This window comes from Schistocerca gregaria, chromosome X (assembly GCF_023897955.1).
Source record: "Schistocerca gregaria isolate iqSchGreg1 chromosome X, iqSchGreg1.2, whole genome shotgun sequence".
Lineage (NCBI taxonomy): Eukaryota > Metazoa > Arthropoda > Insecta > Orthoptera > Acrididae > Schistocerca > Schistocerca gregaria.
Window position 1 is genome coordinate 116057992 of NC_064931.1, and position 288358 is coordinate 116346349.

The 288358-nt window shown below is 40.3% G+C and overlaps 2 protein-coding genes and 2 non-coding genes across 8 annotated transcripts; 2 read left to right on the plus strand and 2 right to left on the minus strand.

Annotated features, from left to right (window-relative positions):
- The first annotated feature begins 7363 nt into the window (after window positions 1-7363).
- LOC126299381 (run domain Beclin-1-interacting and cysteine-rich domain-containing protein) lies at window positions 7364-142325 on the plus strand. 3 transcript variants are annotated; one of them, XM_049991246.1, is made up of 8 exons: window positions 7364-8388; window positions 19590-20564; window positions 80717-80785; window positions 90875-90993; window positions 104204-104423; window positions 109342-109473; window positions 114918-115088; window positions 142002-142325. In XM_049991246.1, exons 1-8 carry the CDS (start codon window positions 8068-8070, stop codon window positions 142119-142121), a joined length of 2127 nt encoding a protein of 708 aa, XP_049847203.1. In that variant the 5' UTR covers window positions 7364-8067; the 3' UTR covers window positions 142122-142325. The 3 variants fall into 3 exon arrangements, with proteins under 3 accessions (XP_049847203.1, XP_049847204.1, XP_049847205.1); XM_049991247.1 differs by lacking the exons at window positions 114918-115088; window positions 142002-142325 and adding an exon at window positions 108032-108393 and having other exon boundaries at window positions 7422-8388; window positions 109342-109431; XM_049991248.1 differs by lacking the exons at window positions 109342-109473; window positions 114918-115088; window positions 142002-142325 and adding an exon at window positions 108102-108182 and having other exon boundaries at window positions 7422-8388.
- Window positions 142326-147337: 5012 nt separating this feature from the next.
- Window positions 147338-241666, minus strand: LOC126299382 (MAP kinase-activated protein kinase 2-like). 3 transcript variants are annotated; one of them, XM_049991249.1, is made up of 8 exons: window positions 241128-241666; window positions 232397-232536; window positions 206452-206516; window positions 190800-190907; window positions 179691-179789; window positions 160205-160280; window positions 159915-160125; window positions 147338-148927 (listed from the first exon to the last, which is right to left on the minus strand). In XM_049991249.1, the coding sequence occupies exons 1-8, from the start codon at window positions 241275-241277 to the stop codon at window positions 148703-148705; spliced, it is 1074 nt and encodes a 357-aa protein (XP_049847206.1). In that variant the 5' UTR covers window positions 241278-241666; the 3' UTR covers window positions 147338-148702. The 3 variants fall into 3 exon arrangements, with proteins under 3 accessions (XP_049847206.1, XP_049847208.1, XP_049847207.1); XM_049991251.1 differs by lacking the exon at window positions 241128-241666 and adding an exon at window positions 203477-203570; XM_049991250.1 differs by lacking the exon at window positions 179691-179789 and having other exon boundaries at window positions 241128-241609.
- On the plus strand, window positions 175410-175484 carry Trnas-cga (transfer RNA serine (anticodon CGA)). The gene has a single exon. It is a non-coding gene; the product is annotated as a tRNA-Ser (tRNA).
- A 22213-nt stretch (window positions 241667-263879) lies between the features above and the next one.
- Trnaa-cgc (transfer RNA alanine (anticodon CGC)) lies at window positions 263880-263952 on the minus strand. The gene has a single exon. It is a non-coding gene; the product is annotated as a tRNA-Ala (tRNA).
- Window positions 263953-288358: the final 24406 nt, after the last annotated feature.

A 288358-nucleotide genomic window follows, 5' to 3' on the forward strand; every position in this document is an offset into this window, starting at 1 on the left:
ACTGTCACCACCGCATTCGTTGACACCTGGGTGGCACGCTTTGGATGTCCCAGTCACGTGACAACTGACCGCGGCTGCCAATTTGATTGCCCATCATTCACACACGTCGCCAGACTGTATGTCATCCAGTTACACAGGACAACAAGCTACAATCCAGCGTCGAATGGCATGGTCGAACAGTTCCCCAGGACTCAGGAAGCTGCCCTAACTTGCCACAACACCTCATGGCTAGAGACACTCCCACTGGTGCTGCTCAGCCTGTGAGTAACGATCGGTGATCGAGCCATACCGCTAGTGCAACATGCCTGTACGGATGGGCATTAATGATGAATGGTATCTTTTACTTATTGTACTTAATGTAAAATTAGTGAAGAATAAATGTGTCAAAACCAAAAACTACCACCACTATTAAAACACTAAGATTCTGAACATTATTTATGGGCAGCAAATTTACAATATTGCTAACCTTCCTATGCTCTAGCATCATAAAAGCCATGGTAGGTGCAGAAAAAGGGCAGTCATACAAACCTCTGTTCAAGGCTCTTGATCCTATGACTGTTCCTGGCCTCTATATCTATGACACAATTAAGTTTTCTAAACAAAACGCACAACTTTTTTAGAATAGCCTGTTGAAGCATGATTATTAAACAAGAAACAAATCTCAGTATAAGTTGCCAGTGGAAGACTTTGCTGGAGAGATGCTCAGTAGCTCGCTACGGGCTTTTGTTGAAGTCTCGAGAACATACCTTCACCGAGGAGTCAAGCAGTATATTGTTCCCTCCTAGCTATATCTCGCGAAGAGACCACGAGGATAAAATCAGAGAGATTAGATCCCATACAGAGGCATACCGACAGTCTTTCTTTCCACGAACAATACGAGACTGGAATAGAAGGGAGAACCGATAGAGGTACTCAAAGTACCCTCCGCCACACACCGTCAGGTGGCTTGCGGAGTATGGATGTAGATGTAGATGTAGATGTAGATAGGCTAAAACTGCTGGAAAAGACGCCTTAATATATGGGTGTGAAGCTGGGACATAAAATCTGTGAAAAGTTTAAAAATTATTAAGCAGAAACATTTGGACTTCATTCGAAAAAGTACCGTACAAGTAACTATTATTTCAGTGTAGAACAATTTATGACTGATTGTCCCAAATAACTATACCTGATCTTAAACTTTATTCTATTTCATGCTAAAATCTATACTTTGAGTAAATATTTATTTTTAATTTTACTATATATTAAAAATGGATACATTAAATCATTTTGTGGTATGTAAAATTACAAAACAGCTGTAAATTATTCTCTGTATATTTACAATTAGAAAGTAGCTTTTAACTGATGAGTAATCTATGTCCTAATCATTTAATTGTATATGACATGTTATGTGACAATACAGTTTCTATTCTATTTTCTATTCTCTGTTATTTGATATCCCAGTACTGAGATCAACTGTTCACTTTATTGTGTACTTCACTAACATTCTCCATTGCACCAACCCGACTCTTTACCAAATCCCCTTTCAGCCTTTCTCCTAACTTGAAATTTTCAGCTGTGCATTTTTCACCCAGGTCATCAGTTTCATACCTTACCTCAACGTTTAATCTGACACATTCTTCTTTATTTCTGTCTATTTCTAATCTTAGCTTTCCTTCTATTCCTGTCAACTCCTCATTTAATCTTTTCTCTATAGACTGAACACTGTTTTTTTTATTTCACCCATGCTATCTATAACTTCTTTTAATTGTTCAATCATGTAGTTCCCTATGGTTTTTAATTGCACATCTTGTGCTTGCACAAAATTTTGAACCTTCTTTACAATTTGTTTCAATTGTGTAGGAGATTTCAAAACTTCTTTTAATTCACCCATATCTGTAATGTCCATTGGAACAATAATATTCTTGTCTGTCGATTCTACATTGCTTGCAACTTTATTTGCTGATGCTGGTTCTCCCATTACAGAAAATAAAGAAAGGAAAACATGAAAGTTTACATCACACGATAATGATTTCTGCACGTAGCTTGCACATGCAGATTTACTTAACTTTTATGCCTACGTCTCTTCTGCTGCAATACATACCACCAGAAGAGGCTGCCATGACGAATCTATCATAGTCTTGTGTGGCATCACACAGCCGCTGTTGTGCTTCCCGCTGCTTGGTCTGCCGCCACTCTTCCATTGAAGCACCATATCATTGTTAAAGCCTTTTTCACTCTTTCTTGCGACAACCAACACATCCTTTGTGTCGTCTACTATCATTCAGACATCCCAGACGAGAGCTCCCATTAGCTAAACGACCCTCGAAGCTACAGTTTACTTGTTGGTTCTTTAGGGAATGATACTATCACTCAATTCCTTTTCAATATTAGCGTTATTTTACGATTCGTTTAATGTGTGCAGGTGGTTAGGCTAAATAAAAATCACAATTTAATGACATATATCACTTTATTCCAATTCGATTCCACGTCCACACTACAGTACTGCCCAGTTGGAAAGACCCTGAACAACACCTGTCTCGGCATCTCACCACTTGCGCTGTCTCCATCACAAACTTGACATTCAAAATAGTTTCCTCCTAAATAACAATAATTTTCATAATTTTTCACTCATTTTGGCATTCTAAGATTATTACTTTATGCTAAATTTCACTGTTTTTAATGAAATGGAATTATTCGGTTTTACTCCTAAGAATAATTCTTCAAGACATGTGACACACAGATAGAGAATTACACTCATATTTCTGTGTGGTGCATGAATACAAATTTACGTGTAGAGTTTTCCAATGAAAACAACTGAAATGTCCAAATAACATCTTTGAATTATTTTCACAGAGTCTCTTGCACGTTGTCGCCCACTAACCACTCATGTTATTGTCATGTTACACACTCATTTACGCCCTCCAAGACCAATAGAGTAAATTTTTCGCATGCTCCCACCCTCACTTATGCCCTCTGTGTATAAAAACTTTCTTACCAACTACTCCCACCCTCTGAGCTCCGCAAATTTGCTTTCCAAATTCTCCTACTCTCACATCTGCTTTCTGGGTACAATTTGTTCAGAGCGCTTCCACACCACTTTCTGCCATCTATGTCCCTTATGTCTACTCCTATATTTGGTTCCCTTACAGACTTGCTCCAGACAGCTCACTCGTCGCTGGCTACCAGTCTTTGCAGCCACTCCAGGACCTCCCATGCCAACATAATGGTGGGGTCAGGATCCCACCCTATAGATATGGCTGCCGGACAGCTTGGACACTGCTGTTCCTTGATATTGCCACCACAAGGTCACCTGTTCTAGGATATGGCCTGTACTAGGAGTGATACTGCCCGCCACATTCACATGCATCCATGCAGATAAACCTGGTGTAGCCCCATCAAACACTAGTGTCTCCTTACCAGAGGATTCGCATGAGCTTTCGTTCCAGATGTTGCCAACCTGCCACTGCCCCAACACAATTGCAGCCCCCAGCTTCCAGGGATGTCAGCCTGTCTCTGCTCTCAGCTCCAGCACCGATGGATGTCACACACAGTCTCCTGGGACACCAGCTACATGGACAGGCCCATGTTTTACGAATCTTCCAGGTGGACACTATCCACTCATCTGTCACAGGGGAGAGGGATATGGCATATTCGCCATTTGCCGGGCAGATCTACAGCCCCTTTCACACCAGTGGTATATGATCGGCCTAACTCAGAAGAGGTTACATCAGGAGATGTAAGAACATCTACACTGACTAGACCAGCAGGAGGCAGTGTGAGCACCTTTAGAGGTCCCCAGCCCCGTAGACCTGTTTTCTTTTGTGGGCCACATGATCACAAATAATTCCTGTAGTACCTCTACGTGACCTGGGTATTTAGGGAACTGCAACACCATTCCAAACCAGTCTTCCATAGAGCTCTCGGTCAGGCGCTGACTGACCCCTGAGTTCTTCAGTCAGAATGTGGATGGAACCTTTGTTACAGCCAACACCATGCCACATCAGTCACCACCAAGTGAGGAAGCCCCAGCATCTGTGTTCATCATGAAAGGCTTTGCTTCTGTACTGGAGACGACCAAGGACATGGTATTGGCCACTGACATTCACTGCATTACTTTGTTCTACTTCTGAATGAAACTTAAACTTTATTTCACCATTATGGCCTTCAGCTTAAGTTCATACTTGTGTAAATTCAGTGCTGATCAAGAACTTTCACAAAGTATTGTAGTGACAAATTATTCTCAAAAGGTGCAGTATTTTGGTCTATTTACTTTTCAGTCAAACTGTACTGTTTGTTGTGTTGTGTTTTGTGTTGTTGTGTTTTAATTGCTACTCATCTGGCTCAAGACTTATTATTTACTTCTTTCTCAAGCTGCCTATTGGTCCACTGAGTGCTTCAGCAGTTTCCTACCAAGTATATTTCACCTTGTTCGACATTTTATTCTGTGGATCTCTTGGAACTCACAAATACCAAACACTTGTGATATTCATATTATTCTATTAGCAACAATAAATTCTCTTCTGATGACTCCAACATTCACACATCTCACATTCAATATCGAAAGCAATTTGCACACAAAATAGCAGTCGATTGTCCTCTGCACTGACAAGCAACATTATCTTGGAGGGTGGAGGGTCCATGCTATACTGGATGTATAAGCCATGTCTCCCCAATATCCTTTCTTCCAGGAGTGTTAGTCCACTGTTGCTTGTATTAGAGGTCAGAGGGCTGAAATGTGCAATATGTTAAGGTCTACTGCATGACTATAGCTTTGTTGAATTGAATCAAATTTTTTGTTCAACATGATGATGAAGAGTACACAGAGTGGTCCATTGATCGTGACCAGGCCAAATAATTCACGAAATAAGCGTCAAACGAAAAAACTACAAAGGACGAAGCTTGTCTAGCTTGAAGGGGGAAACCAGGTGGCGCTATGGTTGGCCTGCTAGATGGCGCTGCCACAGGTCAAACGGATATCAACTGCGTTTTTTAAATAAGCAACCCCATTTTTTATTACATATTCGTGTATTACGTAAAGAAATATGAATGTTTTAATTGGACCACTTTTTTCGCTTTGTGATAGATGGCGCTGTAATAGTCACAAACATGTGGCCTGCGCTGAAATCTTAAATGTAATCTCGGCCTAGCTTGCACACTGACTTTACAAATTAAGACATTGTCAGCTTGACGACTCTGGCCTAACCAGTCTCGCAAAGTATGCAGTTAACTTCTGTGTAGTTTGGAAGGTTGGAGACGAGGTACTGGTGGAACTTGGGCTGTGAGGGTAGGTCGTAAGTCGTGCCTGAATAGCTCAATTGGAAGATTACGAAAGGCAAAGGTCCTAGTTTCAAGTACCAGTAGGCACACAGTTTTAATCTGCCAGGACGTTCTCTAGTGTTGTTTCACTTGTCAGCAATGTATCATACAAAATTGGTCAGGAACTTCTGTTAGAAGTTTGCATCGGTCATTAATAAGCATTTATCATTGGTGGTTCCTTAATTATGTTACTGTATTCCGACCTTTTGCATGACGGATGGTACCTCATAACCTCTTTTTCACAGTCCGGCACTGGGCTAAGCGAATTGACGTCATGTTGACGTCTTGTCTGGTGTAAGCCTTCACCATTTGACATTGACGTCACATGATGGTCCATTATTTCCATTGCCGTATAGTCTTAATTAGCTTTAATTCACCTCGTCATCTCTGTAGTTAACTTCAATGTTTCTTAACCCATCAGCGACTGAATTAATTTTTTTCGTGATTCTTTAAAGAAATTGCGTTATTATGTCTGTAAACGGCATAAATTACACAACAGAGTTGCTTCGACAGAAGTCATTACCGCCATTAGCGAGATATTTGATTTTGCCATTTTGCAATGCTAGGCACTTTGACTACCTAAATTTATATGGATTACAACTTCAACAAAAATAAGTAGGTTGTTGAAATTTCTTATTACATATACAAGTTTTGTGCAAATTTATTATTCAGTCTTCATCATACAATTGATACTTTATAATACAGTACAATTAATAATCAAAAATCAAACCTTAAACTCACCATTATTTACATGAAATGAAATAAAACAGTCAATACACAATCCCACATTACACTTTGAACACATTGTTCTCACAATATATTTATAGTCCTTGTGTGCACATCTTTTCTTCTTCTTTCCTTCTGTGTGCTGGACGATGTGGTCAGTCTTATCAAACCTAATTGAATCTGATATGCGGCTGTCGGAACATGCCCTTGATGCAGATAGTCTCCCGGGTCCTTTTGGTAAAGCTTGGTGTCTTTGCGAGTACACTGTTGTTACTTCTCTCTTGAAATCAAGCTGAGAAATAGTTTGGTTTCTTGCTTTATTATACAAAATCCAACTGTTTTGTATGGCAACATCTAACATTCATGTAAAGAGACACCAGTACTATTTCTTGCTTCTTATTGCAATGTGATAGTATGCTAGATTCTGATCTATCTGATCAGTACCTCCCATATATCTATTATATTTGGCTACCAGTTTTGACCTGGGAATCATTATATTTCGCTTTTTTAGTTGCAAGAATCTCTTGACTTGGCCAACTTATTGTGCCCCAGATGAAGAAGAGATCATTATGACTACTTAGTTGTCCAGCCACCGCACATACAATAATCCATCATTCTTCTCTATTGCCCGCCAACATGTTCATTTCCCGAATCTTCATCTGTGTCTACATTCGGATCTGGGGCTCAACAAGCACATCACCTTCAATATCGTCATTATAAAGAATATCCAGCGCCTCAGCAAGCGAGAATCCTCTTCTAAAACAAAAAAGAGAAAATTCGTCCTTATACTGAGTACAAGCGCCTAGCGTTGCCATATGGTAACACCGAAGTTCAAACGGCCTAAATGAACGTAATTTAGTTCATAGCAAGCAGTGACTTCCAAAGAACATATATTTGAGTATTTAAAGCACAGCCATACTAAAAAACCAAATTATATATCGTAAGTTATTGTGTAATACATACTTACTCTAACTTATACTCCATTTTTCTTCGTCATTCAGCAAACAACGACTTCCAACACTGCTTACGCCGCAGAATTTAAATGTATTGTTGAAACTGTTGCATTGTAGTGATCTTTACAGTCTTATGGAACGGAATCCAGTGCTGCCAACACTCTCGCTTCGTTGAGGTCGTGGACTCGACGGTTTTTAAAAAGTCTTAAAAACGTTGCCATATGGCAACGCACGCCGCTAATGGGCTAAGATGAACTGTACCTCATAACCTCATTTTCGCAATTCAGTAATAAGTGACGCTACGTAATGTTTACGTTACGTCTACCATTTGATGGTTATGTTCCCTCCAGTTGCATTGACGTCCAGTTTGAATCGATCTTAATTGTAGCGTCTTCGACGTCGATTCTTGTTCGAGAGTAGAACATCATTGGTTTATACCTAGGAGGTCAAAATTAACTTCCTTGGTTTATTATGACATGGTAATATCACTACACTCGGCTAAAGTCACTGATGTTTCAGGTGATTCTGACAGTCAGAGAAGTGGAAGCGTGTTGTAGAGAACGTCAATTCAGAAAGAGCTTGCGTGGATAGACAATACTGATGGAGCAATAGCAGCTTAGTTGTTTTTTTCTAGTTTCAATGACGAATACATTGAAGACTAAGGAAAAACTAGAACTAAGAAGACGTCTCGTCGACAGAGTTTGTGCCTTACGCATTTATGTAAAACAAGGAAATATGTTGCATCGTCGCTATTCAACATGAAGTGCATAAGGATACACAACAGAATGAGCGTACAAAGTAGTGCTACTAGAAATTACTACAAACTAATTGTCTAATATGGTACGCAGTAAAGTCCTGGGTTGTTCTACGGGTTCTTGTGTTCGATATTTCTAGACAGATTTACTACGCTTCTAGAGGTCAACATTGTATGGACTCGTCGTGCTGTGCTGTAGAAATTTTGAAGTGTTGATGTGCCTGTTTGTGTGTTTAAACACCTGTTTCTCGAGAAATACCTTGATTTGGACAACGTCATACAGTACGAAATCCCTTGGGCATCGCAGCAATCCCTTGTTACCATCGACGACCTGTGAAAATGAATGCAATAATTCGGAGTGTTACCGCTTTTGGTGGAAGAGAGAACATGGTGAAAGATTCTTTGATGAGCCATTTATCAGAAAGTGTGAAAGATATACAGCTTCAACACACTGAACCTCAAGATGCTGCAAAAATTGTCAGTAACAATGACACAACGAACTCACTGTGCACTGTACTGGAAGCTATATTCATTCACGGCTTGAAAGATACGTTCTTAAATAGAGTAAGCCAGGCAATCGGTGCAGATCCTGACCAAAGACCTGAGCCAACGTTTTGGGGACCATTATTGGTTTTTTCTCATCGCGAAATAATCGATCAGGTTAGACATTTTACCATTATCTATTTGTTAAGTGTATATATACATTGGAAATCTCGTATAACCACTAACAACGTACACGGTATAAATTTGTCATTTACATTTTATCTATCTCTTAGAATAGTAAATAGGGCTACCTGTTATATTGTCACTGTTGTGCATGAACTGACGAGGGATATGCATGTGGATAGACCTGATAAACTTCTGGACATAGCTCGGAATAAGTTAGTATCAATGACGTTTTCTTTCATTTGACATGTTCTAGTAGCTCATGTGCTAATACTTTCTCCAGCACTCCTTTTAAGTTCACATAACTTATCAAGAGAATAATCGAATTTGGTAAAGTCAGTGTTGTTGATTGATGAAACTTGAATGTAGGCTGTACACTCTTCCTTTCCTCTCAACTTCACCACTGAAAGGGAAGAAGGAAGATAAGCCTTTGACTTCTGTTCATTGCACACCGAGTGTTATAGCGTCAATTTTTTTTACAGAGAATTGTTGACAGTCTGCTGAAACGTCTGAGTTCGGCTACATATGCTATTAGGGTTATTGCAAATTTTGGTGATAAGAATCTCGGTAAATTAGCTTACTGTGCCTACTTTCATTCACTGCTTTCGTATGGTATCATGTTCTGGGGTAATTCATCGTTGAGTAGAAAAGTATTCATTGCTCAAAAACGTGTAATCAGAATAATTGCTGGAGTCCGCCCACGATCATCCTGCAGACATCTATTTAAGGATCTAGGCATCCTCACAGTATATATATAAATTCACTTATGAAATTTGTTGTTAATAATCCAGCCCAGTTCAGGAGTAATAGCAGTGTGCATAGCTATAACACCAGTAGAAAGGATGATCTTCACTATGCAGGGTTAAATCTGACTTTGGCACAGAAGGGAGTAAATTATGCTGCCACAAAAGTCTTTGGTCACCTACCAAACAGCATCAAAAGCCTGACAGATAGTCAACCAACATTTAAAAATAAATTAAAAGAATTTCTAGATGACAACTCCTTCTACTCATTGGCTGAATTTTTAGATACAAATTGAGGGAGGGAAAAAAAGTAACTTAAGCATTAGTGTCATGCAATATTTTGTGTAATGTAATATCTTGTACAGACATGTTTCTTTAACCTGACACGTTCCACATCATTCGAAGTGTCTTATTCATGATCTATAAAACAAGTATTAATCTAATGTATACTGGTAATCCTATATTTCATGTACTGTGTGTGTAGTACTGGTACCCCTTTATTTCCCCATGTTTGTATGTTGTCTGTTCCCTGAAAGTTACGTGTAGACCTATACCAAAATACTGCAACCATTACCAAGTGAAAATAGACTGTACAGAAACCGTTTCTGTGATTCCATACACACTGTTAAGCAACAGTCACATAAGTAGCAATTTAAAATAATATAAGATAATGGTACATTTTAAAATTTGCTTCTTATGATTAATTCATCCAATCTGTATAGTCCTATTGGTATTACGTCTTTTTTTTTTTATTTATTTAGTCCTAAGGTTTTTAAATCAATTTTGGTCTGCTGTTTCCCCAAATTACACTATAGGAAATACTGCAACCATCCACTGGTCTTTTTGAAAATAATTTATTGTACCATTAGGAGTTTCTGGCCAGCACCCTTCGTAAAATTGTAGTGTTGACTTCTTTGTAAGTTTTACATTTGTCTTCCTTGGGAAAAAAAAGGGCAAAGCACTCCGTCTTCAGGCCACAAGTTGCCCATCGGGACCATCCAACTGCCGTGTCATCCTCAGTTGAGGATGGAGATAGGAGGGGCGTGTGGTCAGCACACCACTCTCCCGGTCGTTATGATGATTTTCTTTGACCGGAGCCGCTATTATTCGGTCGAGTAGCTCCTCAATTGGCATCACGAGGCTGAGTGCACCCCGAAAAATGGCAACAGCGCATGGCGGCTGGATGGTCACCCATCCAAGTGCCGGCCACACCCAACAGTGCTTAACTTCGGTGATCTCACGGGAACCGATGGACCCACTGTGGCAAGGCCGTTGCCCTCTTCTTGAAAAGGCCTTCACATATTTTAAGGTAGAGGTTTGATTTTCTTTTAAAATTCATGATGACCAATGAACTGAACCACCATAAATACAGTTATGTGTAGTTCAGTTCATTCATACCTCATGGAATTGCTAGAACGACATGCATCTCTGCTTTCAAATTTGTATTAGGGGTTTTGTTGAACCAAAAACACCACAACATAGCAGACAAATAATCTGCCATGCAGCCTTTCAAGAAAAATTGTTCTTGCATCAGCATATTAACAGTGGTCAGAAAACTTAAAAGCAGATTTTCTTGAGAATTTTTGAGAGTTGCACCAGATTATTCTGGGCAATTAATATTTGCATGTTGAACTTCGCATAACACAAATATAAAAAAATTAATCAGCATATACAGCTATATAGCAATGGTCCCAAATTTAAAGTTCATAAAACACTAAATTATAAACATAAGACAGGAACACAGTATCTCCTGAACCTCATTACATTAAACTACTCTGTGCATTGTCAGCAGTCAGTGTGGCAGTTAGCTTAAGCCCTGGGTTAGATTCTGTATTTGTTCCACACGAAGTATCACTTCGCGCTTTTAATGTATACCATATGACCTCTTTGCTAGCATACAATTTGTGAGAATTGCTTCAATGGAAAAGTGAGCAACAGTTTGGTACTTGGATACCTCTGAAACAGTGAAGTACCTGTATGACCTGATACAGTGGATGGCACACAGTTGTTCACCATCCTCAGCACAGAGGCTAGGTATATGGCTAGTCCTATAGGCACATGGGTCCAGCCAAATACCCTCTTGGTTGATAGCACTGAATGTCTATGGCTACTTATGTCTTGTTGCTCCATAAACTGTGCATCCATAATCTAGCCAGGGTCTAAATTTGTGATAAAGGCACTTAAACATTTTCAATGTCTTGAGGAACCTAGCCTTTTTTTACTGTTATATTTTGCTTGTCCCCTCCCTAAACCCCCAATTGCCCTTGGATGTCCCATTACTTTGATTGTATTTTTGGTGGGTGATGTTCTTGTCTTATTTATACGTATCTTTGCGTTATATGTGGTGATATCATAGGCACCATATTGGAGATGATTAGAATAGCCGTTTCCGCCATATTGATGATATCATAGGCCAAAGCAGACAGGTGGGATTGGACACTTCCGTATTCCCAATAATTAGCATAACAGTAGAGTTTTTGTGAAGATAATGTTTTTTAATAATAACAAATGTTCAACGTGTATGCAGTCATTCTTCAACAATACCTGTAGACGAGGAACAATGTTGTGAACAACGCTGTACAGCATATCAGTAGGTATGGTGAAAAATTGCTGTCGGATGTTGTCCTTCAACATCCCTATAGATGATTGCAGTAGACTAGGGCTATCATGTAACCTCACAACCAATAATCTCATGGGTTGAGGCCTGAGAATGTGGGAGACCAAGCATGACTGGAGGGATGGTGCAGCATGTTATCCTCACCACATGATGTGGACAAGGGGTCTTTCACACTTGTAGCAATGCGGGGCGTAGTGCCACCCTGCATAAGTAACACCTCCCAGCAGGTGTTCGGCAGGCTAGGCTTGATGGGCTTTTGTAACATATCAGTGTACCTCGCACACAGCACGCTGGCAGTTTGAAAAGCAGCACCTTGCATTTCCTCAAAGAAAAGGTTCCAGTCACAATTGATGTGAAAAATTCATGACACCGTAACTTTCTCATCATGCAGTTGGGTTTCCACGACAGTTCTAAGATTTTCAGTAGCCCAAATTCTGCAGTTGTGGGTGCTGATAGACCCTCAGAGTGTGAAATGGACTTCACAGGTCCACAACACATTAGACAACCAGTCATCATCTTCCCAGATTTCTATTGAATTCCCCCACTGCAAATGCTTTCTGCATCACAAGACCAGTGGCTAACAGTTCATGACACTGTTGTTGTTGTTGGTTCTTTTTTTTTTCAGGTAGCATAGGAGGGAATGCCTTGGTGCTCTCCAAACAGTAGTGCATGGGATGCCGGTTCGATGTGCAAACAGGTGTCACTATGCAGAGATGACCCCACCAAAGTCTCAGTTTCTTCCTGAACTGCCCAAGCAGCAGTAACACTTCCCTGGTGTATACAGTTGATGAAAAGCTCTCAGGTTTCCAGATGGGTGGCAGTGTTACGACATTTCAGCGAGTGTCAACCATGTGTGGATGCTGTCCTACTTATATCTGCTATGTGCCCCCCTCCACCTGGCCTTGGGAGGCTGGGTACAGAGAGGGTGACAGGCACAGCATGGGGGAGGGGGTGAAATTACCACCATTGCCCTCACGAGACAGGACCAGAATGCTCTGACTCCCACCATAGCAGCTTCACCACCTGACCCCTCTCTGCCTGCCAGCCATTCTGCACCCAGCCTCCTGGAGCAAGGTGGAGGGGGGCACACCACAGATATAAGTAGGACGGCATCCACAAAATCTTCACCAGAAGACTATATGTACGTCACTTGTCGAAATGTTGTATTATTATAATACTGCCACCTGAATGGATACCCGAGACCTTTTCATCAGCATTAGCATGTGTGTTGGTTGCCCAATATGGGGCCGATTGTCCAAACAACCTGTGGCTTAAAATTTTGTGATTTTCTACACAGTAACTGCACCATTAACCATTCAAATACCCTTCTTAGGGCAATAGGATCATAAAGCTGCAGTAGTGGATTCTCCAGTCTGATTATAAAGCTTCACTAATGGTGCCATTTCTTGTAAAGTCAACACGGGATAATTTCTCCCCCCCTCCCCACCCCCCTTTTCTCTCACTATAGCTCATTTTATATAAGATTCTCATGCAGCGTCACTGATGTTTTGCTGTCCAGTGCCATCTGTTGGCCAACTTTTTGCACTTGTGTTTTGATTTCAGTAAAGCCCCATGTAATTTCAGCCATGGGTGTCAGTTTTTACCTCTCTACGTACATTGTTTTGTGAGTTAGTGCATTTTCAAAATGTTAATGGGCTGCATACAAAATATATGTACATATTAGGTGTTACTTGTACAGGAAAGTAGATTTTATAGCTGCCTCCAGCTATATGATGGTGGATTGATACCTCCTGAATATATAGGAGGTGATCAGGAGCTTCCTGGCCTCTAGGATCCAGATCAGGCAACAGTAAACCATATGCTCAAAGGTATTTGCTACAAAGTGCTTTCAATAAGTACTGACACATGTTCGGTCCTCCCCTGGTTTGAGGTCGTGGACTGCAGTTGCTTCTCTCCCCAGTTTGGAAACTTGGCCTGACTGCACATTTTATTTTTTAGGTTTTTTCTTGGCGTTTTCTCCTAGCTGCAACAGCAGACTGTACGTGATTTGGTCTTGACTGGGTGTAGTACCAGGAGACTCTGATGGTGATTAAGTCTAGGTGTGGCATTTGGGGACCTTCTCTTTCATTGCAGCTGCTCTAAGTTTCCTACTGTGCTTCCTGGGAATTCTTCTGATGGTACTTGTGCTGAAGTGATGGAACGGTTGAGTGTGTCCAGGAAGTCTTGACACATACTCTCCTTGATATCATTAAAAATACAGTGGCATTTAGCCCTTGCCGCCCAAAAAGCTGAGTGTTTCTCAGTAGACAGTCAGCATCTGAACTTTTACTTTCCCACCAGCCTGATCCTGATTGTGGAGTAGCACTCTTCATTCCAGCAGGATAGCAATAGTCTTCATGGATGGCCTGAAGGCGTTGGGATAGACGAGTCAGTGGGTTCATGGGTCACTGTTATGTGATCCACCCATTCCTGAATGCTGTCTCGACATTTAAAGTAAGCTAACACTACAGCATCTAGTTAGCCTTTCCAAGCATCCACTTTGGCAGCTTTCTTTCAGGCACTTCTTGGTGTGTCCTACATATGCAGATGGGAAATTGGTCATGGCAATGCAAATTGCAAACTGCTTGACACTGAGCAGTGTCTGAAGGGCAGGACTGCGAATTAATATCTACAGCAGAGAATGGCCATATAGTGGTATTGAAGTGTATGCTCTGTCTCAGTCCAGGAGGAGGACCTGACAGAATACCAATTAGATTCTACACAGAGTACGCGGAAGAACTTGCCCCCCTTCTAACAGCCATGTACCACAAGTCTCTAGAGGAACGGAAGGTTCCAAATGATTGGAAAAGAGCACAGGTAGTCCCAGTCTTCAAAAATGGTCATCGAGCAGATGCGCAAAACTGTAGACCTATATCTCTGACGTCGATCTGTTGTAGAATTTTAGAACATGTTTTTTGCTAGAGTATCATGTCGTTTTTGGAAACCCAGAATCTACTCTGTAGGAATCAACATGGATTCCGGAAACAGGGATCGTGTGAGACCCAACTCGCTTTATTTGTTCATGAGACCCAGAAATTATTAGATACAGGCTCCCAGGTAGATGCTATTTTCCTAGACTTCCGGAAGGCGTTCGATACAGTTCTGCACTGTCGCCTGATAAACAAAGTAAGAGCCTACGGAATATCAGACCAGCTGTGTGGCTGGATTGAAGAGTTTTTAGCAAACAGAACACAGCGTGTTGTTATCAATGGAGAGACGTCTACAGATGTTAAAGTAACCTCTGCCGTGCCACAGGGGAGTGTTATGGGACCATTGCTTTTCACAATATATATAAATGACCTAGTATTTAGTGTCGGAAGTTCCATGCGGCTTTTCGCGGATGATGCTGTAGTATACAGAGAAGTTGCAGCATTAGAAAATTGTAGTGAAATGCAGGAAGATCTGCAGCGGATAGGCACTTGGTGAAGGGAGTGGCAACTGACCCTTAACATAGACAAATGTAATGTATTGCGAATACATAGAAATAAGGATCCTTTATTGTATGATTATATGATAGCGGAACAAACACTGGTTACTTCTGTAAAATATCTGGGAGTATGCGTGCAGAATGATTTGAAATTGAATGATCATATAAAATTAATTGTTGGTAAGGTGGGTACCAGGTTGAGATTCATTGGGAGAGTCCTTAGAAAATGTAGTCCATCAACAAAGGAGGTGGCTTACATAACACTCGTTCGACCTATACTTGAGTATTGCTCATCAGTGTGGGATCCGTACCAGATCGGGTTGACGGAGGAGATAGAGAAGATCCAAAGAAGAACGGCGCGTTTCGTCACAGGGTTATTTGGTAAGCGTGATAGCGTTACGGAGATGTTTAGCAAACTCAAGTGGCAGACTCTGCAAGAGAGGCGCTCTGCATCGCAGTGTAGCTTGCTCGCCAGGTTTCGAGAGGGTGCGTTGCTGGATGAGGTATCGAATATACGCTTCCCCCTACTTATGCCTCCTGTGGAGATCATGAATGTAAAATTAGAGAGATTTGAGCGCGCACGGAGGCTGTCAGACAGTCGTTCTTCCCGTGAACCATACGCGACTGGAACAGAAAAGGGAGGTAATGACAGTGGCACGTAAAGTGCCCTCCGCCACACACCGCTGGGTGGCTTGCGGAGTATGAATGTAGGTGTAGATGTAGAGTAATACTTCTAAATACATGACATTCACGTTCTCAAAAGCTGGAACCTGGCAACAGGTGGTGGTCGACCCCTGTGTACGAACGTCCTCACAGAGGAGGAATGGTTGAGAAGTTTGTGAATTACAAGAACCTCTTTAGATAAATCTTGATTAGGAAGCAGGTACAGAGAGCATAGTGTCATTTCATTGGGCACACTCATACTACTACTGGTGGTGGCGGTGACGGTTTGCGGGTGCACATCAGCTATGGCAGGAACTGCCTGTAACCTTAAGTTAACTGTTCTTGCTCCTTCTTGTGTGTCCTGAACCCATTCATGTTCCAGTGCAGTATGGGATCTATTTTGTCAGTTTTGCTACAGAAATTAGATGGATTGTAGTTCAGGGTTAAAAAGAGGGACTGTTTGTTTCACTCTGACAGACTATGTATTCCATTATTTTCACGGACATGTCCTCTTCAGATTCACCAGCTGTGTTAAACTGGCAGAAAAGTGCTTCATTCAGATGTTATTAAACTTTCATGTCACATTGGGTTGAATGTTATGTCGTCGAAGTGTTGACCCTTATGTGAATTTTTGTACTAGAATTGCCAGCATTTTGGATTTCAGTCAAGTCATGAGAAGCAGCCCTATGTCATAGGTGTTTTTCGGGAGTCAAGGTGTGCAGGACTAACTTTGCACGCACTATGGTCACACAGGCATCACTTTTATCACCAGGAATAAAATCAGTTTCTTAACTCTTTTGTCAGATGGTATATGTCTAAGTGGAGCTTACCCTTTGTTCCCCCTCTGTACTCTGTGGCTGCTCTGCTTTTTACTGGAGTGAATGTAATGGTTTGTATGCAATGTCAACTTTGGCAACTGGCTTCTCAACCATTTGTAAATGCAGGTTGCTGCATTGATTTGTATAGTATTTGCAGCTCAATGTAAGGTACTTGTTTGGTGGTGTATTTCTTGCCCCCTTCTTTTCTGCTGGAGATATTTTGCAGTTTTGAGTCTGTGCAGCAAGTTCACTGGGAAAGTCAATTTAAAATTGGCAAAGTGAGTAGGCCTATGTGACACCGGCCTTTTGAGCTGCCTTGTCTTATCTACAAGAAGTTGCCTCCCATCTATATGCAAATGACCATATAACTGTCACATTTACATTGTGAAGGACCTTGGTATGTATGGCCACACTTTTAAATGGAGGAAGCCTTCCTTACTGTATTCTGTCAGTAAAAGTCAGAAGTTGGAATAGGCAGCAGTCTTCCCAATTTCACTTTGCCATGGAAGCAATTCACACAAATTGTCTGCTAGCAAAGTCATATGGTATACATTAAAAGCACGACATAGTGGTACTTGATGTGGAACAAATGCAAAACCTAACCAGGGACATAACTAACGGCCATGTTGGCTCCTGAAAATTCAGAGCATTTAATGAGGTTCAGGAGATACTGTACTTCTGCCTATGTTTTTAATACAGTGTTTAATGAAATTTAAATTGTGGACCACTGCTATATAGCTGTGCTTGACAATTTGTCTAACAAGTGAATACACAATGATCTGATTTTTGTATTTTTTTTTAAATATTTGTGAAGTTCAGAACACAAATATTAATTGCCCAAAATAAATTGATGCAACTCTAAACAATTCTTGAGGAAATCTAGTTTGAAGTTTGCTGAATGTTGTTACTTTGCTGAAGCAATGTCGATTTTTCTCGACAGGCCGCGTGGCTGTGTGGTAAATTGCTTGCTTGCCATGTAGGTTGACAAAATCGCAGATACAAATTTTGAAGCAAACGTGCTTGTTCTTCTAGTAATTCCCTGAGCATTAGAATACATAATGGCAGAAGAAAATCAGTAGCATTCCAGACAGGCAATGCTGATGTAAGTCTAGTTTTACTCATTGTTTTTTCACCCTTATCCCCTGCCCCTCCCCTTTTTGGTTCAGTTTGGGTAGCTGCAGCATTCAAATATAAAGTTCATCAAATCTATGTTAATTAACAATAATTGATACTTTAATGAAAAATGCATGTTGTCTTATTTCTAATTACATATCTCACACGAAAAATCCAGGTTTCATCGCAAATGTACATTCTTAATTGTTAATATTTTATAAAAGATGGTTTAAGTTTTAAAAGATTAAAAATTTCTTTTTCATCCTTGTGTACTTTATGATTTAGGGAAATGTTCAAAAGTTTGCCAGGGCTGGGAATTGAAACTGTGCCACATACATGGTGGGCAATCATTCTACCATGCAGCCACATGGCTTTTCAAGAAAAATTGACCTTGCATTACTGGATTAAAGACAGAACTCCAAAGATGATTTTCTTAAGACTTTGAGAGTTGCATTCACCTATATTTGCTGATAGATATTAGAGCTCGGAACTTCACCCATGTGGTACAGATTTAAGATGGCTGCTCAGCTGTTTTCCCTAAATGCCCTCAAAATTTATTTACAATTTGAATTTAATATATTTCATGCAATATTACATACAGGCAAGGGAGCCAGTATGATGTATATGTGCTGAAAAATTGCTCATTTGTTCATAATCTCTAACTATACTTACCCAACAGACAGAAATGCCTGCAACATCTAGGACTCTCATCTTCTGAAAGGCTGAGAGAAGGTTTCCTGGATACTGGGTTACATGGGAATTAGTGGAGACATCACCTCGTGAAGCATACACTGAAATTGCTGTAGCCCAATGATTTCTCTCTGTATGCTATATCCTTACTGGTGAGATAATGAGTCTTAAGATAGTTGAAACAAGACTGCTGGAAGCAAAAGACAATAAGCTGCAGCTGGTAAAAGTAAACTACATGGTCTAGCATACCAACACCTGGCCAAGAAATTGAGATGAAATCAGGTGAAACAAAGCTCTCACCGGATATGCTCCTTAGATTATGGAGAAAGTTTTAATGTGTCACCAGGTTGGCTGGCTCATCCAGTTTTTTATTTTATTTATTTTTTATTAATTATTCATCCACTCACACACTTTCCTGTGTTATTATTTTGACCAATACTGTGTATTTCAGTTAAAATTTTAACAGTGCATTTTAACAATGACAGTTTTATGTTCTGTGTGATTTGTTATGCCTGGGTAGGTGAATGTGCACAAAAATGGCGGTGTGCAATTGCAATTTTGAATGAGTTTAATGGCTGGATGATTTAAAATTTAGATTGGCATTATTGTTCCAATTATTAAGGCAGCTACATGGTTGGTCATCTTTTCTGTTCTAGCACTCTATTTGACTAGGCCATTTTTCTTATCATGGTCCATTTTTTCCCAGCAATCATTACTGTCTGGGTCGTGACTTGTTGTCCCTTGCGTATCAGTATTGCCTCCTCCTTGCGTCCTTGTTTTCATCTTGTTGCTGCATTTGGGTATCTGCCTTAACTTGCATTCATGTTACCATACTCTGGCTGTATTACCTATTGCTTCTGGGATCATGAGGCATTGAATCTGCTACTAAGGAAGAGGCGGTGTTGAGCAACAGGTGTGGACATTGCAAGTGAACTGATTCTTTCTTGCTACGTGGGGATATGTAGGAAGAACACTGCCTAGAAAAGTGTTAGTTGTCAGGTCTGCCACATAGCCTTCATCAGTCTGTTGTAGTTTTGCTAAGAGCTGTTTGTTGTATGTGTTTTGTAGAAGTGAGAGATAATATAGCAGTTAATACAATGTTAATATTTTTTTTCTCCATCCAGGTAAATTCGCTGAATCTTGTTACAACAGATGTCGGTCGTTGCAGAGTGTGGCTCCGTATTGCATTAAATGACTGCTTGCTTTCAAGGTATTTGGAAGCAATGAGGCAAGATGGAAGTGCCCTTAAACCTTACTATCGAAGTTCTGCATTTGTTCGTGATGGTGAAAGGTTAGATGTTGCTCAGCGATTGATTGAGGGAATAGAAGGAATTACTGCTACACTGGCATGCAATTCCAGTTTACTGAATGTGTGGACCAATACACCATTGCTCCTTGCAGGCTTATGGACACCACCATTGCGGGCCTGTCCAGTAATGTCTGGTGTTGACATAGCTAGAACCCTAGATGATAATTATTGTATACCGCCTGCAGCTGAGAAGTCGCCTAATACATCAGTATCACTGCCTGCATCTCTTCAAGAATCTGGAGTAAGCAATGTGTTACCACTTAGTGAAGATGAAGCTTTGAAAATAATTTTAGGTACACCTGTTAATGATGCACCAATTTCTGAAAGACTTAGGTTAGAAACAGAAAGGTCTAGAGATGAAGACTCTGCAAAAAAGGTAATAGAAGATGAAAATTTGGAAGGACAGAAAAATGGAAAAGATATACCTGTGAGACCAAATGATACTAGTCATACAGAAGAAGGTTGTGAATCTTCAAGTGTTGGAAATTCTTTGTTCGGAAGAGTTGGATGGTCCTCTTCCTTTGATGAGGTGATGGAACAAGGTTCCTCTAAAAGACTAGAAGAAAGTACTACAAATGAGAAGGAGAATATTGTTTCAAGGAGGACTTCTAGTGCAACAGTAGTGATGCATAGCAGGTTAAGAAGCCCAAGTGAAGTCCAAAGCTACCATTCTTTGCTTGAAAGCTACAATTTGCAATATGTCAAGACTCCAGATATGAGAGAATTTCTCCAGCGCTTTGAAAATTGTTCCAGTGAAGCTGTGAATCCTGGAAATGGCTCTGATGATCCGGTAAGTTAATATTTAGTGAAATATTATAAATTCTATCTAAACAAAAAAAATTTAAATGTTTCGATATTGTCTTAGCTGAAATGACTTCCTAGTTAATTTTGTGGACTAACAGGTTAGTCCTATATTATTTTGTTCACGTTGTCATGATTGGCCAGTTTTGATTTTTGCCATTTTAAAGTGCACCTACATAAATTGGCAATGCAAAGAAACTGGGATACTTGGAACAAAAATAATATAAGAAATTGTCTAGTCATATGAAAATAATGTTTTGTAGAAACAATTAAAACATGATTTACTGACTGTCATTTAAGAGTGTACAGTTTAGCATGTTGTTTTAACAGGCCATACAATAGTGTCTGTTAAATGTACAGAAATAGATGGTGTAGTCCGCATGTACCAGAGTTCCTATTTAAACTGTGGTAAAACCCTGTTAAGTACAGGAGCATTATTAACAAACCAACTGTCAAAGGCATGTCTTCTTACCTTAGGACTGCAGAGTAATAACCAATGAATTCAAAACTCTGTACATATAGGCCAGTTCATATAAAATAACAAAGATCATGTCCATTTAGTCAATAGATCTTCAGATACCTCTTACTGCAGTTGGTATGTTAAGGCATAAATATGAACTATGTCCCTTAAAGAAGTAAGGCAGTCTTTGCACAACACAAAGGACATGACTAATTGGGTGGCAGAGTACATGTGACATACCTGAGAGGGTGATGGTGGGAGGAGGCATTTAGAGGGGTCCCTTCTTAAGCTTAGTGATGAAATGCTTGTTGAAATTGAAGCTGGATCAGCAGCATTACTCTGAGAAGTTTCACCCTTGTAGATCAGGAAAAAAAAAAAAAAAAAAAATGTTAATGCGTTACTAGGAAACTGCACAAGCATTCCTGGTGAGGCCCCAGAATTAGTCTTATTAGTTCTTAGTAACAGATAGTTGGCTATAAACAGAAGTGAACAGCAGTGAAATCTAGGTGCCAGTGGTGTTTGCATATTTATTGCTGTAAATAACTCTGTAGTATACAGTGAGGTTATTATTGATTCTGTGCGTGTGTGCGTGTGTTTGCTTTAGTGCCAGAGTGCTTCAGAGAGAACATGGAGAATGTAAAGAGTAAATTTCCTGATTATGTTGTTGTTATAGGGATGGGATACTAGTTCTGATAGTCTCGTCTGAAAATTGCTTGTAGTATGATAGTTAAAGAACTGATGTGTGAGGGCAATGCCTTAGACCACCTAGTGACTAGCAGACCCAAACTTGTACAATCGGTCAATGCTGATAGAAACAAATTGCAGAGCATCTAAGAAGTAAACATAAAATAGTTAGCCCTTAGGGTGAAGATGTGGATTACAAATGGGTAAAACTGAAAAGTGTAGTATGATATGTCATAGAGAAGTATGTGATGAGTAAGGGTATGAGAAATTGAAAAGCCCCTCCGTGACTCAAGAGCTAATTGCTACGAATGCAAAGAGATCTTCATCTCGGAAGAGAACTCACTCTGTTAGACAATCAAAAGCTGAATAGAGCCAAAACGAGTTTGAGGAAAGCAATGCGAGGATAATTGACTGAATTTCAAAATAAAGTTTTGTCAAACAGTTTGATTAAAATTCTTAAGCTTTGGTCTTATGAGTCTATAAACAGATCTGAACCATACAGGTAGGTGGACAGATTGGCCACCATGTCATTGTCAACCCTTAGGTGTCAGCAGATGTGGATATGGAGGGGCATGTGGTCAGCACACTGGTCTCCCAGCCCTTGTCAATTGGCAGTTGAACCTGAACATAAATTAATAACTCTAATATATTTCAGTTAAATAGGTAAATTGGTCTGCTACTATTTGGGTATACTATTGGCAACAGATTAGTGGAAACAGTAACTACAGTAAAATGCCTAGGAGTAACCATCTGGAGCAGCCTAAATTGGAATGACAACATAAAACAAATGGTAGGAAAAGCAGATGCAAGACTGAGATACGTTGGGAGAATCTTATTGATCCATTCTCTTCTGTCAGCCTATAAAATGAGCGATTTTTACATTATGATGTTTTTTATTTTTTGAAAAACTGATGAAGCAATCAACTAAATCTTTTTGCACAGTTCTTGAACAATATTAAAGAAATTATCATTAGGACATCCATACGAAGAGTTAAGTTACCCTTTCCAAAATGAGGTTTGTCCGTGATGGAAGTCGTGCAGTTTGCGTATCTTATCCAAAATGAAGAAATAATCAATTTCCTTAATCTATAGGATATTGTGAATGGAGTAATAGCACATTTTTTGAAATTTGAAAAAATAATGTGCCAGATGTTTGAAACAAAGATGTAGTTTTGTCATGTGTTTTCGGTCATGTTTCACAATAACTAATGAATATATTAAAATAAAAAAATAGTGTATTACTGTTTGTGAACGTGCCCAGAGAGTAATTCTGCCAAAGTTAACTTGAGCAGGTGTAAAATTGAATAAAGAGGAAAAGAAGGGAAGGAAAAATTAAATGATGAAATTAGATCTGGTTGCGTCGATTGTGCCAGATCATCTTAATCCCCCACCTCACCCCCTTCTACTGCCCTTCTACTGTCCACTCCTCCATTGTTTCTGGAATTGTGCAAATCAACATTGGCTTCACTCAACAGATGGGTGATGCTGTTAGTGAACTGAACTGTATCCCATGCATATGATGGGCTCATGCCACCACTGAATATAACTATGAAAATCCTACAGTGGAATTGCAATGGCTACTTTCATTGCCTTGCTGAACTTGGGATTGTTGTCCCTTTGTAAAGCAGTTTGCATAAAGCTACAGCAAACTCAATTTCCTACAGACTTTATCCACAACTTCAAGTGTGTTTTAAAAATTGAACTTTGCAAGATCACCAAAAGGACTGTGTATGTTGGTATTTGCAAGTATATTTAGTGACCAAATATTGCTTAATACCATATTGGGAGGCTGTAGCTGTATGACTGTGGAAATCTATGGAAGATACCCTTGAGATGTTAGCCTCTGACTGGTTAGAGAGGCGTCATATAGAGAAATATCAATGATTCGACCTTTTGGGATTTTATGCAGGATTTGTAGTGTGTTTTCAGTGTTGTCAGCTTCATGTTTTTCACTTGTGAGGTGTATAAAGATGGATTAGTTGTTGTTTATTTCTTTCATGTGTTCTGAATCCAACAATGAAATTTCTTCCCGTCTGTCGAACAGAAAGTTTTGTGCAGTTATTTTTGTAGATTCCAGAATGTAAGTGCTTGGGGAGTATGGTTTTTCCTGAACATAATTTTGTGTTAAGAATATTTGTTGCTCTAAAGGTTAATTTCACATTTGTATTTTTTAGTAAGGCTTTTTATTTTATCAGGTAGTTTTTCTGTATTGTTTGTTGGTATGTAGATGGTCTTCTTTTTAATGCAGTTTCTCTCATTAGCATTGTTTTATGATTTATGGGGTCTCTTTTAGCTGTAAAATGACATTAGGGTCGTAATTGTTCTTGTATGTGATATATTGTAGTGTACTTGTTTCTGTATGTATGACCTGTTGCAGTGACAGATTGAGGATTCTGTTTAGCACAGAAAGAACGCATATTTGTGAGATTTTGGATGTGGATATTTATGGTTAATTATTCCATCTGTAGTGGTTGGTTTTCAATAGATTTCAAATATGTGTTTGTAGTTGAAGTAGTAGTTGTTGATTTTTGTGAGGTCCACAAAGTTTATAGATTTGTTTTTATAAAGTTCTAAATGAATTTCGATTTAGGGTGTGAAGTATTGTATTCCTGTTGTATTGTTTGTATGTTGTGATAATTTCCTTGCATGAGTAGCATTGTCATCAACATAGCAGTAATAGTAAGTGATACTTTTTTAGGAAGGGATGTTATGAACTCAATAATTTAGTTTCTAGTTTATTAAGGAATATATCTACTATAGGTCCTGCAATGTTACTCGCCATAGGCACACCATCTGGTTGTGTAAATTTTATCATTAAACTGGAAATAGTTTTGCAAATAGGTTATTTTGAGAAGTTGTATGATTTCATGTATACCTTCATGTGGTAATTTTCTTAAGAGTCATGAGCTTATGTTCTATAATATCTATTGTTTCTTGTAAAGGTACGTTAGTGTAGAGGTTTGTTCTGTCCAATAAAAGAAGTTTGGCATTGCGTGGGATTTGTAGCCTATGTTATTTATTGTATTCGCAAGTATTCTGGAATTTTTACGGTGTAGTTTTTCCCATATTTGAAATATTTCATCAGCAGTTTGTTGGGTGTATTATTAATTCAGAAAGTTGGGCTGTTAATACTGTTAACAATTGGACACATAGAAGCTAAAGGTTTATGTATCTTTGTCTGTAAAGCATTGCGGTTCTTGGGTTCAATGGAATATTTGGTTTCAGTTTGTATTTCGGTAATATTGTGTTGGAATTTGGTTTCTGATTTGTGCTGCAAATTTGTGGGATATATGCATAGTTCAGTTATGTTATTAGTTTCTCAGAAATTTTGCTTTAAGTAATAATCATGGTTAATGATAATTATACTACTACCATTATCAGATTTAGCTGCTACAGTGTTGTTTTTTGTCGATTTTCATTTATTTTTGGAAGAGTATTTTATTCCATTTTTGTTCATTGGTTGCATGCGTGGCTTTTTTTATTTCTTGTTCTATGGCATGTAACTATTTTTGTTGTGGCAATGAGGTGTTTTATCTACTTGTTGCAGTTTTCATGGTAAGATTGTAATTAAGTCTTTTGTTTAATAGGTCTTCTTCATATTTCATGAAAGATATATTTGTAAGATTTCAATGTGTGGGTAGAACTGGAATGGTGATAAAATTTCTTGTGTGGGTTGTGGTGATTGGTGGTGTACAAATTTTAGGTTATTTTCTTATTGTGCAATTTTTGTATCTGTGTGCTAACTTAAGACACAGTTATCAATAAAATTGAATATAATGTCAGACGTTAGAGGAGTAACACCGTTAGTACTAGTACATTAGTCACGTTGCCTCAATCAATTATCAAATGACTACTACTTGCGTGATAGCAGTTGTTTTTCAATCATCTTGTCCTTACCATACCACCACTCAAATGGTCACCTCAAGAAGGATTACTGGAATGTTTATAGTTCAACCATAATTTTTGATGCTGACACTAGAGGAAAGTGATGATCATTTACAGGATATAATCAGTGTGACTCTGCATTAATTAGAGATTGCAATCTCTATTTCTTCAGGAGCTCCCCACAAAAGTAAGTTTCAGTTAAAACCAAGAAATTACCTTGGTCATTAAAGATTGCTGAAGGACCCTCCAGCAAGTCAAATAATCTGTCAAGGATAATGGACTTACTTAGACTTAATTCCTCCAATGATAAGTAGCATATCAGGTAACATGTCTCTCCCAACAAACTCGGATCAGCTGCCAGGATTCCAGAGTCCTCCCAGTTCATCTATCTATTGGATATCCTGTGCAGAATTTTGTTTCCAGGTGTTACAAAGTCTTCCTCTACTTAGATATCCATCCATAGCTTTCCACAATAGTGCTGATTTGGGGTTCCCCCATCTTTCATGCATAGAACATGCCCAGAATCTTTAGTCTTGTTTCAGCAATGATTTTTTGCAGGCTGCATAGACCAATTCTTCTCAGCTCTTCATCAGTTGAAATGTGATCACAATAACTGATCTACAAAACTCATCTCAAGCATCACTGGTGAAGAACATTGAAATTGTATGCTCATTTTATTAACACTTTCCACATCTCACATGCATATATGATTATTGGTAGGATTATACAAGAGTGCAGCTGAAGCTTTGTGGACATAATTATAGTCAATTTGCAATATGGCTCATGTCTGTTGGAAGGCTGCAGAAGCTTTCCCAGTTGTGCTGCTTCTGTCTGCATCTGTGTTCCCATTATTACAGATAATACTTTCGAGGTATGAAAATTATTCAACATCTTGTAATCCAATATTTTGAACTATAATTTCCATAGATACATTTCCACTTTTTATGCACTTTGTGTATGTCTTATCACTGTACATTTTTAGTACTACAGAACTTGTAATTCCATCCAACTTAGTAGTCATTAGTTGTAAACTTTGTATCATTTTTGCCGGAAGTATGGTCATGAGCAGAATCAAGATTCGTAACCCTAGATTAATCATTCCAACATGCATTCACATTAGAGTTATCCATAGTTGTTCTCACTATGAGATCTGATTATTATGAAAAAGAATGGTGAAAAAATGTAGCCTTATGTAACACCTGTCAGAATGCTTAAGAAAGTTGTTGCCATTATCCTTTTTTGTGCTGCAACTTGAATCTAGATTGAGATTTCAGAAAACGTCAATGGGATGGTCAGGAACTCCATATAGGCTTAAAATAGTCCATAATGATTCATGGTATAAACTGTCAAAAGTTTTTTAATTGATGAAGCTTATATTATTGGACAGTTAAATTCTACACTTCTACACATTGTTCTTGTACATTTCACAGAACAAATATTTGGTCAAAGCAAGATCTTCCACTTTGAAAGCCCGCCTGTTCTTATATTGCTCCTTTTCTTTTATAGAACAAGGCAAAAGAATTAGTTGCTTCTAAAAGTCTGAGCTTTGACCCTTTGTCTAATAAAGTGTAGTGTAAAATACATTGCCACCATCTGTACCTGAGCTTCCCATCTGGAGTGCCAAGATGTGTAGCATTTATGATTGCCAACTGGCATCCACTGTCCTTGAGTGTCTATCTGGTTGGCCTCGTATATTGACCTGTTTACTATTCAGACATATCATAGTAAGTTCTGGTCAAGTATCTGCATCTAAGAAATACCCTCTTGCCATCTGTCAGTTATAATGACAGACATAGAGTAGCCACCTGTCCTTTATCACACTTCTTGCAGAGTAATATAGTGTTGCTTTTAATTAGTGTGAACTCCATAGTGCCCTGCCATTGTACCGTGATAAAGCACCATGACTCAGTCAAAATGAAACCACCTTTCCTTGAAGAATATTGGTGTCATATTTTATCTTTCAACCATATCTGGAAAGATGGAGAGCTTGTAACTCAATTGAAGAATGTCACAATAAACTCCATGCTGAATTGTCAGAGACAATGACCTCAGAAAGACCTTAAAGACAAAAAATGAGTCAGTCAATATTGCACATGCAATAGTGGTGGATGTCACGGTGACAACAAAAGGAACTTTACTGTATGCGTCTACCACCAGCAACCACAGTGTGTTCCAGAATGGGCCTACGAAAAAAATATGGATGCGCTGCCATGGTCTGGCCACTCAAAAAAAATATTGCAATGAAGCTGATTGATGTTCCACACAAACATTGCAATGAGACATCATTTTGTCATTTACTCGCTCCAGGCATCCATGCCCTGCCAACTACAGTGATGTCAGGTGAGTTGTTTCATGCAAACTATGCCCCGATGACCTTGATGCAATAAAATCAAAATTTCCCATGGCAGGGAGTGAGGAATCACATCACATGCATCATTCTCTGTATGCAACAGCGGAACATGTGACTGAAAAATAGGGACTCGCTACTGACTGGGGAATGTCTTTCAAACTATAGTAGCAGTGTGATAACATGATTTGTTGGATGAATCAAATGTGTTGGCACTGACTGGTAACCCAGACAAGAACAATATCAGAGCCAAATATTGCAGTTTTTACACTGTCTATGGTGGGGCAGGCTTGGAAAGATTGAAGATTGCTGTTAAACACCAATGATATGCAAGCAAATAGAACTTCTGGCTGTACAGATATTAGTGGAGCTTGGTAACTGACTGTAATTACACTGCACTAAAAATTTTCGATGCGAAATCAACAGGCCTTTTTGAAGAGCCAATTCTGTGGGAGAGCACAGCTCCAGTCCCATAAGATGATGCTTCCACAGATGACACTACAGGCTTAACTAAATCAAATAACAACCACTTAATAATGCATCCCAACATTATCAGGACCGCACAATGGATCATTTTTCTGGTGGAGCCAGTTCAGTGGAGCAGCAATTCTCACAGCATTTGCAATGAATTTAATATAATAGGTACGCTTCTCCTTAATATTATAGGGCATCTGTTAGGCCGTGCATGGCGCCCACGGGGCCCCGATCTATTGCAGCCCATTCTTCCTTCCCGGGCTGAATTTCCTTCCACGTTCCCCTCCCTCCTCCCTCCTCCTTCCTTGCTCCTTCTGTACTGCCCCATCCTCCCCCTCTGTGTTCTTATGTCAACCTGGCTATCTACCTGATTTCCTGAATTCCTTGCAGTTTTGTTTCCCATACATTTTTCTCCTTCATCCTTTGTGGTGTTTTTGATCCCCCTTTGGTGTTTGACCTCCACTTCCAAATTTTCTGTCTGTACTGTGAGCCATTTGGAGAAGAACTCCCCCCACCCCTAGTGTCTACAGTGTGGATTCCTCTTTCCCCTTCCTTCCCCACCATAGCCCCCTCTGCCCTGATAGGTCACCAGCAGGTGTAGCCAGTCCGTGTGGTTGCACTATTGTGTACCCATTTGGCTGAGGCCACCTGACAACACAAGCATCACACTACTGACAGCTGAGCTGCTCCCTCCCCATGTATGCCAAGGAGTGGTTGTTTGTCTTCTTGGAGCATCAGACCACCCAGCAATTACTGCAATGCCAGGTGGCCCTTTCTGTGGCTGGGTTGTGCCCACGGGGAGAGCACCAGATCGGAGTGGTGGTATCAGGGCATATGCTTGGCACGTGAAGCATATCAAGCTGCAAAAATCCGGCCACTCTCAAATGGCAGACTCTTCGAATGGTGAAGGATTATCAAATGCTGCTTCATACGATCCAGCAGCCTCCCCTTCTCTGGCTACACTGTGGGAGGAGGGCCAGGCTCGCCATCTTGGGATGAAATGCTTTCCCAGGTACCTTTGTACTAGGACGGGCAGGACACATTCACCACCACGAAGCCATTGCTTTTTGTGGAGAATATCGAGGACACATTTGGTAAAGTGGAGTGTCTCAATTTGATGCGGTCGGGCTCCCTGTTGATCAAATCTCCTTTTGCTGCCCAATCTGCAACCCTTCATGCTTGTGATGCCTTGCGTTTTGGGCATATGTCTTCCCACTGTATGGCGGACCCTCTGTGTGGTGACTGTGGACAGGCACTCCATGAGGGAAACCCCTGTGTTCTGCACCCTATGTGTGCCAATTGTCATAACTGACATTCACCTTGCTTGTCAGATTGCCCAGCTTACAAGAGAGAAAAGAAGATCCAAGAGTAAGAGTCCCTGGGTTGCCTGTCTCATGCTGAAGCTCACCAAAAATGAGACTCCAACTGGTGTCACTTTCCTTAACTTTTTCCTCTGTTACATCCTTTCCTCCTCCTATGTCTTCATTACGTCAGTCCCGTACCCTCCCCACCCCCTCCCCTCTAGTTCTCACGACCTCCCGTTCGGGGGGCCAATCCCCTCCCCGGCTGAAGAAGTGGCCACAGGCCACCTTCGTCAGCACCTGCCGCTGATGGGGCTTCCTTCGGAGATCCCTTCTCCCGGCATATCTCAGGCCAGAAGCATACTACTGCAACTCGGCCACGAGATGCACCATCTGTATGCCCCAAGGTCTCCCGCTGTCTTTAGATACCAGATCTTGCAGGAGCCTGTACTCTCTCTGTCTCTGCCCTCTTTCACTTGAGGAGGAGGAACGCGAAATGCGAGTCCCAGGACAAGGCACCCCTGCCCCTCCCCAGAGTTGCCATCTCCCCCCTTGCAACCCGAGTCTGATATTTTAGTTATGGATGTCACTCTTTCCTTGTAAGTGATGACCACTGACAGTGGCATGACCTCGTCTCAGCTTCTTTATGTCGAACTTGGACTCTCACCTCACAATAATCCACCCCCTGTGGGTTCGGGGGTAAGAATAGGCCCACGGTATTCCTGCCTGTCGTAAGAGGCGACTACAAGGAGTCTCAAACGTTTTGGCCTTGTGAGATGGTCCCCTAACGGGTTTGACCTCCATCCTTCCAAATTTTCCGAAGAGCGAGCCGATTGGGGAAGGGCGCCTTACAAGGAGCGATGTGTCCATCAAGCATTACCATCTCTAGCCAGGTTTGTCGTCATCGCTTAGCAGTCCCGCTCACCTACCATCTCTTGGGCGTGGATTTGTTCTTGGGTGCGGTTTCTTGCAGTCTGCTATGCTGTGCCGCTTTATGCGCCAATGACGATATTGGACTACATCACGTGAAATCCAGCACGGTAGCCAGTCCGTTGTGGTGGGGCCGCCATGTACCCTGTTGGTTGTAGCCCCCTGACTACACAGGGATCGCTCTGCTGATGCCAGCGCCGTTAACTCCCCACGTATGCCAAGGAGTAGATGCCTATCTCCTTGGGGCATTGGGACTCCCGGCAATGACCATCCTGCCAGGTGGTCGTTGCTGAGGCTGGGTGGCGCCCGTGGGGAGGGCCCTTGGTCGGAGTAGGTGGCATCAGGGCGGATGACCCGCAATGAAGCGTGGTACATCATCTCTTGCTGGTGGCCAGCCGCCAGCAGTCTCTAAGCGTTCCAGGGCTCAATACAACGCAACTACATATGACCCCAAATCGTTCCCCTCCCTGGCTACACCATGGGAGGAACGAAAGACTAAGGATGCCAGCGAACCATACTCGCCCCGCTACCTGGTGTGTACGAGAGCTGATTGTGAATCCTTTACATCCATGAAGCCTCAGTTCTTCGTCGAGCACTTAGAGGACAAGTTCGGGGAGGTGGAGGGCTTGTCCAAAATGCGCTCGGGCTCGGTTTTGATCAAATTGGCGTCCTCCGCCCAGTCCCGCCGGTTACTCGATTGTAACAAGCTGGGGGATGTTCCGGTTACAATCACGCCCCATAAGAGTCTTAATATGGTCCAGGGCATAATATTCCATCGGGACCTTCTATTGCAGTCCGATGACGAGCTTCGCGCCAATTTAGAGCGGCGAGGTGTTCACTTCGTCCGGCGCGTACATCGTGGTCCAAGGGATAAGCAGGTTGCCACCGGTGCCTTCATCTTGGCCTTCGAGGGTGATACTTTACCTGAGAAGGTCAAGGTGATGGTCTATCGTTGTGACGTCAAGCCATATATCCCTCCCCCGATGCGGTGCTTTAAGTGCTGGAAGTTCGGGCATATGTCTTCCCGCTGTACTTCCGGCCTCACATGTCGAGATTGTGGACGCCCATCACATCCCGATACTCCATGTGCTCCGCCTCCCATCTGTGTAAACTGCGTAGAGCACCACTCACCTTGCTCGCCGGACTGCAGGATCTACCAGAAAGAGCGCAAAATCATGGAGTATAAGACCCTGGACCGCCTGACATACACTGAGGCCAGGCAGAAGTTCGAACGCCTCCATCCTGTTCGAATGCCTGCCTCTTACGCCGCGGCTACTACTGTTATGGCCCCATTAGCTCTCCCTCAGACTGCCACCTCTCAGAGCCGGAATGCTACACCTGCCCCCTTGATGGTGGGGGGCACTTCACTCCCTGCTGCTCCTGCACTACCTGCCTCAGGAGCAGCAACCCCCCAACCATCGGGGACATCAGTCCCCACTTCTAAGCTGGGGAAGCCAAAAAAACTTCCCCTGCTCGAATAGCACGGAAAGGGTCCCTTGGGTCCCTTGGGTCCCTTCCTTCCCAGGTTTCCGCCTCTGGGAAGGGTGACGTCAGCCAATGGAAGAAAAGCAGACCAGCGGCTGATCGCAGGGCTTCCCGCTCCTCCTCCGTCCCGGAGACTGACTCGCTGGAGCCCTCCCAGCCAATGAAACCCAAGGACCAGAGAGACAAGATGAAGAAGAAGACCTCTAAGGCCAAGGACCACGCGGTGGCATCCACCCCACTGCTCCCTACAGGCTCTGCGTCCGGGGATAAGGTGGAGATCCGGGCATCCGCTGAGGACCTGGATCTCGCCGGACCCTCAGACGCCATGGAAGCAGATTGTACTGGTCCTCCATCGGTGGCAGCAGGTGACCCAGTGGCGTGATCTGCCTCCTCGGCCCCTTCACGCCTTTTTCGGACATGGACAAAGCAATACTCCAGTGGAACTGCAGCGCTTTTTTCCACCACCTTGCTGAGCTTCGCCAACTCATCAGCAGTCACCCTTTCCTCTGCATTGCCCTACAGGAAACTTGGTTTCCGGCAATGCGGACCCCTGCCCTACGTGGGTATCGGGGTTATTACAAGAACCGGGCAGCTTATGAGAGGGTATCTGGTGGAGTCTGCGTCTACATCCTTAACTCTGTCTACAGCGAATGTGTACCTCTTCACACACCTTTAGAGGCTGTCGCTGTAAGGATGTGGACGCCTCAGCCTATTACTGTCTGCAGTTTGTATCTTCCGCCAGATGGTGATGTCTCGCGTCATGTGTTGGCTGCATTGATAGCACAACTGCCTCCTCCTTTTGTGTTACTGGGCGACTTTAACGCCCATAACCCCCTGTGGGGTAGCGCCGCGATTACTGGCCGGGGTAGAGATGTCGAGACTCTTCTCTCGCAGCTTGACCTCTGCCTCTTAAACACGGGAGAGCCGACACATTTCAGCGTCGTCCATGGCACATTTTCGGCCATCGACCTTTCTATCTGCAGCCCCGGACTTTCACCATCCATCCACTGGAGTGTCCATGACGACTTATGTGGTAGTGACCATTTCCCCATCTTTCTGTCACTACCACAGCGTCACTCTTCTGAACGCCCCTCCAGATGGGCTCTGAATAAGGCTGATTGGGGCTTGTTCTCCTCTCTCGCCACTATTGCACCTCCTTCCCCTGACACCATTGATGCGGTGGTTCAGTCGGTCACCACCGGCATCGTTTCTGCGGCGGCATCTGCGATTCCCTGTTCATCCGGGTCCCCTCGGAGGAGGACTGTGCCTTGGTGGGCGCCCGAGATCGCAGAGGCGATTAGAGATCGCCGGCGGGCTCTTCAACGCCATAAGCGGCACCCGTCCTTGGAGAACCTCATCGTTTTTAAACAGCTCCGTGCCCGTGCCCGACGCCTTATTCGCCAACGGAAGCAGGAGTGCTGGGAACGGTATGTTTCCACCATTGGCGTCCGTACCTCTGCATCGCAGGTTTGGGCTAAGATTAGGCGACTCCATGGCTATCGGCCGCCTGTCTCTGTCCCTGGGCTTTCGCTGAATGGAATGGTGTGTACTGACTCAGACACGATTGCGGACCGGTTAGCAGCGCATTTTGCTCAGTGTTCCGCATCTACGAATTACCCACTGGCCTTCCGCTCCCGGAAAGAGCGGTTGGAAAGTTGGAGGCTTTCTTTTCACACGCGCCACGCGGAGTCGTACAATGCTCCTTTCAGCGACTGGGAATTCCAGAGTGCCCTATCTGCTTGCCCTGATACGGCTCCTGGGCCAGACCGCATCCACAGCCAGATGCTGAAACACCTCTCTGTTAATTGCAAGCGACGCCTCCTAGATGTTTTCAACCGCATCTGGGTTGAGGGTGTGTTCCCGTCTCAATGGCGAGAAAGCATCGTCCTCCCCGTGTTGAAACCTGGCAAGAACCCGCTGGAGGTGGACAGCTACCGCCCCATAAGCCTCACCAACGTTCTTTGCAAGTTGCTAGAACGTATGGTGAGCCGGAGGTTGAGTTGGCTCCTCGAGTCTCGAGGCCTTCTGGCTCCGTCTCAGGGTGGGTTCCGCAAAGGCCGCTCTGCCGTCGATAATCTGGTCTCCCTAGAGTCTGCCGTCCGTACAGCCTTTGCACGCCGCCAACATCTGGTTGCCGTCTTCTTCGACATGCGGAAGGCGTACGATACGACTTGGCGATATCACATCCTGGCCACACTTCATGGGTGGGGTCTTAGGGGCCCGCTCCCGATTTTTATTCAGAATTTTCTGTCGTCTCGTTCCTTCCGCGTGCAAGTTGCTGCGTCCCATAGTTCCTCCCGGGTCCAGGAGAACGGGGTCCCACAGGGGTCTGTCCTCAGTGTCTCCCTGTTTTTAATTGCGATCAATGGGCTCGCTGAGGCGGTGGGATCGTCCGTCGCAGCTTCGTTGTATGCAGACGATTTCTGCCTCTACTACAGCTCCGCTGGCATTGCAGTTGCTGAGCGCCAGCTGCAGGGCGCTATCCGCAAGGCGCAGTCGTGGGCTGTAGCGCACGGCTTCCAGTTTTCGGCCGCTAAGACCTGCGTTGTGCATTTCTGCCGGCGTCGCACGGTTCACCCTGAGCCACGCCTTTACCTTGACGGTGAACCTCTTGCTGTGGTAGAGACGCATCGGTTCTTGGGACTGGTATTTGATGCCCGGCTGACTTGGCTGCCTCATATTAGGCAGCTTAAACAAACATGCTGGCGGCATTTAAACGCTCTCCGTTGCCTTAGCCACACCGAATGGGGTGCCGATCGGTCCACCCTTCTCCGGCTGTATCAAGCGCTGATCCAGTCCCGCCTTGATTATGGGTGTGTAGCTTATGGTTCGGCGTCGCCATCAGCGTTGCAATTGCTGGATCCCATCCATCACTGCGGGATCCGACTCGCCACAGGAGCATTTCGGACAAGCCCTGTTGACAGCTTACTTGTGGAGGCTGGTGTTCCTCCATTGTGGATCCGGCGCGACCGACTTTTGGCCGCTTATGCTGCCCACGTTTGTAGCTTGCCAGGGCATCCCAACTACCGTCTCCTGTTCCCGCACTCGATCGTCCATCTTCCAGACAGGCGGCCCCGGTCAGGGTGTACGATCGCGGTTCGCATCCGGGCTCTACTGTGTGGGATTGAGTTTTTTCCTCTCCCGCCTGTTTTCCGGGCCAATCTCCGTCTGCCCCCTTGGTGTGTGCGCCGACCATGCATTCGGCTGGATTTGGCACAGGGTCCGAAAGACTCGGTCCCTCCTCCGGCCCTCCGCCGCCGCTTTGTTGCTCTCCTTGCCGAGTTTCCCGGATCTGCCGTGACCTATACCGACGGTTCGATGGTCTCTGTTCGCACTGGTTACGCTCTTACTCTAGAGGATCATTGTGAGCAACGGTCGCTGGCACCCGGGAACAGTGTATACACTGCCGAGTTGGTTGCCATCTATCGCGCCCTAGAGTATATCCGCTCCCGCTCAGGTGAGTCCTTTGTCATCTGTAGTGACTCCCTGAGTGGTTTACGAGCTCTTGACCAGTGCTTTCCTCGTTCCCGTCTGGTGATGGCCATCCACGAGTCGCTCCATGCTCTTGCCCGTTGCGGCCGCTCCGTGGTCTTTGTTTGGACCCCAGGTCATGTCGGCATCCCGGGCAATGAGCGGGTTGACACGCTGGCTAAACAGGCAGTGAGTTCACCGGCTCTGGAACTCGGCCTTATGGAGTGTGATCTCCTGTCGCTTTTGCGCCAGAAAGTGCTTGGTGCCTGGGGTGACGAGTGGCGCACCCTGCCCACGCCCAACAAACTTCGGGCGGTGAAGGAGACGACCCGTGTGTGGCGCTCCTCCATGCGGGCCTCTCGGAAGGACTCTGTCGTCCTCTGCCGGCTGCGCGTTGGCCACACGTGGCTGACGCACGGCCATTTGTTGCGCCGGGAGGACCCACCGCTATGTCGCTGCGGGGCAGCTCTGACGGTGGTCCACATTTTGGTGGACTGCCCGCTTTTAACAGGACTCAGGCAGACGTTTGCGCTGCCTGATACCCTCCCTGCCCTTTTATGTGATGACGATGCTATGGCGGACCTCGTATTGAGTTTTATTCGGGCAGGGGGTTTTTATCGTATGATTGGAGTGTTTGTCCTTTTATTTCCTGTATTGACTTGGGCCTTTGGCCTGTGGTTTTAAACTGTGGGTTTTAATGTCATTTGGTGGTTGGCTTTTCCTTATTTTCATGGTCGGCCAACCACCTTCACACTCGGTGCGATTTTAGTTCCGTTTGTCTGGTCTTTGTCTGCCTTTCTTGTATTGTGTCGTCCCTTCTCTCAGTTCTCCGTTTTTAACGACTGACAGTTTTTGTTTCGTGTGATTTTACCGTGGAACAAGGGACCGATGACCTTAGCAGTCTGGTCCCTTCAATCCCACACCCAACCAACCATCACAATAATCCAGTGGAATTGCAAGGGATACTATTGTCACCTACCAGAAATACATCTTTTGTCCTTCTATTCTGTGTTCTGCTGTGTTTCTTCTCCTCAGGGACTTCAATGTACACCACCCTCTGTGGAGGGACTGTTGGCTTCGACAGTAGGGCTCTCCTAATTGACCAACTTATTAGACTTCGATTTCTCTCTCCTCAGTGTTGGTTGCCCTGCCCGCTTCAGTGCTGCTCATGGCACCTTTACTCTTACCAATCTCATGATCTCCTCGCCTGCTCCAGTGGTCTCCCTACATGTCACCTCATTATGATCTTTGTGACAGTAACCACTTTCTAGTGACTCTTATCATTCCCCTGCCACTGCCAGGCAGACTGACTCCCACCTTGGGCCTTCCATAGGGCCAATTGGCTTTTATGTACATCTGTGGTGCACTTCAATACCTCTCTCGAATTGCATTCATGTGGTTGTGTAGGGCATCTGTGACCCTATTCCTCAAGCTGTCGACACTGCTGTCCCCCTATCCACAGACTGCTAACGAGTGCTGCAGTGATTTAAATGATACCCTTCACTGACCACCCTCCTTGCTTTTAAGTGTCTCAGTGCTAAGGCTTGTTACCTTATTAAGAAGAGTAAATAGAAATGCTAGGAGTGCTATGTTTCCTCCCTGGGAACATATAGCTCTTCCTAGCAGGTTTGGTCCAAACTCCAGAGCCTTCTGGGCTGCCAGCTACAGTCAACTGTCCTGAGGCTTATCCTCCAAGGTGCTCTGTGTACTGATCCGTTGGTTCTTGCAGAACAGCTCGACACACAATTTTCAACGGCATCGGCATCCTCTTCCTATCCCACTACCTTTCTCTGGTAGAAACACTGTGTTCAACAGACCTCTCTCTGTTTCAACCCTCACCATGCTGAACCCTTTAATGAACCCTTCAATGAATAGGAGTTCTTGCAGGTTCTTACCTCTTCACAGGACAGCCCCAGGCCCTAATTCCATTTACAACCAGATGATCAAACACTTGGAAGTTACCCAGAGGCAACATCTACTCAGCGTCTTCAACTACATTTGGCTCATGGCTATGTTGTCACAATGGTGAGGCAGTATAGTTATCCCTACCTTAAGCCCGGGAAGAACACAATGTCTCTAGACAGCTACCGCCCAATTAGCTTGACAAATGTACTTCATAAACTGCTTGAGAGGCTGGCTACCTTCAGATTATGTTGGGTCCTTGAATCTTGGGGCCATTTGTTTTCATATCAGTGTGGCTTCTGGGAAGAAGAATCTCCAACTGATCACTGACTCACATTGGAAACAGCAATCTGACAGGCTTATACTAACCGCTGGCACCTTGTTGTTCTTCTTTGACCCATGTAAGGTGTATGACACGGCTTGGTGCCATCACATGTTAGTTACCCTTCATGACTAGGGCTTTCGCAGACCCTTCAGATTTTTATCTGCGAGTTTTTATCCCACTGGCTGTTTTGGGTTAGTGTTGGCACTCTACTCAGCACCCCTCAGATTCAGGAGAACAGCTCCCACAGGGTTCTGTGTTAAGTGTCACACTCTTCTTCATAGCCATCAATGGGCTTTGTAACCTCTGTTGGGCATGTGGTTACCTCAGCATTGTATGTCGACAATTTTTGCATCTGGTGCAGCTCCCACTCGGTAGCATCTGCTGAGCACCAGTTCCAAGGCACCATCCGACAGGCCTCTGTGTGGGCCATCTCCCTTGGCTTCCAGTTTTCTCCCTCTAAAGCGCAGGTTATGCATTTTTGTCGTTGACTCCCAGTACACACCAATCCAGAACTTTATTTAGGTGACCATCTCCTCGATGTTGTTGCACATTCCTGTTTCTTGGGCCTTATTTTTGATAAACTGATGTGGCTGCCCAATATTCATCTCCTGAAGACTATGTGCATGCAGAAGCTTAAAACTATCAGCCTCTTGGCCCACACATCTTGGGGTGCTACTCTTCTCCATCTTTACTGTGTTCTTGTCTTGTCCAGACTAGATTATGGTAGTCAGGTTTATGCCTCAGTGGCTCCTTCCACTCTGAAGATACTTGACCCTGTTCACCATTGTGGGGTGCATCTGGCAATTGGTGCCTTTCACACTAGTCCCATTGACAGTCTCCTCACAGAAGTGGGGATTCCCCCTTTATAAATGCAGTGGGGCCAACTCCTGGCTTCTTACATGATTGCCATTCGTCGATTCCCTGACCTCTGTGCAAGCAAGGAATGTCTCCCTCCTGATCGTCACCCACAGGTGGGATTGCCAGTTGGGATGCGTCTCATTTCCCCCCGGTCGGTCGGGATCTCCATCTCCAGTCACTGGAATGAGCTCCATGTATTTTCTCCCATACCCTTCCTTCGATGGTGCCTAGACGAAGTATTAGGAACGATGTGTTCCTGGGTCCTAAGGTCTCTGTCGTCCCTATGATTTTCTGGTGTCTTGTTCTTTCCATCCTTGCAGAGTTCCAGGGTGCCACAATCTACTACACTGATCTTTCTAAGATGACAGACAAGGCGGGGTACGCTTTCATATCTCCTACTGGCTTAGAATACCGTTTATTGCCGGGATCATGTAGTGTGTTCACGGCAGAATTTCTTGCCCCCCATTTTGTTTCTCAGGCCTCCCTCCACAGTGGTTTAATACATACTGACTCAATGAGCAGCCTGCAGACTATTTACCGATGCTACTTTCGTCATCCTTTGGTCTCTGCTATCCATGACCTTCTCTCTGCTCTTTGCTGTGATGCCTGCTCAGTTGTCTTTCTGTGGGTCCCAAGTGATGTGGCTGATGTTTGGCTAGAGGAGCAGAAACATACTCCCCATTCCCTTTGATGATTCAAACTGTGGATATGCGAATCTACATCAAATCTTTCCTTGCCCAAAAGTGGAATGCCATCTGGTACGCTACTACTCTCAGCAATAAACTCCACACAATCAAGAAGACTGCTGCAGTTTGGCACTCTTACTTTCACTCATCTCTGAAAGAGCCATCGTCTTATGACATTTATGCATTGGTCGTACTAGGCTCACTAATTGTTTCCTCTTGCATAACGTATCACCCCCACAACGTGGTTGTGGAGCCAGACTGACAGTATCCCTCAACTGGTGGAATGTCCCCTTCTGTTGGCCCTTTGTCTTCCAGATTCCTTAAATTTAATATTGGCGGACAATTCATGGATGGTTGAAATGGTCATCAGTTTCCTCTGAGAAAGGGGTTTTTATTTTGAGGTATAAGGTTTGCTTTACTCCCAGAGCAGGGACAGGGTGGTTGTGCTTTGGGCCCCTCTACATGTATTCCCAGTCTGGGACCCATGGCCACATTCTCTTACGAAGACTGCTCTTTTATCCCTCTGTTTTCCTAGTTTGTAAATTGGACTACCCTTTTATAGCTTCTCCTGCACGTGTTTTAATGTCCTCGTTTTTATAGTTTGCCACTTCTGACTGGGTCCACAGCTCGTGGTCTAGTGGCTAGTGTTGCTGCCTCTGGATCATGGGGTCCCGGGTTCGATTCCTGGTCGGGTTGGGGATTTTCTCTGCCTGGGACTGGGTGTTTGTGTTGTCCTCATCATTTCATCATCCTCATCATCTGTGTTTAGATTGGATTGTGAAAAAAATGCACTGTGTAAAAATTGGAACTTTGTACGGGTGCTGATGACCGTGCAGTTGGGCGCCCCACAAATCAATCATCATCATCTTCTGACTGGATCCGTTCACTTTTAGCAGACCGTCTCTCTTCCGTGTGTAACTTTGAAATTGCGCAACTGATGACCTCGCCATTTAATTCCATAACAATCCTGAATTAATCAGTCAATAAATAAATTTAACCCTTCATAAACCTGGTTCAAACAGTTCCTTGTGCATAAGACACAAGTCAGAAACATTAGTGTAACACACTGACAGGCTGATTTTTAACACATTGTCTTGTATGCCAAACTAACATTGTCTTGTTGGCCAAACCAACAATGTTTTGCTCTGTTTCTAGAGCAGAGTAGAAGAAACAAAACACATTTCTTAACTTCACGGAAAGTTGGCAGCAAACTGCACATGTTGATTACTAGAATTTCATGTCTGACAAAATAGAAGTAAGCTGCTGTAACTTTGGGCTACCAGTCCTTTCCATATGCGTCTTTAATAGTAAGGGAAACAGATGCACCCATGTCTAACTGCAGCTTGTCTTTTGAGCCCTGTAATGTGGACAAAAAGTTTTTCTCTCTGGGAACCACAGCAGATGTTTTCCAGAAGGTTTAAGTACAAGCTTTTGGTTGTGCTGACTCTAATGACTTTGCCATTACAATATGCACTTGTCGATATCTACACTGAAGCTGTGTGCCCGTCTGGTGCAGGCTGTTGCAATAGCCCAGACTGCATAGTACTCAGTGTTTGAACATGACCTTGTGCTCCACACTGGAATCATTTTGTGTCACAATGTGGACAAGCTTTCCAGTCAAGATTTGAAAAGCGCTGAAGACAAGATTTTCTACCTGTATTCTGTAGTACATGTCAAGTACCATGGAACTGAAAGTTTTTACATCCACATTTAATGTTTGTTTGAGTCCTGTTTTTATCCACTTTAACACTATCACAAACTTTAGACTGAGTGCCTTGAGCACTATTAACAACAGAAGTACATGGAGCCATAAAATCAACTTCAGTTGTGTCCATAATAGTTTGAGATTTCACGATAGACAAAACTATTTTCAGATCAGGATCTGACAATTTTAGAGTAGCAGTGTAAATACGTGCGTCTGACACATTTTGTGTGGTTGCATCACATCACATAACATAACATAACATAACATAACATCACTGTAACTGAGTCCACAAGAACACTTAAAACCTATAATGTTGTTTTAGCACTCAGTTTGGTAATCCACTGTTTTGAGGTTTGTGTCGGCTGGTGCTTTAGCCAAAATGTTGAAACCTTGCTTCTGTGATATGAACGTGTCTATTGTAATTTTTGTTAACCCTAGAACAGACCCAGGCGGATTTTGTTTTAGAGATATCCTCAATAGTACGCGGCTTTCGCATAAGCCATTCGTTGTAGCCTTCAGTTAATACTCCTAGAGGCCATTCCTTGTTTCATCATAACTCATTGTTCACCAGTTGATTGTTGAGATGGTTAAAAAAGTGTTCCGGGTCTGAGAGACCCAGTCCGTCTGTTAGCTTTTCTTGCTTATGCATTTTTCTTGTTATACTGACTGTAGGTGATAAAATTGCTCGAAAATGGCTTGACAGTGCCCACTAAGTGAAGAAGAAATTGAAAAACGGTTACTAGAAAGTGATAATGAGGATTTGGAAGTAGATCCTAATTTTGTACCTGAAAGTGATCACAGTGCAGAAAGCGAAATGAGTGATGAACAGCTGCACCATTTTTTTAACTGGAGACTTCAATGCTCACCATCCTCTTTGGGGCTCTCCAGCATCCTGTCCGAGGGGCTCCCTATTAGCAGATGTTTTCAACCAGCTCAATCTTGTCTGCCTCAATACTGGCACCCCTACTTTTCTTTCAGACACATCTCACACCTATTCCCATTTAGACCTCTCTGTATGTACTACCCAACTTGCACATCTCCAAAGCAGACTGGGGGCTCTTCTCTTCCAGGGCGACCTTTCAGGATCAAACCTTCACAAGCTGCGATAGTCAGGTCGCACACCTCACGGAAGTCATTCTCACTGCTGCTGAATATTCCATCCCTCACACTACTTCTTCGCGTACCGGTCCCCTGGTGGACCGCAGCATGTAGAGACGCTTTACATGCTCGTCGACGTGCTTTACGCACCTTTAAACGCTACCCTACAGTGGCGAATTGTATAAATTATAAACGATTACGTGCACAGTGTCGTCGTATTTTTAAAGAAAGCAAGAAAGCCAGCTGGGCTGCTTTCACAATCACCTTAAACAGTTTTACTCCTTCTGTTGTCTGGGGTAGCCTGCACCGGCTATCTGGCACTAAGGTCCACTCACCAGTTTCTGGCTTGACGGTCGCGAATGACGTCCTTGTGGCCCCTGAGGATGTCTCCAATGCCTTCGGCCACTTTTTCGCAGAGGTTTCGAGCTCTGCTCACTACTGCCCTGCCTTCCTCCCTCGAAAACAGGTGGAGGAGGTTAGGCCACCTTACTTCCGCTCCTCGAATCGTGAAAGTTACAATGCCCCATTCACCATGCGGTAACTCGAAAATGCATTTGCCCGGTCACGGTCCTCCGCTCTAGGGCCGTTTTTCTGCCGAGAAGACGGTCTGTATTAACTTCTGGCACTACAGTGTTTCTTCCACCGTCCTTAAGACTCGGTCCCGTTGCTCTCTCATTCGTGGAGACAACAAAATTTTTAGGTCTTACATTTGACAGGAAACTTAGCTGGTCTCCACATTGGTCATATTTGGCTGCCCGTTGTACCCGTTCTCTAAATGTCCTCCGTGTTCTCAGCGGTATGTCGTGGGGAGCGGATCGAACCGTCCTACTTCGCCTATATCGGTCGATCGTCCGCTGCAAGCTGGATTATGGGAGCTTCGTATACTCCTCTGCACGGCAGTCCATCTTACGCAGCCTCAACTCCATACAACATCGGGGTTTACTTCTTGCGATCGGAGCGTTTTATACAAGTCCCGTCGAGAGTCTTCATGCTGAAGCTGGTGAATTGCCACTCACCTACGGGCGCGATATACTGCTTTGTCGTTATGCCTGTCGGCTACTGTCAATGCCCGAACACCCGTCGTATCGTTCCATTTTTGACGACTCTCTCGACCGTCAGTACGGGTTGTATATGTCTGCCCTGCTACCCCCTGGAGTTTGTTTTCGTCGCCTCCTTCAACATCTTGATTCTTCACTCCCTGCAACCTTTAGAGTGGGCGAGAGCCACACGCCACCTTGGCTCCAGGCTCAGGTTCACGTTCACCTTGACCTCAGCTCACTCCGAAAGGAGGTTACCCCTGGTTTGGTATAAGACTCCCGTTTTGTCGAATTTCGTTCGAAGTTCATTAATTTGACCTTCATTTATACAGATGGCTCTAAGACCAATGACAGGGTCGGGTGTTCTTTTATTGTTGGGGCACAAAGTTTCAAATACTGGCTACATGGCCATTGTTCGGCCTTCACAGCTGAGCTCTTTGTCCTCTACCAGACTGTTCTTTACATCTGCTGCCACTGACATTCTGCTTATGTCATCTGCTCCGATTCTCTGAGTGCCATCCAGAGCCTCAGTGATCCGTATCTGGTTCACCCTTTCGTGCACCGGATCCAACTCTCTCTTCAGCAGCTGGTGAACTACGGTTCTGTGGTTAGCTTTGTGGGTTCCTGGCCATGTCGGTATCCCTGGGAACGAAGCTGCAGATGCCGCGGCCAAGCCTGCGGTTCTCCAGCCTCGGACGGCTTCTTGTTGTGTCCTTTCATCAGATTGTAGCAGGGTCATTTGTTGGTGCATTTTATCGCTGTGGCATGCCGATTGGGTTGCACTTACGGACAACAAGCTTCGGGCCTTGAAACCTCTTCCCGCAGCTTGGACGTCCTCCTCACGTCCTTCTCGGCGGGAAGAGGTCACTTTGGCTCGGCTACGAATTGGACACTGCCGGTTCAGCCATCGCCATCTGCTGACGGCTGCGCCGGCGCTGTTCTGTCCATGTGGGCAGTTGGTGACGGTCCGCCACATTTTAACGTTCTGTCCGGATTTTACTACACTGCTTCTTGATCTTGGCCTGCCACGTACTCTGGATGCCATTTTAGCGGATGACCCAGGAGCTCCTGCTCGTGTTCTTCTTTTTATCAACTTGACACACCTGTCCCAGGACGTTTGATTATGCTTTTTTTTTAATGTCCTATCCTGTCAATACGTCTTTTATACTGTTGTCCCTTTTAGTTGCTGTTTTAACCTTGTGCCTCACGGTGCGTTCCTAACTTAGTCTGGGCGCTAATGACCATTGTAGTTGTGCGCCCTAAAACAACAACAACAACAATGAAAAAACTTAATTTTGTTGTCATCAATCGATACAAACAATAAAATAGATGAAGAAACGGGTAGTTCGAAGAAGCCAGAGATTATTACATTCGATAACTCAACAAAGAATGGAGTGAATGTGATGCCATGCATTCAGAATATAATGTTCAAAAGCAAACAAGACACTGGCCACTGTGCATGTTTTACACAGTTTTGAACATTGCTGTTACAAATTAACTTTTAGTACATAAAGCAAACTCAGGACAGGATAATTCAAGGAAGCTATTTCTCTAGCAAATGGGTTTGGAACTGATAAAACCAGATGTGGCACAGGGTGTCAACCAGAAGAATCTCCCAAGGAACATTTGCTAGCTGACAGCACAGCTATCTGTGATTACCATTGGGAAGGGAGTTGTTTCAGAAGGCAAGCAAGCTCATGGTTATAAATGCAAAGACAATAAAACACACTATTTTTGTAAAAGTTGTCAAAAATGGCTGCCTCTATTGAGTGACAACTATTTTTTATGAGATCTTACTGTGCTTTAAAATGTGTAATATAGTGTAACACTGTTTGTAAAATTCTAAATTCATAACTTGTAAGGATGTAAAATTAAAGAAAGAAAAGTGTTAAATGTTCAAGAATGTTTATAAATACTGTATAATTTGATTTTTAAAGGAATAAAACCTTATTTTTAAAGAAATGTATGGTAAATTGAAATACTAATAATCAGCAAAAGTAGTAGTTTTGATGTGGTTTTTAATCATTTCTTACTTATTGTGTAACATAAATGAAACATTGGGTCTCAGATCCTGCCAGTCTGTTGGTGCCGCCCCCTTCCTGCCCCCTCCTCCTCCCCCCACCCCCGCTTTCCACCTACCTGCCCCCGTCTGTACGTTGTAGAGTTAAGTAAACAAATCGGTTCGGTGTAGCTAACCATCTCGGGACAAGAGTCAGGGCACAGTTTTAAGTGCAGCCTGTACACATTGGCTCCAACCATGGAAAGAAAAAATGCATTGTGCATTATGCTTGTAATGTGTGCAGTGGAGGGGGGCCTCCAGCTTCTCCCGATATTCTGACCATTTCTCTTCCGTACTACTGAATGTGCGAAACTTGGGTGTAGCAAATGGTAGCAAATTTGCATGCTGTGGTAGGAGGGTTGTCACCTGTTGAACACTGAACAGCAGTCATTCAATCTGCTGCTGCCGGAACTGAGAAACTTCAGACACATTTCCTGTGGCGACTCCTGCATGGTTAAACACTTGATGTAATACACAGAATGAATTAAAGACACATGGCAAAAGGCAAACACAGGCATAAAATGCACAGGAAGAACATGCTCACACCAACACTTTGCAAGCAGGTGAGGCAAGTCTATAGAAACAGTCAGCCTCGGTGCTTTAAAAAAGTCATCAGTGTTCTGACGGGTTTGATGCGGCCTGCCAAAAATTCCTCTCCTATGCCAACTTCATCTTGAAGTAGTACTTCCAACCTATGTCCTCAGTTATTTTCTGGGTGTATTCCAATCTGTCTTCCTCTACAGCACCATCTAGTACCATGGAAGTCCCACTGATGTCTTAAGAGATGTCCTGTCGTCCTGTCCCTTCTCCTTGTCAGTGTTTTTCAAATAGTCCTTTCCTCTTCAATTCTGTGCAGAACCTCGTCATTCTGTACCTTGTCAGTCCACCTAATTTTCAACATTCATCTGCAGTGCAACATCTCGAGTGCATCAATTCTCTTCTTCTCCGGTTTTCCCACAGACTGTTTCACTACCATACACTACTGTGCTCCAAATGTACATTCTAAGAAATGTCTTCCTCAAATTCAAGTCTGTATTTGATACTAGTAGACTTCTCTTGGCCAGGAATGCCGTTTTTGCCAGTGCTTGTCTGCTTTTGATGCCGTTCTTGCTGTCAGTCACTGGTTATTTTGCTGCCTAGGTAGTAGAATTCCTTAATTTCATCTACTTCATGACACTCTATCTCGATGTTTAGTTTCTCGCTGGTCTCATTTCTGCTACTTCTGATTACTTTAGCCTTTCTTTGATTTACTCTCAGTCCATAATCTGTACTCATTAAACTGTTCATTCTGTTCAGATGATCATGTAATTCTTGTTCACTTTCATTCAGGATAGCAATGTCATCAGTAAATTGTGTCAATGATATCCTTTTGCCTTGAATTTTAATCCCACTCCTAAACATTTCTTTTATTTCCATCATTTCCTTTTGGATGTACAGATTGAACAGTAGGGGCAAAAGACTACATCCCTTCTGGCTCCCTTTTTAATCTGAGCACTTTGTTCTTGGTCATCCACTCTTATTATTCCCTCTGGGCTCTTGTACATATTGTATATTACCCACCTCTTCCTATAGCTTACCCCTGTTTTTCTCAGAATTTCGAACATCTTGCACAATTTTACATTGTTGAATGCTTTTCCCAGGTCAGCAAAACCTATGAACATGTCTTGATATTTTTTTTCCCCTTTAGTCTTGCTTCCATTATCAAACGCAAGATCAGAATTGCCTCTGGTGCATTTACCTTTCCTAAAGCCAAACTGATAGTCATCTAACACAGCCTCAATTTTCTTCTTATTTGTTGTACCTGACAAAAATACTCATTGGCACAGTTATGGGTTCTTTTACGTTGTTGCTGCAGGTGGAGGTTGAGTGGATACTAAAACACACAAAATATTAGAGCACTTTGTTGTAACATAAAGATGAATTACATAATTTTGTACAAAATCTATTTATACAGGAATGTCATGAGTATTTGTAACTGTCGTGGAGCATTAACAGATCTCTTGGTACTGACAAGATAAGTCTCTTCACTCGAAGTATAACTGGCAGGAATTTGAGTTCGGAATAATTCAATGTTAGCATTTGCTGTCCTAGTGGAAAGATGATGTGGTCATCTTCATCGATGATTGAGGACTGGGGAAGAGCAGTACTGTGCTTGACTGTAAGTAAGAGAGCAGTGGGGCATATCAAAAACCTTCTGGGCATGCCTAAGCAGATGTTGCTTATTTGTTGATGATTCTGGCAATGACTATGTTCACGTGGGGTTGCATTACAAAGTACCAACTCTTCAGGCGATGGCACAAAAACAATATACTTGACTGCTAAGAGTTTTGTGTATTGCTATACTAGACATTTTACCTCCACTTCTGCTGCCTCAAAAAAACTGAGAACAGTTTATAATTGGTAGCAGTGTATATTAACTGCAGCTCTTGTCAAAGCCTGCTGAAATCTAGGGCTCATTCATAGCCTGCTATATTTTAATATTTCATGTTACTTTGTTTCATGGCATGTTCTGTCCTAATGAATATGTCCAGCACCTCAGCCGAGTACAATAGTTCAGTATCTTTTGATTTACTTGCTACATATTGCAGATTTTGATGTAAAATACATCATTACAGTCTTGAGTCACTCTATTCTATGTACTATGTTGCTTTTTTCCCCTCTTGTAATAAAAAAATTCTGGTCTTTTGGGTGAGCTGGCTTCGTGCGTCTTGTTCTTCCACCCAGCTCTTCTTGTGTTTCTACTTGTAATTCCTGTTTTGGCCTTGTTGGTATTGCTGTTGCTCCTGGCAGCAATAAATTTTCCTTCTGTACTTTTGTGACATTGGTCCTTGGTGTGCTTAAAATTTCTGGAACTACAGCTGATGTGTTAGAGGTTTTTGGTGATCTGGCATTTGTACCCAAGGATCTATTTTCTTTTGCTAGTATCTTTTCAGGCAGTGGTACTGTAAGACTTTTCCCTATTCATACTATTGCCTATTGCTTCTAATACTTCTTGAGGCACTTCCCTCTTAACATAGTTGTTTCTATGAAGACCATGTCTTGTGAAATGCTCTCACATTAGTGCTTGCTTCAGTGCATGTCACATGGCATTTAAGCTGTCATTCTTATCACACTCTGTATGCAATGGAATGGGAAGGTGCCCTAGTAACTCCTGTAGTGGTAGATACCCTCTGCCATGCACTTCAGTGGTTTGTAAAGAATGGAGATGTTGGAACATACTGCAGATTTTTGTAAATTTCAATGTTGGTTTCAATTGTTTCCTTATTTACGTAAGATTTCATCATCAGATGATATCTGTGTTGACTCCTGACAAATATGTACATGTTAATTTTTTTCCAGTGTCTTTTTGAGAACTCTGGTGGAAACATTGCCTTCATTTCTGTGTTCGTCATTTGTTCTTCCCATTATCACACATCATCTCTCACTTTTGGTTAATGTTAACACAGAGTTTTGTGTTCACTGAGGAGAATTCCTGATTTCACAAATGCTGTTATTTTTAGTGGGTCTGCATATCTGCCATTATAGTTGTAGTTCCTCTTCTATAACTGCCTGCTACTGTTGCCCTCTTGAACTCTGTTTACGTGCTTCTCTCACACATTTGTTATTTGTGTTGCAAAAAACATACCTGTGGCAGAAGTTTAAATTCTACAGCCCTATTTACATTTGTATGTTGTTCTGTCTTGTTATCCTCAAATGATAACAGCCCTAATCTTTTCATTGTGACAAGTTTATGTTTCACCTCTTCCAGTTTGCAGTGAGGAAAAATTTTTGACCTGAGAATTAATTGTTTCTTCCTTTTCACTTTCTTTAGCACTTCTCATCAGTGTTATTAGTCTCGTCACATGCCTTTCTGCTAATTCAGAGTCCTTTTCAAGCTATTTTAAAACACATGCATGAATGCTACTGTAATATTTCGATAAAACTGTTGCTTGGAGATTGTACATCCCGACTCCGCACTAACAATTCAGATTTACAACTTTGAAACTCATTAAACAAATGTAATGTAATCATTTCTGTATCACTTTGCATGATGTTCTCTTTAAAATTTACATGGTTGTTATTTACACATCTGTTGACCAACACGTCTTCTTGTGGCACCATCTTCAAATCATTGTGTGTGTGCGCACGCGCGTGTGCAAGTGTGCATGTGCTGAAACAGTTACCTAATAAAATAAGATATTAGAAATTAAATCGCAGTAGGATTGTGGAAGGAAAAAAAACACATTATTCTGTATACCAAATGAAACTGAACATTGTCACTAACAAGAGTAGCAGAAATTGTGGCTTCCAAAAGAAAGAGTTCCATAGCAAAGAGAAATAATAAAATTTAGAAATTAACTATTGAAGTTGCACAAAACCTCTCACCAAGAGAAAAACCAGCAATAAAGGTCAGTATGGAAACTCAACAATGAAATGAAAATAGATATTACAGACAAGGATCGAGTAAGTAGGAAGGCTTTGTCATATGCAATGGATGTTTCTAATTGCCAAATTATTAAAGCAGGATATTGCATTACTGTGTTTGTTCAGAGCAGAAAATTCTGTTGGACTTTGCAAAAAAATTGCCAAACAGGCAAGCTATGTTGTACAGTTTCGTGTAGAATTGTTTCAAACCGAAAATTAATGTAGTTTTACTGTCTAATGTAGAATTGTAGTCTAGACTGTGTATTTCCAGTGACTACAGTGCCAAATAGGCAGTCTGCAGTCATACACATTTGGGAGCCTTCAACTAATTCTGGATGACAACATAGATGGCAATTGTTGTTAAAAATTAAATTTTTAATGCATTTAAAATATATTTTTAATGTTAACAATGCAAAAGTAACGGCCTGTGTCTGAGCTGTTTTATGGAAAGCATCTTCATGTTTGTGCACACTAAACGGAAGCTTAATTTTATATACACTCCTGGCAATTGAAATAAGAACACCGTGAATTCATTGTGCCAGGAAGGGGAAACTTTATTGACACATTCCTGGGGTCAGATACATCACATGATCACACTGACAGAACCACAGGCACATAGACACAGGCAACAGAGCATGCACAATGTCGGCACTAGTACAGTGTATATCCACCTTTCGCAGCAATGCAGGCTGCTATTCTCCCATGGAGACGATCGTAGAGATGCTGGATGTAGTCCTGTGGAACGGCTTGCCATGCAATTTTCACCTGGCGCCTCAGTTGGACCAGCGTTCGTGCTGGACGTGCATACCGCGTGAGACGACGCTTCATCCAGTCCCAAACATGCACAATGGGAGACAGATCCGGAGATCTTGCTGGCCAGGGTAGTTGTCTTACACCTTCTAGAGCACGTTGGGTGGCACGGGATACATGCGGACGTGCATTGTCCTGTTGGAACAGCAAGTTCCCTTGCCGGTCTAGGAATGGTAGAACGCCACACACCCTCAGGTGGCTTGTGGAGTATGGATGTAGATGTAGATGTAGATGATGGTTTGGATGTACCGTGCACTATTCAGTGTCCCCTCGACGATCACCAGAGGTGTACGGCCAGTGTAGGAGATCGCTCCCCACACCATGATGCCGGGTGTTGGCCCTGTGTGCCTCGGTCGTATGCAGTCCTGATTGTGGCGCTCACCTGCACGGCGCCAAACACGCATACGACCATTATTGGCACCAAGGCAGAAGCGACTCTCATCGCTGAAGACGACATGTCTCCATTCGTCCCTCCATTCACGCCTGTCGCGACACCACTGGAGGCGGGCTGCACGATGTTGGGGCGTGAGCGGAAGACGGCCTAACGGTGTGCGGGACCGTAGCCCAGCTTCATGGAGACGGTTGCGAATGGTCCTCGCCGATACCCCAGGAGCAACAGTGTCCCTAATTTGCTGGAAAGTGGCGGTGCTGTCCCCTACGGTCTTGGCTTGCATCCGTGCGTCGCTGCGGTCCGGTCCCAGGTCGACGGGCACGTGCACCTTCCGCTGACCACTGGCGACAACATCGATGTACTGTGGAGACCTCACGCCCCACGTGTTGAGCAATTCAGCAGTACGTCCACCCGGCCTCCCGCATGCCCACTATACGCCCTCGCTCAAAGTCCGTCAACTGCACATACGGTTCACGTCCACGCTGTCGTGGCATGCTACCAGTGTTAAAGACTGCGATGGAGCTCTGTATGCCACGGCAAACTGGCTGACACTGACGGCGGCGGTGCACAAATGCTGCGCAGCTAGCGCCATTCGACGGCCAACACCGCGGTTCCTGGTGTGTCCGCTGTGCCGTGCGTGTGATCATTGCTTGTACAGCCCTCTCGCAGTGTCCGGAGCAAGTATGGTGGGTCAAACACACCGGTGTCAATGTGTTCTTTTTTCCATTTCCAGGAGTGTATGTATAAATCTTTTCACATTAATTATTCAAACTTCTTATGTGTGTTTGAGAATTCAGTCAGTCCTTTGCCATTATTCATATTTAATTAAACCTATGAAATATATTAATTATTAGGATTTTGTTTAAATGAAGTCAGTGATAGTTCTGATATCCTTGAATCATGTGTGTTATAAGTAAAGTATTTTCTTTCATTCTGAATGATTCAGTCATTTGTAATTTCATGCATGTGCCAAGATTGATTGTTCTTTCTTCTCACCATGGTTTTGTAATTTTAACCATATCTCATGTACTGAAACATGAAATAAATTTACTGTCATCTTTATTCCTTTGTAAATTACCATGAAGGTAACTTCATCTAAACCTTCATTGTTTTACTGCATAACATTGTACATCCAGTGCACTATTAAATAGTTTCTTAAGGAAAGTTAGATGATGAACATTATTCTTACTAGAGAGGCAAAGCATGCTGTGAATGTATGTGTGGACATGCAAAACATTGGTCATAGTAGTGCATATGTACCCTTTCCACATGAAAAATGTAATGCAGTGAGTTGTCTGTTATCAGTCATGTACATGACTCTTATCACAATTAATAACTATGTAAAACATAGTTGGGCCATTCCATGTCAATTCAACCAATTTGAGAAAATGTTCCAGCTGATAGTCTCAGATTTTGCTGAAATGTAGCACACCAATGCTGTACAAAATTTTAAGTTCCCCTGCCATTTAGTTCCAGAATTATGGCTTGTGAAAGAGGGTGGCGTGAACCCGAAATTGCAACCCGCATCTGGCAAACTATCTTCAGACCCAACTTCAGGTCTTAATAACTTTGGAACTATTCCGCACAGTCCAGTGAAATTTTTACAGCCCAGTAACATCCACTCAGAGAACACATTCTATGAATCAAAACCCCCAACTACATATTTCTGAGGGAAAATAAAAAATTCCAACATGTGATTAAAAAATGTAATACGTTAAAAGGCACATGTTGTAGGTGCCCTCTATGCCAAATATAATTCACTCAAAAAGGGTATAAATTTTTTTGTGGTGAGCTTAATGTAGCCTAAACACACACACAACTCGTCTTGCCCATACCAGTCACACAAACAGTTACATGCACATGAAAATACAAAAATTTGAAACATTACCTGAAAAATGTGGATTTTCTGTGTGGTAGCACAAGAGGGACTAGTGGTATCCAAGCCAAATTTCACACACTGCATAAGTAGACCATAATATAATATGTGGCAAAATTTCAACTTGTTATTGCAAGGCATTTGTGTACAATAAAAGTTGACTGAGATTTGTTTGGTTATGTTTCTTTTAACATGATTTAGCAAGTAATAGTGATGATGCAGACAGTTTGTTTCAGATAAAGCTGCAGCAATTGGTGGGAACCATTCGGCAACAGAAAGTTAAACAATGGTAGTTTTCAGGGGCAGAATGAGTCATTGTTAGTCAGGAACAACAAAAGAAACAACCAACAATCACAGGTTACTTGTGTTTTTAAGATTCTAGTTCAGACTGGTCAGTACTGTTGTGGACAGTCAGTATGGAGGCAGAAGAGTGTACTAGTGGTGCGTTTGTTCAAACAAGTTGCATTACTGGTATAGCACAAGCATCTGAATGTCATAAAACAACATATGGAACAAAATGTGGCATTTGCTTTTTTCTGTATGATCTGGATGAATCAGACCAAGATTTGTTGCTGTGGAGATCTGGGATACACCCTGTGGCCACAAAAAGTACAGTTCCAGGAAACTTTAGTGTTTATCATCATATTAAAGTGTTTCTGGATAAGTATTCTTTCCTACAAAGAAGTTGTTTTGATCCATTTTGGATTCATAAGAAGACAGTGAAGTGTAGCCTCAGAGAAATTGATATAAAATCAGTATTGAAAGTGAATCAGTGCATGAGACTTAACATGAAACAAGGACAAAAGTTATGTTCCAGGTGTGTTACACTGCTAAAAAATGAAAAATGAAAAATGAAAAATATTCTGATAATTTGTATGACAGTTGTGAAGAGTATCAGCCACCTACAACCACAGTGGATGAGCAATTAAATACTTCAGTGACTGCTCTTGGTTTGTCCCCCATGAAGACACACAAAGTTGGGAAAAGAGAGAGGCCCAGCTATAGTAGAAGAAAACTACAAGAAGCTCAAATGGAATTAAAACACAAAATAGCTGACACACTAATGGTGGAAGAGGAAACTATCTGCTCCAAAGGAACTGAAATTGTGCCAGAAACACTCTGATTTGGACAAAATTGTGCATGATTTGAAAGAAAAATGTGCCATATCCACACGCCAGAGAAAAGTAGCTATTCTTACCCTTGCACCTTCCAGCTTGTCTTTTGACTACACTGCAAAGGAATGCAATGTTTCTACACATATGGTAAAGCAAGCTAGGAAAATAAAAGCAACCCAAGGAGTGCTTCCACAACTTCAGCAGGCTAAGGGTAAGCAACTGAGTTTGGAAATAAAGGTGCTAGTGTCGGAGTTTTATGAAAAATAATGTCTGGAAAAAGACTATGTAACGGTGAAACTGGGAAAGGTACGTGTAAAGATGCAAAAGAGACTGTTTCTATGCAACATATCAGAACTATATGTAGAATTCAAGGAAAAGTATCCCAATACCAAAGTAGGTTTATCATCTTTTTTCAATCTTCGGCCAAAATGGGCTGTGCCTGTAAGTGCAAGGGGCACACACAATGTTTGTGTATGAGATACCCATCAAAATGCTAAGCTGATGTTTGCTTCTATAAAGGATTCTGGTCTGGATTAAAAAGATGCAATGAAGCTGCTAGTGTGCCACATCAGCTCCTACCAGTGGATGACACACAGATGTGGAAAGTGTCCTGGTAAGGCAAATCTTGCAGAACACATGAATAACAAACTGTATGGTGAACTCCTTATGGATGACGATGAACTTAATTATTATAAAAATGGACGCACATGGATCGCACAAGTCTTGAAACAAAGTAAAGTACAGTGGAAGATTTTGTTGAAATGTGTTGTCAAAAAATGGACGAACTGACCACACACAGCTTCACAGCAACAGCACAATCTGCTGTCTCCAGTTTTGTAAGGATAATTTGAAACAAGATGAAATTATAGTAATACTAGACTTTTCTGAAAATTATGCATTTATAGTTCAAGATGCCATCCAAGGATATCATTGGGACAACAGTCAAGCAACTCTCCAGCCATTTGCGATTTACTATAGAGGTGAATCAGGTGATGTCTGTCATTAACCTGTGCCTTTTTAGTGACTGTTTAATTCATGATGCTATTGCAGTTCGTGCCCACATTCACACTGTCGTGGCATATGTGAAAAACAAGCTGCCTCACATACATTTTGCGAAATACTTCAGTGATGGGGCAGCTAATCAGTACAAAAACTATAAAAAATCTCAAAAATTTATGCATGCATTACCATGATTTTCAGATTCACGCAGAATGGAATTTTTTCACAACAAGTTATGGTAAAAATGTGTGTGATGGTATTGGTGCTACCATTAAGCGCATGGCATCACGAGCTAGTCTGTAGCACCCTACAGATGGTCACATTTGAACACCTCTTCAATTATTTACCTGGGTACAGAAAAATATCTCTGGTGTACAATCATTCTATGTTTCGAAAGATGAGGTGAAATCAGTCAAAGAGTTGCTAAAAATCAGACTAGAACACATTAAAACTGTTGCAGGCACAAGGAGCCATCATCACTTCTCTCCAGGGGACTCTGACAATGTGCAAATGAGCAGACTTTCCGGTTATAACTATAGGTTCATGCACAACATGTGTCTTCACAGTGTGTCTGACTCGGGATTCAGAAGCAAAAGCAGCAACATACAACAAGGTTGGTATGTTACTGCTGTTTATGATGACAAATGGTACTTAGGATGTGAAGCAGAAGGTGATGTATTTGTGAAGTTCATGGCACCAGCAGGACCAGCAATATCATTTCAGACAGGTGTTGGATTCCTTTTGAACATATTCTTATGACAGTTCCAGTTCCTATCACAGTGTCAGGAAGACAGTATAATTTGCCACTCAATGTACTGAGTACAGTAGCTAAAGTGTGGGAGAACTTATGTTCGAAGCACAATTGACTGGTTTTTAGCAGTTAAGGTGCGGTAAACATTAATGATAGGTTGTGTTAATCTGTCTATATGTTGTCGCTTATTGATTAAACAGTTGTGGGAGAGAATAAGAAGAGGCAGAACAGTTTACAATATGTTTTTACAAAATTGTGTTGTGGAACAATGGCCACATCACCAAATACATCTGTCAACTTCCATTGTATACAAATGTCTTGCAATAACATGCTGAAATTTTGAGATATGTCATTATGGTCTACTTATGCAGTGTGTGAAATTTGGCTTGGATACCACTTGTCTCTTTTGTGCTACCACACTTAGAAAATCCATGTTTTTCAGGTAATTTTTCAAATTTTTGTATTTTCATGTGCATGTAACTCAGTTTTTGTGACTGATATGGGCATGATGAGTTCTGTGTGTGTTTAGGCCACATACCCTTTTTGAGCGAATTATATTTGGCACAGAGGGGCACCTACAATATGTACCTTTTAACGTATTACTTTTTTTTTTAATCACATTTTGGAATTTTTTATTTTCCCTCAGAAATGTGTTGTTGGTGTTTTGATTCATGGAGTGTGTTCTCTAAATGGATGTTACTGTGTTGAACAAATTTCACTGGTCTGTGTGGAATAGTTCCAAAGTTATTAAGACCTGAAGTTGGGTCTGAAGATAGATTGCCAGATGCGGATTGCAATTTCCAGGTCACACAACCTTCTTTCACAAGTCATAATTCGGGAACTAATTGTCAGGGGAAACTAATACTTTGTACACGAGTGTTCCACACATGGTAGAATTAGTGTACTAAATTTCAGTCAAATCTGAGACTTAGCTGGAGCCCCTGGTTGAACTGACATGGAATGACCCAGTTTAGTGTTGGGGTGTTTAAGGAGAATGTTAATTATGATAATTGTTAGTGCAACATATATGTATTAAAATAGCAGCATTCTTAACATTAACATCTTAATAATAACACCAATAATAATTCAACATTAAATTATTGGATACAATGCCTAAAAATAATAGTTTCAGGATATTGTACAGATTATTCTTCTGAATACATCAGTTTACATATTGCAAACTAAAGATTTGTTAATATACAGATAAGTGTTGCAAGAATTTTTCGTTATCATTAGATCACTTGTGAATTGCCTTGAACTCTGAGCTAGACATACTTTAAAGCACAATCATGAAGATAAAATAACTTATCTGGGGGAATAAAATGGATTTTAAATTAAAATTATTTTTAATTGGTCTTTTAATTTGGTGGTAAGAAGGGCTTGTGAGGCTTTTTGGTCAGGCTTTGGCTAGCTTCAACCCAACTTCAAGTGTACTTTGTTAATATAAAGCTGTTCTGTGGTTATTTACATATTATCTTAATTTTTGTCTTGTATTATGCTGGTGTAGGTCAGTTTGTTCGGATTTATCATTTTCACAAGCAATATTACTTTTAATGTATATTCACTAAAAATGGTCACCCTGCCTATTTTTAGAAACAGGTTCCAACATGATTCTCTAATCTTGGCACCACAAATAATTCTGATAGATGAAGATAGTAACTGCTCTCGAAAGAACAGATACTATTGATGCCCGTGCAGCTTCTCTAGAATAAATGATAATTAATTGAAACCCTCAGCTGCTGACAGGTGGTGTTGAAATACCACAATGGGGACAGCTGAAAATGTGTGCTCCGACCAGGACTCTTAACCCGAGATCTCCTGCTTACATGGCAGATGCTCTGTCCATCTGAGCCACTGAGGACACAGATGAATAGCGTGACTGCAGGGACTTATCCTTTGCACGCCTTCTGTGAGGCCCACATTCCCAACTGTCCACAGTCTACATACACAATGTACCTAATAGATATTTTCCCATCCATGGCTACCCAGCCATTGACCTTCGTCTGTGCAAATTCACACAGGTTGCCCAAACTCTTACAGGAATCGTCACCTTAGTGTGTGCGAGTAATGAGTGGATGGGCAAATACCTATTAGGTACATTACGTATGTAGATTGTGGACAGTTAGGAATGTGGGCCTCATGGGAGGCGTGCAAGGGGTAAGTCCCTGCAGTCACACTATTCATCTGTGTCCTCGGTGGCTCAGATGGATAGAGCATCTGTCATGTAAGCAGGAGATCCCGGGTTCGAGTCCTAGTTGAGCACACATTTTCGACTGTACCCATTGAGGTATATCAACACCACCTGTCAACAGCTGAGGGAGGGTTTCAATTATCATTTAATTCAGATAGCTTTTTCTGTATTGTTAATAATGTGCTTTGGTTGGCTGGTGTCGTTGCAACCCATATTTTCACAGCATAGTTAAAATCTGATAAACAGTGAAAATGATAAGCAGTGCTTAGTACACGCTTACCCTTAAAATATTTGATTATCACAATTATGGCAAATATGTTTTTAGACAGCTTACAGGCTAAATAATCAAAATGCATGTCCCATTTGAGGATGTCCTGAATTGTGATTCCCAAGAATGTTTTCAAATTTTTCATTTTTGCATTGTCATTTCCAATTCATAATTAATACCAAAATCTATTTGTTTCTTAAATTCCATTATTTCAGTCTTTGAAGTTCTTGCATTTAGATGTCTTTCATTGAAATACTTGATTGTTTCATTGACTACACTCTTGCACAGCACCTCCAGACTGCCATAATCTTTGTTTGCACACAATTGATGTATCATTAGCCTAAAATATCCTTTCAGAGTTAGAACAGAGCTGTTTATCATTAACTTAAATCAAGAAAAGAAGAGGTTTCAACATTGATAAGGCACCTCATATTTGATATCATTAATACTGAAGTTGAAAGACACACTGTTTCAAATAATAAAAATGGTTTCGTGCTGCTCATGTGTGATTTTGTTACCTGTAATAATCAGGTTCCATGACTTGTCAAGAAATACTGTTGCTAACACAATGAAAAGTTTGTGAAATAAAGATATTTTATTTGAAGAATGGAACATTTTGTGTCTAGATAAAATTATCAAAAGGATTGCTATAATATTTTTGGAGTAATTTGTACACTGTATGTTCTGTTGGTTCAAGTGGTGGTGATAAGAAATTATGGTGTCTCTAGCCCATTGAAGTATCATCAGATTTGCTTTATGTTTTTGCTGATTTTTTTATGCTAGAACTATTAAAATTTACTTGTATGTAAGTGTAGCCAATATCTGCAAAAAAAGACATGCTGTCAAAAAAAGTGTGTGGCACTGCTTTGTGTACAATGAAGGTTGTAGTAGTCATTATTTTGTATGTGCATGCATTTATTTTTGATTCATTCGTCCGCCCACCCTCCCCCCTCCCCCCCTCCCCCCTCTCTCAGATAAAGAAATGTTCATGAAAACTGGAAGAAAAGCTCAATGTAGATAGTTTATATTATTTATCTATGATGTGTGGCATGAAAAGAAAGGATCTTAATTCTGACAGGCCACTCTGGATGACTAGAGAAATAAACAATAAGAGCTGTATGGTTTGTTTCCCATGGTTTTTTATCATTTACTTCATGTGGCACTGGTTTATAAATGAACTGTGTGTGATTTACGTGACAACAGTGACTACACATACAACATGTATGTTAAATTAGGTGGTGCACTACTCAGTCTAGATACATGCTGGTGTTTGTTCTAAAGTATTTGTCTCAGGATTTGTGGGAATACCTAAGGCACACAATAACACAAAAATGCTTGTTATTTCTTGTTAGTGTTCTAAAATGGCATCACGGTTTAATAATCATGAAAAACAAAATACACACGCAAAGTAACTATAATGGGAATGAGGTGTTTGAAAGTTTGTTCAGTGGAACAATTAATGAGGATCTAGACATGATTTACCATAGAAATTGTGTTACGGAACTCCAAAGAAACAAAATTTGAAACAAAACATACAGTACTTTGTGTATAAACACAAACATGTTGGTAGTTTTACCAGAAAACACCAGTGAAAATTAAAAGCTTATTAGCCCTCAAAGTACAGGGTCTGTCCCAAAAGTTCCTGGAATGAATTTTTTTTTAAATAATTTATTCAGTGTCATGTTACAATCTTTTTCAGAACTTTCCAAAGTATTCTCCCCGTTCTGTGATGTACTATTTCCAGTGCTTCACCCAATCATTGGAGGTGCCATGGAAGTCAACAGGAATTTCCTTCAGTAGTCGTCAAAGCTGCTTTTACTGCTCCCCAGCATCCCATGCCAAGTTCCCTTCAGGGTTCTTTTGATCCTTGTGAACAAAAAAAAGTTTGCTGATGCCAGATTGGAGCTTTACGGCAACTGGGGCAGCATGGCCACACCCATTTTCGCCAGCAACTCGGAGACAGTGAGCGTGGTGTGGCTTGACAAGCATTGTCTTGATTCGTGATTTGCTCATCCTTGCTTCTTTGGGCGAGGAGAATCCTTGGTGTGCCACTCAGTGCTCGGACACTTTCTTAAGGATTTTACTCAAAATCCACGTCCTGTCCTCTGTGATCACTTTATCCAAAAATTCTGGGTCCGTTTCATAGTGCTCGTGTAATTCCTGGCACTTCAACAAATGCTGCTCCTTCATCTCATTTGTCAGGATTTTGGGCACAGACTTTCCTCATTTGAAGATCCTAAGTTAAAATGGAGTGAAAAATTATTTTGGGTATTTCACACTCCTCTGCAATTATCTGAACACTTAATCATTGGTCCTTGTCCACAAATTGATGCACTTTTTGCACCAAGTTGTCCATTTGTGGTGATAGTCAGCATCACGAGCTGTCATCGTCATTGGACTCCCGACTTTCCCTGAACATCTTGTGCCACATGAAAGTTTGGTTTTGTTTCATTGCCTCATCACCATAGGCTTTCCAAAGCATTTAGCATGCCTCCACCCCATTTTTCCCCCCATTTCGCACATGACTTAACTGCACAACACTACTCCAAAAACTGGTCCATTTATTGTTCAGTGAGGGTGCAGTAGATACATCTGTGCAGTGTGTGGCCTTGCCTCAACAGCTGGATCCAGGCAACTGACACTGTTGTTGTTCCGAAGCTTATATCACCCACCAACTGCTCCGTCCCAGCAGTCAGCACTGCCAACTACCAAAAATCATTCTAGGAACTTTTGGGACAGACGTTGTACTATGCCAAACAACAAAATTGTCCCTCGTGCAGAACCTTTTGTTAGGAAATAGAAATCTAAATTCTTTGATGACAAGCCTGAGAAAGTTTGGAAACTACCCACCATTCTGCTTTCATGTGTAGTATCTGTGATAAGATTCTTTATCTAACAAACTAAGATTATACAGTTGCATGCAATAATTTTGGTGGATGGTCATCAGTTCCAGATTGAACATAAAAGATCATTTTAGCATTCTCACAAATGGCACTTACTCATTTGTTAAACTGGATTTAGCTCATCTGGTGTCCTGTGGGACTTAGGGTGGTAATTGAATGCACCGTTACAGCTGAGGTCTGCTTGACCTGCAGTCCTTCATGATTGATGTCTTCTCCACCAGTGATGGCATCTTCCAGCAGGAAGTCATGAATAAATCACCATTGTTCCCCTGTCACTTTGAGCTATCCTGCACACTGACAAGCTGTTCCTTGTCTGCTCATAATCTAGTTTGTCAGTGCCTGCTGACAGATTTTTTCTGGATCATTTGTCTTTTTCTTGTATTCAAATATTTTGTCAATAAAAAGAATTCTATATTATATAAAATTGGCTCTTGAATTTTGTTTATGATTTGTGCAATGATAGTGTTCTTGATAGCCTATACTGTGATACCAGGTATTTCATGACTTTGTTGTCATTCTTACCTGGTCGTCCCCATGGTTTTCAAAGAGAGGTCTCATCTTCTGCCACCAGTCTACATCTGCTGTACTTAAATCAATGTGACTGTCCTTACTGATACTTGCTCTTATTTGTCCCCATTATATGATTGGCACCTATGGTATACAATGAAAACACTTATTGTGTATCTTAAACACAGTGCACCACAGCACTCTTCCAGAATAAATTCAGTTTTGGTAAAAATACATGAGCCGAAGAAAGCACAAACAATTCAGTGGCCACCGTGACACATATGGCTGTAAGCAGAGATGAATGCATATTAATTGGCCTGCAAGACATAAATTGAAAAAAGTGACTCGGGGTTAATTGTAGATTTGACGCAAAAAGTATTAATTGTCATAAAGCAACTAACAGTGATAAAATCACAGTAAAACATAAGCCACAAGAAATCCTATACACTATTTGATCAAAGTATCCAGACTTCTATTGATGGAAATTGTGTGGGGTGGCTACACTTTGCCTTTACAATGGCTTGAACTTTGCTGGAGACACTTTCAGTAAAGTGTCTGTACTTGAAGGAATGGCAGCCCAATCTTCCCCTACAGCCAAAACCAGAGAAAGTAGTGATGATGGGATCTGGAGGAAAGATCAATGTTCTAACTACTCCTGAAAGTATTCCATTGCATTCAGGTTTTGACACTGAGTAGGCTACTCCATTTCAGGAAGGTTGTTGTCTATCTCACAGATGCTGCTTTTATGACAGGGTGCACTGTTGTGATTATCCAGTTGGTAATCGTCTCCAAACTGTTCCTCTACTGTAAACAGTACACAACACTATAAAATGTGGTCATATCCTTCCAAATTCAGCATTTTCTTAAGCGCAATAAATGGATCACAACCAAATCGCAAAAAATATCCCCATATTGTACCACCACCACTACCACTACCACTACTGTACTTCGCTCCTGGCAATTCATACAGTGGCAGGTAATATTCTCCAGGCATTTGTCAAACCCAGAACCTTCTTTTGGATTGCTACAGGATATAGTGCGATTCGGGACTCCAAATCACTTGTTTCTTGTCATTAAGTGGCATCGCTGTTTACTGCACTGACTGCAGAAATGTGTGGCTTATGAGGAGCAGCCAGACCATTGTCTCCCATTTGTTTTAACTCCCTACGTGCAGTCACTGTGCAGACTGGGCTGCTGGTAACACTTTGGAACTCATGAGTTGTTCCTTCCAGTGGTGCAATTTTTTACAACTACCCTGTATATTGCTCTATGGTCCCTGCCCATCGATACATAAGTTATGCCTGACCTTGGTTTAGCTGTAGTCGTTCCTTCACAGCACATCACCGACAGTTGACTTTGATAGCTTCAGAAGGATTAAAATGTTCCTGATAGATTTGTTACTCAGGTGACATCCAATGGCTAGCCCACGTTCAAAGTCATTGGACTCTTCTGACCGACCCATTCTGCTGTTACCTCTTCTCTAATGACAACACAATAGTCTCCACCTCCTTTTATACAGGAAGGTCCGCCTCGCATGGCATGTAGTAGTCAATTCAACGTTACACAGGGGTGTCCAGATACTTTTGATCAGATAATGTGTAATGTACAAGAGAAATTGCAGTGATACTCACTAAGGTACATAGGTCTTGGGGGAACAAAGGCAGAAGATAGAAACAAAAAGAGTTTACATATTTTGTAAATGACAAATAATGCACCATATGGAAATAATGTGAAGAAATATACACATACCAAAATAATAATTTGGTGTCATTATGTAAAAACATCAAATGTCAAGAAAATTTAAAGTAAAATAATAAAGATGTTAACAATATATTGATGTTGAAATCAAGAATTCCACATAAGCGTTTGCAGAATGTTATATACAACAGTAGACTAAATGTAAAAAATATACACAAGACACTTACATAGATATTATTATATCACTTTTATATCTGGACAGTGTTACATAGTTACCAGCATGTTACTATTGTAAGCTAAGAACTGATACAACTGAAGACACTGTAGTATTCAACATATATTTAACATTTAAGACAAGCTATTTTCTCCCTCTTTGCTTTGTGAGACAAAGTAAATGTTGTTAGCCTCCAGACCCCCCCCCCCCCCCGTGGGCTTGCCACTCTTTGGTGGGTTCGTGCTTGGCTGCCACGGGGCCCCAGCCGTTGCAACATCTTTTCCCTTCTGTGCTGCATGTCTATTCTCTTGCTATTCTTTTTCCCCTCCCTTGGGGAACGTGTCTGGGGTGTTTATGGGAATGTTCCACATTGTCCATAGCTGACATAAGAAGTCTCACCATTGTTTTTCATTCCCTTTTCCTTTCTTCGTTCACTTTCTCCTATCCTTCCTCCACTTAGGAGTTTGAGCTCCTTTTTTTCTTCTTCCACTCTGTGTACTCCTCTGGCCCACAGGTGTGATGCATAACAAGTGACTGGGTAACACGTAATTGGCAAGGGGGGTTCCCTTGTGAAGGGGACACGCCAGTTGGAAGGAGCGTGCCATTGGAGACACTGGCAATTGTGGAGGATTTTCTTGCAAAGAGCAACTCACCTTCGCAGTACATGCTACAAAACATAAACAGAATTAGGCTAATCATTCAAAGAACCTTCCAGCTGCACCACGGTACCTCATGGTTCCACATACTGAAGACAGTCAGACCTTCACAGTGGTAAATTGGTTTGTTATTCAGAAAGTTGTTCATGCAACTGCCGGCCCTGTGAAATCCTGCTCTCATTTACCGAATGTCACTTTGCTTTTGGAGACTACTACTGATTCTCAAGCACAACTACTGCAAGCTTCTTCGCTTCTCCATGGCTATCCTGTTTGTGTCAAGGCCCATAGAACTCTGAATTCTTTCTGTAGTGTCATTTACACTAGAATGCTTGACGGTCAGGCCAAAATCCAAACATACCTCTCTGATCAGGGTGTCATTGCCATCGATCGAGTGATGAAAAAGATAGATGCCTCCTTAGCCTCCACACTTTAGCATTTTCTCGCCTTGTGTAGAGTGGTGCTTCCGTCCAAAATCAAAGTAGAGCTATGAAGTTATCACAGTCCAACCGTACATTCTGAACCCGACGCGCTGCTACCAGTGTCATCGTTTCAGCCACACCCGAATGTCTTGTCGACACCTGGCCAAATGTGTAACCTGTGTTGGGATGTGCATGAGGGCAATTGTCTGCCTGCTTGTCCCCACTGTATCAACTGCAGTGACGACCGTGCCACCGCCTCACGAGAGTGTCTCTTGTATCTTGGTTGGGCTATCCAGTAGCTCTAGCTGAAGCAAAAAGATCCTTACCCAGTCACGCGCAAGTTATTGGCTAGTCACAAACCATGCGTTCTACCGTATGGCTGTTCTTGCTACATCACGCGCCATGAAGGACATGGCCACACAGACATGTGACCTCAAATTCGGTTCTTAGGTTGTGCAATTGCCCAGTGTCATGGTAGCATCACCATCCCCTCATCCAGCTGTGCAACATGCCGTCACACTCTTGCCTCATGGGCCGAAGTCACCAGCTACACAATCAGCAGGTCATATAGGACAGAAGGCATACTCCTGTGAAGACTTCCTACATCCCTCAAGCCAACCAACTCCTGAGTCTTCCTCTGCTAACCAGAAAGGCTCAAAGAAATCTGACAAAGGCAAACAGTCTTTTCCTTCATTGACTCGAAGATCCTCTTGGACGGTGTTGCCACATGGTGCCCTCGTCCGGCCGGCCTCTGTGTCACCGGAGCCCACCACTAACCATTTTTCTATGTTGAACTCTGCAGGCCAACAGCACGAGAAAGTTGACTTTTCCATGGAACTCATGGATCAGGATCCTCCTGCCTCTGTGCTGTGTAGCAGCGAGTCTTCATAGACTGGCACTCGGCAGCCACCAAGGTGACACCTCTTCATTTTTTCCTCATCATGACTCTCCTCCAATGGAATGTTTGCAGCCTTCGATTCAACAAAGAGAATTTACACCTGTTTTACAATTGCAGTGTCCACTTGTACTCTGCAGGAAACAAAATTGTGTCCTCACAACAACTTCGAGCTTTCGCATTTCTTTCTGGTCTGTTTTGACCTTGACCTTCCCCCCAATGTCTACATTCAATCTCATGGGGGAGTCGTGCTGCTCATACAGGACGACATTCATACTCAATTCATCTCCCTGTCTTCAAGCTGTTGCAGTTCACCTTTTCCTTCCTCACTTTACCTTTCCCCTTTGTACCATTTATAACACTCCGTCATTGAGTGTCACCAGGGCAGACTTCCTCCAGATTATTGCGCAGCTACCTCACCCATTTCTGCTGCTCAGTGACTTTAATGTGCACCATCCCCTTTGAGGTTCTGCCAGAACCTGTCAGAGAGGTGCCTTCTTGGCTGACCTTGTTAATCATCTTAACCTCTTCTGCTGTAACACAGGAGCACCCACAATCCTTTCTGACTCCTTGTACATCTATTCCCATTTGGATCTATCCTTCTGCACTGCCCAGCTTCCCCATCGTCTTGAGTGGCCTGTTCTTTCTGACACCTACTCGAGCGACCATTTCCCTTGTGCTATCTGTTTGCTGACTCCTACTCCACATGCGTGCACACCCGAATAGCAGCTTACTAAGGCCAGTCAGTTTTACTCCTCCCTGGTGACTTTTGTCGAACAAGGTTTCCCCAGTTGTGATGACAGGGTGGGATATCTTACAAACGTTATCCTTACTGCTGCAGAATGTTCCATTCCTTACACTTACACTTTACCACACTGTGTCCGTGTCCCTTGGTGGACTGAGGTATGCCATGAAGCAATTCGTGCATGGGGAAGTGCTCTCTGCATTTTTAACCATCATCCTAACTGCCTTCATTATAAACAGATGCATGCACAGTCTTGTCGCATCCTTTGCGATAGCAAACATGCTAGCTGGATTTCATTCATTAGTTCTTTTAACATTTCCACTTCCTCTTCTGTCGTATGGGCCAACCTCCGATGGCTCTTTGGGACTGGTATCCATTCCCCAATTTCTGGTCTGACAGTAGCAGACAATGACATCATGGACCCTGTTGCTATCTCCAACACCTCGGGCTGCCATTTTTGCTGAAATTTCGATCTCTTACTACCATCACCATGCCTTCTTCCATCAGAAGTGAGTGGAGGAGGCTTAGGCAACACTCGTCTCTTCTCAGGATCGTGAATGCAACAATGCCACCTTCACCATGAGGGACCTAGATCACGCTGTCACTTCATCCTGATCCTCTGCCGTTGCAGCACCTTCTTCTTGCGGGCAAGCACTTTCTGCGTAATACATACAAGCGCATCTGGGCAGAGGGCATGTTTCCCAGACACTGGTGTGAAGCCACTGTCATACCCATACCTAATCCCAGTAAGGACAAACACCTTCCTTCTAGCTATCACCTCATCTCTCTCACCAGCTGTGTTTGCAAGGTGATGGAATGTATGGTCGATGCCTGGCTGGTATGGTGGCTCAAGTCTCGCAATTTACTAAACACTGCACAGCGTAGATTTCGAGCACGCTGTTCTGCATTTGGCTGTCTTGTTACTTTGTCCACCCATGTCATGAATGGTTTTCTGCAGAAATCCCAGACTGTGGCCGTGTTTTTCGATTTGGAGAAAGCTTACGACACTTGCTGGAGGACTGGTATCCTCCGTACTCTCTACACGTGGGACTTCCGTGGTTGCCTGCTCAATTTCCTTGAGGAATTCTTAAAAGACCAAATTTTCAAGGTCTTTGTAGTTTCTGCATTGTCAGACACCAGGAAAATGGTGTGCCTCAGGGTTCCATGCTGAGCATCGTCCTCTTTGCTATCACCATCGCCATTAACCCTCTAATGGCCCATCTCGTGCTGGGCATCTCCAGCTCTCTTTTTGTTGACGATTTTGCTAGCTATTGCAGTTCTCCACGGATGTGCCTCATGTAGCGGTGTCTACGAGGGTCGGTCAAAAAGTAATGCCTCCCATTTTTTTTCTACTTAAAAAAATTAAGTTAAGTGAAAAATTTGAATTTTGCGCCATTCCTCAAACCTTCTTCTGCAATCCACTGCAGTAGTAACTTTCTGTGTCAATAGGTGGCAGCACAGCAGAAGTTTGTAAGATGGCCGACATCGATGTTCGTTTGAGACAGTGTTGTGTGATTGAATTCTTGAATGCAGAAGGTGAAACGCCCATACGCATTCATGAAAGACTGAAGAAGGTGTATGGTGTTGTGACAGTGGATGTCAGCACTGTTAGACGATGGGTTCGTCGTTGTAAGGAAGCTGAAGGGCAAACACCGTTGACTGACGAAAAGCGGAGCGGCAGGCCGGTGAGTGCAGTGACTCCACACAACATTCAGCAAGTTGATGACATCATTCGTGGTGACCGTCGGGTGACTGCAGATGAAGTGTGTCGCATTATTTCTCTTAGTAAAGGCAGTGTGATCACGATTATTAAACAATTGGGGTACTCAAAAGTTTGTGCACGGTGGGTTCCAAGAATGTTAACCGATCAGAATAAAGAGGCAAGGAAAACAATAGCCTCCCAACACTTGCAGCACTTCCGTTTGGAGGGAGATGAGTTTCTGAAAAAAATTGTGACCGGGGACGAAACATGGGTGCATTTTTTTGAACCCGAATCAAAGAGGCAGTCAATGGAGTGGCGTCACACAAGCTCGCCGAGGAAGAAAAAATTCAAAACTGTGCAATCGGCAGGGAAAGTTATGGCAACAGTTTTCTGGGATACAGTGGGTGTGATTCTGGTTGATTTTTTGGAGCAGGGATGCACAATAAATTCTGTTCAATACATCACAACCCTCAAAAAACTTAAAGCACGTCTTCAGCGAGTTCGCCCAACAAAATCAATGGCAGATGTTCTTCTTTTGCATGACAATGCAAGACCACACACCTCTGACGAGATTGTCAAAATTGGATGGGAAGTTTTGCCTCATCCCCCATACAGCCCTGACCTGGCACCATCAGACTTCCATCTGTTCGGGCCACTAAAAGAAGCTCATCGTGGGATTCATTTCGAAGATGAGGAGGCCGTCAAAACATCCGTGCGTCAATGGCTTAGGAAGCAGAGCTGTGATTTTTACCGTGCTGGGATACATGCCCTTGTTCAAAGATGGACCAAAACTGTAGAGATGGGCAGAGATTACATTGAAAAATGGCAAAATGATCCTCAATGTTGTGGTTTTCAACCTATGTAATTGCATTTAAATTTCCTGACAATTAAACGTAGAAAAAAAAATAGGAAGCATTACTTTTTGACTGACCCTCGTACATCTGTACTCGTGGAGCATCGACAATGGCTTCTGTTTTTCCTCTGAAAACACCATTTGTTTGAATTTCAGATGGTGCAATTGGTTTCTCCCACCATCTTTACATCTTGGGCCTGTTGCTCATCAGTTCGTTGAAACTACAAACTCTATAGGAAACACTCTGGGTCCTCCGACATGTCTTACATGACAGCCACCTGTATGCGGTCCCTACAAATCCTCAATGGCACTTCCTGGGGTGCAGAACAAACCACCTTCCTCCATTTGTACTGGTCCCTTGTCCATTCGAAACTGGACTATGATTTGTTTATGCATCTGCGCGTCTGCCCCTATTACGTTGTCTCAGTACTATCCACCATCGTGGCATCCATTTGGCCACTGGCGTCTTTTACACTAGCCTGGTTGAGAGGCTGTATGCAGAACTGCCAAAACTACCACTGTCCTACCACCGTGACTTTCTCATCAGCATGTATGCATGCCGTTTGTCTGCCATGCGTGGCCACCCATCTTATGCCCCCTTCTTTGGTGACTCCTTTGATCACCAGTATGGAGCATGTCCCTCTTCTGTGTTACCTCCTGGAGTTCACTTTCGGCTCTTGTTCTGGCAGCTTAACTTCACACTACCTGCAACCTTCACCACCTTGGCTTCATGTAGCAGTGGCCCGCATTCACCTTAGCCTTCATTCACTTCCTAAGGACACTTCTCCAGCCTTGCTCTGTCTCTCTCAGTTTCTCGACCTTTGCATGGAGCTTTGCGATAGTACCTCTGTGTACACTGATGGCTCTCGTACTGACCGTGGTGTCAGATGTGCTTCCGTCACTGGCGCCGATGTTTTCCAGTATCAGCTTCAGGACACTGCTCAGTATTTACAGCAGAGCTCTTCGCTCTGTATCGGGCCTCGGAGTACATCCATTGAGACAGGCTTTTCAATTGTATCACCTGCTCAGACTCTCAGCACACTTCAAAGCCTCTCTGCGCTGTACGCTGCCCATTTCTCAGTGCAACGGATCCAGGAAAACTTTTATTTGCACACTCTTGATGGTATCTCTGTGCTGCTTATGTTGGTTCCTGGTCATGTCACTCTGATAGGAAACGAGTCTGCTGATGCTGCTGCCAAGGCTGCAAGGCCTCATACCTCAGTCCACTAGTTCTTATATACCCTCCGATGATCTCTGTGTTGCCATCTGTCAGGAGTTGGTGTCACTTCGGCATCGCCACCGGTCCTCCTTTCATGGGAGTAAGCTCCAGGTTATTGAGCTCTCCCAATGACTTGGATGAACTCCTCTCGACCCTCCCGCCACGAGGAGGTCATTTTAACTAGGTTACGTATTGGGCACTGCCTTTTTAGGCACCACTTTGTGCTCATTGCACCCAGCTTTTAACTGTCTGCCATTTCCTGATGGAATGCCCATTTTCCCGTGTGGATTTGCATCTAAGTTATCGCCCATTTTAGCAAACGATGCATGGGCTGTCAACCGTGTTTTACTTTTTATCCGTTGTAGCAAAATGGTGTAGGCCATGTAATTTTTAGTTCTGGACCTTCATTTCTCTATATCATATTTTATAGACCTTTCTCCGTGTCCCAGTTTTTAGCTGTCATCTCTTCCATCGATTGGGATTGACTTGTAGTCATTTTTAACTCTTCTCTTTGTCTTCATGTTTCACAGTTTTGACATGGGCTTGTATGACCCTAGTTGCTTTTGCACCCTAAAACAAAACAAAAGTTGTTAGTAGGTGTTGTTGTTGTTGTGGTCTTCAGTCCTGAGACTGGTTTGATGCAGCTCTCCATGCTACTCTGTCCTGTGCAAGCTCCTTCATCTCCGAGTACCTACTGCAGCCTACATCCTTCTGAATCTGCTTAGTGTATCCATCTCTTGGTCTCCCTCTACGATTTTTACCCTCCATGCTGCCCTCCTATGCTAAATTTGTGATACCTTGATGCCTCAGGATATGTCCTACCAACTGATCCCTTCTTCTGTAGGTGTACAGTATAATAATATCAAAATCCTTAACTCTTTACATTTATGTCATAATAAGGCATTATTTAGAATGAATAAAGATGAAATTACTAGATAAAATAGATAAAAATCGTGTTCTTTAGAGAAATTCGTTGAGAGACACACAGACTGTTTCATGCATCGCCTTTGTTTGGTTGTTGATGGCTGAGGTGTTATTGTGGTCACCTCACAGGGAAAAAAAAATTAAATGACTGTGTGGCATTGTTGACCGGGAGGCCCCATCTGGAGAATTTCGGCCACTGAGTGCAAGTCTTATTTCAGTTGATGCCAAATTGGGTGACTTATGTGCCAGTGATGAGGATGAAATTATGATGAGGACAACACAACACCCAGTCCATGAGTGGAGAAAATCTCCAACCCGGCCAGGAATCTAACACGGGCACACTGTGTGGGAGGCAAGCACGTTACCACTCACCTAAGCAGGCAGACACCTCTCAGGAGATTCATATTCAAAAGAAATGCCATCCATCTACCATGTTTAAGGTTTTTCATTATTTCCATAAACTTTTTGAGGCAAATGTGAGAATGATTCCCTTGATAAATACACAGCCCAGAATCATCCCCATATTTGTGCTACCTAAACTTGTTCTCCATTTCAAATGACATCATGAAAATGGCATTAAACTCTAATATTCCTTCCTATTTTCCATTTTGTTATATTTCTACAGTTTTAGTTTTGAGCTCTGTGGTTGCATATATTCATTTCATTATTCCAAGTTTTAATGATTTTTTCCTTCTTTTTATTGCTAAATTCATATTTTTATGAGGGCATGCTGAAAATTAATGCCTCCAAATTTTATAAGACAATATTTCTGTATCCTTTTAAATAAAATGAACCTTATTAACATTCTACACTTTATTCTTCATGTCTTAAATATTTATTTCTTAATGTATTCACCCTGGTGGCAAACTATTTCTCTCAATGAGTGACCAATTTGTCAATAGTGTAACTGTAGAATGTGTGACTTTTTCATGGAACTACAACCTCACCTCCTCGAAGATGTTCTTTAAGTTTTGGAAACATGAAAATTGGATGGGACCAAGTCCAGACTGTATGGAGAATGATCGATGACAGTGATCCCAAGGCAGTGGATTGTTGCAGATGTCACAGTGCTTGCATGTGGCCTGAAATTATCATGCTCAAGGAGAGGAAGCTCCATGTGTGGACAAGCTCTTAAGATTCGAAACTTGATTACAGAATGGTGTTTCCCACATACTGACATAGTTATTTTACACAGTACCCTGTTACACACGACAATTCAGAGCCCTCTAGCGAGAGGGCTGCAGATATGTACACATGAAGAATGTTAATAATGTTTGTTTTATTTAAAAATGTGTAAGAGTTTTCACACATAATTCGGATGTATCACTTTTCAGCATGCCATCTTAATATACATTTGAACAGTTTTGAATAGTTAAATTCATCTGTCCTTGACATTGTTGATATGTTTGAAATGAGATTCGTTTGTAAATTTTCTGTTTAGCTAATACCTTGAGTAATTACATATCCTAACATCACACATGCACCACAAGATCAAGAGGATATGTTTGTTAATAAAATAAGTTATTGTGGAAACATCTACTAGCCTCACCATCTGGACCCCAATATTAAGCACCTAGCTCAGGACGTGCTTTCTGAAATTCTTAAATAATTTTTTACAACAGAAAAGTGTCATTGTGAGATGGTGTTCATAACATTTGATGAAGTGGATACTCTACATACTTTTAGTGGGATATGTGGGATAAATGTGCTACCAATTCCCATATTTTACTAGATAATGTTTTTTAATATTGGGAATTATGACTATCTAATTTTTTTTCAGTTTCCATATACCAAAGTCATAGGCTTGGCTATGTTATACTGCACTGCCTCATGTCTAATTAGCACTGCATATTTAACACAATACCTGTCTAGATTGGCTGTGTTCATGATTGTGTACACACAGTTTGCTTCTGAAATTAATCGCAGCTGATAATAGCCATTTCGGAGCAAGAAGATAATGCTGTTTTATCAGTGCTCAGACACACACTGAGCAATATTTCTACTAATTGCTATATTGATGAAACTGTGTCGTATGGAGCTCAGCCTGGACTTATTCTACATCATTTTTGGTACACTGCAAGGGGTCAGATACCAATTTCAGTAATAGGTTATTTATTTACCTTTTACAAAAATGATTATATTTAGTGTGCTGAGCAAGATAAAAAAAATAACTCACAAAAGTATATGAATCTAAGAAAATTGTTTGATTTTGAAGCTCTGTGTTTTATTTCATGAATCAACATCAGATAAGGATTTTGAAGTAAACAGAACTAGCAATAGGTAGTTTACAATGATCAAAATATATCCACATTGAAGTAGAACTTAAAATTGTGTACATTTCAGTGATACTTGCTACTTCAGAAATGCAAAGAACCCTGCAATTGAAATAACAGGAAAGATATTGTAGCTATATCATTTTCAAACTCAAGAAAGTATCACCTTGCTGAGATTAACACAGAAAAAATTTGTAATTGATAACATCTACACTTATTCGTGAATGTTGTGTGTCAGATCTTCATTTGAATATCCTGATTTACATATTCTGTATTGAAACTACACTGCCCACACACATTAATGTGTCCACCTGTCAAAACCCCGCATAACCACCTTTTACAGCACAGACCGCTAGAAGACGTGCAGGAAGAGAGTCAATGAGGTTCTGGAAGGTTCCAACAGGAATGTGAAGCCATGCTGTGAGCAGCTGCGCAAGGTTTCCCAGTTGAGGATCTGTGACACAAAAAGCTCGATCGAGGTGGTCCCACAGATTCTCAATTGGGTTTAAGCCTGAGGAGTTTGGTGGCCAGAGGACTATGGTAAACTTGCCCTGGTACTCTTCAAACCATGGACATACACTGTGAGCTGTGTGACACATTGGATTGTACTGCTGGTAGATGCCATTGTGCCAAGGAAAGACAGACTGCATGTGGGGATGGACATGATCCCCAACGATATTTGCATACTTGTATTGATCCATTGTGCCTTCCAGAATGGCAAGATCACCAGGGAATATCAAGAAAATATTCCCCAGACGTTGATACTCTTTAACGACTGTTGCAGCCTCTTCGTTTTCAAACATTTCACACTGCACACACCAACGACCATCTGTTCGAGGGAGCATAAATGTGATTCATCTGGAAAGACCAACTGCCACCACTCAGCGGATATCCAGTTGTGGTACTGGTGTGCAAATTCCAGCCTTCGTTGCCAATGAATAACAGGCAGCATGGACGCATGTACCAGGTACCTGGTGCGAAGGCTCGTACGCTGCAACATTTGCCAAAAAGCTCGTTGAGGAGAAACTGTCGGTAGCCCCTTGGTTCATATGCGTGGGTAGTTGCATGTCTATTCACTTAATAGCCGCACGTCTGTTTGTCATACACATCTCCGCAGCCGTTATTCACCCTGGTCATCTACTGCCTGTGGTGCACCACAGCTGTCTCAGTGTCAACTTTGGATATTGCCAGTTTGCCATGGATGGTGTACTTTAACCACAGCAGCACACAAACAGTTTACAAACTTAGCTGTTTTGGAAATGCTTCCACACTTGACCCAAAAGCCAATGATATGCCATTTTGGATAGCAGATAAATCACTTCATTTCCACAGTACTACAACAACAACACCTGCACGTCTTGTGTGTCCCTCTTGACAAACTTTATATAACCCCCCCCCCCCCCCCACTGCAAGTGCTGCCACCTGCTGTCTGTGAGTGGTTATTGCATGCAGGACCATGTTTATTCTCTGTGATGTCGGGGTGCAAAAGTACAAAAATAATGTAGTGAATATTCATTCAGATTTTGGCTTCACTTTCCTGTCATTTTAGTGAACCAATCCAGGCATACATTGTTAAATTCATAAACAAAGCTACCACCAATTTCTTTCCTTATCCTTGCCTAATCTGTGCAAGTGAATATGAGCTTTTCTGGTATTACTTCTTTGTCAGTAAGATATGAGAATGAAGGATAGAGTCAGTGTTTACTATTTCCAACAATAATTTCAAATGTCAAAATTTAGTTGCAGATGAAAGTGCTTCAACTGTTGAAGATTACAATAAAATGGTATTATAGACTGTGTTTCACTGCAATGGCAAAATGCAGCCTACAGGCAGCTCTCCTTTTTTTTTTTTTTTTTTTTTTTAACTGCTACCTGTTCCGCAATGGTATCCCAAAAATATTAAATATGGGCAACTCTTTGGGCCTAGTTTTATCAGTGCCCCAGAATCAAATGACACATTGTGTCACAAGACATAGGAAGTTTTTTTCATCTTGTTCTGCTGTGCCATGTAGCCTAAGTTCCTGGATGGCTTTTATTGACTCAATGAACTGTCTTGTTTCTACCATTCATTCATTCATCATGTTCCGTAAAGCCGAGTACAAACTGGTATACTTATTTTCCTTTTTGGGGTATTGGCATGTTACGACATCCCAACGAGAGTACTAAACCACATACTCCCAAAACAGTGAATTTGGCATCTGAATGTTAAAGCTCCATACTTCTTAACAATGATATGAAATTGCAGCCTATTATAAACAAAAAAAAAAAAAAATGGTGCCACAAAGCAATTATCCAAATGGGACAGAAATTGGATGATGTGACACATGTGTACAAACAAACAAATTTTTACAATTTCAGAATTGGACAATTTATTCATGAGAAAGAACTTCACAAATTGAGCAAGTTCATAACGTGCTGGTTCACCTATAGCCATTATGCAAGCAGTAATTCGGCTGGGATTGATTGGCAGAATTGTTGTATGTCGTCCTCAGGGATATTGTCCCAAATTCTGTCCAGTTGGTGCTCTGGATTGTCAAAATTCTAAGCCAAATGTTCTCAATTTGTGACAGATCTGGTGACCTTGCTGGTCAAGGTAGGGTTTGGCAAGCATGAAGATAAGCAATAGAAACCCTCGTCATTGGTGAAAGGGTATTATCTTTCTGAAATGAAAGCCCATAATGGCTTGGCATGAAAGGTGGAAAAAAAACCATGGAGTGTAGAGTATCATCAACATCCTGCTGTGCTGTAAGTGTGCCCCAGATAACAACCAAAGCAGTCCTGCTATGAAATGTAATGGCACCCAAGACCACCCCTCTGGTTGTCGGACCATATGCCTGGTGACAGTCAAGTTGGTATCCTACAGCTGTCCAACACATCTTTGCTGGTCATCAGGGCTAAATTCGAAGTGGGACTCATCACTGAAGACAGTTCTGCCCAGCCAGTGAGATTCTAGGCTCTGATGACCAGCGAAGACGTGTCTGGAAATGCACTAGGTAGCAGCGGGATACAAACCTGTCACCCACCATACAACCTGACAACCAGAAGTGAGGGTCTGGCGTGCCACTTGATTTAATAGCAAGAGCTCTTTAATTATCATCTGTGGCATCCTTACAACATAGGAGTACATCAACGATAGTCTATGTCCTATTTTGTTGCCCTTCATGGCGAGCCATCCTGGGTCTGCATTTCAGTAAGATAATACCTGCCTGCACATGGTAAGAGTTTCTGCTGCTTGTCTTCATGCTGGCCAAACCCTACCTTGGCCAGCAAGGTTGCCAGATCTCATCCCAATTAAGAACATGTGGACATTATGGGCAGACCCCTCCAACAAGCCATGATTTTGATGATCTAATGTGCCAGTTGGACATAATTTTGCGTCATTTCCCTTTGGACAGAATTTTGCATGATACCCCTCTGGAAGCAATCTATCAACCCTATCAATCAATGCAAAGCCGAATAACTGCTTGCATCACATTATTGATTTGCTTAGTTTGTTGAAGCTCTTTGTCTTGAATAAATTGTCCAATTCTGAAATTGTAAAAATTTGTTTGTCTGTAAGTGAATGTTACATCTGCTGATTTCTATCCCATTCAGATAATTCCTTCATGGTGTTAGAGTGTATAATGTAGTCACTACTACAGCAACACTGTGCACTATACTTAATATACTTGAATAGTAAACCTTGTGGGTCCAGGGGGTAAGAATAGGCCCTGTCGTAAAAGGCGACTAAAAGGAGTTTCACACGTTTCGGCCTTTATGTGATGGTCCCCTGTAGGGTTTGACCACTATTCTTCAAAATTTTCCTTAAGAGCGAGCAAATTGAGGAAGGGTGCATTACAGGGTGCATCACATCCATCGTGCATTGAGATCTTTAGCCCACTTTCTCATCATCACATTTCCATCCATCATTTTCCATCTCTTGGGTGAGGACATCTTCCTGGGTGTGTTTTCCACCATGAACTATGCACTGTCGCTTCCTGCATCGGCGGTGACCATGGACTTCTTTGCACCTGATATCCAGCACAGTAGCCAGTCCGTTGTTGTGGGACCACCATGTACCCTGTTGATTGTAGCCCCCTGACCTCACAGGGATTGCTCTGCTGATGTCTGCACCATTAACTCCCAACGTATGCCAAGGGGTAGATGCCCATCCCCCTGTGGCATTGGGACTCCCGGCAATGGCCATCCTGCCAGGTGTCCTTTGCTGTGGCTGGGTGGCACCCGTAGGGAGGGCCCTGGTCAGAGTGGGTGGCATCAGGGCAGGTGACACGCGATGAAGTGTAGTCCATGATCTCTTGCTGGCGGTGAAACACCAGCAGTCTCTAAGCATTCACAAGCTTAATTCAATGCACAGAAGTATAATCCCAAATCGTTCCCCTCCATGGCTGCACCAGGGGGGGGGGGGGGGGGGGGGGGGGGGGGGGGGGGGGTACGTCAGGCTAAGGATGGCAGCGAATCTAATTCGCCCTAATACCTTGTATGTTCGAGAGCTTATGGGGAATCTTTCATGTTGATGAAACCTCAGTTTTTTGTCGAGCATTTAGAGGACAATTTCGGGGAGCTGGAGGGATTGTCTAAAATGAGATCTTGGTCAGTCTCGATCAAACCAACATCCTCTGCCCAGTCACATATGTTACTCGCTTGTGACAGGCTGGGGGATGTTTCTGTAATCATCATGCCCCGAGCTTAAATATGGTCCAGGGTATCATATTTCACAGAGACTTTCTTTTGCAGTCTGACGACGAGCTGTGTGCCAATTTAGAGCAGTGAAGTGTAATTTCATCTGGCATGTCCACCAGGGTCCGAGGGATAATCATATTTTCACTGATGCCTTCATCTTGGCCTTCAAGGGCGATACAGTGCCCGAGAACGTCAGGATTATGGTCTACCGTTCTGATGTAAAGTGCTATTTTCCTCCCCCAATGCGTTGCTTTAAGTGCCGGAAGTTTGGCCATATGTCTTCCCGCTGTACTTCCAGCATCACATGTTGAGATTGCGGACGCCCATCACATCCCAATACTCCATGTGCCCCGCCTCCCATCTGTGTCAACTGCGGAGAGCACCATTCACCTTGCTCGCCAGACTGCAGTATTCTCCAGAAAGAAAGGAAAATCATGGAGTACAAGGCTGTGGACTGACTGACCTACACTGAGGCTAAGAGAAAATTTGAACGCATGCATCCTGTACGTATGACATCGTCTTACGCCACTGCTACAACAGTTCTGGCAACATCAGCTTTGCTAACCCCAGTCACCTCTCAGAGCTGGAAGACTACACCTGCCCCCTTGATGATGGGGGGCATTTCCCTTCCTGTTGCTCCCACACCACCTACTTTGGGAGCAAACCCCCCTCCAACCATCAGTGACGTCTGTCCCCACTTCTAAGCCAGATAAGCGTAAGTCTTCTTCGGCTTCTCTCACAAGGAAGGGGTCCCTTGGGTCACTCCCTCCCCAGGTTTCTGCTAGTGGGAAAGATGACACCTGCCAGTGGCTGAAGAGCTCAAAAGAAGCTGGTCATAGGGCTTCACGCTCATCCTCAGTCCCGGAGACTGAGCCAGTGAAGTCCTTCCAGACAGGGAAACCCCAAGGAGCAGTGAGAGAAATCCAAAAAGAAGACCCCTAAGACCAAGGAAATTGCGGTGGCATCTGCACCACTGCTACCTACAAGCTCTGTGTCTGAGAATGGGGTGGAGATTCTGGCGTCTGCTGAGGACCTAGATCTCACCAGACCCTCAGACACAATGGATATAGACTGCTCAGGCAATAAGTCGATGGCAGCAAGTGACCCTGAGGCGTAAACTGCCTCATTGAATGTTCCGTGCCTTCCCAGTCTCACAGTGAGGTCATCCTCCAGTGGATTTGCGGCAGTTTTGTCCACCGCCTGGCTGAGCTACAGCAACTGTTAAGCTTTAGACCTGCTGTCTGCCTTACCCTCCAGGAAACTTGGTTCCTGGCAATGAGGACCCCTGCCCTCTGCGGCTGTAAGGAATATTACAGAAACTATAGCGACTATAATCGAGTGTCAAGTGGGGTTTGTGTTTATGGTCCTCAACTCAGTCTGTAGTGACACTGTTCCCTTCAAACGCCTCTTGAAGCTGTGGCTGTCAGAATAAGGATGACGCAGGAAATAACTGTATGCAATGTTATATCTTCCTCCTGATGGCGCAGTACCCCTGAATGTATTAGCTGCACTGATTGATCAACTCCCTAAACCTTTCCTACTTTTGGGAGATTTTAACACCCTTAATACCTTGTGGGGTGGCACCGTGCTTACTGGCCGAGGCAGAGATGTCGAAGCTTTACTGTCTCAGTTCGACCTCTGCCTCTAAATTACTGTGGCTGCCACACATTTCAGTGTAGCTCATGGTAGTTACTCGGCCAGGACTTCTCCCCTCTATCCACTGCAGAGAATATGATGACCTGTGTGGTAGTGACACCTTCCCCATCTTCCTGTCGCTGCCCCAGCATCAGGACCTTTGCCAAAGGTTGGGACTAAGGCAACTATTTCCCCCTTTTTATACAAAGATTTGACTACACTCAGTTTCAAACTATGTGGCAATACACTTTTCTTAAGTATACAGCTTATTAGGTGGACTAATGGTGTGGCTAACTCTTGCTTCCATTATCTTCAATGGAAGAGGAAAAACGTCATTCCAGCCTGCCATTTTTTTATTCATGAGGCTCATTAGCTGCAGAATTGCTGTAATTGAAGGTAGCTTACAACAATTCAGTTCATTTTATTGTTATACCTGCATGGCGTGTCCCATTTCATTCAAATATAATTTTCAGTGGTATCTATAAAGTAACAGTTAACTGTATTGTTGATAACAGAAGAATCAGAAACATTATCATTATTTAGAGTTAATTCAGTATGATTAATCTAGTTTTCATATCATTGTTCATGATTTCATTCACTACTAATTGGCAAGACTTTATGAGACACAATCAGAACTGTGTACCTACTTGCTAATACTTACTGCTTCTAGCCTCCTATCTTTATCATTTAGTTATTAGTAAATTCTTGAGCATATGTCATTTTATGTTTAATTACATTTACACTGTGTCCTATGGTTAATCTTGTTAGGGGTATATACTTTTCCACACTGCCAATATATGATGCCTTGAACCACTGGAAGTTTGAGACAGGTAGCTGACACCCCATTGAGCTGAAAGCTAGCTTACAAAATATAGGTGCTATTTTTAGTAGATGTTCCTGGAAAATGAACCCTTTCAGCTGAAATATTGAGTTTTTTTTTAGTTGAGGTACTGTTGATAAATAATGTACACATGTAACTTTTCTTAAGAATTGAAAAAGTTCGTGAACCTGACACAATGTGGTCAACTTTGAATTGCACCCTATAGCAATTCATACCGCTTTGTGAAATAACTTTTTATTGTCTCAGTTTTGCATACATTTATTTTTATCCACATACTCCCTTATATTACCCGATATAGTTTTTCTGTTAAGAATGTTAAACCTTGGTTATGTATCAGTGTGAATAATTGTTTGTATTTTATTTTCAGTCTACTTTTTCATCTGAATTTTATGTATTGCCCTTTCTATTATTATCATCAGTAAAAGCCAACCCAAGTGTGAAAATTTTCTTGTTGTGTCATTACAGTACTCGGCACTCTATGGATTGGGATTTGAAGTTGTTCCGAAGTCACCAACTTCACTGTTTGATATACCTGTGAGTATTGTGGCTGTATTTTTCGCTTTCATACTTCACATTTGCATCTGTATATGTATGTTTATCTGGATGGATGGGGTGGGAAGATGTAAATTGTTTCATTTTCCACATATGTGCAGATAAGAAAGTGATACTTTATGTAATATACAAATAAATTGTTAGTTCAGTGTAGTTTACTTTTTAGTAATGAAAACTTTAACAACAGTGTTACAGATACATTGTTTTTCAAATGAAATGTTTCTTTGTCACAAGTGGAGAGAAAATGAGCTGCCAGTAGTTTTGGTGGGAAGGGTGTGATGCCAGTTTTTGCATCATTGCCTGACACAATGAGGAAGGTCATGGCTGTGAACCATGTAGCATGTGGAGATCAAAATTTACACTAAGACGATGGTTGAAAATACAGTAGACAGTGAATGTTATGATCGCAAGTAATGTGAGATCTAATCAGAAGTTATGAAAAAAGACAGAATAATTTTAAACAGCTACATATGGTCAAAAAAAGTTCCAAATCAAAGTGTTGGTCCAGACAAGCAAAGTGATAGTTGTATTTCTGAATCAGCATAACGAAGGTTTCAAATTCGAAATATAAACTGCTGAGTCACCCAGCTGGTCAACTATTTATATTCTGTTACAGACCAACAGCTATCTGCCATGATCCCTTGAGTCGCAGCAGCTGAAAGCTGAATTATTTGCCTTACAAACAGCATTGCTGCTACGCTCCAAGTCTGTCTCCATACTGCTGGAATGGCAGTATATTAGATACCCTCCCCTCTAAATGGCCCATAGGGCTAGTAGAGGCTGGGGCGAAACTGAGAGTGGTGACACAGAGGGGCAGGCATCTGTGAAAACAGCTCAGTGACAATAGATGCCATGAGCATTGTAACAGGGATTTTTTCTTCCTGTTAGGATGGAACTTGCACAGCTGTGGGCAGTAGTTTTTTCTCCGCAAACTACCCATATTCTGTTGCCCACGATAATCTTGGCATAATGAGTTGATAGGGGGTTCAGAGGTCATATTCTTGCCTTGCTGGGAGCATGGCCAGGATCTTCGGTGGATAGTGTTGGAAGTCTGGGACTTAGCGATCTGGACCTGATACAGTGAGGAGGCATAACTGGCAGTGGAGGCCATTTCAGGAGGCTACTTGGGCACTGATGAGGCTATGTTGGACATAACATAATTTGACTGCCAGTGCCAGAGCTGATTGCAATGGCATATGAGGCACTCTTGTTTGCCCCCCCCCCCCCCCCCCCCCCAAAAAAAAAAAGTCCATGTGATAGTATGAGCATGACTATGTGGACTGGGCCCTCTGAGTCATTCTCAGATTGCAAAGGGTATGGTGCATCTTGTAGTGCATCACCAAGACTGTGGTCATGTTCAGGTGTGGATCCATACTAAGAAAGGAAACATTTCAGAAGTCACCATCATCATCATTTTATTCACTTGGGCCTGTAAAGTTCCGACCAACTGCTCTGCTTCAGAGTTTGATGCAGGGTGAAATGGAATGGTGGTCAGATGTAATATGCTACTTCTTTAGCTAAAGAAACAGACTCACCCAATGTGCATTGTTGGACATTGTCAGAGGTGATAGTGGTGATGCTCCCTCTGTGGTGAAAATCATTGATAGAGCTCTAATTACAACTGCTGATGTCACTGATGATATCTGTGGGAAATTTGACAGATTCTCCACAAATAATCACATAGCCCATTTGAACAGGCCTGCAAAGTCAGTGTGTATGCTGGCCTGTGGCTGTTAGAGATAAGTCATGGAGGAAAGTGTTGCACCAGTTTCAACTGACTTCACACACATTTATCAGGCTCAGGCTGCATGTTCACTGGTGGGTCAATGCCTGGCCAATATACATGACACATCCTCGACATCCCCTAGTGTGCCTTCTGTATTATCTTGAGGATGTGAGGCCAGATCAAACTTGAGATCACAAACCAGCACACTGACTCCCCTGTGGCCAGTGGAAGAACCTCTGATTAACACCGACTCTGTAGTGCAAAGAAAAATATATCCATATGTCAGTCCATTGTAGCTCTTCTATATGCAGAATCAGATAAACGTCTACATTAGATTCAACACTGATACAGGGGGCATTCAGTAAGTAATGCAGCACATTTTTTCCCTTGGCCAATTTCTGTTGAAAAAATGTGGAATTTGTTTTAAGCCCCTAAAGTCTCATGAAGTTCTGACAAGTGGCAACACTATACATACCTTCACAATAGTCTCTGTAATGGAGATGCATTCCAAGCTGTGAGCTGTCATTGAGTTTCTTTTGGCAGTAAACCAAAGCATCACGGATATTCACAGGCACTTGCAGAATGTCTGCAGAGACCCACCAGTGAGCAAAAGCACAGTGAGTCACTGGGTGAGGCATCTGTCACCATCACAAGAAGATCGCACAAACCTGTCCGATATCCACAGCTGTAACTCCTGCAATGTTGGACCTGTTCATTGCCACAAAAATGCAAACAAACTTCTCCTTCTCTGCAACACAAGGCCTGGCACGAGTCTGTGCACCCGAGAGGAGCTCACAACACTTCATTGGATTGTTCTTCCTCATCCTCCATGCAGTCCAAATCTTGCCCCTTCTGACTTCCATCTGTTTGGCCCAATGAAGGATGCACTCCATGGAAAGCTGTATGTAGATGATGTTGAGGTTATTGACGGAGCAAGGCTTTTGCTCCGACATCGACCAGTAGAGTGGTATCGTGCGGGTCTACAGACCTCCCCATTAAGGGTGCATAAAGGCCTCACATTGAATGGAGATGATATTGAAAAATAAAGTTGTGTAACCAAAAGAGTGGGGAATAATATGGTCTATTGGAATCCTGAATAAACCCAACCCCTTTCTGAAAAAAAAGGCTTGCATTAGTTGTTGAATGCACCTTGAATATGCTTTGAAATCAGTACAAATATGAATTATGCCATTAGGCTTTTTGTTTGCCACAGTGGGCATCACCCATTGGCTCGATGTGACTGGTGCTACAACATGTGATGCTTCTAAGTGGTGGAGTTTTGCATTAATACACTTTTATTTTTACTTATTTATTTGGTCCATGCATCTTATAAAGTACAGATGTACAAAATATGGAACAACTAGAACATTTGTGCTTAGAACAAGATACAAAAATAAAAAGAAATTTTATGCACAGTTGACTACTGTAAACATAGTATTTCCAGAACACAATTTTCCGTAAGATTTAAATTTTTTGGGGAGAGGATGAGATCATATGTCCAGTGCAAGTTTGTCATCAGAGACTCATCAACATAATAAAAGGTATTTTTGATGAACATTTCCTTTACATTACTTCTAAAAGTATTGGTTCTTTTCCTAACAGATTGGGGTAGGGATAGGGATAGTTTGCTGAAAAATTTCTCATCTTATCACGACTTCTACTCAGTTTGGCTCACAAGATTAATGTTTGCCATGGATTGTGTGTCATATTTGTGCATTTATCCATTGGTAACAAATGAGTCAAGGTTTTTCTTGTTTTGTTTTACAAAAATAATTATTGGGGGGGTTGTTTGGAGAAGGAGACCAGACAGCGAGGTCATCGGATTAGGGAAGGATGGGGAAGGAAGTCGGCCGTGCCCTTTCAGAGGAACCATCCCGCAATTTGCCTGGAGTGATTTAGGGAAATCACGGAAAACCTAAATCAGGGTGGCCGGACGCGGGATTGAACCGTCGCCCTCCCGAATGCGAGTCCAGTGTCTAATCACTGCGCCACCTTGCTCGGTCACAAAAATAATTATTCCTGGAATGAAAAGACAGGGCACAGAAGATACACAGCAGTGTGGATTAAAATTACAACATTGTGAACTGATAATACAAAATACATGAAGTGTACTTCATGCTTGGACATTCATAAGATCTGCAATTCCGTGCAACCACACAAAACAGATTGAAGTAACACATCTGCGTTCCTCACATAAGGGAACACTATGCTGTGGTTTCCACATTTAAAAATTAGAATAGATTGTTGGTTGTTTGTGTGAAAACCAGATTATGTTTTGTGAAACAGAGAGAAATGCCACCTAGCACGTGAAAGAATTCAACAGTGACAGAATTATAGCATATTGAGATTGTGTTTTATCATTCCACGATATTGCTGTTAGTGATGGTAGAAATCCCACGACTATCGCAGTTATGTGATTATGGAAAGAGAGGGCTTGAGAGGACCGTACTCAACACTGTGCAGTATCTCAGTTGTTCTGAAATACAAGAATAATACTGGATCTAATGGGATATCCCTCCATTGTACTGTATAACCACAATCAAGTGCTCTTGCATGTTATCAGTGATGTTTTTTGTGTACTCGGTATGATTTCTGCTTTGGGTAGTTATCTTGGAAAAATTTAATGTAGCTTTAATCCTTAACTTCTCTGCACTCCTGTGCTAATGTTCCTTCATCTTTGCCGGCCAGAGTGGCTGAGCAGTTCTAGGTGCTACAGTGTGGAACCGCAAGACCGCTACGGTCGCAGGTTCAAATCGTGCCTTGGGCATGGATGTGTGTGATGTCCTTAGGTTAGTTAGGTTTAAGCAGTTCTAAGTTCTAGGGGACTGATGACCTCAGATGTTAAGTTCCATAGTGCTCAGAGCCATTTGAACCATTTTTTCCCTCAGATTTTGCCAATGAAAGGCAGTTACATACATACATACATAATAGGGACACCATTTCAGCCTGTGTTAACTTCACCCACTTGAGACTACCTCTGCCAGCTGCCTCAATGGTGCCTTGTTGGCAAGCCATATGCATTGTCTCGTGTGATTTCCAACATATTCGTACCCTGCCATCAGCATTTACTGTCTGTAGTCACTTTTAATATTTGATTTTCTCTATGGGACAAAGATCGGGCAACTGAGTTGGTGTCTGAATAACAGGGGGCAATTATAAAGAAGGTTGCTTGAATAATACTTTTGTGTCCATTGATTATTTTCACTTGTTGGTTCACTACAGCCCATAATGCCTTGGCACCACTCATAAAGGTTGGCAGATGAATTGTGATCCTAATCATATTTGATACCTTATTTTTCTGTGTCAGAGAATCTACCTCCCCATCCTGTTCACAGGACACTTTTTGTTTTCTTGTATTATGCAAATATTGTTCAATGTACTTCAACCATCCATAACAGAAATAATTTCAGAACACTTGCCGTGTACTAGATTTAAACTTTTATTAGTTTTCTTGGTCTTTCACTATCTAAATACTGTTTTTGTATGTCACTTTTACCCACTTACTATCTGAAGAAATCAAATTGTTTGCTTCAAAGTTTTGTGCACAGCCTAGTGTAAATTCAAATAAATCAGAGTATTCCTCACATGAAGCATCCAAGTTGCTAACCAAAATACTATTAGTTAGCACATTAATTAAAACTTGTATTTGAAAACCAAAGTCTGTAAAAGAATGTTCCTACTGGTGAAAACTCTACAAGAAATGTTATTAGCATAATGTTGACTGTTACTTGTGTTTTTAAAGCAATAGACTAGTTATTACATGTTACCAGACAATTTTTAGTTGGCTGCAAAGGTGGTGAGCCAATATGCCAGTATGTTCATCATTAATTAAGGATACAGAAGCTCTGATATCCACTTGAAAAAATCCACGTCCATGTTGTCGATGAACAGCTAGATCATCAGTTTGAGTAGAGATTTGATACTCGCATATGCTTTGCAGAGTAGTGCCGTGTATGACACAGACTGTGAGCAGCTTTGACTGATGACAGCCACATGTCAACGTTTGATGATAGGAAAACCTGTAGAATTGTGCTGTATAGAATTGCATTGGCTGTGACTGCTTTCTGGACCACCACCTCTGAAGGTCTCACTGTATGGTGGTACAACATGCAATGTGTGGTTTTTATGAGCAATAAAAAGGGTGGAAATGATGTTTATGTTGATCTTTATTCCAGTTTTATGTACAGGTTCCGGAACTCTTGGAACCGAGGTGATGCAAAACATTTTTTGATGTGTGTATATGCCTTCTTCAAATTCTTCTGACACTTATTGGAACTTTGTCTAGCAGCCACTACATGTGTTTGTGTCTCAAAATGAGTGAAGCAACACCAGCTATCAAATGACAAGCTATTGAGGTCTATGAGTGATCGTAATGTAGACCCAACTTGTAAATGTGGCTGCTAGAGGACAGTAGCAAAGTAGACTGAACATGAGAACAAGAAATGGTACTGGCCATGAAAAACAGCAGAAACCATTGGAGATATGTATTCCAAGGTTCCATTAAATCCCAGAAACCTAAGTGCTGACAGTGCAAGTGTAGACACCAGTGGTGCTGATGTTGACAGACATTGTCTTGCCCTGCTATATGCTCTAGCAGGTCATTCTGCTGTTTCTATAGTATAGGGTGGTTTTAAGTAAATTTTCACTACTTGAGAGGGCTCCCACAAATAAAGAGTGATAATAGGACAGTGAAACTTTATGGAAACATTTGTAAGGACTTGTGGAAGAGCAATAACAAATAAACCATTGAAAGAAAGACATTTAATTTCCACATGACAGGGTAACATTTGTTAATTGTGCACCACATTTACATCCCATGTTACAAATATTGCTCAATGCGACAACCATCTGCATCCACAATGGCTTGTAACCACATTAGAGATTGCTCTACTGCTGCTTGAAACATCTCCAGTGGGATATTAGCTACCTTCCTCACTATGCTCATCTTCAGTCTCCAATGTGCATTAGTGTCCCACCGATAAACCCGTCCTTCAGGTATCCCCGCAGCCAGAAATTGCTTAGGTTCAAATGTGATGATCTCGGTGTTCACATAATTTGGAAAGATTGATCAATGATTCAGTTTTCTCCTAATGTATTACAGTGTAAACAAGTGTCTTCATGAGCAGTGTGAGGTGAATCTCCAACATGCATCAAAACAGTTGAGCCCAAAGCACTTCTCTCTCAAAGAGCAGGGATCATGTGTTTGCAAAGAAGATCACATAACATGTGCCATTCATGCTGCAGGTTCTTGGTCCTTAGGGCCCAAGTTCCTCAAAGAAATTGGATCATTCATGAACTATGCTGTGAAGCCCCACCACACAGTGACGTGTTCACCATTTAGGGGAACTTCATGAACAGTTGTTCACAGCACTTTTCAGATGGTGAACTGAGGAATGTTCAGCTGTCCTGACACTGCTAGTGCACTTCTTGAAGTTCACACATTGTGTCTAGCATTCTCAGCCATCGCAACGGTAATTTCTTCAAGATTTGTGGTGTAATTGGCCACGGGCTTCCCCCAGGAGCAGCTCCCATATCTCTAGTTAATTCAAACTTCAGAATAATGTTCTTCAACCCCAGTGTATAAGGAAGACCTCCCCATATTCCTTCAATACGCCAATACTCATGAAGAGCAGCATCACTGCAGTGGACTGTCAGAACTTTGGAAATTTGTGGTAAGGTACTATGGGACCATTAACTGCTGAGGTCATCCGTCCCTAGGCTTACACATTACGTAATCTAACTTAACCTAACAACAACAAAAACACACACACATGCCCGAGGGAGGACTCGAACCTCTGATGGGGCACTGTCAGTACCTCATTTTTATAAAGTTGGATGCATGTATCGCAAACAGATTTCCATCTACACTGGGTCAAGTAACAAAAGTTTAATTATAACCATCCTGTGTTTGAATGTGGTGGTTTTGTTCCTGTTGTTGTTCATCCTGTTGTTGTTTATTCAAACATAGTCCCATATAAAAATCCAGACCCAGAAAAGTGAGGTACAAGTTGTATTTGTAGATTGGCATATCAAAGGATTCAAAAATGAGATACAAACTGCTGATCCAATCCACCAGACTGAGTATTTATTTTCTCTTGTGGGCCAACAGCCATCTCATGCAATGTGTTTGTGGTGACCCCAGGAGGTGCAGCAGTTGAAACTGGAACTATCTGCCAAACTCTGCCACCACTCTCCTAGTATATCTCCATATTTCTGGGTTGGCAAAGATGTCAGACCTAGGGTGAAAGCATGTAGGGAAACAAGAAGAAAAGAGTATACAGAGAAATCTTGAGGCAAAGTAGTTCAAGGAAAACAGCCTAAATCCATGAGGAAATCTATATATGAATGAAGACAATGATCTTGGACAAACTTTAATAGAATGTGCAGTCATCATCATGTTGTGTGAAGTGCTAACATGAACATAACATTAATAATAATAATTTGTTCAAAGACCAACTGATCTCTTGCAATCCGTAGACTAATACAATATAGGGATTTTGTAAGATCACTGTTCTGAATTGGTGAAATATAATTACTGTTTAGAATTTATAAATGCAGCTTGTGTAAATACATAGGCAAATATTATTTTATTTTGAGGCTTCAGTACATTTTTTATTTGTTAATATATGGGATAATTTACAATTAAATGTTTAGCAAACAATATTATTTTATGCATATCTCTCTCTCTCTCTCTCTCTCTCTCTCTCTCTCTCTCTCTCTCTCTCTCTCTCTCACACACACACACACACACACACACACACACACACACACACACACAAATTGAGGAAATCGGCTGTGACATGGCCCTCTGGTTTTGAAAAATGAGTAACTCTTCTTTCCACTGAACATGATGTGTCTTTTAACTTCAGTGTATGTGAGAGCAATCTCTTCAACAAAATTGTTATTTTTGCATCCCACGTGATTCTTGTCTATGTAATATGCATTGTTTGTATTTGACAAGTAAGTAAAAGTCTAAAATACTTTGTATTACATTTCACAAAGAAGAGAATATAAAGAAAAGAAAGTGATGAACATGCTATTCAAAACTTTCAGGAAGTTCAATACCTTCTGGGAAGTTATATATGGATAGGGTTGGCAGACAAATGTTATATCTGAATAGTGATATATATGTGATTTAATCCCGTTATTATGACCACCAGCTACTACCCAGAGTAACCATACTGTGCAACATGGAAAACAGCTAGACTGACTGGTAGTGACTCATTCAGTTGCTTGCTGGTAATTTGTTACATGTAGCTGTAGCTGTATACCTGTTTGAGACTGTGTAGCAGAGGATTCACAGAATCAATGTGGCTAGCAAAGTGGACCCACCAATTCTCATTTCCATACAAGGCCTGGAACTGGGTGGCCAAAGAAGCACATGAAAGTCCTGATCATTTTCTTGTAACTGTTCTTGGAGATTTACACCAATATGCTATGTTTCACTGTCATACTAAAAGACTGTGTCAGACAAAGGGTAGGTATTCATTATTTATGGGTGTGTATGATGTGCAAGGATCAATTTGTAATGAAAGCAAAATACAGTATCTTGCAAATGGATGTTCTCTGTGGAACCTCATATGCAGCAGGGCTTATAGAACTGTCTTTGTTGATACATATCTTATATACCTATCATTCTAACTTATGATATGGCGGTTCTCATGTATTATATGCTGCTGAGATCAAATTTTGAGGTGGTCATAGTAATGTGGACTTACTGAATAGAAGACATTTGTGTGGGCGTTTCTCTCTCTCTATCTCTCTCTCTCTCTCTCTCTCTCTCTCTCTCTCTCTCTCTCTCACTCTCTCGCTCTCTTTCTCTCCCCCTGCGAGTGGACTTTGCTGTCCATCAGGCAGCACATTAGTAATGCTGTCAAAACTTTCTTTTCCCTCTCCGTTGGCAACAGTTTCACTCTGCAAAACAATTTGCTATGAAAAATATAATTCCGCATATTAAAAATGTCCCTTGAATAATATTGAACTGCAATTAAACTATAATAATTTATAATTATTAGTATTGTATGTCAACCTGCCATTGTTTTCCATTCAGCATTAGAATCTGGAAAGAGTTAATGAAGTATTGGGAAAAAGTAATACAGTTGTACGCATTATAAAGTCATTTTCTGCTTCACAAGTGCAAAATTTGGTGTTTCTAGATGTTACATAGCTTTAATTCCTTATTTCTCTTTAAATCTCCTCTACTGCACTATAAGAAAGTGGAGGCAACTATCTCTTCATTTGGACAAGTCATTTTGAAATACATTTTACAATTTATTTTAATATATGATTGTAGTGTGTAAATTACCAACAAAGATTTTCTTATGTATACATTACATGTGTTTTAGGAATTTACGTGTTTCGTTCAGCAGCTAGGGAAACTTGCAAGAGAAACTGGCCTCGATGCACAAAATTATACTTGTAGAGGGTGTGGAAGTGCTGTTGGAATTAATGCTGGGAAAGCTAGGTATGGATGAGCACACTCCACCTCATCTGAAAATACTTATATCTTTCTTACTGGAATAAAAAGATAACTGTGTAAAATAAGTTTGATAGACATTCACATTTATTTTGTAAACTTTTTTGTCATCTTGCAATTTGGCAATATAACTTCAAAAATGTGAAATTGAAAAATAATTAAACAGTGTGATACATAATGAAATATGTACAATGTAAGTTTTAACACTTTCTTATAAGTATAATACAGTAAAGAAAGTAATTTGCAACTTAGTAAATGTGCAGTGCAGTAAATGAAATATATTGCAGATGATATTGGTGATTTCTGGCAGTGACTCATAGAGCTTCCTAAAGCTTATTCTCCATAGAATAACTGCTTTTCATGAATCACTCAGGTGAAGACAGGAGTCTAAGTCCATCATCAATTTTACAATGTTATGATGTATCCTGTTTGTTTTTCTTAACCTTTTATTGATAAACCATTGAAAATGTGTGCAGGCCATGCACTATAAGGTGGATTGTGGAGTATCGATGCAGATGTGTAGGTATTGCTTATGTTAAATCACATTTGAGTTTAGCACCGAAACTACTATTGGCTGCCTCAAACTGTCTTGGTTTTTGCAAACAATAAACTGATATCCATTTGTATAAGTGTTTGGTTTAATACCTTGGAGGCTAAGAAATTATTGTAGGTTATCATGTTAGGATAATTTAGTTAACTTGACCTTAACCTTTTTTATTTACACTGGATTTCCCCCCCCCCTCCCCCCCCCCCCTAGGTGAAGTGTGTATGACAGTACATTCACTATAGATGAACAGAACTTCACAACAGAGTGGTCTTGAACACCTGAAATAGTTTTTGTGAGATGAATAGCTGTAGTGTGTGTCTCACATAATAACTGATATTGACACTAAGCTTTTAGTTCACACTTATGGGTTTCATTGGTTTAGTTGCCTGGCCTCCCTGTCCTGTGTCATAGATCCATGTTACTCACACCTGTAGTTGAAATGGGAACAACTCCCAAATATCATGTAGGACACCTTTTACCGTGGTGACAGCAGCATCATAGCATGTCATGGACTCCATGACACGCAGAAATCAATTCATCTTGAGCCATGAACACTCACATGCTGTCCATAACTCATAATTAACCATCAGAGCTAGGACCAGAGCACATTTTAATGAAATTTAGAAGTGATGGCATGGTGGACTGTTGCGATGTAGACAAACAAATCAATGTAAATGATTTAGACATAAGGCCCATTTATCTTTTGTTAATGAGAGGCAATGACTGAAGTATCAGGAACCTCATTTCATCCCATGTAAACATCACCCATGTGAGAATACCTCAACTGGCTGCCTGAATGGTGCCTTGTTGGCAAGCAGGGTGTATTGTCTCCTGTGATTTCCAACATACACATACCCTGTCAGCAGAGTGAACTGCCACGTACTACAGCTCATGACTTCAAGTAATCTTTTTCCATTCATTGTGTGTTAAATGATGATGATTCTGCTCCCATGCTAATTGCTGTACCCTGTGCTGTGCAGTGTTCAGTGGTTGCTGTGTGGGGCAGTGGGTGCTGTACCCTATGGCAAGGTAATGCTTTTCAGTGATATGTAGTGAAGGGTTTCATGGATGATGTTTAATTCTCTTGAAAGTTCTGGGTTTGCAGATGTAGCTGATGGCACAAAACAATTAAATAACTTTTTGTCCCCATCTGGAAGAAACATCTTCAGAGATGTTTGGTGTCATTTTATCCCTGAAGATGTCTCACAGACAAAGGGACCAAAATTTTAGTGAATAGTTTTCTTTATTGGCAGTAGTCCCTCATCTTGGAAGATTTAGCAAAAATATGAATGATATAGTAATAAAATGTAGTAATAAAATATTATATAGAACAGTCTTGAGTGCATAAAAACACTTTTATTCATAATTGGTGACTATTTTCGACCTGATGTGGGTCACCTTTGGATCGTACTCTGTTTTTTAGAGTGCAGTAGAATAGAAGGAAACATGTAACAGGAATTATGTGATGTTATACCCAGTGATAGTGTGTGGAGACAAGGGAACTGTGGATACCACCAACTGTGTGGCTGTGTCCAGGAGTTTAATAGCAGAAGCCCTGCTCCTTGCCCGTCATCCTACATCACCTTTAGCCAATAGGATACAATGTGTGTAATACATGTCATACAGTATAATATAAACCTTAATACAGGCTGGAGCAAAGGAAAAGCATGTTTTTCACTATTGAGTCACTGAAACTTGGTTTTATTTTCAAAATGTCTTGCATTCAGTTATATTACTTTTTGCATTTTTGGAATCTAATTACCTTAATTAGGTTTGTAAAATACTGTTTTTGAGGCCTGATGTCCTTCCTGCTGGACATAAAAATTTGGATCGTCTCCTGGAAATTACACATGGCTCTCTCCAACATTTTATTCAGTGCAGCTACAATTTCTGGACAAATGGAAATTTTGAGATCATTGATTGTGCAGTGCTTGTTAATGCACACTCTTGATTGCAAGTAGCACGGCAAAGAAAACTCACAGATCAATAGATCGGGTGAGTGTAGGGTTCAAGGACACGACCATACCGTGAAATGACATGTCCTGGGAACATATGTCGAACTACTTTCATTAATGCTCTCACCACATGAGCTGTGGTACCATCCTGTTGGAACCACATTTCTCTCATATTCACATGACGCCTTTCAAGTTCAGAATGATGAAAGTTGTTTAACATTTTGATGTATCATACTCATGTCACAGTAACTATGGTTCCTCCCTCTTCAAAAAAGTAAGTCCAACAATCCCTATGTTGGAGGTGCTCTATCACACTGTCACTTTTGAGCTGTGGAAAAGATTTTGGTGTAGTTCACATGGGTGCTCTGACACCCCGTGCTGACAGTTCTGTACTGAGGGAAGACTTGCAAACAATACAAATATGAAGATCATACATGGCCAAACCAAAGGCAGTATGACAGAAGCACAGTATCTTTGGTCATTATCAATAAGGCATCCACATTACTAGGTAATCAGCGACATACTACACCCCATCTTTGGTGTCCACAAAATCCCACAGAATGTAACCCACTAATTTGTTAACGAATTTCCCTAGGTTAGTCAGTAACATTTTTTTAGGTATGTAAAGTTTTAACTGTAAAACATATAAATTTCTATTGTATATTAAGCCATTTCCTTTATATTTTAGCTTCAATGCAGAAAACTTTTACAAACATTTATTTGTAATTAAGTTCAAAACAATGATTACACAGCATTCCATATGTGTTATTAGAGTAGCTGTGTTACTAGCAATGCCAGACAATGGTTATAAGTGTTTTCTGCAGTACATGGCACTGCATAAAATGTTGGCAGTCGGCATTGTAGGACAACTGACAGCCAACACAAATATGAAGACCATTCATGAATGGCCAAACTGATTACAGTATTAATAAAGGTTTCTCGGGCTTCCAGCCATGTCAAGTGGTTTGAAATCCACAAGCTTTCGGCTGAGTAATCCTCAGCCGTTGCCAAGTGGTGACTGTCTTCTGGTTGCTGCTGCTGTCCTTATTTAGCCGCGCTGCCTTCCGTGACGTCAATGGTACTCAGTCCAGCACCATATATGGTAATGTATGCATTGTGCGGCTGCCATGCCCATGTCAACCTTCCAGTGGCCGGATCCCACACTGTGCTTAGCTACAGGCTGCCATCTTTATTGAGTGTATTGTCACAAATTTTTATTTCATTCGCTTCTTTTATTATGCTATCCCAAAAACTGTTAGTCCGTGTGATAATAGATGTCTCGTCGAATGCAATATGATGACCGTTTTCTAATGTGTGCTCTGCTACTGCTGTTTGCTCTGGGTACCATTGACAAAAACATCTCTCATGTCCTACACAGTGCTGTTCAATGGTATGCACTGTCTGCCCGATATACACTCCTGGAAATGGAAAAAAGAACACATTGACACCGGTGTGTCAGAGCCACCATACTTGCTCCGGACACTGCGAGAGGGCTGTACAAGCAATGATCACACGCACGGCACAGCGGACACACCAGGAACCGCAGTGTTGGCCGTCGAATGGCGCTAGCTGCGCAGCATTTGTGCACCGCCGCCGTCAGTGTCAGCCAGTTTGCTGTGGCATACGGAGCTCCATTGCAGTCTTTAACACTGGTAGCATGCCGCGACAGCGTGGACGTGAACCGTATGTGCAGTTCACGGACTTTGAGCAAGGGCGTATAGTGGGCATGCGGGAGGCCGGGTGGACGTACTGCTGAATTGCTCAACACGTGGGGCGTGAGGTCTCCACAGTACATCGATGTTGTCACCAGTGGTCGGCGGAAGGTGCACGTGCCCGTCGACCTGGGACCGGACCGCAGCAACACACGGATGCACGCCAAGACCGTAGAATCCTACGCAGTGCCGTAGGGGACCGCACCGCCATTTCCCAGCAAATTAGGGACACTGTTGCTCCTGGGGTATCGGCAAGGACCATTCGCAACCGTCTCCATGAAGCTGGGCTACGGTCCCGCACACCGTTAGGCCATCTTCCGCTCTCACCCCAACATCGTGCAGCCCGCCTCCAGTGGTGTCGCGACAGGCGTGAATGGAGGGACGAATGGAGACGTGTTGTCTTCAGCGATGAGAGTCGCTTCTGCCTTGGTGCCAATGATGGTCGTATGCGTGTTTGGCGCCGTGCAGGTGAGCGCCACAATCAGGACTGCATACGACCGAGGCACACAGGGCCAACACTCGGCATCATGGTGTGGGGAGCGATCTCCTACACTGGCCGTACACCTCTGGTGATCGTCGAGGGGACACTGAATAGTGCACGGTACATCCAAACCGTCATCGAACCCATCGTTCTACCATTCCTAGACCGGCAAGGGAACTTGCTGTTCCAACAGGACAATGCATGTCTGCATGTATCCCGTGCCACCCAACGTGCTCTAGAAGGTGTAAGTCAACTACCCTGGCCAGCAAGATCTCCGGATCTCTCCCCCATTGAGCATGTTTGGGACTGGATGAAGCGTCGTCTCACGCGGTCTGCACGTCCAGCACGAACGCTGGTCCAACTGAGGCGCCAGGTGGAAATGGCATGGCAAGCCGTTCCAAAGGACTACATCCAGCATCTCTACGATCGTCTCCATGGGAGAATAGCAGCCTGCATTGCTACGAAAGGTGGATATACACTGTACTAGTGCCGACATTGTGCATGCTCTGTTGCCTGTGTCTATGTGCCTGTGGTTCTGTCAGTGTGATCCTGTGATGTATCTGACCCCAGGAATGTGTCAATAAAGTTTCCCCTTCCTGGGACAATGAATTCACGGTGTTCTTATTTCAATTTCCAGGAGTGTAGAACTGTCCACACCCACATGATATTTTATATTCTCCTGACATTCTGAGGCCTGTGTCGTGTTTCATAGGCCTCAAGAGTTGTCGAATTTTTGCCAGAGCCCTGAAGACCGAATTGATTTTATGCCTCTTTAGGAGCTGGCTTATATTTCCTGTTAATGAGCCACAGAACGGCAAGAATGCAAACTTCTTCGAATCCTCCCTGGAGTCTTTCTGCTTACGTATTTTTGGAGAGATAGCCTGTGAAATCTGGCATTTGTTGTAGCCATTTTCCTTGAATACTTTTCATTAGTGGCTCAGTTCCTTCGGCAAGTTTTCAGACTCTGAGACAGTTTCAGCTCAATGCACTAAGCTCCTCAGAACAGAACTTTCCCGCGATGGATGGTGATAGCTGTTAGCATGCAGGTATCGGTCAGTGTAGGCGGGCTTCCGGTAAATGCTGTGGCTGAGACACCCATTTGCTTTGTGGCAGATGAGGACATCAAGGAACGGCAAGGCACCATCTGTCTCTGTCTCCATTATGAACTTGATTTTGTCATGGATTTTGTTGAAGTGCTCCAAGAATTCTCCCATTTTTTCATGTCCATGAGGCCAGACAGTGAATGTGTCGTCATCGTAACGATAAAAGAAACTAAGCTTCTCAGGAGCCATATCCAGGGTGATGTTTTCAAAGCACTCCATGAACAGCCTGGCTGCAACTGGAGCTAATGGGCTTCCCATCCCAACGCCGTCTGTCTGGTTGAAATATTCTATTCTCCATCATACCACAAATACGATGACGCCAGAGTATGCTTGAGTAAATCCACAACACTGTCATCAAATAACTGGGTGACAGATATATAGAGTCTTTAATGGGAATACGTGTGAACAATGACACTACATCAAAGCTGACCATAATATCCCCTTCTCCAAGACTGATGAAGTCAGCTGTATTCTTGATGTGGTGCACACAGTGACCAACGTGTGGGATAAGGAGGTTGGCAAGATGTTTGCGAGCCTGTAAGTCGGCAGTGCAATGGTGTTCACAATGGGGCGTAGAGGAGTGTTCTTCTTGTGAACCTTTGGAAGGCCACACAATGTAGGTAGTCAAGGTGCCTGAGGGAAAAGGAAGAGATTTTTGATGACATTCTCTTCCAGCGAAGACCTCTTGAGAAACTCTGACGTCTTCCTCATTATTCTTGAATTTGGGTCCTTTGACAGTTTTTGATATGTCTCCTCCTCCAGCATCAACCAAATAATGACGGCTGCATTTCCCTTGTCAGCTGGCAGGACTTTGACGTGTTGATCCTTGCAGAGTTCACGAAGATCATTGGGCTCAGCTCTTGTAATGTTTGAAGTCGGTGACTTAGATTTAGAAAGAATGTGGCTCATTTCTCGGCAAATTTCTTCTGCAGTTTCCCTGAGTCAAGACACTCAAATTACAACCTTGACTCTGTGTCACACGAAAATGTCATTGTATGTAAGACCTCAGAAATGGGATGTCGTGTTTGTCAGCCACCTATAATCTGGCCTTAAAATGCACTGACATAGTGTATCCCGCCTATCTCTTGCTAAACTTCCAGTATTAGGTCTGACAGTGTCTCAGTCATTGTCAAGAGAAATTATTCCATTCACTTTTGACAGGAATTATCTGTCTGTAACACAGCATGTATCTCTTATTCATTGGTTATGGTTGTAGTCTCCTAACGCTAAACAGCAGCTCTTAAAATATAATGTATGAATTAGTGGTGAAAGTTGGAGGGATAGGAGTGGAGCACTTGGTAGGAAGCTGTTATAAGATTTGTATGTATGTGTGTGTGTGTGTGTGTGTGTGTGTGTGTGTGTGTGTGTGTGTGTGTTTTGCTGGAAGTATAGGGAACAATAATAGTGAAGCAAGATGGTATAAGATGTATGGTTAGCCTTCCAAAAACAGTAACTTATGCTCAAGGGGATATGTACAAAGGTCATTCCATAAGTCGTGACAACTATGGTATATCTTGTGATAATGCGACAACATGAGAATTCCACGATATGCATTGAAGTAGTATGGCAGTGTGTATCTGAATGCTGACATAAAATAGGGTTCCAGTACAGAATGTCACAGCAGAGATTGAAATGGAATACATGCATTGGAACTCTATGTAAATTTAATGTGCATGAGTACAAATGGAACAAGAATGAATCAAAATCAACTTTTGTGTGTCGAAATAGTCCCACAGTGCATACAGCATTTCCAGCAGTGGGAAAGTCGTTGAATGTCATTGGCACTGCCATCAGTGTGTGCCACCTGTTGCCAAAATGCCAGGAAGCCATTCACTCTGCTTGCATAGTACGTCCCACACAAGGGTTTCCTTGGTTGTGGAATGAGGTTAAAGTTACATTGGTTGAGGTCTGATGAGTAGAGTAGATGGGGAGGATCCATCTTGTAGCACAATCAACCTCACATTGAATGTTTCAGGCACTAATACCAAGCCATCTTTGTGTGCAGTCACAAACTGTCAGTTGCTTTTGGTAATGTTTGCCACAGACTTCCAAATGTATTTACTGTGATTACAGCATTGCCATACATTCACATGAGATACCATAGTTACCATGACTTATGGAATGACCCTCACAAGATTTATCTATTGTGATAATTGCTGCATTAATTGTATGCCAAGTATGGGACTGCGGGTGATGAAGTGACCTTCACCCCATGCTGTTCATATATTGACTGTTAACCATTGAGCTGTGTGCTCTCATGAAGAACAGTGTACACGAGATAGTCATAAAGTTTTAATTGCCACCATGAAAACAATCAAGTTGTGACCATGAAGCTTGGTTATGGTGTTAGTCCTCTGCATATTTACCCTACAACATGGCACATATTTCCCAACAATGGGTCACTTGATGGAGACATTGATTGGAGACATTTGCATTTTGGATGTTCAGGAAACATTCTACCTCAACATTTATCTCATTGTCATTCTAGAAATGCATTCCACACAATGTTTTCCCTATCTGAGGACTGAGAAAGAAGACACTAGGTGCTAAGTCAGGAGAATAGGGGGAAGGGGTGAGGGGATAATCATGAAATTTTGTAGCCTAAAGAAGCAGCATATGTGACTATCCTGAGCATAATGAGTTGGGGTGTACTGCAGTTGGGGACAGGTGGAGAAATCACCCATGGTACTGTGTGAGCCAATCACATAATAAATTTGCCAGCACAGGAGTCCTTGCTGTGGAGAAGGGCAACCAAGCACACTTGTTCAGAAAAGCCCTAGAGATCCTCAAATATGACAAGAAAGAGGAAAGTTTCAATGTGAGTGTATCCTTGGTACCCATGCTGAAGTGAATGACCATTGCAGGTAGCAAAGGCAAAACCACAGTGTTAATGACCAGGAAAAAGGCGTCATATGTTGGCCTGACAGGCGTGTGTGAGCTGCAGCTGTGAGCTCAGTTCCAATGAGCCACCCACAGTGGAGGGTGAAACCTTGACCATGTCAGCCACTTGTGCTGGCGAAAAGTCAGAAAAATCATCAATTGAATGTCGGCTGAAGAACTCGAGACGGAAGCTAACAGGCAGTCTGTCAGCAAGTGGCTGAAAAAGCCTAAATAATTTTGTAAAAAATAATTATGTAACTTTAATTTTTTAAGGTGATAATTTAAACTTTGTGACTACCCTTCATAAAGGGTGACTGTCTGCCAATGAAAGACTTACCAAAGTACAGTTAGTGACTCAAAGCTCAGGTCTGCTATACCACTGGACAAATTTTAACATAGCTGGCAATGATATTGTGTATGAAATATGATAATATATATGAAGACAGTAACTGTTCTCGAAAGAACAGAATACTGTTGATGACCGTGCAGCATTTCCCTGGAATAAATGATGACTAACTGAAACCCTCAGCTGCCGACAGGTGTTGTTGACATTCCTCGATGTGGACAGCTGAAAACATGTGCCCTGACCGGGACTCGAACCTGGGATCTCCTGCTTACATGGCAGACACTCTATCCATCTGAGCCACTGAGGACACAGATGAATAACGCGACTGCAGTGACTTATCCCTTGCACACTTCCCATGAGACTCACATTCCCAACTGTCCACAATTCTACATATGTAATGTACCTTAGAGACATTTGCCCATCCACTCATTACTCGTGCACTCTTTGGCGATTCCCGTAAGAGTTTGGGCAACTTGTGCGCATTCGCACAGACGAAGGTCAATGGCTGGGTAGCCTTTAACTATATATATGATAATGTTTCATTTAATTTTAATGTGAAGTCAGCAATCTTCCATACTTTAGCTTGTAAGACTGAAAACTTTTGACATAATTCTAGGAACATATTTATGTAACTCTAGTGCATATTTCATGCTGTTGATCACTTTGTGACAGATTTGACAAATTGTCTCCGAACACTTTCAGTAGCAATTATTATTATTATTATTATTATTATTATTATTATTATTATTATTATTATTATTATTATTATTATTCCTCATTATTTTGTTTGCAGTTAATTCTTGTTTTTCACTGTTGTATGCTGGACCTTATCTAATGCTCATTTCAGTTTGTAACATGTTTTTCTTGCTTTTTCCTTTTTAATCATTGTATTATCCAATGGTCTTGCCTATTGAATACACCAGTTCTCATCAAATCACTGCAGTTAAGCAACATTGATACTGGTCAGTACTCGACTGGGTAAATACTTGACTATGCCACACACTGTGGGTTGTTTTCCCTTTGCCTTATGGTAAAAGGGAGGAGGGATGTTGGTGTAAAGTCAGTGTCAACCAGTCTTTACACCCATGTCCTGGATTAAATTCCAAAACCTCTCCTCAGTCACTCGTGAAGCAAGGGCACATGGTACAGTTGATGGTGATCCATCCATCAGATGGGGATGTTAAGCTCAGCAGCCCTCTTGGTGCTATTTGAGAGGAGTAGGCTATCTGCCAGCACTGGGTTTCATCCTCTGCCTTTTCTCATCATCATCCAACACAAATACCTACAGTTACCTGCACTTACCAGATATACTTATGTGCACAATTCTCTCACTTTGCGAAGGAAAGGTGCCATTGTATGTGTGGGACAGGAAAATTTGTCCATTATGGCAGCTGAAGCCACCTTCAGGGTCTTCCAGCCAACGGTACTATACTGCTTCACTTTTTTAATCATTGCATTTGCAAGTCAGCAGCTATACAGATTTAGGTTTTCCATGGTTTACCCTAAATTTCTTGAGGGCAAATGATGAGATGGTTGATTTCCTACCACATCCTTCCTTAGTCTGAGCTCCTGTTCTGCCTCGAATGGCCCCATTATCGATAAGATCTTACACCTTAATCTTCTTTCCTACCTTCCTTCCTTCCTTCTCTATTTTCCATCTGATATACTGTAATGACTGTGATGTATTTATTGTGCTAAGTGTCCATTGTCCTTAAGCTGAACTACTGCATTCATTAAAGGATAGTCTGTCTGTTATGTCATCATAGTTAATACAAGATGGTATGTGAAACCCTAATCTTCCTTTAATTCAGGGTATTTGTTAATTATTGGACAATTTCATAATGATTTATATATCCACGGAAAATGAACTTGCATGTATGTGGCTTAAAGCAAATTATAGTGCTTGTTTAAGATTGCTGCCAGTTTCCTTCCCCATTCTTTTTCAAATAAAATTTGTTTAATGTCTCTAATATTCTCATCATCAGTGAGGCAATAAACCCTAATCTTCCTCCTTTCTCCCATTCACAGATCTGTATATGCAGTTTCCTTCTGTGAAGCCACATCAAACGTCCATGAACACTTGAGGAACTCTCATAATCAATGGTGTATGTGTGAGTGTCTCAATCCCTACATTGCAAAAAGTGGCAGAAATAGTCTAGTTCCACAGAAACTGAGAACTGAGTGAACAAGGTAGAAAGAAGTTTATTTGTGAAAAGGATGGATTGCTACTCACTGTAAAGATGACACATTGAGTTGCAGACAGGCACAACAAAAAGACTATTACACATCAATGGTTCCACCCACATATCCGTCCATATTAAACCCACTAACCACACCTCCATTTTGATAGCTGCCATCCCTTCCACACAAAAAAATCTCTCCTCTGCAGTCAGGCCACCCAGTCCCAACCCCTTGCCACAGGGATCATGTCCCTGTGGACGACCCATATTCAAGACCTGCCCAATCAACCCTCCCAGCACTTCCTATTCCAGTCCTATCACAGGCTTGTCCTACCCCATCAGAGGCTGGACCATCTGTGGAAGCAGCCATGTCATACACCAGCTCTGCTGTAATCATTACTCAGCTTTTTATAATGGCATGACCACCTGTCTGCCAGGATGTACGACCACTACCAAACTGTGGCCAAGAGCAGAGTGAGCCACCCTGTGGCACAACATGTAGCTGAACATAACAGGTTTGATTTCAATGGCTGCCCCACAACCCAGGCCATCTGTATCTTCCCCTTTTACCACCACTTATCTGAACAGTGTGGATGGGAGTTATACTTGCAACACATTCTGTGCACTCAAAATCAGCCCAGCCTCAACCTATGGTAACCTACTGTAACCCATATCTTCCACCCAACAGTTTCTGCCCCCACCCTCTCCCCTCGATCTAACACCCCCCTCCCAATTAATGTCCCTTCACTCTCATTGTGCACCGCTCTCTGTCAATACACCCACCAGACTTTCCACCTCTCTGCTCCTCTGCTTTACCACTCCCTGTTTCCCTCTTCCCTCCCCCATAGCCTCCTGACACTATGCCCAGCAGCCTTTTTTTGCCACCATCTAGTCCCAGCATGCTCTCTCCCCCACACCTCTACCCTGCTATCCCTCCCCTTCTTCCACTCCATTCCAGATTGCTGCTGTAGTTTGACACAGTTGAATTCTGGCCAGAGATAGCAGTCATGTGTGAATGAGGTGTGCTCGTTTGTGTGAATGTGTGTGTTTCCTTTCTGAAGAAGGCTTTGGCTGAAAGTTCAACTTACAGCTGTCTTTTTGTTGTGTCTGTCTGCAATTCAGTGTTTCATCTGTGCAATGTGTAGAAATGTATGTTTTTCATAATATTGTTGATATTTTACCTGGACTTTCCATTGTAAGCTTATTTGTGATATGTATGACCTGTAGTGCTCCACCTCTTACCTCACCCCCACCCTTTAGGACTGATATAAGAGGCAGTGACAACATAGTGCTATGTATGTGACAGAGAGCAATCAAATGTGTCTCATTGTATGGAAGAATTTATCACTGGCATATGTCTACACCTCTGTGGCTTTTCAGATCATTGAACCTCTCACCAACAGAGCATGCCACCTGTAGCAATATCATGGTGTATAGGATGTAGAGGTCTAATGAATATTGTGCAAGTTATCATCTATAATCGGTGTAGGTTGATGACTACCCAGACCAGATCGTGTATCTAACTTAATGGCAACCCGCACATTTTGAAAGCATGTCTGGATATGTGCAGCTTTCCTACAGTAGAATCTTATTTTCCTCTGATATTGTAATTGTTTACTTTTATCCACAGTGCTGCATGCTCTATGAGGATTCTAGTAAAAGATAATTCCATTTCTCACCCTGGCTGTTATATAATGGCTGTCATTTGTACAATGATGAGCTGATTTTGCTGTTTGCCATTGTACTCCTATACTTGTAAATTTACACTTCCACCCCTTGTGAGTGTATAAAAATGTTTGACATTTTAATTTCTAGCAATTCCACATCCCTTTCTGGTTAAACTATTTTATTTCTAGAAATTAGTGTTCTTTACAGGTAATTCATGTTGTAATTTTGATATCTTGATATTTGGCAATGTTTTCTGTCATTTAATTGCAGTTGGTTTTTCTTCTCATCTTTTTTGAAAGAAATTCTCGTTTACATCATTTTTTCAGGGTTTGCTCCTTCAGTGGTGGATACTTCTGTTCTGAATGCCATGTAGGTGAAGAATGGATCATTCCAGCTAGGGTAATACATAATTGGGATTTTCGAAGATATCCTGTTTCTGTAAAATCTGCTGCATTCTTGGCTGATGTGCAGCATCATCCTCTCTTGGATCTGAAAGTTCTGAATCCACGGCTGTATTTGGCAATAGAAGAAATGACTCAGCTTCAGGTGAGCAAGTTCACTCATTCTTGTTCCATAATCATGTTGCCTATTGTAATATTGTAACTGTCCAATAGTGGCTCAAGTGTAGCTTCTCTATGTGAAAAGCATCATTGTATGGGTTCAGTTTTGGAAGTACAGTACACAATTCCTATTACATACACTGATGAGCCAAAACATTACGACAACTGACTACAGCAAGATTGAATGCTGTCTGGTGGTATTGCAGGAATGTAACATGGTAATGTAAGTATATAACAGAGTAGAGAAGAATTGGGGTATCAGAATCATTCTGGTGACAATACAGGCTGCAATAGGGGAAATCCACTGACATAAGTGACTTTGACAGAAAAACCTGGGAACGTGCATCTCAAAAACAGTGAAGCTGTTTGTGTGCTACTGCCATGAGCATCTTATGGAAACTTATTGAAATAATTAGGCAATAAGCTTTTAGAAGTCCATGCCTAATCACAGAATGTTGAAGTCTGAGGCTTACCCACTCTTTAAAGCAGAACAGGTGCTGTTGTGTCACAGATCTGATTTGTTTGGTTTTGTTTTGCTTTAGGGCGCAAAAAACGACTGGGGTCACATGCGCCCAAGTCAAAACTATAAAACACGAAGACAGAGAGGAGTTATAAAATTACTATATGTCAGTCCCAACTGACTTAATAGAAGACAGCTAAAAACAGGCATGTGGAAAAAGAGCTAAAAACGACACCATACAGAAACGAAGGTCCAAAACTAAAAATTAAGTGGCCTTCGCCATATTGCTTTGGCAGAGAAAAAGTAAAGTTAGGATAAATTATCTAGAGATTTTATTTTTTAACTCACTTCTGTGCTCTGAGTTTCCTGCTGTTGAGTCTGCTCCCACCTCGTCCAACATGTTAGCACATGATGCGTGGTTCCCACAGGGAGGTTGCTGAAATGAACTTACACCTTGGCAGAGCTTTGGTCACAAACCTCGACCAATAGGAAAATGGAAGGAGATCATGTGAGGCATAAGGAGATCATGTGAGGCATCAGATTTTATGAGAAGAATGTAGGTTCCAGAATTGGCTTTCTCTCTGCCAGGTTACTCCAACCTGAGAATATGCTTCTTTTCCTTGTTCCACTATAACTTAGTTAGAATGTTCCCTCCAAGACAATGGCTGGCTGACCACATTCCCTAGGTGCTAGAGCACTGCATCCACATGGCAGAACCATGTCAGCAGCACTCGCTGTCCATCACTTGCTTTGCACACGTTGAGGAAGCATGCGGCCAGCAGTTTCAGCAGTTTGTATCAAGTGGCTTGGAAAAAAAAGGTACATTCATTTAATACATGACAAAGAATTGGACCAATAAATGTCATTGGATTTCAAATTTATCTAATATTCATAAGACTTTTTATTCGCAGATGACGAATAAATGTTTTTATTTGTGTAAGTGAATAATATTTTGAATAATATTTGTTATTCACAAATATTTAATAATATTTTTATCTATATTCATTATACATCATTAAAATAAATTTTGCCCAACTCTGATGGTAAGCAAAGTGCATGATGTATGCGCACACTGCAGATTCTCAGCCTATCTGCGAGTGAATGCATGTGTGTGCCTTCTGCTTGAAGAAAGCATATATCTTGCAAATTAAGTCTCACCTCCTTATGTGGAATGTATCACTTACTACGAACATCAGTGGTGACAGCGTGCAACAAATGGAACAAAAATTCACTATATGATTTGCTATGATAGCATTTCATGCTCAGATTAGCTACGGCATTCACAGCAGAGCGATCAGAACACTACTGAATACTCGTTGGGCGTCGGAGAATGCGTAATGTAAGTGCGCAGAATAAGCCTAACTATTCGGAAACATCATCAGATAGTTTCAAGACAAATTAATTATCACTGAATTTTGACAAGATTAGTACATAGAGTTCAAGACTCTCACAGAACTCTGGAAGCTGTAAAGGTAGGTTTCCAAATACTAGAAGTAGAAAGTGTTACGTTTTTGGGACAACAGGTACATCACAAACTCAATTGTTGCGTGAATCTCCTTTGTTCAGCTATGTTTGTGATACACATGATCACTGCTATAGGGGATTTAAAAATGAAGCAGTTAGTTTATTCTCCTTATTTCCAATAACTAACAAGTTATAGAATCATTTTCTTGGAAAATTCAAGTTACAGCTATTATATTTTCAAAAAAACAGAAGTGTATTGTAAAAATTATATGTTGTGTTAATGCAAAAACATCCTGCTGAGACTGGTTATTTGGGCAACTATTTCACAGTTCATGTATTCATTTATGTCCTTTGTCATTATCATTATTTCTCTTTCCTTAAAAATTAGTAAGAATTGTGAATATGACATTAGGACCAAAAAGAACCTCTACAAAGACTTCAAGAGCTTAATTTAAGTACAGGTACACATGTATTCGATAACCAACCAGAGCACATTAAATGTCATTTAGATAAGATAGTGAAATTTAAGACTGAATTAATGAACTTTCTTTTCGGCATTTCCTTTCACTCCATTGAAGAGCATCTTCACAGAAACTCTTAAATTTAATATTTTACTTTAATACAGGGTGTACATAAAGTCCGGGAACACTTTCAATTATTTACAGCACAAGAACTTAACATTGTACAGGTGTCATACATATTGCATTTTGAAGAGAAACTCTGAAAGTTTTTTTAAAAAAATATTACAAGCATTCAATATGCGAACCATGAGTGACCTGGCAGACGTTAATATGGTAATCGAACCAGTCCCAGCATGGCATCACGACTGTGGCAGTTACTTCCTGTATTCTCTCCCGGAGCTTTGCTACATCACATGGTAGAGGCAGTACATACACCAGATCATTAATGTGGCTCCACAGAAAAAAGTCGCACGGAATGAGATCTGGTGATCAGGGAGGCCATTTCATGAAACAGCACCTGAACTCGCCATGTTTGTGACTATAATCCATTCGTCATAAGAATGAACCTGATGTAAACAAACACAAATGCGATGATTGGTCAGAAGCTGTGGCACGCAAACATTGGTATTGTTACGATCTTGGAAGTAGGTCGTACTTATGTATTAGATATCTTATTACTAAGTTACGTTAAATGAAACTTAAAGATATTGAAATGTTTTAACAGCCATCAACATTTTTCGTAATCACGCTGTAGCTATGTAGTTTTTATTTAAAAAATTGTGTACAGTCGCAGCGTTGTGCTCTGATTGTTGCACTGTTAATGCGCAGTATGAAAATGGCTGAGGCTGCTATCTGTTCCGTAGTGAAACACGCACATGGAACACGGTTAAAAAGTGCCGAGAAATAGGCTGTTCTTAATATTTTTCATAAATGTACAGAGATAATCGGCTTTTACGTTTTTGCAGTGGTGTATATACCGATACTGCAGTTGGTGAACATATCCACATTAAATGTGGAGTGCAGTCGGAAGTGGAAAGAAATGTGAACTAAATGCGGTTATTCGTGCATCGGTTCAAATCTCCCCACTATAATTTATTTCCTCGTTCGGTTTGAAATAACTGAATCTTGTAATTATTAAACTTATCATTTTTTATGAATAATATACATCGTCTTGTTTCTAATAAACATGAAAAACAATCATTTTCACAGCATCGAGCACATCACATAAATGCTGCATTTTTACATTTCCTATTGTACCATTACAATATGAACCCAACAGAACTGATCTGGAGCCAAGCTGTGGGATTGGGCCTGAGAAGTAACAAGACTGTTAAGCTGCCAAACATACTGGAAATAACACATGCAGCTTTTTCACACCTCACTGCCGAAAGTTGGTGGGATATAGAGCGGCTTATCATTAATGAAGAAGAGAAAATGCTGCGCCTGGTTGGCTTCGTGGATTCTGTCGTTGATAGGCCCTTTATCAATGTAGCAGGTGACGCTTCCAGAACTCAAATGTATTTCTCAGATTCTGATAAGGAAGGAGCTAAGAGATTACCAGATGACTGACTGTAAGTAATACCTTCAGTTGTTTCAATATTTAACTATATGGTGAAATCCTTACGTTACACACAGCTTATGTAGAAAAAATTACCCTGTGGTTATGTCAGGAATTTTCATCATCCTTGTTTATAATTACAATAGTACGTTAACTAAAAATGATGATGTGTAGTGGTTTTCGTCTAGTCGTCTAAGGAGCGTATTGTGGGAGATATGCAGTGTATTATTTCATTCTGCTTAAAAATTAAATGGCATCCAATGCTGTATTGCTCCTCTGCTCGTCTCTTTCTATGTATGCACTACAGCGGGCCACATCACTGCAGGCTAGCTGTGCCAGCTGACAGGCCAGTGCTGTCCTAGTTAAATGTGCTGGTAAAGCTGTCTTCCCGTATTATCGCTAAGTCGATGTGCCTGTAACGCACAGCAAAAAACGTACCCATATCATCATACTTGGCAGTACTTGAGACGGATTGGCTGCAATCCCATGTGAAATGGAAATCCAATGAGGTTCCAGCAAATGCGTAAGAATACATAGTGCATTGTTCACATCAGGTTTATTCTTATAATGAATGGATTATAGCACTGACTATCAGCAAGTTAACAATCTACGCTGTGGCGGTAGACATGAAGGGGGGTGGGGGGGAATCAAAATAAAAAATTAAAAAATAAGGGGTTTTTCTTCAAAATAACATATGTATGATATCTGTACAGTGTTTGGTTCTTGTGCAATAAATAATTGAAAATGTTCCCGTACTCTATGTGCACCCTATATATAATAAGAATTAGTGCTGTAATACAGTAATGTAACATTATTTCACTGTTTTGCACTTAAATTAAATGCATATCTTTGACTTCTTTCCACATCCTAGAGAACACTCTCCATGAAATACAACTCATTTAATGTAATTAATTGAAAACTAAACTATTTCAATGTATGACATAATCATAATGTATTACAGACTCTACGAATACAGCTAAATCTTCTTCGTGCATACCTGTTTACATGCAGGGAGCCTGTCATTGAAGATCTTCAGAAACATGTTTGGCCAAGAGAGTATTTATATGAACATGTTCATCTCTACGCCGTTTCGGTAAGAGTCTTAGTTAACTTTATGTTGTATAAAATTCTCATGTCCTATCGTATCCTAGGTATGTGAAAGCAAAGTCAGAACTGAAATCTCAGATCACTTGTGTTGTTGTATATATCTTCTGTATATGTATGTTGGTCTTTTAGTCATTGGAGCTGAATGAGGTAGTTTACCGTTACAACACTGGATGTATCATCTACATGAATATTAAAGAGGCTGTTAGAGAAGAGAGAAAACCAGTAATAAGCAAAGAAGTGGAAGCTGAAAAGCAGAAGGAATATATAGAGAGGCTGTACAACGGGAACGAAGGGAATATTATAGACAGAGAAGAGGAAGTAGATGAAGGTGAGATGAAAGATGTGATACTGTGAACAGAAGTTGATAGAGCACTGACAAACCTAACCCAAAACAAGGTCCCTGGAGTAGATGAAGTTCCCTCAGAACTGCTGACATCCTTGGAAGAACTAGCCACGACTAAACTATTATACCTGGTGTGCAAGGTATATGAGATAGGCGAAATACCCTCAGAATTCAAGAAGAATGTAATAATTCCAGTTTCAAAGATATCAGATGATGGCAGGTGTGAATATTATAGGACTATCACTTTAATAAGTCATGGTTGCAAAATACTGACACAAGTTATTTACAGCAGAATGGAAGAAGTGGTAGAAGCTGACCTCGGGGAAGATCAGTTTGTGTTCCAGAGAAATGTTGGAACAAGTGAGGCAATACTGACCCTAAGACTTATCTTAGAATACAAGTTAAGGAAAGCCAAATCTACATTTGTAGATTTGGAAAAAAAAACATTTTCACGATGTTAGCCAGAATACACTCTTTAAATTTCTGAAGGTAGCAGGAGTAAAATATAGGAAACAAAAGTTTATTTACAACTCATAAAGAAACTGGAAGGCAGTTGTAAGAGTCAAAGGACATGAAAGGGAAGCAGTGGTTGAGAAAGGAATTTTTCAATCTTTACATTGAGCAAGCTGTGAAGAACAGCAAGGAGAAATTTGGGAAGCACTTTAAAGGGAGAAGAAATAAAAACTTTGTGTTTTGTCAATGACGTCATAGTAATTCTGAATTCTGTCTGAGAAAGCAAAGGACTTGGAAGTTCTGTTGAATTGAATGGACAGTGTCTTGAAAGGAGGATAAAAGGTAATGAAATGTAGTTGAGCTGACAGAATAAGATTAGGAAACAAGGCACTAAAAGAAGTAGATAAATTTTGTTGTTTTGATGCTTTCCCTTGGATTCTGTGGTGCGGCCCACAAAGAGAGCATCACTTGCAACGCCACCTGTTTGGCAGCACACAGAGAGCAGGCCAGGACAAGTTATACAAGTTCACCATAAATACCACGCCAAAACACAGCTTGGTACGTGAGAACCTCGAACGTCCCTGTTGTAGGAGCTGAAGTACATTCTGCCATAGGGTGGTCAGGATCACAACTCTAGGCAACAGCCTCTCCGTAGCTAAGAGAACAACACCACCAAACACTGAAAGGTGGTGACAGGGTGCAAAATAGTTATGCAAAGGATCAGAAGCCTTTCCTGGAATCATGTCCAGCCAACCATTCTGAATATGAACAGTGTGACGCAAAACCAAGTCAGCAATGACAGCGTTCCCTTGCGCTGTATGTTGCACCTCAACATCTAAGTGGAAACAAGAGTTCATCCTGATGAAAAGCAGGATCAAGCTCTATCAGAAGCCAGGACAGTTCATCTTCAGAGGCATGTTGCATGGTAGGCCGAAAAGTTTCATAGTTTTATTGAGACAAAGCAGAATAAGTAAACAACAAAACTGAGAACTTGTGGACAGTAATGAGGTGAAATTTTTTGAGGATATAGACTAAAGCAAGTGCTTCCTTTCCAGTTTGGGAGGAGTGCTACTGAGTGGAGCTGAGCATTTTTGATGCATAAGCTATCGGATGTTCGGAAACATCCTCACATCGATGTGCGAGAACAGCCCCAAGGCCACACTGAGAAGTGTCTGTTGCCAAAATGAGGTGGTGGCCAGGATGGAAAGTAGCCAAATAAGGAGCAAAATGTGATTTAGATTTCAAAAGTGTGGACGCACACTCGCAGGCCAGCATACGCTGAAAAGAATAGTTCTGGTGGAGTAGCTCATGGAGGGAATCAGCAGATGCTGCCATACCTAGAATAAATTTGTGATAGTAGATAATTTTATCTAAAAATGCATGAAGTTCTTTGACATTTGTAGGGAAAGGCAGAGCTGTGACCGCAACAACATGATGACATAAATCCCAAGAAACCTCAAATCTGAAATACACAGTGGATGGCTGAAAAAAGTGTGACTTGGCCAAGTTGCATTTCAACCTTGCAGTACGTAAGATTGTGAATAAGGCGCTTAAGTTACATGAATGCTCTCCTGTGGAAGGAACCGTCAGTGTGGTGTGATCGAGATAGTTGATACAACCTGGAACAGACATCGACAGTAGTTCCAAAAAACGCCAAAAAATCGCTGGGCATTGGGCATATCAAACAGGATGCACTGATATTGGTACACCCCAAAGGGCATGTTAATCACAAAGAGCCATTTAGTGTCCTCATCCAACACAACCTGTAAATAGGCTTCAGATAAATCAGTTTTGGAGAAGAACTGGCCCCCAGTGAGTTTAGCCAATCATTTGGATGGGGTAAAGAGTAGGTATCACTGATAGACTGAGCATTAACTGAAACTTTAAAGTCGTCTCAGAGCCAAAGCTGACCAGTCAGGTTTCTACCAATTCCTTTAAAGCTAATAAATTTCAGATTGTTGATTGTAGAAGTCTATCACGTGGCCTTCCAAAAACTGAAATAGCATTTATGGCACTTGTTTCATCAGGCTCTTGCCTTTGCCTTGTCTTTTTCAAAAAATCAGAAATGAATATTGTCAGTACACAGAATTGTAAGGCAGAACCATCAGGTGGATATAATAAAAGGGTTTGAGTATGAATCAATCATATCACAGAACTTAAGAACAGTTATTTCTAAGAAAAGAAATGAGATATGATTTGAGTGAATGTAAATGGTAGATGTGTCAAGTTAATGGAAAAACAGGGCTCAGAAGCAATGCAGTGTGCCTCAGTTTGTAGCTGGATTTCATCATAAGTTTCCAGGGCATACAAAAGATAAGAATTTTTTAAAGACAGTGTGATTTTATCAATACGTTTGCCTCATAAACATTGTACATAGAAGTGTTATTCGTTGTATTATAAAAGTCTGTGCCAAAATTAGGGGCTGAGAGGTGCCTGTTCTTCTTTTCCTACTGAGCCAATTGATTCACACAACACTTTTCTTGTATGTAATAGAATCGAACTGTGGTTAACAGAGAGAGAAAAATGAAACTTAAAAAAATAAGAGTCATCTTCTGTTCATTCTTTCAGCATGCCTCAAAGGATCATTCCAAAATTAGACTATGCATGCACTGACACTTTACAGCAAGGAGGGTTTTATGCCTGGGAAACTGCATGTGAAATTACCATGTTCCACAGCAGTATCACTTGAAAATTCGACCACTATTCTGAGAGAGAAAACATTGAAGATTTTCCTAATATTCGTTACCACAGTCAACAAAACAAGATGATTTATATATTTATTTATTTATCAGCTATTAGATGTAATTAATTGACGTGTAAAGTGAGGCATCTTTTCATATGAGCACTATATCTTCCATAAATGAATATTTCGATTACTGGAAGTTTGACATAAGTGAAAAGAAAGAAATAAGTTAAACAGAAAAATTGTACAATGTTCATCAAGAACAGGAATAGGCCCAGTACTCTTCCCTGTGGTTTCCCTATTTGATCTTCTTCGTGCCTGAGAATTATTTCTTACTACTTACATCTAATATTTCTACTTTCAGGCAACTGTCTGTCAAATAGTATGTAGTCAGTTTGTGTGCATTGCCTCAAACCCATAAAACTGTACACTTGCTATATGTATCTCATGATTTGTTTATAAATGCTATAACAGTCTCTGAACACAAGTACTTGTTTATTCAATTACCAGCTTTGATTGTTTTGATGGTCTTCAGATTGATCTAAATACATAAATGTGCATATGTTATTTAAAAAAAAGTGCATAATCATAGGCTGTCAGTGGTAAGAAGCAGTGTCATAATATATATAGACTGGGAAGTTGGCAAAACATATCTGTCTCCATGAAGTTGACAGTGGAAGTAGTACATTGTCATGTGGATTAAAATCGTGACAAAATAATAACCACATATGTCCCGTAATGTCAGATCATCACTTTCACACTGTGCTTGTAACACTGGTGCAGACAGATCAGAGGTTGTGGCCTCTAGGTGTTGTAGGCTGAATACAGTTGGCAGTGGTGTAATACCAAGTTAGAAATGTAATGTCTGCATACAACTGCACTGCTAGAATGAACACATAAAATGCAATTAACAGCTGGAGATATAATATGAGTCAACGGGGAAATATTAGTTTATCTTCTCAAGGTTAGGTACAAATAAATGATTGTCTGTATGCAGTACAGTGAAGTTAATAGGCAGCAACTTGTCAAACGGTAAAAAAGTCGTGGACGTGGCAGGCATACCAAAAGCAAATCTGAGGAACCATTAATGGCAAGGGGCGAAGAGATAATGAAAATAGACAGACTGGGAAATAAAATTAATAAAAGCTCCAAGGCTAAACAAAAGTATGATAATGAACTATTATTAAAATTATAATCGATAGTGTGTAGAAGCAGTCTGTAGCATGTACAATACACAAATAAGTGAATTGAAAGCAGCATATCAAAACATGTATTGTATGTGCTACAGACTACTTCTAGGTATTATCTGTTATAATTTTAACAATAGTTCACCATCATACAAAATATCTTGAATGGAACTTGGATCAAAAGTGTTGGTTTCTCTTCACCAACAAGTGCAGATGGTAATAACAGAAGTGTATGGTTGTGGCTAGATACCAATTCACAATACCCGTGGGTCATCAGGGACTTGAGTCAAGGTCAGTATCATGTCAGATGCCTTTCACTGCCATCAAGGCTAATTTGCAGTGTCAGAAAAGGATCCTCCAATCCAGGTACGGCTCCTGGTTTCCATACTAGGGAAGGCTGTGACATTTATAAGTTGCAATTAATCCAGCAACATCAGAAAATGATCGCTCGATTCAGGTGTGACTTGTAGTTTCCATACAAGGGAGGGCTGTAACATTTATCAATTGGAACTAATCTAGACCTTGGGGTATGCTACTGATGAGTCCGTCATCAACACCAACATTTCAAGGGGCAGATGGGGGAGGCAGTATCACTTTGTAGCTAAAATTTTGTGTTCTGTATCTTGGTTCTATTTCATAATCAACTACAAAAGAAAACAAAGATTTTTTTAGTCAGGCGTACTTTTACATATTGTGATATACTGGCAAAAAAGTGTTTCTCTCAATCTGGTTGTTTGCATTCTGAAACATTTTCTGCTTTTCAGGATCTCTTTCAAATTCCATCAGGTTCTCTTGCACAATTACTGCAGCGTGTTGTTTCATTTGGGCGACAGCATGTTTTAAACTGCTGGCTTTGCAGTCAGAAAGGATTCATCTGTGAAGTCTGCAATAATCCCAAAGTAATATACCCATTTGATGTGGACTCAACATATCAGGCAAGTAGTTATATTAGTTATACATTGATTTTTTTTATCAGTTTTGCTCAGTATTTTGTTTTGAACCGCTTTATAGAGAACTTCAGCTCATTTCTTTCAGTATGTATGCTAGCTTTACAGCTGTTATATTTTATATTGTTTATAAAACATAGAGGAAACTGTAATGCTGATACAAATTAGTCTTTGAATTAAAGTAATAATAATTTGTAACATATATTTGCGTGCAAGAATGGACATTATCAGCAGACTGAGAACTTCAATCGCTCACAGGTTGTCAACACAAGAATTGCCAAGTAACAAGTGATGCTAGTTTCCCGAAAACTTCTGTCAATTTCCAGCAGCCAGTTTTTTTTTACTCTCATTGAGATGGCAAGACATGAATTCGTCAGCTTATTGTTATTCATTCTGAGAATGTGACCATAAAATTTTAATCATATTTACCTGAAATCGAAGACATTTTCTCAATATGCTGTAGAATTTTCTGAAATTACCTTTTCCTCTGAAGCAGGCTGAGCCAAAAATTTTTCCCTGTAATTTTTCATCCTTGATTTTCTCTGTTTTGAATTAGTGATTTGCCTCAAATTACCTAAAATATAATGTTTTCAGTTAATTTAATGTTTCATAATAATGATTTCTTTTGTTGCATCTATTTAAGGTGATTGTGTAGGGTTTTAATAATAAGGAGACAGTTTCTTTGTTACTTTGCAACTTAATCCTAAAGGTAAAGCAATTTCCCCTAGGTATCTGAATTTAGGTACATGAGACATATTGCCAAATTTAGTTACCAAATGTTGTTCCTTCCATTTACTGAGTGTTTATATATGAGGGTAATCCCAAAAGTAAGTTCTCATATTTTTTATAAGTACAGAACTGTGTTTGTGTGGCTGTTGATTGCACTGTTATTGAAGAGTGCTTCATGTGCTGTGTGTAAACATGAGCATGCCGCACTGAGGTGCTCAGTCTTGGCTTGGCAGCCATTGAGAGTGGAGCTCCCGTTGGATGTTACCGCCAAGTGGGAATTGTGCGCAGTTATTCGGTTTTTAAACGTAAAGGGCATGTGGCAATTGAAATCCATCACCAATTGACGGAAGTGTATGGTGAGTCGTGCATGGATGTCAAAAATATTCGTAAGTGGTGTAGAGAGTTTGCACCTGGTCGGACAAAAATTCACGATGGACAAAGGAGCGGGAGACTGTCAGTTTCTAAGGAGACAGTGTTGAAGGTTGAGCAAAGAATGCATGAAGATCAGAAGATCACCCTGGATGATCTCTGGACATTGGTTCCTGAGGTTTCTCAAAGCACCGCTGACAGATTTTTAACGGAAACATTGAACTACCGGAAGGTGTACACAAGATGGGTGCCTTGCATGCTGACTGAGGACCACATGCGGCAACGAGTTGATGCTTCCCGCGCATTTTTTCACCGCCTTGCAGCCGAACAGGACAACTTTCTGGACTCAATTGTCATGGGTGATGAAACCTGGGCATACCACTTTACACCTGAGACCAAGCAACAATCATGCCAGTGGCAGCATCTTTCTTCAAACAAACACAGTCTGCCAGTAAAGTCATGACAACCGTTTTTTGGGATCAGAAAGGGGTATTGTTGGTCGAATTTATGCCCACTGGGACCACAATTTATGCTGACAGGTACTGTGAGACTCAAACGGACAATTCAGAACCGAAGAAGAGGAATGTTGAGCAAGGGCTTACACATTCTCCATAACAACACTCGCCTACACATCGCTCGGCAAACCATTGCTCTCTTGCAACAGTTTCAGTGGAACGTAATCACCCATCCACCCTATAGTCCTGACTAGGTGCCCAGTGACTATCACCTGTTCCCCAAGTTAAAAGAACATTTGGCCGGAAAGCGAGTCAGCTCCGATGACGAGGTGAAAGAAGAGGCTCATAACTTTCTAAACAGCATGGCGGCGAGGTGGTATAACGTGGACATACAAAAACTGCCACAGCGTCTACAAAAATGCATCGACAGAAATGATTATGTCAAAAAATAGCTAAATGTTCAAGCTGTAAACTGATGTAAACCATTGTAGAAATAAACAGGTCTATGTAGTTATAAAAAAAATAGGAGACCTTACTTTTGGGATTACCCTCGTATTACATAAAGTTACAACCTCAGCAAAAACATCTTCAAGTTAATCAGAGAACCGACTCATGAAGATAACATCTTAGATATGCTGGTGACAAGCAGACGCAAACTTTTCAACTCAATTAGTGTAAAACAGGTATAAAAAGGAATGCAAAGAAAGTGTAGAAGATCTTTATGCTTAGCAAGAGTGACAAACAGATTTCAGACTACTTGAGTGGTCAGCTTGAAAATTTAATCTCCAGCCCTCACAGTGTTGAGTATCAATGGACATAGTTCAAGAGCATTGTATGTTTTTCTTTAGACAAGTATATGCCGAACAAAATTGTGAGGGATGGAAAAGACCCACCGTGCTGGAAAGCTGGCGTGAAAGCAAAGAGTGCTTCACTGCAAATGTAAACATAGCCAAAACCTAACAGACAAGCAAAAACTAAATGAAGCCAAAATTAGTGTAAGCAAGACTATGCTTGAATCGTTCAGTGAATTGGAAATTAAAATTCTACCAACTTGACAGAAAATCCTAAGAAGTTTTGGTGTTATGTTAAATCAGTAAACCGATTGAAGCCATCTGTCCAGATACTCTGTGGCCTAAATACATTGAAGTTTAGGATGATACAGAAAAGGCTGAAGTATTAAATCTCTTTTTCCAAAACTTGTTCCTCCTTTAAATTGTTGCACAACTGACAAAGTGACAGATATGGAAATAAGTAACTATGGGGTAAAAATGCAACTGAAATCACTCAACAGAGGAAAGTCCACTGGCCTGATTAGATATCATCTCGAATCTGCATGGAGTATGCAGTAATGTATTTTAGGTCTCTTAGAGGAGCAAAGTGTTCCTAATGTTTGCAAAAAGGCACAGGTCATTCTCATTTTCAAGGAGGGACATTGAACAGACACACAAAACTGTAGGCCTTTATCTCTGATGGCAGTCAGTTGTAGAATTTTGGAATATGTCTTAATACTCGTGTATTATGACTTTTCTGGAGATTGAAAATCTCCTCTGTAGGAATCAGCGTGGGTTCTGAAAACAGTGATCATGTGAAATCCAGCTCACACTGTTCATCCGCGTAGACTCCATTTTCTTTTGCTTCAGGAAGGCATTTGATACAGTTTTGCACTGCTATCTAATAAACAAAATAAGAGTGTATGGAATATCAGAGCAACTGTATGATTGGATTGAAGAGTTTCTAGCAAAAAGAACACAGCAATTTCATTCTGAACAGAGAGAAGTCTTCACCAAGGGAGTGTTATAGGACCATTACTTTTCACAACATACAGGGTGTTAAAAAAAGTGTTGAATATTTTGATAGGTGGTAGTAACCATCAAAACAAGAAAAAAATTCCAGTAAACATGGGTCGAGAAATGCCTACTTTCTGAGATCTGTACACTCGTCCATTGTGGCTAAAGGTGTTAGGTTGTGAATATGTCTGCCTCCATTACAGACAAAGTAAACATCAAGGGAACAAATATTGTGTGGGCACAGAGGTTGCCTCTGTTATCTGTCAGCAGGGTTCACTATAGTACATGTCTCATTGTATTGATGACATATTCTAGTGTACACATCAGTCTTAGGATTGGGTAGTCTATAGGCAGTTGAGTTGTGTTGTAGGTAATTTAGTTTCAGTCTTGTTAGTGTGCATTTTGTGCAGTAAAATACTTTCAATGCTGGGTATGTAATGTAGTGCTGTATCTATACTTACAAAAATGGCTTAGTTGTTATGTTTACTGTTATTGTGATGCCTGTACTGTTCTGTACACGAATGGTCAGTCATTTTATTTTCCCTTACACATGTTAGTAATGGGAGCATATTATCGCACAAGTGATGTGAGTATTATGATTTTCTGCTATGGGCCAACAGATGGAAGTAGCGTCTGAGTCCATGCCTACTACACAGAAAAATATCCACGTCACATGTTTACCATCCAATAAAATGTTTGGCCGCACTTTTCAGCATCTTAAGGACATATGTTCTCTAGGATCCCACAGGGCGAACTGTGGATGGCCTTGGTCAGTCACATACCTCAGAGCAACATAAGGCATGAGCCAGCGTCTTGTCTGGGCAGTACTACATGAATAATTGCTGGACCCATACCATGTTCAGCGCATACAGGCCAGATCATCACCGTAGCAGATTGCAATTCTGTCAATGGCTCCTTTCTGTTACAGATTTTTATTTACCGATGAGGTGGGGTGCACAAGAGATGACGTTTCGAACATTCATAACAAGCTAGTGTGGACTGATGGAAATCCCTATGCAGTTGCAGAAAGAGGACATCAACATAGTTTCTACATCAACATATGGGTGATAAATTACTAGGGCCTACCACAAATATTAAATGGGGTTCACTATCACCAATTGCTTACTAACATGCTACCTAAGTTGTTGGAGGATGTGCCTTGTCAGCAAGGCAATATGTATGGTTTATGCATAATGGTGCGCTAGCACATTTCCTTCACAGTGCACATGAGCATCTGACGCTGATGTTTCAGGACCATTGAATTGACCGGGGAGGCCCCCACACTTTGGTCTCCCTGTTCCCAAGACTTCAGTTCCCTAGATTTTTGGTTATGTGGATACTTGAAGGCATTAGTCAACACCACCCCTGTCAGTGATATCCAGACACTACAGGATCACATCTTTAATGCATGTTAGCACTTACAACAACCACCATTTGTATTTCAAAGAGTGTGTGATTCCTTATGGCAAAGGGCAGAGGGGTTCATTGCCATGGACATACATCATGTTGAGCACTTCCTGCAGCAAGTGTCATGAATAGATATCAGGTTGAAGCTCTCCTGTGAACAAGTATACAGATCTCAGACAGTATACATTTCCAGACCCATGTTTATTGTACTTTTTTGTCCTGGTTTTAGTGGGTAATACCACCTCCCAAAATATTCAACACAATGTTTTATCACCCTGTATATAAATGACCTAGTAGATAACTTTGGAAGTTCCATGATGCTTTATGTGGATGATGCTGTTGTATACAGAGAAGTCACAACACTAGAAAATTGTATCAAAATGTAAGAAGAGCTGCAGAGGATTGACACTTTGTACAGTAAGTGTCAGTTGACCCTCAACATAAACAAATGGAATGTTACGAATACATATATAGAAAGGCCTTTATTGTATAATTACATGATTGCAGAACAGTCACTGGAAGCAGTTACTTCCAAAAAATATTTAGAAGAATGTGTACAGAGTGATTTGAAGTGGAATGACCACATAAAATTAATCACTGGTAAGAGAGATGCCAGGCTTGATTCATTGGAGCAGTCTTCAGGAAATGTAGTCCATCAACAAAGGAAGTGGCTTACAAACACTTGTTCAACTAATACTTGCATGTTGCTCATCAGTCTGGGATCCGTACCAGACAGCATTGGTAGAGGAAATAGAGAAGATCCAAAGAAGAGCAGCATGTTTCATTGAAGGTTCATTTAGCAAGTGTGAAAGCATCGTGGAGATGCTCATCCAACACCAGTGGCAGACACTGCAAGAGAGGCATTCTGCATCATAGTATGGTCTGCTGTTAAAATTTTGAGATTGTATGTTCTTAGAAGAGTCAACTAGTGTATTGCTTCCTACTATGTTAATCTTGCAAAGAGACCATGAAAAGAAAATTGAGAGATCCAAAACTACACACAGGCTTACCAGCAATAATTCTTCCCATGAACCATACATAACTGGAACAGGAAAAGGGGGAAGTGACAATGGTACACAAAGTACGTTCCACCACACACAGTACGATGGATCGCAGAGGACAGATGTAGTTGCTGAGGTAATGAGATTAGGAAATGAAGAGTCAACTAGTGTATTGCTTCCTACTATGTTAATCTTGCAAAGAGACCATGAAAAGAAAATTGAGAGATCCAAAACTACACACAGGCTTACCAGCAATAATTCTTCCCATGAACCATACATAACTGGAACAGGAAAAGGGGGAAGTGACAATGGTACACAAAGTACGTTCCACCACACACAGTACGATGGATCGCAGAGGACAGATGTAGTTGCTGAGGTAATGAGATTAGGAAATGAGGCACTAAAGGTACTAGATGAGTTTTGCTACTTGGGCAGTAAAATAACTGATAATGGCTGAAGTAGAAAGGATATAAAATGCAGACTGGCAATAACAAGAACAGCATTTCTGAAAAAGAGGAACATCTAATATAAATTTAAGTGTTGGGAAGTCTTTTCTGAAGATATTTGTCTGGAGTTTAGCCTAATACAGAAGTGAAACGTGAACAGTAAGCATTTCAGACAAGAAGAAAATAGAAGCTTTTGAAATGTGGCGCTGTCAAAGAATGCTTAAGATTGGATGGGTGGTTTGAGTAACAAAAAATGAGGCACTGAACTGAATAGAGAAAAAAATGAAGTTTTTGGGTCAACTTGACTAAAAGAAGGAGTTGGTTGATATGACACATTGTGAGGCATCAAGGAATAATCAATTTGATAATCGATGGAAATGTGGAGCATAAAAATTGTAGGAATATCAATGATTGAATACATTAAACAGGTTCAAATAATAAACATATGTTGCAGCAGCTATATAGAGATGAAGAGACTTGTACAGGGTGGACTAGCTTGGAGAACTGCACCAAACCAGTCTTCAGTGGTTAGAGGCACCATGTCACTCATTGCGCGGCCCCTCCTGCCAGAGGTTTGAGTCCTCCCTTGGGCATGGGTGCGTGTGTTGTTCTTAGCATAAGTTAGTTTAAGTAGTGTGTAAGTCTAGGAACTGATGACCTCAGGAGTTTGGTCTCATAGTAATTCACACACATTTAAACATTTTTTAAGACCACAACAACAAAAATTAAAAAGACATGTAGAGGAAGCATTGAGCAGCAGACAAGTACATTTAAAAGCTACCAGACCAAGACCTTCGTCAAATGTAGACACATGTTCACACATGCACAAGTCACACACACATTGTCACTGTTACCTCTGGGCACTGAACCCCGACTGAGTAAGCAATCTCGGTTGAGGTGGATAGTGGGCATACAGAAGAGGTGTGAAATGGTGTGAGGGAGGGATAACAAGGGAGGTTGGACAGAGATGCTGCAGTACTGCCTGTGTGAGTGTGCAGGGACATGGAGGGGACATGATGGTGGGCTGCCACTAAGTACAGCATCTGGAGGCTGTTTTTTAGTGGGAGGACAGACAGAGAAGAGGAAAGGACTATGTGGCTGCACTGGTGGACGAGGGGGGAGGGTAGAAGGCATGTGTGAGGCTGTAGTGGAAGCAGAGCAGGGAATAGAAACAAGTGGAGGACAGGGACTAGCAAAGATTGAAGCCAGAGGGATTATGAGAGAGTTGCAGGGAAAGTTCCCAGTTGTGCAATTCAAAAAAGAAGGTGTTGGTGGAAAGTACCCAGATGGCACAGACTGTGAAGCAGTCATTGTCAAGTATACTGTGTTGAACTGCGTGCTCAGTAACTGGGTGGTCCAGCTGTCTTTTGGGTACATTCTGGTGATGAGCCTTCAGTCAGACGGCTTGTTAGTGGTCATGCCTGTGTAGAATGCCACACTGTGATTACATATAAGTTGGTAGACCACAAGGTTGCTTTCACAGGTGCCCCTGCCTTTGATGGGGTAGGTAATGTTTGTGACAGGATTGGAGTTGGTAGTAGTGGGAAGATATATGGGACAGGGATGTGAGCCATAGGGCAAGACATTTGGACCACGAGTGGAATAGGGATGGACAAGGATATTGCATAGGTCGTGAGAGTGGCAGAATACATTTGTGGGAGAGATGGGCAGTATATTTGTTATTTTTGGGTATGATGAGAGATAGCTGAAATCCTGGTGTAGAACATCATTCAGATGCTCCAATCCTGTGTGGTACCAAGTAGAGACCAGAAATGAGATCTGTATTCTCACTTTAAACTCGCCAATGGGTGTTACACATGGAGACTAAACTCGACACTCGCTACCACTGATCAGTTAACTGAAAACTCATCACTTGAGCTTGTTGGGTACAAGTGGACTGTACAAGTGTAGAAATGGGAGTGAGTACACAAGTACGTAAGTGTAATCACAGACTTGTGGCATTGTCACTACATACACAACAGTTGGGCATGACGATTATCTATGGCATAATTCGTATCACTTCAGGCAGGGGGTTTATCTTCATAGTCTCAGATGTTATTGAATATGTTAAAATTCAGGCGTAAGTAAGAAATACATATTTTTTTGTTTTCTCCAAACAAATTCCTGCCCCGAGATGACACTGCGAACACCATCTCAAACGTGCTAATTTTGGAAAAAAATTTAAAATGCTGTAGCTCTGTAACAGTTCTAGATATTTTGTTAGAGGTTTTTTTTATTTGAAAGATAATTGCTTTATGATTACAGTGGTATCCTCCATTTGGACATATCTGTCAAAGTCATTTTACTGTCGCCTTTTGAATATTTTTTTTATAATTTACAGATTTTTTTTCGTAAAAATGCCAATCCAGAAAAGTTAGATTTTTTGTGTTGTACTATATTCTCTGTAAAGGAGCGCTTCCAATTTTAAGTTGGGCAGGTCATATATATATTTCCAAGGGTAATGTATGTCTTCACTGAAGTTGTTTCTTAGTAATTTCTTTGTTACAGTGTTTATTTCTATTGTGTTTGTTGCAGATATTCTTACACTTCACTGTAGTTTCTTTGTCGTGGTTGTTCATTGCAGGTTTCTGTGTTGTTCAGTGCTAATTTGTTTACTGAAGACGCTTCGAAGAAATCTGAGACCATCCAGTGAGTTCTGTGTTTTCATGAGGAATTTTCCAATTGACACAGTTGCAGTGTGTTTTGTGAAAAGGACTGTTTGAAATGTCTCCTGACTTGGGCCATGGGAGAGTGAAGTGTACTGACTATTTGCATATCCATAAAAGAGTGCTATAAAAGACAAACAAAAAACAGACTTTGTTCAGGTTGGGAATAAGTTTTCTCATTTGAAGATTCTGTTTCAAAGTGAAGATGTTTCCAGTGATGACTCTTTGTGTTCTAAATGTTTTGACAGAATAACAACAATTATAATATCTGAACAAGGTGAAGCCTTCCATGGTGCAGATGATGGAGATTTTGCATCAGTAGAGGGAGACGTAAATAACCTGAATCAATCAACTACAGAGGTGGGCATTGGTCCTGTTAAGAAACTGTGGTCAGTGAAGTCGTGTCATAAGCTCTATGCCTCAAGAAAGTGCAGAGAAATTGCTAAACCTATAGATCAATACACTACAGCAAAACTGACCACACTCTTCAAAGTAGAAATTTCATCTTCAGAAAAAATGAACTAAAGCACTCTTGCACCTCTTTCCAGGAATTTTTCACAAACATCAATTCAGCTGGTGAATATTGTGCATCCTACAGTGAAAAAGTGCAAGTTTTAACTATTATTCCATAGAAATTTTCAAAGAAAACAATTTTGAACCATATTCCATCAGTATCAAAGTACATGGGAGACAAATCAAGAAATGTGAGGTCTGTAAAAGGAGTCTTTGGAATACCAGATCCCTATTATGGTCACCCTGTCGAAGCAACTCAAGTTCAAATAGTCCAGTCATTTTATCTGGAAGATAAATGGGACTCTTTTCACCAGAGTGCCAACAAAAAAGACACTATAACTGTAAAAGTTGAAGGTCAGAAAGTTGTGAAAGTGAAGAGGTACGTGACTTGCAATATTAAAGAAACGTTTGCAATTTATAAGAGCAACTATATAACTTTACATACTGGAAGATTTTATGTGCTATGACCTAAGTTGGTAGTTCCACACCCACCTACAGATGTCTGTTTATGTATGTACTGTGCAAATTTTGAACTTTGTATGGTAACTTTGAAGGAATTACTGGAGCACGTGACATATGATACCTCGGTTGGGCGTGTGAAGTGATTAGTGGTCTGTGACGTAAAGTGAGAGACTTGTTTGTTTCAAGAATGTGGTGACTGCCCTGGAAAGGGAGGACTGTCTTTACAGATACTTGACCTGGAAGACGTAGCAGATAACTCTGTAGAAATTACATATGCAGCATGGGAGGAAAATAAACTAATTAAGAAAACTGTTGCCTTTGACAGTTTCATTGATGAACTATGTAAACTGCCAGTGAAAGCAGTACCACACCAGCATGTGAAGAAATTGCAATAACAACACATTGCAGAAGAGAAAGGGTGTGCACAGGCTGAAGAACTATGTTTAGTGCTTCACTGTGATTTTGCTGAGAACTGGTCTGTAACTCTCCCACAAGAAGTACAAGGGTATCATTGGAGTAATGACCAGGTATCATTTTTTACAGGAGTGAAATATTTTCAAAACAAGACCACAAGTGTCGCAGTTATAAATGATGAAACAGGACATGACTCAGTACATGTTTGCTAGCAATGCACATAGTTCTTCAACTGCAAACAGAGGCAGAGAAGATCATAATCATTTCTGATTTTAAAAATCGCTACCAGCTGTTTGAATTGAGTAAGTCGCTTGTGCCAACTGACTGGGTATACAGTGCTACTGGTCACGGAAAAGGGCCTTGTGATGGTGTACGAGGCCTGCTGAAGCACCATGCTACAAAACATAATCTTCCCATATGAAAGGAATTCAGAAGATACATTTTTGGACTCAAAGTGATGGGTGAACTCATATTGCACATACTTTAAAGAGCAAGAAAGAAGAATATGACTGTGATTGGTGGATTGCAGAGGTTATAGACACCAGTTATGAGTTAAATAAAAACTGTAGTGAACTTTATGCTACCACATGGATCAGCTGCTGGAGATAGGTTTCCAGCTGAAGAACAGCAACAATGCCATCAGTGCTCACTTCCTGTTCACAATGTTTAGAAGATTGTAAGTGCTCCATTTGATTCAACAGAAAGGCATCATTATATATCAAAGGAAGATATTGAAGCAGTGGAACACATTTTTAGTTCATTGACTGGCTAATTTCAGTACAAAACAGAGTGCACAGAAGTTGTATAAATTGGCAACTTTAAGTCCTTGGACCTTTCACATACATTTTGGAACCATTTAAAATGCTTGAAAAATGAGTCTCTCACTTATCTTTCAAAACTAAAATTATGTTAAATAAGACTACGTTTTGATTTTCATGAACCTGTTATGTGACAATAAAACAGGCTTTATGTATGGCAAAAATTTGAATCATTTATGAAACATGTTCAACCTAAAAGTGGAAGCCCTCTTTTTCCGGGAATGTAGAACTATGTGGTACTAATCAACAGTAAAAAAATCAGAATTTTCTGGGTTGGCATTTTTGAAAAGAAAAAAAAAAACATAAATTATAAAAAAATTCAAAATGATATAGTAGAACTTTGACAATTAAGTCCAAATGGAGGATTTCTTTGTAATCATAAAGCAATTATGTTTCAAATAAAACAAAACCAACAAAATATCTAGAACTGTTCCAGACATATGGCATTTTAATTTATTTTTTTTCCAAAATTCGCCTCTTCTTTATCTCGGAGCAGAAATTTTTTTTGAGAAAACAAAAAATACGTGTTCCTTACTTAGTCCTTCATTTTAACATATGCCAAATTCAATAACATCTGAGACAATGAAGGTTAGACCTTTTCCTAGCCTGCCTGAATTGATATGTACCATGTACTGAAATCACCCACCGCATTTTTTTGTCTGTATATGAAGGCTAATCTCAGAAACTACTGAAGGGATTTTGATGCCTTTTTAATAGATAGGCTGATTTACGAGGAAGGTTTGTGCTATTATTTATTACCATTGTGCCAGACAAGTTGTCCAGCCATAAATTTACAGCATCTTCAAACAAGTTACAGAAACAAATGACACACTACACAACTTGCTATTATCCTATAAATGTAAGTTACCATAGCAAAAATAATTCACATAGTGATGTACTTGACTTATTAGTAGTCTCATTCCATTAATGTTGTGCAGAACATTGTACCTTGAAATGGAGACTGCCTTAACATGCCTGTTTGTAGCTGTGTTTATTAAAAACCAGCCTGACATCATTTGATGATGCTTATGAGTGATGAAACAACTCTTTTTCGCCGGTTATCATAACTTTAAGAAATTCCTGAGAGACAATGGTCCCCCACCTAGGCATATCAAGGAGATTGTTGGAAATGCTCATTAAATTTAAATAGTATTGTATCATATTAGGGGCAGTCAAATGAAAAAGAGACAGATGGGATAAAAGTAAGTATACTGCCTATTATTTCAAAATTGATCACCACAACTGTTAATAGGCTTATCCAACTAGACAAGACAGCCAATGTCTGTATGGAAAAATGTTTGTGGTTGCTTAGGGAACCATTATTGTGCTGAGGCAATCATCTCTTCACTTGAAGCAAATCAATGGCCACGATTGTCTTTCTTCAGGGCTCAAAAAATACGGGAATCACAAGGGGGGAGGTTTTGTCTGTATGGAGAATGTGAAAGGGTTTCCCAACAAAACTTCTGCAGCATAATCGAAGCAACAGGTACGCCAGCTCTGTGAAAAAAAATTCATGACCTTTTTCTTTGAGTGCAAAGGCCTGCTTGCCCATTGACTTTCTATAACACGGCGCACAATTACTGCACTGCGGTACATGGACACTTTGAAAAAAAAAAACAAACTGAAGTGCACCATCAAACCCAAAAGCCCAGGAATGTTTATGGGTGGCATCATTCTGTTGCAGGATAATTCCTGCCTGCATGTTGCCAAGGTGGTTTCAAGTATACTGCAAGAGTTTCTCTCAGAAGCCTTTACACATCCTCATACTGAAGAAAGACATTTGTACCTGTCAATGTACTTTGGACAAAAAGTTGCATACAAGCCTTCAATCATGGTTCTGTAGGCAGCAGCAAATAATTTTCCATGAAGGTATTGACTGTCTTGTATCACTGTGGGATAAATGTATTAACCGTTATGGTGATTACTTTTGAAATACTTTTTCCATCTGTCTCATATTCATTTGACTGCCCCTTATGATATTTCATTAATATGTGAGTAGTATCAATATCAATTGACCTAAGTCACAAGCATTTACTAAGTCATTGTGGCTCTGAACCAATAAAATGTCATCCATGACATTGCGGCCCAGTTGACTGTGATGCTCAGTAACAACTAAACCTACATTACTGACATTTCTCTCACTAGATCCACTTGATGCCAGAATATGCAATAAACAGGCTAGAGAAGGTACTGCCATTTCATTTTCCTTCCACTACCCAAGAATATCAGTTTCTGACCCTGCATCCGCTTCAATAGCAGCGATTGAAAGGTACAACGGTACTTCGAGGTGTTTGTTCACATGGTCCAAATTTCTCACATACATCTGGAACTTCAGTGGATGTTGCGGTATTGATAGGCCTAGTGTACTTACGTGTGAACCACAAGCAACTAGAAAGAACATTGATCACTTTCCCTCATAATCATGTTCCAAATTCTTAGAGTAATAGTGTTGTTCACTCACCTGAAAAATATTTACACAAAGAACACCATCTTTTTTGAAAACATTACCTCTGTCTTCAATGCTCAACATCAAAAGTTCACAATGTGGTGAACACAAAAGTGTTGCGCTATTGTAGTACAAGTGCAGTTTAATCTCATCATTCCATCCATCTATGTAATATTTGCATCTTAATTTAAGTATTGACTTAACATCACTGTCTAATTCATTAGGACTCAAGTGATTATCCAGAAGTTTACTCCACCAGAGAAGTACAAAATGGAGAGTTGGATAGTTTTCTCATTCTAGATCATTATTAGTTTCTTTGAATGGCTTGAAAAACAGGATAAGCTCATTTAGGATCTGCTCATCTATGTTCTGAAGTCTACTTAACTCCTTTTGTGGGAGGTACTCCTTAATCTCAATCAGTGCATCAGGTACTGAAAGCAGCATGTCTAGCAAAGTATTCCAACAGATTTCAACCTCTTTGTTTGAGTGATTTTGTGAGTCTCTTTGAAAGGCTAGCCTCTTACAGCATTCCACTAGTACTTAACATAACTTTATATTCTCTCACACACAAGTTAGTTTTGGCTATGATTGTGAAAACTCTGATTTAAAAGTATGTTTGAGCAAAGTGCTGAGATAATGGAGAGTACAAGGAAGTACTGTATGTGTGTTCAAACCTTGATCTATTAAGAAAGATGCTGACTTCATTAAGTCCTCAGAAATTTGCAAGGACTCAGAATGGTAAACAATCTCCTATAACACATAAGCTACTATTTTTTTCTTATAAGGAAATAGGGTGGTAAATAGTAATGTGGTCTTCATGTACCATGTTTCACTAATACTGGATGATACAATCACTGTAGTGCAGGTTATTTTATGTGCACCATACATCTGTAGATCATTTTGGGAAGAAGTTCTTCTATCAATAATAGCAACAGTCACTCATGAAACCAACACATTTTTAATAGTATCAGCAATGAAATTACTTGGCTTTAAAGGATCTTCCACTTCATTTCATCACAGTTGTTTGGTATTCTTCACCATATACACTCCTGGAAATTGAAATAAGAACACCGTGAATTCATTGTCCCAGGAAGGGGAAACTTTATTGACACATTCCTGGGGTCAGATACATCACATGATCACACTGACAGAACCACAGGCACATAGACACAGGCAACAGAGCATGCACAATGTCGGCACTAGTACAGTGTATATCCACCTTTCACAGCAATGGAGGCTGCTATTCTCCCATGGAGACGATCGTAGAGATGCTGGATGTAGTACTGTGGAATGTCTTGCCATGCCATTTCCACCTGGCGCCTCAGTTGGACCAGCGTTCGTGCTGGACGTGCAGACCGCGTGAGACGACACTTCATCCAGTCCCAAACATGCTCAATGGGGGAGAGATCCGGAGATCTTGCTGGCGAGGGTAGTTGACTTACACCATCTAGAGCACATTGGGTGGCACGGGATACATGCGGACGTGCATTGTCCTGTTGGAACAGCAAGTTCCCTTGCCGGTCTAGGAATGGTAGAACGATGGGTTCGATGACGGTTTGGATGTTGGCCCTGTGTGCCTCGGTCGTATGCAGTCCTGATTGTGGCGCTCACCTGCACGGCGCCAAACACGCATACGACCATCATTGGCACCAAGGCAGAAGCGACTCTCATCGCTGAAGACAACACGTCTCCATTCGTCCCTCCATTCACGCCTGTCGCAACACCACTGGAGGCGGGCTGCACGATATTGGGGCGTGAGCGGAAGACGGCCTAACGGTGTGCGGGACCGTAGCCCAGCTTCATGGAGACGGTTGCGAATGGTCCTCGCCGATACCCCAGGAGCAACAGTGTTCCTTATTTGCTGGGAAGTGGCGGTGCGGTCCCCTACGGCACTGCGTAGGATCCTACGGTCTTGGCGTGCATCCGTGCGTCGCTGCGGTCCGGTCCCAGGGCGACGGGCTTGTGCACCTTCCGCCGACCACTGGCGACAACATCGATGTACTGTGGAGACCTCACGCCGCACGTGTTGAGCAATTCGGCGGTACGTCCACCCGGCCTCCCGCATGCCCACTATACGCCCTCGCTCAAAGTCCGTCAACTGCACATACGGTTCACGTCCACGCTGTCGCGGCATGCTACCAGTGTTAAAGACTGCGATGGAGCTCCATATGCCACGGCAAACTGGCTGACACTGACGGCGGCGGTGCACAAATGCTGCGCAGCTAGCGCCATTTGACGGCCAACACCGCGGTTCCTGGTGTGTCCGCTGTGCCGTGCGTGTGATCATTGCTTGTACAGCCCTCTCGCAGTGTCCGGAGCAAGTATGGTGGGTCTGACACACCGGTGTTAATGTGTTCTTTTTTTCCATTTCCAGGAGTGTAGCATCATATAGAGGGCATCCCAGGAGGAAAGGTCAGTATTCAAGGATAAGCCAAGAACAATCACTCAAAGCAAGAAGGTCTAGTAAACATGAGATATAAAATGCATATCTTAAGAGCTATGTGCACTTCTTCAACTTTGATACTGTGAAACAAATAACTTATGCTGCTGTAAGTTCTTTGCATTCTATATTTTGAGAGTATGGACCAGAACAAGAAAAAAAATTCCTGTAAACACATGCTCTACTGTCCATACCTGAAGAGCTACAAGCACATGTACATCTTCACTATTCTGAAACACGTCTCATCTACTGAACAAGTGATCATAAATCTTCAGGGATGCATGTTAGAGCCCATGTTTGCCAGACAATATTTTCTTGTGTCGGTCCATACTACCTCCTCCCAAAATATAGAAAGCAAAGAGCTTGTAGCAGAAGATATTTGTTTCACAGTATCAAAGTTGAAGAAGTGCTCATAGCTCTTAAGGTAGTCATTTTAGAGCCCATGTGTAGTAGACGTTTTTGCTTCAAATAATCATTCCTATCATATCTCTGAATAATGAGCATTCCTCCTGCACACCCTGTATAGAAAATTCAGATTTCCCCTGGATCAGTAACTATTCTTTCTCAAACAATATCTTTTACTGCTCATGTATCAGACCAATAGAAAATATATAATGGCTATGATAAATGTTATTTTTGTTATTAAATGCTGCTCATTTTTAACACTTTATTAATTACGTTTTAACCCAGCAGAATTGTGGAACATTGAACATAGAAAGAAAATTATGAACATATTTTTAAGCTGTCCTGCCAATAAATTGGTAATACCAGTTTTAAATCATTTCAGATTCATTTTTCTTACTCAACATGCCACTTCTGCTGCTCTCATAATATTCAACAAAATCATAATGACACTTCAACACAGTTGGAAGATGAACAAGTCTCATTATCTTTTTCAATGCACATTGTCCAGTTGTTTTCTGCGATATATTTTTCCAAATATTATCCTCACACACAGTCATTCACCTCTTCTAGATCAGTGAGTGATGTCATCACCTACTTCCAGCAGTTCCACTGTTAACTTGCTCGTGATGCAGAAGGGCACCTGTTGTTAGTATTCCACTTATGTATCTGGACTACTCGTTAAATTTCTTCTTTCTAACACCCATGCATTATCTTGCTCAGTCACAGTAATTTCTCTGTGTCCGCAGCTTGTGATCTAGTGGCTAGCATTGCTGCCTCTGGGTCACATGGTCACGAGTTAGATTCCCAGCTAGAGTGGGGATTTTCTCCACCTTGGGACTGGGTGTTTGTGTTGTCCTCATCATTTCATCATTATTCATGAATGTTGCAAGATTGGACAGAGTAACGATTGGGAATTTGTATGGACACTGATAACTGTGCAGTTGAGCGCCCCACAAACCAATCATCATCATCATCAATAATTACTCTACACTATTTTTTGCTTTTTTCATTTAATATAGTTTCATATAATTACTCCTTTTTTTTAACTTCCGCAGAATCTGTTTCACCATTACAAAATTAAAAAGGAGAAAGATTTTCTACATCCATGATTTTATTCTGTACTATGTTCAGTAATGTTCAAAGAGTCAGTATTAACTGTGTATTCGTCGCAAACGTTAGGATCCTTACATGCAAGAATATCTGCCCATAACAAAGGAAAAAACTGAAGAACAGAGTTTAATGTTCCATCAACAATAATAACGTTACAGATGGAGTACAAGCTAACATTGTATTATTCTGGGAACAAGAAATTGGACTTTTTTTTCCAAAGGAAACATTGTGACAGTTACCTTGAGAGATTCAGGAAACCATGGAAAACCTAAATATGGATGGCCAGACAATTATTTGAACCCTTCTCCTCCTAACTGCAAGTTCAGTGACTTTACTGTAGAAATGTTCCAACCTAAGATGATACAACCACCTGAAACTGAAATCTTTTCTTTGATTATAATTTTAATCATAACTGTATTTCAGAGTGATGTAATGTGGAGCCATAATTTAATGAGACACACATTCAGCAGCACAAGCACACTGTATACTGTGTAATGACGGTGCTGTCTCCCACTCTCAGTTGTACATCAAAAAGCTATTTTAATTCATTTAATATTGTATTTTTTGTGGGACAAACTACCTAGTAATTTGTTTGTGGTATGTTGGGCATGTGGTTCAGTAAGGAAAGTATGTGGAACAGAGCTATGTCGAAGGTACAAGCCAAAAATGGAGCAGATCTGATGACAAGAGTGCAATGCTGGTTCAGGACAGAGTACAATGCTGGTTCAGGCACAAGTGTTTCAGACTACACCCTTTAGTGCTCATGTTGCAGATGGCACTCTGCAGCAGACATTCACTATGTATTCCCATGTTGACGTGACATCAGTTCCAATTGCAATGGGCATGGAATCATTGAGATTGGACCATGGATCAATGGAAACATGTTGCCTTGTCAGTTGAATCACGAGGTCTTAATCGCAGTGCAGTGTGGTGTGGTAGTAATATTCTATTGAGGGGAAGGGACGTTCACCTGGGTTTCTGTGGGACATGCAGTAGTAATCGAAGGCACCATGACAACTGTGAACATTATTGCCAACCTCCTGTGTCCCTAAATACTTGATGCCTTCCTTAATGGGGATGGCATCTTTCAGCAGGGTAATGGTCTGTGTTACAGAGCCAGAATTGTTTACAGTAGTTTGAGGAGCATTATAGTGAATTGATATTGGTAGGTATAATGCATGTCAGGTGAAATAGTTTTGACGTGGTATTTTCTCCCAAGAATGTCATTTGCTCCAGTATCTCTGTTTTAACTTAGATCATTAAGAGATCTGTCAAAATCTTCTCACAGTATTCTATCTCCTCTTCCTTTTCCATAATAACATCTACCACAACCAAATTAGCCTAATCTGAATTCGATGGAGCACATCAGGTACCAACTCCACACCCACAAACCACTTGCCCATAATTTATTTGAATTGTGGACATGTGCATAGACATCTGGTGCCACATACCTCCAGAAAACTACCAAGGACTGTTTGAATTCATTTCACATAGACTCAGTGTTGTATCATGTTCCAAAGATGGACCAAGTAGGTAGTCATAACTTATTGGCTAATCAGTGTAGCTAGGCACACTTTTAGTGGCAGTTATTCTGGTAATGTACTCATTATGTAGTTTTAGACCATATTGATTTTATACCTTTCCAAATGGTGCAATAGAGTTCATAATATATATCAGGATGAAGTTCTTGGGCATATTTCTTGCTTGCATACGGACAGCAAAATGTAGAACTTTTTACTGCAGCAGAAAGGACAGTAGATGTTTTAAATCACTAATGATAGCAGTGATTATGGAAACAAAAAACAGCATATCTAACAGTTGGAAGCAGCAGATGGTAAACTATTTGACTCCTATTACTGCTAAGCTATAAATATTACCTGGTCAAACATTCAGCTTGGTACAATTGCAGCATTTCTCATTTTACAATTCCTAAATGCTATAGTTTTGATAATGCTCTTAATCTTGTTGCAGACAACATTTGTGAAGAGAGTATTTTTTTCTTAGTGACAGTAAATGTAGATATAATATTTAGCTTATTATGTGAGTAGGCCAAATAGACACTGCAATAGATTACACTCTATGTGTTTTAAAATATTTTCAGTGGGCTAACCAAAATTAAGTTCATCCAAGTTTTAAAACTTGAGGTGAGCTAGGAATTTTATTGCAGTAGTTCTTTGAATTTAAAAGTGTAACTGTCATAACTTTTTTCAGTGTCATCCATAGTTAACCTTATTTTGGACATTGTGATTAATTTGTTTCTTATCATGCTGTCAGTTACCCTCAGGCATGCTGTTTAATAGAGCTAAGTGAGGCTATTTTATGTTGTGAATTGCCTTTCCTGCTTTTGCAAGGCAACCAAAGTTGGTTTGTTGACGTCAAAAACTAGTTGTGTAGTAGCGCATAAATGATGTATACAAGTCTTGGAAAGGATGAAAGAATTGGCCAACCACCTGCGTAACATGGGTTTATTAGAACCATTGACCCAGGTTTTGATAATTATAAAATTATTTTCTTCAGAAGGAGACAGTACTACAAATTTGTAATGACGACAAATTACACATTGGTTACAAAAGGATAAAGCAAAACAAAAACAACAGATGCAGGATAAACTACTAGATTCCAAGAGTACACACTCACTTGTTACATATGTGTTGAAAATCTACATTAGGATAAAGTTGTTTGGCATTTGTCAAGTCAAAGTTCACCTCAAAAACCATAAAGTAATAAGTCATTGTCATCAGGTAAAAAAAGTGTGTACTTCATGTATAAAACTTGTTAACTGGCTGACACACTGGGCACTAAAGTTAAGGTAACTTACGTGTAGAGGGCACTATGTATCACTCAAGCAATGTGCAAATCAGCACACTGAGTGGCTTACATAAAATGAATTGATAGATAAAAATTGTGCATATCTGCATATGAATAAATGTGCTGAGTAGCATATGTCTAATAACTGACAAAAATAGTGCGTGACTAACAAATATCTTAAGCCTCCATTTAACAGTGCAACCTAGAACATGAAATATTTCACATATTATACGCTGCTAATAAAATTATTTACAAAGCCTTGTCTTAAAATTCATTAGAAAAGAAAAAAAAATGGCTCTGAGCACTATGCGACTTAACTTCTGAGGTCATCAGTCGCCTAGAACTTAGAACTAATTAAACCTAAATAACCTAAGGACATCACACACATCCATGCCCGAGGCAGGATTCGAACCTGCGACCGTAGCGGTCACGCGGCTCCAGACTGTAGCGCCTAGAACAGCTCGGCCACTCTGGCCAGCCCATTGTAAAAGAGAATTCTATAAAAACATAACTTTCTTAGAACAATTGCAGGCACAATGGATAAATATTCCTTCTCTAGGGACAAAGACTGTTGCTTCAGATAGATGAAATGTAGCAATTAAAAGCTTTATATAGGTTCGAAATAAAAAAACTCGACACAGCACATCTTAAAATAGTTATGAATGTTGGATGCCTTTCATTATGGTGTGACAATTCAGCAGTACTCTAAATATATAGTACTGTATAAGTGAGGTGAAGAAGTCTGTATGAGGAAACTGACACAGTACATGCAGGCAGTAAACAGTTATTAAGCGGCCATGAGTAAGGGCTTGAAGCCATCAAGGGAATTCTTATTACTAACAAGGTGAAATCACCAGCAGTGCAATCAACTTTTTGAAACCATCTGTATGGTGATGTAGGTTAAGATCAGACACACTGCAGCCAATCTCCCTGGTGGGTCCTCATTTGCCAGTAATTCAGGGAGGGGAGGGGGGGGGGGGGGGGGGGGGGGGGGGCATAGATCAGTATTTTGTAGTTTAGTTGCGTGGATAGAATAAAATCTTCACATGCAAGAGGTTGTATGTACTGATCTCATCAGGTCCATAATTTTTTTTTATTTTTAAATCTATTGAAATGACTTATCATTTTTATTCAATTAATTGGTTTAAATGTAATTTTTTTAATTCCATTTCTTCGTCATATAATTTTTGTAATAATATCGTCTTCAGTTGCTCTCATTTTCCTTCTTGTCATTCTTTCTTCACTTGAAATCTTTGTTCATGTGTTTTCATTAATTTTGTGTATTAATTACAGATTAATTTCCTTTGTTTTATGACCCTGTTCTTTTGTCCACATTATTGTGTTCATTATATTTGTTTCTCATTTTGCTTGAATTTCATTTTACTTATTAACCAGTCTTTCATTTAAATTTTCATCTGCATTATTTTGTCCATAGTGCAGTAGGTATTTAGGTTATATTATAAGTGTGTGTTTGACGATTATGGTGCAAAACAAATTTCAACATTTGGAAACAAAAATACATCTTTCACACCATTGCACAAATAGATTCTTTAGTCTTTTGTTTTTTAACTGATAGATCAGAATTTTCAAATAATTTCATATTATACTAGATAAATACAATTAAATTCATATTCACAAAAATTCTGATTGGAAAAGGACTATGAAGAAACAATGAAACCATTGAAAAAGTTCATACTATGATTAGAATAATGTGAAAAAGGAATAGAAGTAAAAAATTGCATTTAAACAAATTAATTGAATAAAAATAATGAAGTAATTTCGATGAAGTTTTAAAGAGAGAGAGAGAGAGAGAGAGAGAGAGAGAGAGAGAGAGAGAGAGATTTGCGCATCTGATGAGATTTGATCCCACAACCTCATGCATGTGAAGTTGTTATACCACACAAGGATGCTATAAAATGTTACTTTTCTAATGCTGTTGACTACCATGCAAAATTAATTTTTTTTTTTTTTTTTCATCAGTTACTCTCAAACAAGAACCCACTAGGGTGAATGGCTGCAATGTGTGTGATACCTGGGATCTTAACCTACATCAGTTTCAAAAGTAAATCGCAGCACTGTGGACCTCTCCTTATAACCCGCAGCTGTTTGTTCAGGATAAAAGCCACCTCTACTATCTAAATGTTTAAAAATCTCGGGCTCCTCCAATAAATCTAACTTACAACCTTTTTCTTCTTTATGTAAAATTACCATTTCTTCGAGTTTTTTCTGGGAGTGTTCAGAACTTAACAAATGATCTGCGTGCATGGAATAATATATGTTATTACCTCCCTTGCCCAGCAAGTGCCCTTTATGCTTAACTTTGACTGCTCTTCCCGATTTTCCTATATATCATCTCAGGCAGATGTCATACATTTTGCAAACACCTGAGTTGGTAAACAGATCTGCACTAAATTTTTCTTTAAACTATTATTGGTGGAGAATGAGACCTTACAACCATATTTTTTTTAGTGAGGTGGGGGCTAATCCTGTACAGCATGTTACCCAGAAAAGGTACAGAAATGAACCTCTTGCTTTTCCCTTTTTTCTTGCTTTTATTATTAAGCATTGAAATTTTTTTAGCCATTTTATTACCAAGGACCAGGTCGACTACAACTGGATCATAGCTGTTATTATTCACAATTATATTGATCAAGTTAATTTCTTTCTGTTGACATTCAGCAGATAATGGCGTAGTCAAGGGTGATTTAGTGCTCAGTGGAAGCTACTTTATGGGCCTGTGGGTGAAAAGAGTCTGCTGAAATAATGTCTGAGTAAGTCAGTTTAGGAAAAATGTTCAAGTTTATTTTTTTTAAATTCTGTCTGTAGAATTTTAAATGCAGAAAATTTAACTCCCTGTTCTTGTTTTGCAAACTTAATTTTCTCACAAAAATTATTGAACGTATAAAACAACTGACCTAAACAGCGCCATCAAATATAAAAATAAACTCGTCAAACTAACAGGTGTAATATTGTATCTTATTACCCAGCTCAGACTTAAGTATGATCTTTCGTCTAGGGAGGTAACAAAATAATGCATAATAATCAAAATAGTTGTGAAATGATCATTTGTGTACTGCAACTGCTGTATTATTTCAGTTAAGGAAGACAATCTACAGTGTACAAGGTGGTGTGCAACTATTTATGTATACAATTTAGCATATGTAGATGGTGAAACATGGAAAAAGTTTTATGCCTTTCAACATAAGCTCATTATTGATGTGTTGCTGGTTGAAAATTGAGGTTTTGCAACTAGCTTTCCTAAAAAGTTACCAAGAAAATCCATTTAAAAAGTAACTCATTGATAACTGAGGAAATTAAAATCTCATGAAAGAAGAAAAGGGAAATTTAGGTAAAGGCTAGATTAAATCCAGGTCTGATGTTACGTCATACTACAAAAACATTTTAGTATTTTTTAAGGAAGTTATTACAGTGTTCTGTAGCATGCACATCCAAACAAAAATAATGCATATAATAAGATTAAAACTAAATGGGAGACACGACAGCCAGAGTACAAGCTATCATAAAAAGAAAACTAAATGACAATGCTGTGTAACAACTCACAATTTGCAAATACTTTTAACAACCACTTCCTAAACGATGCAACAAAAATCCAATTAACAGTTAAGTTGAAGAAGCAGTAGAATATATTAAAATACCATTCCACAAAACCTTAAGCAACTAGAAGCAGCACCAACAGCCCTCACAGAAATTAATAGAATTATGCCTCATATGTTGTTGGGATTTCAAAAAGAATTCAGAAAAATTGTTCTGATTAGTGAGAAATGTCATCAGTAATATATGTAATGCATCAGTGCCACAGCAAGTTTTTCCTACATGTAACATGTTGACAAGCCATGCAGCCGCCAGCAACCACAGCAGAACTATACGCCTAATACCATGTGCCTGGTCTAGCCTGGTGGTGAAATATCCATCACTAAGTATGTACCAGTCAGTGTGTTAAGTAGAAACAACTTATGCAGTACATCACAATTTGGATTCCAAAATAGTTACCTGATGGAGAATGCTGTTTAAAAATTCACTCGCCAAATATTAAAAACCTTAAATAATAAAATATTGCTTTTTTTGTGATTTTTCCAAGATGTTTGTTTGTGTAGATCATGTTACTCTCCGACAGCTTGAATCATACTTAAACAGAATGCAAAAAGGTGTGCTGAATAATTCAAACAATGTTGGAACATTCAAAAAGCAGAATTGGCACTTTTTACAGAGAGAAAGCAACAGAAGAGATTGTTAATGATGTTTTTTCAGGGAAGTATTAAGTGGTTCTCTGAAAATAGACTCTCCCTTAATTTCGAGAAAACACATTATATTCAGTTCTGTACGGGAGAATCAAACCAACAATTGATGTAGCACATGAGCAGGTTGTGACGTTCCCCTGCTTTATTTTCCTTCGTTGATAGTCCTCGGTGTCGACACATTGCATTTTTATACTGGCTGAAAAAATGAGATGGGCGGGAAAGGGAGGGGGGGGGGGGGGGGGGTGTAAGTTCAACACTGACTACTATAAATGAAGGGCTTATTTCAATGTCCATTACCTCCACTTTTCTGCCTATAATACTTCTGAAATTAATGATCCAAACAAACAGAAACAAAGGTTCATCTCTAGCAAGAAGCCATATACTTGAATATTTCTGGTGTCTAAACTGCAGGTTTTTCAGTGCTCATTTAACTTTAGGACCCTGTATCTCAAAATGGACTTGTACCACTATTGAGATAAGCCCTTCAAATGATGTAGCTGACAGTTGCACAGTTGTGTATCACAGTTCTTTACTCTCACTGTTCACAAGGCCCCAATGTAACAGACACATGACCAGTTAACTATGGATAAATTTAGATAAGCCTCATTAATGGCGTCCAGGCAAACATCAGCAAACTGCTACAATATTTTGCTGTTGAACATCTGTCAGCAGTAAAAAACCTAACCACACAGTTCAGTTTTTTCAGGATAATACTGACACTGTAATTTAACACACGGCCTGTTGGTGTTACACTAATTCCACTATTCAGTTGACGCATTGTTGTTACTCTAAATTGATACAGGCTTCCCGTCCGAAAAATCGGGCCTTTATATATCCACACAATAATAGGTACTGAATATGTAGAAAAAAAATACTTATTTTGGACAGTTACTTCTACCACAAAGTTTAGGCCAAACTATTTGTTTAAATAATGAATTTAACAGATATAGTTATGCAAACAATGCTTTTGACAAACCTGGTAATTATTTTTGAAATTAAATAAGGGCTGGCTTTGCTAACGTGTTTTCAAATAGAGCCAAATAAATACTTAAAGAATTCTAGTATTTCTTCTTCCAAATGTTTATAATTAGTACAGAATTTATATTTGTTTGTAAGTCAACAATAGTATCTAAGTTGCGACACAGTTACTGATTTCACCCTGTAACAAAATATATTAACTACAAATCGTCAAAATAAATTAGGTAATTGATGACGTACGCAAAACTAAGCACAGAATTAGATCTGGTGCTATATTCTTTAAGGCTGAGGGCCAACCTTTCTCTTATGAAAATGCAGATTATACTCATGAATGTTAATGGTAATTAGTCAAAAATGAATTTGAGGAGGCAGATGGCAAAACAAGAGAGGAAGAAAAGAGGTCCCAGCTTTCTTTGTCACAATGTGTTAAGTAAATAGGATAAAATGCTCCAAATTTTTGGGTGTATGTATCGATATGCTCTTCATACATTTCCACTCAATAATGTCTTATGGAATAATGTTCTGGGGTAACTCATCACTTAGAAAGTAATAATTGCACAAAAGCGAGGTGTGTGTGTGTGTGTGTGGGGGGGGGGGGGGGGGGGGGCGCGGGCGCACTCTGTCTTCAATGACAAGTGTCAGGAGACATGGGTACTATCAGAAGTTCCCCAGAGAAATGTGATATGACCATTCTTATTCACTATATACATAAATGATATGACTGATAGGGTGAGCAGCAATCTGTGACTATTCACTCATGATGCTGTAAATGGTTAGAGGATGACTTGGACAGAATTTTTATTTGGCTTGATGAATTGCAGAAAAATGTATGCTATTGTAAATGAGTAGAAGAAACAGTGTTAGTGATGTGCTGCTTGACACAGACTGGTCAGTGAAATACCTAGGTGTAACATTGGAAAGTGAAAGGAAATGGAATGGCGACTAAGGATGCTATGGGATCCCCTCCAGGTCTGACATCAAAACAATTTAGAAACGTGCCACTGGTTTTGTTACCAACAGGTTTGATCAACACATGAATGTTAGAGAGATGCTTTGTGGATTCAAATGGGAATCCCTGTTGGGTATGGTGGGTAGGTGCCATTCTTTTCATGAAACACTGTTGAGAATATTTAGGGAACCCACATTTGTAGCTGACTGCAGAACAATTCTATTACTGGTGACATACATTTGGCCAAAGAGCCATGAAGATAAAAAATTAGGGCTCATATGGAGGCACACAGACAGTCATTTTTCCGTCACTCTATTTGAAAGTAGAACAGGAAAGGAAATGACAGTATATATGTAGATCTAACATGTATATTTAAAAAGCAAGCATCAGTGTCCTTGAGTACTGTATAGTATTTATATAAAATTGAAAATTGTTCCAGTGTCCAGCCTGCCATGCTGTTTTCCATGGAGGATGCCTTAATGCATCGAAGCCTTGTCCAAAATGCGAACGTCGTCAGAAGAGGGAAGTGCTTCCACTTCTTGAAGCTGCAGATTTATGATTGTCATGGCAATCTTATGTCAGCATTTTTCTCATTTGTTTTTCAATGATGTGCTTGAACTATATGCATGATAAGAAATGTCTGCAACTATATGCATGATAAGAAATATCTGGTACTGCTTATGTAACTCCATTGTGCCTGTGGAACATGTTAACACAACATTGTATTACAAAATTTGAAATGAAGTGTGACACCAAAAATCAATTTACAATATGTAATCAAACAGTAATATCACCACCTTACCTGCCCTGCCCACAGCACTAAACGTCACGGTGAGAGGGTGAAAAGTTTTTTATGCATCTGAGTGCGTCAGAGCAAATTCAAGATACTGGGCTATTAATCTGCCCAGAAATAAAGTTGGGCAAAGTAATAATAATAATAATATGGATAAAAAATCTCCAGAAGACTGTTCTGATTTAAAGATCTAAAAACTATAGATAATTTATTTTGTGGAAAGAGGGAGTAGCTTTCATGCTAATGCACAAAAGTACCTGTATGAAAAACTGCTGGTTGTGCTTCAATAAAAATACTTGATATAAAAGAATGTGTTTTAAAGTTTATACGTAAATTTTATTTTCTAGCTTTCACTGGGCATAAAATTAAGATATCTTGAGAAAGATAAAGTAGTTTAATAATAAGGTTTTCAGCAATAATATTTGATTTTCCCTTAACTCTACTCAATATTTTTATAATAAGTAAGGTATTATTTGTAAGTATGCCAAACATACAAATTATTTCGAAATTAATTCACTGACTTAAAATTCCTTGACATCAGCTGTATGAGGTATAGATCTACTACCCAATAACAACATATAAAAATTTGTGACAGACAGGGACTCGAAACTGGATTTGCCAATTATCACGAGTGGCTACCTATGCGCACTCCCCAGAGTGGCCGACCCAAATCTCCAGTGTCACACTAACATCCTTACATCTTAGTCCGCTAAATTCATTACCTAACATTTGCAGCATTACTTGGGAGAATGAGACAACAAGGAATCAAGACCAATGTTATTTTCATCTTGTGCCCACCTAGGTTTTGAATACTCACCTACATGTCTGACGATCTGCAGCTGTATGAAATATCTCTAAAATTAAGTCACTGGCTGCAAATTCCTTGGCATCAGCTGTATTAGGTATTCATCTGCTACCCATTTCAGCACAAATTTTCACATGTCACTATTGAGTGGAAGATCTATACCCATACACTTTACGTCAAGGAATTCACAATTAGTGAATTAATTTCCACTTTGAGCCATCAACAATGTTTGTTTCTTTCAGACACACATGCAAACACAAGCAAATTAACTACTCATAATTCTTTGGAGAAAAGTTTTTGCATGTTTTCAGCTTTGAGTTGGAGCCAGCCCAGAACATATATGAGAGAGGCCATCAAAAAGTAAATTACGTATTATTATAGTGGGCCATGTAACTTAAATTGACTGCCACAGTACACTTCGTAGCAACAGAAACACATGACACTTTTCCACATACTTACCAAGTCTCCAAAAAAAAAAAAAAAAAAAAAGTCAGAACATTTTACCACTCATTTAATTCCTCAATGCCAGAAATCTGCTCCTTGCTTATAGACACTGTGTGAATGTCATCATTGGAAATGAAAAACATTAAGTATGTAGTGAAGCTAACACATATCACATTAAAGGTCTCCATAACCGATTATTTAGTAAGAGTAGTTGTGATACAGTGTTGACAAATGGGACAATGTCAGATAAATATGCTACCTATAGATCATATCTTGGGAGTTAGTTTTTGGTATTATTTAGTAGCTGATCATGAAATGGACAGGAGATGCTGTATGTAAACTTTCGACTAAAATGCATTTGCGGACTGAGGACGAAGGCAGTGCACCAACAACAGATCCGTGTTGCAATTCTATCTGCTGTTTATACTTGCCATAAAGCAGATTCACCAACATCTTAAAAAATGCACTTTGATGATTCTAGCTCTGTAAGACAGCTAATGTATTCACCAATACGTAATGGGAATTTTCAGAACCTATTATTTTTTCACATTTTCTCCTTCCTTGATTATGCCTCCACTTGACATTCAATAACAGAGTTTCATCATTATTTTTTAGAAACAATTACAGAAAAAGCTACAACTGCAAGTAAAAGATGACAAATTGGTGCAAAGTAGAAAAGACGAACCAGTGGTCCTTCCGACAGGATTCATACCTGCGACAGTGTGAAGAGCCTGAAAAATGTTTGTTATTAATGCTATGTCCCATTTCAGTTACAGTAAATTTGAGCTGTCTTGACCACATTTGTATTTATAAGAGTCTCATGAGCTTAAGGCTTTCCAAGGATTGCTATTTTGGTATACCAGGGTATTCTTTTTGAGGCAGATCAGAACCTGTTATACACTTGCCTGAGCATCTGCCTCATAATCAAAACCCCATTCTTGGTACTGAAAGACATACATAGTTCAGTCAAAATATTCCACTTTTATATCCTTTCATCTTCTGAAGTTTTCCAGTGAGCAGTATAAATGACAGCTGTCACTTGTTAATTCTTTGTATTCCATCCTGTCAAAGGAGTCTCTTATTGACATCCCAGGTGCAGTCATCATAGAAAGCTGCTGTGTAACCAGCTAATAAACATCCATTATGATAAAAGTCACAAGAAATAATTATGACTATGTACGGAGTGAATGTACTATTTCAACCACATGGATCATTTTCAAATCAACACAATCATCTCCAAATATGCAAGTACCCTCCAATCCATCCTACACTCAAATAACTTTTTTGAATCTTAATTTTTAAGCCTGTAACTTTCTAATTCTCAGTTGTTTTATTTTCCCATCTTTCTTCTGTTTAACCTGTCTCACCTCTACATGTCTCACCTCTACATGTCTATTGGTCATTTCAAATCTAGTCTCCGTGTAAGTTTTCTTATTTCAGTCCCCAAATTTATTTTCACATCTGTCCTCCTGAATTCTGCCTTATTACCATGCCCGACTCTTGAATTTCATTTCTTTATAGTTCATTGGTTCATGTATTAAGAGAAATCAGCATCCCTATGTTGGCTCTATTAATAGGACTGAAGTCTAAAATTTTATATCACCAAATATTTGCTGAACTGGCTGAATTGAGTGTACTGTATGTTTTGTGACTGAAAAGCTCCTGAAAATTATTAGTGAACAACAATACTATTGCACCTGAGAAAGAAGGTGCTTTGGTCAGCTTATCGTAATCACCATGTAAGGGTTGCCAAGGGCAGGAAGGACAATACAACTACAGTTATACCATGTTAACTGCACTACCCCTGGTGATTATAAAGTTATGAAGTGGGTGGTCAATCACACAAGGAGTACATGCTAAGTTCTTCATCTGCTGCATCAGCTTTACTGGAATCTATCCCAACTTCATTTATTGTCAGTTGCCATATCACTGTCACCTTCATGTACTGCATATTCATGTTCACTCTCCACACCATCATTGATTATTATCCTCTCTATTGCTTCTTCCATTAACCCATCTCTGTGCCTGTACTCCGTTTCAATTCCTTTTACATGTTTGCAAGCTTTAACTCAATTATGTTGGGTAATCTTAGATACAGACTCTGGTTATTTGTGTCAGCGTAATTTCATTAATTGAAGAAACATTTTTTCCTGCTATTTGTCATTTCCCTGTATTTCAGATTAGCTCTGTAGTGTTCAAATCACAGTCGTAGGATAGGAGCAGTTTCAGAACTGTGTATTGCTCATGCTTTAAAACTGTATCTGCTTTGAAAACAGGCTTTGGATTATTATAATGCACAATTTCTACAAGCTCATTTCTTGTTAAGCTCAGTTGAAAACTAATGTTATTGTGAATGAGCCATTCAATCATGTGAGTTGTAGTACCGAGAGCTTTATTTGACTGAACATAATAATACAGTGTTATCAACAACAACAATACTCCTACCAGGTACGGTGTTAGAAATCATCAATGTCTCTTGTAACTATTTGTGATAATTACTCCATATCATTGTGATAATTACTCCATATCATTGTGATAATCTTGGGATTTAGATTTCTAATAATAAATTTACTGCTCTCTATATGAAATCCATTCCACCTCCAGTGTGGACAACAATAGTTCTTTGGGCCACACTGATATGAAATCCATTCCACCTCCAGTGTGGACAACAATAGTTCTTTGGGCCACACTACTGTTAGCCATTGCACTCAGAACTACTTCAGACTGTCAGCACTTTTTCATGGTATAATGCATATACACTCACACTTCGTTTGTGAATACCATTAGTTGATTTGTCCCCTTTTCATCATTTCTAATTGCCCTCAAGTATTTCACACTCTTTGCAAAAATGTCAGAATATTGTATCAGGAGGGTTCTGTTATTTTTGTATTTTTTGAAGATACATCCCATCTCTCAAACTTTCTGGAAATGTTTCCCTCGTCCCCAGAAAATTTATCTCAGTTTTTCAAAATATAAGCAGCTTTCTTAACATTACAATTTTCATCTTCTGCTCATAATGCTCCAAAAATTGTATTCTAATACGTGTTTTATCAAAGTCATCTTGAGAAACTACTTCCTAGAATACCTTTGTTTTGTAGAAGTTTTGACTTTTTCTTCAGTTTCTTCCATTTCTTAAATCTTCACAACCCGATTCTGCTTTTTTTTCTTCCTGGCAAAATTGCACAACTTTTAATATAAGCTCTTTTTCACCTGAATGTGTCGACATTCACGACAACATCCTGTTTTCCACTCCCATGATTATGGACAACACCGCACTGCACTAGTTACAATATCTCATGACTAGACACTAAACCATTTCATAGCATATGCACAACTGACCTGAAAGCATTGCTAGTGTGATGTTTTCCTTAGTCATCTCCGTATTTGTTTACTATAATATTACTGCGTTTCCAATAACAGCCACTGGAGGCCAAGTGCAATAATATCATGGTTGGGTAATACACCACATTAAACTCTTTCCAGTGTCGTGTGTGTGTGTGTGTGTGTGTGTGTGTGTGTGTGTGTGTGTGTGTGTGTGTTTGTTTTGGGGAGGGAGGGGGGGGGGAGTAGGGATTGGGAGGAAAGATATTTTAAGCCTTATTCTCTAGATTTCTCTGCAAACTTAATAAAATATGGGCTAGAATTACCAAACATAATTCATAACAACAATTTTTAAAAGTAATACTGAAGATACTAAAAACATTTAAATGTATTAAAAAATGGTCACAGAGACTTCAACAATCAACTTGCTTGTTTGTATTGACAAATATTACACAGCATCTTATACATGATACATTTATTAAATGTGAGCCAAATTTTTGCACATGGCTTCTGCAGTCAAATATTTTCTATTCTGGATTGCTTATAATATGATCACTTTTCAGATTTAGTAATGTGTGTCATTTCAAAATAATACAAATACTTCATAATACTAATTTCCGACAAAAATACAAAAATCAGCATTTATCATACACAAGTGGTGCATACAGGTTTTATTCATCTACACATTTTTGTCTACACAATGCAGCAGTAATATGTTGTCAGTTAACCGGTTGATGTCTTGTCTGCAATCTACTGAAAATTGTTTTTAACAACACAATCAACTCTCCAGTATCAATGGGAGAGAACCATGTTCTAAAGCACTTACAAATGAAAATAAACAAGTGAAATATTACTTTGAGCAGGACAAAATGCACTTTTAATTGTTTCTTCTATTTTCTGATACTACCTGTTTCATTTACAAATCTTCTGCACATATTTTTTCCTAAGAACTATCTGTATATAGCCATAGGTACGCAGCTCCATGGCATGAGCCTAAATTTTCTTTTAACTGGCTTTTTTAAGGCACGAAAGTGTTACAAAACACACACAGATTATACATCAAAATGCACAGCACTCAGTTTCCTAAGAATGATATCGCTACCACCCAAATGCGAACCTCATCACTTCATATTGCTTAAGTTATCTCCAATTCTGGTACAACAAATACTGATGATCAAGAACTCAAGTCAGTGTGTATTCATTTATGGGGTCATATTTACATAGCTAAGAATTGAAACATGTCAATCCAACCATAGAAATATTTGTCGATACAGGCAAACTCTTCCTTTGGCTGACGTGTTGATCTTAAGATCTGCATGGAAGTATACCGAGATTTTCTTACAAAACTAAAGTAAATGAAATTCACAGCTGAACGTAAGTGCATAAATACTGTTTTGAAAAATTAAGTAGCTAAAATATGCCAACAGTTCAAAGAGGAGATTAAGCACACTGTCAAAAAATTATCAATGATTTACTGTATAGAAACAGTATCATACAACCCATACAAAACTCTCGTTTTCACTGTATTTTTAGCTCAGATGTAAGAATTTGTACTACCAAACTCTGCACTTTCTGTTACTCAAAGTTAATACTCCCCTATGAAATGCCAAAAAACTTAACACACACAGACACACATACAGTTTCACAAATCACTTTACCACAAAACTAAGCCCAGTACAGAGTCTTATATAACCCCTCATCAATGTTCTATTGTGGCACACTTCACTTTGTTAACAGCACCATTCAATATAGCAAATATTTCAGACACTGTTCAAAATTATTGCTGGTGAATACCACCAGCATCTCCTGCAACACGTTTACGACGTTTATTGAGAAGAGGGTTGTTCGAATTATCTAAATTTTTTATGTGAACCTGGTCATAGTCAACTCTCATAGTTGCTAATGAGCGTGTCATTTCTTCTTGAACTTCTGGCCAGATATCTTCCCCTTCTCGCAGCATTCTACCAGTATGTAAAGGAGTCTGTGGTACTTCTGTATATTGCTGGAAATTAAAAAAAAGTATCACTGGAACAAACTGCGTTAAAACATTTTCCCATAATGGTCACCCTAGATACCCTCTCATTGGAAAGACAAAATGTAATAAATTAGCATTAATAAAAATGAGCATCTTATTATTTCCACAGTATGAACCATTCTTTTTAGATGAAAAGGGAGTCTGTGTGTAAAACTAACATTTTGTAACACATCAATTATAATAAATTCAAACGACAATAGACAATTTACAGGTCATGACAGGATGACAGATTTCACAAAAAAGCATGTAATATTTTGGAAACAGTTATTATACACTGATGGAAAAAAGAATTACAACACCACAGACAAGTTGAGCAAAAGTTGATAGGTATGTTTCATCTGAAAGATCATGTCTATTCAAATTTCACAACAGTTACACTAAGAGTGTCGCTAGCAGTGTCATAATGAGGACACAAATCAAATTTGCTTTAAATACACACTGTAATGGTTGTGAGTGTTAGTTACCTTTGAGATTGGCTGCATTGAGTTGAAGTCAGTCAAGAATACCTTTTATGGCAACAGAGGCACAATTATTAACATCTCACTGAGTTTGAATGAAGTCTTGTAATAGGGTTATGAGAAGGTGGATGTTCGTTCCGTGATACTGCAGAAAGACATGGCAGGAATGTAGCCACTGCACGTGATTGCTGGCAGTGGTGGCCACAAGACTGTATGGTCACTAGAAGACCAGGCACATGACAGTCACATGGTACTACCAAGAGGGAACACCATCATGTTCAGTGTATGGCTCTGGCGCATCATACTGCAGCGGCAATCTGAGCAGTAGTTGAAATCACAGTGACACGACAAACTGTTATAAATTGGTTACTTCAAGGATAGCTCTGAGTCAGATGTTCTGCAGCATGCATTCCACTGATCCAGAGCCACCACCACCTGCAACTCTAGTGATGTCAAGCAAGAGCTCATTGGCAGGCAGTGTAAAGGTCTGTTGTGTTTTCTGATAAAAGTTGGCCTGCCTCAGTGCTAGTGATGGCACTGTGTTGGTTGTAAGAAGGCCAACTGAGGGCTTGCAACCATCTCGTCTGTGTGCGAGACACATTTAACTTATACCTGGAGTTATGGTCCAAAGTGCAATTTCATGTGACAAAAGGAGCACTCTCATGGCTATCTCACGCACCCTATCTGCAAATCTGTAAGTAAATACAGAATAACACTCACTCACATACCACTGCTGTAACCCAACATGTTCTACAGAAAGAACATGTTGCCTTGGCCTGCTTGACCACCAGATCTGTCTCTATTCGAGCACATATGGGACATTGGACAACAGCTCCAGTGCCATCCACAAACGGCATTAATTATCCCTATATTAACAGACCAAGTGCAACAGACATGGGACTTCAGCTCACAAACTGACATCCAGCATCTGTACAAAACAATAAGTGCATGTTTGCATGCTTGCATTGAACATTCTGGTAGTTCCACCAGTTGTTAATGTACCAGCATTTCACATTTCCAATGGCTTATCTCGCACTTACATTAATCTGGGATCCTGCAATGTTACCCACACAAAAGTATTCCCTAAATTTCATTACTCTGCATTAATTACTTTGTGGTGCTCCATTTTTTCCTGTCAGTGTTCTTGTTGTCAATCAATAAACAAAAAAAAAAAAAAGACAGCTCACCATGTATTGTTCACAATGCAAAGTAGCAAAACAACCACTAACTTTGACATAATACATTTTATGATGACAGTAAAGACCATTAAAAAAGCTACTAAAGACTCAAATAATAGAAGAAATTTCATCAAAATGCAGTACAATGAATTACTCAACGCTTAAGTCAATTGTGATAGATCAGTGTAATATGCAATCAGTGGACCGGATAGATGATCCATTAGAGCACCAAAATATCAAACATGCCACACTAGCATGAAACACACATGGGAATGAGAAATTCTGCATATAGAGCAATGATAATTGATTATTCAACACACAACTCAATAAAAAAGGTGACAAAGGTTATAAATGTATGTAGCAATTAAATAAGATCTGTGAACATGGCACAAATAACCCCAGGATGATAGAACACAAACCACCAAAATTTGGTCCAGAGAAACACCAATCAAATTATAAGGCAAAATAACTGTTAACAACCAGTGGGATATATATCAATGTTAAGATTTCCACACATTTTCACTGTAGTTTCTATCCAACGTAAGCATGAAAAAATTCAAGCAAGGGCAGCTAAATGGCAAAACTCTAAGCTTGGTCAAGACAAACGTTAGACGGTATTAACTCATAAATCACTCCCATCCAGAAACAGAAGATGCAGAATTTTACTATGCAGACAAGCATACAAGTCTGGATGTAAATCTTGAAGCAATATTTTGTTTGGAACTGAAAAATCACTATCAACCAAAAAGACAAGAAATAATGACTTTAAAATCACTTTTGCTTAAGACAAACTAACTGAAGTAAATGATAAAAAATGCTAACACTGTCCAGAACAAAGTGTGCAATGAAATTACAATGAAACACAAAGCTGGGGTAAAAAATGGGAAAGAAGCAAATTACAAATATCTACATACTGAAACAGAAAGCAGGATTAGAAAACACACAGAAAAATGGTGGGATAATCAAAATTTTCCTTCTATTTTTCAATATCTCCATCCTGAACACTTCCATAAATAGATTCTGTAAAAGTGGATGCAGTGTGAAAACATCCAGGCAAGGTACTGTTTTTGGTCTTATGTGAAGGATGTTGTTGCTTGATCAAAATTTTTTATCTCTAGCTGAAGTTATGCATGAAAAACAAAATCTTATTAAAGAAACCCATATAGCTGCTGTTGCTGTCTTTATTTATATGTACTGTATTACCCCTTCAATTTTATTAAGTTTACTTTTTTGAGCAGCTTTATAAACACAACAACAGCAGATAATACTGCCTTACGCACACACTGACAAACATCAATCATTATGCAATGAAAGCATCATATTAATTCCCAGAAGGCAATGTGGTCACATATGTATCCTTTTACTAAGTCATCTGTTTTACCTCAGGGCAGAATGTAACTGATTGTACTCAATGACACAAAAAACCTAAGGGGGGGGGGGGGGGGGATTTTTGTTTAATTTTGTCTATTCATGCTCGAGAGAGAGACTTACTTTTTGAAAGGTGTACTAATAATGTCTTCTATTGCTAAATGTAAGAGGTAAGAAAAATTTATTGCCAAACATTTGCACTCATCACTATTTGCTGCTGTTGATAGCATTCTCATAATTAATTCTTCAATTAAATGTACAGTACTGCTTCATCTGATGCGTCAACTATATCAGCTATTACATACAATTTTTACTACTGATCATCAAATACAGTATTGTACCTTTCCTCGACTTTTCATCTGTGCTTGCATTTTTGGGAATCATTCAGACGGTCAAGAGAAGTACAGCTATATCTGAATTCTGTCACTCATCTATTCTTTTCCTGAAATTCATCCCACATCTTCATAAGGTTGGGATGCTAATTTTTGGATCTGGCAATGTTAGTGGTAAAGAATGATTAGATGCCCTTCCTGTCATAACACCTCCTCCCCCCCCCCCCCCCCCCACACCAAACCACTCCTAGAACAGCATTTGTTTGCATCTAGAATGGAAGTTTTCAAGCATTTTTCAAATGTTTGTGAATCATATAACTGAGGCAGGGCATGGGACCAGCCCAGTATTCACCTGGTCAGATGTGGGAAACTACCTAAAAACCACATTCAGTATAGCACACACATCAGTCCTCATCGTTAATCTGCCATGTCGATTCCATCTGAGGCCAGAGCACCTCCTGGAAGCGTATGCTAATTTGTGCAGCCATCCGATTGAGTCTCATCATTCACCCCCCCCCCCCCTTTCCCATTTTCTATAAACCATCCGAAACCAAGAATTTCACAGCGGCATGGTATTAATGTATATCCACTCAAACAAAACAGACCCATAGAAATACTTTCAGCTGCTTTGCTGTAAAAGCAAAACTATTTCACAGATAAAACTGAGACTTGACTAACGATACTGTGCAGCCTATACTAGCAAAATTAAATTTTGTTTTCATCATTATCATGCCGTTATTTTTCTGTGCCATGAACTTCTCATCTTTCCAGCATACTAAAACGTACAGACTTTTTGTAATTCAAATTTATATTGTTTATCAGCAAAATAGATTATAAAGCAGGGTAGTTATCAAATTAGGTCAGTGAAGTAACAGTTTTCTTTGTCTTCAGAACCTGCCTCTCCCACGAAAATTACACCACTGATCACAAAATTCGTATCATCCACCTGCTCCAAAATGTGCTAAAGCAAAACGTACATTAACTTTTTTAAATGTAGCTCAGAATAGTCTTCACCTATTAGTCTTAAATGAGTAACTGGAGGTGAAAGTTATAGAACTTTGATCACTTGACATAACAATCTTAGGGCTCATACTAAAAATATAGAAATAAAAGTGCTCTGAGAGGCAAATATAAGGTTAAAAATGTTATTCATAGTAAACCATAAACCTAAAAAAGCCATACAATTAAAGAGTGTATTTGGTCAGTTCTTAAACTAACAATAAAATAAGGAAAAAGGAGCGTGTATGGAGACATCAAGTGTAACATCTTACCACCACATTAATATAAAATTTTTGTAAAATGTACAAACAAATCATCAGAAAACTACTGCAATAATATCAATACGCATTTAGACCAGGCCTGGCTTGCAAGCACTTCCCCATCCAACTCTATTCACACAACCTAGTCACAACCTCACTCCAGCTTATGGTTTGATTGTTTATCAGAAATCAAAGTGTGTACAATAGTTTCTTGAAAACATAGGGTCTCTTAACATTTAGTCACAGTCAGACTTCATAGAGGCATCGTTGTTTTGTTGGTCTGCTTCCCCAGTGATTTATTCAGATTTACTCCCCTTAATATTGGGCTATCAGTTAGGTTATCAGGTCATTATTGTGGCTATTTTTCTATTGAGGTTCTTGAGAATGTCAAGAAGGTAGAATACTGAAAACTGTTTTTTCTATGAGGAGTGGGAGATTATGTACTTTTTGTACATAATTCCTATGAAAAATCCCAATGTTTAATACATAAAAAATGCTTATGTAAAACCAAGGCAGTAACTGTGCTTGTTTCTCTTCATTTCATGAGGCAACTTACAAGTATCAATCTCATTACAAACAGTGTGCTTTGTAGACAAGTTAAAAAAGAAATCCAATAGTTGCTTGAACAATCGGGATTAAAGAAAAAGGCTTTCACTGCGCTGCATGAAGCATGCTTAAAACTCGCAAAAGATCGAAAATGCTTCACTAACGGCATACTTGTGAAAGAATGTGCAACAGAAATGGCAAAATCATTTGCTTACAAAGATGCCCTCTAACAACAGCTTTATCATAAAACACTATAAAAAGCAGAATTCTTTATGTGAGCTAGAGCATATAAAATTAAGCTTACCAATTTAACTGGAAACTCATGATATGAATATAATAGAGGGAAACATTCCACGTGGGAAAAATATATCTAAAAACAAAGACGATGTGACTTACCCAACAAAAGTGCTGGCAGGTCGATAGACACACAAACAAACATACACACATATGTTTGTGTTTGTTTGTGTGTCTATCGACCTGCCAGTGCTTTCATTGGGTAAGTCACATCATCTTTGTTTTCAGATATAATTGGAAACTCAGTTATTCTTTGTGTCTGTGCACAAGAGAACTTATCAAAAAGATCTCAGTCAACTACTAATTTTTATTCACATAGTAATGTATAACTTTTCTGTAAATGAGGAGTTACTTGCTTTAGTTCAACTGTTTAGAACAACAGGTTTGGATATTTTTAATGGAATTAAAAGAGTGTTGACAAAATTGGTGGTTTAATTGTTTGGTAGTGAAAATGGCTGCACTGACAAATTAAGAAAAATGTTTAAAAAAATAACTTTTCACTGCATTATTTTTTTAGGAAAACTGTCAAATGATCTCCACAATAAAAGATGTAAATGAAATGAAATTATGAATATAACACATGGATGAAAGTGATCACCACATCACTGAAAACTTAATTTTTGGAACAAGCTGACATGAAATACAAAAACCTACTACTTCATTCCAAAATTCGTTTGTTGTGTGTAGGAAACTGTTAAACTTGTTCTTTTTTTCACAAAAGAACTTTTCAAGTTTTTTTATAAAGAAGGAAAAAATTGGATTCCATGGAATTTTAAAACAAACTGAAAGATTAACTTTATTATGATGTGAATTGACTTTTGCAAGGAAAGGATGCACTGTGATATTTTGTAGCTGTTAATGGATTGCGTTATAAACTTAATCTGTTTAAACTGCAACCAAACAAGGAAACTTTTTATGCCCCATGTTGCTATGAATTGAACAAGAACACACAGAAGCAAAATTTTCATGATTAACTTCCATTATTGATGAAGCCTCCAATGAGTTTCATACTTGTTTTTAATATATTACATCTTTGGAACTAGATATCACTTTCTTTAATAAACTAATGAAAATTAGCAACTTACTGAAGTGTTACAAGTAATCTTCATGAACAACGCTGTAGTTTACAAAAGACCTGTTCATGCTATACAAAACAGATGGCAATGCTTCAATTTTTGAAGTCATGCCATAACATCGGTATCCAAACCTCACAGAATTTGCACTTAAAATCCTTTTTCAGGTCATCATATTTGGGAAAGTACATTTTCTTCAATGAAGTACTCAGCATAATGCAGTGGCCCACGAGTTGTTTGTACATCAACTTTGTTTTGGTTCAATGCAAACTGAAATCGATATTGCAGAACTTCTACCAGAACCATATATATAGAGTTTTCACTAACAGACTGAATGATTCATGAGGAAGGTTTGTGCATATACAGTAAAAATTTGAATTAACAAATTCACTTTTACGGTAATTCTGTGTGTTTTGGCATGCAAATACAAACAGCTAAAAGTTCAGCAAAACCTGATGATCATACTCAAAAACAAGAAGGTGTTCTTAAAAGCCAAAGCTGGACCCATAAGGAAAATATTCTTTTAAAATTGTGGTAGCATTCCTATAAGTACTGCAAGAGGCGGCTCGTGAAATCACTTTTAAGATCAGTGTTGAAAATTTCAGCGAGTCGAACAGTTGATTGCACCATTTTAAAAAAAGTGTCAATCTGTGTGTAGAAAGTGTGAACTACTGGAAAAACATTACATTGCCATAAGTGATACAGGGTATTGAGTCCAAAGATATTTTTTAAATCAGATGAAACTAGCATCTTTCGTAATTTACTTCCTCTAAAAATATAGTCCATTAAGGGACAAATGCCATGGAGGTGAAAGCAGTAAATAAAGAATGACTGCACTGTTGTGTGTAAATAGTGATGGAAAATGAAAGCAATGCGCAGATGATGTCAGATTTCTCAAGTCTTTAGGTGACAAGGTGGCTGCAGTAGTGAGTAATACAGTATTTATTATTGACCAATGACCTGTCTTCCTAAGGAAACATCATTACTGAGAAATTTAGATGTTGTGTTCCTTCCTACAAACTGCAACATCTGGACATAGATATAATACATTCTTTTAAAATCAAATACGGGATTGCAGTTATGCAGAAGTCTATTCCAACCCTTGAGAGGCAAGAAGTGATGTGACTCAAGATTCTACAGGCTATGCTCATGTTTGTTGCTGCCTGAAACTGTGTATACAAGAGACTGTTTTAAACTGTTTCACAGAGGTGGTTGGGGTACATCAGTTGCTGCTGAAGACAACACTGTTTCAGAAGAAGGAAGGAGTAGACATTCCTGAAAATGTGACGTTCCAGGACAGCATCTCGTGATGATGATGATGATGATGATAATGATGCACTGGGTCTGGAGATATGCAGACACACAGACTAACAGACACTGGGCATTTGCAGGGAACAACCAGTTCAAAGAAGGATTTACCTGCTCCAGAGTTATGGGTACTCTGACACTCTCCCACCTTTCGGGCCCCAGACAACAACACTTCTCAACACGACACTGTTCTAAAACTGCTACAAAAAATTACACGATGTTGTTTAATGTGAAAAGGGCAAATTGTTCAAATATCAGTCCACAAACAAGAGGAAAGCATTGTTTGGCTCCAGAATATGCTTGAAATAGCAGTATATGCATGCATGAAAGTATTGGTACTACAAATTTAAAACAAAACTAACTCCTAGCTCTTCAGATTTAATTTTTTAAAATATTGTTTAAACACAAAATTCTTAGGTAGTATAAGTGTATGCAATAACGATTATATTTAAAACTTCGGAATGTGTTTAATAAATTATACTCTGGGACACTGATTTCACATTAAAAATTAAAACTTTTAGCTTCTCAAATCATAACAGTATTCCACATTGCAGCTACAGAAAACTGCATCCACTTTGAACAGTATATAGTATTTATACAAGAACTGTACATCATTCTCCCGATATTAGAAAAAATGATTAAGGAATCTGGCCATTTAGCTGTAGCAATATTTAGTTACCTGCTGATCAAAATCTGAATCTGTATATACTTAAAAAAATTTATTCCAATTTTTTTATATCTGCAAATTATTCTACATCGGCACTGATCTTCATTGCATATGAAACAACAATCACACAACACAAAATAAATATTCCTTTACTTTTCTTAAATTTACTAAAAACATTATTGCATAACAGACAAAACTGTGTCACAGGTTTTCAAAGTGACTGCATTGCCATTGTTTGCTTACATTACAACACCAAAATCACTCAAATATCCTTCTTGTTGCCAGAAATTTCAGTTACTCCTAACTTTCTTTTTCAATTTCCTCTCCAATTACCATGTTTCCTCTCTCTATTCCATCCCATGACATTTTTAATTCTTCATAAGCCACGTTAATAAAATAGCAAGAAATGCTACACTATTCAATATCTTGTCTTCTTGAAATTGTGTGGCTAAATAAAAATGCTGATGCAAATACTGATAGTGCGACAGTGGCTTCAATATATTGGACTGATAACACAGTACTGTTAACACAAGGATGTGCTAAAAAGTAATGCCTCTGAATTTTTGATGTGAAAGCTCAACGTTTTTACATACAGCAAATCTTGTTAACAATCTACAGCTTTGTTCTTCATGTTTACATATTTATTTCTCAATATAGAAACCCTTGCGATGAACGCATTTCTCCCAACGAGAGACTTGTGTTTGGTACAGTCACTATAGAATGTCTGACTGTTGATGAAGCCACAACCTCAAATCTGATTGCACCACATCATCACTATCAAAGTGAAGTCCTCAAGTTTTAGAAACAGCTGAAAATGAGGTGGTGCTGAGTCAGGACAATATGGAGGATGTTCAACAACTATGAACCCATAGCATTGACTTGCTGGATATGTCACATTGTTCATGTGTGATCTGCCATTGTCATGATGAAGGAGAGGTGCTCCACACGTGGACAATCTCATCGAATTCAAAACTAGATTACAGCATGCTGTTTCTCACACATTAACATAGTTATGCCACAATTCATAGTCCTCTAGTAGCAGAGGGCTGCAAATACGTACACATGAATAAAGATGTAGAATGTTGATAATGTTTGTTTTATTTGAAAAGCTTTAAGAGTTTTCATATTAAAAATTCACAGGCATTACTTTTTATGACTTAAAAGTGAGGATTAGCGGACATCACCGGCCTTGTCTCAAGTGACTGGTGACCAAACTACCTGGCAAAGGTGGTGTCCACAAATCTCCAGCAGACCCTGTTGTCTATATAACTCCATGTCCACATTTCTCTAGTATCCATTGCACCATGTTTTGCAACTACTGTGCATGGAGCCGATAGCATAATGAACCACTTTTCCTCTTTTAATGTAGATGAATCACTTCTAATTAATATCAATCAATTGGAGCAACAACTTCTGTCAACACAAGATGCTACAAGGACAAAACAATTCTTCTTTATTTCAAAAAACAAAGTATTAAAGGAAGTGTTTTGCCCAAAGTGTGATAATATGTATATGTGTTTCTGGACTTAAATTTATAGCACAGGATTTTGGTAAGTTCACAATTAAATAGCACTTACATCACCTAAACAACTTTTAATTATGTTTCTGGGTTACTCCCATTTACAGAAAGCCCCTGTTTACAGAAAACCTTTGGTTAAGGAAAACACATTTTAGTTCCCAGCGATTCATTATTAGTGGGTTTTACTGTAGTTTATAAATATTTTGTGTAAACTATCTGAACTATGATGAAATCAAGTCCCCTATCATTCTTTCTATCAGCATGTGCTCAGGAACTACTGCAAAGCTTTTGATACTAACAGATAAGCTCAATCACAAGAATGGTTTCTGCAAGTAATTAATTACCACTATATCAGACAAGTCATTCAGCCTATGATACTTAATGCTACCTGTACGAAGCTGGAGTGGGTAGCTAGTAATTATTATGCATGATAAATGATTTTATACATAAACTACAATTTTACTGCCAGTTTACTTACAACAAATCCCTCAAATTATATTCAGTAAATAAGTTCTTTACCTGTGTCAAGCTGCAAAGTTGGTGGCAACTAAAATAGATCACTCTCTCTCTCTCTCTCTCTCTCTCTCTCTCTCTCTCTCTCTCTCTATGGTGAGTTGGATAAGATTTTAATCAGGTGTATTGAAAGTAAACAACACACTACACTATTATAGTTATTGTATATCTTCACTTCTTATGAGCAGTACTTATTTGTTGTAATATTTGAAGTGAAATTATATAACAAATAAATAACACTTCACAAAAATATCTTAAAATCAGCATTACTCACACTTCAGTATTGTATGATTGGCAACCTTAATTAAAGTGATAGAGCAAAACCCCTCATAACATGTTGTGCAGACAATAAACAATAATAATGACTGAATCAATATTCCTATGTGATTTACTTCAGAAATCCTCGAACTTTATATAACGAATATATAATGATACTCACAGCAATCCATTTATTCTGCATCACTTGATCTATTGTAAGGCGGTGGGTCGGTTCGATACACAGCATACCACGGATAAGATCTTTTGCGTCTTGTGAAACATTCTGCCACTCAGGGTTTGGAAAATCATACTGCCCTGTTCGTATACGTTTTTTCATACCTGGTGATATTGCCAGGCCATGGTTACTGTAAAAGGGTGGGAAACCACATAACCTGAAAAGAAAATACCACCAAATCAGAATTTGGAGAAATGCTAACTTCGAAAGGGAACAAATCAAATATGTGTACTTACAGAATATACATTATAACACCCAATGACCAGATGTCACAGCTCTTGTCATACTTTTCTGGTCCAAGTACCTCAGGTGCTGGAATAAAATTTGAAATAAATTATTTTCTACGAAATTAGATTTTGAGACTATTGAAATTACATATACATGGTGTTTAAAACAGATATTCCATACTTTTAGAGATGGTAGAATGGACAAAGAGAAGAAAAAATGTCCCATAAGCATGGGCTCTAAAATGCATACTTTAAGATATATGAGCACTTATTCATCTTTGCTACTATTAAGCATCTCTTCTACTGCATGCTTTTTGCTGTTACAAATTACATACAAAATGTAGTAAACAAATGAAAGCACATTTCTCATATGTCCACGGATAAAACATGCAGTTAATATCTTTTAATGTTTTTACTGTACACTATATTCACAGTTCTGGCCAACTGCAGTGCACACATTAGTTCTAATGGAACCAGTGTGTATTTTGATAACTTTGTGCATTCTGGATATTTTACAGCATACAGGACACAAGCTCTACAGTAGCTAACATTTGTCAGGCCATAACAGAAGGTCATGACTGCCATTTCCTTTGTGCAATAACAGCATTCCTTTATGCTGTTGAATGGAAAGATAAAATTAAAAGTAAAAGCATTACACAAACTTATCAAAATGCAAACTGTTCCATTAGCATTAATGTATACGCTGCATTTACCCAGAACTGTGGATACAGTTTACAGTAACATCATGAAGAGATGTTAACTGCATGCTGTATTCATGAACAATAGCAAAGGAATGTGTCCTCATTTGTTTATTGCATACTGTTTCACAGTAGTAAAGATGAGTAAGTGCTTCTAGCTCTTAGGGGTATGCATTTTAGAGCCCACGTTTAATGGACGTTTTTGCATTGTTTTGGTCCATGCTACTACCTCTCAAAATACACAATACTTTTGTACAAACTTACACTATGTTCATTAAGACTGAAAAGATATATAATCTAGACCAACAAGAACAGGCCCGTGTACCCACTGAAATCTAAAACAAAATTGGAAAATTATGAATAATTAACTTAGAAGACATTATGATTAAACATTTTTCATATATACTTTGCAATGACCAGGAGAATATATGAAATACGTGACCACAGTTTCTCTCAGCATATGCAGTGTTCCAATATATGCAGTGTTCAAATAACGTACGGAGATACAGCTGGGTGATGTCGGCAAGCATCAATATTTTGACAGGAGCACACACTGCCATTTTAAAAGCAAAACTTGAAAATACTTTGCAAATGGAAGGGTGTGCTGACATAATATCAGCAGTTGTCAACAATGTCAGCCAGCTGCATTCCCTTAAGTTATTTGAACATACATGAAATATTTTGGGAAATTATTCATATTCATTTACATATATAATACTTTCAAATTGTTTAAACCACGTGTGTTCAACCCACAGGCTGCATGCAGCCCAAAGCAAGTACCAATGTGGCCCAAAAAGTGGGAATCTATCCCACAATCTATAAAACAAATTCTGTTAATGTAAAGTTATGATAAACTGAACAAGTACATTATGTGCAGCCCAAAAATACTTGTCTTCTTCAAATGTGGCCCAAGTAAGCTAAAATTCTGGACATCCCTGGTTTAAAAAAACCACACTAATAATGATTATTCAATTAAAAATGTTAATAACGTTGTCTGGCTCAGAAACAAACTATTGAAAATGTAAGGTCATTTATCAATTGGTGTGGAGATGGAAGACAATGTCTTGATACATTACTTTAAGAAGGTGCCAACAATGTAAAGAAGAGAATTAGTCACTATACAGGGCAGTATGTTAATGACAAATGAGCACAATCAACCTAATTCACAATGTCCAAAGAAACCATTAGAAAAACCATACCCACTAAGGCCATTTTAAATTACTTGTCTTACTAGTTCTGTACAAGCAGTACACATAAAAGTTTTAATTATCACCTTGAAAACAAAATTATGTGATTAATGTTTTATTTGTTTGCATGTACATGCCTACAGTCAAGCCCATTGATAAAATGGAGTACCACACATTAACTCAATTTCTGCATTTGAAAGAACAATGGAGCACCAATCCATGCTGTGAAAGCAACAATGCACCACCATATGACACAGTGGTTAGGTGGTGCAGACGCTTCCACTGTCATCAAACAAGTTTGAATGACGAAGAACGACAGACAATCTCTCTGTGAAGAAATGAGAATTGCAAGAGAAGTGGGTACACTGGTTTCCAAAGAAGGGTGATAGTGAAAACAGTGAAAAATCAGTCATGGGTCAATTTTCAACATTTTGAATATAACAAAGATTGACACCTGCCAATTTCCGCGAATGTACGTACCCATTCAAAAAGCCCACCAAATGGAGGCAGCAGCAGGTATGTTATAGCTGGGTCACACTGATTCAGATTACTCCCTAATCACCATGGAAATGGGCAGGGTGTATTATGATTATCCTGAGACAAAGGAACAAAGAAAGCAGTGGCAATGTGAAAGCTACCTTCACGTGATGACCTTTAAGAAGGTTGGCAAGTCTATAAAAGACATTTCCTAAAGGAAGGGTGCCCTCAAAAAACAACTCAGCATTTTCAGATCATCTTAAAAGAACCAAGCATAATCAGCATCCTCCACTATGGCCCCAATGGAAAAAAGCAATCACTTTAGGAGAAATTAGAGATTTCCAAGTTCGTGAGACGGTCTGGAGGACACAGTCTCATTGAGTAGTTGATTACAACAAACCATTTTTTTTTTTTTTTGTGATATTGTGTTATCCATCTTCTTTCCAAAACAAAATCTTACTGCTGACCCCCTTTTCCTTATACTATTTTCTTATTAAAATCAATTCCTCCCCCCCCCCCCCCTTTCCTTTCAATTCTTATTGCACCTTTCTTTCCATTCTTCCTTGGTCACCATTTTCCTCTAACAGCACAACACGTTTCCCTTTTGTTTATTATAACATTACCATCCTTCCTGCACGAGCCTCACACGTCACACTACTTCCACTTTAATCACCCCCCCCCCCCCCCCCATTTATCCGATTCTTTCATATTAATACATAATACATTATTTAGCCTCCTCCCCTTTTTCCTCCTCCTGCCCCCCCCCCCTCCTCCATCTTCCAAACTCCCCAGCACATCAATTATATTCCCACAGTTCCAGCACCACCATCTGACTGGTCCTCAGTTCACTGCAGTCCTCATTCTGTGACCTTGCTGCACCACATCTGTATTTACAGTCAATGAGGGCACTGCAGTTCCACCTAAGTTCGATGGTTGTAGATGCATATTTAACACTATACCGGCTCTTCCTTCTGCTATGGTGAGTTTTAATTACATGACAACTCTTTCTCATCACTATTATATTCTCCTCCCCCCCCCCCCTCCCAATTCCATCTTGTTATCCTTAATGTTTTCACTATTTATCTATTTACCTCTTTTTCAGTTTCGCTTGCAGTTCATGACAAGCATGTTTTCCACTGTTTCACAAGACAACCAGCCCTTATACTTAACACTTTCAGTGTTCAATCAAGTAAGTTTTTGAAGCTTTTTTCTTTAATTTACTCACTTTTTAGTTTTAGATCTGCTGCTTGCTACGTTCCCGTGTCTGTGTTGTAATTATTTTCTTAATGTTCCAGTCTGATAACGCACTAACCACTTGAAATGTGTAATTGGAATTTATAAAGCAATTACATAATCACAACATAGACTGTTCACTGATTTGAACTTTATTTTGTGCTTATTCAGTGGGGCTTTTTGATTTGTATCTTGTGAAGCATTCATCAGTGGAAGTACATTGAAGTTATTTTATTCATCTTCCGATTTTATTTTCCCATGACTAAGGAAAGTTTGGCCTTAACATTCAATTTGTAGCACCCTAAAGAAATTTCAATATTTGCAGTTATTTAAGGGCTGAAAATATGAAGTGTTAAAGAATGTAATTCAGTTACGATAACGGAGAAGTCAAAATCTGTCATGTTTTACTATGAATACCAACAGGCAGGCAGAACAGAAACCTCAGATGGAGATTGCTCCTACTTATACAAGCATCTAATCTGTATTACTAAAATGCTACCCAGAACCCAGTACCAGTTGCAGCATTGGGGCAACAAAAATTATAATTTCACTTAATTATTGAATGCATTTAAAACTTTAAAATGCTGTCATAATCTACTTATTAAGAGTTACAATCTTACATTGAAAGTTTAACAGAATGTTACAGATATTACTGTTAGAAACAGTGCATTTGTCTTGAGGTGGCATAACTGACGGTGCAGAAACACCCAGATTTCATTCATCCAGTATTTGAAAATGAGAGCACTTAGCAACTTACAATAAACTTTACATATACTTTACAACTGTTACAAAGCATTTTTCCTCACAGGCACCCTGCTGCCCCCCCCCCCTCCCCCCCCCCCACACAAAACAATGAAAGGGAGGAAGTTTATCGCTTACTACATTTTCGCTGATCATGCAATTAAACTTCTGCATCAGGTATGAAGTTTTAATTTGTTAGTTCTTTACTACTAACTCTTTTCTTTGAAATAAAGTATCTACGTATATCACTAAATATACACTACCCTCCATAAGTTTGGAATCACCTAGTAATTATAAACAGTGGAAAGGAAATACAGTATAAAAATGCATTTTATTGTTTTCCAAATGTTTATTAAGCTCAAATAAAACACAGGAAGATGCAACAATTAAATTTTTGATTCCTCAAAATAGCCACCCTTTGCTTTCATCACAGCCTTGCACATTCTCAGCATGTGCTGCATCAGTTTTGGCAAGGTTTCAGTTGGAATTAATCTCAATTCTTGCTGCAGGACTTCCAACAATTGTGACCCACTCATGATTTCCTGTTTTTGGATCCTCCTGTCCAATTCATCCCATAGCAGCTTGATTGGATTGCAATCAGTGGATTGGGGCAGCCATTCCATGTTCTTTAATATTTCATTAACCTCTAGAGACTTTACATAGTTCTGACACAAGCGAGACGTATGAGGGGGAACCCAAAAGAAACCGGATTGTTGTCATAAAAAATTTATTGATGAACCTTTTTACAAAATTACTTTAGTCACCTTCAAAATATTCTCCATTACATGTGATGCACTTGTCAAGTCTCTTTTCCCACTGTTGGAAGCATGTTTGGAGCTCTTCAAGTTTGATATTGTCCAGTGCCCTTTGCGAAGTTGTTTTTACCACCTCCACATCGTCATAACGCTCCCCTTTTAGCATTTTTTTTTTTTCATTCCTGGAAATAGGAAAAAGTCACATGGGGCTAGGTCTGGTGAATACGGAGTGTGGGTAACGACAGACCACCTCTGAGATGCCAAATAGTGGGTCACTCGTAAGGCCGTGTGTGCTAGAGCATTGTCGTGATGCAGAAACCAGTCACCTGATCGCCACAGTTCTGGGCGTTTCCTCCTCACATCCTCTCGCAGACGCCTTAAAACATGCAAGTAAAAGTACTGGTTAATAGTCTGGCCAGGGGTACGAATTCATGATGCACAATTCCACGAACATCAAAAAAGACAATGATTATCGTCTTCACATTTGACCTCACTTGCCTTGCTTTTTCTGGCCTGGGAGAGTTGGGAGTCCTCCACTGACTTGACGCTTGCTTGGTTTCTGGGTCATACCCGTAACACCAACTCTCATCCCCTGTAATGACTTTGTTCAAGAAGTTTGGATCACGTGCAATCTCTGTTTTCAAGTCCTTACACACATTCATGCGGATGGTTTTTTTGCTTCTGTATGAGAAGGTGTGGAAAAAATTTAGCAGCAACACGTCTCACGTGCAAATCCTCACTCAAAATCCGCTGGCACGAGCTCCAACTGATTCCTGTCTCTGCTGAAATTTGGTCGATCATTTGGTGACGATCCTCAATCTTTCGGCAGACCTTTTTAATGTTCTCCTCATTTCGCAATGTTGAAGGGTGTCCAGAATGAGCTTGGTCTTCAACACACATCTCACCAAGTTTACAGCGCCCAAACCACTCTAAAACCTGTGTGCAGCTCAGAGCGTCATCCTGGAAAGCTTCCTGAAGCATTTGCAGTTTTTTTAAGCAGGAAACAAAATTTCACACACACACTATTCTTTTAAAGTTTCCATAACGACTTCACAGAGGTAACCCGCCAACAGTCAGAGAAACACAATACCACACTTGCACATTCAGCTCTACACTGGTGCCGTCTGCACAGCTCTTTCATGAAGGTCTCTACTAACACCATCTAGCGTGAGAACCCTGTACTATGTCTACGAGTGGCAGCGCCCTTGGAGTCCGGTTTCTTTTGGGTCCCCCCCTCGTATGTTTCAGGTCGTTGTCTTGCTGCAAGACAAACCCTTTCTCAATCAGACACAAACCAGATGTCTTAGCATGGCATGATAATCCTTTTGGTTCATTTTTCCGTCTATTTCACCAAATGTGTGACTTTATTCCCTCCAAAGGATACCCATACCATCACAGAGCCCCCTCCATGCTTTACGGTTCGAATTACGCACTGAGGAGATTCAAGTGTTCATGAGGTAAACGGTCTACAAATTGACTGTGTTTACTTCCAAATATTTCAAACTTGGGTTCATCAGTGAATAAGACTCTTTCCCAATCCTCCGATGTCCAATGATGGTGTGCCTTAGCCCACAGAAGCCTTTTCTTCTTGTTAACAGGGCACAACAGTCGTTTCCTCGTTGCTACATAACCTTGGAGGTTGTTGTCTGCCAGGCATCGTCTCACTGTTGACTCACTCACCGGTATATCCCTCATTGCGTTAAGTTCTGCAGTCAATGCTTGGACAGTTTTTAATCTGTTACATTTACTGGTCACTACCAAACACTTTTCCTGGTTTTATGATATTTTCCTGGGGGATACTAAGTGAGGACAATCTCCATAGGAGTCTGTTTCTCGATGCCGGTGTATAGTTTTGACCACTCCGCTGATGGAAATCATCGGTTTCTTTGCTATTTGTTGGACACTATTGCCTTCTTGGTGCAAAGTGATTATCATTACCTGTGATTCATAAGGATTCTGGCACTTAGGGGCCATTTTCAATTACTTTTGCCGTATGTTATACTTTTATGCAAAGGCAACTACAAGTGAACAGAAATGTAAACAACATACCTCTACATAGCCATGCAGCCTATTCGTGCCACCTGGCATGTTTAGAAGAACTGCTTGGACAGATAACGTCAGTTTATATAAAACGGAGCACTACTAGTATGTTCCAATATGTATGTATATGTACAATAATTAAGTGTACAATACTGTATGTGTCATTATTAACCATTATTTGAGCTTGTTATTCCGTATTCTAACCAATAACTCACATAGATCACTTTCATCTTCCTCCATTGTAATACACAGCATGGTGTTTCCAAACTTATGGAGAGCAGTGTACCTGCACATTTATTTCATTGTATGACACACAGCTCAGGAGATATGACATTGTAAACAGTGAGACGTATGGAAAAACTAGTTTTTGGCTAAAAATTGGGCGCAAGTTCCCACACTACATTCATTCTGTGTTTCATAATGAGAACACAGACTTCCAACAAACCTGAAGTATAATTTCAAACATTTCCCAATTTTTTTCTTGATTACATGCTCAAAGGCAAATATTTAACAGTTAACTCATTTGTAAGGTAATCAGATATTTGAAGCTGTTTTATACATGGGAATTTTATTCTTAAGGGAATTTTGGGTTTATTGATATTCAAGAATATACAAACATAAGGAATTTCTGGAACCTTCCAGAAATGATAAATTCTAAATAACAAATAATTGCTGGTGCACAGGTTTGAACTGATAACCCATAGGACCCTAGCCAGGGATGCAAACCACAATGCCACATTACATGCAGCACAGCTCTAGTGTTGCACCATCTTCTGGATAAAAAGTGAACCATTGTTTCAGAAGTTTTCATGAAGCTCACTACAGCACACGGATCTAGATCTCGTCAGTTGTCAACTTTACGGAAGCATTGGCAAATCATCGAGTTATGATATCGTTTTCACAACCTCTTCACTATGCGAAGGACTGAAGGTAGCCTCTCCCATCAAAGCTGCACAATTGTTGAGTGGCTCTTCAGTTTCCATCATCGATCCTAGCCTAAAGACTGTAATAAGGCTTCATACAGATTACACTGACAACACCTCTGCACATTTGTCTTCCTGTTGAAGGACCATAATCCTCGACTTAGTAAATGACATCAGATAAGTGAAGAATGATAGTCCCACTTCCTGTACATGGGTAAAAATCCATACAAAGTCTCCCCGGCACCACAAATTAAAGAGCTTTTTTGTATGAAGTATATAAATATCAATTTTATAACTTCAGAAGCCTTTTTCTTGTTTCAATATAACATTTATTTCTGTTACTGATGCAGTTTGCCTTTTATATTACTCATCAGTGGGTTTCTTTTGTAATAACCCAGTTTTGTTTTTTACTTATAGAGTCGGAATGGTTCACACCATAATTTTTACATGAATACAATGTTTCTTACAGTTGCTAATCTGTCTCACCAAAACCTATTTTCCCCCTCATATGGTCATAGGCTGGAGGGCACACTTCCATTGTACTCAAGTGTTTCACATCATTTAGGAAGTGAAAAAGTATGAAAATTATAAAACCAGAATATCTCAACATGAATATGTGCTGAGTTGGTGTTATGAAAGCCAAAACATGTCACATGTAAATAAATATAACATTGGAAATCAAGAGATAAACACTGTTCTAATAAAATAAAAATATCCTTTTCCTTATACCTGTAGCCTTTGAGTTCTGGAAATATGACATTTATGATAAGCACTAATGTTTTTAAAATCAACTGGAGTAAATACAAGACCTAAAAGAATTCTGTCTTGAGCAAATCCAATTTGCTTCTATTTTCACCCATGCAGGTTTCAGTGATATTTCACAATCAGTAGATTCTCTTTATTTTTCTGCTAAACACCATGTAAAATGTTACATGAGAATAGTTTAGTTTTAGGATTGTGGGCACTATATTTAAAAACTTACAAGCACATACTGTTCACATAGCTAGCTGTCATCTGCAATACAGCTGACATTGTAGTACATTTTGTCATCTGCAACTAAATAAGGATTTTTCTACACTACACTGCTTTACAGAATGAAAAATTTTAGAATAAAGTGGAACTACTGATATGGACTCCAAACTAAGGTAACTTTAAATCAAACCAAGAACAAAATATTTGAAACCACTGCAAAATCATAGTAAAATTGAAACAATACTAAATAATATATTGGCATCATTATGTAGTCATATCTTCTAGATGAAATAACCAGTCACATACCACAATGACAAATGAACAGTCCACCGAAACATGAAACCCCAACTAAGAATGGAAAGTGACAAAAAGTTAAATTCCCTAAACCTCACAAAACAGGCAGACACAACAACCACCAATATCAATTATCACTATACAGGAAACTAACCACTGCTATCCATTCACAATAACTCAAACCAAACAACAACACACAAACAAGCCAGTCTATAATTCATTCGACACAGATTGCACGGAGCTCCACTCGATGCAGACAACTAAAAAACTGAGCTTCAAATAATCAAACAAAAAGCTGTTGAAAATGGATATTAAACAAACATAATAGCCAAACTGAACTACAAAGATGAAAGGAATACCACCACATGTGTGCATCCTCATATGCTGACACTTCACACACCTGAACTATAAGCATCCACAACAAACAAAAGGTACTTATGTACTAAGTACAAACACACACAAAATAAGGCAAACACCTGAGCCATGGCAGTGTCATACTGTACTGATATCAATATGATCCTATCTTTGGCTATAATATGATGTCCAGTGATTGCAGCTCCCTCTGGCATGGCCTGGAGAGCCAGCTTGCTGGGATCACAACGGGTATAACAGTTGGCACCATGACGGGATGATCAGTGACAATCAAGTGGAAAGGAGGCCTTTAGTTGCTACCCATCTGCGTCTGTGTTAGCGTAAACTGGGAAGGATGTGCAGGACTCATGTTTGCCTACGTTTGGCTTGCAGTGCCAACGAACGTCAGGAGTGGATCATTAAAAACCTGCCAAGCTGTCGAAGGCGTGTTTACTGAATTTTCGGATACTCCACTTCTGTTTATTGGTACTCAAGTTCACGCATCCATAGAATTTGCACGCTGAATTTTATGAGCAAGAATTTGTGTATTAAAAAGGTCTGTTAAAATTTTTAATTGGATCATCGTACATTGCATCTTATTGGACATTTGGTTTGTGGATTTTAAATGTCTGTCGAGCCTTTAATTTGGGTTAATGTTAGATTCATCTCTACAAGGAAGCTTGTTGTGAAGTTTGTTGGCAATGTACTATTTGCGTGTGTTTAACTGCTTCTATCTCCTGTTATTAATTCTAGCTTTCGCTAAAGCAAATAACTTTCAGCTGATATTGGTTCTGGTGCATCGTATTAGTTGATGTTTAACATTATTACAAATTGTCTATTCCTGGTGTGAAAGCGGTCTTGCACGAATGTTATCAGGGTCAGTGTTCAGAACCATGTGACTTACATTTAACCTGAAAATTTTGAGTAAATGTTGTGTTCAATTTGTAGTTGCTATCTGGTGGAACATTAACCATCTTTCTGGACTTGGGTGCACTTGTCTTATTCATCGAGGCTAATGTACTGCTTATTCTGCTTCAGGTCATGTATATTGTGCTTTTATTTTACATGATTTATATGGAAATTTCACTTTGTTTTAGGACACATTGTCTGTCCTGAGCTTAGCTTGGACTATGTACATGCTCAGTAGCCATAGAATTTACAGCAATTGGCTGGGGATTGGCTTAAGCCAACTGAAAGTGGTATCTTAAATTTTCTGCTACTTGTTAGGTGACTTAAATTTAGAGTACTGATCTGTAAGAGAGAGGACAAACTGTTGGGAGTTAACTTGAGTTTGCACTTATTGGAATTTATTTGTGCTGCAGGGAGTTTTGTTAAGATTGCTTGTGTTCTGGTGCTGATGCTGTTTAGTAATCCTTGTGAAGCCCACTCATGGTTCTGATAAAAGTACTTAGTGGTGGTGATGGTACACTTCAGAAGTTGTTCGTTGGGAGAATGAAAGTTCTTGCAAAATACAAATGCTACAGAATGTTCAAAATCAATTATGAGTGTAATTCAGGAACTTTATTTTCAGTACCAAAAATGTTATTACACATGCAGTGCTGGGCTCACAAATTAAATTTTGTGAGCAGTGTGCGAGAACTCTGTCATTTGAACCATTCTGTTGTGTAGGCAAAACATATCTTCCTTAATAGCAGAAAGAGAAAGCATGCATACATTCAATCCTTAAATCATTAATATGAAAGTGATGCCACAAAAGTTTAACTTTTCCCTAATGTTGTCGTCGCCAGGTGGTGCAACTCTTGGTTTAAAAGTGTCAAGTACCTTTGAGAACACTTCGCCTTTGTTGAAACTGCTGAAGAGGGTGTAGCTGTGAATTATTTTAAAGCCTTGACCTCTAATAAAGTAAAAAAAAAGTAATAATCTGTGTCCCACAATTTTTCTTGTTCAGAATTGCTCAAAATGTTGCAACTTGCTGCTGATGTAGCTACAAGATACCATTAATTCATGTTCTACAATCTAAGCTTAGTGACTTTTCAAACAGCTAATAAACTTCATAAACTGCCTAAGCAAATGCAAGTACATTTAATATCCCTGTTCCATCTGTACAAACCCAATAAAACTAAACCACTTGATGTGTTGTGACACATGATAAGAGTATCATTTCTGCTATAAATAAATTGTTTGACTCAAGAAACATAATGAAATGTGATATCAATGTTGAAATCTCACAGCTGCTGAAGCAAACTCTTTCAACAAGAACTTTCAACATCAGAATATCTTGAACCACACACAGTGTTATGGACATAGTTGCTAGTTCTAGTAGAGAAGGTAAAGATGTTGATGTGACTACTATTCTTTCCTTGAAATCAGAGTATGGGCATTTTATGGAATGTGCAGTGTAAGCAGTGAGAGGTCATTTTGCAACAGATTGTAATAATGTGTGTGACAGGGGTACAGCTCTGACTCCAATAACATGGAAGTCAAGGTATCCTTGTCTTTGTCAGACTGATTTGTTGATTACGTACATAGGCTAGGCCATATTTATTTAAGTGGCAGGATAAATGGTCTCCAAACATTCATGCTTTGATGTGTGTTTTCATCAGATGTCGACTTTTCATACCTTTTCATGCTTTTTGAATTTATGTAAAAATGTAAAATGTTTCACTGCAAATATGCAATCAATAATTTTTCATTTAGCTTTAATTGCTGGAAAGTAGAAATAAAACTTAGTGAAATTTTTGACGAAATGATATAAAAGTGGCGAATAATATACCAAAGTAGCTTTTTAAAAATGACAAAACCAAGAAAAAATTTTCACCACAGACAGGTGCCTCTACCTATAGGAGATTCTACTGTCACGGGTGGGACAGTTGCACTGTTTTTCAACAGTCAAAAGCTAACATAACAATGTATAAATTGAAATAAATTAAAGATTGATTGGTCATCATATGAATAGCTGTTTTACCTTCCCTTTAAATCTGAATGTCAGAAGTTCACAAACTGAGCTGTTAATCATATTTAAAACTGTCACAGGGTGGGACAGCAAATTGACACACCATTGAATACCCATTAACATTTTACAAGAACTCAGTGAATTATGCACGTATTTTCTTTTGAAAACATTGAGTTTGCACTAATAAAACAATGCTGTACATGATGAAATATTAGTAAATATTACATTTTTAATACTTATAAAAATTTCAATTGAAGACCTCATCGATTCAATAGGAATCGCAGTTGGGAATCATGTTAAGCAGAACATTTTTTTTAATTTAAAATTAATTTTATATCAGTTAGTAGCTGAATGAGTAGTTAACATTTTCATACATTCCTTCTTATTTAAATAACCTTCTAGGAAAGTACTGTAATGTATAAAGAAGATAAATTTCAGTACAGTATTAAAGACCTGGTTACCTAATTATTTCACTTTAAAATCTCTACCACTATACAGTTGAGTTTTCATCCAATTGTTCAAACCCAAGGTGTGATAGATGCTTCTCATCAGCTCTGAATCCCTTTGTCCTACAGGTCTCATACATGCAATTTTTATTTCTCCATTTTCTTCAACACCTTTGTGCAACGGCAGTGTACCTTCATTCTTTTGATTTCCTTCTTGCCATTTGAAACTCCACCAAAATAAATGTTCCCGGCAATTTTTTCCACAGCTGGTTCTGAACCTGCAATTTCTTGGGGATTGTGTGTGTGTGTGTGTGTGTGTGTGTGTGTGTGTGTGTGTGTGTGTGTGTGTGTGTGAGTGATTCATCAGCACTCATCTCAAGAGTTTGAATACTTGAGGGAATATATATATTGGGCATAAAGTTGAAAACACGCACTTTCTCTAAATCAGATTTAGAAACCTTCTGCAACATATTAGGAGACCTGTATTGTAGCCACTGAAGTAATACTTGCTGTGAATCTCTCATGTTTTTAACAGATTTCCAGTGTCTGTCCAGAATGTGCGTGTTTACATCAATTTGATATCTTGTCTAAAGAAGAAAGTTACTCCAAAAATGGCTGCTGCGGCTCAGTCTTTTAAAGTTCCTGTGCACTGCTGATGACTTCTCATTGCTTAACTTTATTCCAGCCACTTCTTGTTACATTACTGATGCCATCCATCGCACCTTTCACGTGTGACATTACAGAGAGAAATCATTCTTCAGACACTTGCATCATGTAGCAGAGGTTAGAAACAGTGAATTCATGCTCTAACTGACCTATGCAACCACCAGAAAAATTCCAACCAAGATCAAATTTGGAAGCTCTTGTTTAAGTTAATCTTCAGACAAACATAAACTCAATACTTTTCATGACAGGTGATCACTCACAACTGCAAATGACTGAAGCCTTGTTTTCAAATAAACACGAACAGTGATAACTGAACTTGTGTATGGCTCCAGTGGGCATTTTGCACCCTTGTCTTGTGTCAATGATACATAGATTTCTGCAAAATCTATTTTCAATATCACTTCATCACCACAAAATGATGCTTTTTGTTTAGAAAGTTGCAGATTGCTTACTTTTGACAAAAAACTGCTCTTTGACTTTCTTGAGTTGAGGCTGAAGCTCATTAATAGTTTCGTCAGTAGTTCCATTAACAATCATTTGTTTATGGCGACCCTCATTTTTGTCCATTGTTTAAAGAAATTATTTCACATAAATCAAACTTTCCACCAGTTAATTTGTGCAAACTCATGATGCACTTTTTACATTCATTTGTCATGCATGTCTCCCATTGTAGGTCACAGCACACAAGACTCAAAGTCAGTATGAGCAGCAGTGAAACTTTCTTGTGAATGGCCTCAATAAGGAAATTTAAGTTAGCACACTATTTGCACACACATTTCCGAGGTTAGTAGAAGTTTTTAGGCTGCAATCCATAAAATTTTGATATCAATATCTGGATTTTCTTGCTTGAACAGCAAAACACACTTCCTTAAATGTCATATTTATGTGAAGCTTCAGCAAGCTTACTCTTTTCCCAGTTGCTGGGTCTACAATAGACTCAGCATCCTTTATAGCATGTGTCTGCCTGCTGATTTCATCACTTGTGAAAAAAAAAATGTATTTTAGCAGATTATCATATGTATGAAACTTCCTGGCAGATTAAAACTGTGTGCCCGACCGAGACTCAAACTCGGGACCTTTGTCTTGTGCTCTACCAACTGAGCTACCGAAGCACGACTCACGCCCAGTACTCACAGCTTTACTTCTGCCAGTATCCGTCTCCTACCTTCCAAACCTTACAGAAGGTCTTCTGCGAAACATGCAGAACTAGCACTCCTGAAAGAAAGGATACTGTGGTAGAGCACTTGCCCGCGAAAGGCAAAGGTCCCGAGTTCGAGTCTCGGTCGGACACACAGTTTTAATCTGCCAGGAAGTTTCATATCAGCGCACACTCCGCTGCAGAGTGAAAATCTCATTCTGGAAACATCCCCCAGGCTGTGGCTAAGCCATGTCTCCACAGTATCCTTTCTTTCAGGAGTGCTAGTTCTGCATGTTTCGCAGAAGAGCTTCTGTAAGGTTTGGAAGGTAGGAGACGGATACTGGCAGAAGTAAAGCTGTGAGTACCGGGCGTGAGTCGTGCTTCGGTAGCTCAGTTGGTAGAGCACTTGCCCGCGAAAGGCAAAGGTCCCGAGTTCGAGTCTCGGTCGGACACACAGTTTTAATCTGCCAGGAAGTTTCATATCAGCGCACACTCCGCTGCAGAGTGAAAATCTCATTCTGGAAACATCCCCCAGGCTGTGGCTAAGCCATGTCTCCACAGTATCCTTTCTTTCAGGAGTGCTAGTTCTGCATGTTTCGCAGAAGAGCTTCTGTAAGGTTTGGAAGGTAGGAGACGGATACTGGCAGAAGTAAAGCTGTGAGTACCGGGCGTGAGTCGTGCTTCGGTAGCTCAGTTGGTAGAGCACTTGCCCGCGAAAGGCAAAGGTCCCGAGTTCGAGTCTCGGTCGGGCACACAGTTTCAATCTGCCAGGAAGTTTCATATCAGCGCACACTCTGCTGCAGAGTGAAAATCTCATTCTGGAAACATCCCCCAGGCTGTGGCTAAGCCATGTCTCCACAGTATCCTTTCTTTCAGGAGTGCTAGTTCTGCATGTTTCGCAGAAGAGCTTCTGTAAGGTTTGGAAGGTAGGAGACGGATACTGGCAGAAGTAAAGCTGTGAGTACCGGGCGTGAGTCGTGCTTCGGTACCTCAGTTGGTAGAGCACTTGCCCGCGAAAGGCAAAGGTCCCGAGTTCGAGTCTCGGTCGGGCACACAGTTTTAATCTGCCAGGAAGTTTCATATCAGCGCACACTCCGCTGCAGAGTGAAAATCTCATTCTGTCATATGTATGTTTACAAGATTTTTTCCTGTCTGCTAACAAACTCTGCTTTGGTTTCTTTTTAGGCAGGATTTCACATGCAAGCTTTTTTCTGACCACAGATTTTTTGAGGGGCTAAAAAGAAGCACCTCTTTACCTAAGAAACAGCTTTGACGAGAGACTGGGGACATTTCTATCACCCTAACCGGAAGCACAGGCCTCAAGCTCACTTCAATTGGCACAGACTTTAGTCTGAGCCAGCACTTTCTTTGCCTTTCAGCTTCCTTCATGCAGTATTCAATTAAAAATTCTTCACAGGAGGCTGTCTTTATCTTCAAATTTCCCAGTCTTCTTCTATCTTGTTCTTTTTCTTTGTATTTATGGGTGTTTTATTTGCTGACATCTTTGTTCAACTTGTTTTGAAGTTTTCTCATGCACTCTCCTGAAGTTTTCCCCATTTTCTGAATAAATAATAAGCCTGTATTAGGGTAATCTATTAACACAGTTGTCATACCAACCAACATAACAACAAGAAATGTGAAATGGTTTAGATTGATAGTGACAATGCAAAAATCTGTCATGGGCGGGACCCAATTACTTTTAACAATTGTACCTGGTCATTTATAAACTATGGGTCAATGGATCTTTTTATTTGCTTTTCTCACACCTAACCTAAAATAAACTGAATTGCTATATGCAGAGTTAGAAGTAAACTTTCTCATGTTTGTCACAGGTGGCATACTAAATGCATAGTCAATTTTCTGAATTAGTTGCATGATTAATAACTTACCTTTTTTAAAAACTGAAGTTTATCTGAAAGATAAGGTCCAGCTCTTGCAACTTAACAGTTGAATCAACAATGGGTACAACCTAAATTGAAATAGCTGTTAACATAAAATGCAAACATGTAGTTTTCCTTCCTTATCTGCAGGATTGACAACTTTGTTTAACAATATTTCCTGAAGTAATTTTAATAATTTTTAAGACAGTACAATTTAACTTTTGTAGATTCAGAAAATTATGACAAATTAAATTTAAAAAATATTAAAAATAAGCCTCAGGCTCAATTTGACATGGAATCATCAGATAGTATAATTTTAGACCCAACTTTATGTTCTATAAAGTGATGTACTGTAGAGATATGCTTATTTAGTTGCAGATGACAAATTACCAAAATATCTGTACCGCAGATGAATGATACCAACATGAACAACAATATGTGCTACTAAGATATATATTTTGTGATGGTGTTTTGATATAATGACCATAATCCCAAAATTGTACATAATACTTGCCTTGTAATATTCTACTTGTGGTTTGACAGAAATGTAAAGGGAACCCACTGATGGTGAAATCACCAAAACCAGTATAGGCAAGAAAGTGGACAAATATCTTTGCTCAAGGCTGAATCCTTTCAAAACATATTTATTTGTTGAGGCAAACAGTGATACAAAGTCTGCTTTCACCTCACTCTGAGGAACAATTTATAAAGGGCTGCAAGAATATATCAGACATAGCTTCTTTCTTTTGTCATATTAAGGCCAATTCACAATTCACACTGGCTGTCATATTACAGCATGGCATGCCAAAATATTCCACAATGCATTTCAAATGGTGACATCCCCACTGGTCATAACGTCATGTCATGTCACCATCAAGGTTACTCACGAAGTTTTGACAGACAGTGTCATAATCAGTTGTTGATCACATGGCCCCCAAGCTCATTTCCTCCTGATGCATACCCGTGCCCTCATCCTCCATACTTTATTTCGTTGTGCTTTCATTAAGTGATGGTTTTCATGGATGATATCAATTGCTATTCTGCATCTTTGTTATTCATTCTTTGTCATTGGTTTTTTGTTATTAAGACTGAAAACAGCCATGGGAGTTGAGATCAAAATGACCACCATCTGAATTAAAGAAAAAAAAAAACCACACACACACACACACACACACACACACACACACACACACAAAACCTTTGTCTCTGAATACTGAGGCCAGATTTGTCTGTCCTCAGCAGTCACAACAGTGGTCGTGTATGTGTGAGTTGCCTGTGTGTGTGTGTGTGTGTGTGTGTGTGTGTGTGTGTGTGTGTGTGTGTGTGAAGGAGGCCTTTTGGCCGAAAGCATTAGCAGTCTTTCTGTTATGTCTGTCTGTGACTCAATATCTCTAAAACATAGTGAGTAGCAAGCTATCCTTTGCATAATATTGTGAGTATTCCATCCTGGATTTTCCATCATTTAAAGTAAATTACTTAGTGTTATTTCAGAGTGTCAAGTGGCTTCAAAATTTCTACAAATATGTCCATTTCTTCCAATTCAAAAAGCAACAAATTTCATGGTTTTAAGTCCCATCAACAGTGATACCAGTATAGTTCGAGCACTAGCTTGGATTGAACAAGTATGGTGAAAGAGTGTGACGATGTCCTTTTAAAATGAAGCATCCCAGCATTAATTTAGAGATATTTAGGAAAAATACCGAAATCCTTTGTGTGGATGGCTCAATAGGGATTTGAACCCCATTCTTCCTCTATGTAAGTCCATTGCCATAACCACTGTCACCTTGCTCTATCTTTTCCCCCAATACAATTTGAAGAACATGACAGTAGGGCAGATCTGAGACATTTCAGTTATTCAGTTATCATTAATCCCTCCCCCTCCCTTTCCTAATACATAAACTTGTCGAAAACTGTCTCACCATACAGTTTGTCATGACTACAAATGCTTATCAACCGAGACTGACCAACAATCTCTCTTCCTTGCAAAATCTTCACCCATGATAGTGAGTGGCACTATCACCATATGTACAACACATGTCACAACATAATTCTGATTGCAAATAACAATTGTAAAGCACCTCACAACGCCGAAGAATAACTAATGGCAAAAAATCTTTCACAAAAATGGAAATGTCCAAACGTATGGATATAGTGTCAATCTCAAGCACTTACAGTCACTGTAATTGCCACTGCCTATGCTGTTTGCCTTGCAGCACATTTTCAGTATTGTTGTATAAGACCTCTCAACTGAAACATGTCAGAGCCAAATTTAAGTGTTCACAATGGATTGTTTTTTTATTTTTTACTTCTGATTTTGTTCTTTTTTGGGGAGGGGTGGGGAATGAGCATTCTTAAGTTAGTTCCTTCGATCACTCTTAAAATGGACAACTTTCATTGTAATTCTTTCACTAGACATGCACAGTATCAAAGTTACCAACTGATAAAACCACTCAAATAAGACAGGTTCTGAAAATATACAGTAAACAATCTTCTTTCATTTATAATACATTAACATCCAAATGAGAAATAGAGCTTAACATTGAAAATTCACTGTTGATGGGAATAAATCACAGACTGCAGGAGATATATTTCATTAATTAAAGAACAAAATATAACTGAATTTACCAAACTAAAATACACGCACATGCATTGGTGTGCGCGCCTGTGCACTCGCTCACACACGCACGCACAGTAATATAGACACATTAAACCAATTTTGGACTAGTACATAAACTATACAAATAAATCTATAGAGCTACAATCTGAAACTTTATACTTACCAACGTAATATGGTGTGTAGCATGGTGTTTGCAGGGTATCCTTCGAAAAGGTTTCTTTAGCAAACCCAAAGTCAGTCAGTTTTAATATACCTGTATGATCTGCAACAATTTGTTTTGATCAACTGTACACAGTATAATACGAATCTGACAGTTGAAAAATAGACTTATGACACTACAAATATATATATATAAAAAAATATTTTGCAGTTTTACACGTTAAAAAAACTTCTTTGAAATGCCAAAGTATCTTACGAGCTAACCTGTTATTGTGGAATAGGGAATCTGTGCAGACTCTCAGTTTTAGATCCATACATACTCAAAGCGGGAATGTGTGTGGAGGTCATCCACTGATTTAATTGTGTATATCCTGATGTTCTAAAAAAAGAAGCTTTAATTTTAAGGCTGTGATAATGTTACAAACAAAAGGAATTTGAAAACATGGGAAGAATGGGCAATGTTTGCAATGTCAGCATGTGAGCAAGTCAACAAGTACAGTAGAATGCTCCAAGTTTTTGAGTGTATATACTGATAAAAAACTTGAAATAGAATAACCATATTACTGAACTTCTCAAACAATTAAGTTCAGCTACTTTAGCTCTTCACATAATTGCTAATCTTGGAAACAAAGAATCAATCTCCAGGCATATTTTGCATATTTCCACTCAATAATGTCTTAAGGAATAATTTTCTGGGGCAACTCGTCGTCACTTACAAAGGTAGTATTGATTGGACAAATGCAAGCAGTACGAATAATATCTGGTGTTTACCCATGTGCCTCTTCAAGGTGCTATGCATTTTAATTGCACTGTCCCAATACATAAATTAACTACGAAATTCATTGTAAATAATACAGCACAGTTTGAGAAAAATGGTGATGTCCATACCTGCAACACTTGAGGGAACACTTATCTTTACTACTCATTATCAAAGCTGTCAGTGGCTCAGAAAAAGTGTTTAATATGCAGCAACAAAAATCTCTGATCATTTGACCAGTAACACAATGTGTCCGACAGGTAGCATAGCATATTTTAAGTCTAACTTAAAAACATTTCTCCTGGACAGCTCCTCCTGTTCCACTGAGGGGTTTCTAATTAAAAACTGGTACTCACACCTTGTTATTAAGTGTAATTGTATAAGGAGGACTAAACAATTTTGTGATCACTGATGTTAATACTAATAATGTACACATATCCCAGCCCAACCTAGCCGAGAATCGAACCTGGAACCCCGTGATCCAGTGGCAGCAACTCTAGCCACTAGACATGACTGTGGACATTCTGGCAGATGGCAGAACGGTGGTACAACATCAAAATGGTGTCTACATAAACCAACGTTACAAGCAGCGTGCTTTTATTGAATTCTTGTGTGCAGAAAAAGAAACTGTGGTGAACATCCATAAATGTTTGTGTGCAGTATATGGCGATGCTGCACTCTATAGGAGTACAGTTGGGCGAGACTAAAGAAAGTTACAACCTCGGAAATGCAGAAACAGAACTCCATGATCAGCCACACTCAGGACGTCATGTCACAGCCACTGCTTCAGACATGCTGAATCATGCAGCAGCCATCACCACTGTATAAGCAAAATCTTAAGAAATAAGTAGGTGATTTAGGCAACTTAGAAAACTTAATGTCACATTTGGAAGATTGAATTTTAAGTGGAGTCAATGGACAATTTCATGAATATTAAAGGACACAGCCTTCAGATATCTTGTAATGAGTAAAGGAAGGAATCTACGTTTGAAGAGGAGATATATTGTTGTTGCAAGGACAGTATTTTAACACTAGAGCCTTGGCTTATTCTTTTGTCTGGCACTCTTTTGCATTATTGCCTAGAATGCTGGACTTCTGTCACTTTTTTTATGAAATAAGGTAATTAGCAATTATATTTAATTTTACATTTTAGGGGAAAACCTTAAAAGAGACATATGAAGATTCACTTAGAACCATGGACAGTACGGTTCTTCCGCCTCTGCTGCAGCCACTACAACCATCGCATTTTTCCATGTAGCTTCATGCTTATTGTTAGATTGTGTTTGGTCAACAATCGAAAAACTCCCTTTTAGTTTGCTTCCTGATGACATTGTAGTTTTCCAGCAGGGGAGGAAAGGGAAGGTAGGTTGAAGCACGTCTGACCGTGTATGCAAGTATTGCACAGCCAGTGCTTTGTTTCATAAAACATGGTTTTAGTAGTGCATTCGTAAATAGTGCTTGCAACATACAAATTTATTATGGTCAAAAGTCTACAAACAGAAGCGGACATTATAAATGTGCTAAATGAGATTTTGGATCATGAATCTGAGGGCAAGTCACTGGAGTCTTCTTATAAGGAAAAATTTCTGCCACCTGTAGTTCCAGATTTTTCACCAGATGATGATATTACTCCTTCGAATGTTATACTGGATATTGATGGGGAAGGTATGCATATTTGTGTGTTCATTTTTATAATAATTACTGTTTATGTATGTGCTGCATAGACACAGATTTCAATTGCAACACTTATGTTTGTATGTTGTTGCTTTCTAGAGATTTTGCAAGTCTTACATTACATTTATGAAGATGTATTTTTTGTTCCAATATTCCACAATATACTGAATACCAATCCATGTTGTTATACTAATTATTACTATTACAGGAACAGCTGCCAAAAAGACTAGATCAACTTGTGGCCAGGGGCATTGCGTCAACGAAATTACCAAAGTTGTGGACTACAGCAATTTCCATCAGGCAGAGATATTGTAGCACCAGGTGGAACAACCTGGAAAGTGGGAATTATAGGTGACTGTTCAGCTGGCAGATACAGATGTTTTTCACCTTCACGTTTTGAAAGACCATGCAGGACCATCACCACACGCAAAATGAAATGTGAACGAGACCTGCTACAGTGCTTGGTATCTTATGATAATAGACAAAATTTTGAAACACACTGTCAAATGCACTGAGACCAAAGCACGTCGAGTTATGGGTTTAGATGAATGGACTATGAATGTTTAAGAACTAGAAGCTATTATAGCTATACTGTATGTCTGTGATGCTATAGGACCGAAAAGCTTAGATTGTCAATGAATTGTGGTCAATGAAGTTGGGAAATAATTCTGTGAAGTCAACAATGGCTCAGGACAGACTCAGATAATGGATTATCTCAGATTTGAAATTAGATCCACAAGATCAGAATGAATGAAAGTAGACAATTTTGCTTCAGTATCAGAATAAACAACAATTGACAAATGGCTTTCTCCTTCAAAGTCCTCTTGCAGAGTCGCACAGTTCATGGCCTCACAACCAGGCAACTACAGGCAAAAGTATTGGATGGCAGTAGATTAAGGCTCCAGATAAATTGTGAATGCTTTCCTTTATATGGGAAAGGATGATACTAGGCCAAATGAATGTCTTGGTAATTTTGTTGTGACAATTTTTTCACCTTCATGGCTTTCCCTGTAACGTTGGAAGCAAATAAGACAAGCCTAAATCAATCCCGCAGGGAAATTCCAGTCTGTATCAAAATGGGGATAAGAAGTATTATACAGCACAGCATTGTTGAAGAAGAATGATACCACACTGACAGTTTCCCACAGAAAGAGCAACAAGAATGCTCTGACTCTCAGCATTATGCATCCTTACGTTAAATTTGAAGATGATCTGAAAAAGAAGCCAGATAGAGTTACAATTTAAAAAGGCTCTAAATATGAAGTGGACGTGGTCGACCAAATGACTCTCAAATACTCTGTCAAAGTAGCATTAAGGCATTGGCCTGTTCACACATTTTACAACTTGCTAGATTTGGCTGGGATAAATGCCTAGGTATTGTACAATGCTCTAAACAAGAAAAAGTTTTAACACAGAGACTTCTTACTGCAGCTGTGGGGGAAGCTTGCTCAGAGTACGCAGCTACCATGAAGACTACTGCCTCAGTCACACCCAAATACATTCCTGATAGACAGAAAAGTGAACATGCTGCCTTGCTGTCTGCAACAAGACTATTATTTGTGTTCATTATGTGATGGTAGCCAGTAAGTCACCCAGCAAACACGTGTAAGTGTTTTAAAACAATAAATGATAATTTGCAAAAAGCTACTTAATTTTTGTTGATTACATAATAAAATTTTCAGCACTTCAAAGAATAGATTCATTAATAGTACTGATAACCCACTGACATGACAGTGAAATGGAAATACACACATGTCATTAGTGACAAAGCTGCAGTTCAAGGTATGTCCAAATATCAGCAATGTCATATTTATTCCACTGGCAAAACCTATGTAATCCAGAATCATGCATGGCCAATGTGCCAGAATAGAAAAGGGTGGCTTGGTAATTTGCAAGTTATGGTTGGTAAAGATCTTATTGTCATTAACAAAAGATCAGTTGATGTGAAATTCATTCCTCAGAAATTTCATATTTAAGGTAACAGTAAGATTTTTGAGAATAAGTACTGTGAAAAAATAACATTTACATGCAAGTTATTACTGTACCTCCCTCAAATCTGGGTTTGTTATGGACAAAGGCAACATCCACTCTGTAAACCAACCAAGCCATCGCTATGCATGAAATGAAATCCAACATTATCACTTGGTTATCATGTAATGGGTTTCTCCAGAAACTTATTACGAAGTACATTAGAGTTGCTGATGCTTGTCAAAGGCCATGCATCCACATATCATGCTTACGAAATAAAAGATCACATAGAACAGCATGGGCATCACGTCATGCAGACTACCACTGTAGCATTGACATTATGATCCAATCTGGATTACGTGGGCACAGATGAAAATCACATTTTTTGGAGAAAACCAGTATGTTTAAAACTGTGAATGTTAATAGAATTGTGCACACAGTGACTGACAATGTCAAAATTTCTGTATAAGCAGATGCTTAAATTAGAAATTCTTTTACTGAGCCTTTTTTCATGGAACTTCAAAAATTCATTTACCAGAGTCAGACAGGAATATGATGAGTGTAAATTTATGGCTATTAAGTCCATCATTCCATTTCACAGTACCAGTAGCTAAGGACGTAGTAGTTATGCAACACTGGGTTTCATTTATGTAGGGTAAATAGTGATCTCCAACAGCTGCTGTTTGCATGAGCATTAAAATATTGTATTTATCCATCAAAAAATCAATCATTTATGGAATCAGAAACTCACCAAGTACAATTTTATTTACATTCAACAGGTTACTAAGGTTGATTTGAACAAACTAAGCACACGTGTTTGGGATCAACAAATACCATTCCTTCTAAAGAAATTGAAGTCATCACCTTCAGCAATACCATTGTTTTTTACTTTGATCCAGACATGTTTCAGAGCTGAGAATGGAAACTGTGTCTTTTTTTATTCATTTCAGTATTACATAGTTCCATATTTGTTGTTTATTTGATTATCTTGGTTGGTACAGGAAAATCCCCAGAATTTGTTATCTATAGTTTTTCAATCAAAAAAATATTTTTAATGTGTTATTTTTGTTGTTGTCCAATGGTTCAGATGCCCCTGTCTATAGAACAACAGTAATATGCTGCTTACTAAGCACTAGACATTTCTATTTGAAAGACAAAACTCTCACAATAACAGTATTGTTAAACGCACACATGTTAACATGCGCACAAGTAGTCATCTTTCTGGGTACTGAAGCGACAGCATACAAAGGCCAAACTGATGATATTGGAAAGTATTTTCCCTCACTGTGCGCTGACAGCTTCACTCGGCTACTCTCTTGCTAGCACGGCACTAGGACTTGTCAGATGCCTTTTCTCTGGTGTTTGAAGACATTTTCAATGCTTTCTCCTGAAATTGTTACTGCTCAAGGAGTATTTTATGTTATGCCCAGGATCAACAGAAGAGCCCTTTGTGTTTATCATCACAAAGAAAATACTCAGTCTTTTTGTATGCCAAGAAAATACAGCAAAATTGAATTATTCATGGTGATACCATTATAATCTTATTTGCCACATGCTATTAAATATGGCTTCTATAGCACAGTTTCAAAACCCCATTACTCTACAGAACTTTCGATATGGTAACAAAGGCTTTACTAGTCTCTAAGAATAAACAAAGACATAGTTCTAACTTCTGAAATGACAGGTTCCTTTTTCAGTGAAGCAAAGATTTAATAAGAATAAGCTATCCAGGCACAGCTCACAACCCATCCTCAAAGGTTCCAAGTTTGAGTCATGGTCCGGTATGCTGTTTTAATGTATCAATAAGTATCAAACCAGCAACCACACTGCTGTAGAGTGAAAATTCATTCTAGAAGCAATCCTCTAGCTGTGGCTCAATCATTTTATCAGCAGTATCATTTCTTATCGAAATGCTAATCCTGCAAGATGCGCACCAGAACTTCTTGTTTAGTCCGGAAAGTAGGACAGATGTGCAGGCAGAAATGAAGCTGTGAGGCTGGGTCGTGAGTCGTGCCTGGATAATTCAGGCTATAGAACACTGCCTGCAAGAGGCAATATTCAGGGTTCAAGGCGTAGTCTGGCATACAGTTTTAATACAGGAAATTAAAGTTCGAGTAATTATTCCCCCCCCCCCCCCCCCCCCCTCTCTCTCTCTCTCTCTCTCTCTCTCTCTCTCTCTCTCTCTCTCTCTCTCTCTCTGTGTGTGTGTGTGTGTGTGTGTGTGTGTGTGTGTGTGTGTGTGTGTGTGTGTGTTCTACTTTTCTATCATGAAGTGAAAGTAGGAGGTCAAACAGTGCAGGATTTTAACTAAATGGCATCAAATATCGCTACAGGGCTGGCCTGAACGACCTCATTCATGACACTGCCAAGCCCAGAAACCCCCCGTTGGAGGTTCGAGTCCTCCCTCGGGCATGGGTGTGTGTGTGTGTTGTCCTTAGCGTACGTTAGTTTAAGTTAGCTTAAGTAGAGTATAAACTTAGGGACCCCATAACCTCACCAGTTTGGTACCATGAGACCTTACCACAAATATACCACAACCTCAGTAAGCAAGTTCACAGTAACCACTACCAAATGCTTTTTGTTCTGTGTTGCTAATCATTTTCTTTCCTTATTCTGAAACAAGTGAAGATACTAATTTTGATCCATCACGGAGTTCAATTAAGACCCTCATGACACCAGAAGTGACTGGTGGGCCATACAACCATATGTCAATTCTGCTTTCAGAGAAACAAAACAAGTGTAGCCTAAACGCCTCAAGACAGGAAGGTGTAGATCCTTTCCTCTCACCACTTCTAAATCATCTGGTGGTCATAAAGTTAGTTTACTTGCACTGGTGGCCAATTGCCAGTTTTTACTGTCCACACTCTACTCTATACCAACTGGAAAACAAAAGCTGTCAACATATTCTGACTATATTACAGCATGCTATTTCTCACACACAGACACGGTTACATTACACATTGCTATGTTACATGCTATAATTTGGAGCATTACAGTGGCAGAGGGCTGCAAATATGTAGACTGAAGAATAAAGATGTAGTGTTCCTTACATTTGTTTTATTTAAAAATCTTTAGGAGTTTTCACATGAAAAATTCAGAGGAACTATCTTTCAGTACAACCTCGTATGTCTGATCACTGAAAAAATTAGATGCAGTTCACCAAAAATATGTGCAAATTTTCCCAAAAATAGATGCTACATTTTCAGGTCCCTTTACATATATAGCTAATTTCGTAAAGTAATATTTCACCAAGCACTGTAGTTGGTTGACTGAAGGTTGAGGGACTAAACAACAAGGTCATCTCTCCCTCAACCAAAGGGTAGTTCATACAGAATTTGTGATATCTGCGAAGTATGTGTTGTGATGATGAAAATATATAGGACCAATAGGGCCAAGGCATTGACGTATATATTAACGCTACAGCTGAGAAAGAATTTAAGACGTGTATGGCTCGGGCCGGGAGGTAGGTCAGAACAAATGAGGGGTAACCCAGACCTCATCCAATGGCTAAAAAAGCCATCCCCTGCATCCACAGCACAATCAAGGTCAAGACAGTTATAGAGCAAAGAATGTCTTCTGCACGATAGATTCACACCAGTAAAAGTGAGAAGGCTAAAAATTCAATGCGCAGCCGTTTGATCGTCATTAATCAACAAGAGGAGAGAAATAGGTAAGGCAGCAGGTGGGTACCTCCAGGGCTCTGCATGCGACGGGAGTTGTCCAACCCACAGCTGTCCCACCCTTGCTCCAATGAGGTCAAGGCATTCTAAAGAGCACCCACTATTCAACTGAGTGCTATCTCTAAAACAGAAAATAGGAGACAAATAACATCTAAAAGCAATAAAAACAGAATAAGAGAGGGATGAAAGGGTGAGCTGGTCTAGATGGTAGCATCAGAAATCACCCAGACCCAGTATGCCGTACGTAATGCCCTAACCTCGAACATCCCATCCCTGCCCCAGAGGGAGCTTAAAGCCATATATCTGAAAGTAAAAACCACTTTCACGGAGAAAACAGACCCTGTTCAACAGTGTATGATTCGTCTGTCAATATTTGAGACAAAGAATTCGTAAAGCCATTCTCAGCACGGAGGGTTAGAAGGTGAAGGCCACATAGGATGGTGAATTCCTTCCAGGCAGAACAAAAGGATGAGTGCCATGCATCAGTATTCTGTTCAATAGTGCAGAGTTGGAAAGGGCAGTAGTCAATTACACGACATTCCACCTCTAAGTGAACAAAGATCTTATTGGCACCCATAAATGCGCACCTGGGAATGGCAAATTGAACTGGGGGTGAGGAGGGGGTGGGAGTCGGGGGTAGTCACTCCTCTAGACAAGCAGTGAGCCAGTTCACTTACTGCAATACCCATGATGTTGGACCAGAGAAAGACAACTGAGCAGTCAGTAGGACTAAGTTCAACAAGATGGTCATGAATAGTAGAAACAACAAGGTGACAAGACCAACATCAGCCAAAGGCCTACAGTCCGATAACTAAAGTACAGCGTATGTTAACAGCTATCAGCTCTGCTGTTTAAACACTACATGCTCCTGGCAACAGAAAGTGTTCCCGTCTGACAGGGGACGTAAAATCATGTCCTGTCCTATCCACGGTTTTAGAGTTTAAGAGCCATTAGTGTAAAAAATTGTAGAACTTTGAGACTCCTCAAGAACTGAATGTAACAGATACAAAGGCCATTGAAGTGACAGACTTTAGGATGCTAAAGTAGATTGGTTCCAATTCGTGGCTTGGGCACCAACCAAGGGTTGATGTGCATGAAAACACTGGAAGCACATTCAAGAAAGGGGAGGTGGAGATCCTGGCAGAGAGCCGCAAGGTTTATTCCAATTGGTAATCCCACCTAAGAGTGGATATCAAAAGTTCAATGGCCCTTGTTTGCAAAAAGAATGATATAAGGATCTGAGAGCTGGTGCTGTCTGAACTGAAGATGTAAAATCCCTGCTTTGGCAAAGAGACAATATGGGACTAGTCTGGAAGGTGCCAGTGGCCAGATGAACTCCACAAGGTTGGACTGAGTCTAACAATTTCAAAGCCGAAGATGCCGCCAAGCCATAAACCTGACAACCGTACTCCAGTAGGGATGAGACAAGGACCTAGTAAATATGGAGAGGAGTAGCGTGAACTGCACCCCAAGAGATATGGGCAAGGAAGCAGATAACTTTAGGCTTAAGCATGCAACTGGCATTCAGCTGATGAATATGGAGAAGCCAAGTAAGCTTTTTATATCAAAAATCAGGTTGAACTGTGCAACAACTTCCAAGTGCTAGGTACCTAAGTAGAGTTCTGGGTCAGGATGGATAGTGGTATGACAACAGAAATACATGACCCATGTTTTTGCAGGAGAGAACTGGAAACTATGGGAAAGGATCCATGCAGAAGCTGGGATCTTGGAGCTGGAATTCAGCTGAGACTACCAAGTGAGAGCTGTACCAAACACAAAATGCTCATTAATGGCAATGAGGAAGACAGTGACACTCGAGACAGAGCCCTGTAGGATGCTGTTCTCTTGGATCTGTGGAAGCTGAGTGAAATACCTATTCAAATCCAGGACAGCCAGTGAGATGATAATCGACAAATAATAAACAGTAGGGAGCCTCGAAAGCCCCAGTCACAGAGGGTAAGTAATATGTAGTGGTGCCAATCAGTGTTGTATGCCTTATGTAGGTCAAAAAAGACTGCACTATGGAGTTGGTGTACATAAAAAGCCTGTGGATTGCCATTTTCAACCATGTCAGATGGACGGTTGTGTATCATTCCTCCCAGAAATCAACTCAGAGACAAAAGGCCCCAAGACTTGAGAGCCCAGCATAATCTGTGGGCAACCATTCTTTCAAGCAATTTGTTGTGCTTTGAAGTCGTTTAGAAGTTATAAGATCGGAGTGTGAAAGAGGTTGCTTGAGAGTGATGCAGGGCTCTTCAGCAATTCTTAACACCTATGGCAATGTCTTTGGTCCACAACAGCATCAGCTGACAGTAGAGGGGACCTGTAGGGAGGGGAATAGCAGTTTCAATGGCATGGGTGATCACATTGGAAACAGTATTGCACAACATCAATGGAGGAGGGTGGAGAGAGAGGGAGGGAAGGAGGGTGGAGAGAGAGGGAGGGAAGGAGGGTGGAGAGAGAGGGAGGGAAGGAGGGTGGAGAGAGAGGGAGGGAAGGAGGGTGGAGAGAGAGGGAGGGAAGGAGGGTGGAGAGAGAGGGAGGGAAGGAGGGTGGAGAGAGAGGGAGGGAAGGAGGGTGGAGAGAGAGAGAGGGAGGGGAGGGTGGAGAGAAGGAGGGTGGAGAGAGAGCGAGGGAGGGGAGGGGTGTGGAGAGGGAGGGGAGGGGTATGGAGAGGGAGGGTGCGAGGGGTGAAAGGGTGCGAGGGGTGAAAGGGTGCGAGGGGTGAAAGGGTGCGAGGGGTGAAAGGGTGGGAGGGGTGAAAGGGTGGGAGGGGTGAAAGGGTGGGAGGGGTGAAAGGGTGGGAGGGGTGAAAGGGTGGGAGGGGTGAAAGGGTGGGAGGGGTGAAAGGGTGGGAGGGGTGAAAGGGTGGGAGGGGTGAAAGGGTGGGAGGGGTGAAAGGGTGGGAGGGGTGAAAGGGTGGGAGGGGTGAAAGGGTGGGAGGGGTGAAAGGGTGGGAGGGGTGAAAGGGTGGGAGGGGTGAAAGGGTGGGAGGGGGGAGGAGAGAGGGGGATACAATTTGAACAATACATACCTGGCTTTGTATAAAGCAAATTTTCTGGCTTCAGATCTCTGTGAGCTATGTTCATATCATGAAGATGTTTGACAGCTAGGCAGATTTCTCGCATTATTTCTGCTGCTTCTGCAAAGATACAATAAAAAGTATGTTACAATCTCTTAATGTGTGTAAAAACATGAAATAATTTTGTATCTAAATGTGAACACAGAAAACTTAAGTTGAAAATTAATATCTTGGTCACCAAGCCTCATCAGTCACGTTGTTGTTGTTGTTGTTGTTGTTGTTGTTGTTGTTTTCAGTCCTGAGACTGGTTTGATGCTGCCCTCCATGCTACTCTATCCTATGCAAGCTTCTTCATCTCCCAGTACTTACTGCAACCTACATCCTTCTTAATCTGCTTGGTGTATTCATCTCTTGGTCTCCCTCTACGATTTTTACCCTCCACGCTGCTCTCCAATGCTAAATTTGTGATCCCTTGATGCCTCAAAACATGTCCTACCAACCGGTCCCTTCTTTTTGTCAAGTTGTGCCACAAACTCCTCTTCTCCCCAATTCTATTCAATACCTCCTCATTAGTTATGTGATCTACCCATCTAATCTTCAGCATTCTTCTGCAGCACCACATTTCGAAAGCTTCAATTCTCTTTTTGTCCAAACTATTTATCATCCATGTTTCACTTCCATACATGGCTACACTGCATACAAATACTTTCAAAAACGACTTCCTGAAACTTAAATCTATACTCTATTTATCACAGCAAATTGTTAACCTTATAGCAAATCAGATTATGTTGCAGAAGCATTTTCGAAGCCTTCTGTAACAATCTACAACTTAGTCTATATCATATCCATAACTAAAACTGTAACATGAGAATAATTTTTAAACATTTTAAATTCATGGAGAATCCTATTAATTTCTCTTCAATGATAACGCAATTTTTTTTATCAAGGCCAGATTTTGTTACTTTATCGTCTTACCTATAGCTTTCCTTTAATTAATTCCACACAAAAACCACACAGAGGAAACAATACACTTAAGAAAGAGGTGATGAAATTTTCCCCTTTCAAAGATTTCATTATTATTACATTATTTCATTTATGTAGGCTTTATTAATGTGGGACATAATCAAATTCAACACATTACAAAAAAGGAAGTGATGCGAATGTGACACTCTCACTCTGAAAATAATTTAATAATAATTATAATTTGCTTGTAATAATATAAATAGGAGCAATGCACTTGAGCATATGTTGGATCCAGACACCTACAAAAGTTTGCTGTCAATAACTTTATAGTTTTTTGTGTATGTCTTCTGCACATTTTTGAAATTTAAAGCTCTTTGATTTACATTGATTAAATCAGTTTACGATGTTTGTTAGTATTTGTACAACTGAATTCAGAAGCATCTCTACTTTTTTTCCACTAATTAAGAAATGTAACTTACATCAACATACTGACATCCTTGTATAGTTTTACTTCAAATGTCTCCTCCTGTCAACAGACCTTAACCAACTATATTCCACTTGGCAAAAATATATATAAAAAACAAAGATGCTTTAACTTACCGAACGAGGAAGCGCTGGTATGTTGATATACACAATAAAACAAAAAAAAAACACAAACACACAAATATTCAAGCTTTCGCAACCCATGGTTGCTTCATCAGGAAAGAGGGAAGGAGAGGGAAAGACTAAAGGCTGTGGGTTTTAAGGGAGAGGGTAAGGAGTCATTCCAACCCCGGGAACAGAAAGACTTACCTTAGGGGGAAAAAAGGACAGGTATACACTCGCACACACATGCACATCCATCCGCACATATACAGACACAGGTAGACATGTGTAAATGCAAAGAGGTTGGGCAGAGATGTCAGTCGAGGTGGAAGTACAGAGGCAAATATGATGTTGAAAGACAGGTAAGGTACAAGGGGGCGGCAACTTGAAATTAGCGGAGGTTGAGGTCTGGTGTGGAATGGGAAGAGAGAATATATTGAAGGGCAAGTTCCCATCTCCGGAGTTCTGATAGGTTGGTGTCAGTGGGAAGTATCCAGATAACCCGGTTGGTGTAACACTGTGCCAAGATGTGCTGGCTATGCACCAAGGCATGTTTAGCCACAGGGTGATCCTCATTACCAACAAACACTGTCTGCCTGTGTCCATTCATGCGAATGGACAGTTTGTTGCTGGTCATTCCCACATAGAAGGCTTCACAGTGTAGGCATGTCAGTTGGCAAATCACGTGGGTGCTTTCACACGTGGCTCTGCCTTTGATCGTGTACACCTTCCGGGTTACAGGACTGTAGTAGGTGGTGGTGGGAGGGTGCATGGGACAGGTTTTACACTGGGGGCGATTACAAGGGTAGGAGCCAGAGGGTAGGGAAGGTGGTTTGGGAATTTCATAGGGATAAACTAAGAGGTTACGAAGGTTAGGTGGACGGTGGAAAGACACTCTTGGTGGAGTGGGGAGGATTTAATGAGGGATAGATCTCATTTCAGGGCAGGATTTGAGGAAGTCGTATGCCTGCTGGAGAGCCACATTCACAGCCTGATCCAGTCCCGGAAAGTATCCTGTCACAAGTGGGGCACTTTTGGGGTTCTTCTGTGGGAGGTTCTGGGTTTGAGGGGATGAGGAAGTGGCACTAGCTATTTGCTTCTGTACCAGGTCGGGAGGGTAGTTGCAGGATGCGAAAGCTGTTTTCAGGTTATTGGTGTAATGGTTCAGGTATTCAGGACTAGAGCAGATTCGTTTACAACAAAGACCTAAGCTGTTGGGAAAGGGCCGTTTGATATGGAATGGGTGGCAGCTGTCATAATGGAGGTACTGTTGCTTGTTAGTGGGTTTGATGTGGACAGATGTGTGTAGCTGGCCATTGGACAGATGGAGGTTAACGTCAAGGAAAGTGGCATGAGATTTTGAGCAGGACCAGGTGAATCTGATGGAACCAAAGGAGTTGAGGTTGGAGAGGAAATTCTGGAGTTGTTCTTCACTGTGAGCCCAGTCTTGTCTCTGTCAACATACCAACGCTTTCTCGTTTGGTTTCAACACTACCTATCTTCTGAACCTCTTTGTCCAAAAACTAAAAAGAAAAGTTCAGTTAAAAGTGGACAGAAAATCTACTGGGGTGTGTGGTGGGGGCAAGGAAGTGGCATGGGGCAGGTATAGCAGGGTAGGGGTTGGGGTTGGGAGAATCCTAGTACTGCCTGTAAGAGCATTCGGCAACAAGGTGGACATAATAGAGCTGCTAGGTGCAGCATTGGAAGGCTTCGCTGCATGGGGAGGGGGGAGGGAAGAAAGAAGAGGAAGGACTTTTAAGTGCATTGATAGGATAGAAGGTATGCAGGCAAGCAGGTGTGTGTGTGTGTGTGTGTGTGTGTGTGTGTGTGTGTGTGTGTGTGTGTGTGTGTATCAGAGAGGTAGTGGGAGCAGGGAAAGGGATAGGCGTGTAGAGGATAGGGACTAATGAAGACTGATTACAGAGAGGAGGAAGGTTTATCTGTTTAACAAGAGTAATAGGAGGCAGATTTCAGACTATCTAACAGATCATAACGAAAATTTCTGTTCCGACACTGACAATGTTGAGTGTTTATGGAAAAAGTTCAAGGGAATCGTAGAATGCGTTTTACACAGGTATGTGCTGAGTAAAACTGTGAGGGATGGGAAAAACCCACCATGGTTCTAAAACAAAGTTAGGAAACTACTGCAAAAGCAAAGACAGCTTCACCGTAAATTTAAACACAGCCAAAACCTCAGACAAATAGAAGCTAAACAATGTCAAAGTTAGCTTAAGGAGGGCTGTGTGTGAAGCGTTCAGTGAATTTGAAAGTAAAATTCTATGTACTGGCTTAACAGAAAATCCTAGGAAGTTCTGGGCTTACGTTAAATCAGTAAGTGGTTCGAAACAGCACACCCAGACACTCTGGGATGATGATGGCATTGAAACAGAGGATGACGCGTGTAAAGCTGAAATACTCAACACCTTTTTTCAAAGCTGTTTTACAGAGGAAGTTCCTTCTCTAAATCCTCGCACGAACGAGAAAAGGCTGACATCGAAATAAAAGTCCAAGGAATAGAAAAGCAACTGGAATCACTCAACAGAGGAAAGTCCACTGGACCTGATGGGATACCAATTCGATTCTACACAGAGTACGCGAAAGAACTTGCCCCCCTTCTAACAGCCGTGTACTGCCATTCTCTAGAGGAACGGAACGTTCCAAATGATTGGAAAAGAGCACAGGTAGTTCCAGTTTTCAAGAAGGGTCGTCAAGCAGATGCGCAAAACTATAGGCCTATATGTCTGACATTGATCTGTTGTAGAATTTTAGCACATGTTTTTTGCTCGAGTATCACGTCGTTTTTGGAAACCCAGAATCTACTCTGTAGGAATCAACATGGATTCCGGAAACTGCGATCGTGTGAGACTCAACTCACTTTATTTGTTCATGAGACCCAGAAATTATTAGATACAGGCTCCCAGGTAATACCATTTTCCTTGGCTTCCGGAAGGCGTTCGATACAGTTCCGCACTGTCACCTGATAAACAAAGTAAGAGCCTACGGAATATCAGACCAGCTGTGTGGTTGGATTGAAGAGTTTTTAGCAAACAGAACACAGCATGCTGTTCTCAATGGAGAGACGTCTACAGATGTTAAAGTAACCTCTGGCGTGCCACAGGGGAGTGTTATGGGACCATAGCTTTTCACAATATATATAAATGACCAAGTAGATAGTGTCGGAAGTTCCATGCGGCTTTTCGCGGATGATGCTGTAGTATACAGAGAAGTTGCAGCATTAGAAAATTGCAGCGAAATGCAGGAAGATCTGCAGCGGATAGGCACTTGGTGCAGAGAGTGGCAACTGACCCTTAACATAGACAAATGTAATGTATTGCTAATACATAGAAAGAGGGATCCTATATTGTATGATTATATGATAACGGAACAAACACTGGTAGCAGTTACTTCTGTAAACTATCTGGGAGTATGCGTGTGGAACAATTTGAAGTGGAATGATCATATAAAATTGTTGGTAAGGCAGGTACCAGGTTAAGATTCATTGGGAGAGTCCTTAGAAAATGTAGTCCATCAACAAAGGTGGCGGCTTACAAAACACTCATTCGACCTATACTTGACTATTGCCCATCAGTGTGGGATCCATACCAGGTCGGGTTGACAGAGGAGATAGAGAACATCCAAAGAAGAGCAGTGCGTTTCGTCACAGGGTTAATTGGTAAGCGTGATAGCGTTACGGAGATGTTTAGCAAACTCAAGTGGCAGACTCTGCAAGAGAGGCGCTCTGCATCACGGTGTAACTTGCTGTCCAGGTTTCGAGAGGGTGCGTATCTGGATAAGGTATCGAATATATTGCTTTCCCCTACTTATACATCATGAGAAGATCACGAATGTAAAATTAGAGAGATTCGAGTGCGTACAGAGGCTTTCCAGCAGTCTTTCTTCCCGCGAACCATACGCGACTGGAACAGAAAAGGGAGGCAATGACAGTGGCACGTAAAGTGCCCTCCGCTACACACCGTTTGGTAGCTTGCGGAGTATAAATGTATATATAGATGTAGTAGTTACAAGAACAAAGGATTTGTTGTAGGGAGAGTTCTGGCCTGCGCAGTTCAGAAAAGTTGGGGTTGATGAAGATTCTAGATGGTGCAGACTGTGAAGCAGTCAAAGTGAAGCACATGGTGCTGTGCAGAATGTTCAGCAAATGGGTGCGGTTGCAGCTAATCTGGACAACCATGTTGCTGAACAAGCTGCCTATCACAATTTGCTTCACTTCAACAACTGTTTCACAGCCTATGCGATCCCTACAATGCATCCTTTGTTCCACTTCGCTCCAGAAGCCCCCCCCTCCCCCACCCCACTGTGCACCCTGGCCTCAACTTTCGCTTGTCCCTGTCCTCCACTCCTTATCCCCTTCCCTGCTCCCACTATAGCACGCATGCACACACATCTTCTATCCTGCCAACACACTTTTAAGTCCTTTCCTTTTCTATATCTCCCCCCCCCCCTCAAGCACAGTCTCTTGATGCTGTGCACCTAGCAGCTCTATCATGTCCCTGCACATTCCCCAGAGGCAGTGCTAACATCTGCCTCCACTTCTACCCTAGTATCTCCCCTCCTTCCCACACCATGTCTCCTACTTACACATATCACACACCACAACACATTGCTGCTCACGTCAGATGCACTCGCAGTTGAGCCAAAGTGTCTGGAGACAGTAAGCATGTTAGTGTGAGTTGTGCTAATCTGCGAGTTCTACTTCTGAGGATTTGTCCCCAAGTTTAAATATTTCTAGGATGCTTTTCATTGTGCCTGTCTACGACTCAGTGTCTCTGCTGTGTGATAAGTAGCAATCTATCCTTTCCGTACTGCTGTCATTCCATCCTGTACTTTCCATTGCTTGTTCAGTTAGAAGGCTTTCCCCCAATCTGTTTCCTTTTTTAATTCAGTTAACTGAGCTACAATCCACTGATTTTGCACTATTACTTCATTTTCTGTAGTAGCTTTAACATTCTGTAAATGTGGATGGTTACCTTTCACATCTATAATTTTGCTTTTTATCAAGCTAGCCACTGTGATGGGATTTATGGTTCAATCACTACATTATCTGGTCAAATCAACAGTGAAACTAGGCCATTATTAATATTCATTAGTAATGGGGATTAATTATGGAGGCAAAATTCAAGTGCATTTACTAACAATCGACTACTACTTAAAAAAAGAATAGAAAATGTGAAAGAAACGGATTATCTATTAACATTGCCTTTTCTTATATTTAGGTGAAGTACAGAAGCAGTACGATTCCAAATCATTCTGTGATGGACACAATCTCCACTTATGCCATTAATGACTGTTCATTAGTTCTTTGTCTCGCACACCATGACTCCTGAACAAAAACAGCACATGGACACCAGCCCCGATTTGACTGAAGTGCATAATGTGGACGATTCTTTTGTGAAAAAAATCATCAGAGATGATGAGGCTTGGTGCTATCAATACAAACCATCCACAACACGACAAAGTGAAGGAATTCACAAGAAGGGTCAGCAGTTTGACAACTGTCATTAAAACCAATGTGACATGCAAACTAAACAACATGTGAAAGGACTTTTCTAGCAGTTCCACATGACAGTATGAACATTCTATGCATTGTACTGAAGTCAGGAAGAGGGGGGGGGGGGGCTATATAGAACACCTGAAACATTAAAACCAGCACCTCATCTTTTATTTTTTACTAATCCTTTAGTTGAGCTGGTAGGTAATTTCATGTTCCATGGATCATTTATACAATAAATCGCTGGAGTAATTTTACATTCACACTACAAATTTTTTGTAAATATGGCTACATGCTCATCATTTACAAGGGTTGTTTTCTTTCCTTTCTTTCTTTAAGTTTAAAAAAAGAACATACAAATGTGAGTTAGTAATTCTTACCCACCACCTTTCACACATTACAATAATAGAAATTCATGTACAGAATAAAAGCAGTTGTCAAGGAGAAACTCTAATTTTGTTTTCAAAGTTTACTTCACCATCTGTCAGACATTTTATATCACCGGGCAAGTGACCAAACATTTTGGTTCTAGCATTGTGCACCCCTTTTGGTGCTAGAGACAACCTTAACCTTTAACTTGGAGTAATGAATGTCATTTTTCTTCTGGGATAGTATAAGGAGTATTTAAATGAAAATGTACGAAACTTTATAACAACCAAACTCATTGAAATTTGCAGATGCCACTTTGGTATAACATACTGAGACAGCTAGGGATGTAGTGTCATCACACCCCCCTAAAAAATTCACAGCTGTGCCCTCAGCAAACAAGGTGACACTCACCACTTTTTTAACAAAAATAATCAATAATTGATAATATAATGTAAATGAACAGATGAAAAAATCTACTCGCCAAGCAGTGGCAGGGGAAAAACACACACACACACACACACACACACACACACACACACACACACACACACACAAAGGATTTAACTTTTACAAGCTTTTAGGAACAGTGGTCCCTCCTCCTGGCGGAAGAGTCAAAGGGGAAGTGGGAGAGGTGAAGGAAAAGGACTGGAGAGATTTAGGGAAAGGGGTACAATTTAGAAAAGTCACCCAGAACCCCAGGTCAGGGGAGACTTACCAGATGGGATGAGAAGGAAAGACTCTTCTCCTCCCATCCGGTCAGTCACCCCTGACCCGGGGTTCTGGGGAGACTCGCGCAGGCGCAGTAGAGACTGAAAACCATTGTGATTGGTCATTATTTCAACAAACCTAGTTATGCCTGTCAGCCACTACGCCAAGTAGAAGTTGGCAGGGGAAGGAAATAAAGCACAACTTTTTTCAAACTTCTATCCTTTTTAGTCGAGTGCCATGGTTTCAAGAAACGTAACCACATAACGTTTGTAAATATTGCTTGAAGGCCAGTGCCATGCCTGTGTTATTTTATGTCAATTACATCAGTTTTTTCTCCATGAACATTGTTTCATGAAGTGTAAATCGCGAGAAAATTATAAATATGTTAACATAAAATGTAAAATTGGGTACGAATTAACATTGTTAAGATAGGAAATTTGAGTAATAATAAATGTCTTAAACCGCAGGAAAACGTTAATTCCAAGAATGTAAAAGGACAGTTATACTGTATGTAATGTCTCCCCCCTCAGAATAATCTTCCCTGATTACATTGCTTGAATTACTAAATACATCTTTCTGCATTATTTTGGTTGGATGTTACCTTGTCATGTGATATTTTAATACACAAACATTTGCACTGGGTCTATTTGACCTGAAATTGAAACAATACTCCATTATTCCACAAGACAATCATTTAAAATATAGTTTTTTTATTCCTTTTTAAAAGTTTCAGTGGTATTTTGATAATCTGTTATTTCCAAATAAGTGATTTTTGAATACGAAGTTTCAGTAACCTTCTAAGATGGGGTTTAACCCTGTGGCACATAGCATCCGCTTCAGTGGACAGCTGTTAATGGTCACTTCTTTGGAGTTTTCAGTTGGTCCTGGGCTGCAAATGCACTAACTCCACTGCAGTGAGCACTCCCAATTGGTGTTAGGCCCTGTTCACATTTGCAGCCTCATGAGTGATTGAAAACACAACAGAAGTAACCATTAAAAGATGTCCACTGCAGTGAAATAATATGTTACTTATTATCTGGTATAAAATATCTCTCTCTGTTATCTTTTCAGGATGTGCAGACCACTTTAGTATACTTTTTACATACATGTTTAAAACAAATCTCTCTCTCTCTCTCTCTCTCTCTCTCTCTCTCTCTCTCTCTCTCTCTCTCTCTCTCTCTCTCTCTCTCACACACACACACACACACACACACACACACACACACACACACACAGTGGAGTGCTTGTTGGTTTTGTTCTTCACATCCTCACATGCTGGCACCAGTTCCTCTCTCTCTGATAGATAAAAGCTTTATTTTTTGTCACAGATTTTGACATCAAATCAGAACTCTTCATCCTTTGGACACTAGTCAATTTGTAAGTCCTTAGCAACATTCTTCAGAAACTCTCATCTTATAACTTCACTGGCACAGTTCAATTTGTAAAGGGTATATGAATTCAGATCAGACACCTTTACCAAACGAAAAAACACTGCTAATGGCCATCTTATTCTTGTTCTGCCAACAGTATAATTGCTATGTAACTGATCCCAAGTGCCTACTCAACCTTTCATGTGGTGGTAACACATTATGACTTCTGGGTTTTTCTGAGAGCCTGTATCTTCATCAATCTTTCCATCATTATGCATCATGGAGATGAGAACAACAGATTACAATTTGGCTGGAACACACGATATCGCTGTTACGTCTTAGGTAAAGCCAAACACGATTAAAGCAACAGTTCTTTGGTTATTGGGCAAAAATTGTGGAGGAATACCTGGTTTGTTCTTTTTTTCAAGTTCCCACTAATATTGACCTTATTTCCAATAGAATCCTTGCAAGACACACACTGGTATACCAGTTGTCAATAGTTATATTTCTGCCAATATCTTCATCATGCTCACTTATTTCAATGTTGTCCTCTAAATCTTCTGAACTTGTCTTAGACAGAGTTTGTCATCAGTTCATAGCAGCTCTGACAATTTCTTCATGTGATAGAAACTTTGTCATTTTCTGAAAGTATGCGATAAAAACAACGTTGAGACCTTCTACGTATTTAATTAACACTTCCTAAAGCATGTAACTGGTCAGAAAAGTTATAACAACAAATTACAAGGTGATGTACATGAAAGACAATGATGGTGTTCATGTGTAAATGCCCCAGTTTAATCGCTTCACTGAAATACTACAGACATGCATGTGAACAAAATAATGGTGACAATGGTATTAAGTAGAGCTCAAGAGAACCACACAACAGAAGAATTTACACAGGACCAACTACCTTTGTAATGATTAATCCAGTCTCAAAAGTTTCTTGTGACAATTTTACCTGCCAACCACACTTATCAACTGCCAGGAACCCACCTATGACAGTTGTATCTTTTTTAGCAGTAGATACCATTCTTTGAACAATAACAGGTGTGTTAGGAATGCAGTACAAAAGAGGTGCCTTGAGAGCTTTAAAATGCTATTATTAATTTTGAGGTGACTATTGATCTACTAGTATCAAGAGATATCACAATAGAAGTAAAAATTATAGCAGGCAGCTTTTAAGAACAGTTTCTCTAGTAGAATGACAGGGGATTGGGACTTCAATGTTGGGGGACAACTTCACATTCCACTGTTTCCGAGAGATCACTTCAGCTCAATGATACCCATACTGCCCTCTTGTAAAAGCGTCAACATGAGGAGTGTTGAAATGGATACAGCTCAATCATCTACTTAAGTTCTAACTTCGTTCTTTTCTTGACTTTTTGGGTACAGTAATCTTCCTCTTTAATAATAATGGCCTCAACCTTCGTTAGTCATTGTCCTTACCCATCTATCTCATTACCTCTTCCCATTCCAGCACTACACAACCCTCAATGCCACCTGTACAACCAGTTGTTTTACTCGAGTCCTTTTCCGCTACTCTCACCCCCCCCCCCCCCCCCCTTTGCCCTCTGTCTAACATCCCAACTACACCTAGTTACCTTACCCTCTCTCCACCTTGTCTCTGTATGCTTCCACAAGCACCACTTTACTGTTCCCACCACTACACAGCCCAGCCTCCTCCTTACCCTCACTCTCTGGTTGCCTCTCCTATCATGCACTGCTGCTGGAAGTCTGGCTTAAAGCTTACTTTCTGACTATCTTTTTGTTGTGGCTATCTGCAACTCAGTACCTCTGCTATATGGTGAGCAGCAACTATCCTTTTCATAATATTGTATAAGACATTAAATTTTGCTGGAGGAACTGAGATTCCACAACATTAATACTGTACAAAATAACCGGTTAGTATAATATTCAACAAAAAAAAATGCACTAATTTTGGCTACATAATTCAGCTAATGTCAGTTATAAATGGTTTTATAACATTAATTATCACTAATGGAGTTTTATCTTGAATCCAGCATTGAGCAATATGCAGTGCACATACACAAATTCATCTGAAAGGCACCTCTTTAAAGAGGAACACATTTAGTAGTGTGTGCATCATGTAATTTGTCTCCTACCTGTGCAGACAGCATGGTAAGGGGAGGGATGGGGACATGCTCACAATCTAAGGCAGTTGCACTTTCAGAACAAAGGGGGTGGACCAACCAGTCCATATCTGCACAGTTTCAAGTTATTTTGCACAAGCAATACAGCTTTGCAATATATTATTGTATGCTTGAATGAATTTGTTGTAAATAACCATCCATTCATTCACAGTGCAAAAGTCATTTTCCAACATTAGATGAAGAAATGAACTTCATTAAACTTCTTTAAATAAACACATAAAGGAATTAGTGGCATTAGCTGCCAATGGGTGCTAATTTAAATCAATGGGGAAAGTTGAAAATTTGTGCCAGACTGGGATTCAAACCCAGTCTCCTGCTTACTAGGCAGATGCACTGACCACTGTGCCATTACAACACAGTGCTCATCGCAACTGCACATACTACCCTAGCATGCTAGGCAGACTCAAACTCTAAACTTATCCACTCTTAATGTAGTGCTCCTTGCCCATTATCCTCATCACTTGCAGCATTTCATAGATTCTTTTAACAGATTGAGTGTGTTGTGCAACTGCACTGAAGTTATCCCAGGCCATACTTGTTGAAACTTCAGGAAAATCTGACAGGCTCACTGTTTTTCATGATATACATGAATGATACTGAAGAAAATATTAAGTGTAATAGGAAACTGCTGTTCCGTACACAAAAATGTTTGAAAAATGCCATAAGCTCTTCCGTTTTGACGTAAACATTTAACTTGTTGGTTCAGAAGCACAATGTGGACAATATTATGTAAAAATGCATGCTACAGCAAACACAAAATTATTTTGGCCTTTTATTCAGGGCAACTGTTTTTAATCATGACACACTTCATACAAAACTTAATAATGGCATGCAGAAACAGCTAACTAAATAAAATCAGAGAAGTCAAGTATCTAACAGTAAAAAAAAGGGTAAATAAATAAATAGTGAAGTGAGAGTCATCTTACCTACATGGCAGTGATAAGCACACAACTCCTCACTTATCTTTATGACAACAAAACATGCTACAGGCACAACACTGATAAAATCCCTAACCTGAAAGTCTCGTGTACGAAAGTACTGCAAGGAAGCAATCTTTGGTGAGAATTCCCATGGCTACAAATCTTTGATACCAGATTTTAGAAATGACCTGTGAAACAATAGTATGGTATGTGGAATGGCACCTTGGTCCATTTTAAATTTGATAATGTTTTCATATATATATGGATGTCATACAAAGTTAATGGTGATTCTATGGTCTGTCATTGATTACAGATGGGTATCTGCAACGCTGTAAACACACACAATAGTAACCATTTGTTCAAAAACAAAGTAAAAACGATAACACTGCTTCAACATACTCTTAGTGCCCTATTCCCCTAAAACACCTCAAAATCATATCATAAGCTGTTTTACAGAACAGAAATTACTGTTTCTCTAACTGCCCATTCATCTGTCAAGCACGGTACTGTCGGAAAATGTATGGGACATATTCCACAACAAAAATACACAGCTACTGAAATAAGGAACAGCCTGGCAGCAAATTTGAAGTTTCACAGGGAGGGGGGAAGGGAGGGTGATAATAACATGCTGATTTTCCCTATATAGTTCATAAAAAGCATGTTAAGTTTTTTTTCACAATTCCTGAATTTACTACAAGTTAACATGCAACACAAGAAGCTGCTTGATATCATAAAGAAAGAAGGGCATATACCACTTTGGACTGACTAGATGGAATCATTAGGAAACTTGAATATACATACAAATTTACAATAAATATCAGGCTTGCCACTGCAGGTGCCTTTGAGGAGTAAAGTCCTTGCTACCTGTGATGGTGGTCAAGTGGCGTAAGACAAGACCTGTGTTCAGATTGCATTTAACTTCCCTACGAAATGTTCAAGTTCACTTGTTGCAATTATTTTATCTTTGGCAAACCAATTGACAGTGTCACAAAATTTATATATTTTTGAAATAAATTTTACTGCAAACAAGGAAAAAAGTGATAAAATTAAGGTTTATGAAAGGCATTTGATCATCTGTGTCACTGTAAGCTTTGTGTTTCTTGTTTGAGTTCTCACACAGATGTTGACATTTTTTATGGAATGTGATTGCCTCTCTCTAACTACAAGACATTTTACACAAATTATGTGAAACACGATCACAATAGAACAGGTGAACACACAATCTTTATAATGATTTAATTAATGATCATTAACACATAAAAATACCACAATAGATAATCTGAAAGTAATAGACTGTTATACACCTCTCAAGACACTTTGCAAAACCACAATATCTATCTCCCACCATAACAACATGTAGCCAGCTTCAACATTTCACACATCATCATCATATACATGATCATGCATTTAAATAAATGAAGTTTGCTTTCCATTGCATACTGGGCAGGAAATGAGTGCCTCATGTAAACAGCTTTCATCCAATGTACTTCGTTCAGAGGGTTTCAATGCCTTCCCTATTTCTATCATGAATGTCACTCGACATACTGCGAAGGCTTACCAGGGCAGATAGAAAATACGTGAAACTTCAAGAAACTGAAAATTATCTAACTCTTTTGGCTGCTTTTTCATCTATCCAGGATAACATATTTTGTGAGGAAATAAAACCACAAAAAGCTTACTGTCTGCAAAATGATAAAAAAATCTGTTTTCAAACTTCATGAACATTGTTTGCTCACAATTTTTTCCTAGTAGGAGACGACATACTGGTGGAAATAAAGATGTGAGGATGGGTCGTGAATTGTAGTTGGTAGAGCACTTGACTGTGAAAGCAAAGATCTTGAGTTCGGGTCTATGTCCAGCACACAGTTTTAATCTGCCAGAAAGTTTCATATCAGTGTATGCTGGGCAGCAGAGTGAAAATTTAATTAAGAAAATACTAATTCTTTCATTTCTCCAAAATTATTATGTTGTGAACCTGAAATATATTATAAAATCTCATTATTCTTTAATATTCCTCATTGTAAAGGGAGCCTGTGCCTTGACTGTTTTGAAAATGAAACCGTACACCCCCACCCCACCCCGCCACAAATTAATAATGCTGTAGCCTGAAACAAAAATAAACAAATAAAAATAAAAGAATTGTTTGGTCACTGTGTTGTTAATAGACTAGTGCTGATGGATGTCACAGCAGGCAATGGCAAAATGGAAGATAGAGGCTCAGCATTCAAGGACTGAAAGAGTAAATCTGACCTGGTGTTAACAGGAAAAACAACCAAATTAAGGCATTCGAAAGATACTTCTGCTCATCCCTCGTCCAGAATGGGATATCTACATCTACATCCATACTCCGCAAGCCACCTGACGGTGTGTGGCGGAGGGTACCCTGAGTACCTCTATCGGTTCTCCCTTCTATTCCAGTCTCGTATTGTACGTGGAAAGAAGGATTGTCGGTATGCTTCTGTGTGGGCTCTAATCTCTCTTCGCGAGATATACGTAGGAGGGACCAATATACTGCTTGACTCTTCGGTGAAGGTATGTTCTCGAAACTTTAACAAAAGCCCGTACCGAGCTACTGAGCGTCTCTCCTGCAGAGTCTTCCACTGGAGTTTATCTATCATCTCCGTAACGCTTTCGCAATTACTAAATGATCCTGTAACGAAGCGCGCTGCTCTCCGTTGGATCTTCTCTATCTCTTCTATCAACCCTACCTGGTGCGGATCCCACACAGCTGAGCAGTATTCAAGCATTGGGCGAACAAGCGTACTGCAACCTACTTCCTTTGTTGTCGGATTGCATTTCCTTAGGATTCTTCCAATGAATCTCAGTCTGGCGTCTGCTTTACCGACGATCAACTTTATATGATCATTCCATTTTAAATCACTCCTAATGCGTACTCCCAGATAATTTATGGAATTAACTGCTTCCAGTTGCTGACCTGCTATTTTATAGCTAAATGATAAGGGACCTATCTTTCTATGTATTTGCATCACATTACACTTGTCTACATTGAGATAATATTTAGACTTTGGAAATGTTAACACAGAAGAGTAGTAAACAATTATACAATACCCCTTTCAGTGAAGGCTCCATCTTGCCTGTCTTGTATTCGCTGGAACAGTTCACCACCTTCCATGCTGAAAAAGGAAATATAATCACTTAGTCAGTCAGTCTCTCTCTCTCTCTCTCTCTCTCTCTCTCTCTCTCTCTCTCTCTCTCCCTCACACACACACACACACACACACACACACACACACACACACACACACACACAGTCACAGTTTTTTTGTCAGACAACAGACAAGACTGTGTATGTCTTCAATACTTAAAATACAGTAAATACAACTTCAAGTACTGACCAACATCACATTACATCACAGAGAGAAACTGCTATGTTAAATATATCATACTACTGACAAATATAAAGATAGACCTGCAAGTGACTTAAGTCACTGCCTGGAAGGTGGTGTGTAAACCTGCTGTAAACACATCTTATTTCACTCAAAGTACTGCACTTCACTAGCAATAGGAGCTACATGGATTAACCTAGCCTTCCACGCAACTATCGGAACTGAAATTATGTAGCACTCTCTAAAAGAAGTATAGTCCTTTGAGTAAATAACACATACTATCGTAACCATGAACTTTACGCAAGCTCTGTAATCCTAACCATATGCACTGTCACATAACTCTTAAGAGATTTTGGAAAATTGAAAAATTCTCAGCCACAGTGATCTCAAATAATATACACATAATGCATTAAGTTCACAGAAGTACTCATACATTCCATGTATTACAGGCCTTTCTAATCAAATGAAGCTGCGAACTCATGTAGTAGCGTCAATGGACACTGATTATTCTTATAGTGTACCCTCAAAGTTAACTCAAGTAGTCCCAATTATGTAACAGATAATGACAAAGTCTTTTCTGTCAAATGTGTCTGTAATACTCCTGTTCACATGGCGAACAAACTACTTAAGAACTACATAATCGAACATGTGTGCCATCACAGAGAAATTGTAGGCAATCTGGAGCATATATTCCAGCAAGAGCTCTTTTGAAGTACATTTCTCATAAAAACATTTTACCAAGTGTGTGCTGTTATCCTAAGTAATATTTTTTTAAAAATAAAACATACTATTTGAGGCAGTAGCAATGCTGTGCAATAGATTAAAAGTTGATACTTAATATTCACAGAGTACACACAAATTCAAAGATAACGGATGATCCAAAATTGCATGTTACAATCTGTAGTGTACTCCTTATAATATTCTACAGCACAAATACCATACTGCATTATAAAGGTTAAATAGCCTTCTGCACTATTCTGATAATGGAATAGCTAGAAAAATATTTTGTGTAAGATCAATAGCGTGTTTCCAGAAAAACAGATCATAAACATGAGTGGTCATTTTCATTCCCAATATTAATTCTGCATCACATATTTCATTTCTGTGTGACATATGTAATGAAATTACATGCTCCACGATTACGTGGATATGAATCTGGGGTGAAATGGAAAATTAATATCTAAATCTCATCTCCCAAACAGATTTTTACTGCAAGCAGAGGCGGTAAAAATTTTAAAAAAATATATTTTGACGTAATTGTAACTGCAAGCAAACATGTGATACATAAACTGCTACATTAATTACAAAGAAATATATCCTTTAGTAAGTATTGAACTTTTGTGTTGAAAGTCATACAAAACATAACAGAAAAATAATGGGATACAATGAGTACAGAAACTAACAAGTTAGAAATATTAAATTGCTATGACTATAAAAAGTTATTTGAGCAAACAGTTACAACACTAAAAAGATTATTTTATAATATTTATATGTGCGAACTGTTAAATATGCAAAATCCTTAGCGACATGTAAGCATAACCTGGTTGAAAGAAAATATTTACAATAAAATTTTAAAAATGTCAAAATACGGTCTTTATTTTTTTTTTTCCTATTTAACATCTACCTGTCAACAGAATCACCACAAATGGAGCAGTAGTTCAGATGTGACAAGATGTTAAAAAAATGTTATGAAAAACCAAATAGGAAATACAGGATGGTCAGAAACAGGATAAGCTGTTCTGACAAGCAATTGGTAAGAAAAAGATATGACATGTTATGCTGCTTCCAAGTTAATTAACACTGGAGTTAGCTAATCAGCCTATTGCATGTGCAAATTTGAGTAGCCCGCACAAGACGGTCTCACCAAATGTGTTCTCCATTTGGTTTCCTAAAATCGAACAAGACATCAATACAAAAATAGGACATGGGACAGCAGTAAGGACTGAACCTGAGCCAAAGGCTCAGCAGTCTTGTGCACTGTCATCTATGCTATGAGAACAACAGACACTAACTGTACTCTAATTTGTGCATTCAACGGCCTGATTGGTTAACTTCAACGGTAATAACTCTGAAATAGTGCAACATACCGGATATTTTCATAACAACAATTTCTCAGCACAATCTATCCTGCAACACCCTTACAAGCTTTTCAGACTGTTTCTGACCACCCTCTATATACTACTATTAGGATGGACAACCACTGAGAAAATTGTTCTATATTTGTCTACATAGTATTATTTACCGATTAAAGACATATTTCATCATGACTGAGCAAATTCTAGTAGCCCCTAGAATAATTTAGCGAATTCAGAGAAAACCTAAAAAACTGGACTGGGAGACAATGATTCATACCATTACACGCTTGACTATGAGGCTAGTGACTGAATGTTGTACCACCTTGCTAACCAGTACAAGTTAAACAATCAAGTATCACCAGCACTATCCTCCCTGCAAATAGAACAAGAAATGAACCAATTTCACATTTGGTGAAAAAGGCATAATGACAAGAGTTATATGACAAAGTTTATGGATCATTCTGGCTCTGAACAGTGCACAGTAACTACAAACCACTAACAGTGATACAGAAAACAAACAATTGTAGCAGGAGCATCAACATCACAACTGTTAACACAATTCTGCGTATTGTCAACAAACGTTAAGTAGTTGGCACATTAAATTTGAGTGGCATCTTAATAATATTCAGTGAATTATACTCAAAATTCAAATATCAACATCAACATTTTTCTATGAAATGAAGGAAACAGAATTAGTAACCCATTTATCAAATATTGTGTGTAATCACTTTTTCATAATTACAAAGAGTGTGTAAAGGCTTTTGCATGGTAATGCGAATGAAATTGTGAATGGTGACACTGAACTGAAAGACATAGGAAAATACTAAGAAAAATTCCAAATGAGATAAAATAAATAAAAAGTGAAATTAATATACCACAACTGACACAAATAAAAGTAGACCACACCCATTTATGATACAAACCACACTTGTTAATGATGAGATATTGGACACACACACACACACACACACACACACACACACACACACACACACACACACACACACACACACAATGGAACCTGAAAGAGGTGCACGAGATATGTAAAGAAATAATAGAAAAACAAACACAAGAAATTGGAGAAGAAAAGAAGGAATAAAGAAACTAAAGTGTTTAACATCACTTTGACATCAAGGTTGACAGAACAAGGCAGGGGACGAAAACGCCTGTTACCTATTCGAAAGAGCCATCCCAGCACTGAACTGAATTTATGTAAGGGGACCATACAAAATGTAATTTTGCATAGCTATGCAAGAATCTGGATCTCTGCCTTTCCATTCAGTGTCTTAACTGCTTCACCCTATAGAAAATGGTGTTATATAAACACTTTGTATGGTTAATTCCATAGAAGTTCTTGAAAAATCATACCTTCAATTTTTCACTAGTCTCTGATAAACATTACTTGCTTTTAATTGATGGAAAATCAAGGGTGGAATACAATATCTATAGGTACACTGGTCAAAAAATTAACCACATCTCTGACACACCTTCACCCTAATATTGTGCAACACCACACCTTGATCCGCAATAAAGGTCTCAATTAGGTGAGAAAGAGTGTCCTCAAGATGTTTCTTCAGCTGCATCAGTCAACTGAAGTCACTAACTAATGATTAAAGCCCATTAAGCTACCAAATTGTGGAGGTGCTAATTGCTGTGTTTCACCTGCTGTTTCAAATAATTCCTGGAATGAATGTTCACAGTATTATTTATCAGGAAGATGTAGAAGAAAGGCTAACATTTCCAACTGCGTGCACACCCAAAAACCGAACCCCCCTCCCCCCACTGTAACATAGTAATAAATTTGGCAGAGGACTTTACACCACTCATGGTCTTAACTGGCATGGAAAAAATAATTTAGTAACTATAATTTGTGACATAGTTGCAAAGCCAAGGAACAATGTCAACACAAAAGAATTAGATTTGATTGAAGAGTGTACCAGTACACAAAATAACTGTAGGAATGGATATAGGCAGACTACATTGGACAACTGGATGGTGAAAAAACAAGGAAAAAAGTGCATCTTCCCAGTCTGCAAGTGTGTGGAAACAGACTAATTTGGAGAGATGGGTAGTAAAAAATACCTTGCCCAGACCTTCAATCAAAACTTCTTTTTTAGAGAAAAAGAGTGTAACTGCTTCTGCTAAACAAAAACTTGCAATTTATCACCAAAACAATAGAGGCCTAAGTAGTAGGATCAATTAGCTTATAATCAATATACATGAGCCACAAGGTATAGATTATGCCCATGTTTTATGTTTTAGTGAGCACCATATTAAGTCTGGTATAGAAAAACTTATAAACAATTATTACTTAGCAACATCATTTTGTATAAAATGTAAAGGAAAAGAAGGTGTGCCATTTATGTTAAAAATGGTATCACATGTAGAGTAATTAATGTGCAGAATTATTGTTTAGCACAACATTTGGAAGTGTGTACCACAGAATTGTACTTGAATAATTCCCATATATCAATAGTCACAGTATACAGAGCACCTTCAGGGAACTTTATTCTCCTTTTGAATAAGCTAGATGCTCTCCTAATATACATATTAAAACATGAAACAGATGTGACAGTGCTTGACAACTTCAATGTTAACTTTCTAACAAATTCTAGAGACAGGGCAGACCTAGAAAATCTGATGTCCACGTATAATCTGGTTGCTGTGATTAGTTTCACTACTAGAATAATTTCGTGTACAAGCACACTGATCAGTAATATATTTATAGACGAAAAGAAAAAAAAGGTAAGTCATGAATGGTCTATCTGACCATGATGGACGAAGACTAACTATAAAAAGCACAAGTATTTATGTGAATGATAGTGGCCCCAGTTGGAAAACAGAACAGTTAAGGAAGAAACTATTCAGATTTTTAAATCTTATCTTCATGCCACACACTGGGCACCTATGTATAATTTAGAAAATTCCAATTCCAAGTACAATTTTTTTCAGTAAAGAAGTGGCACAGAGATTTGAAAGAACCTTCCCAAGGGGGATATACAAGATCCAAACCACAAAACATACCAAAAAGCACTGGTATCAAGATTTCATGTGAAAAGAAACAAGAACTGTACACTGCCACAAAAAATTCAGACAACCACACCCAGCTAAATCACTATAAAAAATACTGCAAAGTACTAAGCAAAATTATTCAGAAGTCAAAAAGTTTGTATATGTGCTCCAAAATTAATAAATCTAGTAACAAAATCAAAACTGGATGGGAAGTGATAAAGAGTGAGAGTGGTGCAAATTTCCCCCGTAGGTCCCAAAGTATTGTTCTCAATAATGAAGATAAGACAGGTACAAAATCAAAATACTGTGGCAAAAATTTTCAACGAGTATTTTCTAAGTGTTGCTGAGAAAGTGGGACACAATGGTTCCTTACAAGATGCATTAAAAATACTGAAAGGTCATTTCTGACACTCCATAGAGCAGATAGGTATAACCCCTATAACTGTACAGGAAGTAAGAAAAACCATTATTTCTTTAAAAGCAAAAAATTCAACTAGTGTTGACATCTCTAGAAAATTGCTAAAAGCCTGCTGCAATGAGTTCAGCGAAGTCCTAAACTCATATATTCAATGCCTCTCTCAAACACGGTATCTTCCCTGAAATGATGAAATATGCTATTGTAAAGCCCCACTACAAAAGAGGCAATGCCTCAGATGTTACAATCGGCCCCTCTCTCTTTTGATTACATTTTCAAAAGTTCTCAAAGAGCTAATATATGCCAGAATAGTCAGTCACCAAGAAAAACATGCAATAATTAGTAAAAACCAGTTTGGATTCAGAGATGCTATCTCCACAACCAAAGCAATATTTTCGTTTACGAATAACGTTTTGGAATGCCTCATTAAAAAGACATTGCCTGTGGGCATATTTTGTGATCTGTCTAAAGCCTTTGACCATGTTAGTCATTGAATACTTATAGAGAAAGCATGGCATTATGGACTCCGAGGACAAATGGGCAACTGGCTCAAATCCTACCTACAGGGCAGCCAACGGAAAACAGTGCTAGATGGTAACAATAGTCACTTAGGAGGGGTAGAGTCCAACTCGGGAACAGTAAAATATGGAGTTCCACAAGGTTCTGTCCTTGGTCCCCCGCTATTCCTATGACCTATCATTGTCCTCAAACAAAGCAAGCAATTTTACACTGTTTGCTGATGACACAAGTATTGTGACAGAACATAAGATACCCTCTGATCTAGAATTAAATGCCAACTTGAGGATGTTCTGAACTGGTTGACAGTAAATTCTCTATCAATAAACCTCAGCAAAACTAATTATATTCATTTCCATTCTGGTCACAAAAGTCCACAGGAAATAAACATTATAGATGAGAGCCAGAAGATAGAGAGCAAATTGTTTGAAATTCTTGGCCATATATATAGATAGCAGGCTTAACTGGAAACAGCACATCAACTAAACCCTGAAAAGGCTCAGCTCAGCAACATTTGCCATTCGGATAATCACCAATATCAGAGACATCAATGTCTCAAAATCTGCTTACTTTGGCTACTTTCATTCACTTATGTGTTATGGAATAATCTTCTGGGGCAATTCACCACTATCGAAAAAGGTTTTTACAAGTCAGAAAAAGACTGTCCGAATTGTGTGTGGAGTGCCTCCAAGAATCTCATGTCGAATCTTTTTAAACAAATAGGGATCCTACCCACTACTTCACAATATATCTTTTCAATCATAACATTCATGTTTCACAGTCCTCCTCAATATGAAACAAACGAAATGTACCATCACCATAACACACGGAGGAAATGTGATATACACTGTGACCTGAAAAATCTGTCCCTGTTGCAAAAAGGTGTGAAATACAAAAGCACAAAAATCTTCAATGCACCTCCAAGTAATATAAAGTGTCTACGGGATTAAAAAAGTACTGTTTAAAAATAAGCTAAAAGAGTTCTTGCTTGGAAAAAGTTTCTATTCTCTAGAAGAATTCTATAGCAGAGATGACTAATTTTATTTCCCAAATACTATTGTATATTCCTGCTTTAACATAGCTTGCTGTTTTAATCAGATTAATTGGTGATCTGTAAAAAAATTGTTTGCACAATATCAGAATGTTGTATCTGGCACTCTGCTTGTGAGTGTAATTTTATCCAACTGATTGTGTTTCCAACTTGTATTATTAATCTTTGTTTATTGTCCTTATGGAAACTAATGTAATAATGAACTAAATGTTTTTGACTTGTTCCACATTCATGTGTTAACACGCAGAACTGGATCTACAGAATATGTATTGCAATACATAAATCAATACTGGGCATTGCAGTTCTGACCGCCAACACAGAGGCATCGAAAGAAGGGATGAAAAGTAGATAAGAGGGGGGTATGACGACCTTCCAAATGTGGGAAACAGCAGCAATAGGCAAAACTGGGATGAAATTTGGTGCCAATGTGACATCATTAACCTGCCTTACATGTCACATGCACTTTCTTCACACATGCCAACACCTTACTGTTTGAAGTATCATTGAACGCGAGGTTGATGTTGCTGGGCACCATGTTTTTGCACCATTACAGACGAAGGTTATATACGCCTTTAAACCAAATTTCAAACTTATGCATCTAACGGGTAGGAATCACTGGGTTTCAAAAATGTGATTATTTAATTTCCTTGCACAGTGTATTTTAAAAATGAAAGTGTTCAGAGGAAGTTCTTTTTCATCGTGAAGTTCAGCACACAACTAATGTTGGTGGTGGTACGTGAGGGGTACTAGCTAATATTTGATTGTACTCAGGCGTAACAGTCTCAGAACGGTTGAGAACCACTGCCCTTAACACATACATCTCATACAATGATGGCAGGGTAATAGGGACCTTGTTGTTTCACTTAATATCAACAACAGTCACAGTACAGCCTAACCAAAAATAATTTCACTTAAAAGTAAAGTCTTTATATTGACACACAAAAATTTTAGTTCTACAAGCTAAAAATTGACTGCAAAAACAAATCATTGAAAAATGAAAACTATTACAATTGTAAAATAAGGGCTACCAGTGTATACCTCGTGAAAAAATAGAAATATTAAAGCTTAAAAAATTCACACAACAGACAAAGGAGAGAAACCCAGATTCTGAGGAAAGAAAAATTATTCAAAATGAGGTATTAACTTAAAAATAGATCCCGTACAACTATCGAAGTAAGTCCATGACTTAAGAATATATTACTGGACAAAGGAAAGATGCTCACTGGATTTCAGGAACAAATCATTAAATATTATGGTAAAGTTCCAAACTCTTAGCTACCATGACCATACCAAAATACTATGAAGTGGAACACCTGTTGTTGAACTTCATCACCAAATGAACAAATGCAACGAGTCAGATGGATGTATATTGCACTACGCTATTGTTGCAGAAATTGTGAAACACTCTTGATGCTTTTCAGACATATTGTTGCTAAGATAGACTGTGCAGAATATGTGAGAGTGTAACACTCTCAACAAAAACTGAAAGAGACTCAATTGCACGCAACCCAAATGAAAAGAAAAGCTCTGCCTGCAGTACTTAGGAACTGGTATTGAGCAATAATCTAGTAGGAGTCCCCATAAATAGTATCGACAATGAAATAGAAATGCTAAAACATCCTTCCCTACAATCTTTTATGCAAAATGAATGACAATTTCTTAAGCATAGGTATCATGAAGTACTACCCTATAAAACCCAGCCCACTGCTAGAGTGGAAAAGCTGGAAGATGAAATACTAAATTTTTTGAACGCTTTGTGTCTTTTTTTTGAACTTGTTCCCTTTCCCTTTCCCCCTTGTACAATTCCACAAATTAACTGAATTCGAGCCCCATCTCAGATATCCACAGCGCATATTCTAATGCATTTATCACAATGGCTTCATAACTTCTACCTTTCATTGCAATGAGGAAATCCTTTGTAATGATCAACCTTACAAAAATAGTGAAAGAAATGGGAGGACATCTATTACACACCCAGGGAAGCTAATGCATCCCCCCCCCCCTTTACAGACTTCAGTTACATCCCTAGATCAGCAAATTCGAAGGTAATTATTATAGTTATGAACACTATAAACATCAAGGAAATTCTGAAAACATGTAGTGAACCTTTGGCTTCTATTGGGTTTTGAACTACAAAGCAAGTGGATTCACACAAATGCATACACACAGCAAACAGACCATATATATATATATATATATATATATATATATATATATATATAAAACAATGAACATAACTGCAAAAAGTGCACTCTGGCTTAGAGCACACACAGGTGACAGACATCAGAAGGTTCTAACCGTATTTCAAGAACTAGACCTGTTAATGGAAAATTTTCCACAGTCGTTTTAGACATGCCACAATGGGTTGACAAGTAGTGAACACAATATAATTACATTAACAACAAACAATAAAAACACATTTCTTGAAGAAAGATTTTACTTTTGAAAAATCGAACTGAAACAAGTTACACATAACAAAATCTCACATCTACAGAATATCCTGCAGTAGAGACCCAAAAGAGCATCCACACAATGCCTTATTATGTTCAATTCTGGGCATGTGATTCATATTTAAAGCAATGCAAGCACATATGTGCATGTGGAATCTGTTTGAAATGGAAGAAGTGTGTCACGGCACATTGCTTCATGTGTTTGGTAGGAATCTCTTACGCTGTATAGCAAACAAAAGGAACTTTTAGTAAGTTGGTGCCCAAGAGTGTTTCATTGTGTAGTGTGTTACGGCTATATTTTCAGGTAATTTATGTGCAAGTTGGCTGTTGATTCTATAAGAATGCAAGCTGAAATTTGTAAGCGATTACAGACAAAAAAAAAAAGTCATAAGGAACTCCGTATCTCAAGTACATTTGAACAAAAATTTGGGATGCGGTGCCCTGAGCACCAAGTATAGGGTTGACTAAAAATAAAAGTCGCTGTTCATTTTAATGTAAAAAATATGTTAAGTGCCAGAGAAGGAAAACTATTGAAGCAGCCTACAAATTTCTGAAACGTGCATGTGCAAAAATGGACTAACATTCAACCTTTAATGACCAACAGCACAAAGACCAAAGAGCTTGAACTGAAAAAAGTGCCATAGGACATCAAGGACGCAAACACAAGGGCATACTGAAAAGTAATGCCTCTGAATCTTTTATTCTGTTTTCAATATCAGTTGAGGTATTACATATCATGCGTATTACTCAGTCGATTTTCCTGTTTTGCTGACAGAAATTGCAACCCTCTGCCGCTAGAGGGCTCCAAATTTTAGTATGTAACATGGTAATGTATAACATAACTATGTTAACTATGTCGGTACATGAAAAGATCCTCAGAAAATGGGAAGCATGAATTCAAACAGTTCATCCACTAACGGGGCATCTCCTCCTCCAGCATGACAATGCCAGACCACACGTGTGCTGCAACATCTGGAACAATCCGCTGCCTCGAGTTCACTGTCACTGATCATCCCCAACACAATCCCGACGGCCCCGTCTGATTTTCACCTGTTTTCAAAACTGATGGAACATCTTCAAACACTTCACTTCGAAAGTGATGAAGTGGTGCAAGAAGAGGTGAGGTTGTGGCTCCATCAACAAAGTCAAACATTCTACAGTGGTGGTATCAACAAATTAGTTTCTCAACAACAGAAATGTATTCATCATCTGGTTGACTATGTTGACAAATAAATATGTAGACATGAAGAATACTGATTTAGATAATATTGTTAATAATATTTGTTTCATTTTAAAGGCTTTATAAGTTTACACATAAAATATTCAGAGGCATTACTATTCAGCATGCCTCCATGTAAGTGTAGAATACGTTACATCTATTTATGTGGATTCTGTGGTCTATGACATTCATCGATTTGAGTCCAAAGATTTTAAACTAAAATCCTTTTTGAGTGAAGTTATATACACAATTCTTTATAAAATAAAATGCAAATTATGCAATGAAAGCCAACTAACCTTTACATCATGACAAAGAACATCCCTCAAATATTTCACAGTTTCAGAAATAATAAATGAAATGCTTTGTTTCAAAATGTGAAATAAATAGTTCAGATTAATATACAAGTTGTAAATAATGAAATGTTATTGCCAGTCTCATTGCTATAAGAACTGAATTATGCAAAACAGTATCTTGTCTACAGATACAAGTTCTAGGTTTCAAAAGCAGAAAATGAAAATCTTGCTGTGACATTCTTCTGAAATTTGCAAACAAAAAGTCATGATCACTTTGTATTTCACACAGTACAGCACCTTTGTTATTTAGATTATATTTTATTCATAATCACCTGTGTGTTTTCTTTTTCTGTCACCTTTCATTACAATAAATGCAACACAAACTGCTGAGCTAAGAAATGGGTGCATAGAAGACTGATACAACAACTAGGCAATGGTTGAACATGAGTGTGCATGTATGTACAGCAAATTGTTTCCACTAATTTTTGTGGATGTGCTTTTTACCCCATGCATCTGCACTTATGCACGAGGGAAAGAGGCATTGTGTGGTCATACGATAAGTACAGAAGCCCTACAACAAATAGTAAAAAATTAGCATCTCTTATGTATACCCAAAATTGCTATCACATCATTAACAAAGATTCTGTGGTCATCTGAATCAATGAATTTTGGATGGCAAATAATGTGAGTTATTAGGGACAACCACAGATCAAAATGTCACCCCCTGCCCTCTCCAGCAAAAGAAGCCTGACTGACAAAATATAGAAATCTCAAGTTCCATTACCAAGATCTGCTTGGTCAGCACAGACAGACACAGTGAAAAAGCTACCTTAGAAACATGTTAAAGACTGGTGTGCGACGTGTCCATACAAAATACTGACAGGTAAAAATCCAAACTCCAGTGCTTCTGCCCACAACGAAAACTAATGGTGGATCAATGACCTGTGGATGTAGAAAGACAACAAATTACCTTATCAAACAGTGCATACTGTCCAGTGGGTGCAACATTTCGGCAACCGTACATGTTGCCATCATCAAGTGAGCTGATGAAATGACCTCCAGGGAACACACAGCCAACTTTTACCCCCTCTCCATGTAACTCATTATGTACATGGTCTGTCCTGAGAGCACGTGTTGGTGGCCACAGAGGCATTCACGTCGATACTTGTGTCCAGTAATGCCCAGCAGGTCACCCTGATTGCAGTGGTGTCGGTGTGGTTACTCCACTCGCCCTAGCCACAAAAATGTTGTGTCTGCTGAGAGTCTTCTTAATTAAACCTAGAGTTGGTCCCAAAGTCTTGCTGAGATTGTGGACACAGTCCCGGTGGATAAGACTGTCCCTGGTGCATATTTTTATTGCCTCTCTAATGACACTGTACCAGTATTACGAAGTTTGTGTTAAAATCTTGATCCATTTGTATTCCATCACATGAGTCTCTGATACACAGTTCTCTATGACAGCAAACTTTATTGGATACATTAGTAGTGTGTGCCACTGGTGTTCTCAACATCGATATTCAGTGGTGCATACTGTTTGTCCAATATTTGTCTTACCATACTGGCACAGTATCTGATGTCCCTGGCTTTCCATATATCAAGGTCATCTGTGATGCTCCCCAATAATGCTCAAGTTTTACTGGTTGGGCAAAAGGCTGTTCTTACTTAGTGTTTCTTCAGCATGTGCTCGATTTTTCCCACTACTGTGCTGGTGTACAGTATAAAGATCATAGCTGCATCCTTCTAACTTTGCCTGTCTCCATTGGTCATACTGTAGTGGTAGGGCACCAAGCACACTTAATATACCATTCTGCCTAACCGATTTTCTGGAACACCATTCTGAAGTGTTCCAGTTCCCCAGGGAGACACTGCATCTGAGATGGCATGTGTTCTGAGCATCCCAGTCCTCTGCACAAGGGGGGCAGCTGTCCGCACACTAGCAAAGGGTGTGTTTTCTTCCCATACACAGTGTGGCCCAGGGTCCTTCCACACTTATCATTACGACATCCAGGAATGGTAGTTTTCCCTCTGCTTCAATCTTCATAGTGAACCTGATGTTGCAGTGTGTGGGGTTTAGATGTGAAAGGAAGTCATGGAGCTTGTTTCCTCCATGGGGGCAGATGACTAATATGTCATCCACATAACAGGAAAAGCAAGTGGGTTTCCATTTGGATGACTTCCAATGCTTCTTCCTTGAAGTGCTCCATATACAGATTTGCAACCACAGGCAAAAGTGCCAGTCTCACTGTCTATTCAAAGCCTTATCCATTAAACAGAAAATATGTGGAGATCAGGAATGGCTGAAAAAATTGGTAGCCTTAAAGTCAAATTTCTGACAAATGAGTTCTAATGAATCTCGTAGAAGAACCCTGATGAATAGCAAAATATCAAAGCTCACAATGGTGTCACAGGCCTACAGCCTGCAGCTTTTGAAGCATTTCACAAAATCTACATACGTGCATATGTGGTGTGGGCATTTATCAACATAGGGGCTTAACACATCTTTCGGGTATTTTGCCAGCAATCATTTAGGAGCCCTAATGTTGCTAACAACAGGATGTAACAGCAACCCCACTTTGTGGATCTTAGGGAGTCCGTGGAAGTCTTGGAGGCACAGGTTCTGGTGGTAACATTTCTTGATTTCCCCTCAGGTAAATCTCAATCCTTGAGAAGTGCACTGAGTTTGTTTTCAACCTTCTTGGTGGGGTCAGCATTGGTCTCCCTGCAGGCCCTGCATCTTCTGAGTGTTGTTCTTGTGGGTTGGGACAACCATAGCATTGCCTTTGTCAGTATGTAAGACAACAAATTTTGCTAAGGTTATGCATCACATCGATTCTGCAGCAGCTAGGAGAATCAAGAAACGAACCAGCCTCGTATTGGTACATGAGAGAGTGCAATTCACCCGCCGGAGCCTTGAGTTTATCTCACAGGAATTACTCAAATTACATTTGCAACTGGCTACTAAGTTCACTTCTTTTTCCTGGGATTGGATTGATGGTGTCACCTGGGTGTCAGCTGATTCCGCCCATAAGGAGGCTACGGGACGTCAAACAGCTAAGTTGTCATGTCTCCTTGACAAACCATCTCTGCAGGTTCCGTGCAAGACTGTCATCAATTTGAGTGGCATGGTGTTGAGTGATGATGCGGTCTCGGTTTTGCAAAAAGGTCTCATCTTCGCTCCCACCCCCAAGTTCACTCCGGTCGCAGAAACTTTTAGTGCTGTTGAACAGGTTGCAGCTCGACTTCCGCCAGAATCAGCAAAGGAAATACGTCATGAAACTTGTCGTGCGTTGACGAAATCCAAGCTGATGAAGTCAAATATCAGCAGTAAAGAGAGGGCGGCCATTCGTGATCTGAGGGAACGCTCTGAAATTGTTGTCTTATCGGCTGACAAAGGCAATGCTACAGCTGTTGTCTCCCATAAGGACTACACTGATAAGATGCAGAGCCTGCTAAATGACAATTCCTACCGGAAGATCAGCGTTGACCCTACAAAGAAGGTGGAGAACAAGACGAGGGTTCTTCTGAAGGACGCAGATTTACCGGAGGGTGACGCTAAGAAATTGTTACCCCAAGGTCCGGTACCGCCTAGACTATATGGACTCCCGAAGGTTCACAAAGAGGGGGTACCATTACGCCCCATTGTCAGCAACATCAGGGCACCTACATATTTGTTGGCCAAATACCTGACGGGAATATTAAGTCCTTATGTGGGTAAATGCCCTCATCACATCCGTAATTCCGTGGATTTTGTTAAACGCCTTGATAGCTTCAGGTTGAGTGAGTCAGATATCATGGTGAGTTTTGACATCATTTCCTTGTTTACGAGGGTACACCTGCGAGAGTCGCTAGAGTTGATTGGTCAGAGGTTTGACGAGAATACCACTGAACTTTTTAGGCATGTCTTGACTTCCACGTATTTTCTTTTTAATGGAGAATACTACGAATAAACGGAGGGAGTCGCCATGGGTAGCCCACTCTCACCGGTGGTAGCGAATTTGTACATGGAGAACTTCGAGGAGGAAGCCCTGTCGTCATCCGAATGGAAACCTACTTGCTTGTTCCGTTACGTGGACGACACATTTGTCATCTGGCCACATGGTATGGATAAACTCCTTGACTTCCTTACACATCTAAACTCCATACACCCCAACATCAAATTCACTATGGAGACTGAAACGGAGGGTAAATTACCTTTCCTTGATGTCTTGGTCAGGAGAAGGGCTGGCGGCACCCTAGGTGATGGGGTGTATCGAAAGACAACACACACTGATCTGTATTTGCACGCAGACAGCTGCCACCACCCTTCACAGAGGAATGGGGTACTTAAAACTCTAGTACATAGGGCGCGCACTATCTCTGACACAGAGAGTCTACCCCAGGAATTGGAACATCTGAGAACTGTGTTTCGAAAGAATGGGTTCTCAGAGTGGCAGATCCAACGTGCTCTCCGCCCAACCACTGCAGCACAACCTGTTGAGATGGATGAAGTCACGAGGGAGGAGGTAGGCACTGCATTTATTCCATACACAGGTGCACTCTCGGGGAAAATCGCCCGCATTCTGAAGAAACATTGGGTCGGAACTGTTTTGTCCTCCGAATAAAACTCGTGCACTGGTGGGGAGTGGCAAAGATGACCTCGGTTTGAGGAAGGCCGGTGTGTACCAGAGTCCGTGTCAATGTGGCAAGTCGTATATTGGTCAGACGATGCGTACCGTTGAGGATCGATGCCGTGAACACCAGAGGCACACTCGACTGATGTATCCGAGCAAGTCGGCGGTCGCTGAACATTGTTTGTCGGAAAATCACGCTATGGAGTATGACCGCACGAGAATTCTGGTACAGATGTCGAGATACTGGGACAGCGTTGTTAGAGAGGCCATCGAAATTCGCACCAATGATGACCTCATAAACCGTGACTGCGTCTATAATCCTAGCAAGGCTTGGGAACCAGCGATTGGGTTAATCAAGAGTAAATCGAGCAAACGCATAGTTGTGACGACCACGGCGGACAGAGCCATCACACCGACGTCATCTCAGACGCCATCGCAATCTGTTCCACCGCGCTATCGTGGCGCAGACGGCGGAGGGAACGCTCCGCGGGTGGAGGGTATTTAAATCGGCCGCTGCCGCGACCGAACCCAGTTCCCCCTGAGCAGCCATAGAGTACGGATCTCCGTGCCGGCACGTTCACAGGAGCTCAGTCCGTCAGTTCACCTGATGATGGCGACATGTTTGATCGCCGAAATATTGTGCCCGTTGGACACTATAGACCGGCAGTACACCTGTGGATATTTTGATTAACAATGTATTAGATCCTGATTGCCAATTCTCTCTGTTGGTGATGTTTGACATGTCTAATCACAGAAATATTGTGCCGACTGGATACTATGGATTGGCAGTACACATGTGGACTGTTCGTTCAACTAATATGCAGCAGAAACTAGAGAATCACAACAAAATATCTGTTTGGAAAAGTCTTCCCAATTGAGGACCCCAATGCTATCAACTGCACAGGCAGATTGTATATGCGTTACACACTGAATACACTAATACTTTGGTAACTACACTGTTTACTCAATAAGTAGTAGCCATAACCATAATAAAACTGAAAAACAAAAAGACTCCAGGGCCAGACAACATTCATGCTGACATTCTTAATGTGTAAATTGTTCCATACCCAAACAGATTGCTTAATGATTCATTAATAATGGGTGAGTCCCTGTCAACTGGAAATTAGCAAAGATTTTAATAATCAAAAAGTCTGAATACGAAGGTCCAGCTATATGCCAATGTGTCTGATTAATACAACTGCATAGTTCTGGTAAAGATCCCTGTGTGACATTACAGCCAGACCTTCAAGGGCTTAACAAGTGCCTTGGGTTTAGGAAAGGGAAAATAATGAAGGCACACAAAACAAGGTGATCAAAATAAACAAACAAATACATAATTGTAATATTAACTGACATTGCAGGTGCCTTCTACAATTTATGATGATCCACATAGTTTGTGCAGATGTGAGAATAGGAACTTCATTGACTATTACTACATTTTTGCATTTACTGCAGAAGTACAAGTGTGGCACAGGCAGAGACAATGCAAAAAGTAATCAAAAGCACTACCAAGAGGTGTCCACAAGGTCATATTTGCATGTCAACGTTTTTTAATTTGGAAATCAAACCTTTTTTGCAGTACTCTGAAGAAGATGACAACATCTATTGGCTGGTAACACATGCTGATGAAATATTGGCTGTGGAGGGAATGGCAAATTGGGTCCACTCACAGATCCAGTGATGATATGCAGACAACAAACTAACCAGTCCCACAGAAAACTACACACCTCTTAAAAGTTCAACTTCCCATGTGTGGAAATCCCACAGAACACTTCCATTACCAAACAATTACACCAATACCCAGAAAGATAGCTGGTTGGAAAGCATAACTTCAGACAACACATTCATGCAATTGCACAAAAAGCACATAACATTATGCACAAAACTGCGCACACATCCAAGCTAACTACAAACTACTACTGTATTCAATGAGGACATACCATGATGCCACTTTTATGACCATCATACACTTTGCAGAAAATGTCTGAGCACACAGACTTAGGTGTGTGCAGAACAGGCAAATCCTGCGTCATACACTCCTTAGAGTCACAGGGGCTTTGGCATGGCATCAACCAATGCTCTGCTAGCGATCTGTGTTACCTACCCAGTAGACATAGTAAGATACTGTGCGTGTAAAGGGGATTTAACGTAAGTTCAACAAATCACAGAACAAAGATTAACAAATAAGTCCAACTCTTGAACTGGAAGGTGAACGCAAGCCACAGCCCAGGTATGGAGTATTACTTAATTAAGTATGGTCAATATCTGTGCAGATTCTAGAGCCTTTCTATTTTCCAGTTTTATTATGGTTATGGCTACTACTACTTGAGTAAACAGTGTAGTTACCAATGCTACTTGCTTTGTGTGCAATGGTGTGAATGTGTTGTGTGAAGTTATGCTTTCCATCCAGCTAGTGTCCTGGGTATCATTTTAACTGAAACTCCAATAATGGAATTAGGAGACCTACAGTGAGAAATTGTTTCCTACATGAAGATCTAGGATAGCACATCATTTCTTGACATGAAAAAGACAACTACACCTGTATCTCAACACTTACCAAATATCCCCGCCCCTCCCCCCAATCCTAACTGGTATAATCAGAGAAGCAGTGGAAGTGATAGCATGAACGCAAACATGAGTGACAACACGCCAACGAGTTCAACTAATGTTGTGGAAGGCACAGATAGGGATTATGCAAATGTGATTGTTGTATTAAGGAATGTGCATCTGCAACTTGCATCACAGTGCCACACTAGATAGACATGCAGTATCATATCAGCCCTGCACTATTACAAACATCCAGTTTGTTAGACACTTTAGCAGCAGTGAGTAAAAGCTGCAAGACATATCAAACAATGTATTGCCTGTTGGCTTCTGTCCCAGGATCTTCGGCCAATGTTTGTTTAATGCATGTTGGTGAATTTTATCATGTGGTTTGTCTCTCACAGCACTTACTCCACCATGACTGACATTTCCAACTGTCCCCACCTGCAATATCGTTTATGTTAGATGATCCTGGTAATGATGGACTGTCCTATCATTTCACAAAGACTTTTCCACATGTACACAGTATGTGGCATCTTTCCAGCATTGGGAGTTGGTCATTTGTTACCTTCTTGGTTAGTTTGCAAACAGTCTTCACATCATGTTTGTGCAACATACAGTCAGTTCTGTCCATCACCCTGGGGATGGGGGAGGGAGGGGGCAGTAAGACCATACCTGCCAATTTACTTGTGCAGGTGCTAGGTTTCATGCCACTTCTTATGCAACTGATAAAATATGTCACTTCACTGTGAGTTGGGTATCATTACACTTCTTAGCAATGGGTGGAGTACCCATTTCCCCCTCAGTTTAGGGCACATTCCAGGAAAGACTGACACTTAATAGACTGAAATAAATTAAAACTTGGACCAAACATCCCGATTTTGATGTTGCTTCTTTTTTTTTTCCAAAGAGCCAGTCAATGACACCTGGAACATAATGGGTCCACCTTGCCAGAGGACATTACGAAACTGTTTCACGTATGTCTTACCATGGGCTAGTTTATGTGGAATGGCAATTTCTATGAACAGCTTGAAAGTTTCAATTAGGTACTCTACTTTGGTGGTTGACAATTTCTTCATGGAGGATTTAGAATGACAGGCACTGGATGTGGCATGGGTATGTTGAAGACACCTTTGACATCTGGAGATGTGGTGAGGAACAGTTTGGTAACATCCTGAGACATATGAATAATCTCCAAGTCACCATCAGATTTACTCTGGAGGTGAGAAAGGCTAAATTTTATCAGTTGCACAAGAAGTGGCATGAAACCTAGCACCTGCACAAGTAACATGTCCACCGAAGAAATGCTGACTATGGTTTTTCTGCCATCCATCCCCAGGAGAGTGGACAGAATTGATGGTATGTTGTGTAAACACAGCATAAAGACAAACGAAGATGATCAAAGAGAGTCTCAGATGAGAAAAAGGACAAAAGGGACACACTCGCAATGTCGGAAATATACCATATGTGGAAAAGTATGTGGGAACGACCAGACAATACATTAATACCATGATCGTCCAACAAATAGTACTGCAGGTTCAGACTGGTGGAAAAATTGGCCACGGTACAGCATGCACTGTATAGGACCGACCAAGCATACAATGAAACTCATCGACTCGCAGGTTATCAGTCTGGAGAAAAGCTACAATGCCCATTAGCTCAGGAATGCCATAGAAATTCACAAACATGACAATAGTGGAGGAAGCCTCAAGGTAAACAGATCCTGGATTCCTGTACTGCAGCAAATGACCATTGCAGGTAACATAGGGAGAAACACATTGGTAGTGACCAGGAGCAGGCCCTCGGACATTGGCATGGCAGGTACACATTACCTCAAGTCACAAGCTTGACTCCACTCCACCACCAGCAATGGAGGGTGTATCTTAAATAATGCCAGCTACTAATGCTGACAAAATATCAGAAAAATCATTAAACATCTGTTGAAGATCCCGAGACAAAAGTCAACATGCAATACATCAAGAGGCGGCCACAAAAACCTTAATTTTTAATACATCAAACATAATATAATACCGAAATAGTCCCAAGGCTATAGACGGTTTTTTCTGCATCCAGAATTTTAACAGTTACCAGTGAGATACAACAGTAACACGCTCCAACCCAAAAGAACACGTATATAATGTGACTGTCTTCCCTGTAACTATCCTCACTGCCCTTAATGCTCTTATTTACAATTATGTTTATAAATGCACTACTTATTAGTAAGTTTTAACAGTTAAATGTTCATTCTTCTTTTTAAATCTTCATTTTCTAGTGAATAAATATAAATTTAGTGATAAAATAATATATAGCACATTATTGATCGCATAAAAACACTTTTATTCATAAGTGGTGATTGGGTTCGACTTTATGTGAATCATCTTCAGACAGTACACTGTAATTTAGAGCGCAATGGAATAGGGGCAAATATTTAATGTAATGAACATTAAATTAAACATAAATTATACGATGTTATGCCCAGTACAACATTCTGCCAGAAAAACTGATAACAGGTGGATCACGAAGGATATAAGAATATCATGTAAGACTAAGAGATCACTCTATGAGCAGAGCATTAAAACAGATGAAACAAATTTCTACAATTATTTCAAATATTACAAGAAGATACTTCGTAAAGGAATATCTGAAGCAAAACGACTAGCAAATAAAGCATACATAAATGAGTCTAATAACAAATGTAAAGCAATGTGGGATATTGTCAGAAAAACTTTACGAACTGACATCAAACAAAAAACACCGGAATATCTTCAGCACAATGGGCCAACAAATAACGGACATCAAGCATATCTGTAAAACATTTAACAAACACTTTTCAGGAATAGCTAACAGCATATCATTTGCTCGCTCTGCACCAACAAAATCCTATCCTCCAAAATGTATAAGATCTGACAAATCAATTTTTCTAATAGCTGCAACTTTGAAAGAGGTTCTGCTAACTATTAGGAATATGAAAAGTTCCCTTTCATCTGGCCTTGATGGTCTACCTGCCTATGTAATAAAATAGGTTGACAACGAAATAATACAACCACTCTGCAACATAATCAACTGCTCAATGAATACTGGCATTTTCCCTCAAACTCTCAAAACCTCCAAGATAGTTCCCTTACACAAGAAAGGTGGCAAACATGAAGTCAACAACTACCGAGCCATATCCCTTCTCCCAACTGTGTCCAAAATAATTGAAAAATTTTTATATATCCGCATAATGTCCTTTCTTGTAAACAACTCCCTACTAACAGCACAGCAGTCTGGTTTTCATAAAAATAAATCTACCAATGAGGACCTCTTTTCATGTACTGATGAGATAATAGAAGCATTTAATGAAAAACATTATGCTTCTGGACTTTTTATTGATCTGACAAAAGCATTTGATCTAGTCAACCACACACTAATACTCCCCAAACTGGATGCATATGGTATAAGAGTCTGTAATGATTGGTTCCAGTCATATCTATCAAACAGAGGGCAGCTGGTAGAAATAGCAACAAATGATGAAAGAACAGCCCATTCAGATATAATACCAGTCACATCTGGAGTCCCACAGGGTTCAGCCTTAGGCCCCCTCTTCCTTATCTTCATTAATGACCTCCCAGAGCACCTGCCCTCAACAGTACCTATGTTATTCGCTGATGATACAAACCACCTCTCTTGCAACATTTCTCCACGCCAGGTGAGAGCTGACCTAGTTGACAACAGTGAAAGGCTCCTATACTGCCTCTATGAGAACAAACTCCTACTTAATATGGAAAAAAATGGCTTGTATGGTCTTCCGCCCATCAAACAACCATACAACACATATGGAACCACTAATTACGGACAAGAAAGTTATTGAACAAGTCAGTGAGACTAAATTCTTAGGTCTCTGGATAGATAACACACTGCAGTGGAATATCCACAGAGAGAAACTACTGTGTAAATTGAGTAGCCTGTGCTATGCCTTCAGAATTCTTAGCCAAAGCTGTGATGTGACCACCATTAAAACGGTATACTTTGCACTAGTAAACTCAGTCCTCTCATATTGCATTCCATTCTGGAGGGCAATAAATAGGAAAATATTCGTTATGCAAAAGCGAATTGTCAAGGTCATGTTAAGACTGCCACTGCACACACCTACCAAACCAATCTTTAAAGAACTCTGAATATTACCTGTACCATGTATATACATCCTAGAGACTGTTTCATTTGTCAGTAAGAACCTTCATCTCTTCAAAACAAATAATGTCATTCATGATCATGACACCCGCAGTGTAAGCAACATTCATCTAGATAATCAGAGACTCAGTAAACGCCATAATGGTGAGAGGCACATAGGCAGCATATTTGACAATAAATTATCTTGCTCAGTCAAGAATAATAAAAACTCTTTCAGGAAGAAAGTTAACAGTAGATTGCTCCAGCATTGTTTTTATTCTGTTGCTGAATTTATGGAGACCAATATGTCTCATGTAGCTTTAATTTAATCTAATATGTCAATTTTGAATGACTGTAATGTAGATATGTATTTTATGTATTCTGTCATATAGTCAATGTAAGAAAAAGTATTATGCTTCAACGATTCATTGCTGTAACTTGTATCCCATGTCATGAACATGATTTTGTGGATAAATAAAATAAGATAAATATGTGGAGATAATGGTACAGAATGGGAACTGTAGATGTAACCCACTGATGTCAACTGCTTACTATGTGGCTGTGTCACGGAGTTAAGCAGCTGAAGCCTCATCTCTTACCCATCGCCCTACAACATATTTAGCCAGTGGGATACAACGTACATCATTAATATAAACCTCAATACTATGCTGGTTATAATTGCAAGTTATATCTAAGTAACAATTGATATGTTACACATTTAAAATTTTACATAATGTATCATTCAAATGGCTCTGAGCACAATAGGACTCTGAGGGCATCAGTCCCCTAGAACTTAGAACTAATTAAACCAACTAACCTAAGGACATCACATACATCTATGCCCGAGGCAGGATTCGAACCTGCGACCGTAGTGGTCGCGTGGTTCCAGACTGAAGCACCTAGATTAAAAAATCTAATTGACCAACCAATGGCATCATGTTACTAGACTGCCCTCTGCAGGACTGTGTACACCAAAGATGGGACGCGAGGAGTAACCATACGGTCAGCATTCAACATCAGTGTGGTATCCACAGTTCCTGCTTTGTGCCAACATCTCTACATCACTGGGTGTGACATCGCATAATTTATGTTCACTACATTAAATGTTTCTCTCTTCTCGGTTGTATTCTCAAGTACAGAGTATGGTCTGAAGATGATCCACATCAGTTTGAAACAAGTCACCATATATTAATAAAAGTGTTTTTATGTGATCGGGGCTGTTATATATAATATTTTATTACTAGTTCATTGCGATCGCTACAATTCCAAACATGTTTATAAAGATTTCATGAAAATTTACTTCCTCTCAAAATAGTAACCAAGTGCTGGAATAATTTGGTTATGAATTACACCCAGTAATAATTTCTAAAAATCTCAAACATAGAAAATAGGTTTATCTATAGTAAGTTTAAAAAGTGTGTCGCAATTCGGTAAGCACTAATCTATCTTCAACACATTTTATAATTAGCTTTGTAATGTGGGACCTCCGTAAAAATTCAATTTTAGCTTCCTATTCCTGTCATTACTGTGCATCTTTGCTTCCTTTCAATACTGAGCTCTAAGAGCCTTTCCTTGCCTTCCTGTTCTTTCCCCACAATGTAACATGTATAAATTATCTCATTGTTCTTTCATTTCATCTTTAACTGCTACATCCATAAGGTATGAACAGGATGATCATCCAAGCCTTTAGTGTAGAGGATCCTGAACTGAGTACTTTGATATTAGGAACTAATAGAAAGAAAGGAATATTTAGACTGCCCATTCACATTAATGTGACTATGACATCCAGTTGCAGTACTGGCATGCAAATTCCACCAATTGTTTCTGAACCAGGTGCCTGCTGCAGAGGCTCATATGCACTGAAATTTGCTGAACAGTCATTGAGGAGATACTATTGGTAGTTCCTTAGTTCATCTGGGCAGTTAGTTGCTGGACAGTTGCATGTCTATTCACCAGTACACATCTCCACAGCTGTTGTTCACCCACATCATCTATGGCCCACGGGGCACCACAGTGCCAGATTTGGATGGCACCATTTTGTCATGCAAGGTATACTTCAACCATGGCAGCACACTAACAGTTCATAGATTTATTTGTTTAGGAAATGCTTCCATCCTTCATCTGAAAGCCAAGAATCATGCTCTTTTGGACATCAGATAAGTCACTCTGTTTATGAATTACAAAAACAGCTGCATTGTTTTCCACATCCTTCTGACATGCTTCATTTACCCTCAACTGCTAGTGCTGCCGCCTGCCACTTGATTGGTTACTGCACACTGATGTCTAACATAGGCAGTGGTCACATTAATGTAAATGGACTGCAGTTCTTTTTCTGACAAACAATTTGCAACTTATAGCAATACAATGACCATGAATCTCACTCAATGCATGCATAAAAAAAATAATCTATTGACAGAACTAAACTGTGTATTTAAAATCATATGGCCTCATTGGTTGCACAGGTTGTTAATGGTGAAGTTGCAAATAATGCACCACCAGCACTTTCTAAACAGTATTGTTCATAATGTGCAATATGCATTAAAGCTGATAGGTGCATACTGGTGAATTTTCTCTCACATTGTCAAGTAACATTCTAGTGTGCAAATAATTTCTTTGTTGAGAAACTTGGTCCGCTTCCTGAGACATGAAAAACCCAATTTCTATTCACAGTGATGGACTTTTTACAGTAACAATGATGCCGGTTGAGAAACTTTTATCTATACATTTGCTCGGCTTCCTGTGCATTACACACTGCTACATGATACATTAAATGCCTGTCTATGACTTCTTGCAATGAGGAACACTCCATCTTCAAAAGCCAGTCATGAGCTGAAAACTATAGTAAAATCAGTATCACCAGTGTTGATGCAGAAGGCAGTTGTTTGTTACAAAATATAAGCAGTTTATAAACATGCGATCCATGCACGTTGATAGCCTAGACAGCATATTGCCTAAAAATTCATTTCTAAGAATTTATTTATTGTAAGTAATGATCTGTCATCCTCTGCAGATATGAGAGGTTTTGAACAGTAGTGCTGTTGACAAGATGACTCTTGCATACACTGTTATTTATATATATTTGACGATGCTGGTGCTGATTTTGCGTTTAACAGTAGACGATGCCATTATGGCTGCAGTGCATTATGATATGTCTTTATAAAACAGATCTGAAGATGGTCATTATAGGCCAAAACCGGTAGTCTGAAGACAAAAAAATTTGTGACCATAGACGTAAAGTAAAGGAAATTTAAATGTTAAGAAGTTTCTCTATTTGTGAGATAAGAAAGAAACAGCAGTGGAGAGTAACAAAACAATTTCAGCAGACAAACTCACCACTCCATAACAACAAGAAGGCACTTGTTTCCACTGTAACTGTTCTCATAAACATCAATTATATGCACAATATGCCGGCAGTTGCTGGCCCTCCAATGCAAATCGACCTCCCGCCTTGCCTTCGTATTGTCATGCAGCACCTTCAACAAAAAAATAAGTAAGCAAATAAATAAATAAATAAATAAATAAGGAAACACAAACTTCCCTACAGTAAAAACAAAATTTCATCATTTTTCCAAGAAATTTTACCTCAAAGCATGGCAGTATCACATGCTTGGCCTGAAATTCATGGCATCTGCAGATAGCAAAAATAAATTTGTTTAACATATGAGACAGAAGCTTCTCAATACATATTTGATATATGAATGTAAGTTTAAATCCAAAATAACTATTCAGCGAACTTTCCCTATGACAACATAATCAGTTCCACCATACCACAAAGCCATAATACATTCCTATAACAGCAAGGGAAAAAACTGTCTGGACTTGAATGCACAGACCCGTGTGTGTGTGTGTGTGTGTGTGTGTGTGTGTGTGTGTGTGTGTGTGTGTGTTTCAATAAAATAAGTTTTATTTGTCCATCATACAAATCTTTCCACAAATCTTATCAATTTTCATACTGCCAGTGTACAGCAAGTAACACGATATGAAATATCACAATTTTCCCAAATGGATGTGGTAGTGGAAGAGCAGTATAGGGTTGGTAGAGAGACAGCTGTCAACTAGCAAGTGGCCAGAGCAGCAGAAGATACTTGGATAGCTACCGACAAGAAAATATTTGGGCTAATATTTTTGGAGCCTTCTATTTAGAGTGGGAAGTGGGAACACTGAAGCACAGCTACAAAGGAGCTCCTAGACTAACAGTGAGCAATGAGGAGTGTTCCCACACAATTTCTGAAAGAAAACTGTGCACTGAAGGAGGGGTGTGGTTGTCCAACTCATCAAAGTTGCCTCAAAATAAAAGTATTTATGTAAACTTCAATATTATATTTTTAAGTATCACTGAGGTCACAGTAAAAATTTGGGTAACTGTGTCTCCGTACTATAACAGAGCAGCCAAAAAACAAGTACGCATGTAGCTCGGCAACAAGAATCAAAATGATCAGTACAATTAAAAAGGGGTAAGTAAGCTAAGCCTGAAGGACTATATGAGATAAAAAGGTGGGCAGCCAATCTGATCTTTCGTGATATCGTACAACGCAGAAGACCAGGTAAGAAGCAGAGCTAAATAAAAGCAACCATTAGTAGTAAGGCAGTGTCAAGTTGGTGAGGCATGCTGACCAGAAAAACTCCCTCCCCCTCGGCTAGTCCTGCTGTAGGAATTCAGCTTCTGCACCCAAGAAGCAGTCCCCTAATCAATGTGGAATACTATGCTAGCCTCAAAATGGTAAAAATCAGTTGATGAGCCCGTAGTGAAAAACTTCAAATGAGAACCTACTCTCTCAGATAAAATGCAAAACCAGATTCATCGTTTGGATGTAGTCACCTAACAGCAGAGGCAATGAATCCTAAAGTTTCAGTGTCTGCTGAAAAACAAGGAAGTTGAGGCACTCTTAACGGGACATGAGCCACTGACGAGCATCTCGCCTGAAGACACATGAGCCCTCTTGCTTGGTTCATCACCTGTACAGTTCTTAAGAGTGTTTTTGCAGATTAGGAAATTTTTGTGAGGTCAAGCGCGTAGGTGCACCAAGACCGATGGTACCACAGCTTCTAAAGCCCATTAATGGCTATCAGATTAAGGTTTCCACTTAACATAGGCCCCTGTGAGACTATTCTCCTGTGCACGTAGTATGCCGTTGAATGGACCGACTGATAACAATGCACAACAACTTAAGAGAAAATTCCAATTAAACATCTGGAAAGAAGAAAGGAAGGTTAGAGTTCAAAGTCCTGCCAATAGCAAGGCCACTGGAGAGTAAACACAAGCTTGGATTATAAAAGGATGGGGAAGGAAACCAGCCATGTCCTTTTCAAAGGCCTAGAGCAATTTAGGGAAATCATACAAACACCTAAATCACAGTGTGTTGAGGAGTTCTCATTCATAGACAGGAGTATTACATCATTAGAGCTGTTGTGTAGGAATGGAATATCGAGGGTAGCTACCTAATGCCCATTTTGGATGTTCGAGCACAGTGTGCCACAAAGTGTTCTGTAAAACTGTCAGCATGAACTTTGCCAGCTCAAAGGATACTACGAATACTGATTGCTAGTTGATAGCCAAAGATACAACATAATTTGACTCATATCTATTTACAAAAAATAAGAAAGGGATAGCTCTCTATGGTAGTGACATATCTTTCCCAACAATCCTTCTTTTAATACTGTATGAGAGTGAGTTAATGTGCCCGAGCACAGTATCTTTTAAAAGCAATGAACTTATATACAGATGGGTGGCACTTCTGTCACTGGAACACTGTTCTGCTATCTCTGATTGCTTCGGCATTTTCCTGACTCCTCCATGGGACTAGCATCCAACGAGGTGTTCCCAAGGAAAGTGGGGACATTAATTCTACGGTGAGCACTCTGTTGGCTAACAGTGTTGGGGGAGGACATGAAAATCATGAAATCATGATGTGTATCCCCAACTGTGACAATGTACACACCCAGAGATACAAATCGAGAGATCGATGACAGAATTTGTTTCATGTGCCATACAAAAATAAGTTAAGAGTGCTGCTGTTGAATAAACTTAAGTGAATATCTGTTACAACTTGTTCCATAAGAGTGCCTTGATCAGGTGTTTTACCATTACCCCAAAACTGGGTTGTGGGCACTGAAATCACCCAGGAGGAAGAAAGGCTGAAGGTAGCTAACAGATCAGGCTAGCTATCTCTTGATATGTCATCTCCCTATCTGGAGGATGAGAGAGATTACAGAGAGTAAAATCAATAGCTGTCTGTGTGTGAACAGCCACAGCCTCTAATGTTGTATTGAGTGGTGCTTTATACTAAAAGTACCTGCATGTATAAGTGTACAGACACCACCTGATGCTCATTCTGGGCCAGCTCTATTTTTGAAATGGGTACAGTGATGATGTAGGGTAATGGAACATAATTCAAGGAATAGTTTCCAGAAGGGCACAATATTTCTAGGCATAATGATAGTAGCTGTCCAAGTTCTCCTATGTGGTGAAATTAATCATTAAAGTTTAACTGGATGATGCCTGTAGGTGTACCCAGGGGTGGATTAGATGGGATGGTATGGGACTGAACTGACAGGTTTAAGGGATCAAATTACTGTTTCATCGATCCCTCCACTCTGCGAATGTCAAATCGTTAAAATTAACAGTTAGATGGAAGGACAAAACAACCATTATGTTTGTATGGAATCGAAAAAATGGAAGCAGGGGATAAAACCATCCACAAAGGATAGGTAAAGTACTGTAAGATGGGAGACAACAGCTGAATATTTTCTGTGGCATTTCAAGTAGCAAGAGGCACACCTATGTCAGATCAGTATCATTATACAAGACTGTTGAGATAGGTGGGTCAATAAAACGGGAGGTGTAAATAAGGCAACACCTTTAGATTTAAACTATGAGAGATGTTGAGAAATAAACAAATTAAAAGGTGGGCTCAGATCAATACACAAGGGGCCCCTCTCCAGACGTGAATGCAGTGTGAGGTGATTTCTCATCCTGGCTAAGGGGCCATAGTATAGGCCTTCAAACAGGTTAAGCAGGCCATACCTGCAGATATGATGAAATATTAGGCAGCAGCTTTGACTTCATCAGCTTAAATTGACGGTAATAAGTCAGTCAGCTTTGGTGCTTTACCTTATCACAGTGAGAGCGAGGCACTGTTAAAATGTGTGCCAGTGATAGAAGGGCACAACAACTGCAGTAAGGCGGGGCATCTTGTTTAAGAACCTTTCATGAGTCAGACTTAATGTAGCCAATGCGGAGACAGCATGAAACTGTAGCTACCTGGCACGACATTACACATCGTGACAACCATGCAGTTGTAGAATCTTGTGAAGAATGCTCTCATGCACAACATGTGCCACTCCCAGTACTCCTCTTCCCTTTATTAATTCACACTGTGTCTCCCTCATCAATCTCTTAAAAAACCAAGCTAAAAGGATGGCATATTTGCCAAGAGGCAGAAACTTCCTGGCAGATTAAAACTGTGTGCCAGACCGAGACTAAGTCATACAAATAATATAGCAACATCCAATTTGCTAGTATCGCGAGAAAGGTGGGAGGAAGTTTTGCAGATACTTGAGACTAAAAAAAGTTTCAGAAATTCTCTAGCATGCTCAGAAATCACTTTCCCTCTCAAAACACAAGTAATAAGATGCACTAACTCCAAAAGCATATCCCTCTATTTAACAGTTACAAAAGAACAAGCTAATTGAAAGTTCGTATATGAGTCATCAAAGAAATGCCAAGCATTCTGGAAAGTAGTAATGAAGGAATAAAAGTGTCCTCTAAAATGGAAAATATCACTGAACCGTGAGAACAAGAGTTACTGATGCTCAACATATTGCAAATTTTTGTTGTGCAGACATCACAAACAATTTAATAGTCCATGACAGTACACTCCTCTCCCTCTCTAATCTATATTTGCGAAACAACTGCACATAAAATCATCAGTGCTGCAACAATCTTAGAAAATTTCATCAGGAACTGATAGTATTCCAGTTTAGCCCTACATCATACAGCAATGTATTGCAACCATTTCAATGGCTTCTCAACAGATCTTTTGTGGCAAGCACACTTCTAAACTGCCTAAAAGCCACTGAAGTGGTCTTTACTCCTAAAAAGGAGAGAAATCAAATATGGAAAACTATAGACCAGGTGCCTTATTATCAGGCTTTACTATGGTTAAATTTCACTTGCATCAGCAGCGGCATAGGGTGCTCATGTTGGCAAAAACCATAGAATGCTGTGAATTGTTTGATATTGGTGTTAACTGGTTGATAGTATACAAACTCTTACATTTTCATGTCAGTCTCTTCATATTAACGCATTTTTTTCTGGGGATAATTAAAATACCAAGTTGGCAATGATAGATAAAAGGACTGTCAATCACTCAACAGGAACAGCATTAATTATTTACTTCATGGTCAACACAAAAGACTATTCCATTCCCCTGATTCTATATGGTTGCATTTTTCCAGCATTCAATGGTCATTGTCAACATTAGCATACTACACTGCCACTGCTGTTTTTAGTAAAATCAAACAAAAACTAACATTTGTCAGGTTAATGAAATTTTAAGAGGACAACAAAATTCTCTACTCAGCATGGCCTCCGAAAAAATAAACTCTCAAGTAGCGCCAGCACCAATTTTACACAAAATGCCCTAAAAACAGAGGACAAAAAATTAATGCCACTGACATTTTTAATTATTCTGAAACAACACACAATTGGAAAAGCTTCAAGTGTGTGAAGTTAGAGGTACTACACTAAAATGATCATGTCATACTCGACAAATAAAATAATGATTCATGCCATACTTAACAACTAGGAAACAGAAAATTTAATCATTCTTGGGCCGGACCAATCCTATTTACACTTTATATAAATGAAGTAGGCCTGAACACTGAGTCATAAACAAATAGGTTTTCTGCAGACAATATAAACACCTGAAGACAACTACAGCCCAAATAAATTGATGGTTCAAAGGGGAATATACTACTGGTAAAAACAAAACAAAAAAACACATTCCTAAATTTCTGTTTAAAAGATGATGCAAACAACAACTGTGTGAAACTCCAACAAAATTATATCTTCTTCGAGAAAAAAAAAAGGTTTATACGCATTTGGTTTCAAAATGACTTCATAGGGCATCCACATATAAACTAAATAAATGGAACCTATGTAATGTTATAGTTTTTTTTTTTTACTTTCTGTTACAAAAGTTTTCCGATTGAATTGCTTACACTGCCTATCTGCGCAGCATTCTGCCATACTGAATTATATTCTGGGGTAATATAAAATCTAGTTCAGCTATTTTCTCAACTCAGAAAAGATCTGTAACAGCAATGCAACATGCTTGAAACTTGTATTTTTGCAAATCTCTGGTTTAAAAGTTATCATACCTCCTGCATCCTCAAATGTATAACTAGAAATTTCTATACATGTTAGAACTCATTTAAAAGACAAACAAAAAAATTAATATCCACGTATATGATACAACAAGGCAACAAGAAAAGTGTCCTGTCCACTACAAACATTATGAAACAAATTTACAATAATCTTTCATGTCAGATAAAAATTATTTCTCCATTCTCTCTCTCTCTCTCTCTCTCTCTCTCTCTCTTTTTTTTTAAACCCTAAGGTCATTCTTATTAGATCATTGTATCTATTCAGTTGCAGAATTTTTAGAACATGTGATATATGAGAGACTTAAGGCCAATGCAACTACTGCAAAAGTACAAGCTTTTTTCTCTATAAAGACATACTAAACAGTAAATGTATACTACCAATGTGTGCTTCATTCTCTCCAGGTATTGTTAAATGGATCTTATAGTTTCATCAAGAACCTTTTTAAGTTACCCATCAATCAGGGTGATTCGGACCCCCTGAGGGTAACACTGACTCCATGGTCAATTTCACCCTTTTCTTTCCATCTCTGAATAAACTTCTAAATCATCTTGAAAATAAAATTTATAATATAAAGGAATTTGTTGATTTGAATTCACACATGTTAAAATAAAATTTAAAAAGTACTACACTTTTTTATAACCAATGTTAACAAATCAAGATTTAGGCAACAACGAATTTAAACTCATAGTCAGTCTCTGTTGTATTGCGTTTATTGCAGAAATTTTAGATTGAGATCGGTGTTTTGTTTTAACAGTAAAGAATGGACACAATTAGCTGTAACTTCATTAGACAGTGAATTTAAAGAATCAAGCGTTACTTTCAATTAAAAAAGCAAATCCATAACTAAATTAACAATTGAATTGCAATGCCCAGAACTTAACAAGGTCTTTAGGCACATTATTGTACCATTATTGGATAGCGAAATATTGGATGAAGTGTCTTCGTTAACTAAAAATAATGAAGAAACAATAAAAGGTGTAGCCAAGAGACTACGCATATCAGAAAACACAGTGACAAACCTCTTATGGGAGAAACCAATTAGGATACGAAATACAAATGTCCTATGACTATATTAGCAAATTCTATTGTCAATACTACTGACTGGGAGTTTCCATTGCATATTCATATTACATGATTTCTTCAAAAAAAAAAAATAATAATAATAATTAATAAATAAATAAAAAGAAGAAGAAGAAAGAGAGAGCGAGCTTTCACATTGGTCCAAAATCATTCAAAAGTTTATCAAATGAAAATGTGTGTGCACTGTATGAAAAGTTACAATTTGTAAGTACCAATGAGACAAAAGATCCTCAGGCCCAATGTTTCAAGTCCTTCACAGCCTAATGACCTCAAAGTCCAAGGAAAATCTCTTCCAAAACCGTGACAACTCTTCAGCAGTCAATGAGCTTGGTGCAATACAATTGCCAGAGATGCTGGAAACTGATGATAGTGATTTTCATCAACCAGACAATCCTGTTGTTGAAGATTTACTGCTCATTAAGTCTGAGTGTCAAGATATTTTTCAAAATGTGTCTGTAATGGTGAAAGTAATTGGTGGAAAAGGAGGAAGCAAACTTGTCACCATGTTTGTATTATTCAAAAAGTAGTAGCAAAAGGAAAAGATAAGTGAGATAATGGGGCATCACTCCACTGAGCCAATGAAAACTACATTTTTTTTTCCCAAAAGAACATTGTATATTCATTGTCCCATTTGGTAATGTGACTGACAAGCTGCCTCCACTAAAGCTATAGCCTGATGGGTGTAGAATTCTGTTTCTAGGGAGGATTTTAGTGAAAGAATTTTAATGTTTTTTTTCAATAAGTCTTCTGTGGTGTGTTTTAAATAAAGGAGATGGGGATCATAGAATCCCTGTATAGGCGTCATACTCATACAGTACTACACTAAAATTTATCCTAGGACAATTCTGAACGTGCCTATAATTAAAAAAACTGAGTGGTCAGTGTAACCCCACGTCACAGGGTAACACTGACCCCTTTCAATTAGTTTTTTCCTACTAATCTATGAAAATTGCAATATACGCGGTGCATTATGGGCGTTTGTATAGAAATAACGTACAATAATAAAAAAAAATAACAGAAATTGATACATGCATGATATAAACTATAAAAACATCAAAAAGGGGTCAATCTCACCCCAGACAACGGTACGAAATGTGAGTTAGAATAATTGTGTCTCAACTCCCACTTTCTCACCGGTTTCATAAGGGCGAGGCAGCAGCAAAGGGCGTTATTATTTCTCTCAAGTATAAACACCAAATAAGTGTATGTACCGCCCCATCACTTACACACACTGCAACGAACTTATAACGACAGGTTGAAATTTGTGTACTTAACTCCCCTCCAATTAAAAGTACTTAACCAACAGTAAAATTTTACAGTAGGTTAACTAATGAAACTTAATCCACTACAAAAAAAAAGTTTGAGCACAATTCGTGTCAACGCTGAGAACTGTTTCCTTCATTGCACAATCATATCGTACGATCCTAAATTGTTATTCCACATAAACGGCGTTACAGGCATGAAAATTAATACTGAGTAGAAACCCAATTCATAGCACCGCAGGTAATCGTCATTATACAGTTATTTTCATTGTTTATATAGCCCAACTCGACTGCGGTGCAAATTTACTTTTTAAACATGTAAGATGGTGCATACCTTCAAAGCATACTTTTCCCTCGTTCTCTTGTTGTAACACTGGACGACCTTCCCATTAATACCAAGACCTAACACTGTGTTGGAAATTTCATAGTCGTCTGTAATAGGGCTTGTTTTCGGCACCTTCGCCTTCACACCTACTTCATTCATGATATACTTTGACTCCTCGTTTTGAAAACACGGCAGGAAAAATATTTTCTTTTATTCACCTCAAGAACACCACACTACTAAGAAAACAATACAAAACATTGATTCAATTCTTTAGTTCCAACATCCACTCGTTCAGCATCCTGCCAAATTATGACTCACATACGAAGATAGACGATAGCAAAGATTTTCATAACTGACGCAGTTATCTTTGTTAATCGCATATTTGATTATGCTCGCTGCATTTGAAACTTAACTATATGGGAAGAACTTTGCTGACCACGTTCTCCACACCACATTTCAATATACACCGAAAATGTTGTTCTAATACTTTAAACATATTCTTGTTACTGCCACAGAAACTGTTGATACACAGATATCCTTCACGCTGTAGGCTCTCCGACTTCAACATTGTTATTCGCTTATCGCAAATCATCATATGCCATAGGGCAGAAAGTATATCACTTTCCTTAATGCGACTTTTTTTACAGGCAAATACAAAAACTAACAATATTCTTTACCAGTTTACTTTATTTAATTCGCGTCCTAAACTCCATGGGAAGAGCAAACATGTTATAATTCTTTCTCAAAATCAAAACAGTCCAAGTGCCCATGAGACTGTAATGGAGTAGCAAAAGATGTCAGGCAGGTCTATTTCACACCATGTAGCCTACCTAAACACACGGTTATACAAGTAAATAATTCTGTACAAAGCCTAGATAGAATATATTGCGCACAAAAACAAACTGCTCGTCATCAGCGCAAAGACCGCTCGTAAAAAGTTCGCTTATTGCATGTACATAGTACAGAAGGAAGAATACAGGGTTAAATTTGTAGGTGATTTGGGAAAATAAAGGCCGTAACTTTCAAACACAATGGCTGAGGTACGAATAGGCATCAGTTGAAGCTGAGCTTGGACGACCGGTATGGGTATGTCATTTCAGGCTGCTTCAGTCCTATGCCAGAGCTCACTAGTCCTAGTGGTGACTGAGTACTACATATCAGTATCTCGGCAACCCACGACCAGATGTTTGAAATGGGTGAGAGATCCTTAAAACGATCACAGAGGCTTTGAAGGTTGGGCGCAGACACGCCATAAATGTAAGGCCTGCTGTTCAAAATTACTGTTAATGCAAACGAGGGGTGATCATGTGTAGGCCTAAATGACGCTACTCCTACCTACTTTGTCCAGTTGCGCTGAAAGACTAAACATTTCCATATTCAAGCACGTGGTACACTTTGTGCCACATCGATGTTTGTTGCATACCACCTTCATGGTGGTGAAATTTTAATGGATAGCAATGTAAATGTGCTTCTGGAACTTTATTTTACGCAGACTGTACAGACAAAATAAGCAGCAGGACAGAATAGTGCCACTCTGTACAATGCCTCCGGTACATCTATCTGTATTTCATTCAATGTCTGCCTTAGAGTTGGTAGTCTAATACACAGAAGTGACAGTATATGGTACTATTGCAGTGTTGTGAAACTCCCTATGATTTTGTAGTTCATATCTCCCCTATTCTTACATATTATTTGGGTTTATGAAGACTATACCATGAAACATGTTACAATCAACTACATTTGGTTATCCAATGTCCTATTGCCCAGCAGTTGACCTGAAAACGCTGCTGAGGGCGAAGCAACCTCAGGCAGTTTGCACTCCTATTGCAACCCCTAGGATGCTCATCGTTTTTTGTGGCAGGGAGGAGTCGAGGTCTGTTCATAGCGCTAGGTAGCATGCATATCAGTGACGTTACAGGGTGATGCAGTCAGAGTGGGAATTCCCAATCTAGACAGAGCTGCAAATGACACATTATGTAGCACGACTCTATGGAGCACACTTCTCCCAGCTTTCTCTCCCCCTGCAATGTTAATTTGTTATCCAAGCCATGAGGGTATCCCATTCCATTACTGGCGCTATTGTAGCCGTTTTGATAATATTCGTCATGTGTGAATACTATTTCTAAGAACCATGTGAATATTAGTCGATCTCGATATTATTCCACCTGGGAGTGAGGGTGTTTCAGTTAGCTTTTCATGAGATAGCATGTAAACAGGGTTGGTAGTACAAGCACAACTGACCTGAAAACAATAACACAGTAATATATTTTCCTTAATGTGCATCCACCTGTAAGCCTCGCAGCTAGTCTCTGTGCAGCTGAGCTTGCTCCATGCAAGTAGAGGCTGTGTGAACACAGGTGTGAATGGAATCACTCGTGCGCACAAGTTGTGGAAAAAAACACTCACCTACAAATGTTTCTCTTCTTGCACGTTGGGCAAGCACAGCCACATGACAACTAGCTGCAAAGAGCCCAGGTGTAAACTCACCTTTAGTCACCCTGTACTTGTTTACTGCAATGTCACCAAAAGTTTCCAATTATGGACAATTGCAATGATATCGTGGTTGAGTAGTAGATGTTGTGGTGTTTCAAAGTGATTGGTCTATTGGTTTCTGATACCACATTTCTTTGTGTGTTGCGGAATCTGATACATTTACGGCAGTGAGAACTAATTTGTCACATAGTTTTTAGGTTGTGCAGTGCGAGTGAAAATAAATAGAGCAAATAATTTATAAGGTACAGACTTTTCCTACATTTCTGATGAATTTGTAAATTTGTGGTAAGATCTATGTGACCAAACTGCTTACGTCATCGGTCCCTAAGCTTACACACTGCTTAATCTAACTTAAACTAACTTACACTGTGGACAACACACACACCCATGCCCAAGGGAGGACTATAACTTCTGACAAGAGGAGCTGTGCAGACTGTGACAAGATGCCTCAGACTGCATGGCTACGTGCTGTGTGAAGAGAAGCTTGTTGTGAAGAGTATAATGACCATTAGCAGTTTCAAATATTGTACAAAAATTGTCAGTAGAAATTGGAAGTCTTAGAGTGCATTAAAAGTAGATATTGATAAAAACTTTGATTGTTTATGTGGCTGTGAAGTTAAAAATGCAGTATTCTCCTTCCCTTGCCTGTTGTTTGGTGGGGTATCCGCGTGGACGAAAGTGGGAGTTACAGACATAAATCGTCTGAGCACTAAAGTGAAGGAGCATGAATCTTTCAACTGTTCACATACAAAGTGGTTTAAGATTTACATTTTTTGCAACTATCAATGTACCTGAACAACTGGATAGTGTGCATAGAAGACAAATTGGGAAGGAAGTGTGTTTAGTGCATATATTTTTGGATAAGCTGAAACTAAAACATGAAATGTCTTCTATCTACCTAGAACAAGAATTTAGATCATTGTCTGGTGCTATTAGTCTAGCGAAGTTTATAAGACGATTATTTAGTGGCCTAAACTTTTGAAGTCAATTCTCACAATTCCCATGATTTCAGTCAAAGTAGGAAGTTGCCTTTCAAATTTGAAAAGAATAAAATCATTATTATGCAGCTCTATGAGCCAGGAAAGATCGTTAGTCTTGGCTATGCCTTCCATTGCAAGAGATATGTCTTTTTTCATATACTCTTCTCCTATGGAATGCTTCTTTGGGACACTCTGCTAAAGCAAAAGTGGTTTTCCTTTGGCAAAAGAAAGCCATTAGATGTATTTTTGCTTTGAGCAATTAATCACTTGCAGGTAGTACTTTATTGAGCACAAAATACTTACAGTTCCAAGTCCATACATGCTCAAAGTACTTATACGCCCCAAACAGTATGTCAACATGTATGAAAGTACATCACATGTGCTCTCATACGAAACCAGAAACAGAAACTTACTGGACATTCCTTGGTCTCATTTAAGTAAAGTCCAAAATAATTTTTTACATACTCACAAAATATTTTCCAGCACTATACCATATGAGCAAAGGGTTGAAAGAAAAAGCATTTTACAATGAAAAAAGATTATATTTTATTGTAAATGTGACTGTATCAAACAAAATTCTAATCTCGTTCATACAACCTAATTTGTGATCTATGTAATCTGTGTAACAAAACTAATTATGTGATGAGTACCAGAGAAGTAATAACTATGCAATAATGTTTACATATATTAAGCATTTGTATAACCCTCTGTATAATCATTTTTAAAACCATTTGTATAATAATGTGTGCACTGATGATACCTTATGCAACACAACAGTTGTTTACAGGAAGTAAATTAATTTAGTTCAGCTCAAAAAATATCTTGTGATGGAGATAGTAGTCTCCGATCAGCTGGATTGACGCGTTTCCATCAATAAAAAACAGGAAGGTAAATTTTCAATACAAGTGAGGTATGAATAAGTGTACTTAGAATGTATAATTCGTCTCTTATTTCCAGTTATTTAAATGTGAATATAATTCAGGTTTACTAGTAATGCAGTTCATTGCATAAAAATAATATTTTTTCTTGATAGTCAAACAATCGTATCATGCTCTTTGCCGCTGATATGTTTGTGACAGAGAGCACCAGCAGTCCACAAACTGCCTTCTTGCTGGTTTAATGTACTTGGTGACATTTTACTACTACTCTGCTATAGCAAGCCACAGTTGGAATTAACAAAACTAATTATGTGATGAGTACCAGAAAAACAGTCACTATTTAATAATGTTTATATATTAACCACTTGTATAACCCTCTGTATTATAACGCTCAGTTAAGCACCTGTAGAATACTGCTATTTGCCAACACTTAGAATGTGACTGCATGTGGATCGAAGCGAGAGGATATAGGTCTAGCTCCTGATAGAGACAATCATGTGGTTATTGGAATAGAGAACATTCAACACCTTGTTACTAAAGTGCAGTATGTGTGGCAAGAATGGGACTATTTGTGCAGCATGACAGAGTACGTTCAGAGAGAGATGATGAATGAATTCAACCCATCACATTCTCCTATTAACATTAAATGGTGAGGCATCAATTATCAACATGTATGGTAAGGCAGTGAACGAATTAAAAGTTGAGGGCTCAGCTGTATACATTAAACATCCTAGAGTGGTGAAATTAAACTACTTGTACAATGATTCACTGATTGCAGCAGACAGAATAAGCGGCTGGTGTCCTTATATTAGAACTGTTTACAATGATTTCACCGCCTCTTTACTCAGTACCATTTGTCTAGAAAACAACCTAAATTCAGCTAACATCAAAATACGTCATACCAAAACCAATAAGCACAAAATCTGTGGAAGTTGAATTAACTGCAGTAATGTCTACACAGGGTGAGGCGAAATTCACGCACTCGGGCTTCGCAGCGTGACTCCTCACAAGTCAGCGATAAAAAAAAAATGTCTGTCACAAAATTTCGTCTGGAGAGTGCATCCGACAGAAAAAGGATGTTAAAGTGTGGCAGTCTGGCAACACTGTAACCACATGTATGGTAACTATCTTGGTCAGCATATATGAGTCATGCTGTACAGATGCTGCAGTGGATAGAGTATTGGGATAAGCATGCAAGAGGTTGAGGTTTCGATCCTGGTTTGGGACATATTCTTTTTATTTGGTAAATGTAGTCCATGTGGTACGATATCTCAATCGCCAACAGTGACTGCAGCATTTACATTTGTACTTAAATAGACAGTCGTAAAAATGGAAGATTGGTCTGCTTTGAAAGAAACCCTTTCCATGACGCGGACGCGAATTTATGGGCACCACTTCATCTACTAGATGCGAAACCTGTTTTCTTTGTACCCTCCTCCAATGGCCCCATACATAAATACCAACTATTATTCTTGCCTCCTTCAGGTCCATTACATTTCGGTAGGGCCTTACATTACCAGTAGGACTAGCAACATGCTTTGTGAATAATATCCAAACTCAGTTACTATTTGAATGTGTTATCACCATGGTCCAACTAATTATGCCTCTCAACACTGAGTCTGGTAATCTCATGTCGTCAAGTACATATCTCATTGCATTATTATTATTATTATTATTTCTTGCGGCCACATGTAGTAAGCGTTGCTTCACGCAGTGGAGAATGGCAAAACACAGGCACGCCAGCGACCGAGGCGTTGCGAAGTAAGCGCGGCACAAATAGGCTTGCTGACAGTTGCAGTCTACCAACAAGCTGATGCAAGGACGCACACAGACCGAGCACCGAGCGAAGCCTGGAGAGCGCTGAGTAAGGAGAAGTGAGGCCAGCACGCTAAGTTATGCTGCAACATACTGCGGGAGTAATAACAAGAAGCTGCCACCGAGGGTAAAAAACGTCCTCCTGCCGGATATAAATAGTAGAGCGCAGGCAGCAATGGACAGAAGCCATTAGGAAGCAGTTCGGATCTGAGGACGGACGTGGTCCAGGTCCGAATGTTCAATCTTCGTAGATGACGATTCTGGAAGTCTGTTCCAGCTCGCAGGAGTCATCCGTTCACCGCCAGATGTCAACGTCAGCTCTGGGGGCCGGCCCGAGTTCGGTCGGCACCATAGCTAACTACAGCGAGAACTTCCAGCAGCACTGGCCGCAGCGCGGTCTTGGTCACAGGTGCCGCCGGGGACTGACGCCCGGACTCCATGGCAACCCAGCCCCATGGCGGTGGTCCGTCCATGACGGGACCTCGCGGACAAGGCAACTGACGGCTTCCCAGCCGCCGGTGCAGCAAGCGTCGGCAGCTGACCTCACGGCGACGCGGCTCCGAGCGGCGAAGAGCTCATCTCAACCACAGGGCATCCTGACTTCAGCGGAGAACTGGTGGCCTGAGGCTCCGAGTGTGATTGGCGGCGCGCACTGCGCGCATTGTCGGAGAATCTACACAGCAGCAGTCAGGTGGAGGGATCCACAGGGCTGGTCAGCGGCGACGACGGAGATATTGTAAAAAAAGTTTCCATTAATAATTGTAAAACTCCACACCGTCATAGTCTTTGGCGCAGCCACTGTCTCTGCTGCTAACAAGTACTGCAGAAGTCGTAACAAGTAGCAAACGGCCATAACAAGTGGTGTCAGGCGCTCCCACGTCATGACTTTGACTAGCACCGTGTGGAGCAACCGAGAAACACCGAATAGGGTGAGTCCAGTAACTGCCTTCTCTCTATGTTTTCTGTGCAGAGAGACATGTTGAGGGTAACGTTTAGGGATGTGAGATGGTCATTTGAAAGGTCTAGCAGCCCTGTAGACTTATCGCAGATTCGTGGGAATGATAGTCACGTTAACTTAGTACCATCTAAATGTGTAGTGTGTGGATTAACAGGTCACGTCGTTCCTTGCGATAAATTTGTACCAAGCACTTGTAATGTGTATGGCTTCTATGGTCATGTAACGGGGCAATGTGGTAAGTCTAGATGGCTTGCCATTAGGCATGCTAGGAATTAACTTGCTTCTGGGTAAAACAATTTTATTTTTTTGAGGTGAGGTATACCACACATAAAATGCCAGAGACACATGCAACCGGGACAAGCGACGCCATAGCCGCATTGACAGAGCAAGTTCAGAAACTGATTGAAGAAAATAAGTTGCAAAAGCAGCACATGCATCTACATCTACATCTACATTTATACTCCGCAAGCCACCCAACGGTGTGTGGCGGAGGGCACTTTACGCGCCACTGTCATTACCTCCCTTTCCTGTTCCAGTCGCGTATGGTTCGTGGGAAGAACGACTGTCTGAAAGCCTCCGTGCGCGCTCTAATCTCTCTAATTTTACTTTCGTAATCTCCTCGGGAGGTGTAAGTAGGGGGAAGAAATATATTCGATACCGCATCCAGAAACGCACCCTCTCGAAACATGGCGAGCAAGCTACACCGCTATGCAGAGCGCCTCTCTTGCAGAATCTGCCACTTGAGTTTGTTAAACATCTCCGTAACGCTATCACGGTTACCAAATAACCCTGTGACGAAACGCGCCGCTCTTCTTTGGATCTTCTCCATCTCCTCCGTCAACCCGATCTAGTACGGATCTGGATGCAGAGGATGGAGCAACAGTTGTTGCAAAATACGTAATCAGGCTCGGGAAGGGATAGTGTAGAATGCAAGGGTACTGTCTTTTCCGGTGTGGCAGATTGTTCAGCGGCTAATTTGATACCTTCCTTCTCGGGTAAAACATCAGAGGACGTGAATGTTTTCATTGGTGACGTACGTAGTACGGCTAGACTGTGTAGCTGGTCGGATGAAATGTGTTTGCAGCCGGCCGCGGTGGTCTAGCGGTTCTAAGCGCTCAGTCCGGAACCGCGCGACTGCTACGGTCGCAGGTTCGAATCCTGCCCCAGGCATGGATGTGTGTGATGTCCTTAGGTTAGTTAGATTTAAGTAGTTCTAAGTTCTAGGGGACTGATGACCACAGATGTTAAGTCCCATAGTGCTCAGAGCCATTTGAACCATTTTTTGTTTGCAAATGGCGAGGTTACGATTAGTAGGTGACGCAAAGACTTATGTGTCATACCACGAAGGGTGAAAGGATGCTACTACGTTCACAGAGTTGGCTGAGAGATTATTGCAAAGGTTTAGGAAACAATACAGTGCCAGATTTTTTAGAGAAAAGTTGGAGAGGATGATGCAAAAAACGGGTGAAACGGTAGAAGACTTTTCAGACAGAATTAGGAGAACAAATGCACACACGTATGAGTTAACGCAAGATGCGAGTGAAAATGAAGTTCTATTGAAAGAAGCAGATAATAGAGCTTTAGACGCATTTTTGCGAGGGTTCTCGCCGGATTTTTCACGCCGGATACGGATGGAAAATCCAAGTGACTTGGCAGCAGCATTGCGCGTAGCTACACATTTGCAGGAAGTGGATAGCGCCACTAGAAGTCGGAATGACAAGAAATTTTTTTCGTCTTCGAAAGAGTGTTACTGTTGTGGGAAGCAAGGTCATTTTAAGGGACAATGTCGGGAAGCGCAGTGTACAATTGTCAGAAAATAGGGCACAAGGTACGACAGCGTAAAGCCAAGAAATGGGATAATGATACAGCAGGTCAAAACAGTTAAACGAAAAAGGGTGTGTTCCTGCCGTCGGCAGGCATTCCCAGTAAAAAGAGGCGGATTGTAGTTTGATGTTTTGGATAAAAGATAAGTGGTGAAGAGTTTTAGTGGATACTGGAGCGCATGTATCAGTGGTCAGTGTGGACATCGTATTGGAAGCTCCGAGATACAGATTGCGCACAGTAGGTGATAAAAAATTAGATGCACTAGGAACAGCACAGCTCAAGTTTAAGATAGGGAACGTGTGGTTCCGGGAGCAAATGGAGGTGTTGTCGACTGTGGGACAGGGATTTGCAGCGATACTTGGGTTGGACTTTCTGATTAAACGTCACGCCAAAATTGACCTTTCGCAACATACGCTGGAACTCGATGGGAACTTGTTTTCAATGGGTACAGCCGTTGCAAGTGTTTCAGAGTCGCAAGGTGCACCGATAGCTAAGGTGACACCAACTAAACTTTGTACAAGTGCATTAAAGGTGATTTCGTGTGACATAGTACGAACAGGTACAGGGAAGTAGATCTGGGCACCGGTGGATATCGATGTGCCACAGCAGGGGTTATTCTTGTTAGAGCCACTACCGAATAATGAGGTTTTAGACGAAAAGCATTGCTATGTTCGTAGGAGTGTATCACGGGTAACTGACATAGACGGGTAGTTTATGGTTCCAGTGAGTTTAGATAACTTCGGGTGGGATGATGTCAATCTGCCAAAGGGATTAGTAATAGCCACAGTAGAGTTAAGAGATGAAGAGGACAACGATAGTTCGAGGCTAGACTACACTCCTGGAAATGGAAAAAAGAACACATTGACACCGGTGTGTCAGGCCCACCATACTTGCTCCGGACACTGCGAGAGGGCTGTACAAGCAATGATCACACGCACGGCACAGCGGACACACCAGGAACCGCGGTGTTGGCCGTCGAATGGCGCTAGCTGCGCAGCATTTGTGCACCGCCGCTGTCAGTGTCAGCCAGTTTGCCGTGGCATACGGAGCTCCATCGCAGTCTTTAACACTAGTAGCATGCCGCGACAGCGTGGACGTGAACCGTATGTGCAGTTGACGGACTTTGAGCGAGGGCGTATAGTGGGAATGCGGGAGGCCGGGTGGACGTACCGCCGAATTGCTCAACACGTGGGGCGTGAGGTCTCCACAGTACATCGATGTTGTCACCAGTGGTCGGCGGAAGGTGCACGTGCCCGTCGACCTGGGACCGGACCGCAGCGACGCACGGATGCACGCCGAGACCGTAGGATCCTACGCAGTGCCGTAGGGGACCGCACCGCCACTTCCCAGCAAATTAGGGACACTGTTGCTCCTGGGGTATCGGCGAGGACCATTCGCAACCGTCTCCATGAAGCTGGGCTACGGTTCCGCACACCGTTAGGCCGTCTTCCGCTCACGCCCCAACATCGTGCAGCCCGCCTCCAGTGGTGTCGCGACAGGCGTGAATGGAGGGACGAATGGAGACGTGTCGTCTTCAGCGATGAGAGTCGCTTCTGCCTTGGTGCCAATGATGGTCGTATGCGTGTTTGGCGCCGTGCAGGTGAGCGCCACAATCAGGACTGCATACGACCGAGGCACACAGGGCCAACACCCGGAATCATAGTGGGGGGAGCGATCTCCTACACTGGCCGTACACCTCTGGTGATCGTCGAGGGGACACTAAATAGTGCACGGTACATCCAAACCGTCATCGAACCCATTGTTCTACCATTCCTAGACCGGCAAGAGAACTTACTGTTCCAACAGGACAATGCACGTCCACATGTATCCCGTGCCACCCAACGTGCTCTAGAAGGTGTAAGTCAACTACCCTGGCGAGCAAGATCTCCGGATCTGTCCCCCATTGAGCATGTTTGGGACTGGATGAAGCGTCGTCTCACGCAGTCTGCACGTCCAGCACGAACGCTGGTCCAACTGAGGCGCCAGGTGGAAATGGCATGGCAAGCCGTTCCACAGGACTACATCCAGCATCTCTACGATCGTCTCCATGGGAGAACAGCAGCCTGCATTGCTGCGAAAGGTGGATATACACTGTACTAGTGCCGACATTGTGCATGCTCTGTTGCCTGTGTGTATGTGCCTGTGGTTCTGTCAGTGTGATCATGTGATGTATCTGACCCCAGGAATGTGTCAATAAAGTTTCCCCTTCCTGGGACAATGAATTCACGGTGTTCTTATTTAAATTTCCAGGAGTGTATGATGTAAAGCAAACCGTCAGCAAGTCTAACTTCGTGACAAGGTAAATCATTTGAGAGGAATGATAGTCCGTGTATAGAATCATTATTACTAAAGTATAAAGCATTGTTTGAAGCACAGGGTACGTCGTATTCCGACAGGGAATCACGCTCCGGTATATCGTAAGCCATGCAGACTACCGAAACAATTACAACCAGTAGTAGAGCAATTAGTAGAGCAACAACTGGAAGATGGGATAATCCAGCACAGTAATAGTCCTTGGTCTAGTAGCGTGGTCCTAGTTCCGAAGAAAACACCGGAAGAGTCAAAAAAAATCGCTTTTGTTGCGATTACAGACATTTGAATGAACAAACAGTGGAGGACGTATATCGGATTCCGAATATTACAGAAACGTTACACAACCTAGGGCAGTGTAAATTTTTCTCCACTATGGATTTGCGAAGCGGTTATCACCAGATCGAAGTATGTCTGGAGAACAGGGCAAAAACAGTATTTACGACCCATTGTGGTCACTTCGAATAAAAAAGAATGCCGTTTGGACTAAAAAACGCTCCAGCAACATTTCGGAGGTTGTTGGATGGAGTCCTTCGCGGGTTGAAACCGAAAAAAAAAAATGCATGGCGTATCTGGATGACATTACAGTTTTTCAAGAGATATAGAGCAGCATGTGGAACGGTTAGAGGAGATGTTTAAAAGATTAGAGGCAGCACGGCTAACATTAAGTTTGCACAAATGCCATTTTGCGCAAGCACAAGTAAATTATCTCGGGACTGTTATCAGTCAGGACGGGGTACGGACAGATCCTCATCTCACTTCTGCAGTACGGGATTTTCCGGTTCCGCAAACGGTTAAACAACTGCAATCATATATTGGTCTTGCGAGCTATTAACGAAAATTCGTACAGGGGTTCGCAGAAATAGCGAGGCCACTTACTAAGTTTTTAAGAAAAAGTGTTACCTTCCAGTGGACGTCAGAGTGCGAGAAAGCATTTCAAGAGTTGAAACGGATACTGACATCAGATCCAGTTTTGAACTTTCCAGACTTTTCTAAGGAGAATATACTACAATGTGACGCGTCTTATCACGCCCTTGGGGTTGTACTTGGGCAAGAAATTTATGGCAAAGAACATCCTATTGCGTTCACGTCTCGTCAACTGAACAGGGCGGAACAAAATTACTCCACGACGGAGAAGGAATTGTTAGCGGTAATATACGGAATTTCGTACTTTCGATGTTATCTGTATGGTAGAAAGTTTAAGGTTGTGGCGGATCATTCAGCTCTGAAATGGTTATTAGGTCTGAAAGACCCAGCTTGTAAGCTAGTGAGATGAAGTAATACACAAGCCAGGTGGGAAACATGCCAATGCTGACGCACTGAGCAGGAAAGTGGCAGTATTACAAGTAACAGGGGTGACTGAAGATGAGTGGAAAAGGGCGCAAGCCGTGGATAGTGATTGCCAATTGTTCAGAAAGCAACCGCAGTTCCTAGTACAGGACGGGTTACTTTTCAGGTCGACGAAATGCGGTCCGCACGTCGTCGTACTCGCAGCGTTAAGATCTGAAGTCTTGCAACAAGAACATGACAATTTTCTTTCAGGACATGGCGGGAGAAGAGCTACAGATAGGCGGATAGCGGAGAAGTTTTGGTGGAGGACACGACGTCAAGACGTGGACGGGTACGTCAGGAATTGTGTGCCATGTGCACAGCGTGCGGACTTGAGCCATCAATAGTTTCAGCTTCAAAGATTAACAGAGGCAGAAAGACCTTTCCAACAAATCGGAATCGATGTATTAGGTCCACTTAATAGGAGTGCAGCAGGGAATAAGTATGTGTTAACAGTGATTGACCACTTTTCTAGGTATTTAGTCATGGTCGCATTACCAGATCAGAAAGCAAGTACGGTGGCACAAGCTTTAGTTAATAATTGGTTACTCAGGTAAGGCATACCTCAGTCCGTAATCTATGATAAAGGTACTAATTTCACGTCTGTTCTGATGAAGAAACTGTGTAAGTTACTGAAGGTAGAGAACCTACGGACTAGTCAATTCCATCCGCAAGCAAACGGACGAACGAAGCGAGTGCATCGCACCATCGCTAAGATGTTGAGTCACTATGTAAATAGTCAACACACCGACTGGGACGTGTACTTGCAATTCGTAACCAGTGCATATAATAGTAAGGTACATTCGTCGACAGGATTGTCGCCGTACGAAGTGGTGTATGGGCGGAAGAAACCATCACCTTTTGACATGCTCCGTCCAAGGCTGGGAGCGGAGGGCGAGCATGTAAGGCAATTTGCGAAAACCATTAAGGAAATATGGCAGAGAGTTAGACGAGGTAACACGAAAACGCTGGAACGACAACAACGGATGGGAGCTACAACGAGGAAGCTACCACAGTACAGAGTAGGCCAATGGGTGCTACTAGCTAACCCATATGTTCCAAAAGGGAGAACCAAGAAGTTCACAAACAAGTTCCAGGGACCGTACCAGGTAGTGGAAATGACATAACCTGTCAATGTAAAATTACAATTGCCTACCAAGACAACAGTGGTCCACGTTAGTAGAGTTAAGCCGTTCCAGGGGGTAGTGAATCCGTGTATATGTACTTCTGCTTCTGGCAGAAAGCGAAAAGAAGCGCCAGAAGCAGACAGTAAACCAGGTATTAAGTATAAGTTGCGTTCGAGGGATGTGAGTTAGCAATAATTATCATGTGTGTATTATTTTTGTGCATGGGCAGGTGAGTGTGACGTTGATGATAGACGACAGAGGGATAGAGAAACAATTAAAATCGCTCAAAAGAGGAAAGGCCGCTGGACCTGATGGGATACCAGTTCTATTTTACACAGAGTACGCGAAGGAACTTGCCCCCCTTCTTGCAGCGGTGTACCGTAGGTCTCTAGAAGAGCGAAGCGTTCCAAAGGATTGGAAAAGGGCACAGGTCATCCCCGTTTTCAAGAAGGGACGTCGAACAGATGTGCAGAACTATAGACCTATATCTCTGCCGTCGATCAGTTGTAGAATTTTGGAACACGTATTATGTTCGAGTATAATGACTTTTCTGGAGACTAGAAATCTAATTTGTAGGAATCAGCATGGGTTTCGAAAAAGATGGTCGTGTGAAACCCAGCTCGCGCTATTCGTCCACGAGACTCTGGGCCATAGACACGGATTCACAGGTAGGTGCCGTATTTCTTGACTTCCTCAAGGCGTTCGATACAGTTCCCCACAGTAGTTTAATGAACAAAGAAAGAGCATATGGACTATCAGACCAATTGTGTGATTGGATTGAGGAGTTCCTAGATAACAGAACGCAGCATGTCATTCTCAATGGAGAGAAATCTTCCGAAGTAAGAGTGATTTCAGGCGTGCTGCAGGGGAGTGTCATAGGACCGTTGCTATTCACATTATACATAAATGACCTGCTGGGTGACATTGGTAGTTCACTGAGGCTTTTTGCAGATGGTGCTGTGGTGTATCGAGAGGTTGTAACAATGGAAAATTGTACTGAAATGCAGGAGGATCTGCAGTGAATTGACGCATGGTGCAGGGAATGGCAATTGAATCTCAATGTAGACAAGTGTAATGTGATGCGAATACATAAAAAGATAGATCCCTTATCATTTAGCTACAAAATAGCAGGTCAGCAACTGGAAGCAGTTAGTTCCATAAATTATGTGGGAGTACACTTTAGGAGTGATTTAAAATGGAATGATCATATAAAGTTGATCGTCGGTAAAGCAGATGCCAGACTGAGATTCATTGGAAGAATCCTAAGGAAATGCAATCCGAAAACAAAGGAAGTAGGTTACAGTACGTTTGTTCGCCCACTTCTCGAATACTGCTCAGCAGTGTGGGATTCGTACCAGATAGGGTTGATAGAAGAGATAGAGAAGATCCAACGGAGAGCAGCGCGCTTCGTTACAGGATCATTTAGTAATCGCGAAAGCGTTACGGAGATGATAGATAAACTCCAGTGGAAGACTCTGCAGGAGAGACGTAGCTCGGTACGGGCTTTTGTTAAAGTTTCGAGAACATACCTTCACCGAAGAGTCAAGCAGTATATTGCTCCCTCCGACGTATATCTCGCAAAGAGACCATGAGGATAAAATCAGAGAGATTAGAGCCCACACAGAAGCATACCGACAATCCTTCTTTCCACGAGCAATACGAGGCTTGAATAGAGGGGAGAACCGATAGAGGTACTCAGGGTACCCTCCGCCACACACCGTCAGGTGGCTTGCGGAGTAGGGATGTAGATGTAGATGTAGAGATGTAGATGTTACCACAGACGGAGTGTTAAGCAGGCAGAGGAAGAGTTTCCAGAGGGGGTACAAGTAGTGCTGATAATTGAAGCGAGTGTGTCACTTTTTTATCATTTGTCTAGGATTAAGGTAACAACGGATCTAGTTAAGATGTATATAGAAATTAGATTTCCAGTAACTAGTGTGGAGAGACAGTATCACTGTTACACAGTGCATCCTTATCCAGTCAGATGGGAGCGCATGGGAAAGGCCGTACAGTTCAGGACACAGGAGATTTTATTAATTTCTAAGGAGGGGGATACTCATGCTACTATGTCGAGTTTAGAGTTGAGTAGATGTCTAACAGAGTCAGTTTCCATTTGTTCATCACGGATTGTTTTCACGGGCAAGAGGTCGGGTGAGATCCAGATATTTAGGGCAGAACCAGAAGCTTCAGAGTGTTGGATAATATTAGTGAAGCCTACGCCACGTTTTCAGCAAGTTGGGAGGCGTTGGTTGTATTCTGTATTCGCTACGGAAACGATATCAGTCAAGTGTTATGACAATGGACAGTGGTTTGCTAATCAACAGGACAAATTGTCAAATAGTAGATGATCATTGCAGCTTACCAGCGACAGTCACGGGAGTTACCAAGGCTACAGATACTCATCTGACGTTGTACTGGCCAGATGCGTCATTCAGCAGCGCTCCAGGAGAAAATTTGACTTATATTAACGACACCTTGGATGCTACACTATTTCAAACGATAGATAACCTAGTAGATTCGGAAAAAGGTCAAATTTCAATGCAGCAATTATTAAGGCATGTGGAGGAGTATGATACCAGGGGGAAACGTAGCATAGTGACCAATGGTATTTCAATCAGTACTATTACCGTGTTGGTTGTATTTATCAGTGTGGTATATGTCTTATTAAAACGGAGGATTCAGCACGTTAATGCAAGACAACTCCATGAGATTCCTGTAGAATGGATTACCAGTAGGGCATGAGTCAGGGCAACCTGGATGTATACAGGGAATCAGTAGAATATAGGATAGAACTAGAGTTAACGTATAGGGTAAATTCGGGGACGAATTTAATTTTTACGAGGAGGCAGTGTTGGGGCCACATGTAGTAAGCATTGCTTCACGCAGTGGAGAATGGCAAAACACAGGCACGCCAGCGACCGAGGCGTTGCGAAGTAAGTGCGGTACAGATAGCCTTGCTCACAGTTGCAGTCTACCAACAAGCTGACGCAAGGACGCACACAGACCGAGCACCGAGCGAAGCCTGGAGAGTGCTGAGTAAGGAGAAGTGAGGCTAGTACGCTAAGTTACGCTGCAACATACTGCGGGAGTAATAACAAGAAGCTGCCACTGAGAGTAGAAAACGTCCTCCTGCCGGATACAAATAGTGGAGCGCAGGCAGCAACAGACAGAAGCCATTAGGAAGCAGTTCGGATCTGAGGACGGACGTGGTCCAGGTCCGAATGTTCAATCTTCGTAGATGACGATTCCGGAAGTCTGTTCCAGCTCGCAGGAGTCATCCGTTCACCGCCAGATGTCACCTTCAACTCTGGGGATCGGCCCGAGGTCGGTCGGCACCATAGCTGACTAACTACAGCGAGAACTTCCAGCAGGACTGGCCGCAGCGCGGTCTTGGTCACAGGTGCTGCTGGGGACTGACGCCCGGACTCCATGGCAACCCGGCCCCACGGCGCGTGGTCCGTCCATGACGGGACCTCGCGACTGACGGCTTCCCAGCCGCCGGTGCAGCAAGCGTCGGCAGCTGACCTCACGGCGACGCGGCTCCGAGCGGCGACGAGTTCATCTCAACCACAGGGCATCCTGACTTCAGCGGAGAACTGGTGGCCTGAGGCTCCGGCGCGCATTGCGGGCATTGTCGGAGAATCTACACAGCACCAGTCAGACGGAGGGATCCACAGGGCTGGGCAGCGGCGACGAGGGAGAAATTGTAAAGAAAGTTCAATAAATAATTGTAAAACTCCACACCGTTTCAGTCTTTGGCGCAGCCACTGTCTCTGCTGCTAATAAGTACTGCAGAAGTCGTAACAAGTAGTAAACGGCCATAACATATTATTCTATAGATGAGGTTGTGGAAATATCACGTCTATTACCATTGGGGAAATAGTGCAATTCGAAACTGAACATTTGACATTAGCGGTGTCAGAATGAACCATGCAGAACAATATCTGTCAGAGGGGTAATGCGCGTTCGGTGGAACAGCGTGCAGGACTGATGGCGTGTTGGTACTGTATGCGCTGTCCACTCCAATGTACATCTGTACACATATGGAATTTTCTCAGTGTAAACTTCTAAACGAGTGTGGCAGATGCATGGCATTCACAAACAATAATATGTGGATATGTTTCTGGTCTTTGGTGCATCTAATAACCGAGCTGGTGTTGCCGCTTGTGAATATGCTGCTAGATATCCTCGTTGATGCCATCCAGATAAAAATATGTTTCGCCGTCTGGAGCTGTGCCTTCGGGAGTCAGGGTCTCTGCTTTCTCCACTGCGTGACAGAGGTTGTCCACGAACTGGCCATACTCCAGCTACTGAGGAAGATATTCTGGATGTCATACACCAAGAACCTCAGCAACGTACATGTAGCATAGCAAGGCAGCTGCGTGTCTTGCAACGCATGGTCATTATTGTGCTGCAGAAGCAGGGGCAGCACCCTTATCATTATGGTTTCATTCAACACCAGCATCCTGCAGATTGCCATTAGTGGATTCAATTCTGTTAATGGTTCCAATAACAACACGAAGCCAAAGATGATTTCGTGAACACCATAATATGGTCAGATGAAGCAGCTTTCACTCATGAGAGTGTCTTCAACATACAGCAAGAACTTCTAGCAGGACTGGCCGCAGCGCGGCCTTGGTCACAGGCGCCACTGGGGACTGACGCCCGGACTCCATGGCAACCCGGCCCCACGGCGCGTGGTCCGTCCATGACGTTAACTGGAGGTCCAGTTTTATGGCCACAACATTCACCTGACCTAAATCCCCTGGATTTCTTTCCTTGGGGACACCTGAAGGAGCACGTGCACTTTACTCCACCGACGAATGTGGAAGAATTGGTAGCGAGTGTTAAATGCTGCTCTTGTTACTGTGGGCGCAGAAAGGTCCAGAGCTGTACGGTCTCGCGGGTTGCGCAATGTTTGGATGTGCAGGGAGGCCACTTTGGTGTCGGTTCTTCTGAGGACAACGTATTCTGTTGTGAAGGTCATGCGGTCATTAACATGGACATTATTACCGTCACTGGTTGCCAATGTGCGACATCTGAGGGCTCATATTACATGTATTATAAATGACAAGTAGATGTTGTGTTATTGTATTGTGTACATCTCGAAACTCATATTGTTTTTGTAGCTATTCTGTCCTATGACAGGTCATTTGTTTCAAATGTCTGTTTCTTATTTGTCTAACAATGTATTTGTTATGTTGTGTTACAAAATGTTGTAACTTTAGGACACATGTGACAAAAGAAACGGTGTATATTACGGTACGAAATGTCAGAATAAAATAAGCAAATAAAAAAAATGCACCCCCACCCAGGATCGAACAATCGACCTTCTGCAAGCTAATCAAAAACTCTATCTTTTTCTTTTTTTGTAATCTGATTTTTTGTTCGTTATTGTTCGTTGCAATTGTTCGTGGTGGACGTCACCTGACGCCCGTTGAAGTTCGATATTGATCCATTCTCTCAGGTTTTTTTTTTATTGCAGAGGGCAGTTAACCCTCTGACCGAACACGCTTAGCTGCCGTACCGGCAGATCCATTGCACCAACCATACAGCAGAACCAATATATGCTGACAGAGGTAGTTACCCCTCATGTGGTTACAGTGTTGCCAGATTGCCATTGTTTACCATCATTATCATTTTTCTGCTGGATGTACTCGCAGGACGAAATTTTGTGAAAGACATTTTTTTTATCGCTGGCATGTGAGTGCGCTAATTTCGCTTCACCCTGTTTATGTGTTTGCGCCTATAGGACTGAATATGATTCAGACTGAATTCAAAGCATATAGAAATCAATTATTTGCGCAATACTGTAAATAAACTGCATGTGTGTGTGTGTGTGTGTGTGTGTGTGTGTGTGTGTGTGTGTGTGTGTGTACAGATATGTAAATAAAAAAGAGATATGATCCAAAAATGTCATTTTTTAATTTTTTTTATTCATCCTTAGTTTAGCAACAATATCATAAGGATCTATGGGTTTTAAATAAAAACATCATCTAACAAATTAATATAAAGTGTGTTACGTAAATTAAAGGTGGAGGGTGGAAGAAAGGACACAAAAGGGAAGGAATTGCTGATGTTAGCTGCATCTGGATTTTATGACAAATGAGTGGCGATGAGTGAAAATGTATGTCAGACTGGGATTTGAAACCTGAAATCATCTGCTTACTAGGCAGTTTCGTTACCCACCACGTCGCCCAGACACATTTTCTGTTGCAATTGTGTGGACTATCTCGACATGTCGTTTGACCAACCAAACATTCTAACCTAGCGCCACCTGTCTACAGTCCTCGTCCATGTCCTCTATGCTCAACTACTTTGAAATTTTCACAGGAGGTCAAATGCAATAGTGCACTTGCACTGAAAGGTGATGGATTGATTGTCTGAAGGACAATCAGTTATATGAATGTGTGGTGCCTGTTCTTTTTGCATGTCCAAAAAAGCAGATGCCATGCATTCATATAAACAGAGTTTATTAGCAGTAACAGTACAGTTATTTATCATGATTATTCAGCATGCTCTTTGTGAAATAGTTACTACAATTATATTTACAATAATTTTTTCCATAAAAAATTGCAGAGGGAGATACATTTTTTTCTTTTCACGTGCTAAATACTACTACACAATTCATTGCGTTTTTTCTTTATATGGTTTCAGTCATGAGAAAGCATAATTTGGTTTTTTTTGTACAAAATACGATTTTTTCCAGACACTGATACTAACAGACAAGTACTATTAAGAAGTTTCGTATGTACACAGCACTGACAGCATATCATTCGTTTAGCGCTGAGTCTGTCTTGTCATACACAAAAGGCACGGCCGATTTCCTTCTCCATTCCTCCCTAATTCGAGCTTGTGCTCCGTCTCTAATGACCTCGTTGTCGACGGAAGTTAAACACTAAATTCCTCCTTCTTGTCATACACAGTCGGTGCGTCATCCCTCAGTGGATGGTCCTGTAACAATAAGTAGGCAGCCTGGCTGTCGCAACAAATGCAGGTCCAATTCCTCATTTTACGATGGTGGAATCTGTCTTTCATCCCCAGCTGACGATTTATTATCTTCTTGACTACATTATTGCACACATTTTTTGCTGGCCGATACATCCCAGTCTCCCTTTGTGTAGCCAACGACAGGTTGTGTACTAGACACCACGCATCGAAATGAGAAATATAAAAAGCTCTTGCCATTACTTGATCCTTATATCCCTCACCATTTTCATTTGGACATCTGCATATCCATTTCTCTTTTCTTTTGTCATATCGAATCAAAACTTAAATTTACTACACTGATTAGGAGACCTCTCTACCTGAGAGATCAGTTTCTTCTAGGATGTTTTTGGAGTGTGTTAGAACAGGACATTTCTTTTCCATTAGTGGGGTTCTAATAAGGATACCGCAGAGCCCTCATCAAATCTACCCTAACTTCTAACGTCATAATGTCTGTGTTGGCACCTAATACTATCAGACCTTTTTAAATAGAACATGTGTGTTCCCTAAATGCACACAACAACTGCTCAACATTTGTCCTACACAATATTAGTTCATCGCAAATTAACTTTTCTGTATAACATAAAAGATTGCTTATGTGGAGATATTCCAATTGCAGAAAACTCATTTGTGTCCATTCCTCAGAGCGTCCCTGTAAAGGCCATTTTTCCACTACTGCTATTTAACAAGCCCAATTCTTCTTCACTCATGCCTAAAAATCGTGGTGGTATAAAAATAGTTTTGCAGCTTCCATTTCGAGCAATACAGCGCGCCATAAGGTGAAGTTACTCTTAATATCTTGAGTATTCTCATCGAAAGACGGGTCAGAAAGCCTTGGCTTTAGCTGACTGACCGTGCTCCAGGTATTAATAAGTTTTTGTAAGGATGAAAACCTGTTTTAAAATATAAATATATTCTCTCACTGTAATAGTGGCGGGGAGTGATGATAGCAAACAACGAGTAAAGTGCAAAAGCAGTTAATGGCACATAAATAGCCATAATATGTGGATTGTGGCGTCTAAAATCGATCCACAGTGATTGTGTAGGCCCAAAAATAACAGTGAAGCTTGTGCTGTGACGTGTTCAAAAGAACGAATCAAGTTTCATTGTGAAGCATGTGAGAGGAGTTTAGGTATCGATGTTAAAAAATATATCGGCTCAACCACTTGTTTATAATGTAAAACGCTAAGATTGACGCGTTTCGGAAATCAAGCTTCCATCATCACAATAACAAAAAAAAACCTGTTAAAACTCGCTAAAATGGTATATGGAGCAGGCACAATAAAATTGATAATAAATTTAAAACATCGTGGCTACTTCCCTTGTTGCAGGCGAGTCTTCGAAGGTGCATCTCCACATAGTCGTCAAAATAAAAAAAAAAATTAAAATGTTGTCGCCTATGGTGTTCAACATCTAACCACATGGCTCTCTCCTCTGTCGTCGTAAACCGCCCGTGCGTCTTCGTTGATACCACACACCACGTAGCCAAAGACGACACTGAAACGCGAGTGAGCTCCCACGCAAGTAAGAAAGGAAGTCATAGAGATGTCTATACAGACAGATAACGTATACATGTTCCAAGGACCTCATGAAATGATGGTATCCTACCAATTGCTAAAAATGTAGTTACTAAAAGAAACCAGTGAAATGTTTGAAAAAGTTATTTTTATCACCAGTTAGCTGTTAATTCAGTGTGTTCTGAATATCCACGCCATGTGTCGTAATTTCCAGCTGTTCTAGTAGATCCAGTTTTTTGCGTTGGTCCTGTCTATGTAAAATAAAGAGATCGTGATCTATTCCCAACATGGGGTGTCCCGTTTCCCAAATATGAGTGGCTACAGCAGACTTTTCGAAATTATTAAGCTGGAAAGCATCGCTATGTTCTTTGTAGTTGTGGTGGTTAGTGTTTAACGTCCCGTCGACAACTAGGTCATTAGAGACGGAGCGCAAGCTCGGGTTAGGGAAGGATTGGGAAGGAAATCGGCCGTGCCCTTTCAAAGGAACCATCCCGGCATTTGCCTGAAACGATTTAGGGAAATCACGGAAAACCTAAATCAGGATGGCCGGAGACGGGATTGAACCGTCGTCCTCCAGAATGCGAGTCCAGTGTGCTAACCACTGCACCACCTCGCTCGGTATATGTTCTTTGTAACGTACTTTAAAGGGCCTACCAGTTGGCCTACATAGTTTGCCTTGCACGTGTTACACTGAATTTTATAGACCCCCAGCTCTCTCATATTTATCGCTTTCCTGCTGCAAATTATTTCACAACCACGTCCTCTCATCCAGTATGGATAAAATCAAAGTTAGGTATCGAACTTTTTAGAGAAAAAGGAACACAGGAACCTAAAAAAAATGTGTAAACAATTGCGTCAACTTACTAGAGTCTATACAAAATTTAGTCAAGTTAAGAGATAAACTACCAAACCACAACTCAGAAACAAAAATAAAATTAAACACAGTTCTCAGTTCAAATGCAAGATTAGAAAAATATTTATTGCAGCCACCATAGTGCACAAAAAAGCCTAGGGAAGAAATCAATGACAACAGCTTGGACTTTGTGGAAATTAATTCTATGAAACGAAAATCATAAATTTGTGAGCAGAACCACGACACGAACTCACACAACCGAAGAATAAATAGTAAACAAATGAAGTGCTGTGCATCGGAGTTCTCTAAACTACAACAAAGTAAACAAATTGAAGACAAAAGGTCGTGACATATTGCAAGTGATCTACCCAAAAAATTAACTGATAGTTAACAACAAATTGTCACATATACATGCAGTTCAAATGTAAGTAGTAAACAAAACAACAAAATTAAATCGAATGTGTACAATGACTTAACACATGCGAACAACTTCTCAAGTAAACAAAAAAATTGTCACTACAGCGACATACATTCCAAATGTAAATAGCAAGTCGTCTAACGAGACGGAAACAAACCAGTGCTATGATCTAAATATCGCTAACGATCCTGTAAATATCAGAGACGAAAACTAACTATAATTCAGAGGCACCCTTTCAACAAGTCTAAAGGAGAAGGAGTCAGTGTTGAAACATGGCTGAAGAACATAAGCATTCGTACAAAAATGTACTACAAGTGCCAAACTTAAAGCACGACTAAGGAAATAGTCGGTAGAAGTTAAGAACAAGGAATGTTGTGTGGTGAAAAAAGGGCTTGGTTGCATCTGAGCAGAGTGAGAAGTGAGACAACTCCAGAAGACGTCATTAGTTTCCAGCGAAAGACGTTTCGTCAGCATAGCAGCTTTACAGCTGAGAAGCTCGAAAGTAAGGGACTTAATAACAGTTTAAAAGTTAGTGTTGACTTTGAATTAAGAGATAAAGTAATTGTGAACATTATATGTCCCAAAATATTATCATGAAGCGTTTTTATTTCGAAGAATAACCATTAACCTTGTGAAATAGCCTTCTCTATTATAAACAGATAAAAATGGTTAAAATGGCTCTGAGCACTATGGGACTTGACATCTGATGTCATCAGTCCCCTAGAACTTAGAACTACTTAAACCTAACTAACCCAAGAACATCACACACATCCATGCCCAAGGCAGGATTCGAACCTGCAACCGTAGCGGTCGCGCAGTTCCGGACTGAAGCGCCTAGAACCGCTTGGCCACCGCGGCCGGCTTAAACAGATACCAGGATCAACTAAGTGGAAACGTATCACATACTACCCAGAATGTCACCCCTACAGTTATAAGCAGTGCCAGAGTACAATGTCTTAGGACTAAACTTGATGTGCTGTCATTCTTTATAGAAGAGAAGCCAGATGTGCTTAGTCTATGTTAACATTGGTTATCAGTACAGGAAGCTAAGCACTACACCTGTATTAAATAATTAACTGGCTAAGTGCATAGTATAGAGCAAGTGCTTCTTTTACTGGTGTATCTATATATGGCAGCAGAAAATTCAGTCTTAAAGAAACTCATTTAAAACGCTACTCTGTGGACCTAGGTTTAGCATTGGCTGCTTTGGAGTTTTAAGATCTTAATAAAATTGTTGTCTCAGTGTGCCATTCTCCAAATGCAACTTCGAAAATTTTCTCAGTCAAATGGAATTTCCTGTGCTACTTAAGACACTTGATATCTAAAATCGAATTTTGTGCTGATTTCAGCGTACACTTTGGTGAAGGGAGCACTAAGAAGAGATAATTTATGTATCTACTAGCCAGTTATGGGCTATTTGTAGCAAACCATCTACCAACCAGAGGTGATGCCTGCCTTGACACTGTTATCACAAATGTAAAAACTTGGAACTATGAGATCAGTGTTGTTGACCCATTGATATCTGACCACTGTGCATTAAATATGAAACTATATACAAAAAGAGATAAAAATCAGCCAACTGTTACCAGGAATTCTAATTAAATATTCAAAAGGACCATAAATAAGGAAACATTAAATGCCTTTCAGACAGTAGTATCTATTCTAATTATGTACTAAAAAGGGTCATAAATAGGGAAACATTAAATGCCTTTCAGACAGCAGCATCTGCAGTAAAGTGGGAGCCTGGATTGCAGGGAACGGCATCAAGAGATGCATTTAAACAGTTTTTCCAGATCATCAAAGTCAAATTTGACTATATCTATCCACAGAAGACCAAAAAATATCCTGCAGGCATGTCACAACACAGTCATAGTGTGGAAGAAAAATGTGGTATACTGAAAAAATTAAAATGCATCATACTGCTATTAAATGATCACTACAAAACAGCAACACATCTCAGTGCAAAGGAAGTGTTCTACAGCAGATATTTACAAGCACAAAGACATTATAGAAACGATTTAGAAGAAGCCAAAAAGCCAGTTCATTGAAAGAGCTAACAACCCATGAAAGGCAGCCTGGGACCCAATCAATGAACAGAAGAAGAAAATCACCTCTTTGTTAAGCTTGTGTAGTCCAGACGACTTTAATAGTTATTTTATTGATAGTATGGAAATCCCAGGTCACAATATAGACATTGCAGCTGCTGTAACAAACTGCAGAAGATGCACCACGATGAACGAGAGGGAATTAAAAAATAACTAAAATAATAAATACTGTAAAATCATATAAACACTCTGATAGTCAGGGTATATACGAGATGTCTAGTAAAGTCCTCAAGAAGATTATCTATGAAATTGTTGAACCATTAACCATGGTAATTAATAACTCTTTTCCAGCTTTCTGAAACTTGCATGGATAATACCACTTTATAAAAAGGCTGACACAGCCCTGGCAGCAGGCTTCAGACCAATCTTAGCCACTCCATTCTTCCCTAAAGTCATTGAAACTGCAATGAAAGACCAAATATCAAATTACTTTGAAATCAATTAACTCTTCACAGATGCGCTGCATGGTTTCCAGAAAGACAAATCTGCAACAGCAGCAGCACCACATATGGTTACTGAAATAAAGCATAGTTTTGAGAAAAAAGAATGTGTAGCACTGACATTATGCCACCTTAGTAAGGCGTTTGACTTTATTCCTTGTATGGTACTCCTAAATAAGCTCAGTGAATATGGAGTTGGCGGCACTGTTCTGGTAACCCTCAAATTTTATTTGGGAAACAAACGGCAGATCGTATCAGTCCAAAGAACTCCAACACTTGAACGGAAGTTGGAATATGGCATGTCACAAGGTCTGATAATGGGCACCCTCCTTTTCTTAGTATTTGTAAATGATTCAGCTCATATGGACAATACTTGCAGCTCATAGATGGTACACTCTCCACTCGAAAGGCATTGATGCCTGAAAGGCCCAAGAAAAAGTACATGCTTTGTGTGATGCTACAAAGAAATGGTTTGTTATAAACAAAATGAAAAGAAATGAAGGAAAAACATAAAAATTGGTGTGTAGCTTCAGTGACAATGAATGCCTAAAAGTGCAAGAACTGTGAAGCTTCTGGGTTCGTGGTGTATAGTATACTCATTTGGCAAGAACATACTGTAAATGTGTCTCACAAACTGTCATGAGTCAAATACCTCCAGAGGAAACTGAAGGATGTGATAATTGATCAGTATCTGCTGATGATATATTATTCGCTGTTCTACAGCAATATCAGTTATGGCCTGTTACTAAGGGGTCAGGCTACAGTCTGCAAGAAAATTCTGCTACTAAAAAAAAGCAATACGGACCATAACGTCAAGTAGGAAACTGCACCATTGCAAACCCATCTTCACTCATCTAGGAGTGATGACAATTTTCAGTCAATATGTCTTCACCTGTCTCATGTATGTGAAAGAAAATCATGAAACATTCACCAAAAGGAGTGACATCCACAATTATAACATGTGCACCAAGAAAGACATTGGCCTCCCAGGCTGTCAACTCTCCATGATACGGGACAGTTTTCCAACAGTAGCTATTAAAATGTTCAAGCAGCTAAGTACTAAAATGCAGTCCCTGGACTTGGTGAAATTTAGAGGAAAGATGTCGTAAAATTTAAGCCAAAAACCACTGTACAGTTTAAATTAGCTCTTTGACAGTGAAACAGCAAACTGGATTCCATAAACAATCGACTGCCATATGAAATGAGGTGAAGATGTACCGATACTTGTTAAAAATTTCTCATTCTGTAAGTCATTGAGTGTTACGCAATTTTTTCTGTATTATTATGCATACTTATGCTAATTTGTTTCTGTATTATAATGCTTGTGTAATCTTAACTTCGTAACATTAATGCAATCAATCCAGTCTTCAGTAGCAAAATATGTAGCTATGCGAATAAATGGTAATATATAAATGTACACAAAAACTGCCATGCATTCTTACGTATTGTAGATTTCCAGTGGTTCCTAAATCTCTGTAGTGCTGCTGTGAGTGGTGGATGATAGACAGAATGCCACTATTGTTGAGACACAACATCACACATAATTATAAAAAAGATGACAAAAGCAGCTCACATCCCATCACTCTGCCGGCCGGTGTGGCCGTGCGGTTCTAAGCGCTTCAGATTGGAACCGCGTGACCGCTACGGTCGCAGGTTCGAATCCTGCCTTGGGCATGGATGTGTGTGATGTCCTTAGGTTAGTTAGGTTTAAGTAGTTCTAAGTTCAAGGGGACTGATGACCTCATATGTTGAGTCCCATAGTGCTCAGAGCCATTTGAACCATTTGAAACATCACATCACCCTAGTGTGCAGGCTGGTTTCCCAGAAAGAGACATTCAACATCGCACTAACAAAACCTCAATACCGGCTGCTCAGTACATGCTTTTAGAGGTCGAGACTCATCCTCACAACGGGTGTGCAGCGTGCATATGGAAGCAGGAGAGCTGCTGCCGCATTCACGCTATAGTTGGAGGAAGTCATGTCATTTGATGTTCAACACACGGAGTACTTATGGTCGTGTGAATACTATCCAGTAGTGCTTCACATACCAATTCAACACCATGCTAGCACAGATTGAATACCACGTAACCACTGTTGATTATGCTCTTGGAATGTGCACGTGGTATCAGGATAGTTGCTGCTTAGGTTCAAGAAAGGCATATCATTTGAAGTTCTCATGGTGGTGTGAATACTACTCAGCAGTGGCTTACACACCACACAGTGCATGTGCTGGCTTCACTACTGTGTGTAAATTGATGCAACTGGAGCAGCGGACCATACGTGGTCGAGAAGCTCCGCCATCGAAGCAGGTTATGGAACTGAGAAAGAAAACAGTTCATCAGTTCAAATATTGGATGATGTATTACTTTCCACTTGAGTTTATGCAATGTATTATTTGTCTTTGAGATTACAAGACAGAGGGAGAAAGGTCTGAAATCATACTTAAAGTTTGTGCAATTCAAACAACCTCAACATATGACTCGAAACCCAATTGAGGCTACAGCATTTGATCATGCTAGCAGATTTTGTGAATGCTAATACATCCTGATTCTTTGAAGAAAACGACCTCCCATGTACACTACTAGCCAATAAAATTGCTACACCACTAAGATGAAGTGCTACAGACGTGAAATTTAACCCGACAGGAAGAAGATGCTGTGCTATGCGAATGATTAGCTTTTCAGAGCATTCACACAAAGCTGGAGCCAGTGGCGACACCTACAACGTGCGGACACGAGGAAAGTTTCCCACCGATTTCTCATACACAAACAGCAGTTGACTGGCGTTGCCTGGTGAAACGTTGTTGTGATGCCTTGTGTAAGGAGGAGAAATGCTTACCACCACGTTTCCGACTTTGATAATGGTCGGATTGTAGACTATCGCGATTGCGGGTTATTGTATTGCGACAATGCTGCTCACATTGGTCAAGATCCAATGACTGTTAGCAGAATATGGAATCGCTGGGTTCAGGAGGGTGATACGGAATGCCGTGCTGGATCCCAATGGCCTTGCATCACTAGCAGTCGAAATGACAGGCATCTTATCCGCATGGCTGTAACGGATCGTACAGCCACTTCTCGATCCCTGAGTCAACAGATGGGGACATTTGCAAGATAACAACCATCTGCACGATCAGTTCAACGTCGTTTGCAGCACCATGGACTATCAGCTCGGAGACCATGGCTGCGGTTACCCTTGACGGTGCAACACAGACAGGAGCGCCTATGATGGTGTACTCAACGACGAACCTGGGTGCACGAATGGCAAAACATCATTTTTTCGCATGAATCCAGGTTCTTTTTACAGCTTCATGATGGTCGCATCCATGTTTGGCAACATCGCGGTGAACGCACATTGGAAGCGTGTATTCGTCATCGCCATACTGGCGTCTCACCCGACGTGATGGTATGGGATGCCATTGGTTACACGTCTCGGCCACCTCTTGTTCACATTGACGGCACTTTGAACAGTGGACGTTACATTTCAGATGTGTTACAACCCATGGCTCCACCCTTTATTCGATCCCTGCAAAACCGTACATTTCAGCAGGATAATGCACAACAGTATGTTGCAGGTCCTGTACGGGCTTTTCAGGATACAGAAAATGTTGACTGCTGCCCTGGCCAGCGCATTCTCCAGATATCTCACCAATTGAAAACGTCTGGTCAATGGTAGCCGAGCAAACTGGCTCATCATAATAAGCCAGTCACTACTCTTGATGAACTGTGGTATTGTGTTGAAGCTGCATGGGCAGCATGCCACCCAAGCTCTGACTCAATGCCCAGGCGTATCAAGGCCGTTATTACAGTCAGAGTTGGTTGTTCTGGTGATTTCTCAGGATTTATGCACACAAATTGTGTGAAAATGTAACCACATGTCAGTTCCAGTAAAATATATTTGTCCAATGAATACCCATTTATCATCTACATTTCTTCTTGGTGTAGCAATTTTAATGGCCAGTAGTGTATAAACGAGTAGTAGTGTACTGTCTGTTTTATGCCACTTTGTTTATACTGGTCGCATACATTCAGGGGCAAACTTGACTGATTTATTATCCCTTGGGGATTAATTAATTTATGACCTCTGGGATTGATTTATGACCCCCTGGGGATAGTCTGCCCTTCTGAGAAACCCTCACACCCCTCCCTCTCAACCTTCCCCATCCCTCTGTGAATACCCAACGCCACCCCCTTTGCCCTCTCTGGTACAGGCACACTTTTGATATCGAATTAATTGGTAATTAAGTCGATAAATTAACGAACCCCTCCCCCTCTGGGAAATCTTACAGCTCCCCTCCCCTGTCCCACATGGAAATTGGTTGGAAAAACATTCCATTTGTGCTGCAGAGGAAGGATCTCACAACACGAAATGCAAATCATGTCTGGGAATGTAAGATGGACATGCCCTAGGTCACAGTCACTCAGTGGAAGAATCATGAAGTTTCAACAGTAGCCGAGATACCAATCCGTCTCTGCATTGCAGAAGAAGTGCAAAAGTAAGTAATCATTACATGTCTATGATACTGTTATCTCACAAGTGGTTCTTCTTGTTCTTTGTCAAGTTCCCTTTCTTTGTTCAGCTCAATGACATTGTATGTGGATGCTTGTTGTTTCTTCTTCTTTGTTCATGAGCTCCATCTGGTGTGTCTTGACAGGCAGCGACATCCACTGTGTCTGGACCAGCAGCAGCCACCATCAGCTTGTTGGGACTTGCAGTGAAATCGGGCATGTCAGGGCCAGCAACAGTAGCAGCACCATGGTATCCTGTGGCACAGCTGACTGGCAAGTCAGAGCAGGACAATGAGCTGCTATTATCCATCCCACTCATTGATATAGACACCCCGCAAGTCCCCCACTCTCAGAATAACTGTGCTGGGGGTCGGTCAGAACTGGTCACTGATGTATGTACCATCTCAAAATATTCAGGTGTTACTGCAAGGACAGAGTGTTGATACAGTGGATGAGAAGCTGCTCATTCCTCTCAGTTTTCCACCGCATTACATGTGTACTATATTTAAAGCTAGCAGTTCAAACTGCTTAAATATTGGTATAAAGCACCAGTGGACAGTAGCTAGCACGTTGTGTTAGAGACTGAAGGTGCATGAAGAAATGTTAAAGTGCGGCTTATGAAGTTGAAATGGGCTGAACTGTGTAATGCAGAACCCTACATCAACCAACAGATGACCGCCGAGTATTCTCCATCTCCGAACATTTACTGTACTGGCCTGACGCTGTCAATAACATCACTGTACAACAGCGCGACACTCATGGTGAGATTTGGGAGATGATCCATTTATCAGAAACACTCCACAATTAAAAAACTTGTTCGGCCTATGGATGGTGCTATCGATTGTGCTGGAAAGACTGAACTGTGGGCAGATGTGTGTTCAAACTGTGTATAAAGAAATTGCGAACTATCTCCGTACATATAGTGCACATGCAGACGATTTAGGACGATTTAGAACACTGTATCAATACAGTGTCAAAAAAAGGAACGAAGGAACATCCATCAGTTTGAGAGAAATGCTCGCTGAATTCTGTGCATACAATAAACCTTTATTTGCAAAATATTGTACTGTTGTGAAAATTGAACCAGTGAATTCTTACTGGTGTATACCACAGTTGATGCATAAATAAAAAAATATTATCTCAAATCTTTGTTGTTTTTCTTCTCTAACTGCCCCATCACTATATAATATAAGGCGTAGCGATTATAGCTCAGTCGGTAAGATGATTGTGCTGTAGTGGGTACAGAGACATTGTAAAACCATTATTGTTATTATTATTATTATTATTATTAATATTATTATTACACTCCTGGAAATTGAAATAAGAACACCGTGAATTCATTGTCCCAGGAAGGGGAAACTTTATTGACACATTCCTGGGGTCAGATACATCACATGATCACACTGACAGAACCACAGGCACATACACACAGGCAACAGAGCATGCACAATGTCGGCACTAGTACAGTGTATATCCACCTTTCGCAGCAATGCAGGCTGCTGTTCTCCCATGGAGACGATCGTAGAGATGCTGGATGTAGTCCTGTGGAACGGCTTGCCATGCCATTTCGACCTGGCGCCTCAGTTAGACCAGCGTTCGTGCTGGACGTGCAGACTGCGTGAGACGACGCTTCATCCAGTCCCAAACATGCTCAATGGGGGACAGATCCGGAGATCTTGCTGGCCAGGGTAGTTGACTTACACCTTCTAGAGCACGTTGGGTGGCACGGGATACATGTGGCCGTGCATTGTCCTGTTGGAACAGCTAGTTCCCTTGCCGGTCTAGGAATGGTAGAACGATGGGTTCGATGACGGTTTGGATGTACCGTGCACTATTCAGTGTCCCCTCGACGATCACCAGAGGTGTAGGGCCAGTGTAGGAGATCACTCCCCACACCATGATTCTGGGTGTTGGCCCTGTGTCCCTCGGTTGTATGCAGTCCTGATTGTGGCGCTCACCTGCACGGCGCCAAACACGCATACGACCATCATTGGCACCAAGGCAGAAGCGACTCTCATCGCTGAAGACGACACGTCTCCATCCGTCCCTCCATTCACGCCTGTCGCGACACCACTGGAGGCGGGCTGCACGATGTTGGGGCGTGAGTGGAAGACGGCCTAACGGTGTGCGGGACCGTAGCCCAGCTTCATGGAGACGGTTGCGAATGGTCCTCGCCGATACCCCAGGAGCAACAGTGTTCCTAATTTGCTGGGAAGTGGCGGTGCGGTCCCCTATGGCACTGCGTAGGATCCTACGGTCTTGGCGTGCATCCGTGCGTCGCTGCGGTCCGGTCCCAGGTCGACGGGCACGTGCACCTTCCGCCGACCACTGGCGACAACATCGATGTACTGTGGAGACCTCACGCCGCACGTGTTGAGCAATTCGGCGGTACGTCCACCCGGCCTCCCGCATTCCCACTATACGCCCTCGCTCAAAGTCCGTCAACTGCACATACGGTTCACGACCACGCTGTCGCGGCATGCTACCAGTGATAAGGCTGCGATGGAGCTCCGTATGCCACGGCAAACCGGCTGACACTGACGGCGGCGGTGCACAAATGCTGCGCAGCTAGCGCCATTCGACGGCCAACACCGCGGTTCCTGGTGTGTCCGCTGTGCCGTGCGTGTGATCATTGCTTGTACAGCCCTCTCGCAGTGTCCGGAGCAAGTACGGTGGGTCTGACACACCGGTGTCAATGTGTTCTTTTTTCCATTTCCAGGAGTGTATTATTATTATTATACAATCTATATAGCAGTGGTGATAGTATTGGCATTCAGGATAGAAGTGTGAACAATCAGTCCAATCAGTATGTATACTACGACGACCCCAATGAGATAATAGATCAACTATGAGTGCTCGTGGCATCAGCTGCTGTGGGTAGTACCACTCATCCAAACGAGATTGTATCAGTAATTTCAGAGCTTAGAGACAGGGGTATAATCGAATAAGTATGGAGATGGTAGTCCAAGAGCTACACAAACCAGCATGCAAAACATACCCTCATAGGCATGTTATGATTAAATGTTTGGACGACATGTGGCAGGCTGATCTTGGAGATATGAGGGAATACTCACATGAGAACAATGAATTCAAATATATTTTAATGGTTATCGACACATACTCCAAATTTGCCTGAGCATTACCTGTTAAAACAAAAGTGGGGAGATGTGTTGCGAAGGTGTTTGAACATTTGGTGCAGACAAGGACGAATCGATGCCCTGACAACCTCCAAACCGATCACAGTTGAGAGTTTTACAAGACCAGAAACAGTCGTATGGAATACATCCGTACTCTCAACATTCACCCTTTTGAAGGCAAGTTTTGTGTAACGTCTGAATAGGAAATAAAAGGTCAAATGGAGATGTGTTTTAATCTTTGTAGCTCATACAAATGCACAGATATCATTCCATAAATAATTGTACAGTACAGTCGAACCAAACATAGCACAATGAAAATGAGACCAACCCATGTTTGTGATAATGGACAAATGGATAAGGTGTACAATCATATTAAAATGCTAGATCCACATCAACAGAAATTTAAGGTGTGTGATTTTGTACATATCTCAAAAAACAATGTAGCATTTGAGATGTCATACCTCCCCAACTGATCAGACGAGATATTCATAGCTTCTGAGGTACAGAGAATAAATGCCAGGACCTACATCTTAAAGGATAGCAGTTGCACTGAGATTTCAGGGTGTTTTTACATTGAGGAAATTCAGAAGAGCTCAGAACAACAAGTGTTTCTCATAGAACATGTCATAACACATTGAGGAAATATAGCACTAGTTAAATGGCTTGGGTTTCCTGCAAAACAAAACAGCTAGATTGAAGCTGACGATTTACTATATAAATTGGGTGTACTGGTCATAACCAGCACAGTAGCATAGCATGCATGACAGGAGACACATTATAGGATATGGTGGTATTCTTGACAAACTTCTCACAGAATTGCATATTCTAGGGTATAATTACAGTACACCCTAAATAAAGCTTCAAAAACCTTTGGCTCATGGCGATAAGGAGATTAACTTGCTTGACAAAGCGTGTTTGGAACACGAAATTGCATATGCACAACATGAAGAGCTCCGAGTACATCAAGCTGCAGATTGAATCTTAGCTGATAAAGCCAACACAATATGTGTGAGAAAGGATACTGTTATAGGGCAGCGCACTGCAGCGTTTGTAGTTGATAAAACTATGCTTGGTAAAATTAAGTTGGGCTTGGGTGGGAATTTCTAGCAAGTTATTAACGCTGCCCATCGTGCACTCAAGAAGAAGAAGACAACGAAGAGGAAGAAGTGGTGTTTAAATAACTGTATCCTGACAGTGATTTATGCAGTTAAAGGTGCCCTGAACCATAATGGACTGGTTAAAGCACCCAAGGTTCTACCCATACCCGAGGCAACAGGTGAAATTATCCTCTTCTTCATTCCTGCCCTCGTAGGTCTTCAGTGATGGGTTCACTGGCTGGTGATGCTGCGGCTGTTGCAAGGACTGTAGTAATGGCCAGGACTCTCAGGGGCAGGTAGTGGAAGCAAGAAGACATAACTGCACGATGGAAGTAGCCATCACTGGAAAAGGACTATACCTGAAACTATACAAGAAAGGACTAAGCCTCTTCATAAAAAAAGCTTGTTAGCTACTCCACCGGATAGACTGCTTGAAAATAAGGATCTGCGCAAGTTTGTTAGGAAAAAACGTAGAATTTCAAAATTCTGTGGTGTGTGTATGCTGTATATGTTACCAAAGACAATGTGGAAATCTGGAGAACGTGAAATTGTGAATTTAAATGTCGCTGCGGACAAGGACACACTGGGTGGCGTATGTTAAGAAAAATAGAGATAACGTCTACTATTTCGACTCATTTGGAGACCTGCAGCCTTCACTAACAGAAGACATGTGTTCTACAATTTTCATCACTACCAAGACTTTAAGACCTACTTATGTGGACGTCTGTGCATGAAGTTACTCCTAACATTTACAAAGAAGCACATACAGGCTGTTACAAAAAGGTACTGCCAAGCTTTCGGGAAACATTCCTCACACACAAAGAAAGAAAATATGTTATGTGGACATGTGTCCAGAAACGCTTACTTTCCATGTTAGAGCTCATTTTATTACTTCTCTTCAAATCACATTAATCATGGAATGGAAACACACAGCAACAGAACGTACCAGCGTGACTTCAAACACATTGTTACAGGAAATGTCCTCCGTCGGCAAGTATACATGCATCTACCCTCCGTCGCACGGAATCCCTGATGCGCTGATGCAGCCCTAGAGAATGGCATATTGTAACACAGCCGTCCACAATACGAGCACGAAGAGTCTCTAAATTTGGTACCGGGGTTGCGTAGACAAGAGCTTTCAAATGCCCCCATAAATGAAAGTGAAGAGGGTTGAGGTCAGGAGAGTGTGGAGGCCATGGAATTAGTCCGCCTCTACCAATCCATCGGTCACCGAATCTGTTTTTGAGAAGCGTACAAACACTTCTATTGAATTGTGCAGGAGCTCCATCGTCCATGAACCACATGTTTGTCGTATTTGTAAAGGCACATGTTCTAGCAGCACAGGTAGAGTATCCTGTATGAAATCATGATAACGTGCTCCATTGAGCGTAGGTGGAAGAACATGGGGCCCAATCAAGACATCACCAACAATGCCTACCCAAACGTTCACAGAAAATCTGTGTTGATGACGTGATTGCAAAATTGCGTGCGGATTCTCGTCAGCTCACACATGCTGATTGTGAAAATTTACAATTTGATCACGTTGGAATGAAGCCTCATCCGTAAAGTGAACATTTGCACTCAAATGAGGATTGACACATTGTTGGATGAACCATTCGCAGAAGTGTACACGTGCTTGCACACGCCGTACCTGGTACGGAAACAACTGGTTCTCCCGTAGCACTCTCCATACAGTGACGTGGTCAATGCTACCTTGTACAGCAGCAACTTCTCTGACGCTGACATTAGGGCTATCGTCAACTGCACGAAGAATTGCCTCGTCCATTGCAGGTGTCCTCGTCTTTCTAGGTCTTTCCCAGTCGCGAGTGATAGGCTGGAATGTTCCGCGCTCCCCAAGAAACCTTCGTTCTGGAAATCTGTCTCGATACAAACGTACCGCGCCACGGCTATTGCCCCGTGCTAATCCATACATCAAATGGGCATCTGCCAACTCCGCATTTGTAAACATTGCACTGACTCCTTCCTTCAATTGGGCCAACTGGCGGTGAATCGAAGAAGTACAGTACATACTGACGAAACTAAAATGAGCTCTAATATGGAAATTAAGCGTTTCCAGACACATGTCCACATAACATCTTTCCTTTATTTGTGTGTTCAGAATGTTTCCTGAAAGTTTGGCCGTACCTTTTTGTAACACCCTGTATATAAGGAGGTGCATTAAGCATCCACCCATCATTTGCGGTTCACTGCAATGTCATATGCTCTGACTTTAAAAGAACGATCGTCAGTATTATTCACGAATTACTTCCCACCGATTGATTTAAGCAATGGCGAGTGGAGTAATATGCTGACTGGAGTGGAGACATACAACAGCATTCTGTACATCACAGAGCCTAACAATAAGCTTCATCTGGAAATTAATGGTGGAAAAATAATTGTGTAAATGGGACCTGGTACATACGATATTGGATTTAAACGAAGTTTTAAAACGGTCTACTGCAAACACCAACATACTTAAATCTGAAATAAAGACAACGAGGGCACCAATTGACTTCAACCAGAAAGAATCAATAGGACGGCTACTGGATTTCACTATGTGAAGAAGAATGATTTTGAAGAAGGATCCTAATAAATTCTACATATTCGATCAGTCAGTGATATACTCCCCCAGTACAATCCATGTCGACTGTAACACTGCAACAAACTCTCATCTACGCCGAATCGCCGTTGAGGAGTGGGTCAATGTGGACCAACAGTGCCTTGATGAACTTGTGCCACGACGAATACATGCATGCATCAATGCAAGAGGACGTGCAACTGGGTATTAGAGGTACTGGCATGCCTTGGCATGTCTATGGGCGCATTAGCAAAGTCCGGCACAGACCCCTGGCTCAAAGCAAAGAAGCACGTCAGGATCGATCAACAGTTCGATGCCACGATTAATTTCTTGAGCATAGTGTCTCAGAACAACCCAGGCGCTGCGTAATAGAAGGCGGAATCCAGAAAATGTGTGGTCATGCATAGATTTCGGAATTTCTAGAAAACGTTGGCAGGCAAGCACACGTCTGTGCCCATGTAAAGCTGTGCATACTCTCCTAAAGTGGAGATGCTGAATTCCCACCAGACATTCACAGCATGCTCATACTCTGTATCCATTATGGCATCCCCTGTAAGGTTGCTGGAGGATGCAGTTTTGTCGCGTAGTCTGGTTTCGTTGAGTTTTGCCATAGTATCCAGATAGTCGTGTAGGAAGACCCCCTTCCTAGTCATGAGTTGAAACTCTTCCTTGTAAGGAAGTGCAGCTCGACTGATATGCATATCCTCCCTGGGTATAGTTTCAACAAGTTTTTGGAGTGGTGGCTGCATAAAGAGTTACAAGTCAAGGAAGTGGAGCTAAATTCTGGTAATCGTTCCTTTGAAGAATTAGATATATTTCTCGACGCTCCCAGGTAGGACACTGACTTGATTTTTCTCCTAGCCGAAATTAGCGAAGTGCTCAACAAGAAAGTGAGCGTCGTAGCAGTTTAAATTACAAAAGAAAACGGGTATGTACCTTGGTAACTGGCACTTCAAATTGCATGTATTGTAAGCTGCTCCAAGGAACTTCCCTGTAAGATGACAGTGATCCTTATGACGAGTTTCCACTTTCCTATTAAAGGGCAGCCCACAAATGTGACAGCAACCGTGTTACGGTACGAATCTTCGTTTTTCTTATATTTGGTTATGGGAACGTTGTGCCTGTAAAACTTACCAATATCCCATTAAAGTTTTTCAGTCTCAGTGAGAATCCAAACCGAAAGATTGTCCCCAACATAAGATTTTTAGCGGTTTGGACTTGATTCATAGGAAGATACAATTTGGAATGTAGCCGCATATGGTACATGTTTTTCTGTAAAGACAGTATGTGAGGCCGTAGAGTCACCTTCACAGTGGATCACAGGAGCGAGGAGGCATTCAAAGTCGGCATATGCCACAAACAGGCACCGCTCCAGATGGTGAGCGTTCTTAAACTTTATGAATTAGTTTTCCTCATTAGACATAATAACACGTACCAGGTCCATGGAAGCGCTATCTTCTAGATGCTTTGCTAAAAACACGCTTGTCGGAAAGGCATTGAAGCACCTTAAGCAAATATGCTTTACATGCGGTTTTTTTTTTTTTTTTGGCAGTTGGGAGGAAAGGAGTCGGGACATGTCTTTGACCCAAAAATAGTGATACTTGCCTTTCTATTTTTCTCATCTGAGAATAACAGCATGTTATCATGCATCTTACACTCACCAGAAAATTTGGAGAAGTGGTAGCGTCCAAAAGCTATATGTTTAACCTGCTCGTTCTACTCATCTGATTTGCTTTTCTCCATGCCATAGACATGAACCGACATCCCAATATTCTGCGCCTCAAATTTAGGTATGCCCTGGACCTTGATGCAGAACTCGATAGTATCAAAGTTATAACACTTATGAACGTCAAGTTATCTTACATATTGAGATGTTATAATTATAATTTCTTTCGCAAGCCAGGACTGACCATGCAAAACAATCATGGTCAGTTTTATTTTCGACACTGACACGTGACTTCTTAGTAGGTATATCCTTAGGAAGGTCGATACTATTGGAGCCTCCATTTACTGGACCATAGGTACGTGTATCTATGTCAAGGTGCAGTATTCAGCTAAGTGCTTTAGCTGACCCTGTAACTTCCATCTCGGAAAACTTGTCCAGTATAGTACTTAAGGTGGACTCACGAAACAACTCAGTGATTGATGTGCTCCGCATTATCACGCCATATTCCCCCAAGGAAAGTGAAAACTAGTTCTTCAAAGCCAGATGACTGTTTGGAGCTGGGGGGAGGGGGGCGGGGGGGGGGGGGGGAGTGACAGTGCTCAGCTCAGGGCTGCATTTAATCGCAGAGTACCACTGATCATTAACAACCTTGAGGAGCTCCGTTTCCAGAAAATGAAGGCATACTTTCAGAAACCCTACAGGGTCTCCGTACTCTCCTGTTGGATTCTTGATCCTAGTGAACAGGATTCCCTACTCAAAGGCATCCGCATTCGCTGAGTATTCTAATTGCAGTATGGTGTTACTGCTCTGATATCTTTCACTAAAAGGGCTCGAGGGGGAACTGCCACTAGCCACAGTATTATTGCTATGATTACTATAGCTACAACTAATTGGCCACAATATTGCTGCTGTTGCTGGATGTGTGGAGGAGCGTGGAGATGCATGTACATTGCAGTTTGCGCAAGAACGCGGGGGAGGAGGAGAGTGTGAGTTGCTGAGTCTGAGCAGCCTGGTGTGGCTGCAGCTGCAGAGGTGGTTGTTGCCACAATCTTGAGCCCTTTGCCAGAGAGAGGGTAGCCCACGGGCATCAGAGCAGAGCTGATGTGGGAGCGGGGGCGGCGGCGCTAGCTCTACAGAGGCTTCCTGCACAGTGACGAGGGCCATCTTACATGGAGGAGTGTGCCGCTCAGGACAGCGTCTTGGTGGTGGTTTATTCACAACTGTCAGTAACCCCGCAATTGTGTACTGCATGGATGGTGGTGCTGCAGAGAAAGAATAATAAGAAATAATTACATCGTTCCAGACATCGTCTGCTGCTGCAAGGAAAAAGAGAATGCTGGTTGTTTGTAAGCAGAGTGAGTATGTATTACTTATATTGGTCTGGCTCCGTGACATATCCCTCAGGTGATCTGGCATCTCCTCAAGGCGACACAGTTCCCTCTCCAACTCTTCCACTCACTCAGGCATCTCCTCGCCTGAACCGCAGGGGACCAATTGATCGAAGTCTCCAAAATCGTCTACAACAACAACATATTGATTCAATAAAAAAACCATACAGACACAAAACTAAGAACAAAATTTGACAAACGAATATGTACTTACGTAATTACTGTAATGAAGATGGGATCAACCTCCGTCTCTCCCTGCTACTCGAAATTCGGATATTTTTGATCACATAGTGTAGCTGAAACACATAGGAAACGATCCGACTTCTGACAGTGGTAGCAATGCACTCGAGCGAATTCCTCAACGCACAATTACTGGACGTGGTAACAGAGCAGAATGCAAGTACGCTGTACTGATAGTTGTAGATGTATGCAGTAACACTATGTGATCAAAAGTATCCGGACACCACCAAAGACATACATTTTTGTTATTAGGTGAGTTGTGCTGCCACTTACTGCCAGGTACTCCATATTAGCGACCTCAGTAGTCATTAGACATCGTGAGAGAGCAGAATGGGGCGCTTTGCGGAATTCACGGGCTTTGAATGTGGTCAGGTGATTGGGTATCACTGGTGTCATAGGTCTGTACGCGAGATTTCCACACTCCTAAACATCCCTAGGTCCACTGTTTCCGACGTGATAGTGAAGTGGAAACGTGAAGGGACACATACAGCACAAAAGCGTACAGGCCGACGTTGTCTATTGACTGACAGAGACCATGAAGAGGCCCGTAATGTGTAATAGGCAGCCACCTATCCAGACCGCCACACAGGAATTCCAGACTGCATCAAGATCCACTGAAAGTACTATGACAGTTAGGTGAGACGTGAGAAAACTTGCATTTCATGGTCGAGAGGGTGCTCATAAGCCACACATCATGCCAGTAAATGCGGAACAACCCCTCGCTTTTTGAATGAGCGTAAACACTGGACGAGTGAACACTGGAAAAACGTTGTGTAGAGTGACGAATCACGGTACACAATGTGGCGATCCGATGGCAGCGTGAACGTCATCTGCCAGTGTGTGAAGTGCCAACAGTAAAATTCGGAGGCGGTGGTGTTATGGTGTGGTCGTATTTTTCATGGAGGGGGCTTGCACCCCTTATTGCTTCGCATGGCACTATCACACCACAGGCCTACGTTGATGTTTTAAGCACCTTCTTGCTTTCCACTGTTGAAGAGCAGTTCAGGAATGGCGACTGCATCTTTCAGCACGATGGAGCACTTGTTCATAATGCTCGGCCAGTGGCGGAGTGGTTACATGACAATAACATCCCTGTAATGGACTGGCCTGCACAGAGGCCTGACCTAAATCCGATATAAGACCTTTGGGATATTTTGGAACGCCAACTTCGTGTCAGGCCTTACCCATCGACATCGATACCTCTCCTCAGTGCAGCACTCTGTGAAGAATGGGCTGCCATTACCCAAGAAACCTTCCAGCACCTGATGTAACGTATGCCTGCGAGAGTAGAATCTGTCATCAAGGCAAAGGGTGGCCCAATACCATACTGAATACCAGCATTAACGATGGAGAGCACCACGACCTTGTAAATCATTTTCAGCCAGGTCTCCAGATACTTTTGATCACATAGTGTATATACACTGCAACAGAGCCTTTTGTCAGAGTGCAACGAGTGGGAAGGTGCCTTGTTATACACTCTGCACTGCACCATGCTTCCCGGCAGTTGTCGTCGACTCGTCTTTGCTGTCAGCACAGTGTCAAACTATTCTGGAACGAAGTTCTGACAGTGGGGCAGCCTCTGAGAAAGAAATCTGCCCACATGCTGCGATTGTCTTCCAAATAACCAATTGGCAGCGTGTAACGCGGTGGAAGGTGCCTGTCGGGGCACTCACTGCTACAATATGATTCGTGGCAATTGTTCAGTTGTATTTGGCTACAGTGTGTATCATCAGCATGAGCTTGCTGGCTGAGAAAGTTATCATGGCATTTCAGAATAATGTTTGCTAACTGTACTACAATAAACACGACACAGATCCGAAAAAATTCATCTGGACTCAAGCAGTTGTCAGAGGCATGCGCTTAGTGCAGGTCTTGGTTATCTCTCGAGTTTGCGGCCGTATTGTCGTCTTTGCCTCCACCCACAATGTTTTAACAGTTCCATTTGCTACTTTCCTCAAGTTGAAAGCGGTCTGTAAAATATGCCCATACATATCTTATGGTAAAATGTTTGTTCAGTTAAACTTCTGTATGTAGTGAAAGCGAGTCGTAAAAAGAACAAGTTGTTTTTCTCAAATATTTGGACAGTGAAAGTGAAAAAGCTTTAACTTCGCTAAAGTGGAACTTTAAATCATGAGCATATTGGATATTATCCAGAGTTACTACAAGGTACGCATTCAACCATATTATTGTCAAAAGTACTGTAAAGCTGCAGATTTGAAAGAATATTTATCGCATTAGGTACTTGTGAATAATCATAAATGATAAAACTGTATATTAAAAAAAGCATAAACCCAAACAGATGTAATGTGACTGGTCGTGTATGGAGTTGGCTAAACGCAGATGTAGACGCTTTTGGCAGACATGAAATGCTGACTTCGTCGTATTTCACCCATGGTATAAGAACAGTATAAGTAACTATCAAAAAAGTTTCCCCAAGGTCGTACAGCTCAGAATCTGTAAGATAATCATATAAAATTGCCATAAAATTTGATGCATTGACGATTCCCATTTGATAAAATCTCTGTGTCCTGCTATGTGATGAAGTCTATAACATCCTATCCATTCTTCATTCTCCAATTGATGTCGTTCTATCGCTACACTATAGCAACAGAAATCTGTTGATCGCTTCCCTTGTATTAGTCTGCCAGTTTGTCGGAAATGGTCGGAAAACAAAAGAAGGAAACTGTTGGAAATTGGTTAGTCTTAGAATAAGGGTAGGAACAGCAAAGTTACAAATAGTACTATTACAGGTGGCGTTAAAATTAGATAGAGAAAAGCTGTAGAAGTTACAAACAGTACTATTACAATGGCGTCAAAAGTAATTGACAAATGTTGTAACGTTTACCCCTATGGCTGGTGCTGGCGACTCGATTTTCTCATGATACCACAATCTTACACTGTTACAGATGGCTGTAGAGCCATGGGTTGAATAGTGTGCAGTTCGCATGTCGACTATGGATTATATCATCACCAGCCAATGGTAAACGCTTCACAAGAACTTTCTTCGCTGTATGAAATTTACACAGTAAGTTCTTGTAGACACTTGTGAGTACATAAGAAGTTAACACATTATAAATCATCAGGCAGATTGTCACTTATGTTAAAATAAAAAAAATCTTACAAAACAACAGAAGAAGCAGTGTAATCTGTTGACACTGGTGTGGAAGACAAACACACCGTTCTTATAAATGTTTTGTCAAGTAATAAGCATTCACATTGTGATATAGAGCAAGCTATGAAAATCCTACATACTCTCCAAAACGACTTCCTGTTAGATACCTTGGAAGAAGTTGAGATTTTTGTCCACCAATCCTTCCCTTCTTCTTAATGATCACATATAATTTCGAGATAAGGCATATTTTGAAATTTTTCAGAGTACAATTTGAAACAAAGGATGTAGCTTTCCCTCTTTTAATTTACGATTCTTGTCTTATCGTCTGTCTTATCTCAGTTTTACGAAAACTAATTATTTTACCACTATTAATTCATATCTCACATGTATGTTAGCGCCACTTTCTTATGAACTAGTATTTCGGTGAGAGCTCTTGACTAAAGAACATTTTGGACTAAAACTTCGAGGTTGCAAACCAAGAATCTAATTTCACAGTATTACCCTACCAAATTATATATAAATACAACCAAGCAAAATTAACATCAAAGTTGAATCATTTAAAAGACCTTAAAATGTATTCAAACTCAATAACATGAATTGGATGATCTATATTTGTTTTGCGCTTTTTTGCCTCGTAAAATAAAATGTAAAATTACAAATTTACCTAATTTATCATCATTATATGTAAAGATTTTAGGATATCATTCTGAAGAGTAATTTTATATTTATCATCCAAAAGTTATAAAAGTTTATCACCTAATTTAGTAGGTAACACCAATATCATAAGCTTACATTTTTTATGTTCTAATAGTTTCATGAACACTTCTGAACAACCATTACTATAATTGTTCAATTCGGTAAGTATATTTTCATTGCTATCACTCATGTTCATTTTTATTTATACAGAAAGAAATTTAAGGAATGAAAAGTTAAATCGTTATCCATATGTTTGAAAAACGTTTGGAAAATATTTTAATTTTTTTCAGTTGTATCTTCTCTAGTTTTGCGAAAATATTTTAAAAAGTAATGAATTCGTGAAGTTACAAGTTCTTTAATTTTTTCTAATCTTCCATTCATTTATGTAATTAAAAATTTTCAGTATGCGTTCTATGTTGTTAATCATAAGTTAAATTCCTTTTACCAAACATAACAACACAAGCAATTCTATCATTTAGATTAGTTTCATTAAAGAATGCACAAAACTTCATTGTACTTTTAGGATTCGTTAAAACATACATCCTTCAAGACACATTAATTATTAAATTGAAAAATTCTGAACAAAATTGAATGGACGTCCATTTATATAATTATTCAATTGGGTTATTCTTTTAAAATCTCTAAACTAATCATAAGCTTTTAGAGAGTTAAATGGTGGATTAAGATTCCATAATTTTTCAGGAAGAATTTCATTTACGCCTTATATAAAATTGATGTTTTGTAATTTCACGTGATTGAATAAAGAAGTTTGAAGTAATTGATTATTTTTTCGACTAGTTGGAAGACAATCAAAAATAATGTGAGGCATATCAAATTCTGTACAATTATACGAACTAGTAATATCTAGTTCAAACATTCTTTTCCCTGTGAACCAGCAAATTCAGTTGTTTGGAGTTCCAAAAAAGAAATGGGAATTTTTGATTTTTCAATTTTTCTTGCTCTAATTAAAGTGAGTATTTTGATTCATATCTATCAATATGGAAAATGAATTTCAATACTTTTAATGAAAATCTCACGTCCTTTTGGAAGTGTTGAATAGTCATTTTCTGTAGTCAAATTTGGAATAGACTCTTCTTGATCTTTTCTCGATCTTCAAATAAAAATCTTTTTAATTTTTCCATTGTTAAGATTTTATCCTTCGATATTTAAATCATTTGAAAGAGAAGAAGTTAGTTGAATAATAGTTGAAGAAGAACTAAAGGGACAGTCAATTCAAGAAACAATATTGTTTATATTTTTGATTGTAATAACACCAAACAACTTTGATACATAATTATCAATTAGTTTAATATATAATCTAGCTCCATATGCAGATAAATGAGTTACACCTGTGTGTATATGAAGCTGTGAACAATTTGGCTGTTTCCAACCATTACCTATATTAATATTAATTTCTGTTTCGTTGTTAGAACGATTTAAATTATTTTTTGCTTTCTCATTAACCCAAAATGGGTGAAACTAAGTACGTTCGACTTGGCTCATGATTCATTAAGGAAATGCTTCTTAATACATTTCTAAAACAACCGTTCCCAAAGAACAATTAAAGAAAATTAAATTATCATTGTCATCAGTATAGTTATTTCTAAATTTTGAATAGTATGAAATCTGAAATATATACAGGGTGATTGGTAAACGAATTATTTGAACATCAAATTCGGAATTATGTTTACATGAAGAAATATTAATAGTTTATCTATGGAAATGATCATTATGTTTAACAAATATTCCCTCAACTCAATTAAAAATTACATTAATTAATGCAAATGGAAATATTTTAATAACATATATAACAACAGATTTTTCAGAATGAGATTTTCACTCTGAGGACAGGGCTCTGAGGAAGGGGCATGCTTGGGTAGCTCATTTGGTAGAGAACTTGCCCTCGAAAGACAAAGGTCCTGAGTTCGTGTCTTGGTCTGGCACACAGTTTTAATCTGCCAGGAATTGTCAACATATTTTTTATTAGGTTCAATAAGTTGATTATTAAATCCTAAAGATGAACTACAAAATTTTCTTTATAGATAAAGAATTTAAAATCATTATTGATAACTACTTAAAATTATATCTACTTTAATATGAATATTTGGTTTTTTGAAATTTTACTAATTTTTTCAGACTGTATTGATCAACAGGAATTTCTGTTGTTTCTCCATCACTGTTAGGTGATTATTTTGCAATGTAATATTAGGAGTTTAAAAAATTAATAAAAACGGATTTAGCGAAACATTTGAATAAGTTTCTCTCATTGGATCTGCTAATCGCCTTTTAAGAAGACAAAAATTATAACACAGTTTAAATAATCTACTCATGTATATTAGTAAAAATTGTGTAAATAAATGATGGATTCAGAATCAAAAATAAGAATTCCAGAATAGAAATTAAGAAGCAAACACTGAAAAATTTTAATAAATTATGTTCAGTGTGAAATATAGGAACAAGTGCTTATAGAGAAACAACACTAATGGTTCATAATTATAATTTTGGAATGAGTTTTTTTACTGGAGAAATTATCATTTATATGTTTATTCAAAAAGTGTAGATCAAAATATTATGTAGTAGTTATCAGAAAAGACATTTGTTTTTATTACATTAGACATAATAAGGAAAATAAATGATGGGGAATGTAGTGAAATGAGTAAAATTTTTAAAATGTTGAACATAAACATTGAACTTAACCTTAAACATAAACACTGAACATGAACGTTCAACATAAATATTAAACAAAAATGTTGAATGTTAATGTTAATTATAAATGTGGAATGT

What these genes read in the sequence shown, in the direction of transcription:
- LOC126299381 (XM_049991246.1), top strand. Translation starts at nt 8,068, where the DNA reads ATGAATGCAATAATTCGGAGTGTTACCGCTTTTGGTGGAAGAGAGAAC. An exon ending in ATCGCGAAATAATCGATCAG is followed by an intron (nt 8,389 to 19,589) that starts GTTAGACATTTT and finishes TTCTCCATCCAG; the next exon opens with GTAAATTCGCTGAATCTTGT. An exon ending in ATTAATGCTGGGAAAGCTAG is followed by an intron (nt 90,994 to 104,203) that starts GTATGGATGAGC and finishes TCATTTTTTCAG; the next exon opens with GGTTTGCTCCTTCAGTGGTG.
- LOC126299382 (XM_049991249.1), bottom strand. Translation starts at nt 241,277, where the DNA reads ATGAATGAAGTAGGTGTGAAGGCGAAGGTGCCGAAAACAAGCCCTATT. An exon ending in GGTGTTATAATGTATATTCT is followed by an intron (nt 160,126 to 160,204) that starts GTAAGTACACAT and finishes TTTTCTTTTCAG; the next exon opens with GTTATGTGGTTTCCCACCCT. An exon ending in TGCAGAATAAATGGATTGCT is followed by an intron (nt 148,928 to 159,914) that starts GTGAGTATCATT and finishes TTTAATTTCCAG; the next exon opens with CAATATACAGAAGTACCACA.